General features: G+C 39.6%; 4 protein-coding genes and 2 long non-coding RNA genes across 12 annotated transcripts; 3 read left to right on the forward strand and 3 right to left on the reverse strand.

The window, feature by feature from the left end:
• Positions 1 to 1,960: 1,960 nt before the first annotated feature.
• On the reverse strand, positions 1,961 to 14,442 carry LOC112988281 (alpha-fetoprotein-like). Its single transcript, XM_026108674.2, has 13 exons — positions 14,402 to 14,442; positions 14,015 to 14,150; positions 12,846 to 13,048; positions 12,147 to 12,294; positions 11,159 to 11,256; positions 10,324 to 10,453; positions 9,313 to 9,527; positions 8,222 to 8,354; positions 7,366 to 7,463; positions 6,016 to 6,154; positions 5,001 to 5,224; positions 3,633 to 3,765; positions 1,961 to 2,627 (listed from the first exon to the last, which is right to left on the reverse strand). Exons 2-13 carry the CDS (start codon positions 14,144 to 14,146, stop codon positions 2,583 to 2,585), a joined length of 1,698 nt encoding a protein of 565 aa, XP_025964459.2. The 5' UTR covers positions 14,147 to 14,150; positions 14,402 to 14,442; the 3' UTR covers positions 1,961 to 2,582.
• Positions 14,443 to 25,980: 11,538 nt separating this feature from the next.
• On the reverse strand, positions 25,981 to 31,030 carry LOC135328131 (uncharacterized). The gene is made up of 3 exons (XR_010388869.1): positions 30,144 to 31,030; positions 27,785 to 29,065; positions 25,981 to 27,041 (listed from the first exon to the last, which is right to left on the reverse strand). It is a non-coding gene; the product is annotated as an uncharacterized LOC135328131 (long non-coding RNA).
• A 3,277-nt stretch (positions 31,031 to 34,307) lies between these two features.
• LOC112988285 (uncharacterized) lies at positions 34,308 to 82,543 on the forward strand. 2 transcript variants are annotated; one of them, XR_003260491.2, is made up of 4 exons: positions 34,308 to 34,403; positions 62,824 to 62,934; positions 65,765 to 65,906; positions 79,816 to 82,543. It is a non-coding gene; the product is annotated as an uncharacterized LOC112988285 (long non-coding RNA). The 2 variants fall into 2 exon arrangements; XR_003260492.2 differs by lacking the exon at positions 65,765 to 65,906 and adding an exon at positions 75,013 to 75,058.
• Positions 37,337 to 51,325, reverse strand: ALB (albumin). The gene is made up of 15 exons (XM_026108687.2): positions 51,169 to 51,325; positions 49,573 to 49,633; positions 48,632 to 48,764; positions 47,564 to 47,778; positions 46,669 to 46,801; positions 45,557 to 45,654; positions 44,352 to 44,481; positions 43,233 to 43,447; positions 42,528 to 42,660; positions 40,541 to 40,638; positions 40,235 to 40,373; positions 39,501 to 39,724; positions 38,840 to 38,972; positions 37,769 to 37,825; positions 37,337 to 37,528 (listed from the first exon to the last, which is right to left on the reverse strand). Exons 1-14 carry the CDS (start codon positions 51,251 to 51,253, stop codon positions 37,775 to 37,777), a joined length of 1,848 nt encoding a protein of 615 aa, XP_025964472.2. The 5' UTR covers positions 51,254 to 51,325; the 3' UTR covers positions 37,337 to 37,528; positions 37,769 to 37,774.
• Positions 82,544 to 83,826: 1,283 nt separating the features above from the next.
• On the forward strand, positions 83,827 to 178,379 carry ANKRD17 (ankyrin repeat domain 17). 5 transcript variants are annotated; one of them, XM_064510412.1, is made up of 34 exons: positions 83,827 to 84,540; positions 127,543 to 127,696; positions 128,299 to 128,455; positions 130,826 to 130,973; positions 131,284 to 131,431; positions 132,553 to 132,786; positions 134,661 to 134,755; positions 140,060 to 140,297; positions 140,853 to 141,044; positions 141,452 to 141,561; positions 142,239 to 142,326; positions 143,322 to 143,449; positions 143,931 to 144,074; positions 144,644 to 144,746; positions 146,263 to 147,018; positions 153,465 to 153,613; positions 154,939 to 155,050; positions 155,199 to 155,344; positions 157,869 to 158,011; positions 158,717 to 158,930; positions 160,040 to 160,215; positions 161,158 to 161,320; positions 162,347 to 162,442; positions 163,918 to 164,034; positions 164,850 to 165,021; positions 165,866 to 166,313; positions 167,296 to 167,451; positions 167,687 to 167,836; positions 168,418 to 170,066; positions 171,898 to 172,095; positions 173,242 to 173,490; positions 175,283 to 175,458; positions 175,811 to 175,975; positions 177,782 to 178,379. In XM_064510412.1, the coding sequence occupies exons 1-34, from the start codon at positions 84,178 to 84,180 to the stop codon at positions 177,839 to 177,841; spliced, it is 7,797 nt and encodes a 2,598-aa protein (XP_064366482.1). In that variant the 5' UTR covers positions 83,827 to 84,177; the 3' UTR covers positions 177,842 to 178,379. The 5 variants fall into 5 exon arrangements, with proteins under 5 accessions (XP_064366482.1, XP_064366483.1, XP_064366485.1 ...); XM_064510413.1 differs by having other exon boundaries at positions 153,468 to 153,613; XM_064510414.1 differs by lacking the exon at positions 83,827 to 84,540 and adding an exon at positions 104,946 to 105,145.
• Positions 178,380 to 180,347: 1,968 nt separating this feature from the next.
• Positions 180,348 to 187,225, forward strand: LOC112988286 (cytochrome c oxidase assembly protein COX18, mitochondrial). Of its 2 annotated transcripts, none has more exons than XM_026108684.2 (6): positions 180,348 to 180,742; positions 182,114 to 182,214; positions 182,802 to 182,965; positions 184,065 to 184,177; positions 185,979 to 186,086; positions 186,894 to 187,225. In XM_026108684.2, the coding sequence occupies exons 1-6, from the start codon at positions 180,419 to 180,421 to the stop codon at positions 187,065 to 187,067; spliced, it is 984 nt and encodes a 327-aa protein (XP_025964469.2). In that variant the 5' UTR covers positions 180,348 to 180,418; the 3' UTR covers positions 187,068 to 187,225. The 2 variants fall into 2 exon arrangements, with proteins under 2 accessions (XP_025964469.2, XP_025964470.2); XM_026108685.2 differs by lacking the exon at positions 186,894 to 187,225 and adding an exon at positions 186,573 to 186,887.
• Positions 187,226 to 244,603: the final 57,378 nt, after the last annotated feature.

Consider the following 244,603-nt stretch of genomic DNA (forward strand, 5'->3'; position numbering starts at 1 on the left):
GTTTTAAGCGCTAATGAAATAAAGCTGCCACATGGCTGTGGTGATAGTTCTTGATGGATAATGCAATCATTTAATGGATTATGTGATGAGTATAGAGAAGGACAAGGGAAGAATTTATTCCAAGGCATTATTGGGTATTGAAAGTAACACAGTAATGAAAAATGAAAGTGAATAAAAAATGGGGGTTTCTTTTTAATCCAGGGCCTAAGACCTGAACAATTTAAGGAAAGCAAACACACACAGTACAGAATTTATCTTAATTTTCTACTACCATGCTACAGAGTGAGGAAAAATCCTTACGTCATCACTGGAATTCAAAAAAAAGGAAAAACCCAAACCACCTCCACAAATTCCAGAGGACTGATTTTCATCAGAACATAAAATCTTAAGAAAATACTGTGCTAAAAGAAACCTCAGATGTTCTTTAGTCATTTTCTGTATTCAAAACATCACTGATATTTAAGTAATGCCTGTGCAGTGTGTGTGTGTGTGTGTGTGTGTGTGTGTGTGTGTGTGTCTCTTTCAGAGCTCCACAGTGATGGAGGCTCCTTGCTTTTCCCAGGCTGCTAATCCTTGTGCTTTTTTCCCCTGACTGCGCACAGGGTCAGGTCCTTTTTCGTCCTGAGATTGGCCTTCTATGTATATGAAGATTTGCATGTTCATGCAGCATCTCTTCCTTAAGCCGAACAGCCCTAATCTATTCTATCTTTCCTTTTTTTTGTTGTTTTCTGAATCCTTGACTGTTACCCCTTGCTCTTGTTTCAGCTGAAATTTTTTCTAGAAGTGAGGTACCTGAGATTTGTCTTAATACTCCAACAAAGTCCTTACCAGGGGTGGGGAAAATGGAGTGATGATGCTATGTGTGCTACAGGCCATGCTCCAGTTTATACCCCAGGATGCAAGCAAGATGTCAGTCTTTCATCACCAGCAAAACACTGGTGACTTGGCCAACTTCTGATTTGTTGCAACTGCATTGTTATCCACACAAGTCCCTAATAAGTAGTTTTCCTGTACTAAAATTCTGCAGCTGCTTAATCATACCAATGTTAGATGTTAAGTTTGTCCTAATATAGGGTATATAAGTTTTTCTAGGCTATTCTTGTAATTTGCCAAAATTGTTTTGATATAAAAAATGTTGCAAATAAATTTGCAACAGTCTCTCTCCAGCTTGTTGTCAGCTGCAAATTTAATGAATGTGTTTTCATTTTGTTACTTTTGTAGCTAATGAAAATATTGCCTAGCAATAGATACAGGATAGAGCGTAATGGAACGCTGTTTGGTCGACCTCTTCAGTTTGAGTCTAAGCACTTCTCTCTGGTAGTAATACTTTGACCAGGTTTGTATCCTATATGAGATTTGTTTGTGCAGTTTTTACTTACCCTATGTATATTTTCAAATGGGCAAACTCCAAGTAAAGGATAACTACATCTAGCTACAGCTGCTTACAGAATCTGATACCTAGGTACCTATTTCTCTGGAAACCGTTGGCTTGAAGGTATATTTCTTTTAAATATCAGTTTTTGAAATTTAGTTTTTAACATATCCCTTCTAGTTTCTTTTAATATAAATAGAAAATAAAAATCCAAATGCTGTTTGCATGTCAAATCACCTCTAGTGTAAATTGGGCAGCTTTCCAGTGCTTTCTCTAAACATTTGTCTGCTGAACAGGAGTTTGAGTGTTTCATATTCTGTCCTTCCCATGACACTTGGCTCATCTGTCTTCTTCATAGTCCTGTTCAGGGTTCCCAAGATAATTTTTTTTCTGTGCTTGAAGGCGCCTTTATAATAGCCCTTATGCTGCAACAGCAGCCCGTGTTAATGAATGAATGTGCTGTACTCTAAGGACAGTGCTATAAAAATGCAAAAATAATCACTTGGTGATTCAAAAACAATTTGGAAATGATCAAAGGCAGATTTTCTTAGTGGCATTTGTATTTATGCTTGATAAGTTTAAGATTGAAACACTTTTTAAATCTCTGACTGTTCGGTACCAGAAGAAGAATAATCCATTACATAAGCTGATGACTGTATCTAAACCCTGAATTTCCATTTATTTATCTTATTTTTTCAGTGGATTTATTTAAAATGATACAAAATCTGCCTAGACACACTAAATTGGGTTTAAGTTCCTTCTTTCAATTAACTTTTAAGTATGCTTAATTATTTTGAATGAAATGGATATGAGCCAGATATGAAGTTTGCACACAAGTTTCTCCCCTATCTGAATTAAATTGAGGCACACATCTAATTTTCAGTTAAGCTGAGCTTTGTAGGCAGAGCAGTTTTACAGCTCCACAGCTTAGGAGAGTCTTTATGGAATTTGATGTTTTTTTTCCTGAGGCACCTCCTTTACCTTGGTCATAGTAGAAGATCAGTGACAGAACTATAGCTAGTGTAAATTGTCATGACTTCATTAGATTTGTATTTACACCAAGTAAAGAGCAAAAACATAGTATTCTCCACTATGGCAATTCATAGGTTTCTATCTGTACTTTATGAATACTCAGAAAAGGTATTCTCACTGTTAAAATTGCGACTTCATATCATTCAGTAAATACCTTCCAGTACATTACACAAGCATTTCATGCTGACAGCATTTTTTCACTTCTTTTTATAAGTTCTGGACCCTGAAAAAAAGCAAAATAATTGTGAGCAATAGAATCTGGATGGTAAGGTACATGTGAACAAGTTATATGAGTATGGCAGCAGTAAATCAATTACTTAATATTTTAGATCTTTTGCAAGTTGCGTACAAAGACTGTATATGCAGAGTGCATTTGCATATGTTACTATGTTTAATATACTTCCTGCTTTTATTGCTCAGCTCAGATTGTCTGAGAAGATTTGGTAATTGCTAAGAAAGGACTGAAATAGAGTTCTACGATGAAGAGTTGTTAAGATGGATCTTTGCAGCTATGCTCTTTGGGTTGATTCAGAGGCAGAAACTTATTGGCCAAATTGAGTATTTTTCTGAATTTTATCATTTAAAGGAAAGCACAGTAGATATTTAGGAAAAGAGAGAGCAAGACTTTTGAGTCAAGGGTCAGAGATAGTTAAGGAATATATCAAAGAAAGAGTTGAGAAGTAGGGAGAAGCAGATTTACTGGCGAGTAGAGAGAAATCAAAGTAGCTCTGCAATATAAAGTTAAATGAGTTAAAATAATATAGTAAAGAATAGAGGGGGAAAAAACAGGGTGGGGGGGAAGGGAAGAAATAGAGGAACTGCTTTGACCTAGGATTTGGGAAATCCTTTCCCTCCCTATCACAGAGGAACTTTGGAAGAGAGAAATTTGGTCAAGTTCTGTTAGAGAAAGAATTTAGCCTGTATCCTTCAACAGTGCAAATACCAGTGATTCTCCAGAAGCTGTAGATGTAGCCAAGCTCTATACGTATAAATTGCTGCATATAAACACAAGGTTCATTAGGTATGTTCTCTAGTGATCATTCGTGAGTGAACTGGAACATATATCTACCTATGGAGGCAATGAGGTTTGTCCTTGGAAATGTAGCTGAAGGGACACCAGTTAGCCACACTTGACTTTTGTTTACTAATGGAGAAATCTGTGTTCTTGTGTATATTGCATTTTTCCATTTTGACTCAGAATATTGAGGTGAAAACAGAAATGAGATACCTCTCTCACAAAACACGCCTCACGGTTTTCTTCTTTGCAGCATTGCTCTCTCATGGCAGTGAAAGCTGCGGTGACGGACGTCAGCTGCTGGTGCGTGATGTAGGGCTTGTATTTGATGAGGTTGATGAGCATTCTGCAAGACAAGCAAAGCGAGCCCGGTGAAGCAGGGAGGTAAGCATGCGACGCACAGAAGCACTTCTCCAACACCAATCCTGCAATACCAGTCTTTCGTTACCTCCTTTCTATAGTCTTATATTTCTTAAACACCACCCCGGGACAAGTTGGCAGAAGGGAGCTAATATGTGCACCAGTGAATTAAAAAACAACATTCATTTTTGAAATTGCTCCACTGTGAACGGATGTACAATTGGGTTGGTGTGCCCCTCCAGAGGGTTCAGGGCTGTATGGGTTCACCACAGCCCAAGTTAATAGCCAAGGAGCCTCTTTCTTGCAATGGAGGAGGGAGGGCGGGTTTCCAGTGCGACAGCTTTCTGTGACAAAGGCACGCCAAGCACCCAGAGCTTCTCAGGGGCTGAAGGAGTCACTGGGATGAGAAAAATACATGGGCTGTCCCATTCTGGCAAACTAGCATTATTCAGGCCGTAAAGGTAATGCAATACTTGAGGCAGCAGCTTCCTTGTTTTTCTGCAATGTGTTTTGTGATGTCTCGTGCAGGTTCGGTGAGGCGTGCGGGTGGGGGATGAGGCTGTTTCTGATCTCAGTATTTTAAGCTCTGTCGTAATAGCATTGCCCCAGCCTCCCGCAGGTGGCTTGACATGGAGACTTCAGAACGGGTTAAAATACCACGAATCAGGGGCATCATGCAAATATCAGAGGCCCAGTTCTACCATTTGCTACTATAACGTTTGTATCTGAACGTGAACTCAGTTGCCCTTCTACAAATGTAAGGAACGTGTCCACGTAGTTCTCTAAAACTTTAAAATCGTATACCCACTTGATAATTCTTAAGCAGGACTAAATCTGAGAAAACACTGTCTTTGTTCTATGAAAAGTAAATTTCTTAACCGCCTGTTGACTCAGGCACCCAAACGTGAAGGGATCAGTTTTGAAATTTTTGGCTTGATGTCAGTAGGGCGATGAATCGCACTGTTTCCATTCTGGTGGTGTATGTACCTGTACAGCTGCTCTGAAAATGACTTTCCTCCGATCAAAAACAAGTGTAGGTTGAGCCAGACAGCAAAGAAACATAGTGTGAGAGGGAAGGAAGCAGCAGCTTGGAAGTGTGTGTGCGGGGGGTCGTAGTGGCCGTATTTACGTGCAGTATAATAGAACAAGAAGGGAAAGGTGAGCATCCCCAGGAGGGGAATCCTAAACGTAGGGATAACAGAGTAAACAGGCATATCTTACTCCTGCTTCTTGTGCTGTAACTTTTCCTCTTCAGTTGTACACAAGTCTTCATGGAAAGTGAACAGACCAGGAGTCAATGGTAAGGGCACATAATTCTCATCAATTTCTAGTTTCCCCATGCACGGCCGCCTAAGAGCGTAGGAGCTACTACAGCAGTGGCAAACGCTTGGGTTTATAGGATTGGCCAGGTGTCTTCTACATATTTCTCCAAGCACAAGATCCAGCTTTACCACAAGGGAGGGAAAAAAAGCAATTTCACATTACTGTTTCATTTTTCACGAATTCCTGAAATGCTACTTTTACCAAAGTTTAAATAGTAACTGAGAATTTAAATTATACTTTGTAATAGAAATAACACTCTATTTTTCTACTGAATGGTGACTTCTGTCATTGCAGAACTGGCCCAGATTTTTCAGAATGCATATGTATATGCAGGTTTTGGCACTGCCCTTTGTGTGCACAAATTATGCTATTTCCTCATGAAACCTGACCTGCATTTGATTTGTTTTCACCAGCAGGGTTTCTGTGGATATGTTCTACTATTCACGTAAAAGTGACACCATACAAACGCATGCCTGAGGGCACGCTGATACTTTTCAAGTCCTTGGGCATGTGGGCCCGGAGAACTCTTATGAGAGCACCATACAGAATTGATCCTTTCTATAGGGCAGTATGGCTTCAGGCATGGAGAAAGGATTAACTTCTCAGACAAGAGATCATTGACTTCAAAGGGAGCAGGGTCAGATCCCCAGCCCCGTGTAACTGTTAACTGCCTAGTGCTAGCCTGACAATTTCCTGATCCTCAGATAGTGCAATTCAGGCTTTAACTTCAGTGAAGTTGAGTCACGCTCCCTTCAGCCACATATCTGGAAGGATCTCTCCCATCCAGCTCAAGTGCTCAGTGAACACTTTACTCATTCAGCAGTACTCTGGGTTGTTGGAACATGATGGCAGCAGGAATAGTGCCAGAGCTTCAGGAAAAAGTAGGACCAATCTGAGAAGAAAAGATACTCACATTTTCCTCAGCACAAGGCAATAACTTGTCTTGGCTTAATTGGCAGCATTTGGAGCCGATTGTAGTCATTTGCTTGGTGAATTTTATCAGCTCTGCAGATGTTAGCTGAGGCATCTTCTTGGTGAAGCTCATGAGAAGCCTGAAATGATAACATCTTTTAAAGCGGTGTTTTATTTCCATCAGGCAGTAGTGAGCCAGCCACTGCCTCCACGTATGTAAGGCTTCAGCCAAGCCCCAAAGAACATCACTCATTTGTACAAGGACAGGACTAAGCCTGGTGTTTATAAACATATATAGGCAAATATGGCATGTTCTTTTTGTCTGAGAGCTCTCCTTTCTCTGAGTCTCTTACCATGTTAAACAAAATTAATGATAACATTGCCAATTATATGTTATTATATAGCCCTATTATGAAACGGTATGTATATTTGTCCTGTGTTATTGATTTCTGTGGGAATGTAGCGAGCTTGCCTAGGAGCAAAATTGAATTCAAGTGACTTCTTGACAGTCTAGATAAGGGCAGAAGGTAAACTGAAACAAGTTCACTTTTTTTCTTTTAGAAAAATTACGCTTATTAGCAAACATGGCCAGGAAAACTGCAGCAATTGATACAATAGGCAGAAGAAGCATGCCTGCCTGTTGGAAACCTCCAAGTGCAAAAGTCTTTTAAAGGCAAATGTGCTAGGGAATACAAAAAGCCCTATATATCTCTCAAGAGAAGAAGAGCAGAAGCCTCACTTTGAGTATGCAAGCAATTTATGGGTTTCACTGAGATGACTTACATACTTCACGTTGGGCATGTGCTCATTAACGTTGCTAATCGGGGCCAAAGTTGCTCCACACGGCTTGTGCCTGCATGTTGTTGTGGAGGAGCTACCACTCAAGCATAACATATGGCTCCTCGAGTCAGGCTTTGCTCTGTCTACAGTAGTCAGATTTTTTGCTACAGCTGTTGGTATTTACAATTGAGGCAGGAAATAAGTGAAGATAAACCTTTTGCAAAGGGCACAACAACTGCCTTTTGGCCAATTTTACAGCTTTTAAGTAACAGCTTACAACTCAAAACACAGCTAGAAAGTAAGAAAAGCTTAGAAAACTTGGTATTTTACACAGGAGATAAAACAAGTTGTCAATGCATTGCTTCATGAGTTGGGATAAGAATAGAATTCATGAGGGGGCATGACATTATATTGGAAAAGGAAGAAAAAAATCCTAAAAGCTATCGATATTTTGGACTGAACATTCAGGTGATATCAGTAAGCCTAGCTTTTCTGACATCCATGGTTTTACTCCAGCCAAAGTTGTGCCCAGGTGGTACAGGAATAATGTAAACATGTAAAAACGTAATACTCGTTTTGGAAATAGTAATCTCCTTTCTCCTTGTAGATGTCACAACTTGTCTTCATCACACTTTGGGTTTCATGAATGTGTTTCTTCAGTTCTTCTTCCTGAGGAAAAGAAATTAGTTTGAGGAACCATTGTATCAGGGGGATGCAGAATGCCCTTGTTGTATCATGAGACCTTGATATCCCTAGCTTCATCTTACCTGATAGATACCACTCCCTTTGTATTTCCATCAGAAAGTCTTCACCTGTCTGAAACTGCTAAACTGCCTGAACGTGATTAATGTCCACCCTCCATTACCTTGACATACTTCATTTCATATAACTGATGGAAAGTTAGGTCTGAGACACAGGGTGTGTCACTGTCGTGCCAGGAACAGCGTCTTGCAACACCTCTGCAGGGAGAGAGGGTCAGAGGCCTGAAGCCGCACATTTGCACAAGGAGAGGGCTTTGCTCTTGTCCCATCCCCAGAGAGAAGGTCCCTTTTACCCTGGTGGCCCGGAGCCTTTTCCACCTACCAGCTCTCTTTCGATTTACCAGCCTCCTCCTGGGGGAAAGGTAATACCAAGGGAGGAAAGCAGAGGGCTGCCAGGGGACGTATCCTGGCCCTGTTCTCTGCAAAGCCACATTCATTTCCCCAGCAATCCTAAACTCATTCAAGTAATTGAAGACTGTAAGGGCTCTGATTGTTTTTCCATACAGGAGTCAGTCGTGCCTTTTAATATTTGTTGGTTTTGTTACAAGGAGCTGCGGGTTCCAGCTCTAGATCCAGTGTGTGGAAATTCGCTCATTAGCCAGAACCAGTGCTGTGGTTATATGCTTGAAACCATCAGCACACTGTATGAAGCATGATAGCACCCACCCCTCTCCTGCAGCAGTCGTCTGGAGAACTGGTTTTGCAGCACTTTTCCAGTAAGTCCTCATATCCTTTACCAATTCTTAAAAGCATTTGAGCAGAAAACTCAGGGTGTCTTCTGGAATATTCATAGAGAAACCTGTAACATATGGAGTATGTCAGCGTTAGGAATTAGAAATAAGGCAAAATAAGTGCCCTCAAGAGACTGGGAATGATAAAGTCAGCAGAGGTGCTTTCAGGATGGCTTTATCTGACCTCCTGCAGAACAGGGCAGTTCACAGAAACCCAGCCTGGGAGTCAAACTGAACGAAACGCAGCTGACTGAGCACAGCACTGCCAGAGCAAGTCCTGGCCATGTGACTGTCCCAGTTCAGGGTTAGCTTGGGTCAAGCATACCTTAAAGATGTGTGAGAGTTTGGGGTTTTTTTTGTTTGTTTGTTTGTTTGTTTTTAATCCTAGCTAAATGCTGATGAAATAATGTCCAATAAAAGACCAATTTTTCAATAGATGCAGCAGAATTCACTCTTCTGAAGCAATTACCCTACTTAGCTGCAACTTGCCCAATATTTTAGATGCCCCTTTCATAAATGGGAATGATATATTTTGTTTCAAGTAAGTGAATTCTTTGTCTGTGGAACTTTTTCTATTGCAGCCTGTGGAATCTTTGCCCTTGAGGGTACAGGTAGGATCAAGCTTCACAGCTCTAAGGAACTAGGTTAAAACAGAAATGGGCCAACCTGTTTGAATAAAGATGCGAGTCTGACTTAGACAAGTGGTTCTGAGTTCCCACTTCAGACTGAATCACAGTGATATTTTGAGCCTGAGATAAGAATTGATAGTACCTAAATTTCACGTCCTTCTCTTCAGTTTTGTCCCTAAAATAAGTCGTGCCCTGTTTTGTGTTTGTTCTCATTCCTTGCCCTCTAGGGATGAGAGGTGTTTACTAAGATAAACTTCCATAGTATCATGTGCCTATGTGCTCACAGAGCAGGCAAGTCTGAGGCTGATGAGCCACGCTTTAACTTCCGAACTGACATCTTTTGACCCAAGTCATGAAACAGCAAAATTGGAGAAGAGTAGAGGAAGACCTGTGTTACCTGGCTAAGTGGGTATCTTTTTCCTGAGCAAAGCGTTCACATACTCCTTTGTCTTCTATAAACTCTCTGATGTGGAGGGACAAATCTGCAGGTTTGTCATCATTTTCTGCATTAATTATACATTCACTTTTCTCTAACAGTGGCTTTTCACAGCAGTTTTTAATTTTGCTTGATATGCTGTCTTGGTTGGTGCAGACGTAGGTTAGAATCTCTTCCTGTAGAGTAAACAAATGAAGAAAGGAAATTTTGACTGATTCTGGTTTCTTTTTTCCCCCAAGCAGGAAGGTCGGTCAGTTGAAGCCTTGTCTAGACCAGCCCATCCCATTATTACAATATTTAATGTAGTGGAGGCTGGGAACACATAGCTAAATTCAGGCCTCAGTTAATACCTGCAAAGCTACTAAATAAGTTAGCAGTTAGGTTAATCTTGTACCACTTGTGCTTCTTTTTTATATGGGTCATTATTGTTATTTCCATGTCACAGATAGAGAAGGTGACGCCCAGAGAGAAGAGACGGTTTGCTCAAAGCAGGGCAGTAGCTGTTTGTCAGAACAAGGAAAGAGACTGCAGCCTTATTGCTCTGTTTGCTGCAGCCCCTTACCTGCCATTTGGAAGGTGCCAGGTACCCACCCGAATGAAGAAGTTAACTGTCTAGATAGACAACACGGACAAAAAGTGAGATACATGGATTTGATATATAAGAAGAAGCTAGACAACAGGACAGACAGATACCATGTTTTGTGGAAAGTTATGCAGGAAATACGTGGCTAAACTAGTGGTTGCAACCAAATCCACTGAAGTGGAGTTAGGTTATTTTAGTCATGGGGTGATCTTTCTGCCCTTTCTGATGTTATCATGCCAGAAAGAGTCAAATGGGACAATCAATCAAATTTTTAGGCTGAAGGATTAAACTCCCATTTTGAAGAGCAGTTGATACAGCACAGGAGGAAAAAAATGCAAGAAAAAATGCATTCAATTTCTGGAAATGTATAAACATTAAAAGAGTTTTACCTTATCGTGCATACAATCCAGCATGTCTCCACGACAGCAGTCCTTGTGTGTGTTAGCAATATCTATTACAAGCTTGCTAATGGTAACAAAATCAGCCTTAGGGAATTTTTGGCTTATCTGAGCAAGTTTCCTAAAAAGAATAAAGATAGGTATTGTTTATATTCACAATGTGAGACTGTGATAGCTACCATTTTGCTATGGAGGGTGGCATCCAGACTGCTTAGGAATGGTCTCTCCCTGCTTTCCCCAAAGTTAATAAAATGTCTCTTGAAACCAAGAGCTGACATTTGCAGCGTTGTCTAAGGATCCTAGGTGAAGTTGATCTACCACATTTCTTTCTCCCATCTCAGGCTGAACACAAAATTACAGGAGCAACCTTGTGTCAAAACTGGATAAGACAGCTGGGCTGTGTTCTGCTCCAAGTCCCTCTGACTTTCATTACAGAGAACTGGGTTCATTTCAAACTTGCTTTTTAATTTTTCAAAGCTAATGGCAGTTTCTAAGGAAACGATGACTAGAGTCATGCAAACATTTCTATTCCTAATCTGCAGTCCTTGTTGGAGAATGCTGTTGGTGATCTGCATGCAAAACTGACACGAACAGTATTCACAGCCGTTGTACCATGGGCAGGTGTGGATCCACTCTCAGCTAAAATGTGACACCCACGCTTTATTTCACAACACACATGCCAAAGAGAGTCTACTGCAGCAGTTTAGGAGGTATTCAAAGGAGCGACCCTAACAAGGCTTTACATCTTGGCAGTCAGTGAGGCTGTTCTGCAGCCAAAGCAAACAAAATGAAGCCTCTTCTGATTAAAAAAAGGGGAAAGACTCACAGAGCCTTTACAGTCCTTTCTCCAAATTTCTTTAAGATACCACATGTGTGTTCCTGCTTCAGGCCATCTTCTTTTATCGGCTTCATCACCTTTGGTACCTGGTATAAAGAATATGCAAACCATTAAAATGCAAGAAAAGAAAAGACAATGCTTCATGGTAAAATTACTCTGTTGATTTTTTAAGAGACTTTTTTTTTAGTAGTGAAAGAAAATTGCTGTTCGCTATCCAGTAAAGCAGAAGAAATAACTGTCGTCCTTGCTATTTAGTCACCAGCACTTGTTAAACAAGAGTTATATGAGAAGAAGCTGGCACCCTTTTGGAACAATAGTTTGCTGGTTGTAGCGTAGGAGGAGAAACCTTCACCTGGGAGCCACGTGCCTGCCTTTGCATTGCTATCAGATAAGATTAAACTGTATTAGTATTTTAATATATTGCAGCCTGGCCAAACTGTATAAAAGGCCTATTTAGCCATTCAGCAAGGAAGGGTTCCCCATGCCTGTTTTCCCCTGTTACAGGTAGGTTTCTCCAACTGACTGACACTGGCCACATGTGGGGCGCATCTCTGCAGTGCAGTTAGTTGGCCAGGGAGGAGCTGTGTCACGGGGCTATAAGGAAGAAAAACATCAGACTTCTGCAGTCTACACAGTACCACTTCCTCTCTTGGTGAGTTCACAACAAACTCAGGGCAGGTAGCAAAGCCAGGGTGGGAAACAACACCCTAGTGGGGGTGTGGGGACCGTGGTTCCCAGTAAAACTACACTTGCCCACCATCCTCAAGTAAGGCATTTTCTGTTAAGAATTTAAACTATAATTCAAGAGAGCTTTTAGGTCTCGTTTCTGCCTCTCCTTAACAAGGTGAATTTTAGTGTCGGGTTCAGATGGCTGAAAGAGAAGCAGCTGGCTGATAGCTCTGCTTCTGCATTTGTTTAGCTGTACGAAAGTCACCGGTTGCACATTAGTAAACTATACGCCTGCAATATGTAATACCTGTCTCCGAAAGCATTCGTCCACGTTATGAGTGGGGTCGTCGGCACTTCTGCAGCAGTTTCTCATCATCTCATCGTAATGGATAGCCACAGAAAGGATTGTTGGGGCGTAGAGGAAAGGATGCCTTCGGGAAACCTCATAGATGAAACTAAAACACGAAGGGAAACATCTTCACTTTCAGGGTGAGCCCCTACATGCAGAGGACAGCAATGCTATTGTAACATCTGCCAGCATGTTTAAAATTATAGCTACTAAAGGCAACTGTTTTCCTGCCATAACAGCAGCCTGTACAGTGCAGTGATTATTTCTGCAAATTTCTGTTGGGGCAGATGTTGTCATGGAAATTAAAAGCTTATATGCTGCCAATTTTGGCCTAGAGGCAGCAAAACGTCTGCTTGGCTTGTAAGATCTGAAGGGAGATACTTGATTGTTTCAGGTGAGGCCTTTGTGTAAATTATATTGAAGCTGGCCAGAGCGTTTATCATTTGGAGCTATATCCGACGCAGGGGTGACAGAGAAGGATTCATGTAATGATAATTACAGCTAGATAAATTATGCTAATATCCTCATACTGGGAAGAAAAGTAAGGATGAGTTTATGGAGAATTTAATATTGACCTTTGGGATTTTTCTTGCATTTGCTGTCTCTAGGCTGCTAAGCATCATAGCTAAACAACCGATCTATGGTTTATTTACTTACTACCCTGTTAATGAATGTTGATGCTGTGAATAATTTTTGCAGGCAGCTTCAGCATTTGGCCTTTCAAAAGGAGAAATGAATCCTCTCGTTGAGTTTTTATGGGAGAGGAAGCAGTCATTTCTTTCAGAGCCTTTTTTAGCACAGCAGTCAGTAAACTTGGGAAGATCTCCCTCCTGGCATAGCATATCAAGGAAAATCCTGTCCTGTGAAAAATTAAAAAAAAAAAAAAAATCCACTTTACTCTTTCAAGCTCTCTGTGGAAAGTATTTTAACACAACAAGCCCTTATCTGCATAAATTTATAGACTCTCTCTTTGTACTACCTTTTGCTCTTATTGCAATGAATATCAAACTAACTTCTAAAACATGTAAATGATGATTTCTCAAACTCGAATGCCTTTTTATGCCAAGCTAGGCTTCAAAGTGGACTGTGAAACACACTGTGCGTCTCCCACTGCATTTACAACAATATTCAGACCCTTGATAACAATTAAGATGATTCTTGGCTTTGTATACTGCAGTTTCTGGGATAGCAGGATCTGTGCTTTTTCATTCAGTGAGGTTTGTTGGGTGAAAAGTGTCTCATTTGCTGTTCAAGAAACAATATTCAAGAGTCAGCTCTCAGTCATGCCTCTGCTGGGAACTGTTTTAATCCAGGGTTTGGTTCAGCATGTTTAATAAATCAGACGTGTCATAATGCAGACTGACATTCATGTTTGAGTATTCAATCTCTTAGCTCCAAAAGTTTAAGGACACTAGCATATGCTGTGTTAGTGCAGACACCATCAAAAAACAGGAATATGAACTAATGGGTAGAGAAATCACCTGTAAGCATCATCTTTGCTAGAAATATCTGGTTCAGCTTCTACTGAATTTTGTTATGCCATCCATAAATGCACAACTTTCTGAACATCTTTTTGAAAGATACAGGAGAAGAATTTCAAAAGTTACTGTAATTTTGTGGGGGCACCTTTGCTTCCCTGCATTTACTTGGAGATGCCTTATACAGGGCAGCCTCGAGAAGGAAAGAGCTGGTAAGACCAGACAGGCATACTCAAGAAAGTCACCTGTCAGTAACATACTCCTCTTTGGAAAAACACGTATTAGGGCTCCGCAATTACAAGTCACTTCTGAAAATCTTTGCCTCATTAGAAGTACAAACGTGCTTACCAAGGGCTTCAGGCAATCCTGGTTGTCTTTGCCTGCAGCAGCACACCTTTTGGCAAGGTCTGTGACGTCTTCAGCCATTTTAACTGCTTTGCCAAAAGTGCCTTCTTGCACGTACTGCGCAAACATGATCATGGCACTACAACGAGAACACATACCATTAAATAAATAAATTACCTAAAACCAAATCATGTAACTTTTGCGTGCCAGTGGTCAGCCTGATTCAGACAGTAAGAGGATCCATATCACCACTGGCAGAGCTGGTGTGGGCTGGGGGGACGGGTGAGCGTGTGACTCGCGGTACTTGCTTATCTCCGAACGAAGCAAAACGCCGCAGGAACATTCATTAGCAGCAAATTTGTAAGAAGATTCTTTATCTGGACAACTTACATGGCTTTAAAATTATTCTCCTGCAGCTGAGAAAAGCGTTGGCCAATGGTGGGTTTTGCCTCTGAAAAAAAAGATAATTGGTTTTTGAATAAAAAAGGCTTCATAAGAGAACTTCTTTTTTGGTGCTGGAGTCTCAGAGAATGATAGTTTAGTGCCTGAGGTACTAGCACTGGGGTTTGAGAGACATGAGATCAGACTTCCTACTTGACTTATGCACAGGAAGAATGCATTATTTCTCTGTCTACCTGAAGCACGTTGGGGAGGAAGATGCTAAAACTTAGAAGGTGTTCAGCTGCTTTGTTGATGCAAGGCACAATCATTGTATGAGCAGCTTAGATGATAATACCTTTTAACCTTGCCTTAGTCATTTAAAGGCTGCTTGGTCACTAGCTGGCTACAGATGAGGGATTCTGGTTTTGGAAAATTTGGGCTAAATTCAGGACTACACTAGTAGGCAAAGCACCAAAAAATTAATGGAGATGCATCATTCTGTACATGCTGTGAATTGGCCCAGAGGAAAACAAAAGGGTCTAATGTATTTGAATATCATGTGCAAATAATTTTCCTTTGCCAGTGGGCTCTTTCTAGTGGCCAAACTTATTCCCAAGAATTTTTGAAGTTCCTCGTTTGTCAGAGAATCTTCCCAAAGATTACTTTTAATGTAAGGGGCCTGCTCCCAAAACAGAATGGTATCCTGTCATGCCCTTGTGGGCAGGGTTGAGATCACTATAAAAGGGCCAAAAAATGAAGACATAAACCAGCTTCTCACTCTGAGTAATGTGAAGGTATAAAATGAGACCGTGCCAAGAGATAAATAGCATTAACATCTGCTCTATTTCACACTGCTGGGCCATTTAATGCATTTGGAAGTCCTAAAGATGAAAAAACAGCTGACTGACAAAAACACGTAACATGAAAGAAGTATCTTAACCCTGCACCATGGGAGGTTTTTGATTGTTTCATTTCTGGCATTTAGGCTTCTTCAGCAATCGGCGTAGAGAGAGAAAGACTCCTCCAAAGGATAATACATAGCAATAGGATAACTTAGCTACTCTGAATAATCATCTGGCGGTACCACCTCCCTCTTGTTATTTCTCTCTTTCTCTCTCCCACGCACTACAGAGGGAGCCAGAAAAACTGCAATCAGAATTTATTTCAGTAGCTTTTGGAGTACCTGAAACTAAGTGGCATGACTACATCCATGTGGATTAAAATACCCTTCAATATTTATCCTTTAAGTAGGCACTGAATGCATGGATTCTCAAAACATTAAGAAGCAACACACCTAAGGTTGATCGCATAAAAAATTTATACAAGTATAATTTTGTTGTTTACCTTTGACTCATAAGAAAATATGAGCGTACAACTGGTAGTGTTAAAATGAGATCCCAAATAACCATGTGCAACAAGTTGCAGTCATCAGTATTACACAAAAGAATAGAGTAAAATATGAGATATATTCTTACCTACATCCCGATAACTTCTGGGCAGGGCTTTGGCTACAGTAAAGTTTACTAACAAAATAAAATAAACGATTGTTTTCCAATTCATAATGTCAGATTTTGGCAGGGGCCTGAGCTGGGCTTGGTTTATCTGTGAAAGGCAGAAAGACTTAAGAGGAAAGAGTTTCTTTTATACTCTCCCAAGCAGTTTTTGGTTAATCAAAACCCTTTTGCTGTCACATCTAAGATTAGACCTTTTAGAATATTCCCACAATTGTTAAACATGCCATTATTTGCTCAGTATGATGACCAGCTTGTTGCAAAAAAAAGGACCTTGTAGAACCTTTTTTTCACAAAATTCAGGCAAATAGACATTTTCAACTTATCATACTTCAAACAAGAAGTTAAACATTCTGTGTGTTCTTTATCATGCATATAGATCTCTTTTACTTACAAATTTGTTCAAAGGTGAATGCTGTATAGGAGGAGCCTTGGTAACACACTGTTGACTGAAGGATCCCAGGTTCAGATGCTAACCCAAGATTTTTGCATCCCTCCTTGCTGAACAAGCTATATCTCTTGATCCCAGCTGCAGAGCTGTCCTAGTGGAAAAGCTGCCTAAGTACCCTGTTTGCGTCATTAGCAGCATCAAAATGTTTCTGCAATTTGGAAAGAAAACAAAAACAGTAGAATGAAGGGAAAAAATGAAGTTAACATTCAAGTTAATAATTCAAGTCGTTTTTGTGACTTTTAAGGAAGTGTGTTATGGTCAACAGCACTGTAGAAATGCCAAATTTTAGGCAACAGAGTGGCTTCAAAGAGCCACTGATCTTTGTAGCAAAGAGGCAGGTAGTCATGGTTATGTATCTTAAATCTGACGGAAGGGACAAAGACAGAGTTTTTTGTTCCTTTAGCCTGGAAGTATTCCTTGTTCCATGCTCAAAGAAAATGTTGAAGGTCATTCGTTATCACATGAGACAGTATCAAAAGGAAAAAGGATTCTGAGTGAAGATGGGAGAATATTTCTTAGAGCAGGGGACCTGAAATCTGAGGTGAAAGCACATCTGTCTAGGAAGACACTAACAAGCTCTGTTACACTGTAGGAAATAGATGTATCTGAGTGAAAGAAAGATGTCTCTGGTCTAGAAATTATTGACCATATTTCTAAATATGTCCTCCTCCTTAAGCCCACAGGAGCAGATCACAGAAAACTTTTCTCATCTGGCAGATAGAGTTACCAAAAAGCGGACTATCCCACACGCTAGGGATTTTGTGCTATCTCATTTGTGCTAGCTGCGGATGCCTCCCTCCGGACACTCAGATTTGGCTGCACCCTGTGTGCAGATAGCCGAGGGCCAGCGGGGATTGAGTGGGCTGCGAGCAGCCGGACCAGAGCTCCTGTGGGGGCATTAAGCAACCTGGGGTCTCTTTGGGGCGGCACTATCTGTCTAGGAAGTTCCTGCATTGGTTTCCCCACGGGTAGTAAGGAAAGGTTAAGGCAGTTCCTCTCATTTTCAGACCCTAACACAATGTTGTTACTATCAACTATAAGAAAAAAGTGGGATTATTTATTTGAGGAAGAATTGCAGAAACAGCTGGGATGCTGAGGCCAGAGACTTTTTATAGCAGGTTCTCCTTTGACCCAGAAAAGCGTTTTTCTGAGATTATGTATGAGTAATATGTTGTCCTACATATTTCAGAGAGCTCTACTTGGCTGCTCTGTTTAAAATCTGTAAATTTAATTCCTCCCCTTTCCTTTTCCATGCTCAACAGGATGGCTAGATCCTTCCTAGCTCTTCTTCAAAATACTTGCTGCTGCTAGGATGGCAAGCTGCCTATTTACAATGAATACTGTCATTTGCAGGAGGGAAATCTAGGTATAGTATTAATCTGGAATGAAAGAGTATGGCAAGCACTAGAAATGAGCTCCGACAAAGAACATAGTTCCAAATTAAGAGTTTCTATTGTTCTTCTCAGCACAGAAACTGTACTGACCTCTTCAATTTTACACCTATTGAGGACACAGCTGTTTCCAGCTGTTTCCATCTTAGAAACCGTCTTGCAAGCTTCAGACAGGGCTAAAAGCAGCTGATTGTGCCCAGGGTGTGGTTGATTGCTGTGAATCCCTGTCAGCTGGGGGTGGTTGTTGGGGATGTTCAGCAGGCCCATGAAATGCCAGGGCAGTAGCTGTGTGGGAAGCTTTTGACTCATGTGTCACCACAGCAGAAGAGGTGGGTTAAATGGATTTTGTTGTCAGTTTTTCTTTCACAATGCTCATCACCCTTACTGAGAGGTCCCTGTGTCTTAAGCTGGACCTTGGTCATGACATACTTGAGTCAGTGATTGTAATTCCCAAAGTGCAACCAGGTTTGCTCAAAGCTAACAAAGTGTTTTTGTTTTTGCTAGTGCGAAGAGCTGTTGAGCCTACTTTTGTTGTGAACCTTTTTTTTTGCATGGGCTGTGTTCCTTATGCTTGTATGTGTACTTCCATTCTTTACTCCTGCAAGTCAGAAATGGTGTCTTCTGGTAGCAGAACTAATACAAACATAGGACTAAATTACGTTCTTGCTTTATTGCACTGTGAGTTTCATTCTTATTAGATCCTGAACATTCACTCTAAACTTGGTAATGTTCATACACCTGGAAGAATTCAAGTTCTCCCCAGGTAGCGACAAGGTCTCAGTTTGTCTTTACAAAATTCTGAGTTCTGTTGATGTGATTTGGGGAGTTCTTTTCCCTGTAAATAGTTTTAATTACTGTTAGGGATGTGCTGTGTAAGATGCATGTTGGAGCTCTCTAAACTATCTTGGGAAAAAAAACCTAAGAACCAAACCAAGAAAACTTCCGTTCACACTCATGTTCGTATTTTCAGAAGAAATATTATAAAAGAAAGTGGACTAGACTTTATCTAAGCATATATTTTTGAGTATGTCTCACTTGGATGCTAGGGTCTTCTGCCTGCAGAAGATATGATACAGTAACAATTACAAAATAAGAATTGATGATCCCCCCCCCCATCTCCTTTCTGGTGCGTGTCTCTGTTGCAGACCCAAATGGCTGTATGCCTTACGAATTTTCTAAGGCCATAGAATTACTTTCTCATCTTGGGGCACCTTTTGCCAGTAGCTAACAGGACACCGTGGTGCAGGGCTGGCACGGGTGAACGGAGCGAGTAGGCCAGCAGCAGTTCTTCAGCAGCCATCTCTGCCATCTCATGTCCAGAGCTGTTTGCTGATGACAAGCTCAACTCTCTGGGGCCTCTCACCGTGCCTAGGGTAAGGAGGAGCTCCTGTGGGTTGCAGCAACATCTCTTTCAGTCTGGTAGGCTGTCTTCCTTTATGACCCTGGAAAACACACAGCCTTGGTCGATGGATTGGTTTCAATTTAAAGATGTGATCAGGTCACATTCTGAAAAAATGTTATACTAATTGCGAGAAGAGTGACACTTCCTGCCTGTGTAAATTGTTTCTGTGGAAGGTAACGCAGCTATCGCAGTTCACATTAGCGGAGAATCTAGGCCAGATTTTTCCCCTCTGCCTTTCTTTTGGCTGGTCAGCTGAGGAGAGGGCCAGAGGAGAACTTGAAATAGCAATGTGAGACAATCTGCACAGCCAAGAAAGACAAGGCTTAGATCATGGCCTGGACAGAGGAGTCTGTTGTAACCAAGCCATCTAATAGTCTCAGTCTGTGTTTCACTCATGAGCGCTCCTTATTCAGACTTTCTGCTCCATTTAATAGGAGTACAGTTTTGCTGCTCATGAAAGCTCTATCCATATTTAATTTTGTTTTTATTTGGTTTTGTTTTATAAGACTAAACCTACCACTTTCTGTGTTTGATGAAGCTTCATGTGTCCTTTCTTATCACATACCTGTTTTGACTTTTATTTAGAAAAAAAAGGAAGAAAACATAGAAGATGATCAGTAGAGAGTAAAATCTGAATGTTCTCTGATGCCATTCTTTGTATTTTGAGGCAATGATTTAAGGGAAGGAACACTTTCTCTCTCTTGCCTTCTCGGAAACTAAGAGATGGGTCCAACAGGTCACTTCTGGGTTCATCTTGTAGCTCTTCCTGCTTTACTGTGTATTTAATCTGGGACTTTAGGGTGGACTTAAACTTCCCAACCCTGCTCCCCCCCCCTAAATTTTTTATCTCTTTATTCATCAAGAGGCTAAAGCTAAGCTGCAGTGATCATAGAATGGCCTTAGAAACCCTGATTCATAGGGATTTAATTTTGTATTTTTAAAAATGAAGAATCCACCTGGTGTGGAGTCTTGTTGAAGTGTATGGAAACAGTCTGTTTCATCTGTAAAGCATCTGGCCCTGACTGTAAATATTTTGTTTGTCCTGTCTGTACTGACTTGAGCTTATATATCCATGTTGATCCAGCAATACCCCTGATATGTAAGATGCAGCATGAGCTGCTTGATCTGCTGAGTATGTTTGCCACAGTGGCAGCGCAGTCACTGTTAGACTGGAAGTGTGGTGGCTGCTCTGTCCTAGCAGCAAACCTTAATACTTTTTTGGAAATGGAGATTAACTCCCTGAACTGAAGAGCAAGTACTTGTAATGGCTGGATTAAAAAAAAAAAAAAGTAAGTTTTGTTTTATATGCTAAAAATTGTGACAAAGGAAATAAACTCTAACTCCTCCTTCTCCTCCTCCTCCTCTGGTACCTGATTTGTAGAATTTTCAATTGAAAGGTAAAACAATTTTGGTTTTAATCCACGTTACCCAGTTAGTGAATTGCAGATTCCCTCAGAAACCTTAAACACATTCTAGGAAAGAGAGGGTTTTTCTAGGCTTAAAAGTCAATTTTAAAAACCCTAAACCTTCCACAAGATTTAGCCATTCCCAGGGCAGTAGGTAGCCTGTCTCTGTGAAAACTGAGAGATCTTTAGTCCAAACAGGTTTCCAAGCACTTTGTCTTCAGCGTTCAGAAAGCAAATCAGGGCTCTGCTGTCCTCTCGCTGGAGTGATGTACCGGTGTTCAGATGGCATTCAAATAAAGTGCTTTGAACTGGGACTATGCTCAGCTCTTCTTGCTGCAACACACTATTTACTAGGCATATCATGGCAGTACTGGCCAAATCCAGCCTAATGTGCATGAGAGAGTCTGTGGCCAGTGTTACAGCCTGAGGCTTGGTGAAGCAGATCAGCATTTTGCACTTGGTTTTTAGGGTCTGCTTCAAAGCTTACTGAAGAGAGTAGAAGGTTTTCTATTAACATTAACAGATTAAGATAAATTACAACAGTATGACAGTTAACACTGATGATTAACGCTGAAACTATACCTCAAAACTTAAGGCACGTTACAGGACATACTATATAAAACTTCCTTACCTTTATCTTCAACAAGTCTTTTCTGGTGGATGTAGCAAACCTGAAAGGGAAAAAAGGGGGGGAGACTGAAGTTGTTTACTTGATAGCTGCAGATTACTTAACAGAGAAATTACTTGGCAGCACTGCAAAGTGTTATGGTAAAGAACAGCTCTTTTCAGCCTGTGGAAATGACTAACTGTATCAAAATCATTTGTGAACTTCTGTTTGACCTGGAGATGATTTCCAGATTGGGAATATTTTGCCAAAAGTGCATGTCTTAACCTATTTTCTTACTATATTTGTAATTCAGACCTGTTTAATTTAGAAAGCCTTTTAAAATTAATGGATCGTCCAGTATATGGAGAAATATAACTTGTATCGTGAGAAATAGGGAATTTTTGACATGGCTTTAAAATATTCTCTCACTCCCTAGCCTTGCCGCCTCTTTGCCAATATTTGTTGCACAGATAGCCATGCTGGTGTCATGTAGACAAAACTGTATTTAGCTAAGAGGAGTCTGTTCAGATTCTCTTATCTTGAGGGAATGAAAAGACTTATGTGTAATATCTAGTTTCTCCTCTCTTTTTAAGTGACTCCTTAGGTGCTTTGCGTGGCCTCTGTGTTTGGGATGAATTGACAGACTTCCCTTGAGTACTGTTCCTGTGCATATTATGCTGTGGGTGTGTAAGCATGTCAGCACAGGAGACAGGATAACCTCTTGCAGCACAGGTGGGAGCATGCCCGGGCCACGTACGCCTATGTGCTGCCATAAATTGGCATTGAATGCCTCTGTCCTTCAGTTCCTCTGAGTTACTTGGCTGGGAATGAAAAAGCTTGGTTCGCCGCTTCTCTGGCAGTGCTTTTCTCTTTGCCCTTTGTCTTTGGGCTTGTAAGGACACATTTGCTGTTTGTATTGTGTCAGAGAGTGACATGCCGCTGGAAAGTGCACTACGTGCTTTGCATGGCCCCACTGTTTGAAATAAATTGACAGATTTCCCAGAAGCACTTGTGTCTGTGGGTGTTCGTACTGTGGGTCTATTAGCACGTCAACATGGGAGAAAGGAAAACTTCTTGTTACAGTCCTGGTCTGTTTTAAAAGCTTTCCCTTTGTGAAAGGCAGCAATTGGCACTCAAAGTGCCCCAGTGAAGACTAGTGTTAGCAGACTGGTCTCTTTTTTTTCATTTTCTAGCGTACCACTTGTAAGACCTTCTGGCCCATTAAAGTGACTGGTGAAGCTCATCAGAACAGTGGGTTGCCAGCAGTGCTACAGTTTGCTCGGTGTTATTGCACTCAAGGTCAAGCGCTAGAAATCTCACCTTGTCGTCAGCTTCTTCCATTCTGGTAAATTATCTTGAGTATTACAAAGAGAAGCAAGAAGGAACAAAGTCTTCTAAGCAGCAGACAGTTAGTACCTTCAGGAATAGGGTATGTTCATTTGCCTCAGACGCTATAGCCTTCTTTGCCAGATACATCTACAGCTTACAACCTTTCTTCCTTCATGACTTTTCTTTCCCTTCATCCCTTGGATTTTTGCTGTGATGCTGACATGATGCTGATGGAGGGCTGGCTGTCAGCCAGGATAACTCTGCAGGCCATGTAAGATGTGGCTTCAATGTGGCTACCATGGTGATACTGCCATCTGGTTTTCCCAAAGAGATCCAGCCAGCAATCATATACTATGTCACCTTATTGCCCAAACAGATGTGGTGTTATTTAGATGTGGCCAAGGCTTCTGAGGGACCTTCTGTTCTTGAAGGAATTACTCTTCAGCTTCTACAAAACAGAGTTTCATCCACATTCAGGCTTAACCTACCAGCTTCAGCTGTGTGAAGCTGTGCCTTTTTCCCAGGCATGGCAGAAGCACCAAGAGAGTGCAAAAGAAAAAAGCAGCCAGCCATCCCACCATTGATGCCTGCTCAGCTTGCGCTCTGCCCGCTTCCTTCCCATAGCATGGCCAGGTTTTCATCGACGGGATCAGAGCCAACATTTTACTTCAGCCTTTCCAGACACAGGACATGAAGCTTCCATCTGAAATGGTATGTTGTCACCTCCATGACATGAGAACTGAATTGTATCCTGACACTTTATTACTCCAGTTTCCACCTACCATATTCGTCCTCACCTGTTCCATTCCAGAACCACGTTAATAGCAAAATACTCTTTTCCTATAGAGCAGAAAAGGAGTACTCCAGTAACTCTGGAAGCTATGGCTCAACTCAGAGGAAACCTCTTTTATAGCCATCATTTTTGGTAGTAAAAGATAATAGAAAATAAATACCTATCTTGGAAGTGGAGGATTGACACCTCTAGTCAGGGGTTCAAATCCCAGCCTAGTTCAAGTGGTGGTGTTGGTGCTTGTAAGGTTTCATCAAGAAAACTGATCCTCTGCTTTCGCTCTACAGGACATGGTCTTTCACACCATAGTGACATGATCTCATTGGAAGTAACCCTATTTTGTCTTAGGTGAGGATCATTTCCAGGAACAGTTCTTCTATTTTCCCTCTTTGTTGCACTGAATAACTTTTCCAAGACTCTGGACTGATTAGTCATTACCCCCCAAGGAAGAAAGAAGCAACCATTGATCCTGGGGGGATTGTGGGTGTCAAGAGGGATCTGCCACCCAGCATTTGGTGTGAAAGCTTTAAGGAAATGCTGTTTCTGTAGAGGCTGTTGCACACCTGTTACTACAACAAAACACTTTTTATTGGGAAGTGAGGTATGTATGTTAGCTAAGTATGAGAACAGAAGGCAAACCTACAACACCTGGAAGGGAGGAAGTAAGCAAATCTTCAAGTTAAAACCTTTTTCTTCTTCCTTCTCTCCTGAACTTCCTAAGCAAAACACTCCTGCTTTTATCTATGTTCCCAATCCCGAAAGGGGCGGTTACGTCTGAACTGGACACAACAAAGTACAAAGGGTGAAATTTACAACTTGTCCTTGTCTTTATCTGGCACCTGTAGGCGAGGTGGTCTGGCCAAGTGAAACACCATTGCTGTGTGTCAAAACAAGTTATCTTAACACAACACAGTCACCGTTATCTTAGTACAACACAAACTTTGATTGCAGTGACCTGCTTACACAGCACTTTTGGGTGAAGCGAGGAACTTATTATAGCTGCCCTCAGGTCACAAAACAAAATACATGCACTTTCCAGATGGCCCAATTAGTTCCCTCAGCTGATTGGTAAAAGACACTTCTCTGAAGATACTGAGCATGGCGCAGGTCAGTCTGGACCTACTAGAGTCGTAGGTTTCAGTGTGCGAATTCCCCTTTGACTCCTGCTCAGTGTCTGGAGTGGGTTTTTCTGAGGTTTTCCTTCTAGCAGAGTCATTCTGCCATCAGATTGGTTTTTAATATGGGTAGGTCTCCTGAGAGAACTCCCTTTGCAGCCTATTCCTCAGCCAAAACTGGCCCAACTCCTCTAGCAGCCACACAGAGCAGAAAGTGCTGTCAAGTCCAAGTCTCCTTTGGAAGCCATGCTGTCTGCTGTTTCAGCTTGCCTCCTGAAAGGAATGGGGATTTGCCTTGATTGAGGCGCACGCAGCAGCTGTTTTGGTCTTGCACCTGCAAATGGAAGGTTTCTTCATCTTCTTCCACTCCACCAGATTTCAGTAAGAGACTTTGTGGGACACTCTTTCCAGCCAAGGACCCTGTCCTTCAGTGGAATTTTACCCTGTACTCTTTTTTTCAGCAGGCCAAGACTGGAATGAGCCAACGGCTCTTACCGCTTCTTCATCTTTTCCTGACAACTGTAAGAATATGGTTGAATAAATAGTTCTGAAGAACAGACTTGAAGCCCTGATAAATAGAGATCTTGAATTTAAAGCTTGTCCTTGGTAAAACATTTGTGAGCCTACTTTTTTCATGTACATCTTCTTGTTTTCTGCAGACAGCCCTGTGTGCGCTTCTTGAGTTTATGATGGTGGAGTTCATTAAAATTGTTCCCCATATTCACAGGGGTATTCAAGTGCATCTACCCTGCAGAAATGCATGCTAGAAAAGACAGTGATAGGAGTCTAAAATAGCCTGCTTCCTAAACATGAGTCAGTGGAACTAGTTGCCATCACTGCGATTCGTTATCAAACTCTACAGATATTCTACAAGGAAGGGAAATCAAAGAGTAAGGAGGCAATGGCTTTTCCTTCTACCATGTCTGCGCTTATATCAAGCAGATGTTTCCAGCATTTCTTTCTACTATCAAAATGTTCATATTTCTATATAGGCTTATTCCCAGTTCTCAGAAAGACAGAATATACAGTTCGAGAGAGACTAATTTCCAAAATTGATTAGAGAAAAGTGTTTCCTCTGGAGCTGCTTAATGAGTTTATCACTGAAGGATAAGGTTAATAATGAAAACAAAATGTTCCCAAAATGGTTGGGAAGTCTGAAATACTGTGAAGTTCATAATTTCTCTTCAGAGAAAAATTCAGGTTTGGAAACTGCTATTAACACTCTTCAAAACTGTGGTTTGAGACTTCTCAGCCATGTTTAGTGTACACAGTTTGTTTTTATGCTGATGTCTCCTACTGAATTGTTTTGGCACAGCATGCAGAGAGAGTAATAAAAAATGAATGAATGCTGTCGAAACCAAATGACTGAAAAAGTAGATTGTGTGTCTTCAGATAATCAGCTTGGCTAACCCTCTGTTTTTGTTCTTTGGATCCCTCCTTCTACACACACCACCTTTTCCTGTAATTGTTAACATTCTTGTGCTACAAGTCTGAAGAGGATCAGTCATGTTGAAAGTACCGTACACATACTGTGAGTGACAAATATATACCTTGCAGTTTAATGTAGAGATGAAATAGTCCATGTATACATAAACATTGTTTTTATTATTCATGGGCAAATGTATTACAAAACCATCTGTACAAACAGCCACTCTAACTGGCTGAACTACTTGATTTAAAAGTATTCACTGACATTTGCTATGTAATCTTTTGTAGTCATGAGTGTGTGTGTACAGAGTGTACTGTATGTTCAGAAGGGCACACATTGTGACTGTCACCTGTGGCTCTGTTTCCGTTACACTTCTGTTTCTCCCACCATCATCTTCCTTTCTCTTCCTTCACTGCGGAAGGAGTGGTGGAATGCTATTCTTGAGTACACTTACATATCCACAATGGTGTTTTCAGTTAAGGCCTTCAGTAAGATCTGCTTCTGCTAGGATACAAACTGTAGCATAGCCAACTGAGATACTAACATGGTAAGAAGCTCTGCCTTCCCTGCATTTCGGTATTCTATGTCATGAACTGGCCTGTGCTAATAATTGTATCTTTCAATTGAGAATATCACTGCACTAATGTCTTTATTAGCCTATGGAAGCTTTAAAAAAGTGGATGTTCCAATTCATCCTCAAAAAGAAAAAACAAGCAGAACTTCATGCATCAACTGTGAAGTGAATGAATTGTACTCATAAACTCTCTATTTTGAGTCAATTGGACCCACTGAAGATTTGTTTCAATAACCACCTGCAGAATTGCTGAAATTGGGTTGGAAGGCTTGGCTTTGCTCAGAATAATTGTAGTTGGTAAATTAGGTTGAAGACTTGATTCTAGCATAGTTCCAGCAGGTGATCCTGAGTTTAACAAACTGCATGTTCTCTCTGCCATAATCTAAGGTGATATCTACTGAACTAATAGGCATCTTACAGGTGTTGGCCTGCATACCGTGTTTCTGCTGGAGCAGTAAACAATTTTTTGCCTGATATAAATATGTTAGGGTCAAAGGGTAATGGTACAAAACTTTCTTCCACTCATCCAAGGTGGAAAAACATGGTCTCCTGTGAGCACAGGATTCTCTGCAACAGTGAGTGACTCCATCACTTACAGGTACAGCCTCATGATTCTTGCATGTTTCATGAAGCTCCACGTCCAACTGAACAAGAAGAGAGAAAACACCACAGCAATAGTCTTTCTGATATTCAGAGGAAGCAAAAAAAAAAATTTTTTTCATATCTCAATAGTATAACGACTACTTCTAGGAATTGTCAGACTCCGGTAAACAGAGCTCCATTACGAGCAGAGAATTACAGATGCTGTAGATGGTCATTTTGGATGTCTCATTATCACAGACAATTGTATTTCCTAAGGAGCATTCATGTATTTGGTTCAGCCCTTCAAAGTTTCTTCCTCTGGTTAACTGTAAAAACTTAAAGCATAATGGAAAATTTGAAAAATTATCTCCAGGCTGGCAGTGAGCATGCTGCCAAACCTAGATGCTTTGATAATCTACTGGCTACTGTTTGCAGTGCTATTTTTAGTTAAGCAATTGTGCTGGGGATCAACCAGAGGATCTAATGCAGGGCTGAAGCTAAATTTATTTTCCATTGTTTAAGGAGAACTGAAAAAAGATCCAAAATCCAAACTAAGATGCTCAGGAATGAACGTGAGATCTGCTTGGCTGTACAACTGCACTGGAAAAAACAGAAGGCCCTCAGTTCAATTGAAGCTCCCACTGTTGAAAAGTATCTTTGATAAAGTGCATAGGCTAGAAAGGCTGAGGACAACATGGCCATTCTGTCTGTACCTTCAGGAGACTGCATCATGGTGAAGGGCATGTTCAGTGCATGGAAAATTCACTAACAAGGAAGCAAAGAACAGAAGAAGGAAAGGACTCACCTGTGGCTCCGAATAAGGTATGTGTCCCTCCTCAGGTACCTGACAGCACTTAACACATTCTGTCATGTTCTTTGCAATATCAAGCAATGCATCAGTTGTTGCCTGAGACATTCTCTTGGTGAAGTGGATCAGAATTCTGAAAAATCACAATACTGAAATGATGGTTCACATTTGAGGAATGGTTTTTTCAGTGAATCACTGAGCCAGACCAGGCAGTACAGTACAAAAAGATCTGCCCAAAGCCCAGGTAACAACTGCATTTTCTTACTACTAAGAGTAGCAGCTATAGATCTACAGCTTAGAATGGGATGCTTTTTCCATTCAAGCTGCTAAAATCTTATACCATGTACTGGGAAACAGACGTCTCCTGGAAACTCAGCTGGGCATCATAACAGGCTATGCACTCATCCAAGCTGTCTGCAAGCATGGTTTCACGCTTACAAACACCTAGATATTCACTGTTTTATGCTTGAGGGTGCTCATCAGGAAATGCTTACACTTCGAGCAATTCAGCTTCTCCCTGCACAGCTAAGAGTTCACAGTTTATCCTTAGAAGTTCCTGTATCTCTTGAATGGGATTTTGCAAATCGTTTTTCTGAAAGAAAATAAAATATTCGTTAGCAACACAACTTTTTCTGAGGAAAAGCTGTTCACAATGAAATACTTATTCATTAAGTAGCCTCTTCCCAATCTTGTTAAGGTTCAGAACATCTATGACCCTGTCATTATTGCAGCTGGGAGTCCTACAAAATTTTGTTTTTCATGATCTTGCAGGGCAGAAAAGTATTGTTGGTGCAGTGGGTGGGGAATGGATGTGCAGAGAGGGTCATCTTCTTTCACAAATAGTCGGGATTAAACTCGTCCTAGAACTCAGCCTTATTGACTGTTTACAATAAACAGCTTGGTTCTGCTTCTAGCAGTCACTCAGCCTGAGCTTTGAAGCTGTCTTGGAGCTCAGGATCTGAGCTGAAAGTTGGCTCCTACCCCTGTCAGCAGCATCTCTGAGCAAAGGAACTCAGTCCCACGGAGATGAAATTGGACTGCCTGGGAGAATTATACCATGATTTAAAAGCACCTCCAACCTTGGTTTACAGGCTCCGAGTCCTGAGACGTGCACGACTCACAACAGTTCAATTCTTAGCCCTTCCGCTCTTCCTGTTTTGTGCTAAGAGCGTCACCTACAGCATTGCCTTCGCACTCAGCAGGGTTGTCGGTTTTCCAGGAGTGCTTCATAGCCCGTAGCAGCTCTCAGATTCAGCTGAAAAGATGTTCTTGCAACCTCTTGAATGTAACGAAAATGAAAAGAAAATTTGAAAACCGTTATCAAGCTCTACAAAGTTTCTAAAAAGCAATGTTTTACTAGGAAAACACCAGGTCTGGTTTTGGATGTGCTGATGGCCCAAATCTATTATGGAAATCCCAAATGATTATCAACATTCCATGTTATAAAATACGAAATGAAATTTTCCAAACATTTCAAGAGCTTTCTAATGGAGAAATTCTCTCAGCAATATTTACCGTTCCTCCCCTTTTTTGCTTTCCTCTCTCCAATATTTCCTCCCCTTTTTGCTTCTTAAATTCAAGGATTCTTGAGAGTTCTTATATTTATTAGAAAAATTAAAAAATGTAGAGAGAACAAGAATTGAAGCAAGGACAATATAGGCATTTTTATTAGAATATTGAAATTTAGAAATAAAGAGGATGATGTTTCTGAAAAAATATTTTTCTTTTAACTCTTTTTGAGTGAAAAAAGACCAATGTCATTTGACAGAAGTAGGTGAAAGAATCAAAGGTTTGAAATGCGTGTGCAACCTTTTCTAAGCGCATACTAGTTTTTCTTCAAGCTGTCCTATTAACAATCCTAACTAACAGTATTTATGCAGTATAAAATCAGCAATTGCCTTACTGTTCCGGGAATGACACTCTGTTATCCTGGTATTCCTTGCACTGCATGCTGGGATCTAGGCTCTGGTATGGTGGAATGAAATCTTCATTGAGAGCTTTGAATATCCAGAAGTACTGATTTTTGGGGGGATTGGCTTTACCACAGCAGTCAGCCAGAGCACCATATGCTTCATGAAGTTTTTCCATCTAATAGATCCTATCCAAGAAACGGTGGGCTGTATGAAAATGTATCGGCAGGGAAGAGCATCACAATTATGGGACTGTATAGAAAGTCTAACGTACAGTTCTATCAATTTAGATTTTTGTTTTTATATGTATATTTATACAAACAAATAAAGAAAAAGTGTGCTTTTTTAAAAAAAAAAAAAAAACTTTGGGGACAGATTCTCAGTGACTGTTATTTGTCAGTCTGGACTGGCTAGAAATAGAGCCATAATCCGTGTTAGTTTCTTACCAGTGGTTTCAAACACTCCACTGTCTCCACGTTGTCAGCACACAAGTAGGCAAGATCATCGATGCTTTTGATCTCTTGGACTACGTTTTTTTTGCTGCGCTTCTGGAGATAGTGAGAGAAGCAAGATCGTGGAACAGGAACTACATTGTTGAACAGAAGCACATTTCTCACTTTTGGGGACTCCGACTTCTGGTTTCTGAGACTTTGGCAGCATTCTGTAGGGATTGAGCTGAGAGATAAGAGTTAAATACAAGAGGCTTAGCAAAGTCATTGGGACTAAAATTACCAAGGGACTTTGATGCTGTTACACCCAATTTCATGAGGAAATTTCTAGCTGTGTGAATTATTCATTGAAATGATACAACATGGTGCCATAAATTTGTGTCCTTTCTAGTGCATTTCTCTTTCCAGTGAGTTATCTTGGTCTTTATTTTCCTATCCCAAATTGTGTGTTGACTATAAACTCTTCAGATGAGGACTCCTTCCTGTGTGCTTCCCACTGCTTGAATCTGAGAGGCTTCTAGGTACTTTACACTTATTTTCTTTGTTAATAATAACCAAAAATAATGGTCATGTGATGTATTTTTCTGGAATCTTTATGCATTCCCTTCATTCCTCAAAGCTACGAGTTAGGATTGATAATCTCAGAAGAGACAAATGTCCTGTGCCTAGTTGTTCTTCCCATCACAGAGGGACTATCTGCTCCTCAAGTACCCCAAGGTCCTATCATGCATGTAGTAGAGGGTTGTATTGCCTGGAAGTTTAGCCAGTAATTTCATCGTTTGCTTTTAGGATATATAAGGTGGCAATCACTTCTGGATTCAAGCAAGCTTTAGATATTTCTTTCTGAGCTTGATATTTTTATAAAGCACAAGCATCTATCAAAGGAAAAATATAAATGGAATAAGAAACATCAAACTGATGATTCACTTACACTGCTTTAAAATCCTCTTCCTGTTAATTTTTGAACTCATGGACAAGCTCACTTCTGTATTCTAGGGAACAAAATAAGGAACAATGGGGCTTAGCTCTGCAGTTGCTGTGGAGAGATGTTGTGTGCCTTTGATGCACACGGTGTGTGCATTCTTTTGGCAATGTACTACAGGAATGGGGTTGCAATTTTCAAAAATGCCAGTATTTTGCCAGCTCCTGAAGGGAGTGTTACCTTTGCCTTCAGCAGGAACAGACCAAGCCCATTTAAAGTATTTCGTAATATGTCATCCTTTGACTGCCTGGTTTTAGGGTATTTATGTTTGATAACTCTGTGTCCTTAAGGCTTCTTTAGGTCCCTTGAGCTCTGTGGTGTCTCAACATGTGCACATTTGTCTGGAAAAGCTCAATCCCACCCTTATGGCATTTCTAATTCAGGCTTAGGAAATAACTCATCTCAATCAGCATGTACTACCTACAAGCACAGATTTTCTCTGTTTTAGCCAATAGTGTAAAATAAACTAATATAGCCACAGTTTATTTGGAAAACATTGTTAGGCTTTTGATTTTGCAGGATCTGAAAATAAAGAACAGTTAGATGGGATCCTGGTTACATTTGAGGCAAGTCACTAGCATCAGACCTCTGTAAGACATGGATCAGCTGGAAGCTTCTGATTTGTCCCACATACAGTGAATGAGAGTTTCAAGAAGATATTTCTTTGCGTACAGCAATGTGCGTCAATATGTAAATTATAACTCCTTCACCTACCATTCATGGAAAATTTTTCAGCACCTAGACTGTAGTCATTAGAACTTGTTAGATAATGAGGAATCCCACACACTGAATAATGACATTTAAAATGACTTTATTCTGGGATTTTGTTGATTTCCATGGACGGTTAATTTTTTTTTACTTAAGAAGCTATTTTGTCTATAAGCAGTGAATGTTCAATTGAAAATGAAAAGATTTTAACCTTTCACTCAGACAGACTTATTTCATGTTTTTTGTTTTGCTTTTAAAGAGAATCTTTAAAGAAGTGCAGCTTCTTCCTGTAAAGAAAATACTAAAATAAATAAATAAACCCTGTAACATTTAATTCAAAGCTTGTCATAGTCAAGATTTTGTACATACTTCAGTGGGCTGCAAATTAGGGCATTTTGCTTCATGCCCACTATAAAATTATGTGAAACAAATGCCAACCAGTCATTGACACAGCTGCAAAGCTTGTAAGGACATAACATGAAGGAAAACAATTCAGCTAGAATGTTCTTACCAGCATCTTTAGTAAATCTCTGATTTCTGCATGTAGCAAAAGTTTTAATAAAAAAAAAAGAGAGAGAGAGAGAGGAAATGAAGCTATCCATTTCATAATTGTGGATTACTTACAGGTATAGATTATGCAAGGGAGCTAGGAAACAAAGAAGGCAGAAAGCAATGAAATTATTTATATTTTATTCCCAAGCAGTGCCTGTAAAGAATTAACCATACAGATGTAAATTGCTGTAAATTTCTATCAGGCTTGGGGAAGGCTCCCAAACTGGACCCACCCTTGCCAAAAAAGAAATGTGCAAAATTCTTTATTAGGCTTTTGATTTTGACCTGACAGTTATGAAAAGACCTTCTACATTCATATTTATGCTTTGCCCATCTAGATAAGACATTTTCTAATTCAAAGTAGGCTACAAGGTCTTCCAGTAAAATGAAATTTGGTTTAATCCTATAACTGTGCTGTCCTTTTTTTTGGGGGGGGGGGGGGGAACTATTTGTTGAAAGTGATCTGTATTGGTATTGGCAAGTAATGGCTCAGGCAGAGCTGCAAATGATGTTTATAATTCACTTAGGATTGCAAATCACTTCCAAAGAAAGAAATAAAACAGTTTCATTTTTTTCACGAAGCAGCCCAAAACAGAGAGAGTGCACTTGTGAATAGGGCTCAATAGCTGCATACGGTTAGATTTGGCAGATTTAAAGGATCCAATGCTGAGGGCAAAGGAAAAGTCAATGCACTTTAATCCTGGTACCACTGACATGTAATAGCTTTGTGCTAGTTAAAATGCAATTCACTATGGCTGATATGCAGAAAAGTCACTCTTGGATTTTTAGGCAAAAACAATAACAAATCAAGGATCAGAAACCATTAAAAAATGCAGTCATTCAGACAGCACTGATTACTAAACTGTACTGTGCTCATAAGCAATACAAAAAGCACAACAGCTGCTGGGCAGCATGTCCAATGATACTCTTAGTATGGGGTAAGAGAGAACTGCCTCTGGGCAGTCTAGTAGCTTATATAGCTTTAGGTTAAGAAAACATACACTCTCGGGTGGGGTGGTTAGACCCTTTTGTACAGCTTATAAAGCCCCCCACACCACATGTGCTTTTGATCTGATGCAGTCATAGGACCATTAAAAGCTTCATAGCATGGATCTGGGAATGGAAAGGGGCTAAGCAGCTGCATAACCAGGAGGAATCTTTCAGGAACCCATGAACCTGCCCAAATCCACTGTCCGTTACCAAGTGCCCAGAGACACCCCACTGTATTTCTGGTAGGGCTGAGCACTGTGAGGTCTACATCATAAGCTGGTGTGGAGGACTGGAAGAACTTTATAGTTACCTGGTAATTTTTCTATCTGCTTCATCACAAACTGGATATAAATGTTTCCAAAGATCAGAATGTTCTCAGATTTTCCCATGAAAGCTGAAGGCTTGAAGGAATCCCTGTACATTAAAACTGTAGCTAATGATTTTCTTATAAGAGAGACTCCAGAGCCATGAAACGAACCCCCAGCTCCCAAATACCAAGACAAAGCAACTGGAGTGAAGAAGTCAAGATATTCCATCAACCTCAGAGAGACCATGAGAAATTAGAAGTAACACGGAAAAGCTATGACCAAGAGGGGACCACACTCTCTAGGGATGCGCTTAAAAAGACTGCTACCAATACCCACTCTTTTAAAAGATTTAATAACTACTGTTTTAAAAGAGATTGGAAACCATGCTTATAGACACCTGTCACATTATGATTCAAGACATAGGTAGGGAGAGGAGGAGGCAGAAAAAGAACAATTACGGGGTTAACATAATAAGCTGTTTTGGGCAGGTGGGAGGGGGAACTGATGGGTGTAGATGATGGGTGTCAGGTGAAGCAGTTAAAGACTGAGGCAGAAAGCAGAAGGAAAGGGATATAGCTCATTACTCTTTCACCCAAGGAGCAGACAAGACTTTGTTTTTTAACCAGCTAAGAGAAAAGGAGAATTTTTAACTTCTGGATCTGGTGGTTTTTCTGAAAACTTTGGTATCTGCAGGAAGAGCTTCTTTGACCAGCAATGGTAGGTTTTGCATGTGTTATGAATTAGTGATTTGTGTTTATTTGAGGGTGCTTTTTTTTTGTCATATGATAAGTTATGTAAATATAGTAAATGGATTAATTTAGAGGAGTTAGGCCTGAGGAGGTGTGCGTTAATTAGTGGAAATGGCTGACGGTGTCAACAGTGTCTTTCGGGTAAAGGATGGGTGTGAGCTCCTATCAGGATTTTTCTAACAACTGGACGATGTGATCCAATTATCACAAAACATATCCCTGTGAAAGTTCACTGTTCAATGCTTTGCTAGACTTTACAGCAGATCTGTAGAAAGGAGAGATATCTTGTGTATATTTAAAAAAAAAAACAGAGAAAGCAAAAGTTAGCCTCCACATGACTGAGGGGTTATAGTAGATGATGAACAACTATTGCTAAGTATGAGTTTGTGATGCTGTGCTATAACGAGAGAGCCATAAACAGGGCTTACAAAGAGCACCAGACTGTGAAGCGTGTCATCCTCTGTATTACTTGGCACAACTAAGGCCTCATTGTTTCAGGTTGTTATCTATTACCAGTTAGTTTTACTTTCCTAGGACTCTTCACTTTCTTCAGGGCACATCATGTACCAGCAAAACTGCCAAGTGAATTGTCACAGTAAAGCAGCACAGGAAATGGATTGTATAGCACTGCTTTGGCTGGTTGGACAGGCTGTTGCTAACTCGGCTGCTCACAAGCAAGGAGCCAGGCCTTTCAAAAAACCCATGCTATTGACTTTAAACTGGTGTATTGTTCCTCCCTTGAATATTCAGAAATATTTCTGTAGTCTTCTGTGAGTTTTAGGGGCTGGAAGCTTTGATAGAAAGGACAGGAAAACTAAAAATCTCTTGAAATCATCTGTCTACAGAAGCCATTGCATGAAAACAAATTGCAGGTATCATACTAAGAGTTATCATAAAGGTCAGCCTTTCTGAAATTTGAAGTAATCATTCAGGTTTGAGAGCAGAAATTCAAATATGTTCCAGAAAATAGCTGAAAGATTCCCTACCTCTTTAGGGGACTCTTACATGGTTAAAGAATACTTTTGTACCAGTGTAGTCTTAACCAGAGCTGCAGGTGTGCTTACTCCTCTGCCTTCTGAACTCAGACTCTACAAGAGAAAGAGGAAAGTTATCTCATTACAAAAAAGAACTCAACCAAACAAACAAAAATATGTCAGTTGAGGAAACCCATGGAAGGTCTGTTCAAAGCTACATCATCCATGGGGCTTGAGATACTACTATAAATGCCGTAGCTCAGCTGCAATGATCTGTCATTCTGTAAACTGAAAGGCACTGTCACGTGCAAGAGAGCAATGCATGAATTCCTATGACTGCTAGAAGTTGCTTCTTTTTTCCCCTCCATTCTTTTCAGATGTTTTTGGTACATTGATATTTGATTCGACTCTGCTCCTTGGCTCATTACTCGTTTCAGCATTGATAGATACAGCCTGAAAATCACCTGTATATGAATTCTTTACCTCTTTGGAGACAGCAAATTACAAAAGTATTCATTAGAAACAGATTTTTGGTCTCTATCTCTTAACTGAATCCTTAATTTAAGGTGCTTGGTATGTGGAATTACTCTATCTGTAGTCTGAGAAAGAGCAATTGAAGAGACATACTAGAGTTGAGAGCAATCTAACTAGCATGTGTAAGAACTGTAATGTGAGGTAGCCTGGGTTTCAGCAAAGATGGGAAAACCGAGGAGAAACCCACACTTCTTGACAGACCTATGCTGCTAGCACCGACTTTGATGCTTCAGAACTTTTTCCCGAAGCAAGCTTGACTTGTTCTAATGAAATACAATGACATGGTTCTAGAGCAGGCTAGTCTTAGCTGTAGTGAACAGATATCAGCTTTTTGGATGGCGAATTACATAATGTGAATGGCCTTTATGATGGCTGTTTGTACTTCCATAAATTAGGGAAAAACAACAAATATTGAGCTATAAAAGAAAAATGTGCCTAACTGTGACCCATTAATGATTCCTGCTCAAATTTGCAAAACTTGAAGTCTTTAGCAAGATGTTTGTTACTGCCTTGAAGTCATGTAAATTCTTCTGCAATAATGCATAACTGTGACTTAGAGTGATTGGAAGATCAAAATTTTCAACCATATTAAGATTCTTGATAATTTCTTTTAAATTTTCAACCCCACTGACCCATGTCTCTGAATGTTTCATTCTGAGCATATTTCTACAGTTCTGCAGAAGATTCACCATTTGTGAACTGCAGAACTCATGAAGAGTTTCAAGGCCGAGAAAAGTACCCATGTGTAATGTCTTCAGTTCAGAAAGGCTCTAATCAAAAATACCAGCCCTAATTCTGGTGTAGTAGACCTGTTTTTCGGTGTTCATGGACTGAAACTAAGTATGTACTAGGAAAGTATAGTGCTTTAGTGACATGGAATCCCAAAATTTCTGTTAGGAAGTTCCTGCAATGAAGGGCAAGATTTAGACTGTAGGCTTCTCAAGAGGCTTTCTATAAAGTCAAAAGCTCTTTAAGAAGAACTGAAGACACAAATAGAAGTGGCCCAGATCTGTATGCAACTCCTTGCGAGTTAAGAGATACTTGAGTCTTGGCTGATGTAAAACATTTTTCTCTTTTTAAGGGCAAGTTGCTTGTCACCTTATTCAGATGGAACAGTTCCTTTGAACATTCTTTTACTATATAAATAAAATTGTTGAAGTAAAAGAGCAAAGTGTTCCTGTAATTGAGTTAGGGTATTAACATCTGACTAAGCTACTTACTTGCTTTTATATTCATTGATGGGTGGGACATGCACATAATTCACAGAGCGAGAAATGTAAGAGGAAGAAAACAATGGAATGCCTATGTTGCCCATAAATACACTGCTATAGCAGTACTGTAGGGAGTACTGCAGATCTGTGCCTTATGATAGTCATCAGCAGACCAGGACAGATGCAGAACTATAAAGCTTTTATTTATTATTCATTTTTTAAAAGTAATAGAATTGAAAAGTTTCTGGAAAAGCATGTGGTTTGACAAAACACTGAAAATTTATGAAACAGTCATTCAATACAAAGGAAAAAAGGTCATGGGCAGGAGAAGTTGCACAGAAACATTTTATCTTCTTGTTTTCCCCACTGGAAACCTAGAGGGGAGAAATGAAAAGGATTATTTTGTAAAACAGTAGCATACTGCTAGAACTGTAGCCTTCTGTATGCTATATCATTATATGCAGATGGTAAACCACACATTAGAAAAAGCAAACATCTAATGGTTAAAGAGAAGCTAGATAATTATTTGCTCCGAAACAATTAAATATGTTGAGGGGTGGGCTGGGAGGGTTAGATAAATATCCCAATATATATATTCTATTGCTGTTACCTACCGTGTATTAAACTCCAATTCCTAATGTGGCTCTGCTCTGGACTATTAGGTTTGCACCCTAGAAAAAGGAATACAAGCAGTGGTGAAAGAGAGAACCAAATAGCAAAGTGTATAGTGCCTGACCATGAACCTTTCATAAACCTTGAATCTTGTGTCTGTGTTACAGGTCAAATGATAGTTGTAACAGTACTTTCTAAATTCAAAAACTGTGCACTCCTGTATGCTGGGTATTCTTCAATCTTGCAAAGGTAGAAAATAAGTTTTTTAGAGTGAGTTCTAAGTAAATTGTTCCAAGGTCTTCCTAATATACTTACCTATGTAATAGTTGGGTTATAAATGAAAAAAGAGTCAATGGATAAGCAATTTATATCGCTAATACAGAATCCTCAGTTTTTCAAATGATAATGATTGCTCTTTGGAAACTGACATTTATGCTTCCTGCAAATGCTTGGAGCCTGCTCAGCAGTATGGCTATAGATGAGCTGTTCCTGTGATTATTTTAGGAAAGAGCAAATGTCAAACGAATGAACGTGTTTGTAGTTGACTGGTTTGAAAAAAATGGAATGACTGTTCGTAGGACATAATCAGCTAGACTTGCCTTGCCAATATACCTTTATTTCCTAGAACTCTCTGATAATTCATCCAGATGCACTCTTCACCAGTAGTCCTTAGGGCCCTAGAAGAATCTGTAGCCCAAAAGGAAGCTCATGGTTGTAGGAGATTTAGTTTCAATTCTATACACACACATTTTTCAACTATAGTTTGTAGAACCTCCATCCCTGGAGATACTCAGAACTCTTCTGGACAAGGCCCTGAGCAATGTCTTCTAACCTAAACCTTAGTCCTACTTTGAGCAGAGGATGGACCTCCAACATCACTTGCAAATGAAGTTATTCTATGACTACAATCTGTGTGTAAATCAAGATATATGTTACGGTCTATAGGCAAATTTATTGCAAGGGCACGTGGACGGGCAGTCATTGTGGTTTGCAGAATCACTTAATGCATGGTTTCCTATTGATTGTCCTGTATACTTGTTTGTTCTGTTTTTAATAAGGGAGATAAGAAATACCTCTTCCCCGAAGCATGTCTCAATGTTTGCTTGCTTGCAGCACTTGTCTACCATGGCAGTGAAACCATCAGAGATTGTCTTTATTTGTTCTTCTGTCATCTGGGGCTTGCGCTTGATGAGGTTGACAAGCAATCTGGAAAGAAAGCCAAAATAAGCAATTAATGCTACCTGCTGTAGTTTGATTTCCCAATTTATCATATCCCATTCTATACAGAAATGGATCATTTCTGAGGCTTTCTGTCTTGCCTAGAGGAGCCTATGTCTGCCTGTGACTCCAAGCTCCCTGTCTTTCAGAATCATCTTTTCTTTCCTTTTCTCCTCTCTCCTGCAGCTACAGATGGGAAAGCCTTACCAAAATGATCTGTATGATGTCTCAACTAAGTACGCCCTAAGGCTTACACTGGCAGTGGACCTACATAAACCTGGTCAGCTAGGATGTGGATTTCACTGGAAGAAAATGCCTTCTTTTGCCTCTCTTCAACCACATGACATTATGCATTGGCAAGCTCAGGACAAACATGTAATTCTGTCCAGTATTCTCTCTCCAGTGAAGTCCCTGTCACATACCAAAACAGAGTTCTTGTAGCTTGCTTCCTGTTCCCCTAAGTGTTACACCGCAGGATTTTTTTCTACATAAATTTGTTGGGTTTTTTTAGCTTACTTCATCTGGCCAGCTTCCCGTTCAGCAGGAGCAGCAGTGCACAATTTTTCGTCAAAGTTGAACACTTCAGGGTCAAATGGTGGAGGCACATATTTTTCGTCTGTTCCCAAGGCAGTGAAACACGGTCTCCTGTAAGCGTAGGAGTCACTGCAGCAGTGTGCAACCTGGTCGTTTATAGGTGTGGTCTCCTGTCTCTTGCACATTTCCTGAATCACAATGCTCAGCTGAGAAAAGAAAGGAAGAAGGACAAACACTAGTTACACCTTCTACAGTAATAGAAGGAATGCATGATGCTTATGTCACAATAGAATAATTTCAAGTGGAAGCTATCAGATCTAAACACGGTCTTAAAATGATGTATTTGGTATGTATTCCTGGAGTTGGGCACTTATTCTGCGGACAATTTGACCGTTAAGCTAAATTCAGTAAGTACTTTCTTTTAAGAGACTGTTTAGCTTTCCCAAATGCAAGTTGCCATTGACCTAATCAAACTGACTTTTGCTTTCTGGGGGAGAACAAAGTTTAGCTAAAACTTTCACAGGCTACAGTTGGAGAGAACTACTTGGGTTCTCAAATCCATTAAAAATGAACAGAATTCAAATTACATTATGTAGACACTTAGTTTGGGGTTCATGAAGAAAATTGGTGCATCTTTACCATTGTGTCAGAATTCAACATTTTTGAGAACAGAAGAAAGGTAAAAAGGAGTAGGGAGAATTAATGAATGCACTCACGTGTCCCTCAGAACAAGGTAGGCGTCTGTCTTCAGGAAGCTGGCAGCACTTAACACCAACACTTGTCATTTTTTTTCCAATTTCAAGCAAGGTGTCAGTTGATACCTGAGGCATTTTCTTAGTATAGCGGATCAGAATTCTGAAGAAACATACCAAAAAGATTGTTCACATTTGAAGAATGTTTTCTGCACTGAATCACTGAGCTAGACCAGTGAAGTGAAAATAGAAGCAAAATCCAAATCGATCTGCCCAAAGCAGGTCAGGATCATTGCTTACACTTGAGAATGCTTACTGGAAAGTACTTACGCTTTGAGGAAGTCCGGTTCACCATGGGCAGCAAGAAGATCGCAGTTTACCTTTACAACATCCTGAGTTTCTTTAACATGTTTTTTCAATTCCTCTTCCTGCAAATGAGTATCAAATTTATTACTAACATTACAGCAGGACATCCTGGTCACAATCATAGAAAGATACCTTCTGGTCTCTTCTAAATCTCATTAGCTGTTAGATATCCATTTTATAAGTCAAAATTATTCTTTTAACTGAGAATCTTAAAATGTTTTGATATACAGATCTTCCCCACATCCTATAAATTGAGCAAGTCCTTCCAGTGTGCAGCTGAAAAGTAAGGGGTGAGGTTTGTATTGCTGATACTTAGATGAGTTAGGTGTGTAGCCTAAGTTTGCTGTCTGGACTTTCTCTGTAATGAATAAAGAGATTCAGCAGCTCCATGAAGGCAATCCACTGACTCCTTAGACTGATAACTGAGATAGGGGAAATGCATCACCTTCTTGGCATGCCACACTCAGTATCTCTCTCTCTCTTTCTCTCTCTCCCTCTCTCTCTCCCTCTCTCTCTCCATTGACTATTTGGGGAATATTGACAGTTAACTCAGGCTGCAAATCACGGTTTTAGATGACTGCAGGTTGGTGGCTCTCGAGCCACAGCTGCACAAGAGTGAAGGTTAATGCCTGTTCTCTTGCTTCACAGCCCTAATAACTACACAATCCTTTCATCTGTTGAAAGTTGCTCACTATTTAAAATTACTTCATGGGAGCAGTTTCCTCAAACTAAGACTGCCAAAGCTAGCGCACCATTGAAATCTGACCATGCCTTGCCTTCTCAGCAAACATCTTGGACCCAGAATTCTCTGGACTGCCTAAGCTCAGCACCTGTGCTAGAGTGCATCTGCAGCTATGAATGCACACAAAGAAAAATGCACCTAGCTCTCCATGCATTAGGATAAAGAAACTCCCTCCTGAGCCAGAACAGTTTCCTGCTATTCCTTTCTTTTGCATGATCTAAGTGTGTTTTCAACATACTCTATCTTGGGTTGATAGCTTCAGAGGCTAGTTAAAATATGCATATTTTTTTACTCTTTGTAGCATCGGTGACCTTCTAATCACTTGACATTTTCTTTATGTGCAACTTGTCTCTCTCTCTCTTTCTTTTTTTTTTTCTTTAAACCTCTAATAGTGTTTGTTTGAATTGTCTCTATTTAAACAGAGCACAACACTAACTAAGTAATGTGATCTTGGTGGCTGTCATAACAGATTGACTGTTTGTGCCTGGCCTGGCTGGAGTGGGGAGCACTTGATTCTCACATGAGTCTTAAGTTCTAACATAAATTCAATAAAAAAGGCAGCAAGATTTTAAAATTTAGTTTAAATTAACTATCCTTTGGATTTACAGCCTGGAGAATGTTTGTCTGATCCCTATTCAGGATTTGTTTTCCCCTTTTCTAATCAGGTGAATATTTTTTTAATATAGGATTAACAACTATGAGGGGAGCATCCTCTTTCTATCTCTAGGCCAAAGCTGCCAGTAGATCAACTTCTGTTGTCATTTGGTGTGTGATTCAGTTGAAGGTAAGGACACCTAATTTTAGGAGTGTCTGTGTGAGCTGGCCGTGCAGGCTCCCATCCTAATCAATTAACAGCCACTCAGTATATGCAGTGGAGCCCATAGAAGAATTCAGCTAACCCGCTATTAGTCTTGTCATTTAGAATAAGCTAAATCACTTGGGAGAAAGGGATGCATCAGTCGGTCGAGTTAGACTAGTCTGAGATTTCATAAGGTGACCAATAAAGTTGATCCCTGCTCTGAGAAGACTCTATATCCCTGTCATGGGCTCTGGCTTGCTTCATCTCCCTTCTGAATCTCAACTTCCCCTGAGATTAGTCGCCTGAAATGCTTGCTGTCTGCTCTTCCATTGGAGCTCCTCAGTCTAATTGTTTATTGACAGGAACCAGCCAAGTACTCTAGTTATGTGCAAACAAAGCATTGCACTTACAGCACTTCCATAACACTCAGCAGGATTGTCAGTTTTGCAGCACTTTTCCAGGAGCGTTTCATAGCCCTTAGCAACTCTCAGAAGCAGCTGAGTGGAGAAATCGGGGTGTCGTCTTGAGTATTCATAAAGAAACCTGAAAGACACAATCTGACAGCATTAGAGCTACCGAATAACCTACTATGTTCTTCATGCACAGAACAATAACTAATGACAGTTACTCAGAGAGGATCAAGTAAGGTGGAAAATGAATCTTGAATGTTCACTTTGGTAGTATGCTCTGGTCATTCTATTGTCTGCCAACAGAGTGAAAGCAAGAGGAACAAAACACTTTCCCAGAATAGAATACTTTTTAAGGATGTGTTGCACATGGACATGCACAAAGCCCCTGAATAAAAGAACAGCACTGATAAACACAGGTTCCATAGGTAGGACAGTGTTAAATGGGAACAGTCACAAAGCATGAACGAGAAACTAGAGCTGAATTTATGACATTAGTCACATTGGACTTCCATTTGGGCATCTCCAAGTGCAATTGAAACATGCAAGAGGACAGTTTTTCTGGTGTTGCAAAATGCTATATTTCAGAAAAGAGAGCAGATGAAAGAGCAGAAGGCCTTGCCCTTATATTTTAGTCATGGAATTTATTCAGTGCTCATTACTTCTCTGTGTTCAAACCCAAGCACACACATTGTTATCATTACTTACTCTGACATGAATAAGGAATGGTCAGGCTCAAAGTGTTTACACACTTCCTTGTCGTGTATGTATCTTTCAACTAGTGAAGGGAGATCTTCAGGTTTGTCATCAAACTCTGCTTCCATAATACACTGGCTTCGTTCCACAAGTGGTTTCTCACAGCAGCCTTTGATTTTACTTGAGAAAACGTCGTGTTTAGAGCACACGTAGTTCACAAGCTCTGCCTGTAGAATTAAAACATTATTAGACAAGTTATGAAATAATAACTTAAAATGAGATTAATTCAGCTCCACACTCTTTCCCAGACTCTCCCCTTTTTGTTCAGGTTACCAATTTACTTACGTTTCCTAAAGAAATGGTGTTTCCACAGAAAAAAGAAATCTGGGAGAGACTGACATTTCCTGTGCCTGGGGAGAATGAGGCCCCCTACCTGATCTTAGAAACATTGAGAAGACAAGTAGTCTGGAATGGCAGTGGAAGTCACTGAGTGGCCTGTCACAAAGGACTCGATTCATGCTTTTAGTCCTATCATATGCCCACCTCTGATAAAGGATGTAACATTAAAACACCTAGAGCGTCATAAAGCCATCCCAGGACACCAACTGTTTACAGGTTTGAGAGCTATGTTTAGGTCCCAGGGTGCCAGACAATATTTAAATAAAGTTACTGTTGCAGTTTGCAAGCCTTCCCATGTGAGCTGCCCTCTAGATTTCACTGGCACTACAGGAAAGCTGGAATAATAGTAGTACACACAGCAAGACCGGAAAAAAATTCTGGCCTTTTTTCCTCTGCTTCCTTTTGCCCTGTGTACCTGGTTGTTGACTTGGAGTGAATAGATACCATCAAACAACCTCCCTGATGAATGTTTTAATTTCAAGCAAAGAAACGTACTATAGCGTAAGGAGTAATTCATTGTCATCATTATTACAAAAGACTCGACCCAGAACTGGTCAAAAACCAAACTTCAGTAATAACCAGTTAAGCTGACCATGGTTTTTTTAGTGGCTGAGGAACTAGCCAGCAGTATTGAATACAACTGCCATGGACTGTGAAAGAACAGCTGTAGAAATTATTGTCTTCCTAATGCTTTTCAAATATGTAAATATTTTTGAAAAATATTTAGCTTACCCTGTCATCCATGCATTCCACCATGTCCCCCTCACAGCACTCTTTGTAGATACCCTTAACATCACCTATAACTTTACGAAGTTCTGCTAATGGAGCCTTGGGATATTTTTGGCTAAGAAAAGCAAGTTTACTAGAAAAAGAAAAGAAGAAAAATACATTTGATTTAAAGCTCAATATTGAACAGAAAACTTGCAAGTCATTAACACTTACAATACTCTAAATTAGCAATGTTTGAAGGAAATGTTCGTGCATTCTTCTCAACTAACTTGAGCTGGTTAGAAATAAGATATCTACCCTTGCTCAGTCACTCAATGCTCCTTTAAAGTAGACAGACAGAGACAAGTTTGTGATTGTGTATCTGAGATGCCTACTTTAGGGGATTCTAGGGAGTGATTCATCCCATTCTATCTGTGAAGGATCTCTAGATTACCTAGCACAGACACCCACAGTCTGAATTAAATTTTTAAGATGAAGCTAACTATATCTCATAAAGTGGTCCTAGTCAATCTCAGCATATCAGACAAGCCACAGAATGAAAGCAGTTCTCTATGTTCAGGTAGGTGATCCATTCATTACTGCAAAAAGTCTTTCTTAATTTTAAAAAAATTTGCCTTTGGCAAGAACTGTGATTCTGCCAAGTTTGACTTTTGTATTGCTTTCAGGTTCAAACTGGCATTTTACTTTGCTGTTTACTATTATGCCTATCAGGAAAAGCTACTAGCGTAGCATGGGGCACAACTTTGGCAAAAATGTAGATTAAACACACTGGAATGTCTCGTTCTGAGTGATACCGTTTCAAATACCCCATACCTTCCAAAATTATCTACAGGTAGCCATGGAAGTTAAAAGAAATGAAACTCCTTTCTTCTACTAGCATTCACTGTCAACACAGAATAGACAGGTTTCCCTTTGCTTACTGTCTTTATACAGAAACCTGGTCAGAATTAAATTCCATATTTAAAAAAAAATAGCTAGGCAGAGAAACCACTGCAGGCACACTCTAGATTGAGAGGTTTACCTGCTAATTTCTATTTTGTTGGAGAACGGCCCTCAGGCAAAAGCACACTAGGAAGTATTGTGAGTATAGTTTTCACGCTCTGCAGATGGAGTTGAATTATATATATGCTGATATTTTTCTCTTGAGTAACCTCTTTCTGGTTTAGGATAATCAGCCTACTTTTTATAAAACAGTGAGTGTAACTTACTCTGCTTGGAAAACTCTCTCTCCAAACTTCTTGAGGATTCCACAAGAATATTTGTGCTTCAAGCTTATTTTCTTGGCTTTCTCTTTTATGGCAGCTGCCTGTGGTAATAGGATGCACATTGTCACATTAAATTGCTTACATTTAATGGACCAAGAAAAAAATAATCTGAAAATCCCACTTCAGAAACACAACAGATTATTGTCTGGTTAACCGTGAAAAGTTAAGCAGAGAATTTCTTAGTTAGTCCTAACCAGTTCACGGTCCAGCATCTAGCTCCTAGTCTACACACCCCATGGCATGGTACAATACTTCTACCCATTCTCCATTGCTCACCAAATATTAATTTAATTGAAACTCTGGCCTCAAAGGAGTGCAAGCTGTCTTTCAAAGCATCACAGTGACCATGTGGAAGTCACTGAGACTGAGCATGAGACAAAGGAAAAATTTGGCTCCTGCCATCCTGATGGTTAATCAGAAATCTTGGCTACTGTTCCTTAAAAAGCAAAGGTGTGTGGAAGTCACCTGACACTGAGCCATATGGCTAACACATGATTAATCCTGACCCTTCTAAGCAAGTTATTAATGCAAAGATTTGCAAGAAGAGACAGATTCCACCCATTTCTCACTTTTTCTTCTCCATTTGCTTGGGCAAGGAATAGGGGAAGAATAGGAGAGACCTCTGGAGATGGCATACCCGGCTGCAAAGTAAGACCTCACTACAGTCTAGCTGCAGATGAAAAATCCCGAGTGCTACATGTTATTTGGATTCAGCATGTGTGCACAATACTCATAACTGCCTGACACTGTATTAGCAAAGGGACAAAAAGGCAAGCTTCATTACACTTTGGCTTGGATACGCTCCTTCTTCACTTAAAAAATCAAAATGTGATTTTTGTTTGACCATCTTAGTTTCCGCAAAGCCATAGACAAACGGTTACTGAAAACCACCATGGGAAAGCAGAATTTGTTTTGGAACTATAAACCGTGCTTTGACATTGGCCTTTCAAAAATCACTTTTAAACTTAAAGAGAATTGCTGCCAAGATCAGAAGAGACCTTTATGTGGCAGACCAGAATGCTATGCTTTTACCCAAAGTGAAAAATCTGATCTACCTTTGCATCCAAGCAAGCACCGACATCCGCCTCTTTGCAACAGCTCTGAAGTGCATGCTCATAATCAGCAGCCAGACTAAGGATTGCAGGGGCATACAGGAAAGGGTTTCTTCTTGCAACAGCATAAATGAAACTGAAAGAAAAGCATAAGTAGTGTATTCCAACAATAACAAATGGCATCAAATCTCTGTATGGCTTTTCTAACTTATATTTCTAGTTTAGAAATTTAACCTAGTTTTCCAATCTTAGTAAGATTAGTAAACTCAGTAACAGTGACAGAAGGATGAACTCCCTATATCTTCAGCCACTTAGTTTGATTTTATACATGTTTTTTTAAATGCATTGTCAAATATTTGCAAATTTTGATTTTGAGAGTGAAACATTCATCAAAGTCCATTTTCTCAATATTTTATTGCCAAAGTATATTCTCTTTACTGTCACCTTTCCAGTTACAATGGGGAGGGGGAGGCAGAAGTTGGAGCAAGTAAATTATTAAATCAATAATGGAAACACTGTGGTTTTCCAGGGTTTTTTTTTTTTTTGGAAAAAAAATCCCATAGTTCCAGGGCTTTTTTTGAGCAAAACAACAACAACAATAACAACAAAAATAAAACCAAAGATTTATCTATAAAAAAATGCGATTTTTCGTTTTTTTAAACTGAGCTTTGCATGGAGAAATGTATTCTAGCATGGAATGAAAATATATGATGAGAGTTTAGAATATTTAATGACTGACTAGCTGCTTTATCCATGCAGATGGGAGACTGCATGCCAGACTAAGGATTGCAGAGGCATACAGGATGTTCTGTATGTCTACACACTCTGTATACCTTGGGAATATTCCTCTTTTGTGTAACTAAACATTTAACCAGTACAACATCAGTGCTTTTCTTACTGTCCCAGAAGTGCCTCTCTGCTGTCCTGGTATTCCTTGCATATCACATCAGAAGCTGGTCTTTGGTATGGCTGAATGAAATCTGGTTGTTGAACTTTAAATGACAAGAAACACTCGTTTCTTTCAGGATCAGCTTTGCCGCAGCAGTCGGCCATTGCACCATATGAGTCACGGAGTTTTTCTACCTGGCAGATTTCATCCAGGAAAATTGAGGGCTAAAAGGGAGAAATTGATGAGGGTCAGAACTATGATTGTTTATGAAAAGTGTAATGTACATTCTCTTTATGTGTAAAAGAAAATCCAAATTAAAAAAGTAAATTTTTACTAGATAGGATTTAGACCATAAATCAGAATAATCCACTGTTTTCAAAACAATTTAATAAAGTTTTACTTTATGTGATGCAGTGTCAAGTGTTACAGTGCTTTATCAAGAAAAAAAATTCTAATTTTTAATTATAATTTAAAAATACTCTGTACCATATAGTAGTCTCCTTTCACCTCTATTCTGACTAAATAAGTGAATTTTCAGGTGAATTACAGAAGCAGGATTTGATATTCTAGTTGACAAACAGCTTGGGAAACCTTTGTGGAGAATGACTATAATCACATCATTTGGCTTGAATATTAGAGCTGGCAAGAACACAGTCACCTAACTTTCTTAGAAGTCTGGCTGAACATGCAAGACATGCAGGGATTTGGGGTACCTGCAGACCTTTTTTGATACCTGATCTTAGGAGTTATCATCTAGAATTAGACTTGTATTTTGCAACTGGGGTATTTGTACTAAAAGATAACATCTACTTTTAGGCAACGCTAAACTTAATGTGCCAAAGTGTGGTACTAGGCTCCAATGTATGACTCCGCAGGTCATTTAGGCACTTCAGAAAGGCATGATTCCAGAACCTGACAGAAAAAAGTTCTTTGTTTTGGCACTAAAATCTGTGCATCGGCAGTTGACGGTATCAAAACCTGAGAGTCTGAAAGTATCGGGTATAAATCCTTGACAGGATGATTTTGGTAGCTGCATAAGAAGAGGAGAAACACAATACCAAAGGATTCACTGCATACCAGTGACTTTGTGCACTCAGGAGCATCCTCATTGGCCACACACTTCTGTGCCAGGTCAACAACATCCTTCACCAGCTTGGACAGCCCCTCATAAGAGCATTTCTGGAGATACTGGGCAAATGTGACCAGGGTGCTGAAACCCAAAGCATATTTTGGAACATGTAGGTAAGAAAAACGACAGTCATCATTTCCAAAGATGCTTCTGAATTCAGAATTTTGTTCAAATGATATGCACAAATGCTTAAAAAGAATAGCATGAAGATCATAGTACTGAGTTCTGTTTCCTTCATGTTCTCAACTCCTTTCTGAAGAATGTTTTTAACCTTTACTTCCCAAGAATGAAAGTCATAACACACTAGAAGGAACACACAAAAGACTGCAATATGAGTTTTCTACCCCTTCTACCTAGTTCATTCAAAAGTGCCATAACCTAAGCTGTTTTAGCCATTGTTACATAAAATATCAGGCTTGCTTCTTTCAGAAGTAGTTATGTTCCTGTCAGCGCCCTCTGCTATTCCCCAAACTATTTTCAAAAGCAAATAATTGAATTCTCTCAGAAAGCCTGCCATAGGTTTTTTTGGGGGGTTGTTCAGTTTTTCTGGTAATGTCTCAATCCTGAATAACTTCTCTTCATCCAGAGATTATCAAAGCTGCATTACTCATGCCTATTTTATTTTCACATAAGGAACACAGATTTTCTCATAAACTTTGCAGGGGGTTGTGTTCCCAAGGACCAAGAAGGTCATCATGACTTTTGCAGGTCTTAAAGTATCTCTAGGCTTACAAAATGTATACTAACAGTAAGAAGGCTAACTTTATGCTGTGGTTCAGTGAGGCACCTATTTTCCTTGCTAGCTTATTTAAGGTTTTTTAGTTTTCCTTTTTTGCCCAATATCAGAAAGATGAAAAACAAGCAGAACACAAATTGAGCATTCACTTACACTGCTTTAAATGTCTCTTCTTTCAAATCATTGTACCGATGGGCAATCTCACTCTTGTGCTCTAGGAGAAAAGGAAAGAACAATGATGCTCAGTGTCATATTTGCTTGCTAAATTCCTCAAAGAATACATTCTGGGCACGCTAGGGCAGATTTTCAAAAGTGGTCAGCATTTACCCAGCTCCTGTGCTTAAGAGAGTAATACCATTATTTTGGAACAGACCGAGCTAACACTCAGCACCTGTAAAATTCCCACCTTTGTATGGTATATCATCCTGGAAACTCTGTACTGCTTTGCAGAGAACTTTAATCTAAAGCTTTCTCCAGGCCACCTTGAACTCTGTGCTGTCTCAGCTTTTCCATCTGTCTGCAGATACCTAACTCTTGCACATGCTTATCTTTCTGAGGAAACCCAAGCGTGCAATTGGTATGATTCTAATATAGTATTTAACTCTGTAAGCATATTCATAATTCAAATATTCGAAATGACTGCTGCTGGTTATTTTTAAGGGTTATCAAACATGTACTTTTCAAAACCAACAATATGACAATGTCTACATTATAAATAAAACAATGCAGCTGCAGTTTGACTGCTTATGCATTAGTAGAGTTATCATTTTTCAAACAAAAAAATTATTAACTTGGCAAACTCATATTCTTTTTTCACTGAATGCACATCATGTGTGTTCTTCATGAGAAGGAAAGCAGAAAAAAACCCTTCACTTGGTCTTGATGGTAATAAAACAGGTTGTAGTTATACCACACTCCGGATCAGAAGGCTCCCCCAAAGCTTTCCAAGCAGATACTGAGGCAGGTGGCCACAGTCCTGACTGAACTAGATGTGGGTCACTTTGTTCTAGAAGTACCATTCAACAGCTTTCAGAAAAAGTGGAGAATAATTCCTCTACCTGAACTGAGGTCAATAGATCTGTTTTGATAATAACAGATATAGTGCTGAAAATTGCAATTCAAATTTTTATTACTGTTGTTCACTGATATTTCCAGACCAGCTCCTGAAAATTCAGTTTTGTTAAATCTGGGCATTTTCATATTTAAACAAAAAATAAAAATTTAAATGAGAAAAATTCTAGCACTTGCTGTAGATATATTTGTTTGATTAAGATCTCTCAACACATGGAAAAATGACCCAATGAGAAGTTTTTGGCTAGCCATCGTTACAGCCCAGACTGATATTTAGATTTTTGGGGTTTTAACCTGTGACCTACTGATGCCTTGAACTGGTGAGGAACTAACTTTTGAAATATCATTCAAAAGAGAGCGCTTCCAGAAGCACAGTGAATCCACTGGCTCCAAGCTGAAAGTAACAGATTCTGAATGATCAACACTTCTTCATGCAATACTCCGATGTTGCAAAAGGACAGGTTACCAGACTTACTCACCTAGTTAAATAATTGTCTGGAGTGGTCTACCTATCCCTTCAAGATTACTTTGTTTAGTTTCTTTCCAAGTCAATCAAATTTTTCTGTTCTCTTTAGTTGACTTTGGATCAAGCTCTCAAAAATTGTTCATGAAATTGCATTGAAGTCATCAAATTTATATAACAAAGACTGCAAAGACAATTAATTAGTCCTTTCTTACCTGAATCTCGAGCAACCCTTTTCAGATTCCTAGAGGCAGCAAAACTAAAGAGGAAAATAAGTGAAATTAACGTTACCCACTTCATGGCTGCAGATTATTATGTGGGCTGAATTACTGAGAAAATGCTAGGAAGATTGAAGGGAAAGCATTTGTTTATATACTCTTTACAGACACCATCTGTAGATTATTAACCTTACAGTTGGCATTTGTAGATTTCCATTTGGTCTGAAGGAGATTACAAAACTTAGAATGTCCTTGCCAAAAATGAATTTGATATTATTTGTTTATTATGTTTTACTCTGGACCTTTTTGTCCTGAAGACGTTGAACCTTCCAGCACCCAAATAGATAAAGTTTTGCGTAAATTTCCTTATCAAATTACAAACAAGGGGTTCAAGGCATCAGACAAAAATGTCATCAAGTCTAATCCTATAGCCATGCTTCTTTTTTCCTAGTATTTGTTCAAAAGCACAGCAGGTTGGTGCTATACAGTAACCATTCACCCAGGTAGTACTCAGTTCACATATTCACTTCTTATTAGAGAATTTTAATTTTAAATCACTTTACAAAATACGAGATTGTAAATTTCTTACAATATTCTAGATGCTTTAAAGTCCTCCAGCGACAGAAATAAACTGAATATGTAAGGAGCTGCTTTTCATTTTGGAATGGCACAGGTGCACAATTGAATCTAGTCCTTTATTTGGTATAAAAATAAGTACATATTGGTAAAATACAGGGATGAGCACAAAGATACAGGTAAATGGCTTCTCAAATTTCAACTGGCTTCTGAATTTTCAAAGAAACAAAAGTTACAAGTGTGGAACAAGTACCAAAGAATTTGAATCTCACAATCTGTGTAGCTCCAGAGTGGAACAATTTAATTCAGACACTGAATCTGTGTCAGTAATTTGGAATTGACACACTTAAACTGCATAAGACTGTACCTCACCCCATATTTCCAGTCATACACTTAGGGTAACATCCAAGAAGAAGGCTGGCCAGACAGCAAAAGGGCTGATTTGAGCATCTGATTTGCAAGGCCAGGTTCTGTTTTTCTGTGGGTGCTGCTATTCATTGTGATCCAGCTAACTGCCAAATATATGTGTAAACATTTGCAAGACCTGTCATTTCATAATTTTTGCAAAGAATTCTCGTTTGTATTAACATCCTCCTAAGAGTAATCTCTCCATTATGCACTGCTCTCCTCTTTGAAAGGTTTCTATTGATTAGTCAGTAATTTAGGAGATCATACACAGGAAGAATTGTGAAAAGTTTACACACAGCCCCAGGACATGGAATAAAATTGAAATTATTTTTCCAGAATATTTAGTTAGAGTTAAAAAAAAAAAAAAAAAAAAAAAGTAGTAGTACTTGGTATAAGAATAATTACATACTAGTAAAATGCAGTGATGAACACAAAGGTACGGGTAAATGGCTTCTCAAATTTCAACTGGCTTCTGAATTCTTGGACTCTTACTGAGTGTGGAGTGATGTAGTTCCACAGTGGGAAATACTATGATTTACACCAGCTGATTTCACCATGTTTTAATAGGGAGCTGATGGAGAATATACAAGAGAGCTGAACTCCTATGCGTTGTTCACACTGCTGTTCGAGCGGCCAGAAGCATGCGTTTACACAGCCGACATCAGTCAGTCCTTCGGCCTCTTTAACAGAGAATGTAGAGAAGTACCCTTACCTATTGCAGTCAATTACTTAAGTTTTAGTTTGCAAGAACTGCCGAAATCTCTGGAGGAAATAGTCACCAGCCTGAGAGAAGCTGTTAAAACCATTGTGATGGTATAGCCAGCTTGAAAGCTCTCTACCACTCCATTAGTGTATGACGAGCTGATAAGGATATCGGAGGGAGGGGGATAGACTGAATAACATCTTTAACTCCCCTTAAAGTCCTTTTCCATAATTTTCAATCCTGCTTTCACCTGCCTGGTATGCTTTCCTCATCCCTCCCAGTCTCAGGTTTTCACTACGTAATGTCCATTAACATAAGACAACATTTTCCTCTCCAGCTGATTCACTATCTTCTCCTCCTAGAAATGAGATCTCTTCATTGTGATGTGACCTGTGTTTTTCTAATTCTTTTTTGGGTTCAAAGCCCAGTCCCTGTCTCCACTGTATTTCATTCAATTTAGTCATATTTAGACAGAAATTTCACTGAAACTAGATGACTTCTCACTATTGCCCCTTCCCTAAAGCACCTGATATTTTTCATTATCAGATGCAGCATGGATATGATCTAATATAGTAATTAACCCATTTACATATTTGCTTAAAATGTTCTGGTTGGGTACTATTACTTCCTGTGAAGTTAAAATAGTTAGCATTTGCAACTCAAGCGCAGAGGTGAAATGAAAGTTCCTGGCGACCACTGCCTGCTGACTTCCCTCCTCTACAGATTTTCTTCTTGTCCCTCCATCATCTGCTCTCATTTCTCCAATCCCACTACTCCTGTCGTCTCAGCAGTCACCATCTATAGGTTCTCTTGTTTTCCTAAGTATCCTTTCAAAACACTTTTTATCATTGTAAAGTTCTTATCTCACTTCCAGTTTGCACCAGCAAAACATCTATTTGTCTGAATATATCTGAGCACCTAGCGTGCCTGTGTATCTTACATCCCCAGGCTCTTATTCACTGCCCGATATACAGAAAATAAGAGATTAGCCTCAAAGGCCACTCTTTCAATTCCAGCCAGACAAGACTGCAGCAGTCTGCAAAGAACTGGGAGATGAGAGCTTGGAAGACACCCTGGGTGAGCCAAACTGAGGGCAAATCAGAATGATAGTGGAAATGGTAGCTCTTCTGCAAATGCTGTTCTTAAAAGTTAAGTTTTAGGCATATGGGAGACTTCCGGAAGCAATCCTCTTCCTTCCTCCCATTCAAAGGAAAGGGCTCAAGAATCAGGTGAATGACAACAGCTTATAACAGAGAAAGACCATTCAGAGCAGCTTCCTAAACTACCTCTCTCACTTGTGACTCATCTCCTCTTCTAATCACAGGGTAGAAATCAGCAGGTTGAGCTTTACTACCTAGGACTCTGGTGTTTCAAGTTCTAGGCAGGATACAGGATGTAACAGGAGTCAACAAAAGAGCTAACTCTTGAAAGTGTCTCTTAGGTACTGACAGAAATTACCTCTAAGAAGTGCTAAATAAACATTTGGGCACATACTTTAAGCATGTGAATGGTCCTATTAAAGTTAACAAGACTGCTTACAAGCGTAATATCAAAATTAAAACTTTATTAGAACAGCAGAATGACCTCAGTGCTGCTAATGTTAGTTCAGTAAAACCTATTTCTACTGCAACTACAGAATATACATGAATATGAATATAGACAAATATATACATCTAATGCCGACAACACATGGTTAGGCAGAGTTAAGATGGAGAGTAGTCAACGAAGCCTAGAATCTCATTACTGCAAAAGTAATACAAAAAGGAATAAGGACATGTTCTCGTAATTCTAAAGTTTAATCTTCAAGGTTCTCCAAACAGGAAGGATTACTGGAGGAAAAAAAAAAAAAAAAGGGAAAAAAACTGCAAAACCGGAGTAGTTAACATTTCCTCTCCAAGAGACTGCAAAGCAGATGGATTTCCAGATCCCCGGTAGTGGACAATGCTGCTGCTACTGCCCTCTGCTGCAGCTGAAAACCTGCAGCAAAAGCTCCTTCTGACAGCAGGCTGCTACTTTTGCTTAGTTTCTCCCTCTGGTGGTGAGACTTCAATCCACACACCTATCCTCAGTGCATTGCTAGATGTCGTGCTCTTCCCCCGGCACCTCATTGCCGGTGGTAGCAACTGTCTCAGTATAATTAAGAGAGATTTTCTAATACTTCCTTAGTCTTAATGTAGCCTATTAAGTTCACTCTTCTATTCCTCTAATTTTTATGAAGGGAGCAGTTTTACCACTATTTTAAATAATTCTTATTGGGAACTGTGTGACTAATTCAATTTTCAGTTTGCTGGGAGTTTCACAAAATCAAAAAAAAAATTCACTTTGTTTCTGAATTTGAGTTTTTAAAAAATGGCTTAAATCAAATGAAATGTCTAAGCCTAAAATATTTTCAAACAATTTTCATTTAGAAAAATATCAAAACTATGCATCCTGTCTTTCAGAAAGACCATTCTGTTCTTTATGAATAATTGTGTAAACCTAAAATTAATTGAAAGAACATTTAGAGACAATGAAATCTGTACTAGCTGTTGCTTTTGTAGAGAAGTTTTGCATTTTCCTAAGATTACTCTTGATATCTTGGCAGGTAAAAAATAGTTTGTTAGTGATTTAGAGGAACAAGGCTTTATTTTAGGAATTACAGGTGATCTGGATAACTCTAATATAAAGAATAGTGGGGGGGAAGCAAATTTCCAGAAAAGCATCCTGTTTTTTTCATGATAGAAGTAGGGATTATTTTCAGGTAGCTGTTGCAAAATTCCAGCCATCTGGGGAATAATGGGAATTTTGATAAATAACCTGGACTTTTCAGACCTGTGCTGCTTTACCCTAACAGGATCCCAGGGAAGAGCTGTTTAAATCCTTCAGTCTGTTATCAGTTCTACTGACAACATCCCTTTCTCAAAGAACAAGCAATGGCTAAAACTTCAGCCTTCTTTATTAACCTGTTGCCTTCGGAATGGCTGAAAATTACCCTGCATTTTTTGCATTGTCCCTTAAATCACTGACGTTTGGATATACTCGTATTCTGAGTTTGGAGGCTTATACACACATTTTGCATTGATACGTATGATTATTGATATAAATGGTGAGAGACTGCATGATGGATAACTAAACCGTGCTTTTTCCAAGATCTCAAATAAAAGTGATGGAAGGAGCTGACTCAGTGATCCAGTGGGTTCCTTCTGATCCAATGAAAGCCACTCTAAAAACGGAAAATACTACCATGCTACAAACATAAGCCTAATCTTCTTGTATCTTGTACCTGTCTCCTTTCAAATCCTAATAGAGCATTCAGTGAGACGTAAGCATGTGTTTAGGTGTATTGTTGATAACAGTAAACTGACTATAAAATGCAACCAGACTGTAACATTGCTCAAGTCAAAGTGGTGAAAAATGTGGTAGTGACAAATCATGCCTTAAAATGGCTCTTGAAATGTGTATCTGACTCTCTTCACAAAGCATTCTTCAAAAAATGACACCTAAAGATTAGGAGATTCAAATCTTTTAGGCTATCATGAAATTTAGCACAAGAAAAAGCCTCAATATTTAGTGCTGCATCTTGAAAGCTATCTGGAATTTTCCCCTCCAGCATTGTGCAGTGTTAGCAAGAATACCACTGGTGCCCTAGAGTTAATATGTAAGTTTGTAATACAGGGTCCATGTTTATTTCTAGATATCGTCTGTTGTCTGTCCTGCACTTCATGCCAACATTTCATATCACTGCTGAAAGAGAGATTTGAACTCCAGCATTGATGTTTGTTCAACAATATTAAATATTATACCGAGCTTCCTGTTACTCAATGCCTCCATGCTTTGGGTGAACCTTCAACAAAGTTGTCCTGGTACTATAGAAAGGAACATACCAATTGCATTTTAAGATGAATGCATCTGCACACACAATTATGTGCGAAGTTGCAGATAGAAACTAGTATGTTTTCAGATGTGGGAGATCAAAGGAAAGTAATTCCAAGTCTAATTCACTTGGGGAAAAAGTATGCATCATTTTTAAACATTTTCACCATGCCACGCTGTGCAAAGTGGAAGAGCAGATACAAAGTGGAAAACTTCCTTCTCAAACTCCTATTGGAGAAACATGTTCAGACACCATTTGACACCATTAAACACCATTTAACAAACTTCTGTCCTGCTTATGGCCAGCCTGCAGTTTGTGCTGTGAGCTATCTCATGTAGGATACTGTATAATTAGTAGGAATGAAGAGATGCCGTGGTAGAACAATAGCTTTTATAGAGTTTCTGAACCACAGATTTTACAACAATACCTCCTTTATCAGAAAGAAGCACCCATTCGCATTTATGTCCAGGTGATCTGCACTTGAAGGAGATTGGAGGGGAGTGGAAAGAATTTAGTAGTTGAAGGAAAAGCTATTCATATTCCAGTGGGATTAATATTCCTGCTAAAAAAAATAAAATATGTAGATCAAGAAGTACTAAAAATTATATGAGCCTTTTGAGTAACAAATTCGATAAAACATAAGGAGAACAACTACCAGAGCACTTCTGGAAAGTTAGTCCTTTTCAAAGCGATCTCTCAGAAAATAAAGGCTATTAGTAACCCCCCAATTCTGTGGTAATCAACTTTAATTACTGCTGTTTCTTCTTTATATTAAAGGCCAACAGTTTTGTTTGTGCAAATCAATAAAAATAGTAATCTCAAAAATGAAGGCAGGACAGTTTACCAAACCTTGAGATATGCCTGTGCCAGGATCATAGCTACTGCAAGTAATTGCAGTTCTGTTTTGGAGGTGATTTTGGTTTCTTGTTTTGCTTTGGTTTTTTTTCAACCTATCTCATGATCACACAAAGGAAGGCAGCCAAATAGCAATGTTTTTCTTCATCATCGGAGGGGTGTTCGTAGCCTATTCTGCTGAAGTGGATGAATCCAGCAAAAAGAATGCTATTTCCCTTTTAATCTACCTGTGGGTGGAAGTGAGATCAGCCCAAAACAGGTGTTACCATCTCCTGTTTTCCTTGCTGTGCTTACAGACATGGGGCTTAGCCAGTATTTTTTTCCATTAGACTGTACCTCATTTTTTAATAACTTTAATTATCAGTACCTTTCTAAATAAGTGTCTGGGGTTTTGGAAACATGGTCAGCTACAGGTCTTTTTTTTGCTCTGGTGGATTATGTTTGCTATTCTTATCACTGATGCTTGGCTCACATGTAAAACAAGTCAAACAACTGAAACAGATATATGTCTTTTATTTGAATAGAGATGGACTCTTAGATATAAAATGAGCAAGAATAAGCAAAATACGCTCATCTGATACGCATATATAAACACTGAAAGGATTTGATTACTGTAGCAGAATAGGCAGAGAGATCGTAACATATACTAAACTGTATACCCAGAACAGGGTGTATCTTTCGGCACATCCTCAGAACTGTTGTTAGGGCATTCATTTTGGTGATCAGCCATTCATGTTCAGTTTTGCAGAGTTTTCTCTCATCCAAGTAAGTATTTTTATATCAAATAGCATGACTATTCATAGTCTCACAAGATATTCAAATGCACCTTAATAAGTCAAGAACCTAACTCAAATAAGCTCGATTTGCAGTTTAGTGACTAACTCTTGCAGTTTTCTTTTGGAGAAGATTCAAGAGCCCAAATCTGCATCCTCAACACCTAAATAATCTTGCAAAGCGGAACTTCATGCCAAAGTCCAGAACACAGACCAGAGTGGCAGGTATGCGTAAAAGAAGTGTATGTGTAAAAGACACGATGAGTTGGACAAAATCTTTTGGATTCCACTGGAAAGAAGTCAAGCAGAACTCTGTATCCTCTGCCTCTATCCCACGAAAGAACAGAAAGGATGCAAAGATCTTTCCCCAGATCCTTCACTCATTTTTGCTGTTCCTTTTAATATAGTTACCACTTCAAAACCAAGCAGTTCTGTGCCGAAGTGAGGGAAAAGACCTCATCCTTCCACACACTCTCTCATCAAGCCCATCTGCAAAGCAGAGCTTTCTTAATTATGCTCAAAATCATCCAAAAAAAGAAAGGTTTCATATGTGTGTGAAAATAAGTTTTGTATATGTATGGGTACACATGGTGGACACAGGTTCTCCAAGTAGTAAAATTAAGCTTGAATCTGATAACCTGATTACATAATTTGGCATAATACCCTCCAAAGTTCACCTGAAGAGACACAGGCACAGACACAGGCGCGTGCACACCCACACCCACACACATTTAATGCTTCTGCTTTTTTAAGTTATTCCTTTCTTTTTGTTTAAGTAGCCCCTAAATTGCTCCTGTTAAAATGGTATTTACTCTGGCAGGAGTTGGGAAAAGGTTCTATCACACCATACTAGCCCTAAAGGCCTTGGTAGGCTTCACAAGCGGTTTGGTGGAGGTCCCAGCACAAGTCTGTCTTGTTTCTATGTCTGGTTGAACAGGTCTCAGTAGGCCGCCTATTTCACTATACTCCATATAGTCAATGTTACCATTTTGCATTTGCAGGACTGTATGGATTTATAGCTTCATTAAAGTGAGTTCTCTGCTGCCTTCCCTGAGCAACGAGGTATCGATTCAGCAGATATTTACTTTCGAGTACACAATTCAAAAATGATTCAGACATAGTCTTTGGCTTAAATTTTTCTGCTAAGCTGCTAGTCTCTAGGTTATATTAGGTTTCAGAACTGTACATTTTCCCCTTTCTTTCCTGTCTTGTCCTTTACTCCACAGGCAATTGCACATAATTAAGACTGTCAGCATAAAGCTTCTGTGAGAGTTTTTTCTTATTCTTGTTGCATTTGCATGTATTGCTTTTCTTTTTGCTGTGCTCTTTAAGACAGCATTGGGAAGATTATCCACTAGTTCATTTTTACTATTTGACTGGCTATAATATAATGAAGATGTATCTAAAATCCTGTTCCTAGCTAAATTGCACTGACTTGCTCCAAAACAATTATTGTAGTTTAGTACCCACTGAAATGCTACACTGCTTTGCTTACACTTATCACTGCAGCAGTATTTGACAGTTTATCTTACTCCCAAAAATCTGAGTAATGGTCTACAGTAACGAGATACTTTATGTGCATTCCTGATTTACCTTGTGCTCTATCAGAAATGTTGTGCATTTTCATTGTCTTGCCCCTTTATTTTCTACACATGCCATAGCTACTCACTAGGTCTTTATCTGTTTATGAGACATCAAAGTGGCTCTAATGTATATTTTAGAGAATATCTTTTCCCATGAATATATGTTTAATGGTATATTGCTTTTATATATGATACCTTTTGTTCATACGCAGATCTTCTAAGTATCCGTAGGATGCTAGTGTTAATCATGACCCTGTGACCACAGTGACTTGTGGATATTTTTGCTCTATATAGCTTATTCTTGTTCTTTCAAGTCCCCGCCTTCAACCTGGTATACAGTTGCTTTAAATGACACCTTCTCTTAGGAGGAAAAATGCATTTTCCATAGCTTTCTCTTCATGATCTAGGACTGTTGGTTGAGAAATCATCTATGTGCATCTCATAGTGTCTCAGTTATAGCACTGCTATTTCAAGAACATCACTCGATAGTGTTTTGGGGGTGCATGGGGTGCTTCTTAAAAATGATCTCTGATCATTTATAGTAGTTTCTGAAGACTTTCTGTCCCGACCATACTGATGGAAGTTATCACACACAAATGTGATTGCAAGACATTTCTTTTCAGTTCTGTGTATAGTGTTATATGGGTGTTAGGAAAATTAATGATCCTGGTTGTCCTACTTCTATAAACAATGTCCCTATCCCCATCTTTGTGGCAATGTGCTTTGTGACTGCTTATTCATTCACTCTGCAAAATTTCACTGAAATTTCAGAATGGGGAAGTTAGTCCCCACTCCTTGCTTCACCTTGAATATGAACTGTCTCTCTTTTTCATCTCCATCCTCTAGTCATCCTGAAGGTTTACATACATTAGGCTGACATGGAAGAAACTATGTTAAATAGTTTTTTATGAAAGGTTTGATATGATTTAATCATAGCATTTAGGTGTGATATCTTTAGTATTTGTTCCACCGATTGGGGGAAAGCTGTGGTAAGTTAGCAAGCATATCATGCACAGTGCAGCAATCAGCTACAGACCAAACACCTTTTTTTTCCATCTCCCAATGTCCATTGATCAGGGAGAAGAGCTTGAGTTTATACGTTGCTATAGTTCTCGTTATGCTGTCTTTACATCCAAAACACATTGTTTTGACATTAACTAAGTCTAAACTAAGTCCTGTTAGCAAGTCTTATTGCCATTTCTGCTTTTCATCCACTATAGGTCTGATTGCCAAGGCATTCATAAATATCCCTGCCCATCTGTCTCATGAAATCCAAAATGTGGTGATGCAGCTGCTTTCCTTATCAAGTAACAGTTGCCAATATCAGCCTTTGGCATCAAGTACAAAAACGGTTTTGTTTTGTCAGGTGAGGTAATATATTATTGATTGTAGGCATTTCATATTGACTCCTTTTTAATGCATTAAGGTGCTTGACTCTGTCCAAATGTGCAGCCTTCAGTCTTTTGTAAGGGCTATCAACTGGCCAGTTCTGTGGCTTTAGCAATTATGTCTCTTCTTCTCACGTCCTCATGACTTTTTTTCTCTCACTATAGTCAGTAATCTGCAAAGTAGATGTACTTACTGGCTTGATCATTTTATCCATTCCTAGTTAGAACATCCCTCAAAAACATCACAGAAATGTTTTGGTAGGAGTAAAAGTGCACATCAATTTGCAGAATAGATGTAAAAAAGATTTATACTAATTGTAGTGTTACTCAGCTCATGAATTCACTCCCTTTATCTGAAAGAACTTTTTGCTTCAGTATTGTTTATATATTTCTTTGACACATTACTTGTCATTTAAATTTTTGTGGTGATATGATGTTTGTGCCATGATATAACTGTTCGTAGCAATCTTTTTTCTTCCTCTTACATAATTCTCTGGAGGCCGCTGGAATCCGGCACATTTGTTTGTGCCCTGGAACCTATTTGGCACTCAGTTTCTAGTTTCCGTGCTGCTATCGGAGCTTTGCAGCCTGTGTCATTTTGAATTTTATGATCCACCTATTTTTGCTCTTTTGTACGCTGCTGATGTCGTACATGCACAGAATCTCACCTTCTGAATGGCTGCTTGCATTCTTCTTTAAGATGTCATTTTTAAAAAATGGGCAGTTGATGTATATGGCACCTTTGAAATTTCATTAGTGTGTTTTTTCAATAGTACACAAAGCATTTATTTTGTTTACTCTCTACTTTTTATTTGTGTGCTTCACTTCCCACAAATTTTGACAAATTTTTCACGTGTTTTCATGCTTGATAAACTGTTGTTGAATCTATTCTACTCATGCTATGTTCAGCTGTGAGCCTCTTCACTACTTTACACATTCCTCAAGCTCTTAACAGAGCTACTGTAAGTTCTCTGAAAATTCTCAGTCAAGAGTCTGTGTGGTTCATCCTTTTCACCAGTCTGTCATGGCTATTTTGTTTCCGATAGCCAATAAATGGTATTCAACCTCAAGGAAATTCCTGGTGGCTCTGTGCCTGGAAAAGTGCAACTGCAGTCAACAGTAGCTAAACGGTCTTTGGCATTATAGAAGAACCATTCAGTGAACGCAGTTCACTCAAGAACCAAACCTGAAAGCTTTCATTTGGCAAGAGATTGTTAATACATCTTTTCTAGGTTTGATGTACTTCAGCTTTAGCAGTAAAATGGATAATGAAACTTCTGAGGAACTGCAGGGAATGTGCAAAGTTATTTTGGTTTTAATTCTTTTAATGTGTTTATTTGTGACCTCCCATTTAGAAATAACACTGCTAGAAATTTTTTTGTAAGTTTAAGTACATCTATTTGCTAAAAATCAGAAGGGAAGTATTTTAAAAATGAACTAATGAATCTGGAAGCCACTGCTTTTGGTCCCAACTTGAAATTCTTTAACGGTTTTAAAAAAATTTGTTGTCTAGTGGTATAAAAGGACGTTTGCAGAATTTCTGAGATTCTACATGGACTCTCCAAGTCTGCAACTGAACACTGGAATGTCACTGGACTACTCACGGCCTTTGCTCCTCAGTAATGTAAGACACTCCTACTTTGTCCTCTTTTTCCTTTAACTTCATTGTAAACTTACACTTTTCCCATTCTGGTCTAAAAACTGTAGGTCTGATTAACACTGCCCCTTTCAAGTCCATCTGCATAGAAACAGATTCTGTTTTACTGTTCTCTGAGTTTGTGTTGTTTTTTTTCTGTTAGGGCCCCTGGGTTCTTTCATATTTGTTTTGGGTTTTTTTCAGAAAATGACTGGTTTATCTATTTGAGACAACTTGTAAATGTTCAAGCATTAAGGAGAAAAAGAGAGTGATTCTGCTCTCATTCTTTTCTCCATGTCTGAGTAAGCAATTCCTGAATGTAAAGCTCTCGCAACCTTGAAACCTGGAAAGATGTTTATTTTAAAAGAAGCCCTGGACCAGGAATGGCATTTTCTTTCTCACATATCCCTTACTGCCTTAGGAATTTCTATAGCTAAGAGTCGGGGCCTGAACTGACACCTTCACAGGAGAATAGAAGTTTATAGAGCCATTCGCAGGTCCTCTGTGCTGTAGCAACGTTGTGCTGCTTACAGCCCAGGAGAGACAGATTCATGTGTGGGGGAGATTCGTCTCAGCGCAGCATATACCGAACGAAGTTCTATCACAGTTTTAGTCAAAGACATTGTACCTTTCAGGCATTCCTATAGAAGCAAGAATTTTCAGTTTGCTTATAGCCAGTATCTGGATAGAGGTAGGACTCAGTTCCCGGCATCATCTCAGGGAACTTGGAAGCCCTGAGAGCAGATGGGTAAAGATGGACTGGAAGAAACTGGGTCCAGAGCTCTGCAGCCTGCAAAGCAGGCCTGCTACAGCTAGGACAGCCTCTGTTCCATTCTTTTGAAAGGCAGGTTAAGAGGACACTGATTGTGAGAGCTAGCATTACCATTTACTCACTGACATAATAATAAAAAAAATCCACTCCTGCATGTTAATCTGTTATAATGAACCCTGAGGCTCCGCTGTCATGAATCCAACATGAAGCTTTCTGTCCCTGCAGGTTAGTCTAAAAACACAGTGAAGCATTTCAACATTTTTGCCTTAGCCTCAGAAGCAAAGTTCAATTAGTCAAACCTAAGCCTGTGTACTTTTCTGTCTCAAAAAATCAATTGTTTTTAACAGCTGAAAGCTTTTGAAGCAACATTCAAACAGACAACATTTATAAAGTGATCTTTGGTTTGCAGTTTCCAGGTCCACTACTCACTTAAACATAAATCAAACTCCCACTGGTATTACCAAAACATAATGATCTCTTAGAAGAGAATTTGATTCGCAGCACCAACAAAAAGTTATGTTTCTGCTGGTTGCCATTTCCTTCATCTGTTTTCCTTTACCTCTATTCGTTATAATATAAAATGTGATATAGGAAAACAGGGATTCCCATCGCCAAAGAAGCAAAGAAATGACTGAAAAATGGTATGAAACCAAGGAAATGTTTTTTGGGATTATTTTTAGAGTGGTGCTGGCAAACTTTGGCTAAGATTTTCAAAAGTGACAAGTAATTGTGAGTGCCTAATTTGACTGCCTTCAGGAAGGCCTGATTTTAAACGAGAGGTTCCTCAGTACATTCCAAGAATCAGAAAAATTTCATCAGGGACCAAAAAATGTGATTAAGCCTACTAAAAATATGTATGGTTCATATAGTTCTCTTACATAAGTAATAAAAGGATTAGTCCAGATATTTGCACTGGAGAAATTAAAAAGTCTAAACAAAACCAAATGCAACCCAGTTACAAAGAGGCACTGGATGTATCTGTTGCTTTGCAAAGTCTAAATAGCTAGTTTTTAAAAATTTAAATGCTAATGTGAGAATTATTCTCAAGTCATGAAAAGAAATACTAACAAACTCTTTGCACAGGAAGATGTTAGTGTTGTCTTTTCGATCAATTAGCTAGTGGGTATACTCGCTAGGCCATTCATCTACACTGCCCTCCAACCCCATGCTGGGAGTCCTTGACATTTGCTTTCAGTTCAAATGGCTTCTATTCTCTCCCAAGAGTGGCTCAGTATTGCCAATCAAAAGTATTCGTAATCTACAGGTCTCAAAAGTAATTCATGAAATTAAATCATAAAAATTCATTTAGAATTAGCTTTATCCAGCTTCTGGGTTTTCAAGGGCACTTGGGTTTCTCACTTCTCTCCATGACTCTGAGGACTGGAAATATGAAGTGGAAACATAGATTCCTCTTACCTAGCTTCAGGTGTCCACAGTAGAGGTACCTGAGCTCCTTTGACTGCAAGGAGACCCGAGGCTTCCTTTCAAGTCAGCGTAGGTCTAGTCTATGTAGCCATGGATTTAGGAACACAGGTCTTCTAATCAAAAGCAGGTACTTGATTTAGAAGATGAACCCTGCCTAAGAACTCACTACTATACTGATTAGATCTACACTAATTACTGAAAGGGTCTAGACAGCCACCTTAGAGGTAGATGTTTGTGTTGTATGCACCCACAGGTCAATCTGACCTGTGATGTTGAAAAATTACTATTTGAAACACTAGTTTAATCATGTGATTCTAGAAACTCAGGCTTTAAGAAATGTACGAAAAATATCATGGCTTAAGATAAAAACTTAAAGGTTGGTAACACTTGGACCTTTCTGCCTCTCTTTGCAAAATGGCTGTGCACCTTGCAGGAGCAGGGTGTACTCCTGTCCCTGTGCATACATAACTAGTCAGACTGCCTGATGTGTATGTTATATATGCCTCCTGTCTCTTAATAAGTGCTTTCCATGTCAGGGTTGCCTAAGACTGCCAGACTCCTGGCTCCCTGGGAAGAGAAGCTAAAAGCTCTGCAAACTCTGTGTTGAACCATATTTTTCAGAGTCCCTACTTGCAGAGCGGAGAACCCAGTCCTGAGCCAAGACCAAGGACTCAGCTCCTGGTAAAAGAACAGGGAGCCTGGAAACATTGAGAACCTGACACTAACAGGAGTCCAGTGGCCTCCAGTATCTTGTTGCAGTCAGGTACTGTAGCCTCAAAGGTCTCGGGACAATCAAGGGTTTGGGGATTCCCAGCTTCATCTCAGGGAGCTGGATGCTTTGTCACGGCCATTCATCCCAGAACACTGATCTTCTTGGTTCATTTGACTGGGTTGCCCAAAAGCTAGAAATCATACAAGCACTGGGCCTGTTTCCCTGGAGGCTGTTAATCCCAGGTTCTGTAGGAAACCTAAATGCTGATGTGCCAAAAGTTTATTGGAACTGTGATGTTTCAGGTGAAACATTTTGGATTCAACTGAGTGACATTTTATGTGAAAACTGTTCAATAAATTATTCTGATCAGGTCTACTTTATGTGATAGTTGCTGCTTGACCAGGAATGCCACTCACCCATTTGTGCTCCTACTGAAGTCAATAGTAAAACTCATAACAGAAGGCTGAGTAAGGCCAGCACCAAATTTTGGGGAAATTCATTGCCCCTGGGAAAAATGTTCTGTGTTCTGAAACCAAAGCAGTTCAAAAAAGAGCAAACATTTAAAATGTTCAAAGCTTTCAAATGACAAATATATTTTAATCTGCTAACCATGACCTATGTCCAATAAAAATTCAAAACAAAGTAACAACACTAGTATCCTAGAACTAGTACTCAACTATGACCTGCACAGACAAATGCCCATTTCTCAGGCTAGGAATGACAGAGTCCAGCTACTATGTCTGACCTGTGACATCCTCTCAGATACCAAGACTGAGTGTTTTTTTAAAGACTTAGCCTCTTACAGTGGTTATTATTTTCATCTTCAGACTTTTAAGAATGAGCTGATTAGATTGTACTAGTCATGGGAAACTCTCAGACATAAAAGTGCACACCCACTTTTTGTCTTACTTCGAAATTGTAAATGCATATCTGAGTGTAGAATTGATCCTGCTAGCTATAAGGAACAATCTTAAATCTAAAACCCCAAAAGGACTGAAATAGTCACGCAAAAGGTGACGAATATAAGGCCTGGAGACCTTATACTGGAAAACATACAAAGTTCTTCAATATGTCTTAAAAAGACTATGCCTCATGTTCTTTGTGTACTTTCTTTTTGCCAGAAAATCTGTATAAAAAGGAATAGAGTATGGGCAAATTAGATGTGCACAAGGAACTGTAGTTTCAGTTAAAATTCTTCATGTGGAAAGAGCAGAATCTTTCATAATGGACAGTGTTTTTGCTTCTAGACAGTGTAAGTTCAGAATGCTCAGTATGATTCCCATTAACACAAAATTAAGTAAAATTTCTGATCCTGCAGGTCCTATTTTATCTTACACTGACAATTCAACGAAATGGAGCGAATCTCAACTACTGCAGCATAAATCACACCTGCAAAACTCAACTATTTTGGTAGGCATGTGAGTTCCTGCAATAACTAGATGTGAATTAGAAGATATCCTGTAAACAGAGCTTCCATTAAAAAATGTGACTATGTGAACCCAGTGTAAAATTAAGGGAACAAAAAGATACCAACCTGTCACCAATCTGTCTCAAAAATTAATGCACTGCCTCTATAGAAACTCAAGAAAGACCTTTCCTTCTTCAAGACCTACAAACCCAGAAACCGTCATGAAAGATTTGTAGTTGCCATAGTCTTAGAACAACAAATGGAGAAGCCCTTGGCTAGTAACCTTTGCTGTTTTACTGATAAGTTGTATTTTTATCAGTTTTCATGGCATTTATTCATGGAACTTTGAACTGAATTTTCTGTTGTTGTCAAAAAAAATACACAGTTATTGTACTGTGTGGTAACAAACAAAACTCCCTAGACATGGACTTAGGTCATTTTATCTTGCTGCCCACGAAAAGAAAACTTCATGATCAAGTTCATCATTAAATTCAAAATAGAACAATGTAATCTTTGAACCTAAAAATTTTTGTGTGGAGAAGTTGAAATTTAAAGCATGATGACTAGGTTTCCCAAGTAATTTCTATGCAGTTTATTATTTTTATTGTTTTCTTCCAAAGAAAAATAAGCTTGTTTTATTCGATTCCTGCTTTCTGTGAAAGTAGGCAATCTACTCACTTCCACTTCTGAAAGGAAGGGCAAGTACTCACTCCCTCCATTTAGGATATAACTACACCATAAGCTGTGGAGCGCAAGGATAGATTTAAATGAGAGTCAGAAGCTCCTGTCTCTTGGGCACTGATATTATCTAAGTAGCCATGTGAGAACTCAGTAAGGTTCTCAGGACGTCAGTATAGTATTTTGAAATACATTCAGTGCTGGCCTAATTCTGGTTGTGCTGAAATCAGTGCTAAAACTCTCCTGACTTCACTGGAAACAAAGTTAGATAAAACTGTGTGCTTTTGAAAAGTATACCTCCTATTTACCCCAGCTGCAGGCAGAGAACTGGTTAGCTCAGAAAATAAGATAAGAATACTGCTGAGATAGCAATAATCAAGCTTTTTAGGAGTAAAGTGACAGCTAATATCAGAGGTTTATTCATGTCATGTCAAAATTAAAATCTTTATCCTGCCATGAGGTCTGTGCAGGCAAGCCTTTACACCAGTGTAACTTCAAAGACAGGAATTACAAATGTGCTTAATTGTGTGCCAAAGCATAGCCCCACTGAAATCAACAATATATCAAGCTTAAGCCCCAGTAGAGATGCTGGTTAGCACAGGTGTCTCGGAAACAGTTTATTTTCCACAGGTGATTACAGTTACAAATGGGACACTGTTCTTCATGCAGAAGACTCTTTATTTGGCCTTGGTTTTTCATGCAGAAGACTCTTTATTTGGCCTTGGTTTTGGAGGTTAGCAGTTTAATTTACAGAAGGGCCAAGAAATACAGTACCTTGATTTTCTATAAGGATTTTAGACACTTTCTACAATATTTTAAGCAAGTCAGTCCACACCAGAATACACAAATATTTGTAATCCGGTTAGCAGAAGAGCAGGATATGCCCAAGTCACACAGCAAAGAAGTATATATGGGTTTAATTACCTCCTGCATGTGAGGCCAAGCAGCCCATTAGAAACTGCAGCTCAAGACCAGCCCAGCTGGAACAGGGGAAATAGATGAAGAGGCTGTTGGCAAGAGTTGTGGGAAAAGTACAGCCTGGGAGAAGCTCTGGTAAAAATGCGCAAAGAAGGCACAACCAAGGACAAAGAAAGCAGGTCTGTCTCAGGTTATACTAAGATTATTCTAAAACTGATCGTCAAACCCACTCCTTTCACAAAAGAGAGCTCTTGCAGCTACCATGTTTCCTGAAGTAAACAGGTATGAGCATTTGGTTAGAGGTAGTTTTGACTAATGTGCAGGCAGGAAGATGTTTCAAATTGGCCAGTTAGGAGAAGGATGCCATCTACTGTTAACAAAACTCTTTTGCACTAGAGAACCTGTGGACTTTAGCTTTGAGAAAAACTTAATGCTCCTGTGGGCAAAAGACTATTCTTTTGGGTCCACAGAGTCAGTGTTGCTACGGACTATTCCCATTTGGTGGTTAACTCTTCTAGGATGAACAGCTGGTGAGGTCTTTCTGCATACTTTGTTGCCTTGGTGCAAGATGCTAAAATATTAGAATGCCTTGGCAACATTTTAAAACATCAGGGTATCAACTGTTTGTGATTTAAAATTCAGTGATTAAGAGTAGCCAGGCCATATTATTAAATGAGAATGAGAGTTTGCCTCTGTTAATTCTACCTCTCTCCCTTCTTTTATTCAGGCTGCTGAGGGTAAAAATCACTGAAACTATAATTGCACATTGCAGGTGGTTAGAGATTAGAGCAATTAGAATAACCCTGCAAGCTGCCTATTACAGCAAATGGTCAAAGGCATAAGCATAGGAACAAAACTAGAAAGAACACTCTCAACAGATAGGTCATAGAGCTAGAAGCTGGGTCCTGTTTTTGGCTTTGTCATTAACCTGTGTGACCATTTCTACTTCACTAGATCTTGCTGTGTCTGCTTCCTCTCTTAGCTTTCATAAGCTTTATCTGCTCATAATGCAAGTATTTGTGGTCAGGACTAGCTACCAAAAAGTATCTGCACAGCAGCAGTAAAGAAATCAGTTCCTAATGCACCTGAGAATGATAATACTATTCTTAAGAGGCAGAGCCTTTTTATCTTTTCTTCATTTAAGAACTTTGCAGAAATGTTTACTGTTTTAAGCAGTAATATTCAGCAAGCATCAGAAGATGATATTAGGGGGCTGACATGTCAGTGAAATATATAAAGATGGTGTTTCTCTGCAATTTTCCTTTTCTTATTGGGCTTGCAGGGCCTTCAGCATTCTGTTCTTTGGCTACACACGGAGCACTAGCAATACATAGCAATAGCCTGATTGAACAGGGCTGCTTGAAGAAACGTTGCCCATGCTTTAGTATAAAAAAACTACTTCAAGATGGCGTGATTGCAGGCATTTTTTCTTAGTGAAAAGATTTAGCTACTCTATCTGGGCAACACTGTAGCTATGAAGTACTGACTTTTCATATATTGTTAAATATAGGTCTGCAGACCCAATGACTCATGAAACACATGGCTCTAGCCCGTGCATTTCGGTGAATACACACATCACACATGCAGCACACACAAATATACAGCTAGTTAATGTTCCTATCATCACAGTATCTATTAAAAAAACAGCTACTGATAGGCAAGAAAAAACAAATGGATATTTTAAATGAGAGAAGCAGAATGATGTGTAGTGAAATTATTATTTGACTCTATTAATCTCCTCCACTCATTCATGAAGCAAAAACATTTAACTTCCTCCTGTTTGCAACTGGCATAGGGGAATATACACAACACAAAATATTTGTCCAACAATGAGCAGAAAAGTTTAGGGAAGTGTCTGATTTTTTTCTTAACTACAAATATTAGCAGTTTATTTTACAGCTAAGCTACCTGAGGTTAAACCATACTAAAACACTGCAGGGAATGATACTGTGTTGGTGAGAGAAGGAAGAACGGATTCAATATGGACTACTAAACTAGTTTATACAGTTATGGAGGTCTCCTAGTAAAGTTTACTGAGATCTACTCATCCAGGAATAGCGTGCATCCCCCAGCCAGAGGATGCTGCTGGTGCAAGTATGGGCACTGTGAGAAGGGCAGTGTTTCCCCAAAGAACGAGGGACCCATTGCATATGTTGAACCTTAGCAAGGTCCAGCCAAATTATACTTCTGGTCCTGATCCAGATTAGAATTTGACACTTAGTTCAACCTTAGGCTAAAGCTTAAGAGAAAGCTACATTTAATAAATCTTGTAATTACCATTAACTCATGTACAATTCAGATATGCATGCATCCACATTTATATTTAGAAAAAATCTTATCTGTCCATGCAGAGATCTGATGAGAAAGTCAAATTAGCTGTAGTACATGCATCATTTCACAAATGACTTTTGGAAAGTTAGGTTTCTAGGTTGTTTCCAATTTTATTTTACAATATGTTATTGTAATTGTACTGCAAAAACCTCACAATCGTGAAGAATACTCTCTTTTGTTTACTACCAAAGAAAGAAAATACCTATTTTCCTAAGGCCTGTTGCTGGCCTTTAGATATATATACAGCATTAAAAAATGTATCACTATGATAAGATCAGGTCAGAAGTGTTTTACATTAGGTAATCAAAATGAGTGGAAAATTTTATATGAATCCTGACATGTCTTGGAATTTCATGTATAAAACAGAGAGAGAATCATCCCTTTACTGAGCTAAGCTTCTGGGCAGACTACTTTGTGAAACATTAGATACGACTGATAAGGTTAAATTGAAAAAAAATGGAATGAAATGAATAACATGCAGTTAATAGCAATGCAGTAATGCCAAGAATACTATACTGAAGATCTAGGGGGGAAAAAAAAAGTACTGAATAGATATTTGTTGGGAAAGCACAGGCTGTTCTTCACACTCTGTGATGCAGCATTTTCCAGAAAGCAAGAGGCCGTGATTAAGATGGCAGGGGCAATTTATTTTAGCATTTCCAGACTACTGAATGCAAACTTCATCGTTATATAATTCAGTATGCCTCTCTTTTATTTATATCTGAAGCATCTGTATGTTTAAAATACTTTACAGAGATGTTTAGCATTCCACAGTTTTCCCATAAAAAAACAAATTGTTCACTTAGCGATCTAATTTCAGTATGAGGTTGTTTAAAGAAAGGTTTTTCTTTGGGAAGATTAATGAATTAAAATAACTCAATGGACAAAATGGCTTCAGGCTTGTTGGACTTAATTATTTTAAATTCTGCATGTGATTAGTTAAATAGCTGCATCTGAATCTGAGTTCGGATTCTTTCTTTTTTAATTAACAGTGACAAAAGTGAGTGCTTTCTACTCCTTATTCTTCATCTTACTGACAGCTGAATAAGGATATAGATGAGTGAGCTGGATTCTGTTGTAGCTTACATATTGTCAACCAAAGCACTTTTTCAATTGTGTTGCAAAGATCTTTATTACTCTTAGTCAGGGGTGAAGCTTAAAAGAGCATAGCCAGACTTCCTGATTTTAGGTTGAACTTGCAAGTCTAGCAATTAAAGAAAACCTTATTTTGAACACTGAGATGTGATACAAAAAAAAGCTAGCAATATTAAGTGTGAGACCCTGTGATTTCATTTATCCCTGCATTGTACAACCACCTTTCAGACACCTGGAATTCAGTTCTACCAGTAGAAGATACAACATCCTTCTTGCTGATCATGTCCTAGTCTCATAGTCTACTGCTAATCAATAAAGTCCCTGAATGCCTGGGGATCATAATATGAGTAAATGAACACCAGTGTTCACAAATACGTGACCGCACTGAATTCCTCAGTCGTACTGCTTGTTGGGAAAATGAATCTCCCTTCAGTTTTATTCAAAATCTCTGCTTAGTTATCTCTCTGTTGGCAGCTGGTATCTCCTAAACTGTCTTATTCCATGCTCGCTCAAGCAGCACAATTTTTGGTTCATAGAGACTTTGATTCATTTGTTAAGGTAGGCCTAAACTGTATATCCTTCCTCACATTAAAGTTGACGTCAGTGAGATGACATGTAGAATAGGGTATTATTAAGTGTAAGTTTGAGTACCGGTCATGTGTTACAGTTACACATTAGGAAAACAGTAGTTTCATTAGGGAACATATTTCAAGACATTCCCTTGCAATGGGATTTCAACAGTGCATGGCAAGGAGGGACCCATCTTTAATTCCTGTGGCCAAGAGGAGTTACATATCCTAATGCAAAGAGAAGTTTCCACTGATCCTCCTATGAATTGTCATAGCTGATCAAAGCCTTTCTACTTCTTATTTACCTTCCCCTCTCTGGAGGTTGCTATTTTCATATATTTACATTCAGTGTATATAAAGTACTCATCCAGAATGTCTTGCCTCTTCTCACATTTGTAAAAGTAAAACTTTGTTTAATTTTATTAACAGCCTAAAAGCTTTTATTTTGTCTGACAATACCTTCAGGCCAAGCTTTTAGAAACTTCAGTTGCTTAAGCACCCTTTGATGTGCAGCTCCAAGAAAGATCCTTCTCAAAGCATAGCAGGCAAATAAGAGGTATCTCTCTCAGATACCTCAGGGAAATAAGAGATTTCAACTCTAGACTGTACTGGTGTGGCTAATTTGCTAAAGAAACCAGAATTTTTTACTTTAGGAGGATTTCTCTGTATGCTGATTAGTATGCTTATGGCTTCAAGCACAGACAAGCGCTTCTTAGGCAAATTACAGACAATCCTTTCTGTAGTAGTTCTGCAGGTATTAAGATTCACACTTGAGAAGAATAAACCATGCCATTCTTAGGTTCGCATTCTAATTTGGGGTACTAGGTCTGCAGTGTAAGTTTCTGTCACAGGAGAGGAAAAAAAAGTCAAGGACTCAGCTATGAACTTGTTGTCTAAATCTAAATTTGATTTCTTAAAGTGTCTTTCTTCCAGCCAAAATGTGAGACTTTTTCTAGAGCTGCAGTTTTGACTCAGGCTGCTTCCTTATGCTCGGAGTTCTCAGAATGCAATTCAGAATGCAATTCAGAATGCAACAATTGCACTGGCAAAGTCATCTAGTGATTACTATTGTTAGTAGTTAAGTATCGTATTGATAGTTTCTACAGTCTAATGCTTTATGCAAGGTATCATATAACACAGTTACCACTACCACAAACTAACCAATTCTTTAATAACATACTAGTTTGGAATTTCAGCTTTCTATCATCATGACTTAGAAAGGCATCACCGTGTAGCTTTTTTATGTTATGCATGAAAGCTGTGTCTTAAAAAGACACATTTCCCCAAATCAGCTCCTTGTGAGGCTCTGATGCGCAGCACTCCAAATTATTCTGGCCCAACTAAACACTGGCTGTGAGCTACCGAAAGCACTCTGACGGCATTCTTACTGAATGCAATTGAAGAATGATGAGGCTGAAGTGGACTTATGTCTCTGTCATTGCTGGAGGCGGAATGGCAGCACACACAGTTTTAAGAACCATCATCCCTATCTAGTCAATGGACAAGTAAAACAGCAAGGCACATAATGAGAAACCACTGCATTGATTAGTACGAGTATAGTTACTATATATTGCTAGTTGCGATAACAGTGTGCTAAAAGTGAATGCATTTTTACTGGAATCCAACAATATAAAAAAAAAAAAGCCAAAAGCTAGCCATACACAGGTATGTCCATAATGCATTGAAGCTCCCCAGTCTCTGACCAACACATACAGATGCTGATAAGAAAGAGAGGAACATCAGAAGTAATTCCATGACAGATTAAAATCCAGAGTAGAAGAGTCATTAAGTAAGCAAATTCTTTTAAGCTGTCTCTAACAATCTGTTTGACTAACTCCTATCTATCTGCTTTGGGAGTGACAGTGCACATAGGTTGGTAAATAATGCATCATAGTTAGAACAGTCTAGTATACAATGCAAAAATACATATTTAATATTTGAGTGACAATCTCAGAAAATTATCATAATTAAGTGAATAAAAGAGATTGGCTCTCACTGGAGTTTACACTAATAACAGAAACTCGACTTGTTGATTAGTTAGTTTACTTAGTGATTTATTTGGTGCTGTTATTGCAAAATATTTGTGTAATACTTTAGGAAATACTTTTGTTTGGGAAATGTTTTCATTGTTCTGACACAGTTCTTTTTTTAATTACAGAATGATATTTAGAATAAGGAATGTGAGAAGTGCTTTAAGATATGAGGTAAGACTGATAAAGCACAGCATTCCAAATATCATGAATAGTTTTTTCTGGCTAGTAGTAGTCACTAGTTAACAAAACAGTATGCAAGCTTTGTAATTAGGGTATGCAAAATTTATATGCAAGTACTTTGCTGAATGCAAATAGGCTGAAGCAGATGTTTAAATCTCACTGAAGTTATTTAAAAATTTTTATTTAAATTTATTTATATTTTATTTAAAATTGGAATTTAAGGGCTTTGCTGAACATGAAGAGACTAGTGATGCTTCAAGGTATGCATATGAAATTATGTTCAAACTGACTTCTGGAACAGAGTGTTAAGTATTAAAAAGTAGTATCTTGGGTATAATCAAAACCCACTCACTTTAGAAAACAAATCAAATGTTTTAGGCTGATCTTGGATATCTAAGCTCATGAATGAAAATAAATAATCCAGATTTACCTTTCAACACAGTCATAAGCTGCCCCATCAGACCTCCATAAGTAAATATATATATTGACTTACTGCATTTCTCTTTCCAAATGTCTACTTCCTAATGATACTTCCTCATTTAGAGTTATAACTGAATCCATGCACATAAATGAGAAAATAAGAGAATGACAGGTGACGAAATGAAAATTTCCCTCACCGGTATTTTTCCTCCCATGTACATGAAATGTTTGATGAAATGGACACTAATTCAGGAACATAAAATGATTCAAGGCAGCACCTACCCTTGTAATTTGCTTGCATTAAAGTCAATAGCAATGTTAGTGTACTTCATACACACAAGAAAAAAATCCCTGTTCAATCTGCCAGAAGTAAATGGAAAAAATCACTACATTTCCTGTCAAATGAAACAAATATAAAGAAATAACAAAGAACTTTAAAAATCATTTTATAAGATATCTACGTTTAAGAATCAAATGCTTTACTAAATTTTCCTTTCCAAAATTTTGGGAAGAGTAAGAATTTGTCCTTAAGGGCCCTCAATTCTAACTAGTTTTAGTTGAAGATCGATTGCCAGCTTGTAGCTCCATCTACTGTGCCAAACTGAAATAACAAGTTTGATCGTTTCTTTCCATTTTTTTAAAAACTGTATCTCAACCTCCACCTAAAATAGAACATCAGGAATCAGCAATAAATATAGTTGTTGAAGGCAAACGAAGTGAAGACAAAAGGGCAGAAAACGTGAGCCAATAAGTAGGATAGTGCACAATAAGCAAAGTGGGTTCTGTTTTGAAAAAGGGAGCCCCCACAGACCTTGGGGGGGGGTTGGCCAACTTTTATTTTTTAATTTGTCATTAGATCTCTGAGAAAATGTTTGCCTTCCATTTTACATACCTTTTTGCGATATCAAAAATCTCTTGCACTGCCTTCATTCAAACCAAAATCACTAAGTTTTATACGGAAAGGAGGAAATTCTCACCCTTTGTCATGGCCAGAAACAAGCCAGTCCTGTAGGACAAATATTTTCTAGGGACCCTTTATGTGAAGATAGAAGAGCAACAGCTTGAACCTTGTTTTTCTGCCTCCCAGCAGAAGGCTGTTTGCATTATAATCTCCTGAGTTGCATGAAAAGAAGCAATTTCAAGGACTAATTTCAGAACTAATCAATTGTTTACTTCAAAAGTGGTTACTACAGAAATTATCGTTAAGGAATAGCAAGGCTCAAAGCAAAACATAACATGTAAAAAATTTTTAACCTCCTAGCTGATTCTTGTGTAGTCTACTGTTGAAGCTATCTTACATGTTGCTAATAAAAAAAAGAAGGTCCACTAATTTGGCAAGTAAACTTTCATATTGAAATACGAGTGGTTTTGGCTTGAGGGCTCTTATTCACAGCCTTGGACCATGGGTCCATAATACAAAACTTAAGAGTACATAGGTTGAACCTAGCCTGTAGGAGAAGTGGTAGCAGTCTTCTGCTGCCACAGGTAGTATCTCTGGATGGCAAAGCTCTGTTCTAACCACTAATAAGTATTCTGTCTGTTCCATTATTTCTTTCTGCATTAATGACTACCTGGTACTATTTGGCAGTTGTTTGGTGACCCTGTATGGATTAGCTTTTAAATCCATTCGGACATATATCTACATACACCTCTCTCTCTCACCCCAGCAACTAAACCACACATTAAGCACAAGCCCTAGCTCAGTCATACCAACTAAGGTGTTCTGCTGGTTAACAAAGAATAGTCTGGGCAGTAGTGTTGTATCCGCCCTGTAGGTAGATCTTATTTTCTATAGCTATCAGTCCAGCTATACTTCCACAAAGTCGATATAAATTTCACAAATATTTGGTGTTTTTTCCCTACTTTATTTCATGCATGTAATTCAGTTTAGCATATTAGACGAAGGTTAGTCTTCCTAAACACTCCTCCTAAAAAAGCCTGTTTTTCTCTCCACTGACTATACAAAAAGACTAGGTTTCTAGGTTAGGTGTTAAAGCCCTCTCTTTTATTTTAAGATCTCTCTTCTATTTTGATTTTATTTTGATTGTCTATAGCACTTGAGCAGAATCAGAAAGAGATCCAGAAGCCCACCCAAATGCTATTTGCTTCAATTTGAAGTGGTATTTTTCCATTTTATATTCACAAAGGGTAAAAATTTTGAACACATGTGAAAGCAAGTTAGGAACCTGAAACCTATTTTCAAAAGTCACTTAACGATGTAAAAATGTAATTTTTACAGAGTATTCATAAATTTTAGAGTCCCAAGTTCTTAAACCATTTCTTAAATAAGGTGTAGGCTCCCAATTACTTCACTGCTTCTGAAAGCTTTTATTCAAACACATCTTTACTGGCTCTTTTAGTCATAATAATACAGTACAAACCAAAAGGGAATCATAAAAGGCCAGCTCTCTAGCTATTAGACTGTGAGGTACAACATATTACCAAAAAAAACCCCCCTATATATTGAAGAAAAAAATTATAAATAGATGGGTAACACCTAATCATTTATTTGCAATGACTAAAAATTACATTGGTTTTAAAAACTAAATCACTCACAAAACACTAAACATATCACAGAACAAACAAGTCTTTCTAGCATAATGCTTTAGGCAAATTCTTAACTAATCATCCCTTTAGAATTTCAAGTTTAGAAAGCTGTTACATGCCAGGTGGACCTGGGACTATAAAGAAGGCTATGAAATAGTGATGAGTGCATGCAGCGGGGTGTAAAAACCTAGCAAGTTCATTACATTAAGAAGTCATTTAAATACAAATTGTACTACTTCTCTTTGCATTGTCAGGCTTAGAATGTCTGCCTAATGTTTCTCAGGGGCCATCAGCGTCACAGTCCAGTGCTCTGTCAGAGGCAACCATCTTATATCGCCCATCCTGAATATATATTTCTATTTATTCTCGTGCCATTATTGTCTTTTTAATGCTTCCCAGATTTTTTTGGGGGAAAAAAAAAAGTCAGCATGGCCACAACTAGCTGGCTCACTACTGTTAACATGCATGCTTCTGGCCAAGCACTCAAGTTGAGACAACAAGGTATTAAAAATATGCACCCCAACTTGGGAGTGCTTTCCCTCAAAAAACACACCAGAAGCTATGGAAAGAAGTCCCATTAAACTATCTGAATTAACTGCAAATATACTGGTATACATCATCATATTTATACCCACAACTAAACCCACCACAGCTATTCTGTGTCATTAAATTTTTCCAGCACTCCTAACAAATGCCCTCGTATTAGACACCACTCTGGATTCAGATGTGCTGTGGGTGGATGAATGTGACCAGCAACATCCCTTGAGATCTGGCTGATCACTTCTACTGATGACAATTATGACATGAAAGGCCATGGAAAAAGTTAGCCTTTGTTACCAAAGACAGAAGTGGATGGAATACCATCGTTTCATGTAGAAAAAACAAGGCTCTTTTAACAGAGCACTTATGTATTTCTCCAGCGAATCAATCTGAAAATGCTTTTGCTTTCTGGACTTGATTTTGCTTTCTCAGTCTTCTCCAGGTGGAATTGTAAACCAGTGGTGAAAACTGGCATGCTGTTGTGTTAAGTCCTAGAGGCAGTTCCCAGAACATCTAATATCAGTATCTGAGATGGAAGATAAACAGCATTCAAAACACTTGATCACTGGCCCAAGCAGGATATATATGTATTTCAGACTGACACTAACGTGGCTAAGCATAACAAATGGCAAAATCACCTGGTTTACCATGCCAAATATGGGCAGAAGAAGGTACTCTTGAATGTGCTTTCAGATGGCGTGTACTTGAGTCTTAGCATTAATGTAAATGCTTTACCTTCTGCATATATAGCCATGCTGTCCCTTGGTGGATAGGGCTCCCGTAACGCTACGCAGTTCTTCCAGGCTAACACTGCTCTTGCTAAATTCTGAGTATGTCTCGATTTTCTTTGTTTTCTTTACTCACAAGACCACACTGATCGAGGTGTTCACACGAAATTTGCTGTAATGGAGAAATACAAATATTGAAATACTGTAAATTAAAGTAATCGCCATGGCTGCATAAAAACAATTTTTAAAATGTTTTTTGCCATGAGTAATTTATGGTTATTAAAACCAACTGTTTTAGACAATCTCAAAATATACATAAGAGAAAACAGTATGCCTCTGGAGGTAAGGCATTTGTGTTCTTTTCCTTCTGTTTTTCTGCCCTTGAACTGATCAGCAGTAATTATATAATTGCTAAACAACCTCAACTTTATTACCTCTGTTTAAAATAAGTAATGATGGTTCAATTTTAGTTGTTCTTGTCTCCTATTTAAGAGCTTCCTTTTTCTTTGACAGAACGCTATGCATCCAGGAAGTAGAGTGAGCCAGTCCTTTCCATACATGTGTTGAAGGAATGCGACAGTAGGGGGTTCACGGCTCCCAGAATGACATGAATAAAAACACTGCAGCACATATACAAGCTGTAATAACTGTATCCTCTCAAAAGCAATACGTCAAAGATACCCAATGAATTCACTCATCCTATAACCAGTGAGAATGGCATGACTTGGTTTTTCTTTTAGTTTCACAGCTCATTTGGATATCATCCGGAGGTGTATAAACTCCATGTTCCTCCCACGTTTCTCTGACTCTGACAGATATTAAAACCAGATGTATTCGGAGTTGAGATGAAGAGAGAAAAATGTGAGGAGTGCGGTTTTAGGTTAAGAGCATTCAGATTTTTTAAGAGGCACTAGCTCTTTAGCACTTACAGGTATTCAGAAGAAGCAGCTGCATTCACAGAAAGATAGGAATGGCTGCTGAACTAGCTAGAAGGAGACAATGGGAAAAGGCAGCTTTGTGGCAGCCGGAGTATTCCTCAGTTCAGGTCAAAATTTCAAAAAGTTTTCACAAAAGCAAAGAGAAAAAATAAATCATCCTCTACCACCCACCCCTCAAAAAAAGGATTTCAATAATTCAGAAGTATTATTTAAGTGCACTTGCAATAAAAGTTATGGAAGTTACACGTTAAATTCATTATTTAATCTTTGCACATCAAGAATGAGATATTTGCCTGTACCCCTCTACCTCCCCACAACCCTCACTGATAATCAGAGGCTCTGATCACTGTGCAGGAGTTTCTGGGGTGAGAAAATACCTAAGAAATAAGACCTGAGTGTGGACAGAGTGTGTTTAGGACAGCTGGAGGGGATGGCATAGAGCACAGCTGTGCTGAATTAGATGGATCATCTGTGAACTGCACGGGAGAGAGTGTGTACGTACAATCACGGCAGAAGCGTAGGCGGGGACAAATCAGAGTTAAGGGGTGTGAAATTCTGAATAGGGGGTATGTGTGTTGGGGGGTTATTAAAGCTCAAATTAATAGTATTTGTTCAGTTCCAGAAACAGTTGTAATTACGAACCAAAATCAATATCCTTCCTTCCTAATTTTGATCATGGTAGTGCTTCCAGTAATGAATGAAACTGAGAGCATATCCATGCAGAAGCTTATACCACAGGATAGGTTTAAACATGTGAGTTATCCCACTGAATTTTTTAAAGGATCTGGCACACACAGGACAGTTCGTAACCGTATTAACTGAATGTAAGCCTCAGGTCTTCTTGCTGTTCATATTTAGTGTTTGATGGAGCGACCAATAACTGGAATGGAATTGAACAAATACTGAAGTCACAGATGACAGGGATAACAAAGGATTATTATTTGTTTAAAGATTTACTGCAGCTTTACGGTACCAACAGAAACAAATGTCTAAAGTTAATCAACTTGATCATCTTATAAAAGGAAATGTATTTGTTAGGTATTACTTTCCTGATTAGATCCTATTACTAACTTTCCGTTGTTATATAACCCATTACCAAAAAGCCCTACAAACAGGAAACATGGCTTCAGTAATACACCCGTATGGGAACTGAAATACCAAAACAAAAAAAAAATCTTAATTATTTACTCTTTCATTATAAACATCTGTCTTGAAAATTATCATGGTATCTATAAGAATGTTTTACTCTGGGTTTCTAAAATATAAAGTACATATAATGCTTTCTGAGGAGGTTTCATAAATTATTACAAGAATCATATCTGCCTTTCTCTAAGCAGCTTTTGCCCACGACAAAAATAAAGCTTACAAGCATGACGAATCTAACACTAAGCTTCTCTAAGACTGCAAGTGCTTTTATTGCTGTCGCACTCACAAAAGGCTCAAATTAGTGAGGGTGGCAGGGAGATTAAATATATAGTGTATGTAATAAAAATGCGGGGAAATTACTTGTTCTGCACTGCAAGACTAGAAGGAACAATTCTTTGATCAGAACAGAGGTCACTGTCATAAAAGAGGCTGAAAAAATAGCCCCAGACAGGCGATGCTGCTTGTGCCAGGAAGAGTAGTGTTTTGTAGCTATTAAACCTGGTTTGGAGCTTGATAATATAACACAGGGTGATAGAACAGTATGGTTGCTTACTAGCAAGAAACTGGACTGGATGGCTCAAAAGACCTTTTCCAAGTCTACCAACTGAACTGGATACTTGAAGCAACATGTAAATCTTCAAGCCTGGTTTTATAATGTAGAAGTGTACACAACTGGACGGAGCATTAGTTCCCCCCTGCTTGGCCTAGATCAGCTCAGTGGGAACCTTCAGCGTCATGTCCCTGCGCTGCGCTGCACCACACTGCGCCGGAGAGGGTCAGAGAGGGCAACTCCCTGCTAACAGCTCAAAGGGTAAAACCCAGTCCTGCAACTGTCCTTCCGGAATCCAAGCTGGAGAATTTGATGTAGTTGGACAATCTGCCCCTTTGCCTGGCCAAACGGATTTAATGTGCAATTTGTTTCAAGGAGTCAGTCACCTCTCGGATGAAAACTACAATGAATTGCTCACTTTTCCAGTCTTATCACTCAAAACAAAAAAAAAGACATGTTTTTCACAGGCCTGTATCTATATTCACTTACGATTTATATTTTCTGCTTGTTGTGATTACAACAAATAACAAATGCTTGATTTGTGTACACATCTCACTATAAATCAGTAAATACCAGTGTGTTTGACATGAAGGGACAAAATCGTTATCCTAACAGATCTGCTGCATCTATGTTGCACTGTTTTGTTTCTGTGATTTTAATGCAGTCATACCAGGAAGTAGTAGTTAGGTGGCCAGAACATTCAATTTATTCCTCTTGGATCACATCAAACTGTCATCTACAGGGGTATTTATAAATTTATTGCTCAGCTTAGACCTCCTACCTGAAGATTACAGGTTAAGAACTACAGTTAAAGACCTGGGTGTCTTAGAAATAATGCTGGAACTTAATAGCGGTGCTGCGACCACTAATGCAGTACTTTTATTAAGTACATATTGAGGCATATTGAGGTATGACAAGCTCTTTGCACTCATGTAAAATGTAAGCGAAATAGAAAGACACTACTGGCCTGAAAAGACTTAATTTCAAAACATCACTAGCAAGCCAGTGCGTTATCACCACAACCTTTACAATCGTGTTTCTGTGGTTAAAACTCTATTTGTTGTTGAATTCTATCTGATCTAAATGAACAAAAAGCCCATTCCTTTAACGACAACGTAGGAACTACCAGGATCTGTCAAAAGCTTTATGTTAATACACGAGTCGCCCTGCATCATTCTCAGTGAAGGTGGGTGTTTTTCCAGAGGAAAAAAAAGTTCAGTACGAATGTCCCAAATACATGCTGGGGATGAAAGTCTGGGGCAGGGGGGGCTGAGGGAGGAAACAGGATACGGTGACGCAAGTAAAGGACGTAATTAGTGTAGCGTTGAAATAGCAAGGGCAGCTTGGTGAGGTTTTTTTTGCGGAATTCTACCAACTTTCTTTTAAAATCAGTCTGGGGACTCCGCCTGGGAATAAAAAATACCCAGTTAGTGCGGAATGCAGCAAAGGGCGTTAGTCGTCATTTTAAACGCGCACATCTGTTACTTCACGGCGGGGTCAAGCTCGGGCTGGGGCTGTCACGCTCGCTATCTCTGCACGCGCAGAGGCCAAACGGCGCCACAGAAAAAGGCGGTGCTTTTCGCGGCCGAGCCTTACCGCTCTCCTGCCGCTTAAGTTTGTCGAGACTACTCGAGGCAAAGCAACGGCGGCATGACCCGGCCTTCTCGCCCCGGGGCGGGCCGCCTCACACCTCGCCATCCGCCGCGGCGCCACGCGCCCGGGCGGCCCTAACGGTCGCTGTGCGACCGTTAGGGCCGCCCGGGCGCGTGGCGCCCCGCAAGGCGGTGGGGGGAGGGGGCAGCGCGGCGCGAGCGCGGCCGCGCGGGGGCGGGGCAACGGCCGGAGGCGGCGGAGGGAAGAGCGAGGGGGAACAGAGCCGCCCGGCGCCGCCGCGGCGGCTGATGACGTCGGCGGCGCTTCCGGCGCCGGGGCGGTGACCGAGGCACGCACGGAAGGGGGTCGCCGCCGCGAGGGGGCCGCGGCGGAGCGGGCGGGCGCGCGCGCGCCGCGGCGCGGGGGGGGGGCGGGGGAGCGCGAGGCCGGACCCGCTCGAGCCGGGCGGTTGCGGCGCGGGCGCGCGCGGGGCGGCGGCGGCGGCGCGAGCGGCCCCGGCCGTTGGTGACGGCGGCAGCAAGTATCGCGAGAGGTGGCGGGGCGCCGGCGCTAGAGGTGACCGAGACAGCGGCGGCGGCCCCGGTTGCCTCCTCCTCCTTCCTCCGCGGGGGCCGGCGCGCGGCGGCCATGGAGAAGGCGCCCAGCGCGGTGGCGGCGGTGGCGGAGGGAGGCGACGGCGGCGAGGCCGGGAGCGCCACGGCGGGGCCCGGGCCCCCGGAGGGGCTGAGCGACGGCGCCGGTTCACCCCCGCTGCCGCCGTGCCCGGCCGGGGCGGCGGCGGCGGCGCCGCGGGGGCGGGTGCGGGTGTGCGACCTGCTGCTGAAGAAGAAGCCGCCGCCGGGCAAGGCGAAGCGGAGCGGGCGGGCCGGCCGGCCGGCCAGCAGCAGCGAGAGCGGCGGCGGCGGCAGCGAGAGCAGCAACGGCGGCAGCGAGGAGGAGGAGGAGGAGGAGGAAGACGAGGAGGAAGAGGAGGAGGAGGAGGTCTCCGAGGTACCGGCGGGGCGGGGGGATGGGGGAAGGCCCCCGGGGTTGCCCTCCTGAGCCGGTTTCATAATTCCCCCCCGCTCCCGCCTCCTCCGCCCGCCGGGCCCTGCCGCAGAGGCAGGAAGGGGGCAGCACCGCGCCGCCCCCGGGCGGCCTCGTGGCGGGGCGGGACCGGAGCCGGGAGCCGGGCACGGCGGGAGGCCGCGGGGGAGGGGGAGGGCATGTGGTGGCCGAACCGGTGGGGGAGGTCGCCGGTGGGGACCGTCCCTGTCCCCCTTCCCCCCCCCCCCCCAAAAAAAAACGCGCTTCGTCCGGGGTGGGGGTCTGCAGCTGGTCTTGGTCTCCACTTTGGGGTTTCCCTTGTGGGTTATTTGGTTCATGGTTGGTTGTTTCCCCCCCCCCCCTTTTTTTTGGGGAAGGCTGCTGCTGTGGGGAAAGGCCCAGGACGTGTTCTGTGTTTTATGTCTACCTATCCTATGATCTGCTCCTTCAGATCACAGCCACGACCCTAGGGCTTAACCTTTCCAATGCACCTGGTACCCCCAAAGAGCTGGGCTTAGCTTTGGGGGATAGGCCTGTGTTAGGTAGGGTGCGTTGCTTGGAACCGCTTTGCGCTATGGATAGCAGGAATAGGCTCATCACGAGTAAAAGCAGGTGATTTTTTTCCCCAACTGAAGTAAAGGCTGCCATGGAGTCCTGGTCATTTTGCTCTCGTCCCAAGTGCTCTCTGAGCCTGATGGCAGCTGCCGTTTAAACCACATTCTGAAACAAGTACAGGGAAGCATTTTCAACTTGCTGTCATTTAATGTTAGGTTTTTCAGGTAGGTATCACTGGAAAGGGCAAATAAAGACCAAAACCCCTTTCTTATTTGCATATATAGTCACACACAGTTGCTTTGCTGACTAGTTTTATATTTGTAGCCTATTAAGCTGGATGTTCACTTCTGCTTTTACTGAACAGCATCCTCGAAATAGTCCACTGTAAATCTGTAAGCTTTTCTTTGAGCTTTATTTATAAGCAGTTTGGGTTTCAAGTGACATGTCCTACTTCTGTGTTAGATATTAAAATGAGGAGGAAGAAAGCGAAGGAAGAGTCCAATATGGTTAAGAGCTAAGATATTATAGTTTTTCCATGGTAAAGAGGTACTCTGCTTTTTATGTCTGCAGAGGTTGATATTAGAAGCATTTTATCAAATTGCTGTAAATGAAATTGTACACGGTGAGTGTGTCTCTTGATTAACGGCAATTACATCTGGTATTTTGTTTTTGTAGTACTTGTTTTGGGAAAGTGAGTATCGCCATGTGGGTAAAAGTACTCAAAGTGTGAAGTCAGGCAGCTGTGCTCAGGTGTTGAACCGTGACATCTAGCAATCCTACAGGTACTTGAGTAGCTCCAGGTTGGTTCCTTGCTTGAGAAGAGGCCATTGAGTTTCACAATGGTGGTGCAAGGCTGGGGGGATGAAAGCAGTCTAGGGACATACCAGATGTTTTGGTTGAGAGTTAAGCATCTGGGTTAGGTGTGTGTGAAAGCATCCTTCAACAGAATTTATGTAAAGTAAGACTTATTGGCAAAATCATAGGCAAGTTTATTGTGTGGTCCTTAACCGTTAGTGGTCCACTCTTGAAAATGGTTCCTTAGACAAGTAAGTTTGAATTGGTATTGTACGTGGCATGGTAAGAAATGCAAAGAGAAGGGAGGAATGTGCATGAGTGTCAGCTGAGGTGAGCTTTTGCCTTACATAGCCATATACCAATTTAATATGCTTTAAGACATGCAGACAGATGGAAAAGCGAATGGTTATTAAAATATCATGAGGCAGCAGAACACTTGCCCTTTTTGACAGAACCATTTGTATTGTTGGTATCAATAGGTGGAAAGGCAATTCTGGCATCTAGAAGCTTCCTTGATTTTTTTCATCTTAGTCACAGTCAGTGAAGGCTCCCTAGACTAGGTGTTCAGAGTTTAAGTGTTGAGTGGATAAGTACACTGTAAAGAAGTTAACATCATTGAGATTATCAGGTTCAGGATACAGCAGGAAATGCATGATTTCTGCTTCATTTATAATAATGGTCATTCAGGTTGCTTACAAAAAAACTGTTTTGGTCTTTATCTCACTGACTGCAGGATCAAATGATGCAGCTTGGTAGAATGCACACACCTGAAATCACTGTTTTTAGGAATGTGAATGTGAGGCTGGCCTGAGTAATGGAGTGGAGGATTTAACTTCAAAGTAGTTTCCAGTAGCTCCTGGGGAGAAAATGCTTCAAGTGTTCTTGATGAAAGGGAATTTTCTTTGTCTTGAAAGCAACCTGGTAGTTGATTTGGATTTTTAAAAGCTTTGTTTAAAAAAAAAAAAATCATTTGAGCTTCTGCCATTGTTTTTTTGTTTTTCTGTTTTGTTTTTAATTCAGATTTACTTGAGACGTTAGTAGCTTGTGTAGCTTTCAGCAGTTTGATTGTGGTCTTCTGACCACTGGCAATCCGGAAGACGTGAAGTAAAAAATTAATTATAAGTTCATGGTTTTGCTGTAAATGGAAAATATTGTGGAAGCCCTGTGTAAGTGCAGTGGGTGATGCAGCAATTGGTGCTCTCTCCTAATCATTCAGTTTATTAGCTCTGTGAACTTAGGACAGTTTGGCTAGTTTTTGCTTTTCCCATGCCTAATGCTTTGAATCTTCTCTAACCTCTGAAGTGAGGAAAAAGAGATATGACCATTAATGCAACAGCTTCTAAAGATCAGGAGTACAGTAGGAACAAGTCAGAGAAGCATAACTGAAAACCTGGCAGATGCTAAACTGCAGAAGCCCCATGAGTGGAAAGACACTGTTTGGCTTGGTCATTGCTGAGCTGATGGAATGGAATGAAAAGCAGTAATCAGCTGTCTTCATCTCAGTCTATTTCTGAATGCTGTTACATCTCAATGTGGAAGCATGGGCACTGGATGGAGCTCTGGAAGAAGTTAAATTGATATTTCATCGCAATGGCTTAATGGGCTCTGACCACAATGTTAAGGGTAACCTCCAAGGTTACTTTGTGAAACTGCAGAGAACTAGTTTGCCAAAAAAACCCCAACCAAACAATGTTTTTGGTAGCGCAGTCCTGTATAGTCTGTAAATGGCAAATGGTCTTTTCTTTAACTACCAGTTAATAAAAGAAAACGTGGGAACTCTTCAGTGTGCAGGAAGAAGAATCTTAAGGTGAGAGAAAAATGATAGAAGTAGTCAAACATCAAGAAAACTTTGTTATCCTGGCAGGCTTCTATTTTTCAGATGTACGTGCATACCATCCATTTTACTGAGCAAGAGGTAAACTTGCATGCATTCCAGCAGAATTCTGGTCTTAGTTTATCAATCATCATGTTATATATAACAACCCAAACTGTTCAGTTTTTTAAAAAGTAGTCTCATAAGCTGTTTTGAGGAGCTGTATCTATCATTGTCAAATGGGACTGCAGTGACAATTTGATCAGGTGACTCTTCACAGAGTCTGTGCATTCAGGCAAAAACTGCATAGGTACAGGGCCTCATATGAAGATGTAGTTGACTGACATGTTAAATGTTTATGGCTGAGATATTCTTGGATGAAGCATGCAAATATTTTTACAGGCTGTATGTAGTTTTCTTCCAGCTACTATGAAACTTGAGGTACAAATTACTCCTCCGTAGAAACATAGAGCCGTGTCCATAGAGTGGTATTCATTCCTTGGATCTTCTGTTGGTTGATGCGTCTCTGTTCTGAGTCAGAATTCTGTGGAAAGTGTAATTGAAAAAGTCTGTGCTCTAGGGCCAGTCTATTCAATGGATCCTTAATGGAAAGATGCTTCTACTGGGGTTCTGTACAGTGTTCCCTCCAACTCCAATTAAATGTGACTTATTCTTGACATATAAATCTGTAATACCTGAAGATGATGAAGAAAATTGCCTATCAATTCCACGTGCTAGGGCATAGGTCAAAGGCCTGTTTGCCCAGCTTCTTAAAGTATACAAATTAGGTGAAAGTTGATGTATAACATGAAGCTAGTAGTAATATTATTTGGGGACATTTTTATTTATTTGTATTTTTATTTATTATTCACATTTTAGGGGGGGATCTTTTTTGTCTGTGTTGGAAAATGTGGCTTAGCAGTTCCTCTGAACAGGTTCCAGAAAAATACATTAATCTGCAGGCTTCTCAAAAGTTTCCTCATATGTGCTGATTCTGTGAAACATTTGCTGTGAATCAACTATGGAATGGTAAGGTGAAACCAAAAAATGAGCAAGTCCTCATTTCTGCAGGAGCTGGTATCTAAGAGTCTGATGCCCAGAACGCGTTAGAACTTCCTTTATGAAGCACAGAAAGGTTTAATTGTTTAATCTAAACTCTGTTTGTAGGCTGATTTTAAGTCTTTGAACTTCCAGAATGTTTGCTTCTGGCAGTGAAGTGGCAAATATATTATACAGCTTATAACTGCTTGTTCTTTGTGTCGCATCTGCTTTATGACTGTGTAAGGTGTGTGTGTGTGTAGGCTTTTTATTTATTTTTTTTCTCTTCCTTGACTGAAGAGTCTTGTGATGAGTAGATGTAGTTGCTGTTGTTTTTCTGGCCAGTTTAGTTTGTCACTGGTTCTGGGATGATTTCTGCAAATAATTGAGGATTGCGCTTAGGAATGCTAATGCTGGATGTATCTGAAAGCACTTTCCTATGAAAAGGATATTTAAAAGACTTTTTAGCTGTTTCTTAGGTATTCTTGGTTTTGTTTTGCCCTAATTGATAAAGAAGATGCTTTTGTGTTTTTTTTCTTTTCTTTTCTTTTCTTCCCCCAGTTGTGGATGAATTAGTAATCAAACTGAACTAGTGAGACAAAGTAGAGGATTGGGTTTTTTTTGTTGTTTTAAAACCTCATCATGCAGAAGAAGCTACTCTTAACAGCTCATTTGATCTTTGGATATAAGGTGTTAATCTGAAAAATTGGGTTTACTGGTGTCACTTTGAGTGTTGCAAACACAGCTGTAATACTTCTAATCTGTTACAACCTTTTACAATTTATGTAAGCTGTTGATTTCAAGTATGAATCTTATTTTCTAACCTCTGCCAATTTTTTGCCAACTCTCTCAGACTCCTGAGAGTACAGAAGTGTGAATGAGAGGGCCCTTGGCTTCTGCCAGCATGCATCAGCTGACCACTGTATGATATATTCTCTGTACCGCCATTAGTTCATCTCTTTGTCCGTTCGACTAAAGGCCTGAAAATGCAACTAATTGGGATCTGTCCTTCTTAGTATATGAAATCCTGATGTACAATTAAAAGTCTCATATTTTGCATCTTTGTGCTGTAATCCTCCCCCTGTGTCCCCTTCAGCATTTCTTCCCTAAACTGTCTTGTTTCTTCCCTTCAGAAGAAATGATAGTGAAATCGCTCAGAAAAAACTTGTTGCGTAAGAGCTAAGGTGACTTTGGCTTTTTCCTTATTGGTACAGTTAATACAGTGTGTCACATGGTATAACAATACTTATCCTGCACCAGTTCAACTGACCTGACTGAGAAACCAGGTGAGCTACAGCAGAGTCCATGGCAGACATATTTTCTATCTCTAGAAATAACCTTATAAAGACAACTCAGAAACCCTAATGCTGACCTGTATAGTACATGCTCCTGATACAAAACCCACTCTTACAGAAAATATTTTAGCATTTGTTTGATGCTAGAGGTGAGATTTATGTTTTATCTCGCATGAGGAATATGGTAAGTATGATGGAATATAACTGTCAAGAGTTAACATTCTTTAATTTTCTGCTGATCTCGAGAGGCAATTCAGATTTGCCTGAAAGTATGTAAAGGATAGCTATCAAAAATGCCTGAACTGTCAGGGCTCACAGAGCAAGCTGGTAGTTGACTTCTGCAGTGAAGTTGCACAGCAGTAACGTTTCCTTTAACTGACCATTGGAAGTGTTAGCCAAACATGTTTCATGTCTCTTGGTTATTTTTCACTGGAACAGGTTCCAATAAAATCAGTTTGGAAAACCGCGATAACGATTTGGCTGTCTTGATGTCCTTCCCTGCCTCATCATTACTGGCAGATACATTGCCTCTTCATTTTCTTGCCATCATCTGTAGATGGTGTCTTGCATATGCCCCCTTTTCTGAAGCAATACAGGTTACTCAAATACATATGCTAGTTAGGACAATGTGTACTGTTATGGTCTGAGCTGGTAAGTAAGTTTGGGTGGCGCCTCTTTGTGCGTGGAAAAGACTTCAGGTATGTTGAGCTAACAAACGATGCCTTATTAGACCTAGTGTATGTTTTTTTATCTTTAAGAGGTTGGTTTACTTAATTGAAGTTATTAGCGAATATCAAGGTCTAAAAAAGAAGCCCCTAGCATAAAATGATCACTGCATGATCTGGTGTTATCTGTCAGTGACGCCATGTCAATTTGCTTATTTCCCTGCATGTAAGGCTATATTTTTCCAGGAAAACTGCTTAACTCTTCTTTATATGCAGTCTGGAGCTAAAAGCCCCTTATTTTAAGTTAGTAATTTAGTTCTTTAAAGAGAATGCTTTCAGTGGAAGAGATTTAGCTGAGATGTAAGCAAATTCCCTCATTTGTCAACTTGAAAGACAAATGGGATTATATATGTTTTTCTACTCTTTATGTTTTGAAAAACAGGACTATTCATGTGTACTTAGGATATGATCGATTTGGAAGTTCTGAGTAGGAATTTAAAATCACTGCTGTGGATCCAAGACAGATAAGGAGGGTTTGTTTGCAAGGTTGAAGAAATAAGCCCTTTTAATTTTGAGTTAAACAAAATATGACACATTTTTAATATTAGTCTCTAGGCCATTTGAGGCAGGATCTGTGTCTACCTTGCTAGACAGTAGGCTTTTTTTTCCTGAGTGGGTAATGTGCTTCTGATAGCTTTGTGCTATGGCGTTCTAGGTGGCTGAGTTGAAACGGCATCTTGAGAAGGTATACTGTATCTGTATAGCTCCTGCAGCGATGTGTTTTTTCTGAACCCTGTCGCTCTTGAAATAACTTGTGATGCCTCAAAAAAGAATACCAAGTGTGTGGGTGGGTAAAGACTTAATGTTAGCAAATGGTTTGGATAAGGACGTTTAACTAACAGATACACTTGGAGAAAAGTGTCTTCTGCAACACGTCGACAGCTTTATCAGTGAATGTAAGTATGTCTTGGTGTTCGTGCGTGAATTCTGGCTATCTCTGTGCAGTCACTGTGCAAGGACAACAGGAATATTTTAGAAGAATATACACTTGACCAATAAAGGGCAGCATTTCCTTTCTGTTTTCACTAAGCAGTCAGTGCTTTGTGCTGTTCAGTACCCAGAGGTTATCTCAGGATTCCAAGTGTTTTTCAGGCACTTCTTTCCCTATCTTTATACAGTGTTAAACCCCCAGCTGTCTGAAGAATTAAGCCACATGTAGGTAGGTATTCCTGAACTGTTCTTTCACCTTACTTTCCTGTTAGGTAATGGCTGTAGATCAGGATAAAAATCAGACTTGAGACCGAGCATGTATTTAAGATAGCTTCATTTGTGCTTGCAGGTGTTTCTTTTTTTTTTTTGGTTGAATGTTTTAAGTGTGATCATTCTGCTCGCGTTATCCGAAGCCATTTCTGACAGATTGACATTAGTGGCATCTGATGCACAGGTAGTTTTTCCCTGCTGTAGTTGCTCGTGTCTCACAAATACAGTGGTATATTCCAGGAAGTACAAGAAGCTGAAATAAACCTTGATTTTTACCTTTACCATGTCTTAGCTTGAATTAGGACTCTGTGGTGTTAGCCATCAAGAATGGACAGCTTTGTGCAAGTACAACTATGCATCTGAGCAGCGGCTGTTCAGATGCTGTAGATAGTAGAGCTAGGAAGGTGGTGGGCTATTAAGTATGATGAAATGTTGCTGTCAGTTTGGTGTCCCTTCTCGCAAGTTCATGTTGATACAGTTAAAAAGTGAATTACCTGTATGTTCATTTCATGTCTTGAGTCATCTTTTTTTTTTTAAATCCCCCCTTCCCTTCCCCCCCCCCCCCAAATTAAAATTAGAGGCATTTTTCATGCAACATGACTTAATCTTTCTTTTGCCAAGGAAGCTGCCTTGTGTTTGGGATCAGGTTCATTTCCCTCTGCCCAAGTGAAACAGGAACGTTAGCTTCTAAGCCAGTACATCTGTCCCTCTTTGCAAAAGCTGTTTTGTGGAATACAGCAGAAGGGGAACATCTGAAACCTCTCTCTTAAGGCAGGGAGTGATACAGAGAAAAATCAAGTCATTCTTACCCTCCCAGTTTTTCCCTCTCTCCTAATAACAGGACTGGAACATCTTCTTTTATAAGAAGCTGGAGGTCGCAAGTAAATCTGTGTATGCAAGGTATTTAGTGACTCAAATCTTTTCCTGTGCCTTAACTTTAGGGCTTCAAGTGTTTCTTTCCTTTTGTTCAGCCTTGTCCTGAATGTTTTACCAGCAGAGTTTTCCTTTGTATGCCCTTCTGCAAATAAGAATTGGATTTCATCTGCAAAATGGTGAACAGTGCTTCAATGAAGTTGAAAATTCAAACTCATGATGCGACTTTAGTTTTTCTGAAGTGTTTAGTGTTGTTGGGCATCTTTATCAGTGGGAGTACTTACTCCCCTGAAGTCAGGGGAATCAGATTTATGTGAAGATTGCAGTGAGCACCTTTAAACGAGTACTGCTGCTCAAAAAAAAGGGGGGGAGGGCAAGCCCCCCCACCAAACAAGCCCCAAAACTCAGCAACAGAAAAAGCGTGTTTGGAGTAGATCAGTTCCTTGATCCAGTTTGTCAAGCAGTCCCATAGGAGCTTGTGCTGACACAGCAAAGGGCCAGGAACCTTGGTAGGGAGAAAGGATGAGGACTGTCCTTTTTGTTGGAACTGTTTGTTGAAGTGTCTGTCAAAAAAACATGTATGTCCGCTTTGAAGACGTGCATTCTTGAGAATGCTACAGATCTGTGAAAACTGTCATACTAAAGGGCAAAGTTATTCTCTTAAGTTACTGTACAGCTTCTTTGGATCTTGTATTTCAAAGTGTCTGGCACAGTTCTGAGAAGATAGATCATGTAGGTTCTCCCCCCCCCCCCACCCCCCTTCCAGCTTTAAAGCTTTGACGCTTTTTCAGATAAAATGTGTTTGTTGGGTTTGGTAAAGCAGCATTTTTGGAATGGGAAGAGGGAGGGAGGATGGAAACAGTGGTTTGTTCAAGAGTTTCTGTGCTTCTTGGTATCACCATTACTGCCTATGCATTATTCAGTGAAAGGCAGCGAAGGAATCAGTCTGTGTGCTGGCTAGGATAAAATAGTCACAAAGCATGATTGTGATCAATGTGGTAATCATAATACAAATAACCAAGCTAGCTTGAAGAATAAGAGCATTTACTTTAACTTAACAGTCTGCTAGATAGATGAACATATGCATTCTGTCCATCTCTGTCACTAACAGAAGTGAAAGTTGGCGTAACAGCATGCTGGTATTTTTGGGAAGCATCAGCTTGATAAAGGATTTCCTCAGTGATAATTATAGTGGCAAACTCCATGTGCTAAACTTTCCAAAGGGCTTCTCTAGCGTGTGCGCGTGGGAAATGTTTATGCGTCTATAGAACTTCTGTGTAAAATCAGGCTCAATGTACTTGAATCTTTGAGGGAGTTTTTAGAAAGGTACTAGTATGTGCACCAGAGCTGTGTCCTGCAGAAATCTGCAGGGTATGGCACAGCATGATGCAACGAGTTGATTTACTATCTAACCTCTGCCAACAGCGGTTATTCCCAGCTGTGCATTTACAGTGCTTAGGTTTTGCCAGCTCTCGTTGTCCCGAATCACTGGTCTGTGATGGGGCCAAAAGGTACTAAAGCTGGTGCAATGGGGGAAGGGGTGCTGAGGGCTTTCTTTTTTGAGCTGTTACATGAACAAGACATATCTAGAGCTGATGTATGTGGGACTTGATATATCCTCTTTAGCTGAGCACTGCAGAACAAACAGCTCTGCCAAGTGCAGTGTGTGTTAGAAAGTTACTACAGACGCTAATTCCTCCTGTGCTTTGGGTCTGTTGGACTGTTCTGACCCAGTGTCACTTTGGTATGTTTGTGTGTGATCAAAACCTGTTAGCCAGCAGATCTCTACCTTCAGTAACTTTATCAACGTTAGCAGTTTTGGACAAATGTATGAAGTAGTGTCACTTGATAAGAAATTGTTTGAGTCAATTAGGCTTGAAATACGAGTAGGAATATAATTCTCAATGTGTTCTATTAAAAAGCTACCTTTTACATTTAAAACAAACAAACAAAAAGGTTTCAAGAACAATAGTTATCTTTAGTGGTGGTTTTCATTGTAATCCGGAGAGAGGTATTGCAGAGTATGAGGCTTTTTCCAACTGTTGGAATATCTATTAATAGAAATAACCTGAGCCGTATTCGTTGTAACAAGTATTCTGTCCAGTTTGGGCCATATTTAATTCCTCTGATAACTTTTTGTGATAACAGAAAGTGACTGTTCAGTTTAGACTTTAAATAACTTCTAACATCTTTATTAGTTTTTTGTCACAATGAAACAAGTCCTTTAGGCTCTGTGTGATTGATTTTATTTCAGTTAAAATGGGAGAGAGTACCCCGTGTGACTGTTGGTTTGGAAGGGCCTTTGATGTCAAGGCAGTGAGTGTTGTCTAGCTGTACTGCTTCAGAACAGAAGTGTGGTGGTTTTTTTTCTTCTTTTCTGGACTCTTGAAGACCTTCGGAGTTTGTGCTCAGCTGAAGCGAGGCTCGTACTGTGAGTGCATCTTGGACCGAGAAGGGCAGATGTCCATAACTTAATTGTTGTACCATTCTTTTGGTAATTGCAGTTAAAACTGAACCTGTGGTTTTCTTCCTGAAGACCCAGTCAATAGCGATTGGGAATGGGAGGTATTGAACTGCGGTTAATGCTCAGTGTTCAGCCAGACATATTTTAACCTGGCAGGCAGTCAGGGCAACTGTGCTGATAGTAAATGCATCTCTGTCCTGCTATAAGGTCACTAGTACTTCTTGATCTTGTAAGTAACTGGATGAAACTACAAGTGAGCAACCATGTTAAAAGAACATAGCTAACACAAAATGTTCTCTTTGTTTTTATTTGGTATATGTATTCTTCCTACTTCAGCCTTTCCCAACAGCTTGTTCTCTGTTAGATTCCAGATTTAGTATTGCTGTAGATGAAAGCAGTAGTTTTTCATAAAACAGGTTGGTCCATAAACAGTTTAGTCCATAAACTTGAAGATACCAGCAAAGTAACTCCATTTACTGATAGCTTTGTAAAAGAAAGAAAAATCAAGTACGATATTCTGGGCTCTGCTTGTTTTCTTAGCAGTTAGAATAGCTCTAGAAATGTGGTATAAATCAAGTCTGAATTCCTCACTACTTATAGCCCACCTAAATGCAGAGCTGTTTAGATGTGGAGATCCTGATCCAGCAGACCCTGGATTAGAAATTGGCGTGGAAATAGCTTATATCAATGTTTGGTTAATTGGATTATTATGCACACAAGAAAATGATGTACTTTGCTTCTTAGGAAGGAAGTGGGGACTCTGATCTAGAAACTGGGTTATTCTGTTTAGAGGATCTTAACTCTTTGTGAGAAATGTGTTTACACTTGAAGTATTCAGCAACTTCCAGTGGCCAACAGCTGTTATCTGTAGAAATTGTTTAGGCTGAAAACATGAGGTGTGTTCTTCATGTGTTTTCATATGAGCTTAATGACTGAAGCACTGGGAGAAAAAGGAACCAGCATCCTGCTCATTGCATTCAGTCCTTTTATGGATACTGAGGTTTGCATTATCATTTGTGCACCATGTTCTGCAGCTGAAATTGCTAAAATGTGTTGCATCATATCTGATATGAGGGAAAGCCTCTCTGTATTGGAGATCTTGCTTACAAACAGTAACCGGGGGAAATACGGAACAGCTTCTCCCTAAGTGGGCATGTTCTCCTCCTTGTGTATAAAATGATGCAAATGTGTGGTGTACGTAGATAGAGCATGGTTATCTCTTACTCTTTTGTTTGCACAAACTAATGTGAAGATGTCTTGGATTAATACCTATCTTAGCATTTTAGAGGTACTAAGATGAGTGTTGGTTGACTTGCGTGTGCAAGCAATTTGTACCTTGTTTAGAGGCTATACGGATGCCACTTAAACTGCACATAGCTGTCCTACCACAAATATTTCCTGAGTGGAAGGAGAATGGCATACATACTAATCAGTTTTAAGAAAGATGCCCCCCCTCCTTGTCCCCAGATTGGTCTTCTCTCTGCATGTGTTCCCCATCTTATTTAAGCCTGAAAGCCAATTTCCTTACTGAGTTTAAGGTTCCCAGAATAAAGGTTTAGAACAGTCTTAGAATATCACCCAATGAAAGCATCAAGTACTTCAAGGGCAGACCTTGAAAAGAAGCTCTCGTACTGAAAGTTCAACTTTGACTAAAATTGGGGGCAGCACTGTTGGTTGCTGCTTTTGATGGAGAAAATAACCAAGCCTTTTAATTGCTTTTAAAAATATGTGGTTTTCTCATTATTGTAGCTTTGTGACAATTTTATTGTCATTTGCTTTGGGCATTTCTTTCATAGCAAAATCTTAGGGGCTCTTCTAATAAGATAAATGTTTTCTAATTTGTCTAGTGTATAAATCCAGAGGAATATAGTTTGGCAGAATGGCTTTTAATGAGGTTCTGGTTTCATTGCATCATTGGGGCAATGTTATGTATAAATAAAGATCAGCTTTTCCTTTCTCTTTTTTCCATGCTTTACAGAATTGAAATTCCAAAATGAGCGTAGGGCTTATATAAACACTTACCGGAGAAGAAGGCTCTTTGCTGTTTAGCAGAGTTTGTATCATTCTGTGCCAGGATGTTACTTATTTCCCACATGATAAATCTTTGTTTAGATGACAATTTTATTTAGTCATAAACAAACAGTTATTTCAGAAATACTTTTATGCTGCACAACTACCTTCTGTTTGTGGATTTCTGGTGTAAGAATAAGAGACTGCTAACAGAGTTTAAAAGGATTAGCTCGTGTGTCTTGGGCTGAATGTTGGCATCTTGCTTGAGACAGAGCTAGCTGTTTAAGTCTTTTGCCTTGGAGTTCCTGGAGAAAGTACTGCAAGCTGAATGCCTTTGCTTTGAGCTTGTGTGTGCTGTCAGTGAACCCGTAGAGGTTTTCCTTGCGTTCTTAGCATCATTTTGCTAACTTTTTCTAGTTGTGGGAGCGATTGCCTTCTTACTGACCCTTGAATGATAAATCTTCTAGGAAACTGTATTGCAGTGTGAATGCTAAAAATCTCCCGATTATTACTGGGAGGAGATGATATTGATTTGAAATTCTCTGATTATGGAGTTATCTTGTCCAACATTACCAGATCCTGATAGGTTATGCAAGGTGACAGGTGTACTTGTCAGCAGCGTGCTTTTATTACGGGAGAACAGGTCTGAGGAGGGGTGTGTGATGGGCATTTAGCAGCTTTATTCCATCGGACAATAAACATCTTTCATAAATGTCTATCCGAGTCTGTTGTCAGCAGTCTTTAAACCTTTGGGGGTTTTATGCAGTCTTTTAAATTGACATAAAAAGGTTGGGATGTGTTTATCTCTGCACTTTCAAAGGTAGTTTAGTATGGACACCTGTCAAAGATACTCGTCTCTTTGGAGCTGTGGAAAACTTGGGTTTCAAGGCCCTTTTAAGGATTAGGATTTCATCACCTCAAGCTTAGTATGCCTACCAAAACAAGTAAAACTAAATGAACAGAAAATACTAGGTGTGGCAGAGGGGTCTTGAATGCTTTGCCACCGTAGGCTAACTAAATAATAGGCTGGACAGAAATTGAAAGATCTGTCTTGGGAGAAAGCTTAGTTTTTCAGTGGGAAAGAACTTTGGATGTTCAGCAAAGTTGTTATATAGTTCTTCCAGGAGAAAAATATGTGGACTTCTTATTGAGAAGTTTCATTATCTCTTTGGGGTAACAGAGCTGCAACAGGGGAGCAAGGATGGGGCAGCGAGAATCATCTTGTGATTCTAAAATGAAATGAACACTTTGCCTTGGTTTTTAGCGGAAGCACTATCGATAGGCTGAATGCCCAGAAATGCTTAAATGTAAAAGTAAGGCAATAAATAGAAATCTGAATAAAAGGCAGCATGTGCTTAACCTATCATCTACCTGTGTTAGCAGCCTCTGCCCTCAACCCCAATAACAAAAGAAAAAAGTAGTTCTGATGTAGTAGAAATTCATTAAAGCACCTGAAGGAAGTTGGAAATTTAGTCAGGCTGACAGCTAGAGATGTAACTGCCAAAATAGGTGAGGTAGAGAAGAGGACTATATGGCACAGGAAGAGTAAAACCAGATGAGATTTTTACTAAGGTTTAGTTTTGGACTGATTTTATTTTATATGATCATTAACCATGGAGGATCAGGAGACTTAAAGTTTGACTCTAGCTGGAGAGAGAAACTGAAGCAGTTCGTTAAAATCTTTTTGTTGTTTTTTTGTTTTGACAAAGAACTGAATGACCTTAAAAATGCACCAGGAGATGTATGATGCAATCTGTTGTAAAGTGAAGGTCATGCTTTTGTGGTATAAAAAGACTTATTTGTTTAAAAAAAAAAAAAACTGTATCGGAAGTAGCAGAGGGTAAAGAGGACGGTCAGTGTCTTAGTGGTTATCTGACCTAGCTAATGATATCAAGGAGTGGTGAAAGGTATATGCACATCTGGGGAAGTAATTCCTAATGAAAGTAGATAAATTCTAGTGCAATTTTAAAAGAAGTTAGCTTATTTGGACTAGTGTATACCCTTAGGGATGCATGCTCAAGAAAATTTAAATCCAACTTGATTGTAGAGGGTTTTGAAGAAGTTCTGCTTTTACTTCGCGGATTGGAAGAACTTGGCTTAGCTCAACAAAATGAGGGTGGGTAGGAGTATTATCACTCTTAAAAGAGGAAAAAAATGGACCAAACACAAAGCTGAGAGCTAGTATTAGTACACAGAGAAGCAGATGTACATTAGATAGTAGATAATTTCAATGTGTCATTTACAGTTGTTTACTTGTTAGTGGGTCTCCCAATGAAGTTGTTCGTTTTTTTTTTTAATTTTTAAAATTTCTTTCCTGTGCTATCTTCCAGATAATTTTGGTGGCCATAGAATATTTGGTAATACAGAAGAGCTTCAGCAGCTACATCTGTGATAAGTGTTCAGGGGGTGCCCACTTCCTAGATTCTTGACTAGGTTCCTAAATTTAAAGTGCCAAAATTTCTGCAGCCTCTAAGACAGTGGAGTAAAGGAAGTTCAGACTAGACAAATTAATGCCTTCTGTGTGTGGTGACTTGTGAAGCTATTTAATTCATTTTCTTAATTATTCTGAAGCTGGTTTCATCTGTCTTGTTATTTTGTTCTCCCATTTAATAGTGATGGAAATGCTCTCCCAGTACGAGGGGTAAAGCTTAAGTTAGAATATCTAGGGGGCTGAACTCCTAGGTGCTATACTACTGTTTTTGCTGCTTTTCCCCTGTTAAGTTGGCTATGCTTCTTGCCCAGGTAGTTCTTCAAATGCAGAAGGTTTGAAGCAGCTGTTGAAAATGCTGTGTGAATGTTTCTTGTACCATCAAGTGTTTCTCGGCCGTATACACTGAACTGCTCAGGTATCTTATCCTGGACCACTAGTTTTACTTCCTGTGTTAGAAGAGGGCCCTTCCTGCTTTGAAAACTTTTAATCCCTTTGTGGATTTTTTTCTGTTTTCATGTAGATTAGAAATGCCAGTCTTTTCCGTATCATGTCATATTCAAGATGTTCAAATATAATGCTTGTGCTTGATGCTTCAGTTGTCAAGATATTTCATGTGACAATGATAGTATGGAGCACTAAATGACAAAAATCCTAAGCTGAAAATCTGGATGTTGCAAAACTTCAGCTGGGGACCCAGCCTACTTTTGTCTTAACCCTATCTCAAGAACTTTAGGTTCTGTCTAAGGTGGTCTCTTCAGGACAGTCTGCCTACTACTGAAGAGAAATGCTTAGAAAAACTGTGTTCAAGGGGATAATTGAATGATATTTTGTGCTTTTAATGAGGACTGCTTCTAGTTTCTTTTTCCAGTCTCAATTTTGTGCGTTTTTAGAAATGAAGGCACCTCATCTGTTTTGTTGAATAAGGTGTTAGTATCAGAGTGGGACGCAGTTTAAAAAGGCCAACCTCTGAAAACACAGAAAATGTGTGTTTATATGCTTTGGTACAGTTGGTGACCAGTACTGCCTGATCAGCTGTAAATAGATAACAATGTGCTTTTGTGATATAAGAGTGGGAATTGTGTGATCAATTGGTGAAATGCCTGCATTTCAGGGTGCTGGAAGGGCTGTCTGATCCATCGTTAGAACGCCTATGTTTCAGGGGGGCAGAATCTGGGTGATGCCAATTCAGAATTAGTGGTGGCATATGGGATACTGGAATATTGAAATATGTATCTTTTTTTAAAGAAAATTATTACTAGCTGTTTAGTGTTCATAGCCCACCATCTATTTTGTCTTGGACCAACAAATGTGTTCTTCCAGGTGCTTTTATTCTCCCTGCTGTCAAGTCATTTGCTTTTCACTTAAGCAGCATTAGGTATTGCTGCTGTTTGAACATACCATAGAGGAAACCAACCTTGATTTGCACGTCTCTGGCCTCGTTTTTTTGTGTTGAATACTATCTCCAGATGCTCTTGGGTCTAATGCAATTTAGTGCAGCTTGAAATATGCATCTTGTGTTTGTAAGCAATGCTGTTACAAGTTTGTCTCCCCAAGCTACTCTTCTGAGTGTTAATTCTTTCAGCTTCTGCATGGAGAACCTAAGGGCTTCTCTCTGTTTTAGGGTTATAAAATAGGAGACCATAATGAGAAAACGATTGATGTGCATGGCCTGAACAGCTGCCTTTTTTTTCTTTAAGGTACCACTTGTTTAGAAGGAAAGGCTGTTTTTTGGGTTTTGTGTTTTTTTTTTTTCTTCTGATTCTTAATGGGTGGTAATAAATGAGACTGACTAAATCATACCTTTCCTAGTAAGAGAGAATAAAGGTAGGTATCTTTCAAATAAAAGCAATCTGGATGCCTTAAGGATAGCAAATGCTTTTTTCTAAAAGGAGCTAATTCAAATAATTGATAGGGCTGGATGTGAAAACTAAGAATAAATGGACCTGTGTTCACATTTGTAAAACTGGAAGATATATTTCCTATCCTGTGTTCAAAACACCAAATGGTACAATTTAAATGTGAATGAAACTAACTGCAGACTTTGTAGTCACTACTCCTCTCCCCCCCCCCCCCCCAATGCCTCTGTTTTTCTTGCAGAAACAGAATGGAAGCCTGCCTGAAAACCTTAATGTTGTACTGAAGATCTCAGGGCAGTGAGAAGTTGGAAATGTTGGGAATGGGCTTTCTGGAAGTTTATAATCCATACTATACATGAGTTTAAATTACTAAATTAAGTAATTAATGTCATTTGAAGAAGTAGGCCTCTTGTAAAGTGTGAGAAGAGGTCTCAGAGGATGGGTAATGTGCTGTTTGAGCAGAGGATGTGGAGGAACAGGAGCAGAAAAGGGATTGGAGAGTCAGGATTTTGAGTGAGGAAGCAAATGAATGCTGCATGTGCCTTGTTGCATAGTTAGCTTGTTTTCCATCCTTCTCATCACCCATGCACGTAAAACTGTGCTCCTGCTTGCATTTTGGATGCCATAGCATAGCTTGAAGCTCTGGGATATCATTTCAGTTATGTTCTTGTAAGTGAAGTTAAGTTGTTGCACTGTATGCTTGTGTTTGGTATAATCCCTATATGCTTGGGATTGGCCAAACGATTGGATGTGGTGCCTTTTATGACATGCAGTGCAAAAATGATAAAAGAAGCAGAGAAATTTTTAATGGATACGTTTAGTTTGTTGAGTATGTTACAAAGTGCTGAGGGTATGCATCTTCAGCTGAGTGAAGACTTGAGTAGCTTTGCAAAGTTCTTCTCTTCGTTGGTCAGAGAACTGTGTCATCCTCCAAAAGCGACTAGAAAAAGTTCAGCTCTTGAGATGAGCTTGTTTCTCCCTTTGCTGGGAACCTTGCACTTGTTTCGTAAAAAGGAAAGAAGTGGCGCTATTCAATTTCCTTTTGTGCAGAACAGACAAGTTTTTCTTTTGTTGCTGTGTTATGCTCTTTCCATTTGTTCTCTTTCATTTCCATGCTCAGTATTGTCATATGTTTAAAAAAATCTCAGCACTGAGTTATGTACATTTTTTTAATGGTATGCTAAGGTATCTGTTCGTTCTTTTTGATGCCTGGAAGATTGATTAGTTATTCTATTGAGATATAGCTGTTGTCATGTGGGAGGTTTTTTGAAAGGAATCCTTCAAGTTGGTAGGGCCAGCTTTGTACTTGGGTTAACATTTGCATGTGGTTCCTGGGATGCGTATATACATGAGCAGTTGCAAGAGCCTGACAGGAGCGTCAGAAATCCTGACCTAGGAGCACTATTTCAGTGTAATCATGGGATTTGTCCTGTGATTCCTTGCATGAACAACAGTTTCCTACAGAAAGTAGACTGTGATATGTAGATGTCTGTATGATGAATTTTCCTCAAGGCAGCAGAGATTTCTGAGATTTTTTGGTTATCTAACTGGTATAGATTGCTGTGCTTCCCCTCTCATAGGGCATGTGTGCCTTTTATAGTTTGGCCTGTTTAATAGGATACCAAATGCGTTCCTAGAAGGAATTCTGCTGAAAGTACAATTTTTAGGAAAACTTCAGTGAATTGAAGTCTTCAGAAAATGTTGGTAACTGATCGGTCCTTTCAGTTATCCTCCTATAAGGATTAGTCATTAGATTTTTTTTTTAATATACATATATATATCGTAAAGAGCTTTTTTTAGAAAAAGGCTCACTGAAGAGCGGACAAAATACTAATGGCGTGTCAGTTAACTTTTCTAGTATAGTACTTTGGAAAGAAAACTTGGCCAGTAGAACAGGCAAAATGTGAGCATGAGTTCAGTAAGGTATTTGTTGAATAGTGGGAAAATTCCTCTGCCTTGAGTGATGTGAGTTAGGTAAGTTGCATTGAATTCAAAAAACAGGCAGAAGGCATAAGTTCTACAGTGTTAAAGGTGAACAGACCTTAGAGGTACTCCTTGAATGAATTCTTGACAAAACTGTAAAACCTGACATGTTCTATTATGTAGAAGAACGTGCGGAGCACATGAGCAAGGATAGAGTTCATGTAAAATAGGGGATTTTCTGATATTTGAATAGGGTATGTTTCCCATTTCTTTACGTGCGGAAGTGCAGACTTTGTAGCAGGAGAACATAGCTGTGCTCCAACTTAGTGATCAGCTAGAAAAGTCTCTTCTTGGAGACTCAGTAGTGGAAGTGATGGATGTCAGCTGGCTGAAGCTCAGTGAGAAGATGGTTGCTGTTGAGAGAGTATTTGTTAGAACTAGGGCATGTCTTGAAAAAGGCAATTGATCTTTTTGATTTAAAACCAGAAAATGTTGTTTCTACTAGTGTTTTCTTCATGGCTATATATATATATATTTTTTTTTGTGCCATTAGATCCTTGTGTGCTCAGAGCACAAGAGGGGAGGTTTTTCTGGGACTGATAGGATTTATCAGGATTTATCAGGCTGTATTTGTTTAAACTAGAGAATTAAGACTTGCAGATATGACTGAGCTCTAGCCATTTCCTATACGGATTTTGATCATGCTTTTGGAACAGCCACTGCAGAACAGAAATTGGTGACTTTGGCCTGTTGTGTGCGGAATGGATAGCACCATCGCTCAGAGGTTTAGGACTGTGGTACTTGTATTTCCTTTGTGGAAATTTTCACCTGATGTTTTGGGTGAAGCAAGGGAGAAGTGAGGGGAGGAAGGGGTCAGTCTTACCTGGCGGCTGCTGCTGCTTCGCCATGGTGCCTTGGGTGAGACCCTCCTCCCCAGGGCACAGCCGAGTTTTAGTGCTGCGGCTCAGACATGTCTCTGCTGCGGTTTGGGCTCTGCAGTGAGCTGAAGCTTGGTGCTGTTATTTGCATTGGCGTGCGGGAAGCCTTGCTCAGCTGGCTGGTGGAGCTGGCGTAGTTCATAGACTGGTAGTTCCCTTGTGCCCCATGATGCGATGCCTTGTTTCTTGAAAGCTCTTCAGTTTTCCTCTTTATGGTTATTCCGCTTTTATTATTCAGGCTGTTTCTGGAATACGTCCCACCCTGCGTGTTGTGCAGACCTTAGAAACCCTTTCCCGATTTTGGTTTTATTCATCTATCCGTTTATTTCCCAGGCAGCGAGGCGGTCGGTGCCGGCGGGGCGACCCTTCCTCTCCCCCGCCCCGTCCCCCCGCCTGCCTTCCCCTCCCCTCCCTTCCCCCCCCCCGGCGCGGTGGTAGGCGCCGGGCGCGCGCGGGGTGGAACCGTCCATTTCCTGTTCCCGTGCGGGCGGCGGGGGGGGAGCGGGGCGGCGAGGCGCGGAGCGCAGCGTGCCGGCCGCCGGCCGCCGCGGCGCGGGTGGCGGGGGGAGGGATGGCGACGGCGGCGCGGTGAGGCGCGGAGCGGGCGGGCGGCCGCCGCCATGGACGCCTACGTCCTGGAGGACATCCTGGAGGTAGGGGCCGGGCGGGTGGCGGCCGCCGAACAAAGCGGGGCGGCGGGCCGGGTCCCTGGGGCAGCCGGCGCCGCCCCGCCGGGGGGCCCGGCGCGGCCTCCGGCACCTCGGGAAACACCTCGATGCCCCACCAAAACTTGGGGGGGGGGAGTAAATGCAACACGGCTGCAGCGATACCGGCGCGGATTCTGGGTGCCTGTGAGGTTGGGTCCTGGCACGCTCTCTGAGCGCCGGCCCTGCACACTTTGGGGGGAAAAAACTGCTATTTGGAGCTGGCGTTGCCGGGAGATGGCTATACCTCGTAGCTTGGCCGCAGAATGACTGGTCGTCGTAACTCTTATTTCTTGACAGGGTTGTTCCTGGTACTTTATCCCAGTTTGTTAGGCCTATGTAATTCCTACTTCTTAGTTTTCAGTCTCCTTCAGTATTTATACTTTGCCTTTGCTGCTCTCAAAAAAATAATCCTGCTTTGTGAAATACCTGATGTTTTGCCTTCTGGGGGGTGAAAGTTGGAAATGCTCTTTCAGCCAACTTAGGTGGGCACCACTTACAAATGTTAACGCAACACTGCTATGCTAAGTGGCATGGATCTGTAAGGAAGTAGGTATAATAAGTTCAGGCTGACTTCTTTTTTGTTTTGCTGTTTCCGGGTTTCCAAAATGTCATTTCATTGCCAGGTAACTTTTCAAAATATTTGCATATATTTTTCATTGCAACAGTAGGCTGTTACCTTATTAGCTGCTGTCAAAATTTCAAATAGTGCTTTCAATGATGCTTGGCATTTAGGGTTTTTTCTGAACAGCCATGCTTTTGTTGCTCCTTGGCATAAAATCTGGCTCATTACATCAGTAAAAACACTTTAATATTGTGTTAACCTCATTGTGAACCCCAGAACTGTTTAACACAATTACAGCCAGAATGTTAACGCAATGGCTCAGTTTTCTCCTAAGAAATTGGTGCAAATGTCTGGACAAGACATTTCTGCCAGTATCTGCCCATGTGGCTAGGTTTCTGTGGTGAGCTAGGCATGCCAGAGTGATGGGCTCTCTGCCTTCCAACAAACATTTTGGTATTTCATTTGTCTTACTGAATTCTGGAAGTTGTATGTGTGTTTTGGATTTTCTTTTTTATCTATAGTTGTCGTGGCCACCTGTAGTATGTCAGCTAAATAAAACACCGTATTTCTTCACTTTAATGTTTGGGGAGGAAATTAGCAAATGAGTTGTCTACACAGCATTATTTTGGGGTTGCCTGTATGAAATAAGCAGTTACATCTTGTTTCTCAGGTTAGGATACAGTGACTTTTCTTCGATAACTTCATAGTACATTGTTTTCCTGATCATAAGACCAATTGTATGCAGGTAAAACATACTTAAAGCAACTTACTGCATAGCTTGTCTGTCTTCAGTTGAGCGTAAACTATAATTGAATTGGTGGTTAATGAATCTCTCAAATACTCTAGTAGCAGCAACAGTTGTTCACAACGTGTTGGAGAGGTATATAACTGTCTAGAGTTCTTGTTAGGGATCTAGAAGCCATACTCAGTTCTCCTGAAACTTGTTTTTACTGAAGATTTTCTTATTTGAAGTGTATTGATTGCATGTGTTTTCTTTTTCCTTTTCTTTTTTAGGGCTTTTCTTTCTCTGTGGGACAGTTTGTGATCTTTCTTAAAAGACAGCAATAGGAAGATAGGAAGCATCGCTTTTGTTTAGGCAGCAGTATCCAAGTCTGGCCTCTACCTCATTGGGCAGAGTTTGTACTATTTAGTGGTTGGTTAAATTTCAAAGCATCAGTCCATACCTCTTTCTAAAACCCTCACATGAATTTTTTTTGACTTTCTTGTTTCTTATAGTTTAAAACGGGGGAAAAGACCTTGCTGTAGCTTGCTAATTTTGTTGATGGGCTCTCATTGAGACAGAGGTTCTAATGGTGTTAGAGGTCCTTGTTGCAAAGAGTGAATATGTGATTGTGGGGCAAAAATGACTTGAGTTAAAACAGTAGATGGTAATCAACTCTTATTTCAAATGTTCAAGCTTTTCCTAGTGCAAAGATGACTTCTGTGGGGAAGAGGGTTGGGTGAAAGGACGTTGTCCACTTGCTTATTTCACCACTGAAGTCGCAGAATTGTGTTAGAAATGATCTTCCTTGAGAGTTCTTCTTTCCCATCTGAGCATAAAACTGAAGTAACTGGCTGGGGAGGTAAATGCAGCTCCAGGCCTGCAGCATTTCATTCAGGGTCTTGGCTGCAGTGCACTTAAGTCTTCTTTGAAGATGGCTTATGTGCAGAAATCCAGCCGGCTCTGCTTCTGCCAGCTAAAGATAGTGTCCCAGCTCTGTTGTTTTTTTTTTCTGGTATTGAAAACTCTGTGAATAAAATGGAAATACCGTGGGGTGAATCTGCGGTTAGGTTTTGTTCAGTTAGGCCTTCTGGTATATGTATCTTGACAATACCGCTTTGTTGTGCAGCTTGAGTGATGAGGGCTTTTTTCAGTTTTTGGCTGATGTTAGATAGTGGAGGAACACTTAAGCTATGGGAGACCTAAATGTGACCTTCAAATAGAGGCATAAACCTGGAGCTTTTCTGCTGCCAGTTGTGTTTATCAGTAGAAACATTTTGTTGGTTGCCCAAAGTGGACGTATATTCTGTCCTGACAGATGAGGATATGGTCTATATTGTAGTATGCTGAACTTGGACTGCCAGGGCAGAATACAGTTAGGAAGCTTATTACAATAAATGGGTGAACTTATATTCCACGTGCCAATTTGAGACTCTTCAGGAGAACCACCCAAGTTTTCTAGCAATTGGGTCCTTTGAAAGTTTCTCCTTGCTTGACTTAAGACAGACTGACTGGAATATATTGCAAGTCTGAGTGTGATAGCTTGTTTTTTTAATGACCTGAATCAAAGTGCATTTCAGAAAATTCCCTTAATTTTCTAGCTTAAGGTAGGTAATGTTAACTGTCCTTGGAGTCTTTGGGCTGAAACTTGAAGTAACCTGAACAAACTGTACACCTTACTTTATAGTAGTGAGACTATTTCATAACTTCAAAGAATCGTTGAATTTTATAGTTGTCATGACAAGGTTGTTAGAATCCCTGAGATCCTATCTTGATTGCTATATAACTGTTGCTGATGTCGATAATAAGCAAGGTGATATAAAAGGGTCATCTGTTGTATCTTGGGTGGGAAAGCCCCACTGTGGACAGTGGAGTTGAGCTTTCACGGTGACCAAAAGCTTTATGTAGAGTGGAAAGTGGAATCCTGCTGGAGTGCATCAGTGCTCAATGAAATAATAAATAAAGCGAAAGCAAGGGAATCATTTAATGTTAAATGGGAAGGTAATGCATATACTGCATGTTCGGTGACCAAGGAGTCCTCTGCAGTGCAAGTTTGTTTCTTTTTAAACTGGCCAAGGCTTTTAATATTTATAAACATTACACTCTTTTGGTCTGAAGATTAAAATCCATGGTTTTACTACAGTATTTTTTGTATTAAGGACTAGTATTTTTCCCACTGTCCAGCTCTCAAACAGGTTGATCCTTTCCCTGCTTCCCCCCCCCCCCCCCCAAATTTGTTTGTCATCTTCTCTGTTTACCTGTTTTTCCTCTTGATAAATTACTTTCCCTATGAAATCACCAGTGGCTACTGCTGTGCTCCAGCATTTGCTACTGCTTCTTTATGTAGTTTATTTTCTACCAGAACAACTACTACTAATATTCTTTTCAGATCATTTGGAGCACTGCTGTAATAATGCTGTGATAAAAAGGGAATTAATGCTGAAAGCTTATGTTCCTGTCTGGCTCCAAGGTAGTAGAATTTGTATGGCTGAGTTTTTAGAAACCTTCATTTAGTACAAACGAGAGGACCTCCCACTTAGATGTGTCCCCTGACCCCCACGTTTAAAAGGCTTGGGGTACTGTGGCAAGGCAGTAAGAATGTAATGTAGAAGACTTCACATATGTCAAGAGTTGGACTCTTGCCTGCTATATTACTGTTAAGTCATGCAGTTGTTTGATACTCTGAAGTAGAATTGAACTTTTTACCAGGATGCATGTTCAGCTAGGTGGGACCATATGTTTTATTAGTCATTTGCATCAAGTCAATGCTAATACAGTTGTATCAGTCAATAGCTGGCTGTGGTTTGTCCAAAGTTTAAGAAGGAAAGCAGATGGTTTCTGTTGCCATTTCTGGGTACGTGACTGAGTTGTTCTGAGATGAACTCTTTTGCAAGAGCTCTTTGGGTGAATGCGAGTGGAACGTATTTGAACATGGCTTATCTAAGGTTTGGTTCAGGGAAGAAGAATAGCCTGAGGGAAAGCTATGACATGATGACAGAAGGAGTTGAAACTCATCAGCCACCTGCTAATCGGGAGATGGCAGGATTTCTCCTAGTCATCTGTAGTAAAGAGGAGTAGGAGCAGTCTTAGTGATGCTAAGCCAGCAAGGAAGACCAGGATGCTAGAACTTATGCCATATCCTTGTTTGGCTAGTAGGTGATATTTAAAAGGAAACACTTCCCCCCCCCCCCCAATCAGCTGGAGAAGAAAGGTGTGTTTCTGAAGTCTTTCTGAGCCAGCTGGCAGAGTTACTTTTTTGCAGCTTACTAATCTACTATGCAACTAGTTCATGTATTTAAAAATTCTTGTGCTACCACCTTGTTTTTGTGGCTCTGTGGAATTGACAGAATTGTGTCAGTTTGACTGAACGGTAGTGATGGCAGTCACTAAGGCCCTGCTATCTTGGGTGCGCTTGCAGCTTCATGAAGGGCAGTGGAAACCAGATTGAAGCTGCCTGGCTGATTCTCAAGGGCTCTTTTTGTCTAGTGCTTTTGAACAAAACATAGGAATCTGATTTCCCTCCCCTTCAACCTACCTTCCCCCTAATACTGCTTCCTCTGCCCATTTGTGTATTGTTTGAGACAAAAAGCTTGTAATGAGCTTATTCTTTTGAGTCTTTTGGAAAAGCAGGCCCTAAACTTTATTTCTGTTACTTTGTCCCTTCCAATTAACTTGGTAAGTGTGCTTTTGCAGGGCAAGGAGTTAATTTTTCAGCTACCAGAGCTGGTTTCACTTACCTGACAAGGAAGAAGTAAAATCTGATGGGTTTATTGTTTACTTTGAGTCTTCAGCTGCTTCTGCTTGACTTGCAGGAAGAGATAATAGGCTTGATGGTACAATTGAAAACCATTCTTGTTATTAATGTTTTCTTGCTTTATCTTTCTCAGTAACAGTTTGTTCTTTCATTGTATGGTAATCAGAAAATACAGTTGTTATGTGGGAAATTTTAAGGCAGTAATAACTTTTGTACTTGGGTAACTGCAGTTGAAAAGGTCAGTGTTATTAAGCAGCTGTGTCTGCCAGCAAATGAGTTGTTAACTGGGATAACTTAGGACCTTGCCCTCATGGACAGGTAGGACCTTCAAAGTTCTCTTTCAACCCAGACTTCCTATGATTTTTTTGTATGCAGTTCAAATCTGACACAGTATTTTTTCTTTATATTTATAAGAAAGAAAAGAGAATCGAGATGGAGTTCTTAAACAGGTGAACTTATTAGAAATTTATTTCTCCATATGTGCTGTCTTAAAAATTCTGTGCAAATGTATAAGAAGGTTCTTCTCCCGGCGAAAGTACTTGACCCTTTTGTCCTGCATGTGCATATGATCTCTTCAGGTCTTTGTCTTGCTGGAATTTGCTTGCTGTGTCTGCTGATAGCAAGTCACATGCTGTAGAATTGTAACCCACAGTCAAAACAACCTGTTACATTGCCTCAGCATCAAAACTGTGGGAGAAAAAAGTGTGGGTAACTGGCTAGTACAAATGCTCCTCCTTTGCCATGTTATGGTCACTGTGGTTATGGAATCTGCCATTCTGTACAGTTCTTGCACAATTTCTGCAGTTTGATTGTTCTTCAAGCAGCAATATTCCTGTTAACAGGTAACAGTCATGTTCATCTTCTAAATCTTTTTTAAGAAAAAAATGTTTTTTCCTGTTGTTCATTGTGGACAAGTTTGTAATCTGAAAATGGGCTTTGTACTAGCAACCTTATCTGTGATCTGAATATAGCTGAATGTGGTGTGTGTCCAGGAGGGAGAGAAGAGACTTGATGGATGATGCAGATTGTTGTACCGAGAAGCTGATATTGGATTTATGCTCATATAAACATTGAAAAGATAGGCTAACATATCTTCATGGAACAGATATGATCAGAAACTTTAAGGGGAGGGTAGAAATGAAACTTGAGACACTGATTTGTAGAAACTTGGCACATGAATTTTTTTAAAACTAGAATGCTATATTAAACACTGACAAGAGAGGACTTCACTTAAAATTGCTGTCCTCCCTCTCCCCCTAAACCTTGATTTAAGACTCCTTTGTGATAAGATGACGACATGCGTGTATTTGCGTTGAGTCAAATACTTGTACACTTCTTGTACTACTTCCGTAAGTCTGTTAATTTACCCGATATGAAAACCCACGTTTGCTCAATGTGGAGAAATTTTCAGCCTGGGATGTTAAATACAGCAAAACAAATCATAATTCATTTATTAGGTCCTCTTAACAGTACTTCATGTTGAAAGAAGAACTAAGCAAGTATTAAGCCTGTCAGAATTTTGACCAAATAAGTCAAAAGTATTAGAAATAATTCCATTTGATGCTCAATTCCCAAGGCAGTAACAATGCAGATTCTTAGCAGATACTGAACTCAACTGTCCGCTATTGTAACTTTATCCCCTCTCTTCTCATCAGAACAGAAGATTGGCAAACCAGGCCATACCAGTCCTTTTATTGCAAAAGGACTTGTATCTTTAACTGTAAATGCTAAAAAAGGAGAGGAAAGAAGCATTACGTTTCAGTAGTCAGATTGCACTTCTTCGTTTGTGCGCAGCTTTTTTATGTTTGTAAGTTCGGTCAGTTGTTTGGGGACAGTTCTGTAGCTATTGTTCCATTTTACTTTGTAAAACAAGAATGGATACTGATTTCAAGTAACTGGAATGATTTCAAGCAGTTTAAAAGCTCTTGACCTGACCAGTCATGTTCTTTCCAAACTCTTTTTGTTAACTTCATTAATATCTCTACATAATATCTTGAATTGTTCATACTTCATGATCAGATATTGAATGGAGACTTGAGCAGGCTAATTACATGTAAAAGAGTAGGTATCTTGTAGAGGGTTCTAGTTGCTAGTTTCTCGTCCCTGATCCTGATGGGTTTAAATAGGATACTCGCCATAGACTTTTTAGAGGCAACGCAGCAGCCAATTCTTAATTGTCATCTACTCAGAAGAAAATTGGGTTTGTATAGAGTGCTGTATAACTGAACGGCATGTAGGATTTAACTTGCTTGAGAGAAACACTTTTCCCTGATCTTACCTTAAAGCAGCATTCTTAAGGAGCCATTCTTCAGTCTCTCTTCTAGCACTGTTGTAATAGTGAATTTCAAGAAATAGTAGCATGGCCGATTTCTTTGCTGTTTAGTAACTTGAAAGTTAGGGCAGGAGGGAATGGTAGTGGAACCTCCAGCTGCTGAACAGCGGCAACTATACCGAAGGATTCGGGTGGTTGGAAACAAAATGCAGCTGACTCAGTTTCTCTCTCTGGCGTGTCTCAACTGCTTATGTTAGTTACTAGCAGGAGGACAAGCTTTTCAAACTTATTTCTTTACTGTCTTTGCCTGTCTTGAGTCCTTTTTCTTGTTTCTAGTGTGTGTTGGCATCTTTGTTTTCTGTCCGTTGGTTGCTTAGTATGATGTGACTTGGCTTAAGGAGTAGCGATCTGGTATCAAGAAAGATGGATTTTAGGCATGTGTTTGCGTTCTTATTTCTTTTAGTCTCCATAATAGCTTATTGCTTTAAAATCATGAAGACAGGGACAGAATCTGCTGATTCTTCTACCATGGCATGTACAGTAGATAGGTGCTCTAATCACTTTGGTAATGTGAAGGAAAAGCCATGACTAAGCTAAGCTACACAGTTTCATTACTTGAAAGAAACTGTTCTAGCGTTCCTGAGTTTTGTTTTAAATCCCAGCACCCAAGTTGATATTGCATTGATATGCACACACACACAGCGTTTCATTCATGCCAAAGGGAATTCTGAGTTGGGCTGAAACAGAATAGCTGTTTGTGCATTTGTCCTCTCCCTCCTCCTCATGTCCTCATTCCCTTCTGCTACTTCATCTTTCATTGCTGAGTACTTGCATGCTATATTGTGAAGAATAGCTGATGAAAACTACTTACAGAAGAGCATTTTTTTTTTTAAACACAAATTTGGCAGAGAATCAAAGTGGGCAGCCTAAAACTATTTCTGTTTCAAGAACTAGTGTCGCACAGTACAGTTCAGATCGCTTTCTATGTTTTTGCCCAGTAGCCAATGTAGACTTGAGTTTGCATTTACTGCTAGTGATTGTGGGTCTGCTGTGTGAAATCCAGGTGTCAGTATCTTGTGCAAGAGTGATCTGAATTGACCACCCGAGGGGGGTTTTTTTAAACAAGTACAAGGAGGAAGAAACATGCAACTTAAGTGAGCAGGAGAGCTAGGGCTGCTTTAGCATCATTCATTCGTTGAGAGCACTAAAAATACTGTTTACTCTACCTAAAATTTGTGGTTGACTTGGAGTTTTCTCACAGCTTTTATTCCCTGGCGATGTATTAAAAGAGGAAATGGTTCTGGAGGGAGTATAGGTTGTGCACAATGGGCAAAACAGGCAGACTGCAGTGGGAGGCAAACGGCTTTGCTTTCTTGCCGTGCTAGAGGAGATGGATTTCTGCCCTTGATGTGTCTGTTGCTCTGAAGTAGATCTTTATTTTTCTTAGCACAAGCGAAGAGGCAGCCTTCTGCCATAGATGGGGACTGATTAGTGGGGAGAGGGGTTGTGCACCAACCTTTCTTGTGGCACTCAACTGCGTTACTTCCTTAGCCCTGACTGTCTTTTGGGCTATTAAATTTGATTTGTGCCTTTCTGAGTGAGCTTGTGGCTCTTGGACAGTGAGATGCATACCTGTCCTGTGGTGAAGACCTCTGGCACACTTGGTTTCCTGTGCTCTCTTGGCTTCAATTTTGTGGTAGTAGCATGGCAGGCTGAATTTTGCTGCCCCAAGGTTGGTGTATCATCCTTCAAATGGAAAATTTAAACTTGGCTGATGTTACTGAAGCTTTTTGCCAACTTTCATGTATGCTTCTATTAAAAAGAGAAAGTGGGATGCTTTTGGGGAAAACTTGATGCTTTCCTCTTCATTGCTCAATAGGTACAGCTCAGAAGTGCAGTTTTCTGTATGCACCTTCATTAGTGTAAGTGGTTTTGGTAAAGAAAATCTCTGATGGGTAGATGGGTATATACTGTAGTACCAGTATATTAGACACAGGCTTCTATTATGCTTTTTAACAGCTGATGTAATCTAAGTGTGCCCTTCAAATTTTGTGTTCAGATAAGCCCTAAGCACTTTAACTGTGGTGCTCAAGTAAATATTTTGGGGTTTCTGCAACATGGTAAGAGTAGTGCAGCTCTGTGAAAAAGTCAGAAAAAAGCAACTGCACCCTCAAGCCCTGAATGTGTAGAGCTGTTTTGAGCCCTTCTTGCACAGGCAGTCTTACTATACTCCTTCACTGTACCTCCCCCCCCCCCCCCCCCCCAAAAAAAAAAAAAAAAAAGTTGGTCTTGTTGAGGAAAACTCTCTTCCAAGGCTGGTAGTTCTTGGATGTGAGGGACTTCAGGGTGGCATTACAGAAGTAAAACTGGAGTTGTTCACACAGCAGGGAAAATCAGTGTTCCTTATTTTTGCTGATGATAACCAAACAACTTTGTGGTGAGGAAGTGGAAATCTCTTAAGCATTGTATGTACGTGCACCTCTGCCTCTCTCCCCTCCCCCCAAATTCAGTAATACAGTTAAAGTAAATGGGGATGGCACGTGGAGCCTTTTAAGTGTCTGCTGGATTCACAAAGGTCGATCGATCCATGCTTTCATGAACCCATAGCGTTTCGTGTTCCTTTTCCCATGACAAGAATGCGTGGTATTCATCATTGCTGTGGCGTCGCGAACAGCTGGTCTTGCAGGATGTGCAAGTGGTCGGGGCGGGGATTTCCAGAGATGCTGTCAGGAGAGCCTCGTACTAAAGAAACGGAGCTACTGCTTCTGATCTTGGGAGGGCATGTTTTATAAAGATGGGAGGCATGATATTTTAGTTAAGTGGTGCGTTAGGAATCGGGATATCTGAGGTTTAATCCTGATGGTAGCAGTAACTTGTTGTGACATAATACAAGCTATTTAATCCTCCTATTTCTGCTCCTGTTATTTCTCTTGTTCTGTGATCTGACCACTCTGTGTGTCTCAGTATCTATGTCTGAGGATGAAAATACGTGGACAGGCATGGGTCGCTTGACTTCTGATATCGTAAAGCAAAATGCTCCTGTCTTGATGCCTTCCCTGCACTTCAGAAGTTTCAGGGTGTGGAGGTCTTGCTCTGTGTGTGTGTGTGTGTGTGTTATAATTTGCACAGCAGAGTTGGCTTTCCTCTGTTTGGGTGTTCTGCAGTATAAATGAGCATGTGGTTATATAGCTATCCTCTGTTGGTTTGGGATTAAGTTGGGTTTTAATATCACAGTTAGGAAATGTGCAGATAATACTTTATCATATGACTGCAAGTAGTGGACAGAAGGGGGAAACTGAAGGAAATTGCAGCTGCTTTACCATGGCTGTAGTCACTTGGAGACACAGGGAGGAGTGAAGCCAAGCTGACTAGGCGAAGTTGCTCAAAGTCCTGCTGGCTGAGAAGTATTTGCAGGCAGGCTTAGTATAGCACATATGAAGCATCTTTTCACGGAGACTGACAGAGTCCGGTGTTTTCCTCTTATTCTTGTAAATACAGTGTATTTTGTACTGATGGAACTGCTCGTGGAGGTTATCTTTTTGGAAATATATTTTGAATGGTAGTAAGCATGTCCTGTGTTTTAAATCTCATCTGTTGCGAGATGAGAGTGTTGTTGCCTATGACTGACATGAATAGCTATAAATGCTTGTCTTCTTTCTCCTCTGAATCTGCATCATTTGCTAAGTTCAGCAGCTTCCTTGGCATAGACTACACTGAAGCTGGTTTGGGTCATCTGAGGTCTGTCCTCATTGCAAGAAATAAGCATGTTTTCAAATCGGAAACAACTGCCATTGTGTTGATGGACTTAAACAACTGTGCTGTTACAAAATCTGGGCGAAGGCAAGACACCACAGAATTGTTTCTGTACATAGGTTCATTTCTGCTGTCTTTGTCCATATAAAAGCTTTAGTGTCTTTTTCAGTTTTACAGCTGTGCTGATAGAAAATACTTAGAACAAGTTAACTTTTTCAGTTGGAAATGGGTGAGTGTATGCTGTTCTGAACTTAATGTTAGCGTGAAACTACAACAAATAGCATCTGGCTGCTGAAATGGAAGAGTAACTGGCAAAACCATACTGGAGAAAGAAGGTGGCCAACTTCTCACAAGTACTTTAGTTGTGCTAAGCTACTCCAAACTCCCTTCCCAGTGGATTAGTTAAGGGTCTTGATCTGTTGTGACAAAGCGTGAGAGTGACAGAGAAATGGCGGCTTATTGAGCTGTGAAAAGAAAGCCCAAGATGCTTCTCCTTAAAGGCTCTGCAGGAGGCAAATGTGCAGACAAGCTCTCTAAAGTTAACCAGTGGAAAGGATGATAAATTAAGGCTGGGATTTCAAGTGAGGCTTGCAGGCTTCTGTGGAGATACCACAACTGAAACAATGCTTTTGGGCTTTTAATAGCTGTTTTTTTCACTGTTTCCTTAGGTGTCATTTCAGAGGAGGATGCTTCAAGGTGATAAATCTGTTGGTGTGCGATCTTTCTGTGTAGCAGTGTGCTTTGTTCTGGGCTTGGAAATGCTCTTGCTGAGAATGCATCCCTTAGACTTATCCTTGGAGTATATTGTCAAGGCAAAAGGCAAGTCCAGTGGGAAAGAAACATGACTAACTGTTAGAGAAGGATCTTCTTTTTCTTCTGAGCTCGCCTGCCTTAAACAAGACTTATGAGAAAAATTAGTCCCTTGAAAGTAGGGCAGTGAGGAGTAGGGCATAACTGCACAGCAGCGCTGCTTAGTCCTTTTTCAGTAACACGCATGTTGTTCAGAGGTGTTAGTGTGAGCTGAAGTGCTCTTTGGGTAGACTACCAAACTCTCCTCTGTAAAGAGTTGCACTTAACGTGCTTCCCAATTTTTATGTAGTTGAATAGCAAAACTGAAGAGACTTTGTTCCACTAAGTTGTTCTCTAAGGAACTACTTGTTCTTTCAGATAGGGGAGTCTTAGAGGTGTCAGCATCCTGCAGCTTTTCCCTGCGTCGCTATGTTCTACCAAATCCACGAGAACTGACCGTGCTGGAGGCCTGGATTGTGGGTCAGTCTGAGTCATGTGAGGGGAAATAGCCCAGAGAGTCTGCAGAGGTGTCGGTGAGGATATGCCTGAAATGCAAGCTTATCCAGAGAGACTGAGTCCTTGAGCTGTCCTTCAGTAGGAGGAGAAATAGGAAAACTCCAAAAGGCCATTTATGCAACTTGAAAGGCTTGTCTTAAAGAGCCTATGGTACAGCCTGGGTGGAGAAACAGCTGACAGTCATGAGCAGCATAACCCCTCTAAGCATTTTACAGCTCTAATGAGTAGGCTCTGGTCTGTGTGGCCCTCCCTATAAGTAACTTGTTAAGTAGCTTAAGTGATGCTTACCTTGGAGAGAGTCTTAGGGGGCTGCAGTTCTTGTTTAAGTGTGATGTTGGGAGGTTTGAGTGACAAGGGGAGAGAATGTTTCTGGGAAGCTCACAGTTGCTTTATCTTTTCTATTCATTGTTATCATGTGCTGCCCTTGGTGTGTTTCTGATGGATTTTTATTGTTTGAGAAGATTTGACAGGTTGCTTAATCAAGGGTTGCAAACAATGCCTGGATAGGGTCAAAATATCTGTTTAATATCCCTCAGATGTCAGAGCTCTTGCAGGAAGTGGCTTCCCTTTTTGTTTCCCAGCAATATGGGAACCATCTGTGTTACAGATTTATGTGTAATTTACTATTTGGTATACTGAGTCCTCGAGTTCACAGCAGACTAAACACGGGTTCTGTTGAAGTCAAAAGGGAAGGGCTTATGGCTGTGACCCCATCCTAAGGCTCATAAGGAAAAGGTGATACTAAGACTTGCTCACAAGTGTGAGCTGGGTAGGTCATCCGAACTAGCTAGCTAGTTTTAAGCAGAAGAAATATGTTAGTTGGTCAATTTAGTTTTTGGAGCTGAAGGTTACATTGCTGGTGGGGAAGGGGTAAAAAGTCTTGATGAAGTTCAGTGTACCTGGTGATCATTTCTCCCTCTTTGCTGGAGCTGAGAGCCCTGCAGGAGGGTCAGCAGAAGAAATGATGTACCCATGCCTCAGTTGCTTTGATGTAAACTACCACATCCCAGGGTCAACAGCAGTCTATTAAGTGAGTTATTCATACACTGTCAAGGAAGTTTTGCTTGCTGCAATATTCAGTTCTTTTCAAGCCCAGACCCAATACGACTGTTTCTAGTGAATGTTTAGCTTAAAAAAAAAAAAAAAAAAAGTTGCATAATGTACTATGTCCAAGTGGCTGGAGTTTGTACTCCAGTCTTTCCAACCCTATCTTTTTATTGTGAACAGGCAAGTGTTGACTGAAGTTGGCCTTTCAGAATCATGATGGCAGGAAGTTTTAGAGAAAAGATTGCACTGAGTTTTTAGTGATCTTTTTACCCTGTTACTGATATTGGAGACCTAATGTGTATTTTTTCCCCCCATTAGTATGAAACTGGGGCAGGGAACTTAATAAGATAATGAGTTGAGGTGTTGTTATTTTTACATGGTGATGAAGTTTGTCTAGCATGAACAACTGTAGCGAAGTACTAGTTAACACATAAATTAGCTTAATATGGAGGTGTGCCAAGTGTTTGAAGTGAAGATTTGAAAAGGGGAAAAAATTGTTAAACTAAAGCTCTTATAGGTTCTCAAGAATGACGGTCTTGTAGCTATAGATAGCTCTGTCTTTTTGCTTGTTTTGTTCTGTATTACTGGTGATATGGACTAGGGAGGAGGGGAGGGATTTCTCATGTGAATGCATCAGCACCTGTCTCATCATCAGAAACACACTGCAGTAATAATGCAGGTGTCCCTGCAGCAGAAAGTCTGTTGGTGCCAGTCGTGAGGACAGTGTTATGCCATTTCAGCAGGAGGGACAGTTACTCTTCTCATCCCTCCCCCCTTCCTTAGCAAGCCGCAAGAGAAATGGAGTGTCTAGTTGACAGAATGAAATGAAAGAAGACGCTGTTGAGACACTTCATTTGCTGGATTCCAGATTTGTGCTGAGCAAAGCAGTTCAGTTTGAGGAGGGTCATCATGTGACAGAAAAAAACAGATCTAGTTATGTATCCTGGGTGACTGGGAGCAGTCCCACCTCACTGTACATGAAAGGAATACTGCTGTCACCCTTAATCTCCAAGGTGATGCTGCTGCTGTAGTAGTGGGGTAGACTGCGGAAGGATCACACGACTTGTTCGCAGTCCAAAGTAGTTTTGATGAAAAATAGAAAACCTGCAAGGCTGAAACTGAGTAGATGAAATGGTGTGCTTTGCTTAGCCTCAGTGTTTGCCATCTCCTTCAATAATGAGGGATTTGATCTAGATCTAAGGAAAGGTTATCTTGTGTAAAAATCCAGTAATTCATCACTTCCACTTCAGAGCTATGTCATATAAATTAGATGGTGATATTAGTTCCAACAAAAACTCTGAATGTTACTTGTTGGATGCTTCTTGTCAGAAATGTTTTCAGTGGAATTCTTCATGTAATGCAGTGTTCGTGGTGGGAAGGTCTGCATCTTCAAAAGCGTTTTTACCTGTGTTAACTGAATAAGTTCACCTAAAGGCATTTAGCTTTAGCTGAAAAGGCAGAACCATACACTTCTTTTTGCCTTAATATTTCAGATGATCAAGTGAGACAGTTGCTTTGAATATATTCCTGCTATCTTGTTTCAAGACATCTATAAGTTTAGTGCTTTGTCTTGATGTTTCAGATCAGAGTTTGTTCTTTCAGAAGGCTGTCAACTGTGATGAGTTAATATATGTTGCAAATGCTTGGGAGATACTACATTCAGAGTGCCAAAAGGTAGCAGGATAAGGCACACTAGGCAATTCTTATGTTGGAATGGCATATAGGGGACTGAAAAAGAATTTCTTACCCTTTCACCCAGCTTGGCTTGTGACGAAGATGCACAAAAAATGCAGGTCATGTACAATGAAAAGGAAATGTGAAGTACACTTGGAATAAAGTGTTGTCTGTCTGTGACTAGAAATTATTTCTTGGCGCTTGCGATTCAAAGCTGTATATTAATGGACTGCCGAAGTCTTTAAGTTAAAATATGGTGGAATCATGCACTGTAATTGGCATAATTTTGGATTGTGCATTTGTATGCTGTTTGGAATGCCTAAGTTAAAAGTGAGTGCTTGAAATTCTTGGCCAGGTTTGTCAGGTTCTGACTATGTATCATTGCTTTGCGTTGAGCCTCTCTTTCCTCGTGAATGTCTTGATGCTTGTAGTATGTTTAGATATAAAACATTTCAAAAAAGACCTAGCAGTTTTGTGCAAAGAAAACTTAACTAGTTATTACTCTGAGTTTGACTTTGTTCTTTCAGTCAAACTGTTGTGTATTCATTGCTGACAGGTAGCAGTATAAAAGCTGGTGTTTTGTGTAAAACAGACATGTAAAGTATATTCATGCAGTGAACAATGGAAAAAAATTCAAGGAATACTTAGGAATGTAATTTTTGTGCGGTGTCTTGCAACAGTTGGGAACAGTTGTGTGGTCATCTCCAAGGCTGTAGGAAGTGCTCCCCTGATGATCAGTTAAACTGCTCAACGGGCGAAAATGCTGAGAAGCTGTTTTTGTTAAAAGCACGGGCTCCTGAAACTCCTGACAGAGGTCCTGGTCCCAAACTCGTGGGGCAGGTTGTAGGTGCTCTGGCCTGTGAAGACTTGTCCGTGGCCCTTAGGAAAAAGTTGGTCCGTGTGCAAGCCCTATGGCTCATTCCCGCTTGTCCAGTCAAGTGTATTGAGTTTGTGACCTTGAAGTGCCATAGTTTGAGCTCTGAGCAAGTAAATGGTGTTGGCTGTAAAACAATCCCTTGTCTTAGCAAGCTAGAGGATGATGATAGAAATAATTACCTCTCTACCCATGGAGATTTAAGCTAAAACCTTTTGGTAGCAAAAGCAGAGAATTATCTCTGATATGAGTTGCTAGAACCCAAGGAGAAGGTAGTATAACTGTGAGGCAGGCTCTGCAGTTTTGCTAGGTGTTCTTTACGTAAACCAGGATTAAAACTTTTCAGTGAATGAGAATCATTTTAGTTGAGAAAAAGCATCAAAAGTCTCCTTACCCTTCTAGCTAGTGACTTGTCGAAGTAGTAGGACTAAAGTCTATTGACTGTCTTAGTGATTTTCAGTTTCAGTCTGAAGGCAGCTTTGCAATATCAGATGGACTTGAAAATCTGTATTAAGCTGCATGTTGTCTTTAAAAACCTCAGAGTACTTCCTAAAAAGTTTGTAGCTAGGAAAAATCAGGTTTTTTCAGCTGTTGGAAATTGACAATAGGTCCTTTTGTACCCAAATAAGAAATAATAAAAATGGACTCAGTTACTAAGTCTAAGTGGTTAAGCTTGCTTATATGACAGTAGCAAGTAGTTGTTCTGTGTCTACTGTGTTCTTCTGAAATGCTTTATAGTGAGCTTGTGTTCTCATAGGGTCCATTTTGGCAATCTCTGGATAGCCGATACCAAAGGCCCAAATGTCTAGGCAAAAACTTAATGTAATGATGTAATGGAAAAATAGTGGGAATAATCTCTCAGAACTTAGGGAACAAATTTGCAGCTGAATTGTAAGCCTAGGAAATACTTGTCATCCCCCCCCACCCCCAATCTGCAGAGAAAGAAAAACCCCAAATATTTGACCTTAAAGGTGTTTTGAGGCTTTTTGAAACACTAGGTTGGGCTAGTTTGCTTCATCCAAATCTGATTTTGGACTAATGATGTCTTCTGATTTGCAGAATCTAAAAATCATGTTGGTCCTGTTACGTTAATGACTACCGCTTGCTATTTCACAGCCTTTGAAGTGTGTTGTGTGCAACTTAACTGCTAGATGTTTAAACTGTTCTACTTGATACTTTCCAGGAGTTTTAATCTTTTTTTTTTTTTTTTTTTTTTTTTTTTTTTTTTTTTTTTTTTTTTTTTCCCCCAAGCACGTCTTCATGTTAGGCTTCAGGGGAGCAAAATTGCTTGCCTGTTTTCTCATTATAAGCACTGTCTAAAACCCAGCTAGGAACTCATGCTGATTCCAGGAAGTGTTGATGGATGTCTGGCCAAGGGTACTAGTCATGTCCTTTTGAGAAAGTGTGTTGGCTGGTTAATGACACTGTGTGCCTAAATGTACCATAGAATTAAGAAACAGTGTGCTGCCCTCCATTTCTGTGCCTCCAGCTTTGAGGTGGCACAGGAAAACATTGCAGTAACGACGTTGATTTTTACAGTGTATGTGGAGTGTCGCGTCTTGCATGTATTAAGTTCTGACTAAGCGCTAGAAAGTAGAAGAGTGTAAATACGGAGTACTTACAGGATGCTTCTAAAGAAAAGGCCTGGGGAACAGAACCTGCCAAATCAGGCAGGTCAGGCTCTTCAGATCTTACAGTTGGGGACCCTGATGGAAGAGTGAGAAAATGATTTATTGTTGTCTTTTTTTAAAGCTTGTGGATTGTCCTTACAGCACAGCTGTGTTTGGGGAACAAGGATAAAACAATGATTAAAAAAAAAAAATGCCAAAGATGCTCTGTAAGTAAATGACCTGAGCTATTCATGGGTCCTATGTATTGATTAGATGGATAAATAATATGCTTTTGTTATTCCACTGTAAGGGCTTTAGTAGGTGGTGTGTATTGGAGGACTGTTTTTTATCATTGTTTATAAAGGAAGTTTGAAGTAGTAGCTTTTATTGATCTCTACTATTCATTAAGTGTATCTCATCCTAGAGGTCTGTGACAGTGCTGTGTGGGTGACTCTATTGAGACAAAATGCAAATGTTACAAAAAAAAGTTAGACATACCTGAAAAGAGGGAATTCAGATACTAAACTAAGTGACGCTTTAAAGGTACTGAAGTCACTAGCGTAAGAAGAAGGCTTAGCTCTGCTCCCGCGTTCTTTCCTCACACCGTGTCAAATAAGATGAAAAGTTCTTAACGGTGACGTTGTCTGGTATCATCGGACTTGAATCATGCTGTGGTTAGATGCATAGCAATGTCTACAAGCTTATATCCGTCGATCTATGTAACGTGGCAACTATTTCTGCTGAAAGTAATATTAAGGCAGCCATCACTGCAAACTTGGAATGATTGGTTTGGGTATTAAATACCAGTTTTGCTATTGAGAGTACTTCTACTAGCTTCATACCATAGTTGATGTTGTACTTGAGTTCTTGTTTTGGTGTTCAGTACTCTTTCTATCTTCTAAGTGCAGCAGATGTATGAAAAATACAATTGGTTATAGCTGGGATATGTTTTCTGTCCTCCCCCTGGCTTGACATAAAATTAGAAACACACTAATTGGTGTTTAGCCTAAATAAGTAATACTCTTGAAGTCAATATGTGATTGACTTGTTCTCTTCAACTCCTTGCTTTTTGTGAGGGGAAAATATGGGAGAATGTTTATTGTTTGACCTTCATTACCTCCGCATGAGAGCATGCGGACGCATACGCATGGCCCTGGCATTTCTTGTAGGAGGTGGCAAAAGTAGGACATGTTGAAAGCTTCACTTAGTCTAGTATTTCAGTGCATGGAATATTGAGGCAAAAAAATGAATCATTACAGTGAAGTAACATGTGCAGCTTGTGCGAGGATGCTGGTAGCTTGAAGTTTCCTTGGGATGTAGATTTATGGGCCTGTTAACAAAAATTTAGAGAAGAGTGTTTTGATTTCTCTTCAGTTGTATTAATGCATCAAAGCTGTAGGCCATCTTGCTTGACACTAGGTAAAATGTACTTGGTAACTTTTCCCCTTGCACCTCTTTCAATTGATAAAAGTATGAGTTTTGTTAGGGAAGGCTACGGAGGAAGTAAACTTGGGCAAGTGCAGAACACGAGACTTCATTGCAGAACGCATGTTGGATCATGTCAGTGTTGTATGATTCAAGAGATAATGGCTGAAAGCCAGGACTGATTATTCTGATCTGTAAATATGTGTAGTATTCTACACCTTTTTTAAGTTAAGGGAAATAAAGTACATCTGAAGACGTTTAAAGAAAATGTCCATTTACTTAAGCTGGGTCATGGAAATGCTGTCTTCAATTTGTAGCTTTTGTGGAGAGGGCAAAATTATCTGAGAAATGAAAAGGGAATTTTCACTCCTACAAAAATACGGTTTAACTGACCACAGTTGGAAAGCATCTCTGAGCAGTGTTACCCCGCTGTGGTGCTCTGTTTCACGTTGCAGAGGCCAAACAGCAACACTCTTGATCCAATGGAACTCGTAGGATTAGACACGTGCAGAAATAGAGTGATCTAACTGCAGGCTTCAGGAAAACTTATCTTCAATCCTTGTGACCTGAAAAGTCTTTTCTGCCTTAAAAAAGGAAAATAGTTATACTTAAGTATACTAAGTATTTTAATTTCAGTTTTTAACAAGTTAATTTCTTCAGATGTTGCTCTAAAGTTGTCTTTGAATGATGACACATAATATGAGTTATTTTTCCACAATCGATCTTTAGGAAAGCTTTCTCCTGGTGACTTGTATTTGTGTTGGTGCTGTATTTGTAGGCTGACTGCTTTATCTTGTGTTACAGAGTTTTGTTTTTCCCCACTGTGCTCATCTGGATAGTTGGAAGGAAAATCAGAAGATGGTTCATTTGAAACATAAACTGCACAAGAGATCTAGTTTTGGGGTGGGGGTTGGTGAGTGCGAGGGAAGTTTTCTGTATTTGTTTTTTTCCATAGCGAATATTTCATAATGTTAGGAAAGGAGAGTGACCAGCTGTTAAATATCTCAATCAGATGAGATTTTTGAGTTATTCTAAGGAAAAAAATATGTATTTATATACATATACACACAAACATTTTTTTTTGTGTCCCTGAATTGGGTGAGCCAAGAACCCTTCTAGCTGTTCAGTAGTTAGCATTTCCAGTTGTGAAATCTGTCTCTTGGCTCCTGAGTAGTTCCTTTCTCTTGCTGCCTGCTGCCTCGCTTGTCCCTTTGCAAGAAGGCGACTGGTGAGTCCTCAGTCCCACTGCAGCCAGCCTTGAGAAGGGGGCAGCGGATGTGTGGAACCGTGCTGGCGTAGACAAACAGGAGGACCTTGGCGAGGCAGGAGTCAAATGTCCCTTAGGACTGGGGAGGAGCCTGGGAGCTCCCCAAACTGGAAACCTGAGGCATGTGTGAGTGGATAGAAAGCTTAGGAAAACTAGTGCTGAGGAGGAACAGCTGACACTGCAGGACTGTCTTGGGTCTGTAATTGTTGCCATTGGAGTCACTGCGATCATAAGTTGGAAGTTGTCCTCTACAGCTTGGCTGCATTTCGGGATTTGAAGAGGAGGGAAAAGAAAGGCTTCAAATACCCTCTGGGGTTTAAAAGCAAACCACCTGTGTATTGCTAAAGGATGATATTTTTCAGATGATAGATCAAACAATCATTTTGAAAGTAGTTTGCAGCCTAGCTTCCTAAACAAACAATGTGTATAGGTTCAGTTTATGTACTAGTACCATATTGTGGTAGCTTTTGAATTCAGTAGATAATCGATGCCACATTCGACTATAGGCAGTTAAATTCCACTACTGTTTGTGGGGAAAAAACAAAAAAAAGCAAAAACCAGGGTATCGGAGACAGACTGCAGAAGGCAGACTTGTGAGCTCTGAAGTTTTTATACAATAATATATGAGAGGAAGGAGAGAGGCTTTACTGGAGATCTGCAATAAAACAATTACTTCTGGTGTTTTTGCCCTCTTGAGAGTCTTGGGGCATCTAGAGAAATCTGAATGTGCGATGCTTGTGAGACTGTGAACTTTTAAGATCGACCTAGTCTTGTCTTAAAATGTATACGTTATCCTTTTGATAAAACTGTATTCCATGTGGAAATACACTACTGCTGTATTATAGACAGTAGCTTCTTTTATGTTAAGATGTTTGAAGATTTCAGTGATGCTCTGTGGGTGGGTGACACGTGCAGTTTGTCTGTCTGGCAGGCTTGCATCTATAATTCTTTGATTTCGGAAGATGTTAAGATTGGAGGAGTAAGGAGGTGCTGTTGAGGTCTGTGGGTGTGTGTGTGTTTAAACTTGGTCTTAATAGTCTAATAAAAGCCCTGGCTCATAGACTTGAGAGAGCGTTTATGGAACTTGAAACTACTTGACCCTGTCCTTTTTTTAATAGGCCGTAAAGCACAAATGGATACTAGAGGCTTTTCTCTCTAGTATGTTGTATTCCTGTTTAATTTCAGTGTGTTTTACAACCAAAACAAATGGAGAGTGCAAGAAAATAGGATGTCTAGAAGAACTTAGATCACTCGGTGTCTGTTCTCTAGACAATGCAAATATAGCAGGTTGGCTATTCCCTAGATAATTTGTTAAATACATATTTTTTTGAGGAAGCTTCCACAAAACCCTTTGCATGTTTCTTTGAAGTGGATTACCTCTGGAACGTATTGCGGGTCCTTTGCTTTTTTTTAATGTTTAATTAACAGACCTCATGTTTGAAAGAAGCGAGATAGCTAAGAATTTTTCTGCAAGTCAGAAAAATACAGTTCACACTGAAGTAATGAAAATAGTTAATTTTTTTTCTTATTGTGGGTTTTACTAGTATAGCTCAATGGGTGTCATTTAAGGGTAGGTTACTGGTTTGAAAGATGATGGTGTTGTGTGGAACATGTCTGTCTCTTTGTACGTTCCTCGTTGGTACTTAGAAAAAAAGAAACATGCGGTGTGTGTAGAAACTTCTAGCAGCTACTAACCGTAGGCCTTCTAGCGTAATATCTGTTCCTTGACACTTCCATCCTTGTCTGAAATTGCACATCGCATCACACTGCACTGAGCAATTTTGAAGGGCACCTTAAAATATTTCGGGCGTATCCTATGGCTTTTAGTTGCAGAGCGAATTGACAGGGTAAAAGAAGGTGGTTCTTTGTACATGCGTACATGATTTTGGAAGACCTTGTTGCTTCCGCAGGGTGGGGAGGAAATGCCTTTCGAGTCAACTGAGGATAGTTAGGCTGACAAAGTGCTTGGAAAGAAAACCTTTAACAGATAACTGCAGCTTTGTTTTCTAATGTATTAATTAGGTTCGAATCAATTGTATTATTTCTAAGTCAGATCTATTTGTTTCCACCCCTCCCCAGGTGGAATCGTTCATCTTGGATCAGGATGATCTCGAAAACCCGATGTTGGAAACAGCTTCCAAATTGCTTTTGTCAAGTACTGCCGATGGTGCTGACTTGAGAACAGTAGATCCAGAAACCCAGGCTAGATTAGAAGCTTTACTTGAAGCTGCAGGTAAGTACTCCTGTCCCTTACAGGTTTAATCCTGAAGCCCAGACTCAAGAGACCGTAGTGGAACTGCTTGCATAAGTCTGATCCGCATGAACATGCCCCAAATGTGGAATGCAATGCGGTGTGAACCTGGCAAGGTTGTGCAAGTTACTGAAGAGGAAGGAATTGATTGAGACACTCAATTTTGAATGTTTGGAGTTTCATGGAAAGGCCACGCTTCTATTTGGATTCCTCCAAATTTGGATTTTTAAAAACCTCAGTAGAAGTTCACATCCAGCCTTGTCTTGTAACCTTGGATCAAAAACTAGGTTACTTAATGAGGCTTTGTTTTTTAATAGCTAGTGTAGGAAAAGCACCACTGGTAGCATATGCTAAGTAGTTGTCAGTAGTTGAAAAATAATGGGTTCTGTGTTGGAGGCTTTCTTTCATGTGCGACGCATCTGATGGCAGCTTTTAGGTTAACATTATTGAACAGCTAATCCCATAATTTTTGAAGCTGTAGTTGATTACATTTGCAGTGTTTCTGCTAGCAGAACTCAGACTCAATTTCAGCTTCTCTATTTTTTCCTTCTCTGGCATGCCAACTTGTCAACTTGAAATGAAAGGAATAGGTAAACTATCTACTGCCGATGGTAAAGCATTCGCAGATCCCGAGGTGCTTCGCAGACTGACTTCTTCAGTCAGTTGCGCGTTGGATGAAGCTGCTGCTGCACTAACCCGGATGAGAGCAGAAAGCACAGCAAATGCAGGGCAGACGGACAAGTAAGCCTACATTTTCTTTTACTGGATGTTTTTAGTAGTGTGCTACTGTGACTTCTCGATGCAGTTTTTGTTGTTCTGTATTTTTTCTGGCTACAATATGGTGAAGTTGTTACTCAAGTGGAACTAGCAGCAGATTGTCACCTCTGATTCTCCTGTTACATGTCCCTGGACTGTTAATTCATGCGGTGGGAAGTGGAGCGAGTAGTGTTGCTCAAAATCCAGAAATCATTCACCAAGAAACTTCTTTTTAATTTGTCAAACTCAAGAAATGAAATCCCTGAGCTTGTAAGTAGCCTGGGGTTTGAACTTCACCCAAAAATATCCTGAAATGGATAGAAGTGTTGAAAGGTGTGTAGTTTTTTTCTCTTGTTCTTAATTACCATGGAAGCCTAGAAGTATTTCAGTGAAATCAATAAACTAGCTTTGGGACAGAATGTGTTGTGGAGAACTTCTGAGCTTCTTTTCAACTGAGGAAGGCAAACGGTCTTCAGGGACTTGAGCCTTCATGATGGTAGCTGGCTTTCCTGCAATTTGTAGGACCTTGGACAGAGCCGAGGCCTGAAATTCTCTGCTTTTTAAACAGACTTTCTGGCTTAATTTGCTTGGCTCTTCTCCTCTTGGGATGGTTTCAGAGGGAAATAAAAAACCCACTGCCTTCTAGACTATCACTAAGCTTACATACAGCGGAAACAGTGTTAGTGCGAGCTTCCAAGTCCTGCTGTGCTGGATGACGGTTTAATCCCTGTGTACTGAGTAACTCGGAGTGCACGGATCAGGACGCTTGAAGAGTTTAGAAGCCTTTGGAGTTAGGTCTGCTCCTGTGCTGCGTGCACCTCTCCCCTAGCTATCTTTTTTGCTACTAACAGTGGATGTTGCCAAAGTTATTACTGGGACAGAGGATATGGAAAATGAAAATAAATGTGGGCGATGCTGTCAACAGTATATATTTGAGAAATATTTCTGTTTCCATAAAGATTTGGCCTAGTGACACAAATAAGACCATAGTCATGGATGCTAAACGCAAATATAGCTTAGCCTGTGGTTCAGCAATTCATATTTTTGCATTTTGTGCTTTTTAAAAATTGTTCCTGATCTCCTTGAGTGATATGGCTTGCAGATATTTTATGTCAACTACCTTATTTTTCCATTCTCTTTTGAGCTGGTTCTGTGTTAATGGGTTTTCCTAAATGGACAAGAGATGAGGAGGGTGGATGGGATGAGGCCAATAGTCTTGCATTTATTATTAATCATCCAAGTATTTGGAACTGAATAGACAGAACGTGTGTTCTTGTATCAGCCCAAAATATGCATTCAGGAAACTTTTTTCTTTTCTGCTGAAATACGGAGTTAGAATGATCAAGACTAAGAATTCATAATGTGACATAAGGACCAAAAATTCCCTTGCATGACCAAGGGCTAATGCAACCAGGAGAATATTTTTCTTTTCTGTTTGGTTGAGTTACGGTGGCAACTGGAAGGTTGTATTTCACTACAAAAATCGGCAGTTTATTTCCAGCATGAGACAGAGGCTGTTTTAGGGTGGTGGTGGTGGTGGTGATGATACATTGTTATAGGTTGAGAGTGATGCCAAGTGATTTGTTGGAGTCTGGTTGACAGTGTTGAACAGAAGCATGTCTTGATGGGTGATTGTCCTGTTCTTTGGCTCCTTGGACAGAGGAAAATGGAAATGTAACTCTGTTTAGTGGTTACCCATTTGGAATGAAATATTCATAAAATTATATCCAGGTAAACAGGGAGTACTTATGTGCGATCTCATCGTGTTTCCTGTTCCTTGACCCTTACTTGAGAAAATGAGTAGCACAAAACCTGTAGTTCCAAACTGGAACTACAAAACAGGAACAGATTGAGAGGATACATTGTGGAGCAAATAGTAGTAAAAAACCAACAGTTTTCTTGTTTGTGGAACTAAATTATTATTCTTTCAAAATGGAGAGTTCCTACTTCATTCTTGAATGCAAAAATGTAATGCATGCATAGTGTTGGTGCAGAAAATCAGACCCATAACCATGTCATCTCTCAGCACTTTCTCTGCTTTTTGTGTGTGGCAAAATTTGGTAAACCGGATGGATGGTTGTTCTGCACATGTTTCAGTTGGCTTTTTACTGTGCTCAAAATTAATAACAGGAGTGGCTGAATATTCATATAAGTTATTTTTCAAAGAAATTGCGTAGAAAACCTGAAGTGTAAAAACAGCACCTCTTTAAATAGCAATTGTCATTGTTTAGATTGTGCTTTCTTTTGTTAGTTGACTGCATCTGCGTGGCGTGTTGGATTTTTTTTTAACTCTGTGTAGAGTAAGAATTTCAAAGATAGTCCGTTTTCACTTCTAAATGGTTTCTGTCTTACTAGCCGCAGCTTGGCAGAGGCTTGTTCAGAAGGAGATGTAAATGCTGTGCGGAAGTTGCTAATTGAAGGCCGAAGCGTGAACGAGCACACAGAAGAAGGCGAAAGCCTCCTTTGTCTAGCCTGCTCAGCAGGATATTATGAGCTTGCACAGGTTGGTTACTAAACTGCTTTTAGTGTGTGTGTGTGTGCGCATTACATAAAATAAGTGTTGAACCAATGCGATTCTGTCGTCTTCACCTGGAAGGTGGTGTTAAAGTCGTGGAAAGAGTCAGTAAATTGACAGATGAGAACTTGCACATAAACTGTATGCTGCTAATGCGTTCTTTGTGCTTACTTTCTTAAAGTGTTCTTAACACAAAACCATGTGTTCCTGAAAATAGGGGCTATGTGTAGACTTCTAACCATCTTGACGCGCTGATTTGTCACTTCTGAATGTTGTTGATCAACCCTTCTGTTCACAGGTTCTTCTGGCAATGCATGCTAATGTGGAGGACCGGGGTATTAAAGGAGACATAACACCTTTAATGGCCGCTGCTAATGGCGGACATGTCAAAATTGTGAAGTTGCTGCTAGCTCATGGTGCTGATGTGAATGCACAGTCATCAACAGGTGAGTAAGTGTGTTAGCAAGATTGCTGAAACACTGAAAATCTGATACTTGCAGTGGACAGGAAACTGTGTGGTAATTTGGGAGGAGTGGCTGTCGGCCAGAGTGAAGCTCTACAAAGCAGATAACTTCTTGATTTACGACTCAGCTTCTATATTTTTTATGAGGCTGTAAAATATTAGTTGATTGCAGACAAATGCAAGTGGGTAAGGTCAATTAGTAACTGAAAGGTGTTAGTATATGTAAGAGTTGTCACATAGTATTTTGAGGGCGGTTAGAGTCGTACTGTGTACTTCAAAAATTGCTTAATATCTGGTCTAGATAAGCAAGGGGATAGTAATGATCCTGAGAAGGTAGTTGTGTTCTCTCCCCCCCCACTCTTGCACTCCCCAGTTTTGTAGAATTTTGTGTTGAAGTAATCAAACTGCTTTAGCAACTTTTTTTCATTCATATTTGTAGTGTAGAGCTTCTGTATAGTCAGCTGTCATTAACAAACTGAGTACAGGTGCTCAATTATGAGGAAAGTTAAAATAGCAGAAAACAACCCCCACTGCCCTCAGTGAAGTAGTTCTGAGTAGTTATACTGCTCTGAAGTGGCCTTTTTTTCTCTCTCTGCCTCTGCCCCCTAAAAGGCGGCATACGTAAAGGCAGATTTGATTGTTTTCTTCAGATACATGTTTCTGCAGGTTTTTCCCCAGAGATTTTTTTTAATCTCCTTGTAAATGCTGTGGATGTTCTAAACTAGCACTTTAGAGGTGCTTAAGACTTGATTTAGAGAAGTAACTGATTGTGCTCCTTGATTTGAGCTTTCTTTTTTTTTTTTTTTTAACCTCATGGTATGTCCCTGCTGATTAACAGGAAAGGTGGAAAGTTATGTGATGGGTTTTTGTGATGGAAGCTGAGATTAATTGGAAGAGAATCGAATTGACTGCAGCTGACTAGATCTTCAGTTTGTCTGTGCCGAGTTGCTTCGTGCATTTACTTGCTCTTTTCTGTGTTTTATGGGCTGTAGGCTGAGAAGCCTGTTCCATAAGATAGCTGTGTAAAAGGACTGGAGTAGAGCCCAAGTTGAAGTTCCAGTGTAGAAATTTGAGTTTTCAAAACTTTTTGTCTTCTGGTTCTAGGCAATACAGCCCTTACGTATGCCTGTGCCGGAGGCTACGTAGATGTTGTCAAAGTACTGCTGGAATCGGGCGCTAGTATTGAGGACCATAATGAAAACGGTCACACTCCTTTGATGGAAGCAGGAAGTGCCGGCCACGTGGAAGTGGCCAGAGTGCTGCTGGAAAATGGAGCAGGCATAAATACGCATTCCAATGAATTTAAGGAGAGCGCGCTTACGTTGGCTTGTTATAAAGGTATGGTACCAAGGTCTTGAGTGTGGGAAGTCTTTTAAAATGTGTGTGTATTCGAAGTCGTCGTTCAGTACAAGATGAATTTGAAGGCTGTAGATAGACACATACTTGATGCTTTTTATCCTGGCTCTGATACAGCTTAAAATGTGTTTGACCCCTGTAAGACGAGGGATCCATGTGGGGAGTGTAAGTAGCAAGACGTTTAAAACTTAGATCTGAGTCTTCATAGCTAGTATTTTCTGTTCTGTCCTAAATGAGTTGCAAAGCAAGGGAATAATTCACTTGATATCAGAGTAAATGGGATAATCTTTCTATAATACAACGATACTCTACAGGGCATCTCTGCACAGGTACAGAAATGGCTTAAATTTAAAGGACTTAGCACTCAAAGTGTGCAAAATCCAGGGTCTTGTCTTTTAGGTGTAGTGTTTAAACAGACCTTCTTTTACCTCCTTGCAGGCAGCTATCTTGCATCACTCAAGAGGTGAAAGCTTATTTACTGAAAGGCCAAACATGTGCAAATACCTAAGCAGTTGCTGCAATAGTCACCTAAGACACGTTTTATTAGAGCTCTTAGAATGGCTCTTGGCATGTTTGTGTAAGAGATGCTTGCTGTGGTATCTCAGTAGAAGACGGTCTTTGTTTTTCATATATGTTTAGTTTTTCTTCCTTGATTAATTCTTGGTGCACAGATGTTAAATTTCTTAATAAGCAATGATAGCTTTCATTTTTTTTTATGGTGGTTATAAGAGCAAAGGTCTTTCTGGAAGAAAAAAAAGGGGAGGGAGTGGCGGGGAACCCTTATCCTCCCTGAAGAAGTGTACTTTGATTCCTAAAGTGAGATTGGAACGCTGAGATGGAAAATTACATGCTTGTGCTTAATCAGTTGTTTGCTATGATGAAAAAGGAAGAAACACTAGGGTTTTTGTTCTTCCGTTATCTATATTTTGTTGCATCTGGCTTTTTCTTGAGTTTGTGTTGCTCTAAATTGCATGTTCAAGGCATAAAAATCTGTTCCTAAATTTCTCACATGGCTGAAGTTTTGTAGTGAAATGATGATGTGATATTTGGGACCAAGTATGTCATTAACCTTCTCCTCCTGTCTCCTCCCCCCCCCTCCCCCCCCCCATAAAAGGGGAAGAGTGAAAAGGCAATGAACATATCCTCATACTGGGCTGTACCTGTTGTCTTCATGTTGTTGATAGGTGTCTTCTAGCATTAAGTTTTAGTCTTTTTTTCTTGAGTTATGAAACTAATTTTTTTTTCTTTGACTTGGTTTAACATGCTTGGAGGTCATCACTCACAACTGTAGCAGAGGTAACTGAGCTTGGCATACCCACAGAACTTGGAGAATTAAGGTCATGAAATTAGCAGAGTGGTTGAGATAAGAGGATATATACTTGGATAAAGCTGTTAAATTTACTTATTTGCTGGGTTTCTGTAGATTTTTGAATTGTAAGAATAACTTTGGAAGTGTGAAGGTCCATCTGCTTCATCTTTTGTCATCTAAGGGTTGATGCAAGCTCAAGGACTGGTTACAATACCATTTATGAATACAGCAACCCTAAATCCTTAAAACTGAACTAGTTTAGAGGGGGAAAAAAACCCCATCTTCTGTAGATGAAAATGTTTCAAGGTCTTTAGAGAATGATAAATTACCCTGGTAACCTTCTGGAGTTTGTGCTACTCTATTTTAATATTGTCCCAAGGAACGCACGTAGTGCAGAAATAGTTCTGGTAACCAGATGATTTGAAATTTTCTCACAGTGAAAGTCCTGTTGAGCTGCTATTCTCATTGTATGTACAGATACAGATGTGCCTTCCAAGAGTGTTTCACTGTTTGTGTTATGTTTTGGTCATGTATCCCCCCTGTACAGGCCATCTAGAAATGGTGAGATTTCTACTGGAGGCTGGCGCAGACCAGGAACACAAGACAGATGAAATGCACACTGCTCTTATGGAGGCTTGCATGGTAAGAAAATGCATGGTTTTAGCAGTGAGGTGTTCTTCATGTCTCTCTTTTCTGAAAACAGTGATTGCTTTTGGTCTCTCCTTGGTGTGAAACCTGACTTGGTGATGTTTTGGTTCTCTCCCACACTTGATGGACCCTCTGGCAGAAGAATGGAGAAAAATATGCGCTTGAGAAACGGTACATTGTAAAACAGCAAAATTCAACCCTTTGCTCTTATGGCTGAAAAAGCAGTTATTCTCTTGAGACATCAGCCAGAACTTGCATCACTTGAACATTAGCACAGAGACCTCTGTTGACCCATGCTTTGGATACAAAGTACATATATGTCCAATTGCACTTTATTTTTTCTGCAATAGCAGAAGTAATGAAATAAGATGTGCTCATTATCCCAAAGCGGCTTCTACGGGCTACGTCTGTCTTTGTGTCTCATTGCATGTCATTTGCTCTTTGCTTTTTGCCTTTGTGATAGTCATGGTAGCCTGGTTTGCCTACAGAGGTACCTTTGTGACCTCAGTTCTGAGAATTTCATGGCTTCAGTGATAGCCAGAAGTAAATTATACTGATTTGCTTAAACAATCTTGTTTTTTACTTTGTGTCATTCCACTAGCTTCTGGGTTAGCAACTTTGAACTGAAGTTTGGAAAATCCTTTTTGTATGAATTTCCAAATTATGTTACTTAAAACAGAAGATTCTCATTGGCTGATGAAATGCTTTCAGCAGTTTTAAAATGTGCTAAACTTATGCAGCAAGTACTGTCTTAATGTGGATTGGAGACATTCAACATACCTATCATGTTTAAGGAGTTTGCAAGCCTAGTTATCCTCTTTCGCTTATGTCGGAAGTGGTTATGCTTAGGTGTGCATGTGCAGCTTTTTTCCCCTTATGGGTCACATCATAGTCACTTAGCCACTGTTTGGGAAACAACTAGGAAATTAAAGGGAATATTGTTGGGATGCTGTCAGTCAGTTGTTAATTTAAGCGTACTTGCGTGTTGCTAGTGTGTCAGTCTGAGGCAGTTGTAAAATGACAATGTAAAACAGATTGCCATTTTACAAAACTTAGTAAGATTCAGAGAACAGCTCTGACTTTGGATAATACTTTCCTGTCATACAGTGCAGATGTTGTGAAGCTTTCATTTCAACAGGTCATGTTTGGGTAATTTTAATTCTGAAATGGTTTAATGGCTAACTTGATATGATTCCAGACTTCTTTGGTGAAGAAAACCTGCCAAACAGTATCTTCAGGTAGTGTTTCCATTTGAGGTACTGTCAGGCTTAAACAGCTGTGCAGCTCTGCACATCTGCATTATCTTTAAAGCAAATATCCTATTTGAAATCTGCTTCATACAAATAACATGAGGTGAAAGGTTTTTATTGCTTTGAGCTTTACTTTTGGTATTTCTTTTGACTGAGTAAATGTGGTCATGTATCCCCCTTGTTCTTCCTCCAGAAACTGTTTAGGGAGTAGTATTTGTGTTGGTTTCCCCTCCCAGAGAAGTGGGTACACTGACACGGAGTTGGCTAACCCTGTACCATACCGATGGCTGGCAGGCGAAGCTAGCAGGATGAGAAACCCAAGCAGATGTCAGTTTCTGTTTCTAGCAGGGAGCTTATTCTGAAACTCTTTCTGCTGGAGAGAAGGAAAGGAAACACAACTGAGCAGATCTAGGCTTTTTTCCTAGTCGTCTTTGTGACCGTGAATTGAAATGGGCTGTTGTGCACAGCCTTGAGGCTGTGAAAGAGCTTGTTGCAGAGGTTTCCTCTAGTTGCAGCATGCTTACATAAGTGTAATATTAATGTCTGTGCCTACGTTCTTCTAATCCTTCACCTGTATGTTAAACCTAAAACTGAAAACTTGTCTTGTCTTGTATTTTCTTGTTACTCTCCCCTCTAACTAGATTTGACATGGGTTGGGGTTTTCCTTGTAAGCCTGTGCAGTGCCTCGTTGTGGATCTAGGGCCACAGTGAAGTGCCATACATTCTCGTTAGAGACTTAATGTAGTCTTCCCTTTTCTGAACTAACTGTAATGGTTCTAAATTCGGTCACACTTTTGCTTGTTGAAGCAAGTTAATGGCTTCAGATGGAGAAATCCTTTGCAGAAGCAATTATATTTGTCAAGAAGCCTTTAGAAAGAAAGGAATGTAGGTAAACGGGACGTATGCTGTTTTTTATTTTATTCTGGTGAAGTATTAGTAGATTAGCTATATCGATATCAGAGCTGCTGTCCCTGCAGGGAGCTTCATGGAAGGTGGCTATAAAATGATGGTGTTTGTTGCCAGTAGCCTTCTTGTCGTGACAGCTTGATAGATCAGGAGTTTGCAGAGAATGCTGCTACTTCATGGAGCCATAGAGCAAGCCTTCTTTGCTTCCCCACCCCGCCTTGCTTTTTATGTCCCCATTAGACTAACAGAAGTTCACTGGACTGGGAGAAATGTCTAGACCATTTCCTATTGAGACTTGCTGAGGAATGGGGAAAACGTCCTGATTTCCTTGACTTGCACAAGCAGCAGTTCCTAAGTCAGCATCTCCCACTCGCTCACAGGACTGAGACAGGTGTAGCTGGGAGTATTTGGTACCTTTCCTTGTGCTTGTGAAGAGGAGCAGCTTTCTGTAGCAGTTCTTAGAGGTCTGAAATGTAGCAAGGTAGAGGCTTCTCATCTCTGCACGCTTTTTCTGCGGAACTAATTGCTATTTTCCAGTAACCCAATAAGGCTACCTTTTCTGGGATAGCATTGAACTTAAATGTATGTTACCGACGTGTGTGCCTATACTATAGTGCTTAAATACGAGCCTGTGAGACTGCTTAAACCTTGTCCTACAAGGCATTCAGAAGGACTTCTGTCCAAGAGCTTTTTTTTTTTTTTTTAAATACAACAGTAGCTTTGCTTTAATCCAAATCAGTTCTTCAGTAATGTGATTTGCCTCATGGGAGCTAAAAGCTGGTTTGTCTAGTTTGTACCTGCTCTTACTGAAGTAACTTGACCTGTGGTGAGGGCTGAGTATTGATTGCCCTTGCTGGTTGGCCTGAAAACTCCACTTGGTGTGCTGGGGCAGGTGGGGCAGGCTAACTTTTGTGATCAAATACTAGCTCTGAAGGGTTTTGGAGATGATGTCGGCGAGCTGAACAGCACCATCCCATTGCAAGGCACGTTGAAGCATGGATACAATTGCCTTGTGGTTAAATGCCAATAGTTATTTTTGAGACTTTTTGACCTATATATGAAACTTTGAGGCATACCTTTTTCTGTTGTTCGCAACAGCATTCTCATGATAAATCAGTTTGGGATAAGTGATCTGTCATGCCAGAGCCTGATGGTTGAGGAACCATCCCTGCATTTCCCTGAGGAAGGATTCTTTATACAGCCCTAGAGTCTTTCCTTAAAATAGTGTTGTCATTTCATATAAAAGGTGAATATGTCCTAGATAATATGTCCTAGATGTTTTTACTTAGAGAAAATCCTGATAGGCTCCCTGGATATGACAAAAAGGTATAAAACACTTTAGAAAATGAAGTCTTTAACAATGTCAGATGAAGTTTTGTGTTTTGTTGGGAAAGGAGCTGTGGCTGTGGTTCCTAGATTGGTGAGGATGGCAGCGGCTTCAGTTAGTTCTCTTATTAATCTGAGATCATGGTGTACTTATCTTGTTCAATGACAATCTCAAGGTAGCCTCGCGTTGCTGGTAAGCTGCTGCTGTTCCTATGCAGCCTCCTGCATCTCTTATATCAGATCTTTCCTGCTGTGGTTACTCCAGGTTTGAATGAAAGATGGCCATTTCTTCATGGAGAAAATTGGTTAGGAGAGGTTGTGCCTGCTGTTGGACTGAAGTGACCAAGCTAGTCACTCTCCTTTTCTATATAGAAGCTGAAATGAGTGGTTGTTTAGTATGTCACTCTCAGGACTCTACTGTAAACATATAGCCGCAAAGCAGTTTGAGCAGGTTCCTGAATCTATGGCCTACTAAGAATGTGACAAAGATACTCTACTCACATTTGTTGTTTTGCTTTTAAAGGAAGAAAGCAAATTTAAGAGCTACATTTTGGTAAACCATTTTGACAGCAAGATAACAGTACCTGAAAAACTCTACCAAGGGAAGGCTCTAGTTCAGGTGGTTCTTGTGATGCATGAAGAACTCCTGACAAGTGGTCTTGTTTTGTTTTTTCTCTTGGAGAAAAATGTCCTGACTGCTGTAAAATCGAGCAGTAAGTGAAATAGTATTGCAGGAGCCACCAGGCAAGCAGTGTAATTACACACTGCTGCTTTGGAAGGAAGCAAGCAAAACCGTTATACTTAAAGCTCATCCTCTCTTCTGTCTCCCTCCCTGAAAGTTGTGAATGTGTAACATAAATATTCTGAAAGACTAACAGTCCTCACGGAAATGAGGATGAGCTATGTTCCTGACATTTTGTAAGTATGTTTTATGTAAGAAATAATGCAACTGCATGTTGAATTTAAAACAAAAATGCCTCTTTTTGAAGAAATGGGGAGCCCTGGCACTGAGTGACCTGTTTGCAGTGTAAAGATTGTAGTCTTTAGGAAGAATTCCAAATCTGCTCTTAGATCCTAGAAAAAATACTTTTCAGTGAAATTCTCTTAATACTCCTTTATTTAATATAGAGCATGTTTCATTACTCATAGGAAAACTTTTGGTAGTAGATCAAAAGAAATACATGGTATTTGAGTGGTAACTTATTTCTTAGAATTTGTTCCTTGCATCATTTGCTCACTCTTCAGTTCTGTGAACAAAGAACAGTACAAGATGTCGTAGCATTTAGGTGGTGTTCTTGGGGAGGAGGCATGTTTCTAAAATAGCATAAAGCTCCCTTTCAACTGTTTTTTCTGAAATGAATTGATACCAAACTATAACATGTGAACCTGTGAATCTGATATGAAGTTGACCACCTTGTTATAGTATGCACACCAAAGTTGAGTATGTGGTTGACGTTATTTTAGTTTTGAATCGAGCATATTTCTTAAAACATTTCTTGAGGTTTCTTCCCATGCTTATATTGTAGTGGATTTTGATCATAAATCAAAATATTTTTTAAAAAAACTTCTTTAATGGTTTCCTTAAATACTTGGATTTCCTAATTCATTTGTTTCTGTTCTGTGACTTCTAATGGGATTTGAGTTTCTGAATTCCTTAAGCTTTGGAAAATAACAGTCATCTGACAACACATCTGTTGTGACCTGGATCAATGAGGCAATTTAGCTGTTAGGTGAGAGACTGCCTGTGTCAGGTAAAATACCTTTTTTTGGACTGTCTTCATCTAATGTTCTTGTTTGGGGTTTTTTGAATTCCTAGGATGGCCATGTGGAAGTGGCAAGATTACTTCTTGACAGCGGAGCTCAGGTGAACATGCCCGCGGACTCCTTTGAGTCTCCATTGACTTTGGCAGCCTGTGGCGGGCACGTTGAACTGGCAGCTTTGTTAATTGAACGTGGAGCTAACTTGGAAGAGGTAAATGATGAAGGATACACACCACTAATGGAAGCAGCTAGAGAAGGACATGAAGAAATGGTCGCACTGTTACTTGGCCAAGGTAAATATGGTGCATTGGATGGACTAGAATTCCAGAGGCATCTGTGTGGGGTGTTTTTGTGTGTGTGTTTGGGGCAGGGGGGGAATAGTTATGTTACTTCTTGAAATTTTGTTTCCTCCTTGAATGGCTTGGTGTATTGGGTAGTTAATTTTAGCAAAATATTCTTTGCTCTAATTTGAACCGTAATTGGTAACTGGTCCTTGAGAACAGCTTTGTGTTTTTCAGATAGGCAATATTGAACAACTGATGTGGGTAACCTAGATTCTGTGTAGTGGTTTTAGCATATCTTGATAATACTGTGTTGCTGCAGAGTTACGGGGAAGTACTTGAAGATTCTTGGAGGAGTTTCCAAAGCAGTGAAAGGAAGTTGAGATGTTTTAGTCTGGTATAGCCCAGTTTTAGGGGGAATACTTATGCAGCTGTAGAAGTGAAGTGTGCCATAAGCAGATGCTTTATGCCTGAAGAAGAGGCTTAGTCTGCTGATACTGGTTTTAATAACTAGTGTTTTCTGATGTGTCTGTAGTTATGGTATGTGTCTTCATTTATTTTTTGAAGGAGCGAACATCAATGCTCAGACAGAGGAGACGCAAGAAACTGCTCTAACTCTGGCTTGCTGCGGAGGTTTTTTGGAGGTTGCTGATTTTCTTATTAAAGCAGGAGCTGACATAGAACTTGGTTGTTCAACACCTTTAATGGAGGCTGCTCAAGAGGGTCATTTGGAGCTGGTTAAATATTTATTAGCTGCAGGTATGGACTAATTTTGTTGCTAGTTCTATAGAGTGCCATAACCTTAAGAAAAGATTCCTGTTTCTGTATTGATTATGCTTTCATTAGCAGCTTTTTCAAGTTAACTGCAAAGGTTTGTGTAATCTTTTAAAGTAATTTACTACTTGGACCCTAATTTAGCTTTTGTAGAATGAGTTGACACGTACTCTCTTAGAACTGAAGTTCTAGCTTACAGTGATTTTTTTTTTTCCCACCATTATCCCCACCCCCCAAGTGCAGTTGATATGATGTTACTTAATTTCATGGGTGTTTTATTAAAAAGGGGGAATTAAATGTTTTTAATCTGATCTTGTAAAGAGTATGAAGAGACTTGCATATTTTCTGTAGTGAACTCCGTAAAGCTTACATATTCGTTAATACTGCTTCAGGGGCTAATGTGCATGCAACAACAGCAACAGGTGATACAGCACTGACATATGCATGTGAAAACGGCCATACTGATGTAGCAGATGTCTTACTTCAGGCAGGTGCAGATTTGGTAAGTAATTACCGTCTTAAAAATTTACGATTAGAAATTAAAATGACGAGTGTGATTTTTTTTTTTTGCTTGTTTTTTGTCTCATGCTTACTGCTGAGAACTTTTTATCAAGGTGGATGTTAATTGTTTCAGTTGTATATGAATTACCTTTTAGCCTTTTTCTTTTGACCGAATAAGAAGTGGTGATGCTAAATAGAATTGTTGAGCTGGTTATGGTTAATATTTTTATTTGCATATTTTTTCTGTTTCTTAAGCAGCAAACAGTTGACAGTTCTGTTCTGATGTGATCTATGTGGTGTACTGTAGTGGAATTAAGACGATGGAAGTAAACTGATTTTTATATTTCAGTAGACTTTAGACCAGTACATGAACAAAACATGAAGTTAAGTGTGACGGAATATGTTTTGTTAAATTAATCCCCATTATTTGCTCAAATGCTTCTTACCCAGTGGTCTCAGACCGTACAAAGGTAGGTGATACTATCATGGGTCTTGAAGGTATACTCAGTTGAAATCTTGTTTAAATTTTGATACTTGAAGAAAGTCAAATGCCAAAAAGAGCTCTTTATGTCTGTTGCTTCCACTTCAAAAAGAAGAAGAAGAAACAGGCTGAATTATTCCTTTCACACGTGCTATTTCTTGAATCTTTAATTCTGAGCCTCTCCTTATTTGCTTTAGGAGCATGAATCTGAAGGTGGAAGAACTCCTCTCATGAAAGCTGCAAGGGCAGGTCATGTTTGCACTGTTCAGTTCTTGATTAGCAAAGGTAAGCTTGTGAGAAGGCTTAGTTAGGCTTTTCTGCTCATGGTTTTAGAAGAGCTCTAGGTTAGGAATGTTGTGGAATACTTGTTTAGATGTACGTTGCTACTAGTGTAACTCCTTTGCAACTTAAGGAGCGTAACTCCTTGAACTAGGCACATAGTGATCGCCTCTAATTCCTGAGGAGATTAGTGGGAACTGCAGCAAGTTTAAAAATAGTTATATTCCAATCTTCTATTGCAGTTAATGCTGCAACAGCAGTAGTGATTACTGGGTGTCTCAGTGCTCCTGATCCAGCTTTTAGGCACTTTCTTTTTAGAAGTTTAACTTCATATGCCTGTTTCTTTCACAATTTGATTATAATTTGCTTTACCTAACTACCAATTCCAGCCTTACATACAGTTGATACAGGCCTCAGTATTGCTATTTTCTATTTCTTGAACTGATACCAAAAGTTCTTTTCTCATGTCTGTCTTGTGGGGAACAGGACTGGCCTAAAATTTCTACTATGATTTAATTTTTTCTGTGTAGATTGTGAAGGAAAGAAGTAGAGCTGCAATGAGTCATCTGCTTGCTGGTGACCAGCTAAGATCTGTGCATTAACTCATTCACAAAAATAAGCATTATTCTGGCAAAATTGCTGGGAAAATTAAAAGCTATAGGAACACCTACTATATGAAGTTTCCTACATATAAACATAGATGTTTGAAAATTGAGTTTGGAGTGCTAATTCAGTAGTGCTGACTCTCTTCTGAATGCATGTATGCTAAGAGTTAAATTCCTTACAGCTGTTAGCCAGCTGACAAGACAGACCTTTGGTTCAGTGATTGTCACAGGTTAAACACTAGCTTCTGATGATAGTAGTGCCTGACTGTTCAATTTTAGACGTCTCACGAGGGCAACCATGGAGAGCAATGTTTTCCTGTTTAAGAAAAGGGCTAACTTCCTATGAGTTCTGGCAGAGTTTTGAGTCTCTTTCACAATCTTTCTCTATTTTTGAAGGAGCAAATGTGAATAGGACCACAGCTAACAACGATCATACGGTATTGTCACTGGCCTGTGCTGGAGGTCATCTGGCAGTTGTGGAGTTACTGCTAGCTCATGGTGCTGATCCTACGCACAGATTGAAGGTTTGTCACTTAACTACCTTATTTTTCTCTGAGGCAGTTCCTTTGTTAACCTTTTAACTAAATGTATACAAGAGTATTTGGTCCTTCTGTATTCTCTGCAGCTGACCTGACCCAACATGTCATGATTTAATTAGGAGTAAGATGCAAGAGCTAGTTTGTCAGTTAAAACCATGAGCATATGTTAGGTTCATGAACATATCTATCAAAGCAGGTGTTTGAAGGAGTCAGTGCTCATTGATATCCATGAATCCAAATGTTTGACTGTGGTAGTAAAGTCAGAACTGAGGAAGAGGAAGGAAAATAACACATTTTTTTTAAAAAAAGAATTCTTAAGCTTAGTTGGGGACTAACTGCTGATTGAATAATTACTAAGGCTATCTTAAGACATGCCATGTATTATGTCTCCCAAAACACTTCATGTTTTCACGTTTTGATTATGTTTGTTTCTAATACTGTGATCTTTACCTCTTTACCTCTTTAGGATGGATCAACGATGTTAATAGAGGCAGCAAAAGGGGGTCATACCAGTGTGGTTTGTTACCTTCTAGATTACCCAAACAACTTGCTTTCTGCTCCTCCACCTGATGCTACTCAGCTGACCCCACCATCCCATGATTTAAATAGGGTAAGATTTAAGAGTTGATGATATGTGGGGGTTTGTGGGGCTTCTTTGCTTTTCTTCTTGCAGCTTTTTGAAGTTGAAAGATGAGAAGAGCCAGTGATTTGATTTCACATACTACAAAACTGTGAGTAAAGATGCAATGTAAATAACTTAGAGCTGTTGTGAAAAAAGGTGAGACTTTGTTGAGCATCACTGTGTACTACTTCAATTTTTTTTCCTATTGCTTTATCAAGATTGCTGCAAAATTCCAGCAACTGAAAAGAAATCTGCTTCAGTGAGGCTTTTCTTTAGTTGCCTTTGTAGCCCATTGTGGCTTGTATTTGCCTAACCAGACTGTAGCACTGTACCATGTCAAGATGAGTATTGTTTGGTGTGTAATTGTTTAAGTTAAGAATGTGAAGTGTATACAAGTCAGATGATCTCAAGCTGTTGAACTCGGCATATTTAAAAGGTGTTGTTTTATTAGCTACCATGAAACAATCTGCTTTTGTAATGGGTTTTGTTTACCTTCTATTGAATTATAACTAGATTAGAGTATGAGAAAAGTAATCTGTTAGTATCCAACATTTTAGGCTCCTCGTGTACCAGTGCAGGCGCTGCCCATGGTCGTCCCACCCCAGGAGCCTGACAAACCCCCTGCTAATGTCGCCACAACCCTTCCCATCAGAAATAAAGGTCAGTCTTAGTTCTGGAGCTTATTTTCTAAATATCCTTTCTAGATAGAAGATTTAGGGTTGCACTTCTAGCAGGGTAGTTCCTATGAAGGGTTTTTCTGCATTCAGTCAAGGAAATTGTAATTTTTTTTTTTTAAGGATTGTTTATCCACCAAATACAAAGTCATCTAACCCTATAATTACAAAGCATCAAGAATTCTGCCTTAGTAAATATACTGAAGTATGTATTAGTCTGGCATACTGGACTAATGCAGAATGTCACCCAGCAACCTTTATAAAATTAATAGTGGAAGTTGTAAAAATGTGTACTGCCATATAGTAAATTTGGGATCTTTTGTTTACTTGGCTTAGTAGTCTTGGAGTGGGTTTGACTAATTGAAGGTGGACTTTCTTGTGCTATAAAAGACTTAATCTGATGTGGCTCAGGTCCTCCTAGGGCTAAATTTGCATTTATTTTGATATTGCCATTTGACACTTATGCTTTCTGTACTTTAGAAGTCTTTCCAAAACATTTTTTTATCGAGTATCAGCAACAGCGCAGATACATGCGTGCATGTCATAAAATTAATACTGTGTATACGCTTGCATTGTTCTGGAAGTACAGCAATTATTACTGGAAGAAACTGGGCACCTCCACTGATGCAAGTACTGGGTTTTGATTTCCTGTTCACCCTTCAAAATTAACAGATGGTTCTTTCTCGAAATGGTACGGCAGACCATGTCAGCTGTATTGCTGTGGACTTCTTCATAAAACATGTATTGGATTAGTCCATCACTCATTCTTACAGGAAGGCTGAATTATTTGCCTTGCCTGGGCAGAGAGCTGACTTTTGACACATGCAAAATCATGTCTTCTACGGATAAAATATAATGGCTAAACATACCCTGTTAGATCTTATTAAGACATTAAACATAAATGCCTATCTTGGGTTCTAGCACTGTTTATCAACTGAGTAAAGCTGGATACCTGTAGTGAAAGGATTCAGTATTCCTAGAAAGATTAGCGCTTCCTAAAATGTACCAAAACTGATTGCCTAGAAAAAAACCCTGTCCCTTGAAATATTGTTGCATCGCTTGTGCTGTGTTTCAGGGTTGTAACCATACGTTTGTCTTTATGCAATATCCAGACACAAAACATGAAGTTAAGAGACAGCATATCCTTCCCTTTTGTTTTCATTGACCTTGTTGCACCACTTGATGATAATGGCTCTTGAGACAATCACTGCATTTGGCAAAACTGTAACAATTGTTGGAGTAAATATCTCAATGTAGCACAGGGATTATTTATAATTTATGCACAGTAATCTGTACTGTTAATTTGCAATCTGACTGCTGTAATAAAATGGGTAGTGAAAGATGCGGTTTTCTATGAGGGCCTTACAGTACACTTTTTACCTTCTATGGGTGCTGTGTCTTGGTGCATAACTGGCCATTTAGCATCCCAACAGTAGCTCTATAATGAGGATGCCATTCATATGCACTTCCATTGGTTCTGAGGGGGTTTCTTTTTCACACAGCTGCTTCTAAACAAAAGTCCAGCAGTCATTTGCCAGCAAACAACCAGGATGTACAGGGTTACATCACCAATCAGTCTCCAGAGAGCATTGTAGAAGAGGCTCAGGGCAAGCTGACAGAGCTGGAGCAGAGGATAAAAGAAGCCATAGAGAAGAATGCTCAGCTGCAGTCCTTGGAATTGGCACATGCTGACCAGCTCACCAAAGAGAAGATTGAGGAGCTGAACAAAACGAGAGAGGAACAAATTCAGAAGAAACAAAAAATTTTGGAGGAACTGCAGAAAGTGGAGCGAGAGTTACAGCTGAAAACTCAGCAGCAGCTAAAAAAGCAATATCTAGAGGTAAAAGCGCAAAGAATTCAGCTCCAGCAGCAGCAGCAGCAACAGTCTTGCCAGCATCTGGGACTACTGACTCCCGTTGGGGTAGGAGAACAACTCTCAGAGGGAGACTATGCACGATTACAGCAAGTGGACCCCATCTTGCTTAAGGATGATCCTCAGCAAGCTGCTGCTCAGACGGGTTTTGCACCAATTCAGCCTCTGGCGATGCCACAAGCTTTGCCTCTGGCAGCAGGTTCCTTACCTCCAGGGTCCATCGCAAACCTTACAGAACTGCAAGGTGTTATAGTTGGACAGCCAGTATTGGGCCAAGCACAACTAGCAGGGCTGGGGCAAGGAATACTGACAGAAACACAGCAAGGGTTAATGGTAGCCAGCCCTGCTCAGACCCTCAATGACACGCTGGATGACATCATGGCAGGTGGGTTTATATTGTTATGAGCAGGTATAATATTTGCTTAACCAGTTCAGGGTATGTCAACTTCTTTGTGTGTGTGTGTGTATTCCTGCTAGCTCTACAGTGAGTACTGCTAGTCTACTGATCCCTGTCTTTAGGATTTTGGAGGAGTAGCCTTAACTTTTTGACTTCCAGTGTTGACTTCGCTTTTGTTGTGCTAAGTGGTGCCTGTGTGTCAGGTTGGTATGTCAGAAGTGGCATTTTTCTCTTTTTCCTAGCTTGGGGGGATGTCCTAAAGTTTAACGGTTATATTTCAGCCTGTTCGTAGCTCTGGGGCAACACCCTGACAATACTGTTTGTCAGTACTTTGGACTAGCTACCTGAGAACTGGATTGGAGAACTCAAGAGTTGTCTTTGGGCAACTCTAGTCCCACACCAAGTCTGTTTTGGAATGAACCTGTAGGCTTGTCACTTATGAGAGCTGCCGTAGTTGACCTTGTGTAGTCATCCTGTTGAAAATTTTTACTTCTCTTTATGGGGAAGGGCGGGGGGAGCTAATACCATGATTTCCAAAGGATGTGCCCGTTAAAATAGCTTCTTTGCCAATTAAAAGAAACAAAATTAGCGTTATGAAAGTTCTTATCCTTCAGTTTGGAGACTTTTTACCCATGTTGGGTAGGTGCTTTAGGGCCTTCAGTAAGATAAAAGAATGAAAGGAGGTTTTGAATACCCTAGGAAATGAGAGCTGGAAGTGGTTTTTTTCCTTAGCACATACTTTAGTTGCTTTTTATCCACTGCTCTTCATGTTAATTAAAGTAGTCATTGAAATAGTCATTGTGGGTACTTAGCTGAATACAGATTTATTGTTACCAGACCTTTAAAAATTATGTCACTTGGTCAAGGTAAAATTTGATATGTGGTCTTCATTAAGCTGATGAACTTACATTTTCGACAATGCTGACGGTCTTGACAAGTCCCACTTGTAAAGCAGGTCAGAATGTGAGGGACGTGCTGGAGGAAAGACGGGTCCTGAAGAACACTTAGTCTTAGGGGTGCGTGGTTGTGGAGCTTGCGCTGCATGTAGTGCAGGAGTTACGGCAGTGTGCTACCAGGACAGACTGAGTAGAGGACTTGGTACTGTTTAAAGTACTGGGTGGTGACAGTTTAAACTACTGGGAAGAAAACCTTTAAAACTGCCTAAAATTAGGCTCCTCCTAAGTGATGTCATCTTCATGCCCAGCCTCCTTTAAAGATTACTGAAACTTATGGGAGATTCTGAAATTTTCTTCTGAAAATCTACCTGGTGTTAAAGAGTTGAAGCCTAGACAAACAGGTTGGAAGCTGTCAGTGGATAAAAAACAAACTTGATGTATGACAGAGTAGATAAAGCTAATTTTGTCATAATTGTGTGCGTTGGTGGTGAAGATTTCTCTTGTGGATCTGCTGGGATACATATCTATTAGCTGCTGGATACAACAGCTGGTATGAATATAATTAAAGATTAGTTATGTGTGTTCAATGCACTTAAACTGTGTTTAAAAACAACTTACAGTTTTAATAAAAACACTTTTATTATGTGTTTAACTGCATTTAACATCGTGAATGTCTGTGATTTTAGGTCAGATGGCACATACCCTAATATTTGTCTCTGCTTTTTGGAAAGGTTAGATATTATTTACAATGTGTGTTTCAGTGACTGTTTTCGTACTTCTCAGTCCCAATTCTTAGTGATTATGTTCATGCGATTTGGAAGGAAATTTGTATTATGCATATGGAAGGCATTTGTGAGAAGTCAGTTAAAAGCTGTACAGATGAAATTCCATCTCAGCTACTATTCTATTAAGTGGCCAATTTTAATCTTTTGAAATGAGAGCAGACAGATGTGACTACAACCTAGGTGCAAGCTTGAATCTGTGCTTTGAAACTTAATGTGGAGGTGAAATTGGATCAATATAGCGCAGAATATTTTAGCAGAAGCTAGATATTTTGGCAGTAGCTTCATGCACTGCGTTTATCTCTGTTTAGTTTGTTACAAATGATTGGTTTAATTCTCCCGTTTCAAATATTTTATAACAAGCTAAGTGTGCAATGGTTGATATTTGGTCAAAGAGGCTATGCTGGTGTAATATGCTAGTATTGCTGTAGTAAGAGTCCTGCGTTACTAAGTAAACTCTGAGAGTGTGAGTCCCTGTTACTAATGATGCTAACATGTTCGGTGCTTGGCAGAATGTGCCTGAAAACACAATGAGAGAACTTATGGAGTGGAGGGTGTTTTTTTCTTTTTTGAAAGAAAAAGGACAAGTTGCAAAAGAAGTAAATAACCTTTCAGTTACAACATAGGGTTCCTTTTCGATTCCTTTTGGGAATCGATGACAAGCATAGGGTTCACTCTTTTGCTTCAGATGCTTGACACGTTCTTGGCTTGTTGTGAAGCTGGTAAATAGAAGCCTTTCTCTGACCGTGGAAAAGAGTTGGTTATATAATTCTTGATTGGAAATACTGTATATGTTACATGATGGGTTAAAGATGGGGGAAAAAATCCTGTTTTTAGTAGTAAAATTCTGTTTAAGTAATTACTTTTGAAGTGAAAACATCCAATAACAGAGCCTCATAAATAATTTGAAGAATCTTGCAGTACCCAATAGGTTTAATTCCTGGAAGTTACCTTGTGAGATGAGTTGGTTTTGGTAACTATCAAAATTGATACATAGAGAGGATATGACTTGACCAGAGTGCTTGCAGGAATGCAGTACTGAGAAATAGCAACAGAGAGCCGGCATCGCAGTCACAAGTCATGAGGTTCTGTCCTGTTCATAACCCATGCAGGCATCCCAGAGAGCTGCAAGGGTGCAAGTTCTTAGGCACTGGTATAACTAACTTGATCAGTTCTTGGCAATGGTTATGCTACTCCTGCAGACTGGTGGTAAAAAAAAATTTGGATGCTTTTCCTTGGACTATTAAGAGATTTCCCCCCTCGATTGTTGAATGGACAGCCCATTTGAACACAACCCGAAGGGGTTTTTGTTTTTTTCTGTTCCTCATCTTGGCTTGTTGTAATATAGTGGGAAACTGTCCTTAAACGTCCCCCATTGATGCTAAAGGGGATAGGGAGTAAATGTATAAGAATAATGCTGTGCGCACAACTGGACAGCACCACGTGTTGCACTTGTTGAAAATACTAACTCTTTAGGGAAGCAACCAACTTAAACATCCCAAACCACCCCACGTTCCTTTTCAAAGTGTCAGTCTTTTTTTCCAGATAAGCTTTTAGATTTCGGACTTGGAGCACAGGGAGGGGGGGAAAAAAACCCAAAACCCTGTTTGGTCAACTGTTACCTGTATGTTGTGTTAGTGTGCCGGTTTCAAATTTGTCAACTTACCTGTTACCTTTCTTCACCAATGTAAGGGATGCATTTGTAAACTGGGTGCCTATTGCTGAGCAGGGTGGGCTGCTGCACTGTTGGGAGAAGGCAGTAGTATGACCTGTCCTTTTTTTCTTAGGCTGAGCTAAAGTTGAGGTCTCCAGAAAGAAATCAATATGAACAACAAGTTGTGGTCCTAATGACAGTAAACACTAAACTGAATGCGTGATATCCAAACAAATGCGAAAGACAAACTACAGTGTTCAAGTGGTGCTTAGGTGCAACATGTTTCAACAAATGAGCTCTTGGGGGCTTTATCTTGCATCTTAGCATTATTAAGTCTTGTAGCTGGCCCCATACCAAGGCAACATATATACTAAAACATCCTGTGTGTAATGCACTTTGGAAGAGTTCTGTATCCCAGACTTGCAGTAGGAATTGTTTAATATTGAAATACAGAGTTCTGTTTAGGTTTTGCTGCTGGTCTGTTGGAGTAGATAATGGGGGAGAGAGGATACAGCTTTGACTGTCGGTGTGTTTAGGTGTGTTAACTGATGATTAACTTGGTTTCTCTTTTTACTGCTTGAGAATGCTGTGAAGACCTGGCTTGTTGAAAATGTGTAATACTGGTCTTTGGACACCTAAAAGATTTTGCTTGCTGCCCTTGGGTTGTTCTTTAAAAACTTGAACTGGGCTCAGGTGGTGATATTTAAAGAAATATAATCTAAGAGGTTAGACATAAATGCTTCTTCATTTTTTGAGTTTATCTGTGAAGCGTACTGTAATGATACAAACTCTGTATTTGCCCATAAATTATTTTTGCAGAACACTTGAGATAGATTTAAGTTGAGAGCTGTAAGTCAACAGGTGTGTTTGTGGTCTCCTTGGTTAGCATGCATAAAAACATTTGTATGTGAGTTGTAAAATAAAGGGTTTTTTTTCTTGTGGGAAGGGGGGTGTTGGCTTTAAAGCACAACTTATTTCCTCACTGCAACACCATTATTCTGGAAAATAATTTAAGCTGATTTGAGACCTATAAGCCTTCTCAAATAGCCGGATTTCCACCCCCCATCCCCAATGCTAATAGTGCCTCCTGTAACATTGTAGGTTCTCCCCAGTCCTGGTATTGGGCCCTTAGCTGCTATTTAAAACCCATGTGCTACATGTGCGGCATAGGTAACTTCTGTTTTGTGAATGGATTATTTGGTGGTCATGCTTTTACAGCATGTAGTTAGACTGACGAGGTTAGTTTCTAGTCAGTTTTACTCTCATTGCCTTGTTCCTTTGGACCAGATAAGACAGTCAAGAAAAACTATCCTTTATAGTTCTATTATTATTTTAAGCTGCTTAAACTTTCTCTTTGAACTTCTAGAAAAGGAATCAGTTCAAGTGTTTGCTTTGCTGGTCTTGGCAAACTGCTTGTTATGGCCATATGGGTGAAGAGGGGAGCAAGAGTTGAAACTAAAAATTTCCTTTTGTCCTGTATGAAACCAATCTCAATTTTTTTTGGTTATATTTCTTTACAATAAGGATAAGGAGCCAGACCGGTTAGAACTAGAAGCCCCTCTGAACATAATTTGTTTATAATCTTTCCTTAGTTCTCTTCTATACAGAACTCCTTTAAGCTGTAGTTTTTGTTGACCTTATGTCAGGCTACCTTGGTTGAGCTTCTTTATATTTCTTTTTAGTTCTTACCTAGGATGACTTTCCTGTAAGATGAGTGGCCCTTAAAGGAAACTTTGCTATAAATGACTGAGAAAGGATGGATCCGGTATTGGTGTGAATCTCTTTGATCTTAGGTATAAGGTTAAGCATAGTTTGTGTTGTAAATTGGTCTTTTTTTGTTTCCTTTCAGTTGGCATTTACTAGCTTCCTTGATGACATTTGTCACAGGAAGTCCAGAAATGAAATTATTAACAGGATAAAAATATTGCTGTTTAGTCGAGGGAGGGACTACACAGGTTGATGGCATGTTACAGTAAAAGTTTTGTGGCATCTGGTGAGAGAGTTACCGCTTCTAACTAAATATAGGCGTTAAATATCCAGGGCTGGTAGTTTGGGACACTGCTGAGTACTAAACTCATTTGAAAAATAAGCAGACTTCCCAAGGTGGGGGGAGAGGCACATTACTTTCATGTTCCATAGAGTTGCTCTGTGCTGCGTATAGGATGAACACTGATAGTGTGGAAACTTTCTTCTGTTCTGCAATTAAATGTGCTTTTGTGAATTTGACAGGAGAAATGTACAGTACTGCACTCTTTTTTTTTTTTTTCCCCTCTGCTGATCACACCTGATAAATACCTGTAGAAATATTGGAGAAAAAGCACAAAGAACAACATGGAATTCCTTTTCAGGGAAGGGGTGGGAAGAAAAAACTGGAGTTTATTTTTCAAAGTCTATGTTGGTATCAAATTTGCTCTGTACTTATAAACATTCTACATGTCAAATGAATTTCAGGAAAGTGCTGCAGTCAGAGTGCTAACCTGTGTCATGTTGATACGTTGTCACCACCTGTAAAATGGTGTTATCTTTTTGCTTATCCTAACATCCTTCACGGAAGTCTCCGCAAAATGACTGATGCGAAGCTTCTACTTCTCTGGTTTTAACAAGTCATGCTGTGATCATCCTGACCCCCATCACTGCTGCTTTTGGTGTGATGTTTTGGAGGGGGAGGTTGGACAGACTCCGATATGAGACTCTTTAAGCTGCTTAATAAAAAAAAAAAAAAAAAAGGGCATAGATACCTATTGATTCTACTTGTGCTGTGGTCCTGCTTCGAAAGGTATTGAACCTCAAGTCCAAATAATGACTGAAGTCTTGCAGGAAAGACTTTGTTTAAAAAGAAAATTTTTTTTTTGTGGCGGCTTTTTAGAAAATATGCCAGTTTGATACTTAAGTATTTCTTTGACCTAATGGTGTTTCACTGTTCACAGTGGTTAAGCTCAAAGAGTTAAAAGTTCAAAAATAGGGTTAAGTGTGCGAAGAAACGTATTCGTATAAAATGACATATTTAGGGAGTTCTGTCCATCTCAGTGGCCGCTTACTGTGATGTTAAAAATTGGAAGTAAAAATTGTGCTCTTACTAAGTGTAGCTATTCTGTTCAACAGCAGTGAGTGGAAGAGCATCTGCAATGTCAAACACTCCTACCCACAGCATTGCAACTTCTGTCTCCCAACCTCAGACGCCAACTCCAAGTCCTATCATTTCTCCTTCAGCCATGCTACCAATCTACCCTGCTATAGATATTGATGCACAGGTAAGCCTGAAATCATCACCACAGCACAGATGAGTGAAGGTATTTTGCTTCCGTATCATGAATAACTGGTTGATAATAAACAGCTCTGTTGTATAATGTGTTTGGTTCTAGAGACTTGATTTGGTGGGTTTAGAAAGCCTGTGCAACTCCTCATAGAGTTGCAACCCACCTTCCTCTGTGCTGTAGCTAAACAAAAGAGAAAGAAAGTCTTTGGATGACTGAATGAATACTTCAGTTTTTAATTTCTCCATTGTCTGTGTGATGACAGGAAACAGCAAAGTTGTTTTCTGACAAAGCTGAAGTATTCCTTGGCCTAGTTTCCTAAGACGACAATGAGGCTGAAGAGATTGCCTGTTTAAGTTGTTGGCTAATGACAACCAAGCATGACAAAAATATGAAAGTATCGAAACTAATCGTTTATACAAGCTTTTTTAACAAGAGGAAATAATGCAAGCTCTTCTCTCCACTAAGGGAAAAACATATCTCTATTGATAATATTTTTTTAAAATGGCTAGTGGATATTGATCTGTAGCTAGCTGGCCATTGGAAAATGTATATGTATACTAATGTGCGCATGCGTATAGTCCTAGACTATATGTAACATGGCTGGTTTTTGTCTGGCTGAGATATTGCAGGCAGGGTGGAGAAGAGGGAAGGACTTCTGCAGAGAAAAGGAGAGAAATCTCTGGTAGACCAGCCTTGGTTAGTTCTGCTGCTCTTGGCACTTCCTTGGTTTCTGCTGTAACCACGTGCAGGAACTCTTCTGTAGCCTAATGGGTTTGGCTATGAGCTGGTAGACACCAATGTACATCACCTACCCTACGTCGTAATAAAGCAAAGCAGTACGAAAACTTACTACTTTCCGATACTCCTAACTTTGTCTGCATTAGTCAAGAAACATTTTGGTTTTTTCCTCTTTTCTCCTGAGAAGGACTGGTTATCAGAAACTGGTGTGTTAGATGAATTTTTTTCTTTTTTGAAAGTTGTCATTTTATTCAGTCACTATGTTATAGCTCATGATGACAGTACTCCTCCAAAATTCTTTCAGGTAAGCTGGCAGTCATTTAACTGGCCCCTGGCAGGAATAAAATGTGTGTTGCTGCTTAAGTCTCTCTACCAAACTCGCTCGAGAAGTACAATCCTGTTTTGTGTTCCAATTCATAAGATAACTGTATGGTGATCAATAGACATGTCCTAAGCTTATGGAAGCTTGTTTTTTCCTCACAGATCCAGTTGTGTGTAGGCTATTAGGCAATATGACCAGGGACTGCATGTTATGAAGGAAATAATTATCTTGTTTTGTATGTGGTATCTGTTTCTTTCAGACCGAGAGTAATCATGACACGGCATTGACACTTGCTTGTGCTGGTGGCCACGAAGAACTAGTACAAACACTGCTGGAGAGAGGAGCTAATATTGAACATAGGGACAAGAAAGGTAGGTAACTCAGTATGCGGACATAGACCCGCTCTGGACTTGGAGTGTAAAGTCTTTGTCAGATTTTTAGACTTCTTGGTGATTTAATTTTTATCACTTAAACTGAAGTTGTGAATGTAGACTGTTGAAACATCCTTTCTCATTCCAGGATTTACTCCACTTATTTTGGCTGCTACAGCAGGCCATGTGGGTGTTGTTGAAATCTTACTGGACAATGGAGCTGATATTGAAGCCCAGTCGGAGAGAACCAAGGACACTCCTTTGTCTTTGGCTTGTTCAGGAGGGAGGCAAGAGGTGAAGTAGAACTTAAGTCTTCAAAACAGATGGTAGATTATATATTGTGTCAGTACACCAAAACAGTCTTCCAGGAAAAATTAGGCTAGCATTAACCATGCTGTCTCAAGATGGTATTTTTTAAACAGAGTGCAGAGGCATAACTAAAAAAAAAATTTCTAAGTTTCGTATTGCAAAATGCCTAATATAAATTGTTTTTTTTCCTTATTCTGTAAGCTGGACTGAAGCTGCACAACAGATCTCGTGACTGCAATCGTTAGTGGCCAGTTTTGGGATGTTTTATGAGCTTAGTTCAATACAAATCTTAAAGTGAATGCTATGACCGTTCTTGTTGCAGTGTCACTTCATTAAAAGAAGGCTACTTTCAAACTCTGAACATTTAGGGACAATATAGTGATCACAGTAAGGTACAAATGCATCTGGATGTCTTTTGAAATGCAAGAAATTCAGACTGTTGTCTAGCTATGGGTTTGGGGAGGGAAGGCAGGGCACATCTGGGAGGTAAGTGAGGCTTCTGGTATCTAGGATAGCCCATACCCCATTTTGTTGAAAGGGGGAAGAGGGACTTGAAACAAGTACTGGGGTGTTGCTGTGGTTGTCTTGTTCCTGCTTTGATGTTACAAGAAGCGATGGACCGCATGTTATAGCTTTAGGAATAAGTCACTCTGTATGAACCAGTGGTGTGAGACACCTCATGGCTAGGCCACTGCTTTATACAGACATCCTGTGTTTCTCCACTTCTACAATTTTCAGCTAACCCCAGATGTATTTTATGCCTACAACAAACTCTTTTGAAGTGTCTGTGAAACTGTAGACGTAAGAACATGGTAGCATAGTGTTCATAGTTAGTGCAAGCTGGAGTTGAGACATGGATCAGCTCCTTATGGGAGTCAAGAGGGTTTTCTCATTAGTTGTGTGTAGGCCATAGGGTATCAAAGTATTGTAAATCATTCCAGTGTCTCTGACTAAAAACACAAAGTGGGTTTTTTTTCCGAGTGATTGACCAGAAGTAACTGTAAGGAATATCTGTAAGTGTTATATGAAATATTGTATTTTGTGACCTGATTACAGAATCCATGTTGTTTTTTCTAATGGCTTATACAAACCTGAGCATATATTCCTGCTAATGCTTTTACAATTCAGATTGCAAGGGCCGCACTTGGAGTGTAAGCTATGAAGTCAGGATTGTCTTCCTCTGTCCGTGGCCAGCTAGAAATAAATGAGGGGAGATAGCTCTCCCGCTTGTGCAGGTTGTCTTAAGTGATACTGTGGCTTTTAAAAGATGACAGAGTATTTCACTGGACAAAATTTTACTAAGAACTTGTAGCTCTCTTGGCCTGTTTCTTAGTGCCATTCAGAAGGTACCAGATAACAGTTTTAGTTGCAGATAACAATGACGTGCTTTCGTGTGAAAGCAGAAGACCTGCTTTTCAGTAAGCCTGTCACAGCAGCTCCTACTTCCGTGGCCCACAACCTCATACAGTAAAGGCAAAGCCATGCTCGTTCCTTCAGAGAGTTGATTGATCCGCATGTCTCAAACAGTGTTTCTTTGCGGAATCTAGCAGCTGTGTCATAGTGGGCTTTGGGGCAGCCGGGAAAATGTTTTTTTCCAAATAGTATGTGATGCAGGTGTGGAGAGTGCGGGGCAATGTCTGTCCTGTGATCTCAAGGCAAAATATTCTAATTGAAAAACCCTTGGCTTCAACTGTCTGGGGCCAACCTAAACACGCTTTGAACTTCAAAATGTGCATCTGAGGCAAATGAAAGATTACTGCACCAGGGATGACACTGTTGTTCTCTGCCTTAGAGTTCATTTTTGATTCTCCGTTTCCAGAAAGTCGAGTTTTCTATACAGTGTTCTGCAGAAACTTCATTGCAGAATATAAGCTTCATGTAGGATATGTGAAGCTGTGAAATATTTGGGTTGTGAATGAGTTGGTAAGGAAGGCTTACTCTAATACTAGGTATTTTGTTTTCTTTTTCCTGCTGTACAAAGAAAACCAGCAGCAGTGCAAATACTAAATTCTCTGCTGGCTTGTGATAATAATAGCAAACATAGCATAAAAGCATGCAACTGCTTCCTTGATTTGCTGCAACACCTTGGTTTGAAGATGAGTTTTTAACTTGATAAAGAATTGAGCACCAAAATGGGAGAGGACAAAAAGCAAGAGTATTTTTTTGTATTGAATTCAAACTGAATCTGTATTTTCGGCAGTCACAGTGGCTGAAGTAATCAGAAATCCATCTCTGTTTTCTGACTATCATGTATAATTTGATACGAACCTTGTAAATATGCTAACGAATAGTTATGACTGGTGTGAAAGGTAGTGTTATCACAGTTTTGGAAACATAGTTGCAGCCTTCTGGATTTGTGGAAGTGTGAGAATATAGTGAAGGAACCAAGTAAAATGGCTTTGTTTCTGTTGGAAGATGTCAGTGGTGTATTTAGACTTCATAAACATTTACTCCAGACAGATCTGCAAGTTTGGAAGAAAAGCAAATGTTATTTTTTAAAACACTACAGGTGGTGGAGTTGCTGCTAGCTCGAGGGGCAAACAAAGAGCACAGGAATGTTTCTGATTACACACCTTTAAGTCTTGCTGCTTCTGGTGGATATGTGAACATTATCAAGATTCTGCTAAACGCTGGAGCAGAAATCAATTCCAGGCAAGTTCCCTTTTCACCCCTCCTCTCATGTTATTGTAGTCTTCTGGGTTTTGACCCTTTTTAAAGGGCTTTCTTGGTGACTAAGTGGAACAAAAGCATACTATTGTTACGTGATCACAAGCGATATATGGTCTTATTTCTGGGAGGCTTTTTCCCTCCGGGTGGAAACTAAGAGCAGCACTAACTTCCGTCTCCCTCCACGTATTTCTGTAACTTCTATAACTTTTTTTCCTTCATCCTACTGTCTATCATCTTTGGTCAAAGATAGAAATCCTTCTTCTTGCCCTGGTTGGCCTGGTAGGTGAAATCAGTTCTGGGTTAGATGAAGAAAGTGTTAGTTTTGTGCCTCCTGTGCTTTTTCACTATGTAGCTTAATGAAAGTTTTCTCTAAGTGTGTGTTTGTGTTGGTGTGTGTAATACTTTATCCATCTGCTGGGAGGGGAAACAACCTAGCCTATGCACGGCATGAGTGAGAAAGTCTAAGCAAAATTTTTCTCCTTGTAAGCGATGCCTTTGCATCTGCCACAACTGAAGGGAAGCAGGTGTAATAACTATAAGCAGAATTATTTGTCTTAGGTGATGCACCATTTGAAGTGTCAGTAATAGTTCAACTGTTTTTCTGTTTTGGATATTCTGCCTTCACAAGTGTTGTTTAAGTCATCTTATAAATGTGATTATGATTAAACAATTTCTTCTCTCTTCCAGAACTGGTAGCAAATTGGGCATTTCTCCCTTAATGTTGGCAGCCATGAACGGGCACACTGCTGCTGTCAAGCTGTTACTGGACATGGGCTCTGATATAAATGCCCAGATAGAGACCAATAGGAATACAGCGCTGACCCTAGCTTGTTTCCAAGGGAGAACTGAAGTGGTTAGCTTGCTCCTTGACAGAAAAGCTAACGTGGAGCACAGAGCTAAGGTAAGGAGTAAAGAGTTTGAAAAGGCAGCTAAAAGAGATGCTTGTTAAGGCATGACTTCTGTATGGTCATTTTAAAACTTTCTTCTGTTCTATGCATTTCCTTTGGAAGTTAACTGAACAAGTGAAGTTCAAGTCTGTTGCGGATCAAACGCGTATTTCTGAAGCCATCTAGAGAAAGACCATATTTTTTTAAAGAAACATCGTGGCTGTATTTAAAGGCTGTTATATTCATGTGGTTATACAGTTCTTCAGACCAGAGGTTTTTGCTTCTGAAGCCTTACTTAATCATCAGATGGTTACGAGCATAAGAGTGTTGATCCATTGACTTAATAAAAATACAAGGCTTTCATGTATTCAAAAAGTAGAGTTTGAATTTCAGCCAAGCCTGTGCCCTGGGACTCATCTCTTCAGTCTGCCTGGCTATTAAAACAGCCACAGAGGTAATAGAGAATTGTAATAGGATGTGTGTTTTCGGGGCTTTGTATCAACTGACCCCAGCTCTTAAAACTGGAGGAAAGGCTGTTCTTTTAAAGCTAGCCACAATACCAAAGAAGTGAAGTGATCGGCCACAGAGGTTTTTAGTTTTTGACAGAAGGTGAACTCCAAAGGATTTTTTGAAGTGCTGATAGCTGGTAGGTCTCTTCCTTGCCAAAGTCTCGTGTCCCCTTGACCTAGCCAGGTCCCTTCTGAGTGTTGTTACACAGCATCTCTCAGTGAAGGTAGGAAATGTGATTTGCATCGTTCGTATAACAACACGTCAGCTCTATGGTATTTGCTGCTGTTGGTCCCCACCTCTTTGAGGTTGGTGTGGAGAAACTGTGGCAGCAAAGGGCTTTGACTCGTCCTTAGCACTGCACAGCAGCAGAGGGCTGGCGCTTGCCCCTAACAGTATGTTCTACCTCCAAAGTGCAGCTCAGTGAAAGCTCTTTCCTGGCCAGCTAAAGTTGATACTCTTGTTCAAAACATTGCTTAAGCTATTACAAAACTGGCTGGGTAACAACTGGAGGGCATAAGCCAGAACTTGAAATTTGCTCCTGGAAGTTAAAATTAGTTCTGTCTCTTAGGTAATAAAATGCTAATTGCTTATTTTTCTTGCTTTCTTGTCTTAGACTGGCCTCACACCGTTAATGGAAGCAGCTTCTGGTGGATATGCAGAAGTGGGCAGAGTCCTGCTGGACAAAGGTGCAGATGTAAATGCTCCTCCCGTACCTTCCTCAAGAGATACAGCTTTAACCATCGCAGCAGACAAAGGGCACTACAAATTCTGTGAGCTGCTTATTAGCAGGTACATATCTGAAGCTATGTTGCTTGAAGAAAAAGATCTTCACAAATCTTTATTTCCCAATACACACTTGGGGGAGAGGGGGGTTATTTTTATTCCATATTAGGATTGGCTAAAATGAACTTGGGTCTTCTGGATTGGTTAACCTTGCTAACTATATATTTTTATTCGTTGAGAGTGATCAAACAAAATTGTTTGGTGTTTGAGTGCTTCCTTTTGCCCAAGTTTGGCTAATCGAGTTTTTCCCAGCTCACTGAATTGTGTGTGTTAGCAATCAGCAATTTCTTGTTAATTCACATTTATGGTAAGTGGAGGTAACTGTCAGTACATGTTAGACAAAACTGTTAAGTCCTTAAACAGGCTAACAGAAGATATACATAAAACTTGCACTGTAATGCGTGCACGCGCGCGCGCTCTCTCTCTCTCTCTCTCTCTCTCTCTCTCTCTCTCTCTCTCTCTCTCTCTCTCTCTCTCTCTCTCTCTCTTTTTTTTTCTTTTTTTTTTTTTCTGAAACTTGAGCACAATCTAGGTTCAGTGCAAAAAAGTTTCCTAAGCAGCTTTTGGATATGCAGTCTGATGACAAGTAACAGCACTGGCTTTTGGCTTGCACTCAAAACTTAACAAGTTCTTCCAAGTAACTTAATGAGGAATGCACTGTACTGATGGATGGCAGTTAAAGAAGTAATTACTGAAGCTTCAGAGCTAGTGGACAGTGTGATTTAGATCTGAATGATCATAGTCTGAGCATAGGCTCTTGACAGCATCAGAGAAAGCCAAAAAATACTGTTTCAGAAATCAGAGTGCTCTATGCATGTGTTTCACGTAAAAATAAACATTGAATCAGCCAATTTTTTTTTAGGTATTGCATGGACTTTTGCCAGTCCAGTTGACACCTGTTACTAAAATATGGTTCAGTGTTTTGATTGAATATGTTTCTTTTTGTAGAGGAGCTCACATTGATGTGCGTAACAAGAAGGGGAATACTCCACTGTGGCTTGCAGCAAATGGAGGACATTTAGATGTTGTCCAACTACTAGTTCAAGCTGGAGCAGATGTGGATGCTGCTGATAACAGGAAGATAACTCCTCTTATGGCAGCCTTTCGAAAGGTAGAATGTAAATTCAGCTTTGGTCTTAATATTGTCTTGATCATAACTGCATGCTTATAAATAGAACATAGTTGAGAGAAACTAAATCTTTCAAAATCTGCAAACTAATTTCAATACTTAGCATGTAATCTTCAAAAGTAGGTATGTGTGTCACCTGTATAATTACTGTGTTAAATTCCAGGAGAAGCTTACTTTATAGGTGGTCTTAGAGTCTGGTTCTCATGGGCCTGTCGTGAGAGGAGAAAAATTGCAGTGTGTGTGGAGAGGGGGGAGTTTGCGATAGAACTGGAAATGTGTTGGATTGGAGTCTCATGCAAGAGGGAATGAGTGCTCCTGTGCTGTGCGCCCCCTTCCCCCCCAATCTTTTTTAGCCAGGTTTGACTATTGATGTATTGTCCTTTTAAAGTGCTATTGTATCTAAAAATTTGAAATGACTGTAGGAACTTACAGCTCTTAAGTTGCCAGAGCCTGGCATTTGAAAACCAATAAAAAAAACAAGTAAGGAAGAAGTACGTAAAAGCATGACTGGAACAAGGACTGCTTCAGTTACAATTATCATAGGAAGTTTCATTTCCTTAATCTGTCATGGAAACTTTTTAGAAAGTCAGTACTGCAGTTCTAACTGTTGATCCTATGAAATGAAGTCTAAAACAGTTTCATTTCACCATAAACAAAAGTTAGACTAGGACACAAAGGTAGAAGAAAAACATGAGCTGAGTGGAAGATACGTTCCCCAGTCAGACCATGTAACTGAGAAGTAGAATTCTGATTTCTCTCACTGGCAGTGTGTGCGGTCTTGACAATAGTATCTTTAATTGCTTGTATTTTCTTATTTCATGAAAGTGAGGAAACATGCCACTGCTTAAGAGGTGTTAAAACATTTTTTAAGCCATCTTTAAGTGTTGAGGCCATTATGTGAAGGCGTTGAAAAGAAATATTATGCAAGGAGTGCTTGAAATGAAGAGTTGCTTAGGAAAGCAGAAGTAATTAGCCTGAGAAATGACCTCTGTGAAATTTCATTTTCAGGGTCATGTCAAAGTGGTGCGCTACCTAGTGAAAGAAGTAAACCAGTTTCCGTCAGACTCGGAATGTATGAGATACATAGCAACAATTACTGATAAGGTAAGTAAGGTGATAAGTAAGATAACATATCTGAAGGGATGATACTGTGACTTGGCCTTAGCACAGGTGTGGTCTTTTGCTTGCTGGCACACTGGGCCTTAGGCAAGTGATGGTGGCCTTGGGAGTTGCCAGAAAAAATGCAGAAAGCGGGGGAAGGCGACCGCTGTAACTTTGTAAGCCTTAGTTTTGTGGAAAGGGTAGTAAGGTAGTGCTGTCCATTACATGCGCTTATTTTGAAGTGGTCTCCTAGTTATTTTCCTGGGCTATGCTACTTCCCTTCCTATTGAGCATGTTTATACTGAATTTATGACCGCTTTTGCAGCAGGGTAGGGGTAACTGAATAAACTTCTGCCAAGAGTGTGTGTGAGTTCATGAAAATTCAGAATCTTCTATGAAACTTTGTACAAGTAAGATTTAAAGCAATTAGTTACAGGATGTCAGATAAACTGCTGTTCTTCCCTGTGGAAGTTTGGTTGTATTCAGTTCACTTTAGTCAAGATGAACAGGGGCAATAACTATTTAGCGGTAAAAGGAAGTGGTAAGAGCAACTAGTGGAGAAATGTGGTCCTAGTGATGCTGTCTTTTTTGTTGAAAGAGTGAGTTGTCTTTTTCCTGGGGTTCAGGTTGTGATGTGCCTTTTGAAGCTAAAGAAATGCTTATGTTTAACACAGTATGTGTTCTGTTGCCCATCAGAACAACTGCTGTCTGATTGCATGATGCACGGCATGCTATATTTTTCAACATATTTACTGCTATGCAGTCACCTAGGTTAGAGTACCACCATAATATTTAAGTATTTCCCAGGTGTTTAAAAAAAAAAAAAAGTACAATTTTCTTTTTGTGGCATCTTTTTATCTTCATGGCTTGCCTCACTTTTCTGACCCTTCCCCTTTTGTTTCACGAACTTGTTTTGTCTTGAGAACAGGCATAGATTCTGAACTGTCTTTGCTCTAGAGTTTTTACGGCATAGATTCATTCTTGATTACAGTCTTTACCTATGACTGTGGAATGCCAGTTTGTAAGGTTGGGCATGAAGAGGAGCTTACTGGAAGGAAGTTGAAGTTGCAGAGAATGGTTGCGCAAATAGCGTGGTAGTTGTGTTTAGATATTCATGTCTTAATCAAGAATCAAGGGATAACTTATTCCTTCCCTTGATGGCACCCTATCACTCACTACAAAATTGTTGTTTTGTAAGAATAAAATACTTTTTTTGTGGTAACCTTACTGCTAAGGATTTAAAAAGCAGTAAATGCTGTTTTCACAGCTTATTGATTATGAGACTAACTTAAGCTTAATATGAATGCTAGTACTATTTGAATATCAACATACTCATTTTTTCTCCCTTAAAACTTTCTGTGCAAGCTGTTGAGAGATCTGCAAATTGCAGATACAAGCTTGAGAGTGTATCTTTCAACACACATAATGTGAGATTTGACTCTTTCAGACCCAAGGATTCACGTACTTTATTATTTTAGGAGATGTTGAAGAAGTGCCACCTATGTATGGAATCAATTGTTCAAGCCAAAGATAGACAGGCTGCCGAAGCAAACAAAAATGCAAGCATTCTTTTAGAGGAACTGGACTTGGAGAAGGTAAGTTGAAAGAGTTTGGAATTATGAGTATTTTTTTCATGAAGTTCTAATTTCACATTCCTTCAAGATTATAAGATCTGTGAAAGTATATAGGAATACATACGTAATTGTAATTTGTGTGTAAGAATTTAATGTCTAGTTGCTCAAGTAATTTTTGTCATTTACTTGCTGAGCAATTGGATCAAGGAACTTCTATATAATGAAATGATTTTTCTGTGTAATATTGTACCCAAAAAAGGATTTTTAGCAGAATTTTTTGCCAAGTACATCATAGATGGCTATTTTTCCAATTGTATTGGTATGGATTTTAGATCTGAAACCTGTTTTGTGTGTGTTTGAAATATGAAAATGTATAACAATAATGTTGCTAAAAACCGTAGTACTGTATTTTAAATCTAACAGAGTAATCCAAATAAAACGTAGTGTCAAATGACATGCATTTTGTATCCAGATTAGCTGAAAGTGGTTTGTGTTCCATTCTTAGAAAGAGATCAGTGTTGCATGGACAGTACTGCTGCACGTGTGGCTGCTTGAGGAATTCTGAAAACACGTGCAAGAAAACTCTGGCTGCTTTTGTCTGGTGGCTTTTGTTTTTACACTAACTTCTTGTTAACATGGGCATTTGGAAAAGTAACTACATAAAAAACAATCACAGGAGAGAATATTTCCCTTCTGTGTTTCTTTTTATTTTTTTTAAGTCTAAAATTCTAATGTTTAGCTTCCTGGGAAATGGTCAAGGATGCTGTAGTGAAGCATTTGTGTTTTTGAAGTGCGTGCTATATTGTCTAATACTGCTCAATGTGCTTGACTTGTAGCTGAGGGAAGAAAGCAGAAGATTGGCTTTGGCTGCCAAAAGAGAAAAAAGAAAAGAGAAAAGGAGGAAGAAAAAAGAAGAACAAAGACGAAAACTAGAAGAAATTGAAGCAAAAAATAAAGAGAATTTTGAACTCCAAGCTGCTCAGGAGAAGGAGAAGCTAAAGCCTGAAGGTGATTTTTACAGTTCTGTTACTAGTAAAATGGTCTTGATATTTACTCCTAGTATTAGAAATGACTTCTCTTGTCGAAACTTAAACAGCCTTTCATATGACCCACCGAGTTTTCCTTTTGTCTACCTTTTCTATTAAATCCCTAGATCAGCGTGAGGGTTTTTCTGTGGCATCCTGCTGTGGTAAGGGGCTGTTACCAGAAGCTTGGCAGTGGCAGTTAAAGGTTAAATAATCACAGAGAGGGTTTTGGCATGTTCTCTCTCTTCAAGGTCCCAATACTTAAGCAATTATTTTTTTGCCTCATATCAAAATTATACTCATGACCAGGTGAAAAAATTGCAGCGTTGGATTCCAAACAAATACCCATCTCTTCTTGCTCAAAGAGCTGAAACCTGACCCTTCTAGGGTCATGAGTTTCATCTCATACGGTGTATCAGGAAATGGGTTTTCAGTGAGTGTTCCCTCATTGTCATATGCTAAAAGAAAGGGAATACATGTGGTAAACAATTTTTATCTGTTTCATATACTTGTTTATGTCCCCTAAATACTTGTCTGCCTTTCCATGCCTTTGTTAAATTGCTACTGTGTTTATTGCAAGATCAGAATGAACTTTTAGATGACTATTATCATAAGCAAGGGGAGAGACTACATGGTACCACATGTAACAGTTTTACAGAAGTCCATGTAGTTAGTGGTTCTGCTTGTTTCTTTTTTGAGACTCAGCGTTTTTTAAAGTTGTTAATGAATTCTTTGTTATGACAGATGTGACTTGGAAAACAAAACCACACAAACTTCCTTAAGCCAGATAAATTAATGCTGATTTCTTTTTTTTCCTCTTCCATCAGATGATCCAGAGGTCCCAGTGGAGCCTCCTAGTGCTACTACTACAACCACCATAGGTATATCGGCAACTTGGACAACTTTAGCAGGTTCCCATGGAAAAAGGAATAATACCATCACCACAACAAGCTCCAAAAGAAAAAACAGAAAAAACAAAGTCACCCCTGATAACGTTCAAATTATATTTGATGATCAACTCCCCATTTCCTATGGCCAACCAGAAAAAGTAAATGGTGAATCTAAGAGCAGCAGTACTAGTGAAAGTGGCGACAGTGATAATATGAGGATTTCCAGCTGTAGCGATGAAAGCAGCAATAGCAACAGCAGCCACAAAAGTGACAATCATTCTTCCACAGCCGTTACTAATGCACAGAGCAACAAAAAACAACCATCAGTTCTTGTCACTTGTCCGAAGGATGAGAGGAAAGCAGTTACTACCAAATCATCCATAAAGTAAGTTTCTGTGTCTGTGCATGCCTATTCAAGGTGTTTGCTTTACAGCTGAAGGCTGCACCTTTGCCTCCATAGATATGCATGATAAAATCAGTTGTTAGGAATGGATGAAACTGTCTGCTGTTTGTTGTGTGAGGAGCATAAGCATTGTTGCAGTATGAACTTGAACCCAGTAGGCTCAGAAGTGGGAGTCAGATCCATGAAATTAGGGGGTTGGGCCATATTTTGAGGTGTAAAAATCTCAATTCAAGCAGTCTCTTAATGCATTCCTGCTTTTCAAGTCAGCTATACTGTGGTTACTTCAGCTTTTTATTTCTTGCCTTTTTTTGGTCTTGCCCAAGACTACTTGCTGTTTCATTTTAAAAGGTTTGACCAGGGACAGTCTGTAAGTACTTGCTTCCCTTCGGAAGAATTAGGATTGTACTAATGTAGTTCGTGGCACTGTTTGGAGATCTCTGTGCTATCTCTAGAACCCTAACCAGTTTGGAGGTACAACTTAGATGCGCTCAACCTTTTTAACTGCTGGTGGGCAGCACTTATTCTGGGACACGATGTACCATTTCCCTCCCTGTATGGGTACTGTAAGGACACAACATCTGACAGTGAGCTGACTCCATGTTCCCTGTGCGGTACTGCTGTGATGACAGCTGTGTTGAGCAGGAGCTATTTTTCCTTTGGCAATGCCAATATCATTCAAGCCTTCATGAGCAATGTTGCTGTTCTGTGCTGGGTGGTGTGCTGATACCACATTCAGGCTTTACAAATATCAGGTGAGCCTTTTGGATATTTCTAGGTGGGATGATGTTTACCTTCTTTCACTCAATGTTATCATTAATGTAGCTTGTCAGTTCTGATTTTGGAGTGTTTTTTGCACTGAAAGAGAAAACAGAGTTGGGAGGGGGGAAGAATGGGCCAAGTGGAAATCATCCCTTTGGTTTGTTTTATGGTTCTGTGTATTGACAGCATTTAATTTCTTCTAAAGGTTGTCCGAAGTCATCAGTGAAGTGACAAGTAATTCCTTGTCTACCTGCACAAAATCTGGTCCTTCTCCCCTTTCTTCTCCAAATGGAAAGCTAACCATTGCTAGCCCTAAACGTGGTCAGAAAAGGGAAGAAGGATGGAAGGAGGTTGTAAGAAGGTAAGCAAAATATTCTCCTAATTCCACCCCCCCAATTTGTTGCGTCTCAAAGGCTGCTGTGACTTGTGTAGTTTTTCTTGTGGTTAGTGAATGTACTTCTTCCCTAGTGAATGTGACGAATTTCACAAACTTGCTGTTGTGTAGGCTGAATCTTTAAAATGTTCTTTTGCCTAATCTGCCCATTGCTTCATGCTATTGAAGTGTTTCCTAGTTAATTTTTTTCTGTTTTGCTCAGATCCAAGAAGGTTTCTGTTCCATCAACTGTCATTTCCAGAGTCATTGGCAGAGGAGGATGCAACATCAATGCTATACGTGAGTGCACAGGAGCACACATAGATATTGACAAACAGAAAGACAAAACTGGAGATCGAATAATAACAATAAGGTAAGCAGGCTGCTGCTTGATTTACTTGCTCTTGTGTCGGTTGGGTGTGTGCGACTGCGACGGGGGCGGGGGGGGTGTTTTTTGTTTAATTCTAGAACATGGTTCTGTGTAGAGAAATGTAAGGGTTTGTAGTTTACCCTTAAGAATAAACACCCACTTTTTCTTTAGGGCAGGGGAGACAAAGGGGGTGGGGATGTGGAGAAGAGCCAATAATTGGTACCATCATATGAAACAAAAGAAGACTTATAAGATAGGCAAACTTTTTCTACTGAAGACATAAATGTAGTCATAAATATAGTCATCTATATGCTTAGACTTATTTAGACATGTCCAAATGCCTAAACAGGTAGACATTTAGAGGACTAAATTTTTTTAGACTAGACCGATTTTTTTCAGGGTTAGAATACTCACCTTCAGCTTCATCAAGGAAATGCCAAGCTCAGTCTCCTGATAGGAGGTTGTTTTTATGTCAGTGTTATCATGACCAAAGACAGGCTCAACCACGTGGTTGAAGTACTTCTCTATAATCTGATGGGTAAACACTTTGTGCTTTTCCCTTTTCACCTCCTTTTATTCTATAGGGGTGGCACTGAATCAACAAGACAGGCCACACAATTAATCAATGCGCTGATTAAAGATCCAGATAAGGAAATTGATGAACTTATTCCAAAGAACCGCTTGAAAAATTCTGCTGCAAACTCCAAAATAGGGTCATCAACACCTGCCACGACTACAGCTGCTAACAGTTCTCTCGTGGGGATCAAAGTGACCACTGTAGCTGCTTCGTCAACATCTCAAACTGCCTCCGCACTCACCGTGCCTGCAATTTCTTCAGCGTCCACTCACAAAACCATTAAGAATCCAGTGAATAATGTGCGGCCTGGTTTTCAAGTTTCTCTTCCATTAGCATATCCTCCTCCACAGTTTGCACATGCTTTACTTGCTGCTCAGACTTTCCAGCAAATCCGTCCGCCTCGGTTGCCCATGACTCACTTCGGAGGTACTTTCCCACCAGCTCAATCCACATGGGGTCCGTTTCCTGTTAGGCCTCTGAGCCCTGCAAGAGCTACCAACTCACCTAAACCTCACATGGTGCCTCGCCATAACAGTCAGAACAGCAGCGGTTCTCAGGTGAATTCAGCAAGTTCTTTGACGACTAGTCCAACAGCTACAACAAGTTCAGTGGCTTCTACTGTGCCTGGTTCTTCTACAAACGGCAGCCCAAGCTCGCCTTCGGTCAGAAGGCAGCTTTTTGTCACAGTTGTGAAGACATCAAATGCCACAACCACCACAGTGACAACCACAGCGAGTAACACCAGCACAGCACCTACGAATGCCACATATCCAGTTTCTACTGCCAAAGAACACTACCCTGCATCTTCCCCATCATCTCCCTCTCCTCCTGCACAGCCAGTAGGCGCGTCTAGAAACAGTCCTTCAGACTGTGCAGCAACCTCTCCGAACAAAGGTGCACCTTCGTCTGATCAGGAAGTGGGTAGTCCTCCAGTAGTGGAAACGAGCAGCTCAGCCAGCAGTAGGCAGCCCAGTGCTGGTTCTGGGAGTTCCTCTGTGCACCCTGCTCATCAGCAGACTCCAGGAGCTCCTCTGCAAGAGGCAAGACCTCCTCTTCAGCAACCTCAGGTTCCTGCGCCAGATCCTCGAATGGTCGTGCCTCCAAATTTAGCAGCAACGAGCTCATCTGCCCCTGTGGCAGGTCCTACGAATGCCCCGATGACCTATCCCATGTCTCAGACGTCAATGGGGTCTTCTCAGCCTGCGGCTAAGATGGAAACCCCTGCCATCAGACCGCCTCTCCATGGAACTGGTAGCGTCCATAAGAATCCAGCTCCTGTGCAAAATTCTTCTGTCGCAGTCCTCAATGTTAATCACATCAAAAGGCCCCATAGTGTTCCTTCTTCAGTGCAGCTTCCTTCTACCTTAAGTACACAAAGTGCTTCTCAAAATTCGGCCCATCCAACAAACAAGTCTATGGGTACCAATTTCAGTGCTGCTTTACCGTTTGGGCCCTTTAGTACGTTGTTTGAAAACAGTCCTACGTCTGCTCATGCCTTCTGGGGTGGTTCCGTCGTTTCATCTCAGACAACACCAGAATCTATTCTATCAGGAAAGTCTTCATTTTTGCCAAACTCGGATCCTTTACATCAGTCTGATACTTCCAAAGCCCCAGGTTTTAGGCCACCATTACAGAGGCCAGCTCCAAGTCCCTCAGGTAAGTGTATGTTTTGTGTTGATATCTTAATAATGTTTTTAACTAATTGCTGCTGCACATTAGCATTTTGAACATTCAATACTTTCTGTCTTTGCTTTTGTAATTATTAATAGTAGATCCACTTCTGCTCTGCAGTGAAATGGGGCTCTAATAGATTTAATCGTTATTCTTGTGTCTGTAAGCGTAGTTCAGTTCACCTCTCTCCAAGTGTCATCTGTAAAATCTAGTAACTGTTTGGCAGCTGATGTACTTGATAGTCCACCAGAGGCGTTCTTTTTGACATTTGACGCTAGTCTTCCTTGATAGCTCAGATCGTAAAACACTTCACTGTTGTTTCTTCCTTCTTTCCCTACTACCATCTAAGTGTTTCACTCTGATAACTTGCTGCTTGTGCTTAGACTACAGGGAAAATTTGCAGCTTCTTCAAAGTGTCAGGATGCTAGAAAAATCCAGATTTTAACATGACCTTAAAGAAAGAGGGATGTGTTCTCTTTAGTATTCACTTTGATCAAAAAGTTCAATTTCACTGATGTGCTGAATTTTGCAGCAAGATTTTTAAAAGCTCTCAGAAAGTACAGTTCCTGCAATCTATGTCTCCTTGAATAAGATCCATGAGTGGTTTATGTAGCTTTGTGTATGAATCAAGACAAATATAACAGCTATTTTTTTCATACTTTGCCAATACCATGTGTCGAGTAGCTCTTGAGGAACCATCTGTGAAATTTGTCTAATTTGCTGTACTTCCTATGCATTTGTACTTCTTGCACACCCGTACACTGTATCACTTCAATATGTCGAACAGTTTATGAATAATAGTAGCACTCTAACCACAGTCATGTTGTTAGCTCAGTTCTTTCTGAAGGCTACAGATATGAATAGATGAAGTTGGAGTTGTCTGTAGAGTCAAACTATTACATTAGTTCATAGGAAAGCAGCTCCCCAGACCCTGAAGAACTTGAGAAAAAAGAGCTTGTGTCTATGATACAGTGCAGGCAGATGCTCTGCTTTTTCTACTCTTCTGCCTGTCACTGGTGAATAGACTTTTTTTTTTCCTAACTGAAACTACTAATTTTAGTTTTCTGTCATTAGCTGTATGAATTCGAGAAAGATGCAAGTGCAAAAGCCACAGTAGTTGAGTGGTAACAGGCTTCCTTAATTTCTTTTGTATCTTAAAATCTTACATGTCATTTTTCCTTTTCTTCACTGAGGACATTAAGGGGGATGTAATTTTTGTATTTTGGGTATCTCTGGTAAGATGAATTGCTCTTACAGAATGGGTGTCACTTAATTAGATACCATTTTCCTAAACAATTGAAAATGCATCCCTGAGTTGGAAGAAAATGCTTCAAGATTGATCTTGGTGCTTATATGCATAATACTTTTTTTTCCAGTGAATTAAAATTTGAATGAAGAAAGTACAAGAAACTTGAGTATTGTCTCTGCTATTCTTAGTACGAATTTATACTTTCCAAACATACAAAGGTTAAGTTACAGGTTAATAAAGTGCTGTTATTGTGCTGATATGCACTTATATCAGAACATGGATTCTGTTCCTTAAATTCATTGTTATTCAAGATATCTGCATGGTAATGTAGAAATTGTTCTTGATTGATCTGCAAGTCTTGACAGTGTGTGGCAGCTGTGCTGAGTAAGTAGTTTAAGACTCCTAATTCTCTTCAGGAAATTAAAAAAAGAAAACCACCAATTAGTTGGATACAGATATTTTTCCTTTCCTCATTATTTCCCCTTGTAATGGAGACCTCTTTACAGTGATGTCTTTATAGAGATTTCTTTCAACAGTGCAAGTCACTTGTGCCAATTCTTCCCATAGGTATTGTCAGTATGGATTCACCCTATGCTTCTGTAACACCTTCTTCTACACACCTGGGTAATTTTGCCTCAAACCTTTCGGGAGGTCAGATGTACGCACCTGGGACACCTCTGGGAGGACCACCTGCAGCTGCTAATTTTAACAGACAGCATTTTTCCCCACTTAGTTTATTGCCTCCATGTTCATCAGCATCAAATGGTGAGTTCTAGTCAGTGGGAAGCTAGTTGAGAAGCCACTGTATAAATCAAATGGCCTTGTGTGCTGCTTATTTGAAGTAGCTTGCTGCTCTGCCATTTCTGCCTATTTTTAACTTGGGCGGGGTGAGGGAGGGATATGTTTTAAAACTATGCATGCAGAGGTTTTAAGGGAAGTTTTCCAGTGGAAGTTTTGATCTCCAGTGCTTCTATATATCTGTGTGTGTGTGTATATATATATACACACTCTACATACATACATACATATATATATATTATATATATATATGTAGGACTGAGTTAGGTCATGCTGTTGGAGTTCTCTATCTCATAATGAATGTTGGACTGTTTGCTAAGTCTGACAGGTTTTTTAATTTTTTCTTTTGTTATCTGACAAAGAATTGTCTGTTTTGGGAGGTTTGTCAAGGTAGTATTCCAAGTGTGATTTGTGTAAATTATGTAATGATTCTTTACTAAAGCTAGTGATACAGTGATGGTTGGTTAGGCTTTTTGATGCTTTTGAACTGAACTGTATTCCAAGAGGAAATGGTAAATGCCGGTTCTGGTACCTTCCTTTGCTATTGGCCTCTGCCGTTTTGGTTTTGCTGAGCTGTTTTGTGGGCAGAAAATATACTTTTTCAACTGTTGAATACTGAGTTATTCAGGGAACAAGTTAATTATTTGTTTTATTTTACTGGCAATAATAATAAAAAAACATACAGAGGATTTAAACAAAAGAAAATATGGGTTTATTTGATACATATCCTCAAATACATATTTTTTATATAGATATCAAAATATATTTATTATACATGTGATATATATATATCTATAAAATCCTCAAATCCTGCATCACTGATGGACAGTAATGCTTGGTTACGATTTCTAGCTGTTTTGATTAGTTGCACTGGATGTCCAGTAGTTGACAGTGTATGATAATCACTTTATGTAAGAAACTAAACAGACGATGAGTGTCTCTGATCTGAAAGTAAAACTGTTCAGATTATCCTAAAGTGTCTGCTGTTTAAATGTGGCACTAATAAACTACTCATTTTCATTTGTTTGGTGTATGGTCTGACATAGAAGGATAGGTTTATGGTGACTTGAGAGCATATTGCTGACACTACTAAATGCTCTTGTTTTCTTGTAGAATCTCCTACTCAGTCAGTGTCTTCTGGAGTAAGAGCACCGTCTCCTGCCCCTTCAGCAGTGTCCTTGGGATCAGAAAAACCCAATAATGTTTCTCAGGACAGAAAAGTTCCTGTTCCAATTGGGACTGAACGGTCTGCACGTATTAGACAAACTGGAACTTCTACTCCATCTGTTATTGGGAGCAACTTAGCTGCTCCAGTGGGACATAGTGGTATCTGGTCCTTTGAAGGTATAGGTGGCAATCAAGGTATGTAGTGTTAATAGATATCCCTATGCTTGCAGTTTACTGTAATATGCTTTGCTAACTTTGCTTTGGAGCTGAAAGATAATGCAGAAATGGGTGTGTCTGCTGTGAAGGTTTGTTCTTACTTGAAGTAATAAATAACAAGGAAAGTAATACCGTCCTGTACAGGGATGAACCGTTTGAGGATCGATACATTTAAGAGGAGGAAAAATGAAAGCTTTCAAAGATAATTGGATATATTTCTCTTCGTGTACACATGATCTTGTACAGTAAAGAGTAATACTTAATTCATAGCCAAAACTGATATTTTTCTGCTGAGAATCGAACATTTTATATACCATCAAGTTTGACATTGTTCCTTTTTTTCTTAATAGACTATATTCTGCATTTGGTTTTCCATTGTTCTGTCCAGTCACGCTATTTGTCTTTCACTCACACAAGGATCTTAGTTTTCCTGCAGTCTTTTGGAATTCACTATTTAAGAATTCATTTAAAATGCTTGTTATCAATGGGATGTTTCTTCAGCAAATACTTAGGGCTTGAGGATGCAAGTTATATTCAGCTGATGATTTAAAAGTTGACTTTTTAGGATGGTGGAATAATGGAGGTCAGAAGGGAGCTGTGGATGTCATCTCAGCCTCCTGTGTAAAACTGAGTCAGCTGTGGAGTCAGATGAGGTTGCTCAGGGCTTTGTCCAGTCTGATCTTGAAAATGGCTACTGATGGAAACTGCCCAACCTCTTTTGACTGAAGAGACGAAACATCTTTAGGTTTTAATAGACAAACAGTGCACATTTTTATGTGATGAGTACACTGTCCCATTTCTCCCCCCTGAAAAATCTCTGAAATACAAAATAGATAGGATTTATCCAAAGCTTTTGCCTTTTTCATTTCATTAATGTTGTTTTCCTGATCTGTTTGTAGTCATAGGCTATTCGTCTGTAGGGCCTTAGAAATTGAATATTTGAAACTAAGCTGTCTAGACATAGAATTTTCCCTTGATGTCTGTCCTTGTTTGTTTTGATAATGTTGCTTTATTTCTAATTTGTGCAGTTACTTTAGCATTTAGATTTTCAGTTTATAACGGAATTGACTCTTTAACTGGTAAACTGTTCTTGAGAATTAGGATGGCTTCAGAAACGTTGATGCATTTCTCTCCTCGGTGTACCTGCAACCCCTCCGCCAGAGTCAAATTTGCCTTATTTTACCTGGAAAACTGGCTTATTGAATGTTTTAGAGGTTAATCATAACAACTTCACAATAATTGCCTCTAGTGAATTAATGCAATTAGAATACCAGCACACACTTCCAGCTGGTCATTTCCTGTTTTTGCGTGTAAAAAGTACATCTCTGTCTGTGTGTTTATGGAATAGCTAAAGAGAATGGAAATGAAGTGGAGCACATTACCTTCATACATACATAGCACTTCGCTGCACCACACGTGCCAAGAATTTAGGGTTTCTGGAGGAGGAAGAGTTACCACAAATGGCAGTTTTACGTTTCAATTGAGGAAAAATTGCGGAGGCTACGCCTTAGTTGCATGTTACTTTTCCAACCCTCTTTGCCACTGCACGGGGTTCTTGCCTTGGAGTATTTCTCCACGCAGGTGCAGTTTCTGACATGCTCCATCCCGCATGCACAAAGAAGTTAATCCAGAGATGTATCGAAATCGTAAACTGAGCCATCATCTTCATAAATGTTCTAGTGCACAAATATTTAGGTTGGGAAAATGGATGATTAGTGTGTTATGTGTAATAACATAAAATAATGTGTTGCCATGTTGGTCTCTGCATTAGATAAAGTGGACTGGTGTCACAGTGGAATGGGAAGCCACATGATTCACAGGCCCATGTCGGACCCAGGAGTGTTTTCGCACCAAGCGATGGAGCGCGATAGTACGGGAATCGTGACGCCTTCCGGTACATTCCACCAGCCTGTTCCTGCAGGATACATGGACTTTCCAAAAGTCGGGGTAATGATCCTGTCGTTGCTGATAGGCGCTGTGCTACCCAATTTCTATGTTCGTGCGCGAGGCAGATAAACCAACTTGAGGTATCCTACACTTGCACTGTTGAGCATGTGTAAGGTAAAACACTTAACAGCTTTCACAATGTTGCAGGAAACCTAGATTTAATAAAAAAAGTGATGTTTTCTGAGCTAAGAAAAAAAATGCATAGAAAGGAGTTTTTAGGTTGAAGTTTTCTATTACTGCTTTAAGATGGAGAATTTCTGTAATGTGCATTCCTTTCTGTCATTCTGTATGTGCAATAATACTAGCATTTATGAATACATACTGATTCTTTGCTTTTTTTCCCCTCCTTAAGGGTATGCCTTTCTCTGTGTATGGGAATGCAATGATTCCTCCAGTAGCCCCCATCACAGATGGTACTGGAGGTCCTATATTTAATGGGCCTCATGCTGCTGACCCATCTTGGAACTCGCTGATAAAGATGGTTTCAAATTCCACAGAAAATAACGGGCCTCAGACGGTAATATTTTGATCTTTTTATTGGTAGTTTTGTTTTAACTTAACAAATAGTATGCTCAAGACAAAAACACTCTAGCTGTGAGCAAGTGTGAGAGATGCTTTGTACAGTGCTTCCTGGTTTTGCTCATTTCTCTAATGAACTGATACACCCCCTGCTCACTACAGCACTGAGTGCTGTGCATGCATACTGTGACAACTTTTTAAACATGAGTCATCTCTCCGAAAATAAGCACAAGTTTCCCTGAGGGAAAACTTGCATCAGGCTAGTACAGGTTAATGGACCGCGCTTATAGTTACTTCTGTGACCATAATTGTGCTTGAGAATTGGGAAGCTTCCTTCTAGTTGAGTTTAGGAAAGTGGCTTATTCTGTAATTAGAGTAGACCCATGGTTCATTACTATAGATGAGCTTTTTTTGAGTATGTGCTGCAAACAAGTCGCAATACAAAAGATTGTTAGTTTTACACTATATATATTTTATTAAAATTACTATGATTTGCATCAGGGTAGATCCACATTTGGGTTAAACAGATCAGTTTGCCTTTGTGAGAGAAGGCATTTATTATTTGCTGTTATGTAAGCCTGCTTTTCTGAAAAAGGGGATACAGCATGACTCCAAAGGAGTATTATTAGGCTCTAAAAGGTATAATGTCTTCACTGTGTTGGGAAGTCACATGAAAAGGGAGAAAGTAGCTCTTCCTGAATGTTTTTAGCAATTGCTCTGATCTTTCCTGGGCTATAGGTCTTCCCGTTAAATAGAACTTAGGTACAGGGATTACATTCCCCTAAACCTCTTGGCTCTGCTCGGACAGCCACTAAAATAATGGATCATCGGTAGTTCTTGTGATGTTAAATCCGGTGTTTATATTTCATTATACACTGAGCTCTGTCATACTGTTACTAAATAAAGATATTTCTGGACTTCAATTTGCTTGGGAACATCCAAGGAGCAGGCAGCAGCTCTCAGCTCTGGCAGACAGACCATTGGGGTGCAGCAGAGTAAGTGGTTTGTTGTTTAGGCACAATTCTCTGTATTGCTCTAATGTGGCTCTTTACCACAATTTGCCAACTTCTGGTTTAGTGAAAAAACACAGTCCCACAACAGTTTTACTTCTGTTGCACTTGGATTTTCCTAGAGCTGAGGGTGGTGGTATGAGTTGGTAAAAACAATTCAGGGTGTCAGAAACCAAGTTCTTAATTTTCTGAACTTCGTCAACTAAAGAGGAACAGTAGCCTATTGTTCTGTAAACTGGAGGTGTTCAGGTGTTGCCTTTGCAAACAATCTTGCCCTTATGCCAAGTCCTGTTATTTCTCCTGGACGGTGGACCTGGCATGCTTCGAGGCAATACTTATTTTCCTTGGTCTTAAGGGATGCGTTTTTCCTGTAGAAAGCTAAAATACATATTACATCAGTGTCGCTGTGCTGAATGAACTTTTGGTGTAACAGTGTTGATTTTTCTCTTTGGATGGGCTATTAAGGGAATCAGTTGGGCTGGGAGAAAGCATTTTTTGCACTATATGGAAAGGAAGATGTAGACAGAACATGCGGCCAAAGTGGAAAAGCTACAGGCAGAAAGGTGAAAAATCCTGTTCCCCCTTCAAAAGCCCTCTTCTCACCTGAATTACAGGAGGAAAAACAAGTCATGAAATTAACTCAGTGTGGTTTATTGATGATTGATAGTTGCAATGTCTGGTGTTGGAATTGATTTCAGTGCAGTGGAAACTGTAAGCATTTTGGTGTAATTGGCATTTCTGCAATTCTTTGAGTAGCCCCGAAGTATGGTGTTAAATAAAGCTCTCTCTTTCAGGTGTGGACTGGAACTTGGACACCTCACATGAACAGTGTGCATATGAACCAACTTGGCTGAGTGGGATCAACTTGCTAGCCTTGAGATTCCTTTTTTTGCAGAGGAAAACACAAATGGCAGAAACGGTTTCTGCGCTCCCAGATCATTCTACTGATGTGCTTGACTGAAGTGTGTAGGCTTTTTGCAGAAGAACTTACTAACTGACCTTTTTCTGTGAACATTGTGACCGCCCATTCCCCACCATCATACGTTTCAACTTAGTTAGCCTTTATTCTTTCCCATTTTTCTTTTTTCTTTTTCTTTTTTTTTGACATAACTTTCTGTTGAAGCTGTTCTTTGGCTGGTTGGTTTTAGTACTGTAAACTGCTTCTGAGCAAACACAGAAATTTAGCAAAATTATGTAAACTTGATCCTGAAGTTTTAGAATGGCAAATAAATGTACAATTGTTTACATAACAAATGGCTAAGCAGAAAGTAAATTTCAATATGTCAGTATAGAGGCTCTACTTTATGTAGACTTAAATTAATGTGAGATATGTACCTTCATATTCAGAAATCTGGATGTTTCCTTCATACATTAAACTATTAATAAGCATAACTTTTTCTACTTGTGTAATTTAAGTACAGTATAAAACGGGCATTATCAGACTTCTTTTTTCCAGATGTGTTGGATTTTTTTGAGAAGGAGTACATCAGTTGTGACAAGATATTAAGGGTTTCCATTTTTCTTCTTTGAAAAGCTTTTCAGCAAAAAATGCTTGAGGAAGCCTTTTGGCACCTTCAGAGTTGTCTCCATACGAACTCCTGTACTTGCCCAATAAACATGGTAAATGTATCATGCTGCGGCATCTATTAAGAGTAATTCTAACAATTGGGTTGATGCAGCAAGGTTGGTTCAGTTCCATGAGTGCTCCCAGAGCTTCTGTTCCTCTGGTTGGTTCCTTTGCCTACAAAAGGTGGTTCAAAATATACATACTTTGTGTGTTATTTCAAAAGGAAAGCATTCACTTGCAGTTTTAGTAGAGCTTCACTGATGATAACTGGCTGCAGATGAAGGCTTATTTCAGAATAAGTGGCTGTGTTTTAGCAGGTGGTGTGGTGTTCTGAACTGGGTTGCTGTCTCATGAAGGTTTATCTTTAAAAAAAAAAAAAAAAAAAATCCAAATTACAATTTCCTTATGGTCATCTTCAGTAGCTGTTGCCTTCTTCACTTGAAGTTGCCTGGAGTGAACACCCCTTCTGTAAAGCAAATTGCTGCATCCTCTGAGGCAAACCTCAGTCAGCTGTGACACAGCGTGAGTCAAGATAGCAGTACAGTGTGCGTATATATGGTTTAAAGCACATCTACAAGTCAAATGTGGTTTTTTTGCACAGGACACATGGTTTGTTACTGGTTATTCTGCATGGAGGAAGGCTGAAAGAAAGCTTGCTTCTTTCCTATGGTGTCACTCAGATTTTAACCCTTCTGTCCCTTCTGTCGAAAGTTACTATTCTGAGACATCTTTGGAATAATTATAGCTGAAGAAATATCCCAGATTAGTTAGATGATCTGACTTAGTGTTTCTAAAATTCCAGCCTCTCTTTTGTAATTCATTATGATACTCCTTTAAAGGCCAGAAGATTTTTCCAAGAAGCATCATAATTTTTGTTCATATCAATGACCCTACACATGACCTTAGGAAATGCTCTAAACATAAGTAAACTCACTTTTCCAGCTATTTGATGAACTAAAATACACTGTGTAGCAAATTAGTTGGCTCAAAATGAATACCAAACTGAAAAACTGTTAATGATTTAAATTCCATTTCAGCACTTTACTATGAGTGGGCAACAGTGCTATTCAAGCCTTTCCTATAACCTTGCCCTTTCCTAGAATTTTGTGCTTAACGCTTCAGTGCTAATTAGGATTATTTGCATTCTTACTCTGAAATAATCCTTCTGAGAAATACTGCTCACTATTTATTACAACAATGTATTCCGTGGGTGAAAAGAACAGGTTTTCTTAGGATGTGGTTTCTTACCTGTGTTTCGTTGACTTGAAAATCAAACCTGTGGACAGGGGAGCATAGGCTGGATGCTACATCCAGCATTTAGACGTCTGTACTAGGAACATTTTTTTTTTTTTAAGATGCATCTTTTATATTTCAAATGTAATGCATTTTATTTGAACAATAAAAAAAGGAACATACTCTTTTGAGACCTGGCAGGTCTTCTTTCTTTAGAAAAAAAATCTCTAAGTATTTTACCGCATATATGTAGAATACTTTGCTCTGAACTAGGGAATGGTGTAATGTAGGGGGAGTGAGCTTGAGGCGAGTTTACTCCTTGAAACCAGAGATTACTGTGGTGGTAATGCCTTGTCCTGTCAGAGGTGTGATCACAGCCCTTCTTAGTTCCTCTTTTTCCTCCCACGTAAGGGTGAGTTAATTCCCTTGCGTTTTGAGGTGTATAACTGCGATTTCTCAAGCGCAGTTGCTTGAGGTAAGGGATAATAAATGGCCCTGCCCTCACTCATCATGGCTTCCCCGGCTGCTGCAGCGCGCCTTCCGCCTTGGCCATTGGCGCATGCGCGTGGCCCACGGTCGGGCGCCCTCGCCTTCCTCTCTGCAGCGGCGCGCGCGGAGCGGCCGTTGGGCGATGTGGGGGCTCGCGCGCCCGCTGTGCCGAGGGCCCGGCGCGGCCCTTGGGCGCGCGCCGAGCTGGCGGTTAACGGTCGCGGCCGTTGGGCGCGCGCCGAGCTGGCGGTTAACGGTCGCGGCGGCGGCGCCGAGCGGGAGCCCCGGCGGGTGGTATGAGTGGCTGGCGCAGTCGGCGCCCGTGCACTGGGCGGAAGAGGGGCTGGTGGCGCTGCAGGCCGCCGCCGGGTTGCCTTGGTGGGCCGCCATCGTGTGCGGCGGCGCTGTGCTCCGCACCGCCGTCACCCTGCCGCTCGCCGCGCATCAGAGCCGCCTCCTGGCCAAGGTGGGTCCGGGCCGCCGGCTCTTCGCCCCGAAAGGCAGCTTGTAGCTGCTTTGCCCTGGCCTGCACGTCCTCTTCTCATCTCGATGTCCCACGTCCTGCTGCGTGAAGGACCGTGTGGGCACGGCTGGCGCCCCTCGGGGTGCTTGGGGTGAGGGGACGTGATCTCTAGCTCAGACGTAGCTCCTGGCGCCTTTCCGCAAAACTGGAGCTAGGTGGGCATGGCCCTAGTTTTTCTCCCTTCCCCGGGGTCTGCTTTTACCCCACGGGCTTGTGTGGCCCTGGCACCGCGAGAGAGCTTTTCTGTGCTTAAAAACGCGTAGGCGAAATGAAAGATAGGAATGTATTTCACCTTGGTAGCACTACACAAATTTAGTTGCCTTACCTGAGACTCAGATGGTACGTGCTAGGTGCTCTCTGTGGCTGACTACATTAATTTAAACAAATTTTGGTAAAGCTGCTCTAGTAAAATCTTCTGAATACTTTGTTTTCTCTCACAGGTAAAGATGAAGTTATTAAAAAGATTATGTGTTGTGCCTGCAGTGTTAGAGGAGTCTTTCTTGTTCTGTGATATCAAAAAGTGTGTTTCTTGGATGCATCCTTTGAAGAACATTTCTTTTTGTATGCTGTGCTATTTCTTTTCCAAGTCATGAGGTTTTCAGGGTGGTGCATCCAAGCGGCCAGAGCTCAAGTCTGATTTGGAATCAGATCTTTTTTCTTCACTACAATGTATACTTGCCTGTGGGGGAATTGTGGCAGAGAACAGATGGGTAAAGGGAGGTGTATTTCTTAAATGTGATTCCTCAGTGACTGTCAGAAAGCATTACTGCAGAGGATGTATAATTCAAATTTTATGTTAAAGTGTGTTTGTTTCCTTACCAGTACTTCTCTCTTCTTTTCTTTTCTTTTCTTTTTTTTTTTTGTTGGTCGTAAAAGTGAAAATCCTATTGCACCGTTGCATAGCAGAGTCTGTGCTCGTTACTTAGGACAGTGATTTCATTGACTGTACAGTCACGTCGTGCTGGGGTTTAAGTCTATTTGAAGTGGCATTAAAGGTTTTTTGTTATGTGAATTAGTCGGTCACGGTCACTGTCTGAAGACAAAAACATGCTTGTTAATAACAAAATATGGAAACAAATTCTGGCTCTATCTCATTTAGTATGGTACCAGTTTTTTGATTCTTATCAGAAATATTTTTAATTAGCTTTGTTACGCATTCATTTTATTTACAGATAAAAGGTGTTTATACATTTGTGCTTTGGCATTTTACAGTAATTTTTAGCGTATGTGCAGTACTGTGCAGAGAGAGGAACAGCTTGTTACGGACACCTCTTTTAGTCCGTAGCATAAACGTGTTTCCTTTTCTTTAGCTAGTTGGAAAATTTGCAGCCTGAAATTAAGAAACTAGCTGAGCATCTTCGCTATGAAGTTTCTGTTCGTGGAAAGCAACTGGGCTGGTCTGAAAAGGTTGCCAGGTGAGATGATGATTGTATATATCTCGCAAATCTGTTCCAGATTGGGGCGGGGGGAAGGCCCTACAAACAGCAGCCCTGAGGAATGATTCTGCTGTTGCTCAAAGCTTTGGGTTTTTTTTTTTTTTTTTTTTTTTTTTTTTACCGCTTTTATAACTTGTTTGTGTTTGTTATATCGCCTTTCAGAATATAGCCTTTTTTGGAAGCCCTGAACTTGACGCAGCTTTAAGATTATAGGATCAAGTCTAGGGGTGATTTAAGTTTCTATATTTCTAAGTATTGTTAGGAGAATTGTAATCTACTTATTAAATGGTTGAGGTCCAGTTGATTCTCTTAGCATATTTCTGCACCCTGTGCATCAGCAGTGTATCTAAGTTTGGACACTGAGGCTACTTGAAGCAAAAGGGCTAAAAGATGAGAGGGAAGGGGGGTGGCAGAGGAGAGAAAGGTGTTTCAAGAAGAAATATCTTCAAATTTTCTGGGAGTTATACCTAAATAAGCTAACTTAATGCGTGCGATCTGTAGAATTGTTATTTCAGAAATTTATAACAGGTTTTATAAGAGGATGTAACTTGCTTTTTTCTTAAAAGGTTCCATTTTAAGAAGAATCTACGGAGGATTATTACAGAACTCTACGTTAGAGATAACTGCCACCCCTTCAAAGCCACTTTATTGATGTGGGTACAGATTCCGATGTGGGTCTGTGTGTCCCTGGCTTTGCGCAACTGCAGCGTTGGTGCCACGGACTTAGAAGGTGATCATTCTGAACAGATGCACAAAACAGTCATTTTCACACCTTGCTCGTTAAAGAACATGTTCTCCTGAGTTTGACATATTAGCTGCAGTAAAAAACACTGTTAAGTTTTTAAACTCTGTATAGTTCAAGTATAGTTAAATACCTAATAAAAGTAACAGTGGATTTCAAAGGTTTTGGATTAGCTATGTTGTACCTGCAGTGCCATAGTAAACAGTACGGGTCTGAATTTTTTGGTAGGTACTGGTGGGTTCCAGAACTGTTAAAAATTATCACTGATCTCAGCTCACATGCTGTCGCTATTTGTAACAGAGTTGTGAGCTTTGTAGGATGCCTCTTCAAAAGCAGTCGTGGAACCTGAACTCTGGGAACAACATGGCCTATATTGTTATGCTATATAGTATGTTGTTACATATATATACAGTATAGTATGTTGTTACGTGGGCATTTAATTATTTTGTGCTCTCCTGAAGGCAGAGTTACTGGAAAAAAATTGTCTTTGGATCTTTTTGTTCAGAAGTGCAGCCCATGCAACAGTGTGTTTGCTATTAATCTATAGCTTTTTCTCCTGTGTGAAGTTTCATGTGAAGTAATATATTCATGTTGAAAGTCTGGGGTTTTTTAAGTAAGCATATTGTTATTTTGACTGCGTAGAAAAGAGATTGTGTGTACTTTTTAAAACAAAAATGTGACAAGTTGTACTTTTATTGAGGAAAATATATTCTATACTTGCACAGCATAAAATATGTAGTCACTGTAGGTTCCTACACTGCATGTACTGCTCACTGCCTTGTGAAAAGGTGGTCCAGGTGAAGCTAATCTTCATCACTGGTTTACCTGAATCAGTGGGTTATTGTGAGATAACCTGGAACTCAGCCTGTATCTCCCACCATTTTTTCCTTGTTGTAGTAGCAGACTGCCTTGACATGTAATCTTTTACACCAAAAATTTTGTACTGTTTAAATAGATTTTATATTTACTATGTAAGCAAAGTGAATCTAGTAGCTTGAGTAATTTAAATGCAATATTCGACAGTTCTGAGTAACTTGAGGTAGAAAATCGTATTTAATTACAAATGTTCTTTAAACTTTTCTTGTAGTTCAAGAACAGTTTTCAACAGGTGGAACACTGTGGTTTACAGACCTCACAGCACCAGATTCTACATGGACTTTGCCCATTTCACTTGGGCTTATGAATTTGCTGATAGTGGAGGTACGTCGATGAAGCAAATGGGATGATTCCAAAAGGATAGTTCTTTTGGTAGAATCGTAAGATCGTACTTACCCAGTTCTAAAACACAGTAAGGCCATGGTAACTTCAGGTTATGACTGCTTCAATGCGTTGGACAGAACTGAAAAATTGCATAATTGTTCTGTGAGTTTGACTGTGCAGTTATCTTGTTTAGAGATGATAAATTCTAATGTGGCTTTACAGAGCTATTTTATTTATTTTACTTTAGCCTTAGTAAAAGTTAGTCTTGACTGAAGTTTCTCTTACAAGAATGCTATAATGAGCTTACTGGGTTTTAAGCATCAAAAACACGTGTTTTTGTTTTGTTTTTCAGAAATAACAATATTACTGCCTTTGTATTTATCAGTAGTTTAGTTTTCTGTGGTGAAATGGTATAGATAACTGCTGAGGTGTGTATGTAAATAACGCTGATGCGAATGATAGGTGACGTCCTAAAGAAACGGAGGCTATTTGGTAAGAAGAAATAAAATAAGATTTAAAGAAAACATTAAGTCAGAGAGTGACTTTCTGAGGATGTTATGAAAGCCGAGGTATTAAAGGTCAAGGATGTCAAGATTATGAAGGTTTTTTCCTTCAGTCAGTGCATCTTCTCCTTACTTCTGAACTTGTTTTCGCAACAAGCGAGTGTCGTGTTTTCACCGTTGTGCAGATAGAGTTCTACTTCTGCTTTGATAAATGCCTGAAAAAAATCTTGTTTCTAGTAAGAGAATCAGTTTGCTTTCATTCCTCAGAAATAAGCAGTCCCAGCTGTACTAAGGGCTCACAAAGTATTGTAATATGTACACCTGGCACTCTAAAAATAGAAAGTAAACATAACATTTTGGGCATAGTGATATGTCTTCATTTCACAAAATAACTTCCTTTCTAATACACTTTATACATGCTGCAAAGACACTGGGCAGTCCTTCTGTCTGTATGTATTGTACTGTGAACACAGTATTTTCAGCTCTAATATTACTGGACAGTCTAGAGAATCTTTGTTCTCCTTTTTTGCATTCTTTCTATGTTGTAAGGCTGAATCCTCGTATAGAGGATGCTGGATCAAAGCAAGTACTTCATTCAGTTACCACCTAGGAAAGAAAATTGGCTTATGGTTGAAATGAGCAATATTATAAAATCTTTTTGATACTTTGAAAAATCCATGACCTTGGAACACTATCAGGGAGATAAGTCAACACAAACAAAAAAATACAGTCTTTACTCCCCGTAGTTTTGCGTAACTTCATGGAAATATTTTTCTTACTCCTAAATGTTTCTGTTAGTTGTCTTCATTGAACTCTAGCCATCTGAATTTCCTTCTTACTCAGCTTCATTTTTTTTTCTAAGTTTTGTGCACTAACACTATTTTGTGAGAATAAAAGTCAGTGTGTGACTGTAGATATTATTCTACTTTTTTCAGTTATCAACCAAACGTTTTTGGTCTGTTTCTTCTCAGCAGCCTTTCCTCAGAGGACTGTGCCTGAGGAAAATTTTCATGTGCAAAAGCTACTGTGTAAAATGATGTTTTCTTCATATGATTTAGATGGATAATCTGGTAGATTGGTACGTTTTCTGTGGAGGATTGAGCATCTAAGGCATCAAGTGAATTAAATTAAAGATCGTACCAGTACTTTGGTTGAAATGGATAATTAGAAAATGAAAATAATAGGTGAACAAGAATACTGTGTTATGGGAAACCCACTGTAACCTTTTCTTCGATTTTAATTGTTCAAAAAAGACCTATCTTCTTATCTTTGGATTTTATTCCTCCTCTTTCCTTCAGATCTTTGCTTTGCAAAAACTGAAAGCTACGAGGTTCCAGAAATTAGCTACAAATTTCATTCGAGTGGTGTCAGTAGTTATGATCCCTGTTGCTGCAACTGTCCCCTCGGTAAGTCCAAAATCTTAATGATGTGTCCACTGACAGGTGACTCTTTTGGCCCTAATTCATACATTCACAGTGCTCAAAGGACAGTCCAAATGCCTGATCTGTTTAGACCATAATCTCTGTTATATTTTGCCCTTAAAGAAATAAGATGCTTTGTCTAAATGTGTGTTTAAGTTCTTAATATGTTTGGAATATTTTGGTCTAATACCGAGAGAGAAGAATCTACAAACTTACTGTTACTAAACATCATTTTCACAAGCTAGAGATCAGAAAAAGATTCAGAGAGAGTTGACATGCTTTCTGTAATTTTAAAAAGTAGAGGGAAAGTTTGTATGAGGAGATAGAGATGAAGCTGTGCTAAGTGTTCGCTTACTGTAAGATGAAAACAACTTGGACTTTAGATTTGCAAATTTTCTGTGAGCTTCTTAAAACACTTGTTTCTCTTTTTCTAACCTAGTGTTTTACTTGTTTGAATGTATGTTTTCGCAGTGATTAAGAAATCAGTCTATCTAGTTGTTTGGCTCATCAAGTTTATTTAACTGAAGCATAGATGTTAAAGCAAGATATGATTAAATTTGTGAGCTGTTGTCAAACTTCAGTGTAGATGACATTTTTTTCCCAGAAGAGTTGAGAGTGAAAAATACATTTGAGATGGAAGCCATTATTGTTATTGAGAGGAGTGTATTTAGGTGAGTTATTTTTCTTAATAATTAGGATTTACCAGTGGCTGTGGTTTGTGAAGAGCTGCCTAAAATGGTAGTGTTTTCATTGCATCTAGGGTGGCTGAACTCAGTATTTGTCTTGTTGCAGTCCATGGCGTTGTACTGGTTGTCGTCAAGTTTCATGGGACTTTCACATAACCTGTTGCTCCGTTCTCCGACCTTTCGTCGACTGTGCCGCATACCAAGGACCAAATCTGACTCGGACACTCCTTACAGGGATATTGCCTCTGCCTTGACTACTAAATACCGTTTTAAGAAATGATGTGTTTTGAACTATTGGAAGAACTGTCCCACAGAGATAGCATGGGTAATTAAGAAGTGACGTTTTATTGAAATGTACTTATTTACTGTAAAATGCTGTGGCTGGAATTATATTTATTTTCTGAATAAAGCATTGGGCATCTGTTTGGCCATTAATAAGTTTATTGGCTGATCTAGATGGTTGTTTGGCACATATGTATGATTGTTGGGAAGTTCTGTTTCAGGGATACTTTTTTTTTGAAGTGGAATGTTCCAGGAATAGAAGTTCGTCTCCTGAAATGCGGTAAGATACTGGGAAGATGAATATTAAGTAAATCCGTGGCTTAACTAGGCTCCCTTTTTGTAGTGAAGCTGATCTGACCTATGGATTAGAGAAGAACAAGTTTGCGGGGGAGGGAGGGTTAGATGGACTGACACAGTGGCGTATGGTTTTTGCAAATGAAGACACTGGTGCAGATTCACTGGTGATCAGCTACAGTCATATTTTCAGGTGTTTCATCTGTTGGTCTGTGTAACCATTCTGATAGATGTTTTCCTGAAACTGCAAAGAAAACTAAGTGCTTGCTGGTGGGTAATGCCAGGAAGTGAATGAGACTGGAATGCAAGAATTACTGCAGAAAAAACAGTCATTTCCTTTCAGGTCATCTGTGTATTAGATATGGAGTTAGGAGGACAGGTTTTTGTTACGTTCTCTGGAATCAGCTGTTGAGCAATGGCATGATACCACTTCCTGTCTCTTTTGGATGAATAAAATAGGAGAGCAGGCGCTCATTGTGTATATTAAAATGATATAAGTAGCATCTTGAAAAAGATTGAATAATGATAAGAACCAAAGTATTTTATGCAACTGTATATCAATTCTTGTATCCTAATGCAAGTCTTAAATGTGAACTACAACTATTTTATGCCTTAAGATCTGTGTTTGAGATATTTTCATATAACATCAGTGTAGTTATAGGTATGCACTTCCTTTAGCAGCATTCAGATTTAGGTCTCACCTTGCTCCACATATGTTCTAAGTTGTCAAATGTATACCTTGTGATGAAACTTCTGTGCACTAATCTCCTTTTTCACAGAAGTCTGTGCAAGTACATAGTTTACTAAAATTGTCTTTTTTTTTTTTTCTCCTTGTAGAAGCAGAAGTCAGGACAGAGAGCAAAGCATTGTTGATATTCCTTGCTTTCAAATGGTTCTCATATCACAGAGACAGGATGATTCGTGCTGTTCCTGGTAAAGTCAGTGCTCATTAATCTTTGATAAGATGAACTGATTTTTAAAATAAATTTTGGCATTCAACAGAAGTAGTTAGCATGGGGAAAGAGAGGAACAGATGGAATGGCAGGCAGATGTAGACAACAGAAACAAATCAACAGTCACCTGCCTTTGTCATGGCAGAAAGCAGCTAGAGTCTTTGGGTTTATTTCTTTTGTTAGCTTGTACCTCCCCCCCCCCCCCCCCCCAGCAAAAGATGGGACTCTGAGATGGCAATTATGAGACTTGCCCTCCACAATATGCTGTAACGGGCCCTACTCTGAGCAGGAGTTGAACTAGAGACTTTCAGTGATCCCTTCCCACCTACATGGTTCTGTGGTTCTGTTTGTGTCTTGTCTGGATAAATATGACAAATACTTTAAAACCCCTTTTTAAAGTATAAAACTCAGAGCACATTCTGTATTACAGGTGATGCATTGCAAGTTATGTAGCTCAAGAAGAGAATGCAATTTTCTATTTCTATACAGGTAGTACTGAATTTTCAGCAGCATCCTATTTAGCATCCTGAGAAAGAGCAGACTCACCGTAGCCTCAGGTCAAATCTTTGGCTCAGTGAGCCTCTTACCTACGTGTTTCTTCCTATAAATCACTGATTTGCACAATTTCTGCTACTCAGTGAGCCTCTTACCTACGTGTTTCTTCCTATAAATCACTGATTTGCACAATTTCTGCTACTTGTATGTATGGTTTATTTAATAATACACTGCATTCACATTTTTAAATTTTTAGAGAGGAAGAGCAATTAAAATTTTAAGTTAACTGTTCAGAAATGTGTAGGCCTGAATTCTTAATGTTGATCAATGGTGGTTATTTCTTCACTAATGGTGAGCATAGCACTGTGTAATGAGCTCTCTCTCCAAAAAAGGTTTATCGTTCCCTTTTGAGATGTCAGTCAAAGATCACAGTCTCATTTGCAGACATTTGTGCACTTCTTTCAGTACAGGAAAATAGGTATGTTCTTACAATAAAGAAGGTACATTTGCAAGATTATGAATGTTGGTATATGAACTTAATGGTTTTTGTCAATTTAAATGTAGAATGACTCGCTTTACAATGTTGATATTAGGTCTTGCTGGCTGGAAAAACAAGACAATGAAACTCAGTGAAATAGTGCTCTTGATTTTGATGAGAGAATTATAGAAAGAATGACTTTCTGTTTTTTCCCCTCAGAAAGCACAGCAGGACTCTAGTGGGTTTATTAATCCTTTTATTAAAGCCAAAGGCAAGTTTTTCTTTGACGAAAATGGCAACAGTGTTAAGACCTCAAGGGCACAGGTGATACTAACTTGCACATGCCTGATGCCATTGATCTCATGCAACTGTGTCATGAGCAGGCCCCTCTTATTTCATGATGGATGTGTAATTGTTTTATAAGACATCTTTAGTAGGGTGGTATAAATTGTGTGATTTTTCTGAGCAACAGATCAGGTAATAAGTTCATCTGTTGAGAAGTACAAAAATAATTTAAGTAAAGACTTGAAAGAGTAAACTGAAGGACTGATGACTCTGAGGTGTCAGATTAATTGGGAACTGGACTAGATGAGTGTATTTAGAGTTCACATAAGGATAGGAAAGGTCCAAAGTGTTTTCAAATCTCACATGACGGAACTAAATCTGATCTCAAACGATTATGGCTAGTGGGAGAGTCCGTAGAGGTGAATTATTCCACATTTGCCTCTTACATGTTTCCTGCACTTTCCTCTGAAGTACCTGTTTCCGAGTACTGCTAGAGGAGCTGTGGAGAACCATAGACAGGATTTGGCATAGAGCGGGAGCTCTGCATGATGTTTACTGTGTGGAAGCCCAGTAGCTCATGATGCACTTGCAGCTTTGCTAGTTTGAACTGTGCAGGCTGATTCTGACCAACTCCTGTGCCCTGTTTGACTGGCAAGTCACTTGCGTCTTATTTACTCCATCAGTTAAATTGGCAACAACACTTCCCAAATTTATAAAATATTTGCAGTTTCAGGCTGAAGTTTTAAGTTTGGAAAATATTGATAGAATGTTTCTGTCCTTGCTCCTTACCTTTAATAAGTAGACAAAGCTTGCAGAGATGAAGCTTCCATGAAAATTTCTCTATTTGTCTCATATTTTACTTCTTAATGTGTGCATAATTGATTCCGTGTCTGCAGAGTAGAAGTCCCAGAAGGCCAGAATTATTTTGTGGTTTTAACATTGCTATTCTTCTCTGGAAAGAAGCTCAAACTTTTCTCTGGTGTTTACTGATTTTTTTTGTTGTTATTGTTGAAAAAGAAATTTATATGGAACTAAGGATATGAGGTGAACCAAATCGAAATTCATATTAAAAGTGGGAAAAAAAAACCTCATCAATTTTACATATTGTTGAAAAAGAAGGATATAAGACCCAAATTATTTAAACATTTAACACCTTTCTTTTGGGAGGACAGCATTCTGGGCTTTTCTGGCCAAAGAGTTTCAAATCAGCTAAGATCTGGTGAAGAGTAATGCAAGACATAGAACATTTGATTATCCTTTTTGTGGACAGACATTATGACAATTGGGATTGCTATTCCTCAGAAGCCCAGAACATAGTAAAGACTTATGATCTATCATGGTGGAGAGCACAGCACAGCCCATGCTTCACACAACTGACCTGACCCGAAGAATTTTATAGAGAGGATTATGTTCATTTTCAAGACGAGGTAGGATTGCTTTATTAATATACATACCTGTTATGAAGATAACAGTTGGAGTTTCCTGGACATTTTGGAAAAGTATTGTACCTCTAATTAAAAAGAGATACTCAGAGAAAAGTGTTCTTTTGTTTCTTTTGAGATGCATCTCAGAGGAGATGATTTAACTGAAGTGGATCGCAGAGATAAATTTCAAAGTGTACTCAGTTATGATTATCTGCGTGTCCAAAATTTTCCCATGATGAAATGAACTGCATTGTGTACCTTGTTTAAGCTGTTCCAGATCTTGAGGTGACAAAATTTTGTTCCTCAGAATTTAGCTGTTCTCAGAGTAACGTATGTGGCTTTTACTGCAGTTTAGCGTTCTGCTTTATCTTTGTCAGAAACGTTGGCAATTTTCTGTAGGATGTATTTTGTAGATGTCACTCAAACTAGGGAGGAATAAAACAGAAGAAAGGAATAATTTTCCTTTTTTTCCTCACTTCATAACATGCAAATGCTTATGGAATTTGTCACTACAGGGGACCACTGAGAAAAAGAACTGTTTAAGAATCTCCTGTGTAGCAATCCTCCTTTCACTGCCTGGCACAAGGCATCAGAGCAGACTGGAGGAAGTGAGGATGTTTTTGTTTATGGAACAGGCTGAAGCAGTCATAATTATAGACTGAAAATTGTATCTCTCCCAGTAAAGCACTGATAGCTTGTACTGATACTTTTATTTCTGAATTATGTAGGAGTAGTCCAGGCATAATGTAAGTTGGCATGGTGTTGTAGCCCTAAATACAGACTATAGCTTCTCATGTCTGCAGCCACACCCTTGCATTACAGTAGCTACTGAGCTACCTCATTTTGTTTCCTGCTGGCTGAAAAAGTGCCTTAACTTTTCAGTTTATCGCTGGAGTAGACAGTGGCTCATTTTCTATGTTTGAATAAGTTAGTAGTATCTGTCAAAATCCTCCCTAACCATAAGTTATCTGTAAAACAATGCACATTTCTAATCTATGTGTGTTTAATTTCTGAATTTCTGACAGATACTGCTGCAAAAATTCTTCAAATACTTGTCAGAATCAAAAGCACTGGAACTTCTAAATTGTTTTTCCTAGCATTGCAAAAAAGCCCCAGAAAGCAGAAGTCAGCTCCATAAACCCCAGGGATCACTTAGCAACTTTATGTTGACCTTTAAACAGTAGCAGAAATAAATACAATTCAGTAACTGTTTCTCCTCCAACATAGTGGGTGAAAAATCTGGAAAAAAGGATTGTTAAATAACATCCCAGGCATGACAGACAATTCATGAATTTCAGCCACAAAACTGTCTGAAAGCGGTTGAAGAAAAAACACAGGACAAATAGTAAAATAAACTATAAGACAGGACGTAAATGTTCCACCATAGGTTGAAGAAATCCACATGCCTCGGACATATTTCAGTCTTGTCTGAGAGCTGATACCACAAGCCCTTAGCAAGCAAGGGATGAGGCTGGAAAGGGGGAAAAAGCTTCTTTTTTTTGATTGAGAGACACTATATGTACCTTCATAGATACATATGTGTGTATATACATACACACACAAACTCCTCATATAAGCCTCTGTCCCACAATTCCATGATTTAAAATTAAAAAAACTACGTTTGCTGAGAATTCTAAGATCAAGAGAATCAGCAGTTTTGTAACTTGAACGTTAACAAGAAAGTCAGCTGGCAGAGTGCACAACAAGTATAAAATGGCTTTTTTCAGATTCTTTTTATTTGCCTTAAAATTAACAGTAAGTGCTGAATAATCATGCTTAGGTCCTTAAGGAAAGCCGTGGTGTGTTTTTCAGTATTGTGAGACTCTGAAACAAAAAAATGTTGTTGCTGCCTTCTGTCTGTTTGGCTTTTAGTTCTGTATTACTTTGTACTTTAATGCTTCTCTGCAGCTGTAAGAGCTATACACTGAGTGATCTAAAACAAAAATGGAGGTTCTTGTGTAAGATTAATAAATCGGAAGTAGCCAACCTTGCCTTACAGGCAGCAGACCAGTTGTTTACAAGGATAGCATAAGCGAGCTCACTATATTGATCTGTTAACATCAAGGCATGATGTATTCAGTGCAGAGAATATCCATGTGGCACTCTGTGACTGAACCTAATGAAATTTTGTTACCCTATGGTTTGTGTATTTGCTACCTACTTTCCCTCCGTTTCTCTCAGAACTCTCTTAACTATGCTTCCTAAAAGTATCTTAAAGCATGTCTAAAAACAATGATAAAGCTGTGCTGTATACCTGTCAGTATATTATTAATCTTTGAACTAGTAAGAGAAAAGAAATCCAGAAACAGCAACGGCATTTTGTTTACATTACCTAGACTTTATCTCTGTTTAGGGAGAAGGAACAGGAGAGGGCTCCATTTTATAAGAACGTTTCTTCCATCTTGAAGTAATTGTAAATTATCATACATCTTTGATCCCTCTTTTCCTCCTCTAATTTAAGTGCCTATTTATCTTTTTTCTTGAATAGAAGACTTTGCTCTAATATTTTTTATTTGTGTAGATTAGTGCAGAGATGTTTGTGATGGATTTTTTTTTTAAAGTCTTAGTGCAAGAAGTATAAAATTATGTGTATATGTGGACAATGCTGACAGCCTCTCTTAAAAAGAAATCTTGACCTCAAAAGCCCATGAAAACGCCAATCTTACTAAATTTAAAGCCCTTTAATTTTAAAATAATTATAAACTTACATGCTTTGCCTAATTTTGCCTTAATTTAGGTCTAGTGAAATGCAAAGAAAATTATTTGTACAGTATGCTTACAAACCCTGTTACTTATATATGTTAATCTTACCACGGTTTTCCTGGGTCAGCCACTTAACCTTTTGTTGCCTGATGAAATTGTAGAATCCTGTTTCTCTCACAGTGGCATTTTGGCACCTTGGCAAAGGCCTTTTAGCTTTGGAAAGGATATCAAAAATTAATTTTCCATACAAGTATATTAATCAGTCTAATTCGTACCAATGAAAATATGCTGCAACATTTTGTCTACCGTGTTACATGAGTACAGCTGTAAGTTTACAGGTATGAAGACATATGGTTTCTGACTGATGCGGCGATTCTGGAGAAAGAAAATGCAGATGCACTCGTACTAATGGTGCTGTACTTGAACAGATTTGGCTGGTTTTCCCATGGATGTTTTTTTGTATGGTTATGAATCATACAACTTTAGTAGTATAGCTACATCCGTATGTTGCCAGGATGTTTTTATGCCAAAAAGCCATTGTGTGTGTGAAACTGTACATTAAACAAGGCCACAAAAATATTGTATCTAAGCAGAAAATAACTTAAATGCAGCTATAATGCAAGCATTTTTCACAGTCTTGGAAACTGCACTGGCGATGTGACAAGGTCAGTGCATATTTCCACTCATTGCACCTTAAGCCAAAAGCAGCTCGGTCCTGCCAGTGCACATCATTTCTTATGTAAGGCGCAAGATTAAAGGAAGAAAAGGGGCAGAATGACTCTCAAATACAGGAGAAGGACAATTTTTTCAGTGTAGCAGGAGAACAGCTTGTTTACAAGTTTGAGAAAGTGACAAGAAAACTCAAAACCCTGGATGAGGAGGCTCTCATGGCTTGGGCTCAGAACTGCTATAATCAAGCCCTTTCCAGAGTTGCAACAGATGTAGAAAAGTGTCTCTAGATTTTTAGAGGATGTTACAGATCTTCCCAAGTGTCAGGTTGTCGTTATGTGTCTGCCGAAGGAGTCGGAAAAAGAGTATTTCTGGAGGTGGAGCGAGTTTTAGACTGGTAAGCAGGCAGTAGGGGGAGCTGGTACTCCATGCAGTTCAGGAAGAAAAAGCCTTTTTTCACCTTTCTAGCATGGTTGATCTGAAATTTGTTCATGTTTCCAGCTCAAGAACAAAGCATGCTGAAACTTCTGGGTGGGCACTTAAACCATATATATTCTTTCCATAGTAAAAAATAAAATAGAATTTCTTGGGAAGCAGAAAACGGGCCTTGAAACGGTTTGCTTAAAAGTATCTCACACAGATTAACTACTTTTCTGGGACTCTCAAGGTTTAATGCACAAGATGGGCTGTGTTAAATTTGCCTTTCATTTAGATGTATCTGGAAGTCTGCTACTTTCTAAGATTCAGGTCACGGTAGGGTTTAGAGGAAGAAGCATCTTTGTTTCCTTCTGGGTAATGTCTGTGCTGGAGAAAGCAATATATAGCATGTATAGACAGCATATTTCATATAGGTAGTTAGAGAGACACAGATATATGCACATATATGTACACCATACATGTTCATAGATATATATATTCATATGCGCATATAATCATGTGTATACTGAAGAGCCAGCAGGTCCTTGTTACCGTCATGGAAACGGCATGGATAAATTGTAGCGCAATGAGTACATCTTTGTCAGGCACTGACTTAAATGTGGGGCTCTGTTGTTCAGCAGCGGTAAGCGATGATATTAAATGCCTTCAAACAACTAATTTGATATATCAGCTACCATTTGATTGTTACTTGCTTATTTCTGAAATCCCTTGGAATCGGATTGCAGCAGAAAGGTTGCTGAATTCAAATAAAGTTTTTCCTAGCCTTTGTTGTGGTTTATCTGGTATTTTATGAATTTATTTTCTTTATTACAAGCTGTCATTTTCAGGTCAGAGCAGGTTGTACACCAAAGAAATGTGAGAATTTGTGTACAGATGGAAATTTTCACTTGCATAGAACTTTAGCGTGAACTTCTCTAAGTCAGTTGTAAGAACTGGATTGCTTTTACCATATGAGCAAATTTTCGGTGCTGTTTTAGCAGTATGTGGTTACAGTAGTCTACTAATCCAGATGCTCATTTCTCCATTTATTCATGTTTGTTTCACACTGGTCTTACTCTGATCATCTCATAGAATCACACCCAAGGTCCAGCAATGCAAGTTAAAATCACGTCCCTCTGATGAATGTATTTGGGCATGCACTTCCTATAGCACTGTTTTAGATGAAACTCAGTTCTAGAAGAGGGTCATTTAAGTAGCAGCTACATGGGGGAAGGCTAGACTAATGCAACTGAAATCAGTCTAGTCATATTCAACTTCATGTACAACTTCAGTGAATGCATTCTGTACTGATAGAGCTTAAAATTGCTGGAATATCCTGTCACAGAATGCGTGTCCTGTGCGTGGAGAGTGTAAGTCGGTGCTTTCACTGTCTGTACTGCTTTACTATTCCAAAGCTATAACCCAGAGCATGCTTGGAAACTTGACAAGCTGTTGGAAGGTATTCATTAATACTAATGCAGCACAGAAGGTACTTCTGCAAAGACAAGCTGAGAGGACCTAATATTGACAAAAGACAATGTAGGCTATAATTTTTTATTTTGCTTTTACTTGGGTTGCTTAGGCTGTGCTACTATAATGGAGCCGGAGAGATCAGTGGCTGGGCAACCCTTGGGTACTTTGTGCCAGTATTGGACAGATATATTTCATGGGATTTTTCAATTGGTTCATGTTGTGGTGGGTCAGGTGGTTAGGCATTTTACCACAGTGCATGTGCAAGTTTTGTGTAGCAATAAGATGGAGCTGAGTGAAATGACTTAGACAAGTAAATTTTCAAGCAAAGGATAACTTGTTTTATCTGGATGTTCAGATTCCTGTATACGTCTTAGCTGACCAGAATGTTTGTTTTCGTTCTCCCATGGGGAATAAATTATGTATTGTAATGAAATGTGATAAGCTTCCTGTAGCTCTTCTTTAAAATGCACCTTTGAATAAAATAGGAAAATAGAAAGATGATGATTCTTCAAGCCTTTTTGGTCTTGAATTTCTAGAAAGTGACTTAGGATTAGTTCTTTTTGAATAATGCGGGTGTAATTTCAGGAAATTTTGATGGTGTAACTGTTCCTGTAGTTAAACTTCAGTTCTTTCAAAAGCAGTTCAGTGAATTCATCTAGTTAACATTGAACATTCATGTAGCAATAGAATGCCTGACCCAAAGAGTTAACAGTTTTTACATAGGAAGCAAGTGGGAAAGGAAATTGGTTAAGCTGGTTTTCTCAGGATCACCTGTCAGAGGAAGGGTGCCGTCAGGGTTAGGACTGTAGTAGTGAACAACTATTGGCTGTGTAAATATCCAATCTAATTTTACCTGTTGTGCTGTGGTACTGGGAGAATGATGATTTCTCAGGCATGCAGGACCTGGTGTATCAGAAGCCTACAAACAGCCTAGACTTGAATTTCTTCCCCAGTGAGCAGACTGTGACTTACCTGAGGCTATCTATTATTAAAATGGTTCCATTCTTATTTCTTCCCCTGGTTCATGTTGTCTGGAGAGTGCTAATGTAAAGCAATTGCTAAGACAGAGAAGGGAGGCAGGAGGGAGAAGGATTTTCCTTTTCTGGAGAAGTGAAAGGCATCTGATGGAAAAATGGTGTGCATATATATGTATATACATATATATATATACACACATGCACATACATAGAAACCTGTACGCACTCACACTTCCATACATACCTATTTTCTCCCCTGCTAATAAGCTGAACCAAAACCCAGGAAGACATTTGCATTCACTTGGAAATTTTAATGGAATCATTTTTTGCCGTGGTCTTATCTTCCTTTCCTCCTTTTTTTTTCTCATTTTCTGCTAATGGAAAGAATAGAAGGGATAACATGAGGTGAGACTACACTTTCGCTTCATGTTAAAATTGTTTTACGTGTTTAAATTTTCATGTTAATGTTTGCAGTCATTTGAAAGGACACTTTTCACACCAAAAAAAGCATATCTGATAGAAAATCTATGGAACACTTCTAATAATTCCATTGTTCAGTTTCACTTTGCTTGGACAACATGTGAGGATCAGCCTTTCTTAGAATATGTTTAGTATTATCATTTTCATCATATATACATTTTAATATCATAGGACTGAGCCATCCAGCTTTGCACTGTACTTTAATTCTGTAGTTTGATCCTGATTACTGATGCAGATCTTCAAAAGCTAGGTGTTCACTTTGGATGGTTTCACTGGTGATTGTAGAGCTTTTACCTCCTAAAACTGACCTGCCCTTAATGATGGTAGTGAAAGAAGAAATTCTGTGATAGAAGGGTAATTCACTGCACACTGGTAGAAACTGAAGTCTGTTTATCTATACAGAGTATGACTTTGTGGAGAGAATAAAAGAAACTTTTTGGTGGTTTGTAAAGGTAGATGGTAATTCACAAGTATTGGAAGATAGCACACTTTGGAAGATGGGGGCAATTCTTTTGCATTGATTAGTGACATTATCAGCCAACTGCTGAGGTGCTGTTTATATGCAGTGTTACTTGTTTCTTGATGCTGATGCTTCTGTTAGTAGAAGCTGCCAAAAACTTGATCTGGACTATCTCCAGCACTGGCGTTCCTGACTGGGAAAGCTGCAGTGATTTAACAACCTGAAATCTTAGCTGCACCAGCCACTGCCCATTGTCTCCCCTTCAGGTTTGCGTAATTTCGTCCGAGTTTGGAACGGCTGAAGCGCCTTGGCAGTGTAGACTGAACAGAAATGGATGGGAAACAGGAGGACTGTCTGGATCCTCCACAGGGTTTCAACATGAAGGTAGGAATTAAATATTACAGTCACAAGACCCAATCTGATTTATTTTCAGTATCTAAGGTACCTGTCAGGAGAGCAACTGTGAACGACGTTTTTAACAGAGCTTAGCATCCCTTTCAGGATCCACAAAGTGGTCAGATTTTCAAAAGAACAGAGTTGACAGAAAACTGAGATCTTCTGAAATCTGCTTATAATTCACAGTTGGGAGCTGCTGAGTATTATGCAGCCCTTGAAACTCTAGCACAGTGGGCTCTGAAAATCTCCACAGGCTATTGTCACTGCTACTCATTAGTGACTGGATGTCTATTTTCATATTTTCCATAGGCAAAAAGGATTCTTGTGAACCACAGAGTTAGATTTGGAAGGTGGTGAGTATCAGAGAGAGGAAATAGAAGGTCTTGTGTTGGTAATATTTCCAATGTACGATTGGAAAAAAAGTGCCCCACTTTAAATACACGATGACTTTGACCCTTACTTAGCCAGTACACGAAGGGTTTCCTTCATATGCATTTGACTAGCAGGGCCTGCTCATGCACACAGTGCATACTCACCTTGCTAGTGTAGGGCGCTTAACAGTGTAAGCTTTTACATGTCATATATTTTCATTCTCTGTCCTGAAAACAGCTTAAGTTCTGAAAACAGGGCCAGGTTGCTTGTTGACTTCAATATTTTTGACCTGAAAAAAAAGGCTGTGTGTGTGAAAACTTACCTTGTTTTTCAGCTGTGATAGTTACTTTATTAGAATATTTTATCTGTAACTGAAGTTCTTGTCTTGATGTTTGATGCTATTTCTAGTGAAGAGAATCAGAGCTGTATGATTTTCCTTCCTATGATACATACTCATGATAAGGTAATTCTTTTGTTTTCAGTCTACATTGATGAGACAAAGGTTGGGAGGGGAAATGGGAACATAGAGAGTAAAACGATCTGAGGCCAAAAGAGCTTGTTAGCTGTGGAAAGGAAGTAGTCCCACTAAGACATGTTCTTTATGCTACCTTGTGAGTGAGTGGCCTTCCAAGTGGTTCATGTAATGTTAGAGGGCATGCTTTCTGCGAGTAAGCAAGCAGAACTTGATTTCTGGAGGAGAAATCAGACAGACCATTGCTGTGTTTTCTGAGAAGCAAAATTTAACTGGCTTGAAAAAGGCTGTGTGGTGTTCTATCTGGGTGATATCAGATTATTTTAGTAATGTGATATAAAGCTTTGTTTGACGTAGCTGTTTCTTCACCTGTTCTCAATGTTTTCCATTTTGGCTTTACTGAAAACAGTGATGTGTAAATTAACAACAAAACAAAATAGAACTTTCAATAGAGAATGTTGTTTTAGGTTTCTATTAATAAAACAAAAGATTTGATATTTGGGAAAGAAAGAGAGCTTTTCATTCTTAACTTTCCTCTGCTTACTAGCTTGAAAAACTGCAAGGAAAATGAGGTTGTCAGTGTCACATTGAAGATACAAATGTCAGTATAATTTAACACCATTTACAAGGCGGTAGAGGGGAGCGCTAGTGGCCGCCAGAGAATTTTAGACTGTTTGCCAATCCACCTGGTTGTTTTTTGCCGTTGTTTTAGAGACTTCAATTCATCCAAATTCATAATTCAAAGCCGAGTTACTAGGGTGGATTCCTTGAAGCGCACAGTCCTTTTTCAAAGGCAAACTGTCATTTTTGGCATTTTGCATCTGTGGTTTCAGGAAAGGGGAAAAAAGTGCTTACGCATTTTTTGAATATGCTGTTGTACACATGGGGGTGCTCAAGCTATAGTTACGTGTTAGGTGTTGGACTGTAAGAGCTCTAAAATCTGGGGCAGGCAGGCCTCAGATCAAAATATTTCGCTTCTGTCTTTCATCTTGATGCTGTTTAAGAACTTAATCAGCCTGTTCCTTTGCAGTGTATACTGCTTTTCCACCTCGTTGCTGTGTCACTTTGAAGTAACCCAGCATTTAACACTGCTGATCTTTACAATAATGAAAGAACTCGCTAGCTGATCTCTCTTTCTGGGCTGAGGATGCCAAATGGAAATTGTCAGGTGTCAGGACAATCCCTCATATTGAATAGTTGTCTTTGCAAAGCCATTTGTGTTTGCAGCAGTGTGGCCAGCTGGGAGGAGAAATTCTGTATTTTTTTCCCTCGATATTGTTGGACTTACTGTATTTAATTGATCTGACTTATTTCTAATGATAAATAAAAATACTACATGTTCCTTCAAGGCTTAGCATAGCACTGAGAATAGCAGCAGCTTCTGTTTTCATAAGCGAGGTTTGTTGTTCTATTTTTAAAGTTTGAGGGATGGTAAGTGTGTATTCTCTTAAAAAAGAAAGAGAGAGGAACAAGCCAATGGGAGATTTGTACCACATAAAAGGTGTCTGAGAGAATGTCCTTAATCACTTTTTTCATTTTTTTCATGTTTTGTCATTTTAGGAGACTGTTTAGGCTGTGGTTTCATAGTATTAGATCTAGCCGTTGCTGGGTCCCTCAGCAGTGCAAGTTTGGCCTAGATCAGGCTGGACCATGGAATTGAATTTGTGTCAAATTAGAGGACACAAATACAGAGCTGATGCTGACTTCAGGGTTCTTTTTTTGCCAGTGTCATGCCAGCTGTGGGAGGACAAATGATACTAGATTGAGCAAAAAGACACAGAAGGATGGTATATGCTGCAAGGCTGAAGCTAGAAAATTTACCTGTCAAATTTCAACACATTTAAATCAGCAGAGTGAATTTATAAGGGATTGGTGCTTTTTACCAATGTAGCCATGAAATTTTGGATGCATTACTAAGAGCCCTAAAGCTTGATAGATGCACTGTTTTATAAAAGTATGGTTTCTTTGTCCAGGTTTTCTGAAGTAAACAAATCTTGCTATATTGGGTTTTTATTCCCTCCACTGCCGCTGGTTTCCATCCTGGTATCCTGTCATTCCATATTTGCAATGCTGACAAGTACTATGATAAAATCACACTGCGAAGAGATGCAGTATGGTTTAGTGAGTGGGAAAATTGTTTGAGATTCGCTGTAAGGTATGCGTACACTTGATGAAGGTACCTATCCTATGATCCTAGGAAGTCTTGATTTGGGTTAGGATTTTTAAAGGAGCCAAATGAAGTTAGGTACCTAACTTTGTTAAAAGGTATTTAAGGTAAGTGCACACTTCCATAGGTTCCTTATATTTAAAGAGTTGAAGTAAGCTTGTTGAGCTCATTTTTTTGATTGGCAGTTCATAATTTTAATGTCTTAATTAACCTTGCAATTGAATTAATAGTAAATAATGTTTTTTACCCTGCTTTATTTAATAAAAAACCCTACCATTTTGTCAAAGGAAAAGAGAGAGACTGCTTCAGGACAGTCTGCTAGTGCTTGATTTATAAGGATTGAGCTTCTGGGTCAGAGTGATGGCTAGCCACAAGGCACAGATAGCTTTTTTTCATTGCTTCCCTTGGTTAAGGAAATGAGGATTCCAGTGGAAGGGAGAGGAGTCTTCTCGGGCAATGGGGAGGATGCGTGTCTGGGTCTGCTTGCGAGGTGACCAATGAGAAGGTGCTGCCCTGTGTAGGTCAGATAGTTAAAATGGGCAAGTGTGCTCTCTCTAGCTTTTCCTTCCAGCTAGAGTTACTTTGGCAAATTCTTCACTGATCAACTTCTTTAGTGTTTCGTGATTTTGACCAGGAATAGACAGAATGATAATAAAAATGATGTCTGTTTTCACTCAGTTGCCTGGTAGAAAATAGTAAAAAATTCAGGGCTATCATCAAATTCCATTTCTCATTTGTTGCAGTTAAGGCAGTAATTTTCAACTAGTTTCATATTCTACAGTAGTGAATATAGACCATCACCATTTCTCTGAAGTAGTTAAATTCTACTCTGTGTAGTACTGAGAGGGAGAAGCTGGGGAACACCTAGACTCATTTGAATATTCCCCTTGCTGTAAATCTAGAGAAACCACTAGAACTCACCAAACCCTTTCCTCTGAATAATAAGCATTGTGTTTTGAGCCAGTTTATTTCATTTGTTTTTTTCCTCAAACGTATCCCCAGTTCTTCTAATCTGATTGGAATTTTTTCCTGAGTAGCGTGTTAAAATAAACACTAGTACATTAGTATGTTGTTTATTCATACACATTTTAGCTCGTTCACAGATATGTAATGAATCACCTAGACAAGAAATAGCTTAAGTCCTGGATTAATTAAATAAATGTAATCTGAAGTCCCTGGAAGATGAGAGACAAGCAATATTCATTTCCAAGTTTTCTGATGGAGAGTAAACCTGTTTACAAAACCCCAAGATGCTGCTTCGGATTGGCAAGTAACAAGCCTAACTCTATACTCCCAGAGCAAATGAATATGCAAGTGATTGAATATTAAATGCTTGGGAACTAGTTTCAGTTAAACAGCATATTCAGAGGTTATGCAAATTGTTTGTGCTGTAAATACTGCAAAAAAGGGCCCTCTGCATTTTAATCATATGCCACATAATTGCAGAAGAATAGAGCTTTTTTTTTTTTTTTTTTTGAAAGGTTCATAATTCTCCTTAAATGTTAGATAATCTCTGCACTGAAATCTCTCCTGTCATTACAGTTCTCAGATGTTATAATGCTTAGAATGTAAAGACACAACAGCAAATTTAGCATTGTGGAAGTCTGTTTCATACAGATATCAGCAGGGAAAACTTAACATTTAACAAATGGTTCTGACTGTCCGATAAAGGAAACCAAGCTTTGTCAACATTGCTAAAAACTAAGTGTCTGAGTGATACTCCAAGGCTGTCTGGGATGAATGAGGATGAGTTATCCTGAGTGCTGACAGTCTTTGTGCCATCATTCTTCAGAATGGAGGAATCTATGTGGGAACCATCATGCTTCATTTTGCCTGGAAGCCTGTCCCCTCTGATCACCCACCCACATCCTGCTATTTCCCAAGCTGAGGCGGTCAGCTGTTTCCAGTTTAGCATTCTTCAGTTGATGCCTAGAAGGCATTTAAATTCTGGAAACAGCGTTTTATATGGTGTTGCCTTTATTATGTTGTCCAGAATAGTACTGCTGTCATTGTTTCTTTCTCAGTGAATTTTAATGTTAATGAAGTTTGCTGAAGAGGCATCACTTGGAATCTCCTCTTCTTACTTCATGGAACAAATATGGTACAGCAATTTTTTGCTTAGATCTCCAAAATATAAGAAAGGTTTCTATCCAGTGCTGAGTGTTCCTCAGGCTCTGAGTGTTCTTCTCATACCAACAGCAAATATTCAAATATATGTATGTCTCTGCAGACATGATCATAACAAAATCTTCTCCACAGCAGGCTTAATAACAATGAAATCTTTCCAGCTCCCTGACCCCCTGCTACCCAAATCCGTTATGAAAAAGAAAGGAAATCTTAGCACATGCTCTGAAGTTTCATAACACCAGATCTTTTTAGGCCAGCAAGGTAAATACATTTATCACTCTGAAGTACCCTGCTTGGTCCCTCTTCTGTTATGCACAACCGTTTCAGTCTCGTGGCAGGGATGTGCGTGAAATTATTGTGTAGATCTGTCCCAGATCACTTAAAGCTGTGCATAACAACTTGACCTAGCGACTGACTAGCAATGAATACAGACCCTGAAGTAGAGGTTTGGGAGCCTGTTTTCTCACACTGCTCTGGAGGTATTGCCAATGTGTGTTACTGGAAGAGTGCAGCCTGAACTGCAAAATATTGTCATCAAGACGCCAGTTACAGTGGGAGATCTAATGGTATAGATATTTTGCCCACAAACAATGGGATAAAGACCACAAAATATCAACAAAGGGGTAGCGTTTGATTTTGGCAATGAATGGGAATTGATCTGGGGCTACTAGTTAGGTTGTCTTGGGTCAACATGGGAAAAAACTGCTAGTAGAGATACCGGCGTCACTGGGCTGCAGTGGATGTCTGAAAACATCCAAAGAATCATGAAAAGAAAAGGAGGATGGAAGATTTCTTGCAAAACTGTTGCAAGATTGAACTTGCAACACTCTTGGATTGAACACACTCTTGGAATAGTGTGTGTGTGTGCGCGGGTGTGAGAGTGCGAGTGAAAAAGGCAAGTAAACTCATATTTCAAAGAGATCCTCCTTCTACTGTTTCAGGTAGATCTGTTCTTATAGCATTAAGGAAATTTCTCCTCCTCCTCACTAAATATTTTCCGTTGCTTTTTTTCTTGCAGGTCCTCTTTTGTTCCAAAGAATTTCAGCAGCAAGAAACATGGGCCTCTCCTTGGAAGGTGGAACTGCTGAAAAGAGCTCTGCTTTATAACAAACTAGAACCTCTGATCCTGATGTTTTCTGTACACAGCAATTGTAATCGTACTTGGGATAAGCCATTGCATAGGCCTTATTTAGACTGAATCCCCAGTCTTTATGTAATTTGAATTCAGTGTAAATTTTTTTTTCATTTGGGTTTCATTCTAGACTTACCCTGCCTGGGAAAAAATGCTTATAGCTAGGAAAGTTGTTGGCACGGGAGCCCTTACAGTTGTGTTAGTAAGAGTTTGTTATGTACTTGGAGTGCAGGAAAAACTGCCATTTTGCTGTTTTACTGAATATACACACAGCTTTTGTATCAGAATAAATATTGCTGATAAGGAACTAATTAACTTTTTCCCACTGAAATAACTGTATCAGCTCATCTGGATGCAGTTATCAGTGTATAAATGCACATGTACCAAGAGAGTTCATTTCAGTTTATTTGGGTCTGAGCACTCTGATTCGGCTAAACAGTATTCACATGCAAAGGCAGTGAGGGTGAGCATGAAACATTTATCTTCCACTGAGATCGTGTGATCAATATGTTTGTGACAAAGCAGTCAAGTACGGTTTGGAAGTGTTTTCCCAAGGGGAGAATATAATCCACTGGTAGACCCTTTTTTTTCTTTCTTTCTTTCTTTCTTTCTTTTTTTGCCCAACTTGGATGTTGGGGTAGAGTTCTCACTGACATCTTTTTGTGCTGCTGGCTGTATCTCTGCTGCTTAGATCTTCTGTAGCTAGAAGTCTTTATTTCACCACACAGAATAGCACATTCTTGTGGCAGTGTTTCTGGAAATGCATCATGTGTAAAGTGTTCTTTTCATGCTGACTTCCAGGAGAAACAACAAGAGAATGTCTCAGATGGTGCTGTATTTCAGCTGAAGGGAGAGAGATGCAACCTCTACATCCCTCTGCTGTAAGGACCACAAGCAAGAATGCATGTTAGCTTGAGCATTGATGCTGTCTTGATGAACAGTAGGGGAAACAGGATAACTACTCATCTACCACCATTCAGCTTCAAATCTTCACACGGTTCTCACTGGGTGGCTGACCAAGACTATTGCAGCTGCTTCCTTAGGGTCTGGCAAGCTCCCAGGGACTCAGCAGACAAGAATTTCTAGCAGCCCAATAATTCATTTTTAATAGGAAGAGCCATTACTGTTGCTAATTTGTGTGAAGTTTTCCATCAGCAGATGCAAGGCAGGTGTGGGAAAAAAGTTATATCCCCAGCAGGGACTAAACTGTTTCACCTTGCTGGTGAATGAATGTAGTTGGTTTCAAGGAAATGACATGTTTGCATCCGTGTGTGAACAGTAAAAATATGGTTGGGTACCTGTTGCTAGAGTACAGCTGAGAACTTGTGATAGTATCATACAGCTGAGAACTCGTGATAGTGTCATACACTTGATTTGGGTTTTATGAGACCAAAGCTCAAATCGATTAAATGCAGAGGCCAGAAAGATTGAAAAGCCATTTGGAATGTTGATGGATACCACACTTGTCCTAATAGGAAAAACATTGTTAATTAGAAACAAATGCCAGCCTTCAGCATCAGCCAACTTTGAGGAAAAGGGCCTATCCAATCCAGGAGCTTGGGCCTTATTATGTTTATTTTGAATTTGCCTGGAGACTGTTTTTTAGTGCTGATCAAAAGTGTTGTGCAGTTGTTTCAAGGTGTTTCAGCCTTAGAAGTGTGAAGAGGATGTGAAGGGATCTTTGGATCATAGTCAAAATGTGCTCTTGCAGCCAAGTTAGAAAAAGCCACGAAGTTGCTCTCCACTCTGGTGTTTTAAGGTGACCTATTTTACTTTGCACTGAGATGGGCTAGAAATGTTCAAGCAGAGACACGGTTAATTCTAAACCACTTGAACTTGAGTGAAGGAGCACGTCTGGCTGGCAGTAGTCTTCATGCCCATTTGGATGCTAGGATGGATGACCATTTTAATTGTGTGGTTTTTTTGCTTTGGGAACATGTGTTTCAGAAAATGATGAAATGTGACCTTTTTCTGATAGGACAACATTTTAAATATGAATTTAGCTTGAAGTTTTTGAAAGACCAAACTGAATATGAGAGGTCTGACTGAGGTACCAGAGCACCTGAGTCCAGTGATTTGCTTTCAGTGTCTGAGTCTTAATGGACAACTAGCTACTATACTGGTGAGTCCTGCTGAGTGAAGTTGTCAAAGATGTTGAGTAGCATGCATAAGAACAAGGGGTCTTTAACCATCTGAAACACTGTTGTTCAAAGCAGCAGTTGCTGGATAGGTTCAGTTTGAGCAGCGTGTTAGTGGGATGCAGAGATCCGTTTCTCTCCACACAAATTTCCTGCACAATTTTAGTTTGCTTTTAGTTATAAGAAAAGTTGAATTAGGAAGTTATTGTTTGCCAGTTTAAATAATCGCATGCATTGTTACTGGCAGCAAAACAATTTTCTCTTTAGTTCCCAAACTGAGAAAGGAGTGGTCCATGAAGTGTGTTAGAAAGCCTCCCACCTTTTCCTCATGCTTCATGTCACTGGTAGATGTGATCAAGGTGAGGAATATCAGCTAGTACTGCTTTCAGAATTAGCAGGACAATTGGGTCAGGAGCACAGGGTGCAAAGAGTCGCTCTGAAAGGATCCTGCCTTTTCTAAAGCTGCAGTGAACTGACTGCAATTTTAAGAAAAAAAAAATAGATTGCCAAAGCTGTAGAGGGCCAAAGCTTTGAGCAGAGTACAGAGCTAAGAGCCGTGCTGTGTTTTTGGCTCTGCCACCGGTAAGTTTCATTCCCTTAGGTTGGTTACATCATGTCCATATTTCTGGTTTTCTTCCTGCCCTTTTTGCTGTGCACCTTTTGTGTAGCATCTAACTTTGTAGATTTTTGCAGGTTACTGAGTTGGAAGTCGGTAGGTTGCTGGATACAGTGAGGTCGTGTTTCTGGTTGGAGTATGCAGCTACCTTTCTAATTACAAATGGTAAGAACTAGTACTACTTTTCAATTCTTGGGAGAGATGGATGGCAATGAAGCATGGTCTTACAGTAGACACTTTAGAATATGATTTATTAAACTGAGAAGGTTCTGCCAGAAGTCTAATCCTAATTATATTCATCCAAGACTTTATGTAGTTACTTGGAAGGGAGAGAAGTTTTACCCAGAAGTGGCTGTGTTTATGGCAATGGTAATCTGGACATCTGCAGTTAAATGCTAAAGATCTATTAGCCATTTTTTTAAAGATGTTTTCTGACATTTTCGGCATATGATGCAACATCATCATTAGTTTATAGTTTATTGTGCTTAGGACAGCTTTTGTTAGTTACCATTATCACACTAGGGAAGGAAGTGAATCAAAACTCAGTTGCAGCCACTGTCTTGCCCTCAGCAGCGGGGAAACTTAGCTCCAGATCCGAAGGAGGTGTGTGCTGCCACTTTGCAGGATAACTTGTTGTTGGGTTATATTACAGTGACTTGCTTTGGTTGGCTGGGTTTCTTAAATGTGCCTCTGGGAATAGAATCTCTAGAGGAGCCAGTTAATGGGGAGATTTTTGCTTCTCACCCTAATGATTAATATCCCTCTCTTTTGGAAGAAGGGAAGTGTTCCTCATAGAATAGTGGGTTATGAATTGTGGTCGGGGTGTGCCTGTCTAAAGAGGCCTGGTTTACAACCAGCACACCTGGGCTTCTGTGTTAATAGCTTTTCATTTTGTTCAGTATTTCTGAAGCTGGCCAGCTACCACCTCCTGCACTGTCTCTTTCCAGTGTTCTTGCTCAGAGAACTTTCTTTCTTTTCCAGAATTGAAAAAATTAGGTAGGGAGAAGGAAGAGTATTTTATACTTCCCAGCATGAATGTGGATTTGAAAGGCATTGCCTGGGTGCAAAAGTCTTGCTTGTTCGGAAGGGAAAGATGCCACCAAAACCAGCTCGTTGATAAAATGTGTCAAACAGAAGATTGATACTTCTAGAGCCTCAGCTTCTCTTAGTGCCCAGGAACTTTTCCTGTGGCTAAAGCATTGCATTGGGAAAGGATAGGTGTAGGACAGGAAAAGTGAAAGTGAGGGACAATGTGCGTTGTCAGTCTGGAAGAAGTGACCTAGTTTCCCAAATCTGAAAACAGCTCCTGTGTATTTCTTACGCTTCTAGCTGTTGTTCATCATGTGTTTCTTCCTTATGGTGTGTCCACTTAATAAAACGAGTTCAAGGTTGGTTAGAAAAAAAACTAGCTGTCTCTAAGTATAGGCAAATTAAGCAGCTTCCTGGGGCAGCAGCTTGCCAGAGGCAGCTAAGTGATATCAGAATAAGTGGCCACATCCCCTGGTATTTACTATAAGTTTTTCCTTAGGAGAGAAACATTATTTGAGTAGCAGGCATTACCACAACAGCCAGTCCTGGTTTCTGTATCAGCGTAATAACAATCACCAGTCAGTTTTGTCTGGCAGAAATCTGATGATCAACTCTAGTGCTCCAAGCCTTCTAATATACTGCTATTTGGAAAGGAATCCTAGGAAGAGATCAGCCTGAAAGGGAGAAAAGAAACAAGTGAGGAGGAAGAAGAGCGATGCAAACATGGACACACCGTCCTCGCTGGTAAATTCAAACTGTCTTCGATAGCCCTGTGCCAGGCATGTTTCACACATAGCCCCTTGGCTAATCTACTAGTCTTGTCTCTTGCAGAATGTTAAACAGTGTCACCACTGCAGAGCTAAATTTTGTTTATACTGTTGAGAAACTGTAGATCAGCTCTGCAGAAGATGGTTATTTTCTAAAATCTCCCACCTGGAAAGACATACTTTTGTCTAATTACATCTTGGGTGAAGATGCAGTCTCAAATAGCTTAGCGGTCATGTGTATGCATCAGGACACTGTTAAAGGTGGATGAAGCAGAAATTGGTGAATCCTAAGGAAGCTAAAATACATTCCATACCTGTGCAGCGTTTGGTTGAAGTTTACTCCCTTTCCAATTGTAGAGTGAAAATCTGATACTGTTCTTTTTCTCCTTGTCCCCAGTTCATGCATTTTATTAACAGCTTCCTTCCAAAGTTATTTTTCATCAACGCTGCGCAGTACTATTTCCATGAGCACATGAGCAACTGAGACAAATGCAAATTAAGAAGCATGTCTTCCACAGGTGTAAAACCACTATGTATGACAATATCCTTTTCAGTAGTTAGGCTCCAGTAGTTCTTACTGTAATTTATAACCCTGAAGCTTCCAGAAGTCAGTCCCCAGGACAGTTTACATGTAGTTACACTCTAGTTTTTGTATGTATTGTGTATATTCAGTGAACAGAGCTCAGTGGGACCCCGTTTTACTCATCTGGGGTTTTTTTTGTGTGCGTGTTTGCTGTCTCTATACTAAAAGAACTTTAATTTTGGGAGTGGAGCTTGGAATACTCAGAGGACAGATTTGAAGAAACACTGAAAAGCAGAAGTGCTCACTTCCTAAAGGGTCAGTAGTTGGACATACAAAAATAAGAATATGTATGCTGCTTATAAATGCTCAGAGGGGTTCAAAAGAAGTCTGCAGCAGAGCCAGGAGTGGATCTTAACAAAATCCATAGAACACTTTGTACATGAGGCACATCCAGGTCTTGCATCGTGCCTTGTATTTCCCTTTTTCCATTATGAAATGGCCATGTGGCAGAGTGATACCCTAGAAAGTACAAATAGATAAGTCATTCTGCTTTGACTCTGCATAAACTGATCAAAAGAGGAGTTTTTCAGACAAAATTAGGATTTACAGATAGGCAGATTTGTACTTTGATAAACCCAGATAGAGCTGAAATGTTGATATTCAAGTTAATTATTTGTAGTCTCTTTACAAAGATAGCTTGCTGTGTCACAGATATTCTGTTAAAATGGGGGAGGGAGGGAGCAGCAGGAAAATTGTTCTAATTTGGCATGTAATTTGGACTTCTGAGCATTTTACTGCTTAGAAAGTCACTTTCACGACACCCTCTGGAAGAGGAATGGTGTGTTTAGGAAATACATAGTTCAGTATGGCATAAGATATTGCTCCCTAAGAAAGTGAGAGTGCCTCTCCAAATCCCTGTGGAGCTACTGCCAAGCAAATGGCTGTAGTGTGTTCTTTTTTACCTTGCTCCACAGTTAGTGCCTCAGGCAAAGTGCAGTTACTTGCTCTAGATCATTTATCATCAGAAGCTGCGAACCGTTTAGGTAGTAGAGCGGGATAAAGTAGTTACCTTGGTGGTGGCTGTGGCATGGGAGACTAACAGTTTGCATAGCTAGACTTGCTGGAACAAAACAGCACAAGAAGTGGGTTGTCAGTGAGTTATATACAAGTAATGTGTCTGTATACAGTATGCATTATGGGCCTTCGTTAAGACAAAAATTGTCATTTTCTAGCAGGAACAAGAATAAGTTCATTAGTTCTAAGGCTGAGAAGGTGTTGCGGACTGCAAATGGCACCCAACTCTTTTTAAGGTGAGTAACCAGCAAACATTTGCAGGTAGTGCAGCCTATTACACTGCATAATAATACCCACAGGGATTATTTTCTGTGTTTAAATGCAGTTGTGTATTAGAGGAGAGTTTGTTGTTCATACTGCTCATGATGTTTAAGACTCAAGTATATTGAATAGAGCAAACATAGCAGGAATGCAATAAATAATATAAGGTGATAATTTCTGTCTAAGCTATTTATGTGCTTGAAAACATGTGGATGTGACTATGCTGAGTTCTGTAATGTTTCTAGCAGTAAAGCTAACAGTAGAGCTGGCAGCTGTGAGTCTGCGACAGCAGGACTGGTTCATAGGTACTTGACAGAACATCTTACTGTGGGGTGCTCATATATTTTTTTTATTACCAGGAGCAATTTGTTAAATTGTGTCTTGTGTTTTGTGGTTCTGAGCATCCATATTCTAAACAGGTTCTGGGTCTATAGGGTGGGATGGATTAGCTTCAGGCACTGATTGAAATTTGTGTGCTTGCCATGGGCAAGGAGATGCTAAGGTATGATTTCCAGACTGTTGGTTAGGAGAAAGAATAGGACCACTTGCCAACTCATGAGTCCCCTTATACTCAACACCTGTGGAAAATTCAAATGACCAAAACAAGAACAGCTGTATTCAAGTGTGATCCCAGCTGGAAGAAAGCTGAGATGCAGGAATTCAGTTTTGAATAAGAGACATAATTGCCCTTTAGGGTCCAAATTAAAACTGAGGCCCTTTTGGGTTTACATACTTGTCATAAGCAGATGGAAATCATATTGAGCATAACTACAGATTTATGTAAGTCAGGAAACTTAAATTCTTAAGGAAGTGAGAGTTAGAGGAGCTACACTGTAAAAATGCAATGTGGTCTAACCTTGGTTAGCTAATAATGTATTTAAATAGGAGCTGCTGCAGATAGATAAAATTCTCTTCTGTGTGACTATCTGAACTACTAAGCTAGGAAGGCAAAAAAAGAGAAATGTAGAATGCGAACTGTATTAATGGCTTAAAACTGGAGCCCTCTTCATCTAGAAAATGGTTAAAGGACAAAATGTTATACGAGGGAAAGCCAGTTTCTCAGAGATATATTTAATAAAATGCAGATAGCAGCAGTAAATTGAACCTACAGTATTTCTACTTTGAAAAAAAGAGCCTGAAATTGAAAATTGGCAAAGAACTTTTTAGAGGCTTCTTATCAATGGAGCCTAAGCCTTGTCTCTAATCTTGTGGGCACGACCTAAAGGTATTTACCTTTTCTTTGTGCAAATTGAAGATCAAAGTCTAGCTGACCAGTCTAGTCTAAAAATCAAGATTTTTAAGGTTCTGTAAAGGTCCTTATCAGCTTTTGTAAATGTGGAGAAGATTTAGCTTTGACAGAAGGAAAATAGTGAGTGACCAGAATCAGGTACAAAATACTGTACTAGAATTAGCTTGTCTTGCTACATTAATTCCAACGTGGTGTCATCTGAAAAGAAGCGCTGTTTTTCTTTGGTAATCTCTGCGCTGTTCATGTTTTTTATTTAGTTACTGCCTGTATAAGTGCTTGCTCCAGAGAGTGCAACTAAATAGTTCCCTTTTATTTTAGAAAATAAACAATCTCAGATTAATTGGATAATAAAAGCTTTGCTATGCTGGCATTTTTCCACTTTATATGCTATTACTGGAAGGCTGTGAGATAAGCTTTGTTTGTTTGGAGATATCTTGAATAATGATTTCAGCAACAAGTCCCAGAAGACTTACTATGCACATGACTGCAATGCGTTGTTTTGTTTTGTTTTTTAAATATGGTGACCTTTCCCCCTTGAGATCCAGATTATATAGAATGAAATAATTGTAGAAATCAGAGAAAATAGGAGCAATGATGTTTTAAAATGTTGTAATGCAGTACACGTGCTTCTTAGTAGGTAGTCCTGCAGGTAGTGAACATGATGATGGCACGAATATGTCAAAACGGAAGAGAATAAAGTCAGCAGACTGTGAGAGCTTGGAACTTTGGCATATTTACTTTTCCAGTGCGGTCAATCCCCTTATGGAATGGAATTGAAAAAGAACAGTCTGGCTCAGAAGTATGTGCATATCATATGGGGGTGTTGCTGTCAAAGCCCTTCACTCTTGTTACAATTCAGTTTGGATTAAAGACTTCTGTGGAAAATCAGGTTTATGTCATGGGGTGCTGAAAGGCAAAAGTAAGGGCTGGACCACATTATAGTCTTAAAAAAAAAGTCCAAAATCAAATCTGTGGTGGTGCTTTGTGCTTTTGTTATTTCTCCTGCAAATTCTGTGAGATTAGGCGTTGTTCTTATGGTGTTAAAGAGTGCAAAACGCGGATTCGTGGTGCCATCCTGAGCGAAGGAATTGTTGCATTACTGTATTGTCATTGTAATGGCTGTTGACATTTCTCTGGATTTGTAATGGTTTCTGCCTTTCTTCACTGCCATTTGGATGACCATTACTATGACACATATTATAGTGTCATAGATAGGCAAACAGGATTTCTAAGTCTTTATTGTAAAACTTTTCTGGTCCCCTCCCAACAAATTACTTGCTTCTACTTTTTTCTTACTATTCACTTATTTTCTGAACTGAAAAATGGAGGCAGATTTGCCAAATGAGCATGCAGTCTCACCATCAGTTACTGCATGCCATTTAAGGTATAACTCTTGGCCTGTGGAAGATGCAATATAGTCTAACTTGGTTTCCATTGCGATGAAAGAGGACTCGGTGAAGGTGCGTTAACTTACATTTTTTTCCCCATGTATGAGTGCAGTTTCCTAAGCTAAACTGATATATGGTAATTGAGTCCTGAGCCAATTCAAAGTTGGTCCAAAAGGAACTTGGCAAAATAGGTTGGTTTTTGTGCTTTGCTTGACTGAATTCATCCTTCCAAAGACTTTCTCTGAAATCTCAGTCCTGCTGAAGTCAGCAGGAGTTTTGTGACTAAACCTCAGTGGGATCAGGATTTCATTCTACATTCTTTTTTCTTTCTAACAAGGTAGGCTGGAGTCAGATCATTTGCAGCTCCCTTGGGTCGTGTTCCTCTGAGAGAAGTGTGAGGCTTTTAAGTGGTAACATTGGAGTGGCCATGCTGAGTTGGGCACTGATTTGTCAGGGCATGTCTGCAGACTTGGACAGTGGTGACATGCTGAGAATCACAGCTGATATATGAAATTTTCTGTCCATTACACAATAGTATATGTGATAATTCAGCTAGAAGATAGACTTTAATTACTGCTATCATTGTGTGGATAGTTATACATGTTAGTATAAGAAGTTTTTTGCAAATTAGGCTGTTAGGCATGTGCTATTTTAAAGTCATTTGAAACAAAGTAGAGACAAAATCATCAGACAGTAATATTTGAATTTTCAGAAGAGAGGAGTTTACAAGTTAACAAGTGATTCAGTGGCTCCAGCAATGTGCTGAATGTTCACTGCAAGTTTTATTTTCCAGTGAAAATGTATACTTTCAAACATAGGCAATGAAAACCCTGGGAAGAGAGGTTTCTTCCTAAAGGATAAGAGCTTTCCCAATGTATTAGCCACTGTAAATTGAGTTTGGAGCAAGCCATAATTTAGGGGCCAAACTATAGAGTGAGCTTACGAAGTTAAAACTTCGCTGTCTAAAGTTATTCTATTTGCCACACAGTAAACAGTGAATATATCAGTTATGAATAGCTGGGGAAAAAAAGCATTCTTCTCCATCTAAAACTTAGTAACTTCAACAGGCAGCCCTCTTATTTCAGTTCTGAAAATGATCAGCTCTCCTTCTGAGGATGTCATGTAATTCAAGTATGACCTGCCATGAGTGCATGAGTTTCTGGGTTGATACTCAATATTTCCTGTTCACGTTTCTTTTCTTTGGACAGGCATGTTCTCTCAAGCCCTGGCAGAGACCGCATCTGTGATTATCAAAGAAGAGGTATGCTGCCATTTGCTCAGGGCCAGCATCCTATCCAGCAAACTTAAGAAAGCTGGTTTGGGTTTTCAGTCATTTGGAAATTGATCCTTCGTGATGCTAAATGATGCGAATTTGCATAATCTGTCTGGGGGTTGAGCGTGCATGCATGGATTGGAGTGCTCAGATGCAAAGCAGGAGGGCCCAAGCGAGTGAGTAAATGAGTTCTGTCTTCCCTGGCTTAGAGCCACGTATATTTCTCTCACAGAGGGCTCCTAAATATCTTATTTTAACAAGTTGCTTGAGGTAGCTATGTATACCTTACTAAAATGTAATGCTGCCTTAGGACCCTGTGGACTTCTGTCCTGGTAGGATCAGAACTGAAAAAAGAAGCTGTAAAGGAACACAGTTGCCTTTCACAAGCCATAGCACTTGCTGGCCATCGTAATGTGGAAGGAATTCAGAGTAGGCACAGTTCTGGATTCACTTTTGCGAAGCCAATGTGTAACTATTTAAATATGGAACAGAGTCACTGTAAAATTTAATTGTTTGTGTTAATTGTTACTTTTGTGCTATTGGTGGTATTAAGATAATTTATCTGTTATTTTTAAGAGTGGGGCCTCTGGGACGTTTGGAAGCTATCCTCATTTTGTGACCTTATTGCATATTTTTTTCACAAGCTCATTCACAAGCTGATTTAAAAAAAAAAAAGTAGCAAGACAAACTTTAAGATTATCATTTACTATGGTAGAATGAGATGGTCATATTCTTATGGCATAGATTATTAATTCAATCAGGAAAAAATGAAAAATATATTAATCCTTACACCAGACCCTACTCTCCCCAACAGTCTGGGTAATATTCTGCCCTTCATTTTCTCCTTCTCACTATTTGTCTATTTTTATAGAAGACTGAGGTGCACCTGGCAAAAAAAAACTTTATTGTTGTGCTTTTATCGCTATGAGGCTTCCCTTACAAAGCAGAGCTGCAGTTTATTGCGTTTTGTACTATTTACTTTCTTGTGTTTTCTGAAAATGGGCTCATATATGCCCTTACTAATGCAGCTCTTATGAGAAAGAGAAGCTTAGGTAGTAGTCTGTACATCATTGCCATGCCACTTTTCAGTGTCTAAAAGACTGTTTAGCTAAGAAGATGCAGATTACCCTAAAACAGCACAAAACAATGTCAGAAAGTTTGGAAGTGCAGAAATATGCCAAGACCACCCAGGAACTCATATTTTGAGTGATCAATTTGTGATTTTGACCTTGAATTTCAATCTGCCTTGTAACTCACTTCCCCTTATGCCTTCCAAAAAATCAGACTTCTTTAAACTGTATCAAATGCAGAGTTCGAAAGGACTTGCATTTCAAACACTTGTCCAGGTGAAGGGTTGAGCGAACAGAAAACAGTTCTTCAGCAAGAGCAGCTGCTGAATGGACCCAAGCTCAGGTAGTCGGTACAACTCTTAACTTGGAGAACCTGCCAAGTAGCCCTTATGTAAAAGTATGAGACTTCTGAAGGATAAGCAGTAATTAGGGAATCCATATTCTGCAGTGTATGCTCCAGTGAGCAGTCCCATCGTATTTAATGGGGCTACTGAAGAGATATGTTAGCGTAACAGATCTGTTATGCTAACAGATGTTAGCATATATTAGAAAAACAGAGCCTCATCTTGTAATTGGCTGAATTGTTTAATCAAGGAAACATAAGAAATCAGGCTTTTTTTGGAGGGGTGGGGGGAGGGTGTCACTCTGTTTCCATTGTAAGCTTTGGATTTCTACAGGTGATAATCATGACATGGAGAAGAGTAGTATTCCAACCACTGGACAGTGTATCACAGTTAAGTACAGGGAAGGGAGCATTATCTGAAGAGCAGTGTCTACGGTTAAAGCTTGATATTTGGAATGCTAGTAGAGTTGAGGAGCCAACATTCAACTAATAGTTAAGATGCATTCATTAAAAAGCACATAAACTCTTTTCTTTGTTGGTCAGTATTGCTCTTGTATTAATACAGCTTCATTTTTTAATAACTTTGTTGCATGTAAGCTCATTTGTTAAACCACACTTACTGGTACTAGAAAGCCCTCCATGCAGAAACCGTGTGAATGTTTAGCAAGCAGGATGGATGTAGCATTTTATGTTCTTGAAAGATACAAAGATTGCTTCTTTTTTTCCTGCTTTTGATTATGCTATGATTTGGAAGCATGTATGGAAAAGAAACATATCTCACATTGTGTCTGTATAATGACTGCCAAAAATATTGCAAGTGATTTAAAAACAAACATTTTTCTCCTTAACGTAAGGTTTATGCTTCAGCATTCCAGCATTCTTGCTACAATCCTTTCTTACTGTTTCCGTCCAAACATTTTTGTTTTATGAAAGGAAGTTGAGCAAATAAACTGCCTATCATCATAGCACTCTCTTGAAGTTTAAAATATCCTTCATGTTTCAAAAGAAGTGCTCTGAGAGGTCAAATACATCAGCTTCTTCTGAAGCCAATCATAGATCAAAAACCCGTACCTTACTTTAGGAAGACTTTTTGCTTCATTTTGAGAATGCTCAAATCTCAATTCTTGAGATGCTCTCTGTAGAAATTTAGATGGCAGGGAATATTCATGTCAGGCTCAAATGGACGTTCTGTTCTTATGCCTATCCCAAATCTGTCTGGAATTACTGTCATGTCAGACACAGAAGATGCTGATCTGCCACAGTTGTTGTGTTTAACCTTAATTCATATTCCAAACTTAAAAGCTTGTGTTCTCTTTTATTGGTGAAATTTGATTTTGAGATTCTAGAAACTTTATAAACCGTAGGATAAGGTAATCTATAAACCATTAAAAGCAAGAAAGTATCCTGCTTTCACAAAAGACTATTTCCTAATATGGAACTACATAGGCGTTTGTATTTCTATTGCATATGTGTCTACATACATGCAAACACCTTATATTTATGCCATCTTAACAGGAGGGACACTGCCAAGCTCAAATACAAATATCAAAAGAAATGCCTAAGTGTGATAAAATGTCTTGAATAATAAAAATATATATTCTTGTTTTTACATCCGTTTGGAAAGTAACGGTAAGTTTGTTTATTTTTTTGATGTAGACATTTTCAAGCTCTTTTCTAGTGCAGTGGTATTTGCACGCTAGCAAAGAAAGCATATTTGAACTTGTCAAATCAAAAAAAGCAATTTTCCTTGTCACTTTAAATGTATTGATAATGTGTATTAATGAGTTTGGGATCTTGTCTTTTCAGTATGATCAAGTGGCAACCCTCAGTATCATTCCTTTTTAATATTCAGAGCATATGTTTGCTCCCTTCAGACTCTATGGCAGAACTTTCCCTAACAGCAGTGTAACCAAGAGCAACTGTCCAATCTGGTAGAGGAAATACAATAAAGAGCACAAAGGATCTGTAGTAGTTTAAGATGAGAATGTTAAGATATGTTAAGGAAAGTGGTGGTCCAGAAAAAGGCTGACCATCGCTAATTTCGGTAGGTGACTTGCAGAGGAGATGGGCTTTTGCCTTTAACACTGGATGGCAGTAATGTGGTATTAGTAACCAGCAGGCAGACATTGCATTGCTCTCTCTAGTCATTCGTACATAGCTGTCCTGTTGGGTGTATGAGTTCCTTTTTTCGAGTCAGTGTGAAAGCAGAGATGCATTTCAGGTTAGTTCAAAACTATTACAAGAGATTGTTAATTAAAATCTTTTAATTAAAGAAACCGCAGTGTTAATTAAGTAAAAAGACCTCACTTACCACAGTAGACAGGTAGCTTCTGTAAGGCTCTGAGTACTGTCTATTGATTTCTCTCAGAAAATGACAAAATTCTTGCAAGGTTAGATCCTGTGTTTTTATGAAGAGTTGAAGTTCTGAATTGAAAGAAGCCAATCCAAAATGAGCAACTCTATTCTGTACACATGGCTTAACTCCCAACAGCTTTGATATGTTTTTCATGCTTTAGTGTTTTAATATATTCTTGCAAAGTGACAGAGAGCTGCTTTTTTATTCCTGTAAGTAGTTTTTTAGTAAGCAGACAAATTCCTAACTGCTTCTTCACAGAAATTCAGATAGGAGCTCTATTTTCCTCCTGCCTGTATAGCAGCAAAAGTTCTTAGAGGCACTCGCAGAGATATGATAAGCTATGGACAATGTGGCTAAGAAGGGTAAGAGCCTGCCCAAGACTTAGACCCTCTGAAAAGCTGGAAAGTTCAGGACATGTTCCTCAGCATTATATAAGGCAGGAGACCTGGTCACCTCTTATTCAAGAAATAGCCAAAGCCCTAACAACACCCAGGTGACTGCAGAGACTGCCAAAACAATATTTTGGTAGTCCTCAAAATGTGTCCACATCAGCATTTTATTTGGAACAGTAGTGTGTTTTTGAAGTGAGTCCCTCTCTCATCCCCACTATGGTGCTGTGATTCAGATCACAGAGTGGTTTTGGATTGTGCAGACTATTCCTCTGAGGAAACTAAATGATACATTTCAAGTGTGCACCAAATGCACTCCAGCCCCTTGAGGGTTTGAGTGAACAGGTGGGACAAGCCACCATGAATGATGTCCTCCAACAGCTACTGAGCAGGCATGCACCAACAGAAGGGTCTCAAACTTTTGAGAGACAACACCACACAGCAAAGTGATTTTTATGATATGAAAAGGACAAAATGGTGTTTATATCTACCCATTGCTGCTTACCACCATCCCTCAGGTCTTTGCAATTGGCTCCTCCTTTTTCAAGTGAGACATCTTCTGCATCTTTATTTTTTCTCTTCTTTACAAGTCCTACTTTCTGTTGCAGTCACCCTGGCTGTATCCTTGTCTCTTCACTCTTCCATAGCCTTTTTTTTCTTTTTCTCCTTTAATATCCTGTCTTTTCTACTGCTGCCCATACTGATGATGATGTCAAACCTTTCAGGCACCCAGAAGATTCAGTGTGGCACTACCTGGAGCTCTAAGAAGACAACAGTATGTGCTGTCTGTAAGAAAGCAGCAGGAAGGTGTTGCACGAATTTGATGGAGGACATGTTTTCAAAGATCAGAGACAGCAACTATATTTTGGAAGCTGTGCAGCAGATTCACCAGATCTACAGATGGGAACATACTGCCAGAACAGTCTCCCATTTTGACATCCATTTCCTGTGCTCCAGTGTTGTGGGAGAGTCTTGGCAAGGGAGAGGCCTCTGCCACGAGTCAGGTTTCCAATCTCTGAATGCTACGCAAGACCTCTGGGAGGAAATATCTACATCCAGGGGCAACTTCTCTGCCTGCTTGCCACCACAGCTAGTATCAACATCCCCTTGTGCTGGTGCTTGCGAGTCCAGCCCAGGTAAGCATATTGCTTTTCTATGCATTTTCTTGGGGTGAGGGATTTGCGTGCATGAGGCTTCTGGTGAAACTAAGGCATTGGACTTGGGTCTGCGGAAAGGCAGTCTGCCTGCAAGAGCTGTACACCTTTAAAAGCAATTCCCTGTACTGTGGGAGAAAGTTTCATATACCAGCTAGTCTCCTTAGAAACCATCTGCCCACTGCCTGCCTTGTGGAAGTGCTTAGCTCTGTCCCTGTGACAAGCAAGCTGCATGGCAGTATGCTATGCTAATGCACATCTAGGCTTCTGTGCAAAAAAAAAAAAAAAAAAAAAAAAAGGACTGCTTTGCAGCGTTTTTCCTCACGAAAAGCAGCAGATGGGGACTATGAGACTGTAATGGCACCAGGTAGAGCACTGCTTTGAATCCTACCCTGCAGACATCATCATCAAGTACAATGTCATGTGGTTTCCAGTATTTTGAGTGTAAGGCCATGACTGAGGTAGCGGTTGGTCAAGGTAACTCTCCCCTTAGCTCCTCCAGTTTGGGCAAGCATGAGAAATCAAGCAGCTGCTGGCCCTCCATCAAGTACTGAGGGAGAGAGTGGACTTGCAGTTAAGAAAGCAAAGGTTACCTTTGTGCCTTTTCCCCGTTTCTTTTCTTACTGATTATTTTAACTTGCATCTTGCATTTTATATCGAATTGTAAGGTTTCCTTGTAAGACATTGTCTTGTAGAGTGTGTATATGCTTCACCTACTACAAAGTAACTTTGACCTCTGTTAGGCTTCTTAGGCAGATGCTGTGATACAAATAATGAGAATTATTACTTTGTGCTGATATAAAATTTTGAATTTGTACTAGATATGCAGGGACCTGTCATGCACTGCATTTCATTTCACATATTGAGTGGAACTGAGTCATATAAAAGTACGTGAGATAAGTATGTTTACATTATCACTGGGAGAAAAAAATCCTCTCTCAACAATTATCTCTACATTTCCAAATAATATGTTCTGAATGTGATGGCTATGCTTCATGGACCGCGTACATACTTCATTTGCATGGGGGTGATTCTGCGTCTTATTATTTATAGATTGTAAAATGAGAATGTTTATCACATTCAGAAACTATAGTCAGAATTATTTAACGTCTCTTTTCTTATTCTTGATATAATGAGAGGTACACAGATATTTTTAGATTTATACAGTGTGACAGTTGTTGGACTTTTACAGAATCCAGGTAAGAAGAGCCTAGTCATGCTTTGATGTGTTCATGAGAAAAATAAAAATAACCACATCAGAATAAAGTTTTCCACTAGCCCTGTTCACGTTAATCAAGATAAAATTAGGCAACCTCTTAGGCAAGTCTTTGGCCACAAAGCCAAACCTTTAATGAAGTATGGTGCCTGTTTGAGAGGACTGGAATCCTTAGAGACATTTTGGCTTAGAAGAGAAGAGAAATGTGTTTGGACTTAATTTGGAGAACAGTTAAGTCATTTAATGTAAAAAGGTAGAGATTGCAGGTTAGTTTGTCTGGAAAACCATAGTAAAAAGAGTGAGTGACATGACATTATTACTATTAGCCCTTTGGCGCAGGTGGAAAGTGTTATCATATACAGAAGAATGTAATTCCTCACTGTGTAATTGTAGTCTAGTTCTCTCTTTGCTAGGGATTAATTTGAAAAAACTGCTGAATTTTACATTCAAATAAGGTCGTGCTGTGGACTTACATAACAATCTTCTTGTGATATATACGTGAAAACAAAGCTGTGTTGTCTCCCGGGTAGACTTTGCTAGGATCCTTTTTCTAAAGCTTTTTTAACATGTCTGCTCACAGTAGGCAGTAACAAAATGAAAAATCCTAGTTACCAAAATAAACATGAAGGGTGAAGTGGCTGTGGCTGGCACTCCTCTTTGTTCCAGAGTTTATAGGTATTAGAAATGACTGTGGAACCAGACATACCCTTATCTTTAGAAGAAGCAAGTATTAGATTTCATTGACTGATGGTGAAACTGTGTGGAAAATTCTCCCCCCTCCCTCTCCGTCAGCTTGAACCAAGTTTTCATACTGAGTGTAGAGATGCTAGCACATCCCACATGAGATAACGTATGCGGGCTATAAAGTGATCCTACTGAAATGTTAGTTTTTTGTGGTTTCATGTCTGGATGAATTGTAGTTTCGTTAGGAAGAAATGTGTGGCTGAAAGATTACAAAATTTCATATTTATTTTGGGTGCATGGTATTTTTAAAAGCAGTTATCAAGCAAGGATCTGTACCATTCCCTAAAGTGATGGGAAAGAAATGTGGGGAATTTTCAACATGCAAGATTGACTGAGTTAATAATGTATGATTAAATATGAAGTTGTGCATGTACTGTAATGGCTGTACTGAACAATGAATAATCAAAAGGGGAGGCGGATAGGAATTATATTGCTGCGTAGACTTAGAGTTGGAAAGCATTCACTGTATTTCTAGCCTGCTGCTGTGTGACTTTGAGCAGCCACTTCAATTTTTTGAGTTCCTGCTCTCCTTTTTGCCCTTTCTCTGGCCTGCTCTGGTTATAAACTTCCCCAAATGGGGACTCTCTCTACCTACATTTTGCTAATCCAGTTAATCCATGTTAAAATTACAGCTCAGTTGTTCACAGTGGAGTTTTAATACAGCTTGGTTAAAAGCTTAAAATACTCTGTTTTCCGTATGTAAACAGTTCTAGTGTATAGCTCTAACACAGTAAGGCTTTATACAAACAGTAAATAAAACTGTTTGCTTGATATGAGCTAGCAAATTAGGAGTTTTGCTCTCCTCCTATCCCACTTTGCTCTACTCTTAGGTACAGTTCTAAGAAGTAAAGGCAGTTAAAGATTGCTAACTTACAAGTAACAGTGCAGTATGATATGTTGTGCTGGGAGAAGAGACGTACACGCCATGACACAGTAGTTGTGTGTGTATAGTCAGCATTTCCTTTGGAATATTTCTTGAGTAATACTCGACATGGAGTTCATATTTCTGCACATAGAGCAAATATGCTAATGACTTCCAAGTGGGAACTGCACGCTCCAGCTCTCATGAGCTGCGAGTGTAATTTTTCCCTGTTATTGTTTTCTAATATAAGTCTTCAAATTGGCTGCACATGTTCAGTCATTTCAACTTTCCAGCTATTTGACTCCATGTAACATCAGCGTTTAATGCTTTCTAGCACCATTCTGGTATACTGCTCTCACCATAGAGGCAACCGCTCAAAGGAATGGAAAAAATTGGCTTTTGTATTTGCTATTAAAAAGGTTTTGACGAAGTCTTGATTCTGATGCCGTACAAGTTGAGGGGGAATATACACAAAATCAGTTAAGGAATTTAGCAGTGCCAGTGTCATCTACAGTCTCTGTGTCTGGTTCACACCATGTGGACATCCATAAGGCAATTTTTTCTATTTCATGGCACAGAAGCCCGCTGAACCCTGAAAACAGCACCTGACTCAAAAGTGCTCTTTTCTTCAGTACAAAAGACTGTTTTGTCTCTAGAGAGTTTAGTCTAGGAATCGATTAATGTTATATATGACATGAGTTTGCCTCCAGAGACATACAACTGTCATCCCGAATTGGTGCATCGGTGTGGCTGCAAAAGTAATTTTAGAACTTATTAATGCACCTGTCTCAATCTTGACACGCAGTGTAACAAAAGCAACAAAGGTGCGCAGCATGGACTTGATCCCATGCTGCCTCCCAGAATGCAAGCTCATCGGGAACAATAGCTAGATACGCTTGTTACTAGTGCGGCTAAAGCTGTTGCGGTATACATTGGTATTGCTACCCATGCGAGCCAAAGAAAGCTAGGGACGAGGTGGAGAGTAAGCCAAAGCAAGATGATGCACCGGCACCTGCCAGGGGTGCATCTTTTTATACACAATTAAATAATCATTCTCAATTAATGAAACTTGCAGTACTTTGCAAGCTCGCAAGCAATAATTGATTAAAAATTGAGGACTCTTGCTACTACTCTGAAGTATGCCTCTGTAGAAATATAGTGTATGTAAAAGTCAGGCCTTTGTAGAAGTACCCAGATTGTAATTGTGCTTTTACTTTTCTGGCTTGTGCCTAGTTTTATGCTGCTGAACGAGCGCTTGATAGGCCATCTTTCTGTACCATTGAAGCACAGGGGTCACAGCAATAGCAACACTGAGTAGATACACTTTGCTATCTAAAAATGTCGTGAACTGCTCAGTGCTAATAGCAGGAGGCACCGACAACTTAATCAGAGTCTGAATGTGAAGGCTGCATTTGTACATCCAATTTTTTGATCTGATTAGCTCTCCTCAGTAATTTTTTTATGCTGTCTATTGCATGAGCCCAGCTCAGTCAGCTTTGGAATTATTTTTTTGCAAGGATCAGCCGGTGACTGCCAGTTTAGCAGAGTCTGGTACTGCTAATTGATACCAGCATTGGTCATAGGACTCTTTCCCCATCTCATCTCTTTTCCAGTGTTACTTTGTCATCCAAGCTTTGCTGTGAGACTGCTGTTGCAAGAACTTTCATAAGAACGTTCCCCAAATTTTGCATTCCTTTGGAACAACATTGTGTGATTCAGGCCTTTCATGAATAAAGTCATCAAGTGTGGCAAGGAGGTGACCGTTTCTGTACACTTGCATATGGCAGGCTAAAGAGAATTCTTGAATCAATAAACAATGAGTGCCAAACTTGGACACAGTGCTTTTTATCACAAATACAAAGAACTTTCCTGTGGAAAAGAGTGCTTGCTCTCTAGATCTTCCAGCAGAGAAGTGATGATGGCCAGCCTACCAACAGAAGAGAAGCCCAGTACTTGGGAATCCCTCTTTGCTCTTCTTCCCTCCTTAGGCTTCCAGCTTTATGCCATGACGGTAAGAAAAAAATATATAGGCATCAAGCATATAGGTAGAATCCCACTTTAGTCTTCCATTGGCCTGAAACAGAGCACTCCCACCCTGCCATTTGGAAGTCTTAAAGCTATTGTAGAATTTGAGGTTTTTAAATGTAAAATGAAATTAAAGCCCACCCCTCTTTTCTCTGCCTTAGAGAAAATTATAGACTCATGCAGTGAGATTTATTCATGGGACCAAAGCTAACATTTGAACGCGAACCATTCAAATCACTGTTGATACTGTGCTTCTCTTTTCTATCACATCTCAATTAAATATAGTCCATTTAGCTATACTCAATTTAACCCCAGGTTTAATCCAAGTTCTGAGACTTTGCGTACTAACAACTTGAACATCTGAACTGAAACAAAGTATGCATGGTCATCAGATAGCATTTACAATTAATTCTAGGGCTCTTCCCCTTCATACTTGTGTGACATATTTGTGTGGAAACACTAAGAATCTAAATAGATGAGTGCCTCTTTCTCATGGCTGAAGGTTAAACTTCTTCCATAAATTTTAATGAGAAAGTGATTTATATCAGAGTAAGAGATTCCATATTAGGAATGAAAGAATAGTAATGGCATAATAATATCAACTTAAACTGTATTAGTAAAAATATATATGCACAAATCAGACTTATGTCCAAAGTAAAGCACCTCTCACCCACACCCATAAATTATTTCTCTAGCCTATGAAATCTTCTCATATAGAAAGTACAAAGTGAAGAGTCAATGATACCACATATACCTGCAAGCATGATGTGCCTTTATTTAATTATTTTCAGGTTGTGATGCCAATAGAACAATGAGTTTATGAATGCAGGCCCATAAATTACGTTGTGAAAGCTGGAGCAGCAGGCAGTAGAACGTGCTGTCTCTTCTTCATCACATATTTAGTACATATCTATCTTTCTTCAGAGAAAACATCTGAAGCAGTATAAATATGGTTTTGCCTATTAAATTTAACATGTATGCTGTTCCTCAGTCAAAGGAAGATGTTGAAAGGAACAGGGATTTCATTTAAGTGATTTAAGGAAAATTGCAAGAGAATTCCTGTGGCTCATGCCCGTATGGATGATAGTGGATCAACTCATAGTGTTCCCCCAGAGCTTGCAGAGGCAGAGAGGAGAGTCTTAAATTCATCTTTAAACTTCCCCAGGTCCACAAGACAATACCTGTGACCATAATATCCCCCAACCAGAAATGGTCAAAGGCTGCAAGCCAAACTATCTGAAGACTGGTGTTGAACAGCTGGTTGACAGCAACCACTTTTCTGTCAGTGAAGTATCCATGAGCAGGCTTCCATGTTCAGTAGGGATGATGGCTTCACGGCCCATTTAAGCATTTTAGGCTATGGAGAGATACGCACGCTTACACAGCTCCTGTTGCTTGCTGTAGTCACTGCCTACCTTGCTAACCTAGGAACACTGTTGTTGTTTCTCAAATGGGCTACCTACGCTCTTATAGTTTTTCTCCTTTCTTCAAATATCATGATGAATGAAATGTGTTTTTATACAACTGTTCACCAAAAAACAAGAAAGAAGGAGTTGCTAATAGTAATAAATGATTTGGCATTATTTTTCACTGTAGTAGCTAGGATCTGTTTCTATCCTGAAAATGCAGGTGGATTTCACCCTGAGGCTTGGCTTTCATTCTGTTTTTGTATCTATGACTGATCCAGGTAGAGACTTTTTTTTAACAGGAGTATAGTATTCACTGCAGACAAAATTAAACTGGTATAAAGCTTCCTTAGGTTTGTATAGTTTTTGCCATTCCCAGACTCATTCAAGGTATTTTGGCATAAAGTCAGTATTATATCATTGCAACTCTATCCCTATTCTGGTTGACTGGGGCTTTTGCTGATACAGTAGTAGTGTGGGAGTTAAACAGTGAAACTTCTGTGTCTGAGCAAGGACTGAGGCTGTCGCTCTGGCATGTCAAAAAAGAAATCTAGGCGATTCTGTTTACAGATAAAATTCTGCTTCTCAGCATAACTTACACTAGTTTTACTGCCACTATGCTATTTAAAGAAAAGGAAGAAGTGATCTTCAAATCACAACGTATTGCTGTAATACCTGCAAATATTTTGATTTTTTTTTTTATTTAATAGACCTCATGGTGACTGTTCCTTATTTAAGACTTGAAGGGGGAACGTGGCCTAAGGATATATATATTTGCCAAAAACTGTTAAAAGACTTCTGGGTTTGCAGACCAGAGTATGTAAATGGCAAAATTAAAGCTGTCCTTGCAATTTTGTTTATCTCTGTGTGTGTGTGTGTATACATTATGATGCAGTGTTAAATGACCACAGACTATTTTATTCTCAGCACTTCTGCCTCAGTGCACAGGAGGAGTGATGCTTAGGGGGTTATGTATTGAATGAGGCGCTTGGAGACTCATTCCTCACATGTGATAGAAGTTGAAGCAGAACTCGTAGTGAAGTGGGTCAGGAAGTTCCAGATCAGAAAGGACGGTTTTGTGCTGAAAGAAGCTGAATATTTCCCTGGCTTTGGTAGCGTTTCTGTGGGCCATTCAGAAGGTACTTCGTAAAGGAATCTCTCTGGGAAGGTTCAGCCTATCTGTGCAGCATGCTAATGACACGTTATAGGACTTTGTGTAAGGGTATGATGCTCATGTTCAGAAGGATATCTAATTACATACAGTGAGCTCTGTTATGTGGATTAGTACATTTGTTCTTTTTACTGTTCCTGAGCTTGAGTTTGTGTATCTATTTATGTCACCTCCAGTAATATATACCAATAGGAATATTGTTTTGCATGAATAGAAGAGAACTAATCATAGACAAGGCTTGCAGACACAGAATGTAGCAGCAGCATCTGCATGTGCTCATCTCAAGACTGGTGGTATAGGATGTCTTTTCTTACACTCTCTGATTGCTGAAGGAGCTATGGGTTGTTTATTAGTAATTTGAACTGCATTCCATACTTGTCTCAAACTGACTCTACAGATAAAATCAGCTTTAGCTACATCTCTACTATAAATAACACTTATCTTTCAGATGTTGACTCTGACTTGTGAAGTTTTTAGCACTTAAATGTAAGGTTGTAGGAATGATAAGTACATTTGCAGTATTTAGACAAATGTAGTGCTTCCTTATCTGGAGCATCTGTCTTCAGTGTTACCTGCTGTTGCTGCCTTATATTACATAGGTGAGGCCTGACTGAAGACATAGCTGCCTGCTTTTGTTTTGACCAAATTCTGGAGCTTCTTTTTCTTGTCTTGTCTTTTCAAACTCTATTCAGAATCTATTAGGCTACAACATATGCTGAGATCTTTGTGAAGAGCAAGAATTTACTGATCCTCATTGCTAGACAGAATAGTACCTCATTTTGTTGGCCAGTTGTTAGAGACCTTAGGCCTCAGCGTGGTATATCCTAATTCCAGCACGTAACTACTGGTGGCTGCTCATCACAAGCATACTGGACTCAATTAGACACAGTTAGGACATGCTAACTTTCTGTTCTTGGTCTTGGAGTTTTCTTTGTGCTGCTGAGAAAAAAGTCTGATGTATTCAGCTAAATGTTTTATTTGCTACGGGAATTTGCTTTGGCTAATGCAGTTTTTAAGACCTGTTGGTTCATTCAAAGGTCAAGGAACATTTATGTAAGAGAGTCTTCAATAACATTCCTTTAACTTGGCAAGTTGAAAAAGCCCAGTGCCAATTTTTCTCCTCTTTTGAGTATTAAATTTTTGTATGGATCCTTTTGACTTCCAACCAAACAGTGAAATTGTTTTCACAACCTGAAGGTAGCATCATGTAAAGGCAGAGATATGCATTATGACTTTGTTTCCACTGATTTCCCCCTACCTCCCTGTTAATGAAGGTTAACCCATAACCCAGCACACTGTCTGATAGTTTTCAAATGAAATGGTACAAAGATAAGATTCGTCTAAGCTTGCTCAAGTTCAGCTATCAGCTGTTATGATTTTTCACACATCCAAGCATTCTGGAGATACCAGATGTGAGAAAAGGTGTTTTATTGTATGTATGTAGCTGCTTCTCTTAAGTGAAGAATCCTTAGTGTTTTGGTGTTTTCTGTATTTGTTTGCACAAATGCTCAAACTATTTGCCTCCTTACAATTCTACAAAAAAACAAAAAACCCCACACTTGGGTGAATTCCAGATTAAAGGCATCAAGTTAGGAAACGTTTGAACTAAATTCTTTCCCTAGAAAGAAAGACTGTTCTGCCACATACAGCAAGGCGGTTTGAGTGATGATTTACCTGAGTTGCCTCACATGACTTCAAGAAATAGAAAAAGCAGATGTCTCTTCAGAGAGTCTTTTTAAATATTAAATGCTCTTCCTCACACTTCTCTGTGCAATTATTCTTACTGTTCTCACTGAGTTAATGTTTGTTTTTGCAAAGTTGGGGAAACAGGGAAATGAGGGACATGCTGCCAAGAAGCAGGATGAGATCCCCATTTGCTGCTGGTTACCAAGAGTATTTCAGAGATTGCAGAAGCACATGAAATAGATTGACTCCTAATTCCCTTTTTCTCTTTTTGTCCTTTCCTTTGGGACAGAATTATATTGGTGCTTTTATGATCCCATTGTCTGGATAGATCCCGGGCTATCCAAATGTGAGCTGTGGCTTATAAAAACAAGAGTGTTTCATTGTGGAATGAAATGCCTGATGTACCCTTGCTGATGATAATGCTATAGTGCAGAGCTCCTAGCAATAACAGCAGTGTCCTCCCTTCTTGTTCTTGGGGTTTTTTTTGACCCTGGAGTATAAAAGTAATAGAAACCTTTTTTCTTCCCAGTCTGAAAAATAGACATGTTGGTGATAGGCCATACACAAGTATTCTAGGGGAAGAGGCATGCAAAGAATAGAGGCTCCTGCTTTCTTCAATTTGCCACAAGTAGATTCAGTCAGTTTTCTTGAAGGACATACCAATGAAGAAGCAGTTAAACACTTATTTATACACCAGTGCAAATAGTGCAAATATCACTAGAAACCTAATATTACACAGCCAGAATTACCCCATGTTACCCAGACTGGAACTCAGACAGCCATATTCAACACAAACTTGGATTTCAGCTGGGAAGGTAACAACCTTTGGCTGAGTGTATGCTGTCAAATAAAATGAGCCAGGTACTGTTCCCTGGCTTAGAAGCTATATGTTACAACTTAGCTTGCATCCTTTTAGCTTGTAGCTAAACCCTTTTCTTTCCCAAAGGAGGATGGTTGCATCAAAACTGTCCATTATGAAAGGTTTCCTGAATCATCGTGGGACATTATTCAGGAGAGTGGTAGTCAACATGGGCCAAAATTATGCCAGAGAGCAAGAAAACAAACAGTATGAATGGTTGTGTGCCAGTATTTGAGCCAGTGCGTTGTCCCTGTAGTATTTATAAGTATAGACAGAACCTCTAATTTCAGTGGAAATAACATAGAGCTGTGTGTCCTCTATCTGCTTATACTAGCTGACGCTGTCTCCTTCCTCAAATGGCAACACTTAACAGAGAGCTCTCAAGCATGAGCGCTGAGCCTGTGGTACCTTACTGTAGCAAGTGATATGGTATAAATGGTCCACCAGCAGCCTTTGGCGCCACTTGAAGAAGACTGGAAACATACAAGTGCACTCTTACATTCTTGCCAAGGTTCGCAAGCACATTGGCACCAGTATGTGGCTAATACCCTCAAAAAGATAGCTTAGGCAGTACCTGCTGCCTCGTATTCGTGAGTCTGAAAGCCAGAATGACGGTAGGAGTGGAGAATCTGGTAAAAACATTTATGAGATGCCCAGATTTAAGAGATGAGTTCTTGAACAATAGTTATAAATGAGTATTTGTTTGGTTCTGTGATTTTGCTGCGTCTTTGTCTTCAGGAGAGGTTGCTTTTACCCATTTGAGGTTTTTCTGATCAAGAGTAGCGAGAATCCATTTCCCAGGTACCTCAGTAGTGTTAGAAGCTTAGTCACTACCACTGTTCAAAATTCAGCCAGCAGGGATGAATATTCAATGTTACTGCTACTCAGAAAGCAGCCAGTTCCATTCTTTACCACAACAGAATTAACTGCTGAAACCGAGAAAGGTTCAACTCTATATTTGAAGGCGATGTTCAGGATGCAACCAATGATGTGGAACAGTTATACTGATCAGTGAGGCATAGGCAACCTAGGAAATAAAAGTGTGTCCCTTCCTTTCTTAGGGCAGCAGCAGAGGATTTCAGTGTTGCCTTGTGCCATGACTGGTCAACGTCAGGTCAGGGTTTCCATCATCAGTCAGTGCTTTAGCTGATTTTTCATTTCCCTTGCTGCTGGCTTCCTAAACCAGTGATGATGTTTGCAAGTGACAAAAATAGAGGGAGAGTTCAAGAGCTATAACTCTTCATTCATACCTGAGGCAGAAGACGCCTCTAAGGAAAAACTTACGAAATTAGACTTGAGCAGCCACAGCCATCTGTGCTCAGGAGCACAAAGTTTCAGAGACAGTATTGCCCGAGAGACCTCTGACATCCAATTCTCATCGAGTTTGTGTTAGGATTTCACTCCTCTGGGTCACCACTGACAATTCACAAGCTTACAGGGATTCTTATGAAGAATCTCTTCTGACAAGCTTGCTAGGACTCCTTGCTTTCATTGTCCCCAGGGGGTTAGTGAGTAGGTGTTTTGTCAGCGTTGGTCCTTCCCTGTCTTAGCAGTTCCCTCTTTTTCCTTGCTTGTTTGTCATTTTCCTATTCATGTTATACTTTTTACCTGCAAGAGCTTTAACCCTGTATTTTGGAGCTCTCTATTTTCGGAAAAGAAAACAAGGAAAAGAATGTAAGTGTGGGGTTTTTGTGTGATAAGCCCTGGGAGGGTAGAAAAAGTGGTTTGCAAAGCATTGGAAAAAAATCAGTGTTGACCTTGAAACATTTTTGGCCATTTTGATCTTATTGCAGTTCTTACAGTTATACCTGGGGTGAATTAATCTCATCATTAACTACGTATGATTGCTCAGGCAAATGTATCGTTCAGTTGGTTGAACATTCTGACACTCTTTTGTGCAAAGACGTGTCATCCTTTTTAATAGTATGTCCCAGGGGATGGCTAAATTTTTCACTGCTGAGAAGGACGTGCTTTGGCTTTAAAAGAAAAATTTAAGAAATACAAGTATGCTAAGTATATACTAATGCATATATACACGCACCTATATTTATGGTTTTCTCTGCTCTGTATCTCCTTTTGGAATTACGAAGAGCATTCATGCATAGTTTAGGAGTTTCCAGACCACTCGATGGCTGCTTGTGGTTCTTGTTAATGTACCTTACACATATAAAAATGGCAGTGAATCTTCTTCCAGTGTGTTCCTCTCAAACCTGAGCAGTTCTGTTTTGAAGAAAGGTACTGTTTTGTGCTGCAGTTGCGCATTACCGTAGGAATGAGCAAACTTTAGGGAAATTGATGTTTTGTAAATATTTCAAACTGCTTTTCAGTTTCACATACATAATTAGAATATGTGAATGTGTCTGTCATAATCCAAACCTGCAGGCACGGGCCTTGAGCTGCTGGGAGAGGTGTCTTTAAATCTGTGTATGTTCCCTGCACCTTCTCCCCATGCAGCATACCTGTCAGATGGAAGTAGAGGTGCTGTAGGAAGTGCTACATAGAAGCAACTGGTATGAAAGTAGTGACTGTATTTGTTGTGCAGCTACTTTTGTCTCAGCTGCTCTGTCTGCTGCCTGCTCTCTGCTTCCTGTTGCATGCTGCTTTTTCATTGGTCTCTATGCTTCAAAAAGGGAACCTAGCGGATGAATGGATTATCTCAAGCAAACACCATGTGAAAATGAGTTTGTCTACCACGAGACTTCGATGCAAATCAGGAAAGCTTTCATAGGGACCTAAAACTGGTAGGGGTAGGTGTGTTTCCGAAGGCTTCCATACATTATCGTCTTCTGTATCTAGGATTAAAATCCTATTCTATCCTATGGAGCACTGCCTTAAGGCACGGTTAATGTTTGCCCTTATCACTGCCACTGGGACCTGAGAGCCTCAGTTCTCTTAGAGACAGAAGCCATTTATTCAGTACAGATTTTTCTTGGCTGGTTTATGCCCCTTTATTCCTATGTCATCATCATCCTGTAGCTAAAATAGTTTTTCACCCTCCTTTGGCATTCCCTTTATGATATCTTTCAAGAAGAAAAGTATCCTTTAGGAGTAGCTGTTTCTATCCATATGTGGATTATGTGAATGGCATCTGAGTCATCTGTTAAAATGACTCTTCCATTCCATCCTTTTGTTGCTTTTGTTTGTCTCAGTGATACTGTCAGCAAAATGAAATGCTGTTAGAAGTAATTAGAAATATTATTGGTGTATTAAGTGCATTTGGCAAGAGAGGAGAGAATAAAAGGCATTTAGCTATGAAGAAAGAGACCATAAAGGAATATTTTATGCAGAGGATGTACAGAAGGCAGTAAACAGCTGGGCTTTTTTCCCCCTCTGTCATGTGAAGGAATGTCATGAAATGTGTTAGTCATTATGAAGAAAGACCCTGGCTCTTGTTGGTTGCCTATATATGTGCTATCTTTAAGAAAATCTGTGATTGTGCTGCTGATCTGGTAGTGATTTCCTGTCAGCAAAAGGAAAAATGATAGTTTTTAATCGTGCTGTAGTAGAAACCCCTGTTGGTATCACATATTGCATTTGTTTGCCAATTTAGCTTTATTCTATAGAAGCTGAACAGTAAACTTTGAGTACCAAAGTACCTGCCAAATCTCTCTCCCAGCAAATCTTTTCTGTGGTTTAGCTATGAGACTTCCAGTGCATCTTTCCTTACTGAGTTCACTTTTCAGCTGAGCCAGATTTTTACCTCATTAGTGACTGGCGCTACTCTGTAGTAGAAACACCCTATGATAGCAGAAATTTATGATAAACCACCTTTCAATAATTCCACATCATTTCGTTGGACACTGTAGATAGTTAATTTGCTTATATAACGTACTTCAAGTAAAATGGGCAGATGACTTCTGTCATTTATACTAACATAAATCTGGAACAAGTTAAATAAAATTACTGTGCTACTCCGTTGAGTTTGCGTGCAGTGGACTTTCCCTAGATCTAGACCAGTGAAATGAATAGCAGAGTTTGGTATGTTGCTGTTGTTCATCTGAACTTTCCTTTTCTATGGAGAGGATGATGGCTATCCAGAATCGCAAGTTAAAAATTCCTTTATAACTAGAAGTGTTGGGGGTTTTTTTTACTTATTTTTTTCAGCAAAAAATACAGAAGTTGCAGCTTCAAAATATTTCATAAATTTATGGGGGTTTTTCATTCTAAAGATCAGTTTTTGGTAATGTTTGTTTTCAACCTTTTTCTTAGTGCTTTTTTTAATGACTTTGACATGCCATCTCTCATTTATTTTCAAGACCTTGGGAGCAAAACATGTCATTTCTAATTGAACCAAGTATATCATTGTCTAGGGCAAATAAATTTAGGTGTTCAATATTCAGAAAAAGTTACTTGAATTGTTTCACATTTTCCATACTGCCAGTGAACTGGAAAATTTAGTTTTCATATTCATTTAATCTTAAGCCCAAATGCAGTGCTCTGATAAAATCCTTAAGCTTTGTTTCTGGATAAGACTTTGTGTGCTTGAACTATACATTTCAGGCAGTTCTCTGCTGAAATTGAAACCACTCTGGGAGAGTATTTCAGTAAGAGGTAGGACAAGAGATAATGGGAGGGAATAAGGTGGTACTTCTCCTTGAAGGTTTTTCCAGGATGGTAATTAGTTGACCTCCTAAGATTATTACTGAGCTGGGGAAAATATTTCAGAAGGAATCACAGTGGATTATATGGTCCAGTGGGTTCAAAAGGAGTCTAAAGAAGTGTTCTGTGTGAAAAGTATTTATCTGTAAAATGACTATCTTGCACCCTTTTCCTTTCAGCCTTTTAAGTGAAAACTAAATACCAACTAGGAAAGTTTTCAGCTGAAATTTAAAAAGGAGAGAAAATCATATCCTGACCTATCCCCTCACTGGACCTCTTTGTGGTTTGGATTGGGTTTAATATTTGTAACCAGTTCCCAAAACAGATTTGCTCTCAGTTCATTCCAGTGGCTTGTACAACTCTCCCTGCAAATTTTAGGAAAGAAAGTGTGAGAGGCAAGGAGGCCTTTCCTATGAGAGTCTGCTGAAGACAAAATCCATTTTCTGTGTATTTCCATAACACTTTACTGAAAGGGATAATTCCATTTTTTCGAGTGGGTCAATTTGGGTTTTCTTGTTGGAATGGTGAAGGAATTTTAGTCACCGTAGGAAAAAAAATCAACACTTTTTTAGACTAAATAAGGAACATAAACTTTCTAGTGATCCTGACTATAATCCCTGGCTGTCTGGGCATGTTCAAATTGCCACTGTTCCATTTTAACTGCTGTTTTTACCAATTCTAGCTGGACTAAACCAGCGCAGGCATGTTAGCAGGTCCATAGTTGCACATTACTTCTGCCATGTAGAGCCATCTGTAGGTTTCTGTCAAGGTTCCAGTATTTTCCAACTTAAACAGGCAGCTTGCCAAGTATTTTGTTGGACCCCAGTGGACCTTTTCTCAAAAACACTGATAGAGTGAAATGAATTTTATTGTTTAATATGCTCTTATCAGCCAGCTGCAAACTATTTGCCATGCTTCCTGGAGCACAGTTTGGGGAGCCTCTGCAAGAGACCAGACCTTCAGCTTGAAGTCCAAAGTCAGTGCCCAGAAGAGGGCACCCCTGCCCAAAGGAGCGGAAAGGTAGGCATGCCAAACCCTAAAATCAGAAGGATGTTTCTTTTGCCGTGCCACAGTTGAGACAGGAGTGATGTACCTGGTAACACCAGAGTGGGATAAAAAGGAATTATTTTTCTAAAGAGGTGCTTAAAAAGACATTTCTTATTTTTCAATTAAATACTTTTTTTTAATAAATTCCTTTAGAATTAAAGATAAAATTGACACCCTCTGTGAAGGCCTTACCTATCTGTGGTATATTCAAACGGTTTAAACTGAACAGAAATAATATTTGAGCAGTACATCTTTGCTGCCAAGTTTTCAGGAAAGTCAAACTGCTGAATTGATGCAAGTCTCTGGCTAAGCACCTAAAACCAACGTTTGCTAAAGCGATATACTAGGTTTAGATGGTATTACTCTCTTCTGCAGGAGCAGAGAGAATATTTCCTTCATTTCATTTATTCTATTTATTTGGTTTAGTCCAATAACTGGTTTATTCACAGCTGAGGAAATAAGTGGAGGAGAGGCAGCTTGCAAAGCAGGGAAGCTTTTTTTATTCTTCTTCTCTAGAAATAAAAAGAAGCCGTGATGTACCAATTCTAAAACACACAATAAAATTGTTTAATTCATTGACTACAGAAAATACTTTCTTTGTTTAATAAATCAGCTGTTTTCCTTTGCAAAACATAAGTAAGAAGTCTTTTTCTTACGCATTTAGCTTTTTTTTGACTACCACTTCTCACTGAAGCTGGCCTTCCATCTTTTAATTTTCATTCCAGTTTTCGCTCAGGAGCAGATTGGATTGGCAGTTGTAAGTGGAAAAAAACCTCTCATTGTTAACAAGTAATGCATCACTTTTAATTTAAAATTTATTTAGAACCTTGTTAATTATGTGATACTAAAGTGGGTGTATAGTACATTCTGTTCATCAAAGCATTGAGCTCAGAGGTTTATTTTCATGTCTTAATGGTTACTAATGAGTGACTAAATATTTCTTTAGGATAATAACTAAAATTTGCAAATACAAAACAGAATTTCAATCCTTGCTCTAAGTAAAGGTTCTTTTTTTCTGAATGAAATTAACATTAGAATCTGATGATCTAGCTTAGATGATATATCTTCTTGTAAAACACTAGGTACTGATCATGTGATAGAGATGAAATCCTCAAGAAAGGGACAGTGCTAACTCAGCAGGCATTTTCAGGTGCTAGCAAAACTGTATCCTAAAGGAACAGAAATTCCAGCATCAGATCTGATTCTATACTACCTTTGTACCACCTACTTTCACTTTTAGGTCCCCTACTTTGCATTGCAGAAAATCCTTGTGCAATCAAAGCATAATTACTTACTGTGATTGTAAATGATATATATTCTAGCTCTTTTTAAATTACCTCTTCATTTCTGCAAATATCACCCATCGGGGTGATAACCGGTGGCATTGTTATGAATTATGAAGTAGGAAACTGAGCTGAAATATCCAAATTATGCATTTCAGGCTTAGATCTGTGTTTCTTGGCCACTATCAAGCTAAGTTAGATTTGATCTGTTGCTTTACTGATTATTTGCCTTTTAATTCGCACTCTTAAAAAATGTTGGTATATATATGTATATATGAAAAAAATCCACATGAATTTAATGGTACACAAAATGAAATGAACAACTGGCCGTTTTGATGTTTTAAAATAGATTAGAAAGAAATATCTTCTGGTTTTCCTAAAGGAATTACAGATGTAAGAGTTTGCTTCTAGCCTGGAATAATTTTTTTCTGGTTCTTTCTGAACATACTATACTAGGACTTCTCATGGAAAAGTTTATGTGAATGGTGCTATTGTAATGGTTATACAGAGGGTACAGAGCAGTAATACATACTGGCAATACTGGTGCCATTAATAACATCATGCTATTGACACATGCAGCACCAAGCAAGCCTGACTGCAACCGATGCTTCCAGTGGGAAGCACTATGGTAACTCACTTTCTCCAAGGCCTTTCAAAGGTGCTGTGTTGAAACGGGGTCTCCATTATGTCTGTGTGGGAACAGACGGTCTCTCATCTGGAAGAGTCTGTGAAAAATTGCCCTTAAATTTTTTTCAGATGAATACTGAAAGATTTTTCTTAGAAGGGAAGGCTCAGCTTTTTAATAATAATTTTCTAGTGTGTCCTAAATATCTTAAGTGCTAACTCATGGAAAAGTTCTGATTTAAAAATTTCTATGGTGGTTCTTGGGATGCTCTCTGCTAAATTTTTCATCAGAAGAATAAAGTAAAATTTTGTTAAAAATCTGTGTCTATTCAAGTAGAAGACGGACATCACCTGTGCACAAGTGTTGGGCAAATCTCAAAAGATTTTAGTTGTCATCACTTCAATAAGAAGTGTGATTTTCAGGCACTTAACCATTTATCTAAATGCTAAACCAGATCTCTTAATCCTTCAGGTGAGAACTGTGAGAGCAATCTCACTTGAGAAGGTTTCAGTAGTTTCTGCTCTTCAGTTGTGAAAGAAGTGCTGTGATTTATATCCCTCTTTTTTTTGAGATATTTTTGGTGTTTCCAAAATCCACTTCCTGTCTGAGCTAGAGACTTGAAGGTCAGGAGTTACTGAAAGGGAAACAATGAAGACAAAATATAACAAGAGTATTTTGGAACTTTTTCATAAAAGTATTTTTCATGAAAAATACTTTCGTAGACAGTGTGCTGCACAGAAAGGTCAAAATTTTTATTTTATACAATAATTTTATAAAACACCTCCATGTCCAGGAGCAAATATCATGATTTACCTCCAATTCAAGCCTATCTTAAAGCACAGTACCACTCTTTGTATATTTAAGATAAAAAAGAAATTTTTGTTAGGAAGTAATTTTAATTCTGCATGCATATCTGGAAATTTTCATATGCCTCATAAAATGGCGGAGGAGCATGTAAATATCAGGTCAGTAGCACCAGGGCAGCCTTCTGTGTAAAGCAGAAGGACAAGTTCTAGAAGCTCTTTTGGTTCACACATAGAGGGTTCAGAAAACGGCAGTGACGATACTCAGCGATCTGTCTTCCACTTTTTGTCCTAGATGCATAGAGCACCTACAACCTTTCAAAAAAGGTTCATTTCTCTGGAAAGGCAGGTAGTACCTGTGATAAAAGCTTAGTCAGAAGGTTTCTCACTCAGCCAGTTTTGCTGTGACCACTACAGATCCAAGGTAAAAGCATTAGTTACAGAAGGTGTGTTCCAAACGTCAGTGCCTGTTTGAAATGTATGCTTTTTTTTTTTGAGAAGAGCGGTGGAGAGGCAAACTAATTTCAGTGAAAATGTCATTTCAGAAAAGGAGATAATTCAGTAGATATTCTGAGTGTTTCCAAGAGGAAAATAAATTGCGCAGGCAGTTGTGTGTTCAGATGCAAATAGGGTTAGGGATAGGGACTAGGAGATGTAGCAGAAGGTAGAGAAGGCAGCAGAGGGACTGATTGTCCCGGGTAGGAGGGAGACAGAAGATTGGCAGGTATCCAGAGAAGAAACAAGTAAAGTGAGAAAAAACATTTGGAGGAGGAGGGCTAGCATCCACATATTCTTTCCTTGTGTGCGATCAGCAATGGCGTAGGGAACTCATAGGGGGAAGGGGAGTGTGATTCATTTGCTTCCTAGAACTTACTTGGTCTAAATAGTATCTTGGCTGGTATTTTGACTAGCAGAAAAACTGAGAGTCCCTATTAAAGGTAAGAGTGATTTTGCTTCCATGTGGTAGTTACATGACTGTGATGAGAGAGATTCATCAGAGCTTACCCAGGGCTGAAGGAGGGGAAGATATTTGTGTAAATCCTAATGGATCCGTAGACTTAATTCTGTGCTGAGTTTACTGAGTTCAGTACACCATTCATCGGTGTATGGGAGACCCACTGCCAAGCTGATTTTTAGTAGTGAGGTGGATCTGGAGGAGTGGTTGTTGGGTTCATCATTGGCATCAGGAGAGTGGAGTTTAGGTGGCAGCCTACACTAGAGCTGATTGGGGATTTTGCTTTTGGAGAGATTGAATTCCTTCCAGGGTCAAAGATTTGTCTTTGACTGTAAAGCTAGTGCAAGTAGATTCTATTTAATGCAGCTCATCTAAATGCAAGATTTGCCAACATAAGAAAGAATTAGATTCTGTTCTATAGCTGTCATGGTCTCTGTATCTTGTTTGAGCAGTGACTGCAAAGGCAGAGAATAGGATAATACACTACCAGACACAATGAGTGATAGTTTCAATAAAACAAGTTTAAAATCCTGTTGGCGCTTACCCTAATTCCTCCTTATTACCTAGCTTTTCAGATGTTTCAGGATCCATGTACTCCATTTTCTGAAGTACAGCAATATCTCAGTGTGACTTAAGTGTTGATTTAATGATTTCTCTTCTGCCAGTGAATTTAATTCACTGCTTGATAAGGCATATCTGGATATTAATGATGCCATAAAAATAGGCTGCTGCTTACAGTGATGTGAGTAAGTATCAGTCAATTTTAAATTGAAGTTTTTATTCCTCAACAAGCAATGTTTCACATTCAGGGATGTAAACATTTTTCAGATTATCTTGAAGTGATTTGCCTTTACCTAGTGTCTCTAACTTAGAGCAAAGCTTCCAAGCCATTCCAACTATTTTTCTAACCTCTGCTAGAACATTTAGCAAATGCAGTCTGCAGAGGCAGTTAGCTCAGCCAGAAAAGATATTTTCATCCCTCCACATCACAGTGTTTTTACCACTCTCCAGAAAGAGCACACCTACTAAATTTTGTTACAAGGAAGCAAAACTGTTCTGGGCTAACAGACACTATAGTTATACCTTTATGTCTAGCTAATGTTTCTTCAGTAATAATCATTTACAACACTCGTATTTTACTGTGAAGGGGATTCTTGAACGTGCTGCAATTCACAGGTCTTAGCAAAACAAGCTAGTATCTTTTGAAGAAATGTATGTCAGCTAATACGGAAACAGAAACTTGGAAACTGATATTAATCAGTGTATTTCTTTGACTTGATTTCAGCAGGGCAGGGAAGGACTAGGCCTCTATGTTGTACTAAAAAATCTGTGGCCTGAGGAGGAAAAAAGGGAAGGAGGGAAGGTGAAAAGTTTAAAATGAGGAGAAGCATCAAGTATGTTTTCTATACTGAAAAGGGAGAGGGGAGTAGATTGTGAGTAAATAGAAGGTGCTTTGTGTTTCTTCCTCTTACATATGATGATGTCAAGCTTAACATGCTATCTGCATGTCTCAGAATGATGTAGAATTCAGTTCTAGACTTAAAATTATCATCAAAAAGTTCTGCCTGTATTTAATCTGAGCGTCAAGACTTTCTCATGAGGAAACAGCCACTGATTTCCAGACTGGAACTGAAGTTGGCTTAAGCCCTGTGAGCTTGGAAGTAGATGCACATTTTCTATATCCTTCTGTGTTTACAACTATAATTTTACCTGTAGTAGAGCTTCCAGGGGTCAGAACAGTGAATATGCTTTATTGTCAACTTTGAGCTGGTATACATTTGAGGGGAACTTTGGCATCTTACTAAACATTTGTCTAGAATAATTTTTTTTTTTTTTAAGGTGAGGGCAGTGAGGAGGTAATTCTGCCTTAAGTGCATCAGAGAGATACTTGTCACATGGATTTTCCTCCTATCTATACTATATGGTTGTTTGTCTGGGACATTCCCCTTTGAAAAGATACACAAAGAATGACTCTCCTCTGTTATACCAATTAGCTACCTGGTCCTAGGTTAAGGTTTTTGTTCCAGGACTTCTTTTTTCTTGACCTGAGTTCTTCTTTAGTAAAGCTTGCATGGTCTTCAGTAGGAGTTTTGCCTCTGTGAAGGCTTTGGCCATTTGTGTGCTTGCATTCACAAACACTGGATGTTCATGAGGCCACACTTCAGAACATAACTTTGACTGCAGTTTTGACGAAGAAAATTGTGAAGCCTAATACGGTTAAGTGCCCACTGAATTTCAAAAAGGTTTGAGAACTTTGTTTTCCAAGTTGCCTTTCAAAAATTTGGCTTAAGCCTTTAAGTTGAGTTTTGTAGCCCTCAAAAAAAAAAAAAAAAAAAAAAGTGTTATAACCCTTTGTAGTAAAAACATCCAAAACTGTTTACACTGCTTTAGTAACTGGATTTAGAGTTAACAAGGGATTTAAAGGTGCGAACCTGAGCAGAGTTAACTTGAGTGAGGTTCACAATGACAGTTGTGTAAAAGAAAGAGTATACACAAGTAGACTTGCTGAATATAGAATGACCAGCATGGCATGTTCCTGGCAGCTGTAGAGGTGGTACTATCCTTAATCAAAATGACTGAAATGCATTGTCTCTCTGAGATTGAGTTGATGAAGTTAGAAGATGTATATACAAGTGCTAGGGCAAGAGTCTGAATGGGCATTGTCACTAAGAGAACTTATTCTTTCCGTGGAGTAACACAGACCAGAGATAATGGTCTTGTGCTTTGCCGTATCAGGGAAAGAATGTGTGGAGAATGGCATTTATTATTCTCAAAGCAGCTGTGAAGTGGGATAAAACAAGAGATGAGACCTAGGGTTTCTAGTTTTATCTCTGTTCTTGCCTGTAAAACAGCAGTGTTGAGTAATGAATACTTCATACTGAAACTTTGGAAGCTGTTTGGCTGGAACCATAGTTAGAGATGGGGCAAGGAGGGGAGACAGCAAGCGATCTCATTTAATGTGTGTCACAAGACTGGATTCAAATGAGATCCAAGAAGGACACTTCCCCCCAGTGCTGTCTGGTTTCCAGGATTTTCTCATTGCCTGCTGAAGTGTCCTTACATGTTGACAACTGTGTTCATCTGCATGAATCTGTGTGGTTATGCATGATGAGATGGAAGATGGTGAACAGAGGTTCTTTCTCTCCCCTGCTCCCAGCAACCTTTGCACAGAGGTGGACCTTCAGCATAGCTCTCCTCACTTTGTCTCCTGCCCATGGAGTTAACTGTCTTCAGGAGCTCTGCATGGAAATGACAACACAGCAGTGACTGCAGGTCGCAGTAGCCTTCTCTAAGGTTACCACAGGCTTTCCTGAAGGTCAATGGCTTCTGGGCTGGTTAGAGTTACTAGATTCAGCTACATGGTACTCTTTGGACTGGAATCTGGATCTCCCTGTGTGTCACATCTGCATCTGTGAAACTGGTACAACAGTATCAGTGCTGATATGCAAGTAATTCAGTGGTCTATTTGTATAGCTAGCTGCATGTGGGGACTTTTTCTGTAGCCAAGATGAGGGGGAATTTTGTATTTGCTATTGGAAAGCAAGTAGCTCAGAGTTGGGACATTGCAGTACTTGAAACAAAGCAAGATAACACTAAAGGACAGGTGCTTATATCCTGGCCTTAACAGGCAAAAAGAACAAGAAATGCAGCTGGCAGTCACCACGTCTATTTGTTATTTCAAGCTGCCTATAAAACCCCTTTTGATTTCCTTCAAAGTGTGGGTGATCATAATCTGAGGTTTAATTTCTTGATAATTCTTCCAAGGTACTGCCATCATCTTAGGTAGGTAAGATAGCTAACACCAGAATCATTGCACTTACTAAGGTTCAACTTGTTTGTGTCAAAAGTTGCTAAGCAGATTTATCTGGAAGGGCAGCATAGCATAGCATTCTGAAATAATTTCTCAAGCAGTACAGCCAGGCAGGGAAGGTGTTGTTTAAGAGAGAACCAAGAGGACCTACGTCATTGTGACTGTATTATGAATGGAATGATACAAGTTAACATCAGCCTAAGGCTTAGTATCTGTAAAAACCTGGGAAGTGGATGAGATAGAAAATTCTTCTTTCCACACTGGGGGCCTGGCATGATTACTGAAGCCAGCCCTCCATGCTCTTGCCAAAGATAGCAGATGACTTCCAATGGCCACACCTATTTAGGACTGTTATTTTATGCCTCATCTAAAAATGGATAGGATAAATGTTGTTCTGTTTCAGAAAAATACAACAGGCATTGTAAATGCTTCCAAAACTAACAAGTCTTTAGAAAAATAACCATGTTCTGGAGAGTAGCAGCCACAAGCTCTTTATTGGTCTAATGCTTTGATAATGTGACTATTGTTAGTTTCATTGGTATTTATAATACTGACTCTAGCTATAATAATTATAACATGCACACGGTCATCTTATTCTTTCAGGATAACATGCAGTTCCGAGTTAAATTATTTTTTTGAGTGTGGCCTTATATTCCGTAAAAAAAAAAAAAAAATCGCATACTACTTCTTTAGGGTACTGTGTCTTGAGGGTGGTCCTGGTTAGTGCTCACTGCTGAGAACAGAATGTGCACCAGCCTTAGTAGAGAGAAATGTGCTCCGTTCTCGTGTGCTCTAGGGCAACGTGGTTATTTTGTCCATCATGGTTGGACGTTACCATGCTCAGCAGTGCCAAGCTGGTTCCTATTTGTCTTGTACTTGGTGCTGCCTCTCCGCTAACTCCATCCACCTTTTCGGATTGTACACGTGTGTAGGACCAGCTTAGGCCAAGGCTACCCCATTCCTGTCATAGGACTTGACTGAAGATTTTACTGAAGGTCATTACCTTCAGGGGATGTCAGTACTTTTCCGTCATTCCAG

Source organism: Dromaius novaehollandiae, chromosome 4 (genome assembly GCF_036370855.1).
Source record: "Dromaius novaehollandiae isolate bDroNov1 chromosome 4, bDroNov1.hap1, whole genome shotgun sequence".
In the NCBI taxonomy this organism is placed as follows: Eukaryota; Metazoa; Chordata; class Aves; order Casuariiformes; family Dromaiidae; genus Dromaius; species Dromaius novaehollandiae.

Coding starts and splice junctions, on each gene's coding strand:
- LOC112988281 (XM_026108674.2), bottom strand. CDS start 14,146: ATGATCATGTTTGCGCAGTACGTGCAAGAAGGCACTTTTGGCAAAGCA. Junction 11,257..12,146: donor ACGAATGCTTTCGGAGACAG/GTATTACATATT, acceptor TCTTTATACCAG/GTACCAAAGGTGATGAAGCC. Junction 8,355..9,312: donor AAAGATACCCACTTAGCCAG/GTAACACAGGTC, acceptor CATATGTTACAG/GTTTCTCTATGAATATTCCA.
- ALB (XM_026108687.2), bottom strand. CDS start 51,253: ATGAAGTGGGTAACGTTAATTTCACTTATTTTCCTCTTTAGTTTTGCT. Junction 49,634..51,168: donor AAGGGTTGCTCGAGATTCAG/GTAAGAAAGGAC, acceptor CTTTTCTCCTAG/AGCACAAGAGTGAGATTGCC. Junction 44,482..45,556: donor GAGAGAGTTTTCCAAGCAGA/GTAAGTTACACT, acceptor TTCTTTTTCTAG/TAAACTTGCTTTTCTTAGCC.
- ANKRD17 (XM_064510412.1), top strand. CDS start 84,178: ATGGAGAAGGCGCCCAGCGCGGTGGCGGCGGTGGCGGAGGGAGGCGAC. Junction 134,756..140,059: donor CTCTTATGGAGGCTTGCATG/GTAAGAAAATGC, acceptor TTGAATTCCTAG/GATGGCCATGTGGAAGTGGC. Junction 142,327..143,321: donor TCAGTTCTTGATTAGCAAAG/GTAAGCTTGTGA, acceptor CTATTTTTGAAG/GAGCAAATGTGAATAGGACC.
- LOC112988286 (XM_026108684.2), top strand. CDS start 180,419: ATGTGGGGGCTCGCGCGCCCGCTGTGCCGAGGGCCCGGCGCGGCCCTT. Junction 184,178..185,978: donor TGAATTTGCTGATAGTGGAG/GTACGTCGATGA, acceptor TCTTTCCTTCAG/ATCTTTGCTTTGCAAAAACT. Junction 186,087..186,893: donor TTGCTGCAACTGTCCCCTCG/GTAAGTCCAAAA, acceptor GTCTTGTTGCAG/TCCATGGCGTTGTACTGGTT.